The 255,615-nt window shown below is 33.2% G+C and overlaps 2 protein-coding genes across 4 annotated transcripts; one reads left to right on the top strand and one right to left on the bottom strand.

The window, feature by feature from the left end:
- Window positions 1–54,398: 54,398 nt before the first annotated feature.
- On the bottom strand, window positions 54,399–73,790 carry LOC129216306 (uncharacterized). Its single transcript, XM_054850516.1, has 7 exons — window positions 73,423–73,790; window positions 71,606–71,919; window positions 69,608–69,652; window positions 68,929–69,122; window positions 67,491–67,579; window positions 56,524–56,673; window positions 54,399–54,626 (listed from the first exon to the last, which is right to left on the bottom strand). The coding sequence occupies exons 1-7, from the start codon at window positions 73,552–73,554 to the stop codon at window positions 54,510–54,512; spliced, it is 1,041 nt and encodes a 346-aa protein (XP_054706491.1). The 5' UTR covers window positions 73,555–73,790; the 3' UTR covers window positions 54,399–54,509.
- A 27,063-nt stretch (window positions 73,791–100,853) lies between these two features.
- LOC129217023 (uncharacterized) lies at window positions 100,854–251,490 on the top strand. 3 transcript variants are annotated; one of them, XM_054851256.1, is made up of 5 exons: window positions 100,854–101,014; window positions 159,397–159,478; window positions 198,547–198,681; window positions 221,619–221,729; window positions 249,404–251,490. In XM_054851256.1, the coding sequence occupies exons 4-5, from the start codon at window positions 221,634–221,636 to the stop codon at window positions 251,369–251,371; spliced, it is 2,064 nt and encodes a 687-aa protein (XP_054707231.1). In that variant the 5' UTR covers window positions 100,854–101,014; window positions 159,397–159,478; window positions 198,547–198,681; window positions 221,619–221,633; the 3' UTR covers window positions 251,372–251,490. The 3 variants fall into 3 exon arrangements, with proteins under 3 accessions (XP_054707231.1, XP_054707230.1, XP_054707232.1); XM_054851255.1 differs by having other exon boundaries at window positions 159,397–159,487; XM_054851257.1 differs by lacking the exons at window positions 100,854–101,014; window positions 159,397–159,478; window positions 198,547–198,681; window positions 221,619–221,729 and adding an exon at window positions 235,937–236,008.
- The last annotated feature ends 4,125 nt before the right edge of the window (window positions 251,491–255,615 follow it).

The following is a 255,615-nucleotide window of genomic DNA, read 5'->3' as shown; positions in this document are numbered from 1 at the left end:
CTTTTTTCTGAAATTTTGTGTTGCACAATTTTGTAACTCATTGAAAAACAGAGTATCGGTTTCGGATCCTATGTTTCCGAAATATATATATATCCGAAAATTATATTCCCGTTGTAAAGAAATTTCAAAAAAAAAAAAAAAATCTTGGAAGCATCGCATGTTGTATATGAGTATGAGTCGCAGATCTCCCGTAAAGTACCTAACGTTATTATTTATATTTACTGAAGTAAGCAGTGGTGTACAGAGCAGTGACGTAACCAGGATTTCATTTCGGAGGGAGTCCAATCAGTGGTGTATCCAAGATTTGTGTTCGGGGCGGGGGGAGGGGGGTAAGGAAATTTGAAATTTCGATATAGAGATCTTCTTAAAAATAAGCAAAATAGATTTCAGAGATGAATATTTTATTTTATTTAACTGTCATTAATGACAAGTAATAATTTTGAATGTATTTGAATCTAAATCAAGCAACCAAATTTGAAATGCAAAGTAGAAATTTGAAAATTACAATAAAATTACAAGGGTAATCCTTTGTTGGACATAGATATTTTTTTTAATATTCTCATCAAGAGCTACGTAATAGCTGACTCCGCCAACCCGTTTTGGTTTTCTTGTTTGTATAAATTTCTTTAACTGATAGCAACAAACGGTTTTGTTGCCTAATATTTTTTCGTAGAAGTATGAAGTAATCACTTTTAAATAATAAAAAAAAAATACATTTTTTCTTCGATCTTCCTAATAAAATAGTAAAAGAAATGTGTTCTTGGGGCAAGTCGAAGCCCGTGGTCATGGTGGAAACTTCTGAGGGGAAGGCATTTTTCAAATAAGTTTTGGCGCGAATTCAAACGATCCAATAAAATATAACAAATAATAATAAAACTAAGTATTTTATAAGTTTGGTTCTTATTAAAAAGTATGAACTGAAATCAGTGCATGATTTCTTGATTGCAGCACTCAATAGCAGCTAATCTTAAAATATTTATATTAATGTTAATTCTAAAGCTGATAATGAAACTTCAGTTAAAAATTGAAAGAAGAAATATAGGTATAGTCAAAGCTATTCTTACAAAGCTGTATACTGCCAAATTTTGTGCAAAACTTGTTCCAGACGCATGCATGGCCTGTCCCCGCAATATTTTAATTGAAATTGTATGGATTTTCATTGAAATGTATGGATGAAGTAAAATTTAATATTTATCGGGAAAAAGTTTAAGAATTATATATAAAAGATTTATATTTTTCATAACCTCTCAAATTAACGTGGGGTGTCATCCCCCATATGGGTACCACGCGGGACGGACCCCCTTGCAAGAAAGGTTTTTTGACTTTGCAGGAAAGCAGCTTTCTCTAAAGTTACATTTTTCAAAAATTGAAAGCACACGATGTGATCATTATTTATTTGTTAAACATTGAAAGGAAAGCAAATTAATCCTTCTCATTTTCTTAAATAATGGGATTTTTGAGTAATCTCACTCTGCTATTGGAAAATTTGATTTTCAAATTGAATTTCTGACGTTGCACATGTATCTTAAGTTTACAATAAAACACAACGCGAAAATTTCATGAAAAGAAATTCCTATTTCAATCTCTGTTTAGGGGTTTTTCCCCTTCCCATGATGGGAAAAATTGAAAAAAAAAAAAAAAAAAAAACAGCCGGAGTCGGACGTTTTAAAATCCTGGAGTCGGAGTCGACTATTTTCACTCCGAGATCCGCAGCCCTGGAAAAAACTGGAGTTTTCAGAGCTTTTGTATCTCTGTTGATTGTTATTTTTCCCAGGATACATCTTCCATTCAAATGGAAGCTTTTATAACAGCAGTAACGCAATTAATTAATTTCTGTGAATAGGAATATGAAGTTCTTGTTCAGATTTTCTCGTGCTAACTTTAGAGAACCCACTGCAACAACAAACAGGCACCACGTAATTTTACGTTCATACCAGGCACATGTGTTGATTTCTCTACCGGTAGACAAATCAACGCGCAGTCCTTCCTTGTCACGGTTTGCCAAATAACCTTTTGGTTAACAGCCGATGATGCTTGCAGATTGCGCCAGTGAGGCTTCGCTGCAGAAGAATCACCAAACGAGCTAATAAAAACAAAGCTGTGAGCATGCGCTTTGAAGGGAGCTGGTGAAATGCTATTCATGTCGTTTTTTTTTTTTCTTTTTCTTTTTGTCCTCAGTTTACTATGGTCCTCAACGTCCCACAGGAAGCATATCTTTAAAACAATTTACTTCTTTACTTTAATTTTAATTTTATTTTATTCTTTACTTTTACGCTACGAGGTCTTTAACTCAGGAGCCTCGAAATTATGAGTGCAGCAAGTAAAGTTTAAAATAAGTTAGCGTTGCTTTCAAGCAGAATTCGTTGTTTTAAATCAGCTTGGTTTAAATCATGATTTTAATCATGATTTAAATCAAGTGACTTTTAAAAAAAAAATCATTGATTTAAATCAATTGATTTGAATCAAGTGACTTTTTTTTTAAAAAAAATCATTGATTTAAATCAATTGATTTGAATCAAGTGATTTTGTTAACAAAATCATTAATTAAAATCAGATTTTATTTTTATAAATTATATTAGCATTTTTAGAATGTATTGCTCTAAATTTAACTAAACTGCATAAAATTATCTTATCTTCAACAGGCAAAACTACATAGATCCCTCTTTCTGTGAGTGTAACTGATTTTAATCTTGCAATATTGCGTTTACTCCAAAATTACAGTTCAGAACAAAATAAAAATTTGCATTTTTTCTTTTTCACCATGACTAATATAGTTAAGAAAAGTAATTGTTCAACATATTATTTTACACTAAAAACGTACATGATGATGGAAACCTTATCTTTAAACAAAGCATAAAACAAAATCACATCTTATCTAAGCATAAGAATGCATTTATAAATTTTTTAAAATGTATTGAATAGTTAGAGAGCTTATTTTAATTTTAAAAGTAAGCTGAATGGATTCATCTATTGTATGGAATATATTATGTTTATAAATTTATAGTAATTAACATCTACAAATTTTTGAAGATTTAAAAAAATTAAAAAAAAGTGATTTAAATTTAAAAAATCTGACTTTTTTTATTTTTTTAAAACAATTACAAAAGATCACGAAACCTGCTTTCAAGTAAACTGTAAATAAAATTCACGTGCCGAAAACCCTCTCCGAAAACAAGTTTCGCTTTTCTTTCCGTTTTCTTTTCGTCTGACACAGAGTAGCTCTGTGTTTATGATTTTGACGACTCATTTTGCTACTAAAAGAATTGGACAGAAACATTCAAATAAGTCAAAAGCGCTGTGAAATGAATAGGCGTAATTAAGTTCTTAAGAACAAGGTCTTATTAATCTATACAATGAAGCACAATACCCATATTTGATAACATAAAAGCGATTCTGTTTCTGAAACATCTCCCATCGTCACAGGTTAGCGGTCTTGTGGAAATTCGTCACGCTCTGTTTCCGGATTTGAGGTGAAAAAGAAAGTTGCCAATGAAGAATACTCAAAATTTTGCCATTTTCGTTTTTGATACGAATGAAGGTCATATCGATCTAGAAATACCCTTTCAATAAATTAGGTTTATGACACCTTTCTGGTGGATAAAAGTACTGGACTAATGGTCTGGAAATTGTTGTTATCTTTAGAGAATGTTTGCAATCATACAAGTAGTTATCATTTTGATGCAGTTCTGCAGGTAATTCAAGGATTACGATTTGCATTTTTAATGTCTCCGATTGCTCCACTTAGATTATAAAACCTTTTATTAGATCTAGTTTGAATATTTTTCGCATTGGAAGAAGAGTATTTTTATATGTGGGTACTTCATTGACTGATCTGTTATTCGAGGCATGGTTAGTTGGGATGGAATTAAGGACGAGACGAACGAAATGTTTGCATCGACTCTGCTAGATTGTGTTACTAGACTGAGAAACAGAGCTAATCAATTTTTAAAAAAACTACAAAATTAATTTCGAAAGAAATTTCATGCCTTAGTCTCAAAAAGAGTTATACTTTTCATTGCTGGTCGGTGGCGTCCATGTCCTAGAACCTAGACACACGCACGCTCATACGCACTCACACATACACACACGCCAACGTGCATACACACAGGTCTACACACACACAAAAGCCTACACATACACAACTAATACACACGTCTCCGTTTAACAGGAGGGTAGACTTGGAGGGACAGGAGCCGTGTCTAGAAACAAGTGAGTAGAGTAGTAACCAATTAGTAGGGTCCTGTCGCAACTCGTGATTGCGAAAAACATAATTTGAATTCAAAATTTAAGAATTCAAATTAATTTTTCTTAATTTTTTTTTTTTTTTTTTGCGAAAAGTTCAGTTTTTGTTTTTGACATACGATTTTTTTCATTTTATATTTCAATCCGGAACGGACTCTTATTCTCAGCTGTTACTCTTATAGAGAGTTTTGAGACAACAAGTTCATTTATTAATGTGTTTTGCCGGATATAAACAATATTTGTTTTTTGTTGGTTTCTACACCGTCTTTTAAAAATAAGGGCGAATAAAATTGGGGAAACCACGATTAGGTCAACGTAAACTGATTATTACGCTAATGAAAAATTGGATATTGAGCGCTGTACGAAACAGTAAAAATAAAGAAAGTTAAAATCCCAAAGAGCAATAAAAATTGCAGACTTTTTTCGAGTTACAATTTATGCATAAAAGAAGGCGCAATTACTGTTTGACCACGGATTGTATGTAACTTCGCAATGGAACAATTCGAAACGACACGACCTGGTATTGCCTATTAAAACCTCAATTAAGTCAGCTGTTTCAAGCTTATAGTTATCAGTTTGGATCTGTGGAAAAAAATTTATTGTCCTTCATACATTTAAGTTTTATTCATTTGACTGTATCTGTTCTTTTTACTTCCTTTTACAAAAAAGGAAGTATTGTATTCGCGAAAAAAATTTCACTCAAAAATCGACCTTAATTTCCATTTTACTCACCTCCGAATGAATATTGAGTTTTTTTTTTCGACTCTACCACACGTGGATAAGTGCCTAAGAACGTATAGACACGCGAAATATCCATAATGACGATTCCCGAGTTAATTACAACGAATTTTCTCGTGACGTCTGTATGTACGTATGTATGTATGTGCGTATGTATGTCGCATAACTCAAGAACGGTAAGTCCTAGAAAGTTGAAATTTGGTGTGTAGACTCCTAGTGGGGTCTAGTTGTGCACCTATCCTTTTGGTTGCATTCTGGTGTTTCTGAAGGTGTCTTTTGCCCCTTTTGGGGGGGGGGGGAAATCATTGTCAATTTCGATGTAAACTCAAGTGGTGTTTTAATATGGCGGACACTTGGCGATATATCGCCAGTCTTTTGGTCGCTAAGTTTTGTCGCCAACTTGGCGACAAATTTGGCGATTTTTTTTTAAAAATCTCTTTTGATTTGGCCACTGTTGGTGATGTTTAGAGAGTAAACTATTGAACCACATTAAAATTGCCAATAATGGGGAATGACATTGAATTGGAAGTAAAAGGAAGTCAATGTGATGCACGCCTCAGCTCGTTTCCGAATAGCGTCATAAGCAAGGACGCCTCGACCTTAATTTTTTGGGAGAAAACGGGGAAGAAATTCTCAGTTTACGACTGAAATTTCGCATTTTACCAAAAGATTAAATACAGACACATACCAAAGTGACCTCCCATCGGGCCGTTCTTGGTCGTAGGATTTTTACAAAAAAGATGAAAGTCATAATGTATTTTCTAAATTAAAAGTCTGTGGAAGTTTTTAAAGATTAAACTACGAGTACATGTAACAATTCAAAAGTTTTATATTAAGACCAAAGCATATTTGATATATATAAATATATTTTCGCTTCAAATATACCTAACTTTGAGATTCCTTCAGTGTTAGTATAATACAAAAATAAAATAAATAAAAAAACTGAATTTTTAATGTATTAACTCACACTTTTGAAAATAATAAAAAAAAAAGATTCAAAATGTTTACTCGTAATCTTTCCGCGCGAGCATTTTTTAACAAAAATTTATCTGCATAAAAAATAAATAAATAAATAAATAAATAAACAAGAGCAACCCTTGCTCCTCCCGCTCGTCTCTGGACATTGATATTGACTTTTAAAAATAAATTTTGATCATAAATATCAAAACATTTCAACTTAATCCCTAAGTCGTTAACGAATGACTGCTATTAAAACTTTTTTTACTTTAAAACTTTTATAACTTTAATTTTACTGATTACTCTTTTCAGGTTTGGAACAATGTATTTTAGATAACACATTTCTGCGTCTTCTAAGGAAAACGAAAATACGAATTATCTTAAAGTTGTTAAGTCCGTTGGAATTGTAAAATTGAAAATTTTTACGAATCTATCTTGTCTTTTATTAATTTGTAGAGTAGGATGTAAGAGGGTTTTTTCACTTGATATTAAAGCTTTGAAACAAGTAAATTTTACTCTCCTCCCCTAAGAATACACAAATAGGTTACATTTAAAAAAAAATGGTTTTTCGAGTACAATTACGTTTTTTCAGGAAAAAACACCTATAGGTGAATTTAAAAAGCAAAATTTCATATAAATACGAAATTTCCAGATTACTAATCCACATCATTTAAGATTGATAAGGAATAAAAAATACATAACGTTATACATTGTAAATAATCGGCCATAAAATCTTCATCTTTATTATCACATACTTATCACTATATTTTTTTATAGATATGTCTCGTATCACCTATTCAAGATAATCACCAGTCATAACATGACGGGTGCAAATTTTTTGGCCATTACCGTTCCATTCAATATGTAGGGATCCTATCTCAATTCGTGATTGCGAAACACATAATTTGAATTCAAAACGTGAAAATTAAAATGAATACTGGATGCTGAATGTTAATATATTTTTCATTTATTAATGTGTGTCCACACTTGTATATTTAAAAATATTTTACAAATACGAAAAACCTTATGAGCAGTGATAGATTAAATAATGTAGCTCACGTAAGTCTCTCAGGTAATATTTTCAAATTGATTACAGCACGCTATATAGTCCATCTCACTGCTTTACAACACATTAAAAGGTAATACAGTCGCGCTCGTTTATAGCAAAGTCGTACATAAGGAATTTTCGGCTGCAATGTACCAGTTTCAATCCATCTTCCTATTTTACTGTGTATTGTTTAACCTTTTATAACAAAATTACTGCTACAGCGAAACAACAGGAAATTTTTATTTGGTCCCCTTCGACTTAGCTGAAACGGGCGCGGCTATAACACCAAAACCTCAACATTATGAAACTGATAAAATTGTATAGTTGTTTTTTTGCTACCACAGTACTCTTGTTGAAAGCTTTAATTAGAAATATTGGGTAGTAATTTACTCAATATTACTTGATAGTTTTAACCAGGTCAGTTTCAACAAAAGGAAATATAAAATTAAAATAATAAATGTACTTTGCGACCCGTGAAGCGTTAGGCTGTGTAGATGTGAACACATTCTTAGACACTTAAAAACTTTCAGTTTTGATTTCTGATTTTTCATTCATTGTTCAACAAATGACTAAAGACAAACAAGACAATATTTGTTGCAAATAGTTATATCACATTAGTCTACGAATTAGCCAACCATCTACGATGTTGTTGTTCCTTTGCATTGTCCTCGGATGATGTGGGTAAGCATTAGACATAGCATGTGGGAATGGAAATAGTCTGTGATGGGTATTTTCAACGAAGTTCATGTTATGCTGCAGATAATTTCTAAATCCCGAATTCCTTTCTTCATATTCTTTTTGTTTCAAGCGATTCATGTCTTCAATGTATTTTGGTGCACCACCTGCTGATTCAATAATTCTTGGCCCAGTGAATGTTCTAAATGTAGGGTTGCGATAATTATTGACCAGTGGTGGAATATTTGGAGCTTTCAAGGTTTTCATTTTCATCACTTGATGCTCACTTTCCGCCTTTTCTTTGTTTGCGATTGACGTTGAAGGCTTCGATCTGATAACAATAGCTACGCCTTTGTAATCGGTATCACGATCTTTAGGCTTAGAAGGCTTTTTCGGAATTGGTTTTGGTTCGGGTTCTGGTTCTCCACTTTCTATTTCAGAAAAATCTTTAAACGCAGCAAACCGATTTTTATTTGGGAAGTCATCATCACTCAAGGAGTTAGATTTACCGAAGTTAAAGAAAGAACCAAATTCTTTCCCATGTTCAAAACTCTTCTCGTAGGTTTTCTTCTTCGGAGGTTCAATTGTATCAAAGTCTTTGAATATCTTTTTATGATATTGCGGTTGAGAAGGTGGATTAATGCTATGTGATGATCGCAATTTCGATTTCATAAATGACTCGAAATCCTTGAAGATGTCTTTATTTCTAATAGGGGAATATGTAGAAGCAGGTTCCTCATCAACCACTTTGAAGTCATCAAAATCCTTGAAACCTTTAAAAAGGGACAGCGAAGGATCCCACAAAGCAGGTCGCAGTTGGTCTTCAGAATTCAACAAATGTTTTGTTGATGACTTATGTTGATGATTATGGTAGTGAATGTGATATTCTTTGTTTTCCTTTGGGTTAAGTTCATGTCTTTCCTTCCTTACACTTTGCTCTGCAGATTGTGATGAAGGTTGTCGAGTTAAAACCTTTACTGTAGTCATAGGAGGAGGTCTGCTGTCGTGTGCTTCGCTTTTAATAAGGTCCATCAACAACTGAATTTCCTCTGATTCCTCAGCACTTAGATGTTCTCCAGAACTTTCTTCAGATCTGTCGCTATCTTCTTCTCTTATTACCAACACTTTTACACTCTCAACTTTTGTGAGCTTTGATGTTGTCAGAAGAAGCAACGCAGTCTGAAATAATTACAAACACATATTTTAGTTTTATACACTTAAATTCAATCAATTATTTCGAAAATACATGACGTTTCATGAAAATAAAATTCGCTGCTTATTGAAAATACTAAACTTATAAGAAACATTTTTATGAGAAAATTTCACCTTCATAAGGAAGCATAAAATTAATAAGAAACATTTTCATGAGAAAATTTCACTTTAATTAGGAAGTACAAAACTTATAAGAAACATTTTCATGAGAAAATTTCATTTTCATTAGGAAGTATGCAGGGTGGCGACAGGAACTGTGAAAAAAATTTTCCCCACTTTTCCCTGATTTTCCCCGATTAAGTTCCCCAAATTTCCCTGACTTACGTTACCAATAATAATGGTTTCCTATTTTTGCCCTACTTGAAAACTATTGCATATTAAATAAAAGCGTTTGAAGCTGTTAATTTAAAATTTTTTTGAAAAGATGCTCCTTTTTTTAATAAAAATAGTACATTAAAGTATCTGCAGGGAAAAATTATAGGAGATCTAAAACAAATACGTTACTTCCAGTACCTAGTAAGCATAAGACTTCTAAGAAATTATTAAAACCACTCTTAAAGACATATCTAATCATGGTAAAACTAAAAAGTTTACATGGAAATAATTTTGAACTAAATTTTCAAGCAGTATAATTATTGCTGCGAGAATAACAAGTAATAGTGAAAGTATAGAGCTGATGCAGATTTATTTACGTAAATAATAGACACATTTATTTAAAACAAATAGAAACCTTTTAACAACCAGTCAAATTAAGCTATTCTCTAATCAAGACCTTTTGTCTTAATGAATGAATACAGTATTTTAACTAGAAGAAAATAATAAAAATATTTACTTATGTATACAAGGTAACTCAATTTCAAATGATTTCATTATTTGTTGAAAAAACAATCTTATATTACTTTTGCAACAAACAACATTGAAATTCAAAAAACAGTCGATTAATTTCAAAATATATATATGTATAACTTGGTTTTAAAATAAAAGAATTTCTAAAGTCTGAAAAAAAAAATCCCTTTGTGTAATCTCACACAGAGACAGCAATAAATACAATGGCAAAAAACAACGTTGATTTTGATTTAACATTCAATTTTAGCAATTAAAGTAAAAAGGCGAAGAAGTAATAACTTTTAAGTTTGTTATTAGTGTATTGATTTAAAAATTCAAGGACCGTAAAATAAACAACTTTACAGACACAGAAGCAATCTTAGGAAGTTCATCCTGTGGTTAATAAATTAAGACTCAATACTTTGACGTGAGGGAAAAAGATGCACAAAAATGCGGCAGGGTAAAATCGCACCTCATTAATTTTGCTTTTTTAAAACAGTTAATTGGTGGAAAATGCGTAGGGATTTAGGGTATTTAATTTTGCAAACAAAAAAAAAATTTCTTCATTTAATCAATTTTTCCTGAATTTTTTATATATGTACTTTTTTAAATTCCCTGATATTTCCCTGATTAATAAACTTCCCTGACTTTTCCCTGATCTGTCGCCACCCTATAATTTGTAAGAAACATTTCCATGAGTAAATTTCACTTTCATAAGGAAGTATAAAATTTATAAGAAATATTTTCATGAGCAAATTTCACTTTCATAAGGAAATACAAAACTTATAAAAAACATTTTCATGAGAAAATTTCACTTTCTGAGGAAATATAAAATTTATAAGAAACATTTCTTGAGAAAATTTCACATTAATAAGGAGATTTTTACCGTAATTTTTAACGTCATTAAAAAAAGAAAATCAACGGAAGTAAAAACTTAAGCCAACAGCCAGAAAATGATTAAGAATTTCTTAAAAGCTATACATGGCTTAGAGCACTGCTTTAGAAATAGTCATTTCAGTAATTAAGTATGAGCAAACAAATGAGACAGAAAATAATACAAATTGTCTTATATTTTTATTCTTCCGATGAATAATAGGTCTCTAAAAGAAGTCGATAAATATGAATACACATTTATGACAACTAAGGTTACCTTGTATTTTCTTAACTGTTACATTCTAAAGCAATGACCCTACTCTTTTCATATTACCTATTCACTGCATTTCGTATATTCATTGAATCAAAACTGGAATGTATAAGTACGAAATCATAAACAGAAATATCAACGAATATTGTTGCTCCACTTACACAAAAAAGAAAATTTTGCATTATATTTCTTAGTACTCATGATACGTGTGTGCGAGTGTGTATGCGTGTTTATAAAGTGTTGCTTTTATTCAATCCTCGTATTTCTTTTTATTATTATTATTATTATTATTATTACTGTTTTGTAAAATTACTTTTGATAAGTACATCAATAATGATAATTGGATTCTGAAGAGGGAAAAAACGCAAGCATATGTAGTAATAACGTGCTGATTAAAATCTAAGACTCCAGTACAAAGTTTCACCAAGAGTTCAACTAAGTTGTCCACTAGTTAAACTCGTAATGTTGCTGCTTCTGGAATGCCTGCTTCTGGGAAATGACACATTTTGTTGTTTTGATTTGTAAGGAAATCAAAAACTTCCTGTGATGTCATCATCGCTAATTATACTTGAGAACAGAGATTAGGCTGTCTTAGATCTGTCACTTGCTTTTGACTTAGTTTTAGTGCATCACGTCAAGATTTTAAACTACACAGCGATCAAAATACCAAATCACAAAATTTCGCACATTTTTGAAAAAAATATTGGTTAAGAAAAAAAAAAGATAAAATGTTTTTTTAGATAAGAAACAGTTACATGCATTGCATATACAAAAAAAAAAAAAAACTTATTTTTGTCACTGATGAACGTGAAAATATTACATGCCGAAAATTAAATTTTTCGCTGAATCGATAAAGTGAATCAGATTTTTCACAAATAATCTCATTGTGGACCACTAGTTTTGGACGACCCCTTTTGGAAAAGAGGTCGCCTACAAATGCTGTCACGCTTTGAGAGGGGCGGGTTGTGAAGATGTGAAGGTTTGTGACAAGGGGAGGAAGAGGGTAACAAGACGTGTGACATCACACATTTTTTAATGAAAATATGTTTATGAAAAATAGTTTGAAATGTGACAAAGGGAGGGAAGCGGTACGGTGAAGTGTGACAGTAGGAACGGGAGTCAAAACTGTTATAAAAACGTGTGACATTATTTATGAACAACCTCAAAGGAAAACTTCATTTCAAACTTCAAAGGTTTATGTCAGCCAATAGGAGAGCAGTAAGGCTTCCTGTGATACGCGTTGTCTCCCAGAAAATATTCATATTCACGTATATGGTGAATATCTAAAGAAAAAACTGGACGTGGTAGAAAACTAACTACCGTTTTTTTTTTTTTTTAAATCAGCTTTTCTATTTTTAATTAAGACAGCTCAAAAATCGAACTTAACAGAAATTGTGTTTCAAATTGTTCCGCAGTATTGCAATCGAAGGCAGAAAATGCATTTGACCTACAACTACTAGAAACGTTACAACAACGCGTTTATCGATACAAATTACAATTTCAAAATGTTCTGACCAATAATTATGGGGAATCCATCGTAAATGTCCCAGTACCGGAACCAGAATGCTTGTTTTAGTATAACAACAGACAACACGAATATGATTTTCTACCGCAGGCGAATATTATGTGCAAAAATATTATGAAAAATGTAATTATTTTGATGAATAAACAAACAGGTATAGTGTGACAATGTTTACTACTTTTTTCCGTAATAGGCAGGCCTGTCACTTCGAATTTTTCCATGGAGGGGCAAAGAATATACATTCAATACAAATTTTACCCCCACTTACATGTAAATATATAAATTGTTCAAAGTCATTGGGCAACTGTCCCTTCTGACTCGCCGTAATGACGGGGGAAAATGACGGGCTCTGAGTTGAGTTGGTTGACTTTCGTATAGTGGTTAGTGAAGGTATGCTAACTCAAATCTGCACCAATAACACTTCCCCTTTTCACGGAACTCCCTAGAAAAAGGTAAACATTATCAAGATCAAGATTCAGCTTATTGGAGCTCCACAACTTTTCTCTCTCTCTCTCTCTTTCTATCTCAGCGTTTGTTTAGCATTCATTATCAAAAGCGGTAGATAAAGGGGGGAAAACGAATGTTTAGCGTTGAAACGAAAAATAGGGGGAAACTTAAATTCATGCGAATGTTATGTGAAAGAAAACATAATTTTACAGGAAAACAATATCAAAGATTTCTGACACCAGTGCTGCAGCAGGCCAGTGCTACCGTGGACAGTAACTGTACATTTTTAATTTTTAATGTTTTTTTTTTTTTTTTTGAGCAATCACGATTGCTAATTGTTTTTACTTGACGTCTTTGATGTTTGGTTCCTTTTTCAACTCCACCGTCCTCTGCAGGCGTGACTCCTCCCGGTAGCCGCTTCTCCTGGTCGGTGGCGTACGCACACGCACGCTCATACACATACACAGACACGCATACATATACGCACTTTTACACACATAAACATACACACTCACACACATACACACACGCACTTTTACACACATAAACATACACACTCACACACATACACATACGCACTTTTATACACATACACACTCACGCACATACACACACGTACTTTTATACACATACACACTCACGCACATACGCACACGCACTTTTACACACATACACACACGCCAACGTGCATACACACAGGTCTACACGCACACACAAGCATACACATACACATACACACAGTGCACACGTAACCGCTCAGGAGTAGGGCAGGAGCCGTTTCTAGAAACAAGTGAATAGGGTAGTAACCAATAAGTAGGGCCCTGTCACAACTCGTGATTGCGGAAAACATAATTTGAATTCAAAATTTCAGAATTCAAATTAATTATAAACTTAAAACAGGTTTTTTTTTTTTTTTTTTTTTGAATTTTTGTCATCTATCGAACGTTAGCTTTATAGTGCAAGCTTGCTTATTTGGTTTGCGCTGAAAAAAAAATGTCTAATTCCAACATTTCCCTATTGTTAGTATTGCGTCCAAAACGTGTTTCTTCAAATGTCTCGAAAACTCATTTCTGCAGATACTGCCGTTTACCTGCACACGGCAGAGTGCACCCCTGAATAGTGACTACGTATATGATGGAAAGGACGCTCGTCAATAACTGAAAGAAGTAAGAATATATTGTCGCAGGTCAATTACCGTTGGATACATGTATTTATAAGTTCTGACGACATTTCTGACGTCACGCTGATATATATCTTAATCAATAATAACTACAATTTGTGACCCAAGCATCGATAAACACTTCTCAAGCTTCAATACAGAGTCAAAACACATAAACAACTCTATTACCGTTTATCGATCGATTGGTTTACCTGTCTTCATGTTTTGGATGATGATTTTAGCATATGTCAATATCCGGAAGCGCGTTCGCCAAAAATAATCTTCTCCGTTGATTTATCGATGGGAAATGTATTGATATGGGAATGTTTGATTCAAAGTATATGATATCGACATCAATAAAAAAATATTCCAGTAAATGATCTACTATGAAAGTTATAATGATATTTTATAATTAACTGCAAAGATAGAAATGTTCCTGGAAAATAATAGGCAGTTAATATGCATAATTTCTGACATTAGCACATCAGGGGAAAAGCAGGAAAGTTTCTCACTAAAAGTCAGTAACTTTCCTGAAGTTACCTAGAATCGTCCTGTAGAATTGAGAAAAATCAGTCACGTTTCTGAAATAAATTAGGAACTTAAAAAAAAGTTATGTTTATCTTAATAGCTCTAGTTCCTAGAGTATTTTATGCAACATGGCCGCAGTTTAAGCTTAGACCGAACTACTTATTTGCGCAATTTTTACACAGTTACAGTAGCCAGATACTGCAATGCAATTCACTCTCGTCTGGGTTCAGTCAATTTAAGAGGGTCGTAACCGAGCTGAAGGCGAAACACTGAAAAAAGAAGGTGAGTATAATTCCATACTAGTAGTTTTAAAAAAAAAATCACAGCAGTGAGAAGCCTGTACTCATGCTACTTGTAGCAACTCAGGAAACTTTTCGCGAAAATGCTGGTTTTTCACAGGGAACTGGTGGAAACACGTGAAGTAACTAAAGTTACATGAAAAAAAAAATCTGCAACGTTTCGGAATTTACTTAGTGTTAACAGTTGTTCTGATTAATTCTGTCTCACATTTTGACAACAAGGACTGTTTATGGTAAGACGAAAGTTTTCATAGCCGGCATTAATAATGAAACTATTTTTCAGACTTGTAGACCGTGGTATATCCTGGAAGTTTCAAGGAATGTTTCATTTGACATAGTCTAAGACCACGCCTATTAAAGCCTGAAAATACAGGGTGTTCCAAAACGGACAGAAGGTTTTCAAAACGGAACTACAAGAGATTGGTAACAGATATTAAATTCCTTTTGCGGATTATGTATGTGTGAAGTCGGGATATTTTTTTTTTTCTTCTTTTTTGAGTAATCACGAATTGCTTATTGTTTTCATTTGACGGTTGAGGATGTCGTCCTTTGATTTTTAGAATTGGGCATCTGCGAACACCACAGTCGACCGGTCCAGCAGGTGCTGCTCCTCTGGTGCTGGTTCTCCACCAACAGCGCCGTCCACCGGAATCCGCTACTCCTGGGCGGTTGCGTCCTTATTCTACACACACGCACATGACACACGCACTCGTGATTGCGAAAAACGTAATTTGAATTCAAAATGTCAAATTTCAAACTTCTTTCTTTTTTTTTTTTTTTAACTGTTCAATTTTTTTTTTTTTTTTTTTTTTTTTTTTTTTTTATGACGCACAAAACTTCCGCTGCAACTACATGCCTGAACAAAAGCAGAAAATTAGCGGTGAGATTCTTCAAAACTTTATTTTAATATTGTTCTCATTAATCACAGACGAACCTTTTGCTTCAAGGAATACGCCGTTTTTATACTTTGTGAATGTTGAAATCGATGCTCTTGTGTCCACTGACAAACGCACTAATTCATACATCGTGCACAGCAATGTAAAGTCACCCAGCGCTAGAATTGTGTACTACAAAAAAAAAAAATCTGACATACTTAGGTAGCTATATAAAGGACTTAGTACGTTACGGCGAATGTCACACAAAATTTACAGACTCTCGCTGGTGAGTTAAAATATTTGAACCTATCAGTGTAAAGATGTAAGCATTTGCATGAGATTATTTGCCTGCATCTAGGTTATGTCGAATCCTGACAGAGAGGACAAAACAAGGGTAGTTCTGGATGCTCTGTAACTGTGCTGCTCGGTACTGCTTACAATTCGGCCTTAGCTCCGGCTAAGGGGTGGTAATTTGTATAAAATTTATTCAAATGAAACCCGGTCGTGCGTCTAACTTCACATTAGACGTTAGAGGGTGTCACGTAACTGCGGGTATGGAGGCATCACCTATTGGTAGAGAGACTGATGCATGCGCAACGTTAAATGTTGCACAGTGACAGTGTGGTTTCACACCGAGGAGAAGGTAGTCGCACACGTTACTGTCCACTCCGGAACATCTTGTTTTTGACCTCAAGGGTCTACAGTACAGTCCAGACCTTTCACCGTGTGACTTTTGTGGGTCAGATGTTTCAGTAGTCAGATGTTTTTGGACCTCAGAAACAAGCTTTTCACGGACATCGGTTCTCAACAAACGACGAAGTGTGTGACTGGGTCCAGGCCTAGATCCGACAGCAGCCTACTAGCGTCTTCAAAGATGGAATCGACCGACTAATGCCGCAAAGAGATAAATGTACCAACAGTTTTGGCAGCTGTTTTTGAGTTAATAAATTCGTTACGGTTACTTTACACTAACCAGGTTTCATTTGAATGCCCCTTATAACTCTAAACAATTAGTAGGTTCACGGCGGGAAGTGCTTATTCCGGTATTTAAAAATCACATTGAACAATAGAACATGATTACTTCTTACAAACAGATTTTTTTTTAAATCACAAACTCATAATAAAGCCCAAAGTTTGATGGAGAACTAACATGATGTGCTTTAATTATCTATTTATTTAGACCTTGTAGGAAATAATAAACGTGTATTGCCGTCAAACTTACGCAATACAAGTTTTGTTTATAAATTTATACGTTATCAAATGCTGATTGATGTCTCTAGAAAGAAACTTCAAATGTTTTATTGAATGATGACGCCGATAACTTTATTTTGATAAAACGTGAATGATAAAAGTCCACTTATCTTCTTAGTTTCATTGTTATTTTATACTGCACTGTAAAAAAAAAAAAAAAAAAATGTGTGTGTAACCTTACTCAATAAAATCGGTGGCATATTAGCTTCCTCCATCATTCTGGAGTAACTTAACTGATATAACTGGTGTAAAGTTACACGTCGCTTGTGGAAGGTTACACCATGGTAATGTAACTATAGCATAACGTCTCACTCATTTCTACCCAGCAGAATTTTCTGTATGTTTACAGAGAATTTGCTTGAAAGGTTACATATCAACAAAATTTAGCTTTCATCTGACTTTCTTGAACGATTTATCAAGTTCTTGCTTTTTAACAACCAATATACAACAATTATTTTAATGCACAATATTTATTCATTTTAATATACAAACAAGATAATTTTGTTGCACTAAGAGAGGAAATGACCTTAGTGGTATTCGAACCCCCAACGGGAATCTCACAGACTGGCAAAGCTAGCGCTTTTACCGTTCGGCTACCAAGGTCAGTTTTCGATCCGCTGATAAGAGTTTACCTGCTCTGCGCCAATTTTGATCTTTACACATGCGCTTTGAATTCTACTGAAACCGTAGTGCAAGGTTCCTCCAATAATTTGAGTTTTTAAAGCAATGATGCTACACACTTAAGAATTCGTGTAACGTTACACCCATTAATACTGTTAACCTCCACATTTTTTTTTTACAGTGGACTGAGCTGAATATAATAGTGTTTCATTGGCAATGATCTGCCATTTTCCTCATAGGAGCTTTTCATCTTATTTCCCGCCATTTTATACGCTATGTTCAACACTATAGAATTACTTATGAACTTCAATAAACAAAATAGAAAATAAAAAATAAGCTACTGGTTATTTGCAGCATATTGTTGTGCATGAAACTGGGCTTTCTAGTTCTGAGTTGCTTTAGATGGTTAATTCATTGCATGTAACTAACGCAAACTTTCAACTTTTTTTAGAGGTTCCCGCCTCGGCATTGCCTGTGGTAAAAATTTAAAAGAAGTCATTGCTGCTATAATTTTTCTCTTTACGTTATATATAGAAAACTCTTTCTTTTGATATAAAAAAGATAACAATTCTTTGAAAATGTATTTTAGTGTACTAGAATTTCGAGTTAGCCACAATTTTTAATTAGGTTAGCCTAACCTTTCCGTAAAATGAAAGTAAAACTTTATTTTTAAAACAAAGCCTTTTTTTAAAAAAATCATTGTCAGCTCGGATAAAAATCATCGAAAAAAGTAACCAACGAAAAAAAATTAGTTAGGTGTCGAAATATTTTCAGCATTAAATTGAAACCATCTGTTTTCTTTTCAAATGTAATGGAATAATATGCTCATTAAATTATAAAAATCCACTAGTAGTTGACACTTAATAAAAAAGTTAACTAATTAGAGAAACTCAGATGTCAAAATATCTCAGCTAAGAATAAACTCTAAGTTAACCGTTGCACTTTTAAACATCATTTTACGGTTTGTACTTTTTGCGAAATCTTTTAACCTCTCTTGTTAACTTATTTTTTGTAGTGCGACAAGTTCAATGTCAACTGTTGTGTTTTTTTTTTTTTTTTACTTTGTACATAAAAAGCGCGATTGTAAGGTTTATTATTTTAAATTTTGATATAAAGGGGATAAATCTTTGACATAAATGTTAGACCAAACGTATCATCACGAAAATGTATTTATGAGATGCAACATAGTTTCCTGGTAATTTTCTCTTAAAAGGATGCCATTTGGCATTCTGTGCCAAATCAAAACAACAGTCACGATATTGCATAAAATGACAACACTAAATATACTCTGGTAATCAACAACATTTTGAAGCACAAAATTAAGATATTACTGCTTACACGTGTTTCGAGGTTTCAAGGAACCTCTTTCTCAATGCAAATAATGAGCTTTAGGATGAAAAGACATCCTGTAAAAGCAACGAGATTACTTTGCAAGAAAAATTTCAGTTTCAATGAAACATGAAAATAACTTCTTAAACAAATTTAGCTAATTTTTCAATAGATCAATGCAATCATAACGTATTTTAATTGTCATTAGTTTTGAAGCTGTGACTAGCTCAAAATAAATGTCATGGTATGGCTTTAGGTGGGAATAGGTTGATTGTAGGTGTTTTATGTCTTTTGCTTAATTATATTCTCCCCTCTTCAATTTAACATTTTTTATTTAAATTCAAGCAGAGCTAGGCGTATCGCTAGTTTACAAACGCTATGTAAAATTTTCGGCTGCTTATTATTATTATAACCTTTGTATTGCGATTAGGGAAATTTTTGCAAGCAAAGAAAAGCAAAAAGAAGAAACAAGTTGCTTTTTTAAATCAATTAATTAAATTTTTTATTGGCGTGTTTGAATTTATAAAAACCACAAATGCTTTGATATAGTTCTTTTTTTTTTAAATTTTTTTTTTAAATCGTTGATTATCGAGGAGTAAGAGGAAAACTTCTTTGCGAGAAGAAATGACTGGAAGAAACAAAAAAGGAAAGTTATTGCTTTCGCTCTTTCTCATAACACATTACCGAGCTTTGACACCAGATAAAGTAAGAAATACCTAAGTGCAGAAAAGTAAAAGAAATATTACAACGTTAAATCGTACCAAATTTGCAGAGTAGCACACCCCGAAACACATACACGTGCTTTGGGGTTACAAGGAACTCCTTTTTAAATGCGTAAGAGGTGAGTTTGAGGAAGAAAAGATATCCGACAAGAGTCAAGTCGTAGTTCTTTACAAATTTGTGCGATTGAACGTTGTAGTACAGGGTGTCTCAAAGGTACTTGACGTATTTTAAAAATTCATTGAAAAACAACAAATTGTCGTATCATAATACTTCACAGGTTCAAGAATTTTTTATGACATTGCTAGTGATGTAAAATTTTCGGAAATTTTGAAGTGGTGGAAAAAAAACCGTTTTTTTTTTTTTTGCCGGTTTTTTCGGGAAAATTGGAAAAAATGGAAAAATTGATTTTTTTATAAATAAAAATAGGGTTTCTTAATAACTCAGCATTTCTTGGAACTTATAAAGGGTAAAGCATTAAAAAATATATGCAATCCACACATCTTCTTTTTCTGCTTGACTGAAATACACATAAAAGAGGGTTTAATAAGAAAAAAAGACCTTTTTGTTTTATAACCGAGAGCTTTCTTGGACAAACACCAGAAATAAGTCAAGTCGTCGTTGAACCAATAATATTGGGTAAGGTGCATCTAATCATGACAATGACATTTTCTATTTTAGATTGCCTTTGAAACTTGAAATAATAATTGTAATTTTTGACTTTCAAACATGATTACTGTCTGAAAATGAAAGCTATGGAGTTTTGATTTTTTCCAATACAGTCTAAGTCCAAATTAAAACTCTAAATGGGTTTTTCTTTTTTTTTTCTAACAGAAACCCCAAACTAAAACTGCGTAATGGTTTCTAAAGCTGAACCAAAACTTAAACTGGAGTTTCAGTTTATTCATACAGCTGTGCTAAGCACAGTAGTAAAAGTAATCATACCTGCACTTTTGAATAAAATTGAGCTGTTATTTTTTTCTCTTCTTCGTATTCTACTTAATAAATAAAATGTTTTTGGGTCATTTGATCAAGAACTATTTTTTTTTTTTTAATGCTAGAAAAAAAAGACACCTGAATATCAACTATATCGAAGAGCCAAACTTTAAAACACAATATCTCAGCTTGAGCTCAACTGCAGATTCCACTTTTGTGCTTAGCACGGCAGTCAGTATACAAGGTGCGACAAGGGGGGGAAAAAAACTCGAACAAAGATTGCGTCATCGAATGGAAGTAAAGTAATTTCATTTTAATGAGTGTCTTATTTATTTTTATTCCTCACTTTTTTAGAAAATAATTTAAAATATATCTCCTAGTTTATGTATGGATTTTCGATTTTTTTTAAAAACAATTTAAAGCAAAAGACCTACTATTTTAAAGTTGTTTAACCAAGTAGAACGACAGTTCGTTTGCTTCTTGTGCCTCGGCAGACAGTATTTGAGGCGGTATGCCGCTTGAAGTGGTTTGCAAATGATAGTCGATGTCCGGAAAGTGTACAAAAACGAACAGTGAACATTTCAGTTGATCGGCAGGTCATCCAAAAGTGAGTGCAATGAAATCCTTGAGTTTTCACGGGAGAAGTTGTTCATAAGATGGGAAATTTGTGACCGATAAGTACGACTAAGGGCAAAAACAGCCCGAACAGAAGTTTTACGAGTTAGAAAAGTTCAGGCATTCGTATGACTCCAAAGATGCTGGAAACGTTTTAGACGTGCCGCAAGTCCACGATGGAAGAGGATATCTTTCACTAATTTACCGTCCAACCAGCTCATAACCCCCACAACAAGAATTGGTTTGTAGACACTCCAAGCACCTTAGAAAATGTTGAACATCGCCAAAATCCAAAGTCAGGCTTTGTCTATGATGGAATTAGCATAAGCGACAAAAAAAATCTCTGTTTTTTTGCGGATGAAAGACAAAATGAATCACAAAGTGTACCAGAAGAACATTTTAGAAGCTGTTGTACTTCTGTGGACCTAAGAGCACTTCAGCACAGCAATGTAGACAGGACATTTTAATTTGACCCGTTCATACAGTCAAAAAGACAAGAGTGGTGCAAGGCCCCAATGTTTTTGACACGATGTCAACTTTAGAGTGGACGCTCTGCTCGCTAGACCTCAATCCCTACTGTATGGCCTGTTTTAGAGTCAAAGGTCTACCCTAAACTACACATAAGTTTGGACTCTAAACCAATTGCTTCATAGGGAATAGGATTGATTAAAGGACTTGCGGCTCTTGATTAAAAATTTCCATAAGCAGTTGCATCTCTGTATTACTTCAAAAAGCTGCCAGTTTGAAACCAATTAATTTATTAATTGCTAAAGGTCTTCTCATATTATTATTTTTTGTGTTTTGTTAATTTATTTATTTTTAATAAAGTTACATGAAAAATAGCTTGCCCGTTTTTTTTATTTTTTTTAATTTCTTTACCGCAACCGCACCCTGTACATTTGGTTCGCAGTCAGCTGAAACATAGTTCTTGATTAAAATTATGCTTGTTTGTTTTGTTTTATGAAGAAGGAAAATAAATTTTTCGCTGTGGATATTGGTTTATTTATTTATTTATTTATTTTTTTTTTCTTTTGCAAAAAGTATAAGATGTTCTTTGGTCTATATGCAAATTATATTATCATACAACGACTTGCATTATCAAAGTTAGACAGTATTGTAACATACAAGGAGGGAGATGGAGAGAAAATCGTATCAGAATTTATTTTTGAAAAACTTCTAATCACTTTTTTTGCTAAAAATTTCAATTAAAACTTCCCAAAAAGTTTTAAAAAATTCATTTTTTCAATTTTTCCGGAGTGAAAACAAATTTCTTCGAGAAAAAAACGGTTTTTTTTCCGTTTTTTTCGAAATTTTCCGGGTTTTTTTCGATTGTTTTCAACTGTGGACACTGCAAAAAAAAAGAAAGAAAGAAAAAAAGAAAATTGTAATTAAAAGTAATTTGCATTGACAGCTGTATCGTCACAAAGAAGAACAAATTCTTACTTCGACGATACAGCGATTATTTATAGCTACATATTCTTGAATTCAATCTATTAAAAAGAATCCCTTAAAAATATTCTTGAACCTATCCAGTATAAGGCGCAAACCGCAGATTGATAAGACAATTTGTTGCTTTTCTAGGAATTTCCAAATTTCGTTAAGGAGTTTTCGGACACCCTGTACTTTCTTTGTTCTTTTACCAGATAAAATATTCCAGTTTTTCTTGTAAATTCCAAAAAAAAAAAAAATAATAATAAAAAAAATAAATAAAAAACTTAATTTTCACAAACGTAGCGTTTTTAAGGAACAAATATTTTTCAGAAATAAAAAATAACAACTATTCAAACTTTATAGTCCATATCCAAGTCACTATTTCAAACTTATCACACAGTATACAACTCACAACTCAATATTTGCTGCCTGTTTAAAAGTGGAGTAACGTAATAAATCAGGTGATTATCCAATCTGTATTCGCGGGTTCATCCGTCCGATGCGAACAAACTCGGCTTATCTTAATCCCATGTCATTTGAACCACAGATATTACCAAGTTCCTGTTGTTTACTCAAACCAAAGCAGTTGCACCAAATCCTAATCTTCATTTGAGGCATTAACATTTGATGTTTTAGAGGAACTGATCTTGGTTTCTGCTGTTCTGCTTACCAATTGGATTTCCAACCAACCGTGAACGGAACGTGCTTGCTACCTTTTGTGCAGTTGGCTCTTTCGTGTTAACTAATCAAACATTCTTTTTAAGATTATCAACTATTTTGGTAACATAATGATTCAGTGCGTAAGAGAAAGTTATTAAATGCGAAAAAAAAAAAAAAAAAATCATGTTGTGAGGAAAAACTTTCGTTTCCTTGTGCGCTTATAATTTGAAGCTTTTTACTTTTCCCACAAATGATATAGCATATAGCTGCAAACGATTTACAGTCGGACCTCGATATAAGGTCACTCCACGGGACTTCACAAAACTGACCTTATAAGCGGGATGATCTTATAACCGATTCATATATATATATTTATTGATAAATAAGGATGTATTTACAAGGATGTATACATTAACTCTTTTTAAAATTTAATACGTCCAAAAACATCAGTTAATTAAATTATAATAATTGAATTGATTTGAACCAATTGAAATTTTTGGAATAAGAAATTTTTAAATGCTTTTTTAAAATTTCCATTTAGAATAAAACTGCATTCAAATATGCCCAAGCAAAGAACTGATGTGCAACTTACCTGGCTTAAAATTACATTAATACAGGACTGACGCGTTTTTTCTTTAGTTGAAGCACAATGGTTTCTAAGTATCTTCTGAAAATTTTCTTCGGCTTCTAATGACTAGTAAAAAATTGCGATATGTACATACTGAATGCTCACGTTACTGCTTCATATTTTAGTATCACTGTCGTAACACTCACTTTCTACTGTTAATTTACTACGTTAATAGGAAAAATGACTTTCACTTTTTAAGGATCGTATATCGCGTAAAATTCTTGGAAGTGAATCGATTAGGCAATGAAATCATTTGAAGAAGTCAGACAAAAGTGACCTTACAAGCGATTAATGTATTATGACCTGACCATATGTCCGATAATACATAACATAAAATTCCTATTCAGCAAACCGGGACTTTAGAAAAGTGACCTTATATGCGGGGTGACCTTCTAAGCGGGTAACCATATATTGAGGTCTGACTGTATATTTTTATGTGAATTACATAGATCCAAAATTTACATTTCGTTGCATTTTTTAAAATTAATTTTGGGTATGTTCGAATAGAGTAACCGATAACTAACCAGGCACGTTCTGATAGAATTACCGCTAATGAAAACATCTTACGGACACTCAACCGTAACATCATCAAACAACCGGTGTAACCACTTGCTCTATATTCTATTCGACCATACCCATTTTTGCTCTGTTTTTACCATAATTTTGTCTTCCAACGAAATAAAATAAAAATAAAACTGTTTCTTTCGATTCGAGGGGGCATCAGTGGGATCCTGGGGGTCAGCAGTTGCTTAGGTGGGTGATTTTGATGAAGTAAATTTAAAGCATTTAATTTGTTAATTGACAGAAAGAGATTTGATTAGTACCGCTCCTGATTGTTATTCTCTTCGACGATTTGTAAGATTAGTTCTTCGTGTTGCACAATTTAATTTGTGCGGTAATTTCTCTAAAAAGACATTAATATTTAATAAAACAAAAGGTTTATCTTTAAAAATATTGAATGTCGGGGAAATTCTCACCAGATTCGGTCAATTTTCCTGTGTTTTGCTTATGAAAATCGTGAAAAGGGGAAAAAAAGTGGGGGGAAAAATGACTTGATATTTTCAAAATTACACGATGTTTGTATTTTAACCGAAGCATAGAGCAAACGTAAAGAAATAAAAAGAAAGTTCTTAATGCTCTCCACAAAAAAAATAAAATTCAAAATATTTGAAGAGCTTTTTTTATATAATGGGAAGAAAATAATGATGGTGCTGTAAATATTAGGTTTGCATTTTTTAATCTTTAAATTTTTTTTTTCTTTTTTGGCAAGGAATAAAAAATAGAAAGATATAAAATTTAAAAAATGTTAAAATTTTGAAAAATGCTCATTTCTGCATAATTTAAAACTTTGAGGGAAACTTCAGAAAGGAAATATTTATATTTTGCAAAAACTTAAATCCATTTGGCAGTCATCCTCTTGAAGGATTTCACCCATGCACAAATGCCTCCTCAGTTCATCAGTGATGCAGCTGGTGTTGATAGATTATGCATAATTTTAAATATTGGGAGAAATTTCAGGAAGGAAATTTTAATTTTTTTCATAAACTTTGATATTGGGTGCTACCTACAGAAAAAGGATTATCCCTGGGTCAGACCCCGACAGGGTGAAACTCTGTGATAATGTTTTGCATTATAGTATTGCTATTAGAATAAATACGGTATTACATTAGTACCGAATGTAAAAGTTGACTAAATTTTGTAACGATAGTATTTGAAAGTTTATATTGAAGCTTAATCGGGGTGTTTTTTAAAATTCACTTCATTTTCTTTTCAATGTTTATATCACCAAAACGTTTCTTTCTTTTTCATAAAATGAAATATATTAATAATAATAGTAATAATAATATCATTGCAATGCACTTTCTTAAACATAATTTTTGTCAAGGTAAAAACTGCATCATTTGAAACATGCAAATCAATATATTTAATAATTATAATTTATTTCAAAACCGCTCTGATTAAGTTTAAAATAAATATAATTTATTTTAAAATTAAAATTATTTTAAAACTTAAAACTAAAAATAGTCTTAAATCAAATTTTGAGCACCTATTTATTTATTTTTGTTTAATTTTTACTATAAATCTCTTAGGCAATAGTATTAATAGCTCTTAAAAGTTCAAAAATTGCCCGAAATAATACATGTTTTTATTTAAAGCTGTCACGATATAACACGATGAAAAATTAACAATGATAATAATAATAATAACACATGCAGTATAGGTTTTTTTTTTTAGTTTTCATAGTTTAAGATATAGATTTTATAAATAAACTTTAAAATCGCGATTTGTGTAAGAACAGCCAGCATTTATAAATTTTGAAAAATTCTTTAAAAAAAAGAATAGAAAGGTAGAAAGAAAACAATGATCGACGATCACTAAAAATGCACACAAATTTAGAATTGGGTTAAAAACATAATGCATTAAATCTGAAACTTGGAATTGTATTTATTAGAACCGTTTCGAAAAAAAAAAAGAACCATGCATTAAAGTAAACCAAAAAGTTTTATTTAAAGATAAAAGTATGCAAAACTTTTAAAAGTAAAATTTTTAATAATAATGATAACACGTTCATTGTACTTTGTTTTATGAGCATGAAACGATTTGAGAAATACGTGCATGGTTAAAGACAGTGAATATAATACTTAGATTCGTTTATTTATTTATTTCATCGGAGTAAAAGTGTGCTTCAAATTTTCAAACATAACATTGTTTCAAAATTTTGTCAATCATGTCACAATCTTTTACTTCGAAACTCATCAAAAAACAAACAACCATAGCATGTGAAAATACATAAAAGCAAAATAAATAAATATTTCCAATTGAATTAAAACTCTTTGAAAACAAATGGATAATTAACTTTGCAGTATAGTAAAGAAAAAAGGATACTTATAGTCAAGAATAAGCGATACAATGGGAGAAATACAGCGAGCAAATATACCATAATTAGATTCCATTTTTAATCATTAAAAAGGTGCAAAGTGTTAAACTGTATCTAATTACATGGTTTTTACTGAAGTAAAAATATGCGTTTTAAATTTTCAAATTTAAACCTTTTTTTCAAAATTGCGTCAAAATGTAATCAAATTTTCAAATATAACATTGTTTCAAAATTTTGTCAATCATGTCTTAATCTTTTAATTCGAAATTCATCAAAAAACAAACAGCCATAGCATGTGAAAATACATAAAAGCAAAATAAATAAATACTTCCAATTGAATTAAAACTCTTTTAAAACAAATGGATAATTAACCTTGCAGTATAGTAAAGAAAAAAGGATATTTAAAGTCAAGAGTAAGCGATACAATGGGAGAAATACAGTGAGCAAATGTACCATAATTAGATTCCATTTTTAATCATTAAAAAGGTGCAAAGTGTTAAAGTGTATCTAATTACATGGTTTTTACTGAAGTAAAAATATGCGTTTTAAATTTTAAAATTGAAACCTTTTTTTCAAATTGCGTCAAAGTGTAATCAAACAGCTTTAGCTAGTAACTACACATGAACTAAAAATAAATAACAAATGGGAGGGGAGAGAGTTCGCGGGAGTGAGGGGAAGTGGAATCATCATCTGTCTTAATAGTAAAGAAAAAAAACATTAAGTTTTTTTCGAGACAGTAATTTGTCAATCTTTTGAAAGTTAAATTTTCACAGTAATAATAACAACAACAAGAAATTCATTACACTTCAATTTGTAAAGATACAACAATTTAAAAAATATATGCATGGTTAAACACGTGAGTAAGCACACCACTTACATTCGGATTTTAAATATCAAAAGTATGTAAAGTAATTGCATCTAATTATGCGTTTTTATTGAAGTAAAAATGTCTTAAATTCTCTAATTTAAACGCCATTTCAAAATTTCGTCAGCATAAAATATATTATCATACTACCAGAGCTAGTAAATACATAGACCGAAAAAAATTTAGCAGAGGGAGGAGAGAGAGAGAGAAAAAAAAATGAAACTATGTACTATGAGAATTATCACTCAAGATGTGAAAAGAGAAATATAAGCTTGCACAAAAGAGCCGTGATTGCAAGTTTCTCACGTTTACTTGCAGGAGCTAGCTAAGACATAGATCCAAATAAATAAAGAAATAAAAGAGAGAGAGAGAGATGAGAGAGAGAGATATCATGTATTGGAGAAAATTATTACTTCAGATGTAAAACGAGAAATATAAGCTTTCACAAAAGAGTCGTGATTGCAAGTTTCTTACGTTTACTTGCAGAAGCTAGCTAAGACATAGATCCAAATAAATAAAGAAATAAGAGAGAGAGATATCATGTGTTGGAGAAAATTATTACTTCAGATCTAAAACGAGAAATATAATCTTAAACAAAAGAGTCTCGTCTTCATGTTCATCATGTTTATTAGATAGCTCCCCCCCCCCCTCCGGAGAAGTGGCTAATGACATAAAAAGATAAATGTAAGCTTACATAAAAGAGACGAGACTTCCTGTTTTTTATGTTTACTTGTCGGAGATAGCAAAAACCCATAGAAGCACGTAAATAGATATACAGATTAAACAGAGGGATCGAAAGAGTGTGAGGGAGAAAAAATTCATTATCTGCCTATAAAGAAAACTTTGATTTAGGATATAAGCAGAGAAATGTTAGCTTACACAAATCAGACGGGATTTCATCCTCATTGTGCTTACTTGCCGAAACTACTAAAAACACGAAAAGCCAAGCAAATAAGTAAATCGATTTTTAAAAAAAGAGAGAGAGAGAGAATGTAAAAAGCGAAATATAAGTTCACACATATAATAAGAGATAACACTTCATGTTTCTCGTTTTTACCAGCCACAATAAGCAAAAACAGATAGACCGAAATAAACAAATAAATCCCTTTGAAAAAAGAGGGAGAGCGAGGGAGTGAGGAGAAAAAATAAATCGTCCACAGAGTAAATTTTCACTTATGGTATGAAAAGAGAAATATATGCTTGCACAAATCAGACAGCATTTCGTGTTCCTTTCGTTTAATTGTCAAAACTAGTAAAAACACGAACAGCCAACCAAATAAGTAAATCGATAAAAGCGAGCGAGAGAGAGAATGCAAGAGAAAATTTTCCATCTCATGGAAATTGTTACTTAGGATGTAAAAATTGAAATATAATTGAAATATGATCTCACTTCATGCTACTCGTTTTTACCAGCCTCAATAAGTAAAAACATATAGACCCAAATAAATAAATAAATCTTTTTGAAAAAAAAAGAGAGAGCGAAGGAGTGAGAAAAAAAATAGAAAACCATTTGTCTACAGAGAAAATTAGTACTTAAGATAGAAAAGAAGAAATATATGTTAATATACACAAAAGGAGCAGCAACTTCATGCTTCTCATGTTTACTAGCTGGAGCTAGTTAAAGACACATAGTCCCAAATAAATATATAAATGAAAGAGGGAGAGAGGGAGAAAAAAATGTATTATGATCTATTGAGAAAATTCTTAATTCAGATGTAAAAAGAGAAACATATAAGCTTACACAAAAGAGCCGTGATTTCATGTTGCTCCTTGACTTCATGTTAGTCAAAGCAAGTAAGATCCAAGTAAATAAACAATTAAAAAATGAAGGCGTCAAAGAGGAAAATATGTCATTATCTATTAGAAACATTATTACTTGAGATATAAAAAGAGAAATATAAGCTTACATAAAAGAGCCGCGGCTTCATGTTGCTCATGTTTGCTACTCAAAGCAAGTAAAAACACATAGATCCAAATAAATAAACAATGAATTAATAAAAGGGAGGAAGAGGGAAAGATATCATTATTTACTAGAAATATTATTACTTAAGATACAAAATGTGAAATATAAGCTTACACGAAAGAGCAGCGACTTCATGTTGCTCATGTTTGCTAGTCAAAGCAAGTAAAAACACATAGATCCAAATAAATAAACAATTAATTAATTAAAGAGAGAAAGGGGAAAATATATCATCACTTACTAAAACTAAAAATATTATTACTTGAGATATAAAAAGTGAAATATAAGTTTACACAAAAGAGCTGCGACTTCATGTTGCTCATGTTTGCTAGTCAGAGCAAGTAAAAATACACAGATCCAAAAAAAGAAAAAAAAATGCAAGGGGAAAGGGGAAAATATATCATAATCAACTAAAAATATTATTTGAGACATAAAAAGAGAAATATATAAGCTTACACAAGAGTCGCGACTTCATGTTGCTCATGTTTGCTTGCCAAAGCGAGTAAAAACCCACAGATCCAAATAAATAAACAATTAATTAATAAAAGGGAGGAATGGAAAAGTCCCATCACCTACTAAAAATATTACTTGAGATACAAAAAGAAAAATATATAATCTTACACAAAAGAGCCGCAACTTCATGTTCCTCCGTCCGATTTGTTCGAGACAATCACAGAATCTCCAGAGAGGAGCGAAACTTGAGCCATCAGACAGGGAACTCACCCATCTGTCCTAGATGCAAAAGATCCGGACATTTCCACCCAACCCCATCCCGCCAAGAAGCGATTTGTGTCAAGCCCGACCCTACACGCCGCTCCAGTTTTTTGGAACCGTGAAAATCGAAAAAACTGTCGGTTATTTCGATTCTAAGATGATCGTTTTCGCTCGCTTGACTCCTTGAAGAAATGCATTCTTTACAGTTTCATCCCTCAAGGCTTTCTCTTTTTTTTTTCGGATATTTTGTTTTCTTTTTCAGAGTTGAATGGGAGTTTTCACCTGTTGATTGTTATGATTATTACTGGTGGAGTGGGTGTAGATGATCACGCGTTTTTTCAACCGCGTGGAAAATCATAGTTTTGGGGATTATGGACGATTACGTGGCAATCATCATTAATGAATCATTTCTGGTAAATGATTTAAATCACTCTTGAGAGTCCAAGTAAAACATTTTGTTCTAAATATATTTAAATCAGTTGAAAGGACTGAATGTAGAACAGAACTAGAAGTTCGGTCAGAACAAAATGAGCTCACTTTCCCTTCTTCGTCTTATTCTATAACAGCAGCTATATGTCTCTCTCAATTGTCTTAGACTCGATTGTCTTAGGCACACCAAATATATATTTTTCGAAGACAAAGAAATTTAAAAAATGTATGATTTGACTAAAAAGAAAACAATTAAGTCAATTTAAAAATTATATCAAATTTATTCTTTCGCATTGTTATACGCCATGCTTCAGTAAATTCTCCCCCCCCCCCCCAGGAAAGAACATTTTAAACTCAAGTTTCTTTTTTTCAATATATATATTGGAAAACACAGGAGAAAGAAACTATACAACTATACAAATGAACTACGACGAAAAGTTCCTCCAGAACTACATTCCCTAATTGAATGAGTAAATAAATAAATAAATAATAAAAAAAGGAGGAGTGGTATCTGTCTAGTGCTATACAAAGGAGCTTAACTTTAAGCTTAATTTCAATTAGATAATATTAAAAATAAAATTACTTTATTTTAAAGATTTATTCAAGTTTTAATCTTTGCTGGAAAAAAATGCAAAATATTAACTTATTCCAAGAGAATTTTTGCCTTTATTTTTGAATCGTTTAAAACAAAAATGAATCAAAGCAATCTAAAGATTTATTGTTAAAATTAAAATACGTATTAATAATCATTTATATCAAAATTAAAATCGGTTGCAGCTTTTTCGTGCTTCAAACTCACTTCATTTTGGTTCAGAAAATCAATATTCAAGAGTTATGAATGTTAAATCTGCATTTCCATTTCTATTAGTAACTTGGTTTTTTTCATTTATGAAACAAAAATTCAAAAACATTTTCTCATTTTTTCGGTACTAAAAACTAATTTTTAGTGCTGTTGGTTTCTCAGATAGAAAGGTTTGAATATTCCCGTAGGAGTTACTGAAAAAGTTTCATATTACTAAATAAATTCTCTGAATCAGCCTGATCCAAAAAATATTATTTATACATGTTCTTTTTTAAGAACACTTTTCAGCAAAGTTGATTCAAAGTACATCCATCTTTTAATTAGAGATTTATAGGATAAAGAAGCATATAAGATGACTAATCGGGCAAGATGGCTTACCTGGTAAGATGACGAACCGGATAAGATGACGAATATAGTATTTATGTGATTCATTCATTGATATCACATCTCTCTAAGTACCTACCTGTCTATGTTAAGTTCAGGCGACCGAGGACACCACGTTAAATGTTCCACTTCATCGTCTAGCTCATGTAACCATGTTTAAACACAGCGAAACGAGTGAACGTAGGCATTGTCATCTTGGAACATAGGACGTTCTCAAAGAAAGATATAGCTGTTTTTAGTGCAGGAGCTCCAACAGCTGAACGCTACGGCGATGAAGTTTTGCTGACCCTATTTTCTGACACTAATTTGTCTCTATTTTTTGGTTTTTTAAAAACCAAATTAGTTAAAATTTAGTAACAACCCTTACAATAATTCTATGCTTCCCTATGGACCAAACCCCCCCCCCCCTCCCAATGGAAGTCATTGAGTTATAAGCTTTAACAACCTTTTTTTTAAGTTTTTACTGTAACATGTCATAAACATGTTAATAAAGAGCCATCGTTTCTGTGTGTTTTCTTTTCTCACACGTTCATTGTTTCAATTCAGTTGTGCAAGATAACATTAAAAATAAATTTAAAAAAGAAAGAGAACTCGCACTGGTCTATTTCCCTTCATCATTCGTGCCAAGTATTTGAATTTTGAAAGTAATGAAGTTGATGATGGATGTGAATCTTGAATTTAATTAAATTGGAAGCATCTATGAAGCAACAATTAAGAGAATGCTGCGTCACGTTGCTAATGTTGTACGACGTTGTTGGTGGTGATTAAGCGATAGTTAATTGCGGTTATCCAATCGTTACAAATTTTTAATAGTCTTTCAGGTATTTAAAGAAGTTTCATTTGTGATTATAAAATTACTGAGTAATTTTAAAAAGTTAGACAGTGAGTATTAAAACTATTACCGAAGTCGATTATGAATTCGAACTGATTACCTCGAAACTCAAGCTGAGTTAGTCATTTCAAACAGAGGAAAAAATGCCATAAAGTGTGAATCAATTGAAATTATTACAGTCGAACTCGTTTATACGGGACCATGATATGTGCTCGTTACAACTAAGTGCTCGTTAAAGACAGGTTAACGAGCGGGGTAAAATCACACAAATGCAAACCCATACTTGTTTTTTAATTTCTTTTTCTGTATAGTGCAAATGAAGTTGGTTAACTTTCTTTGAACTGTCTCTTTGTTATGTTATTGTTTTTCGAGAAATACTCATTGTTCGGAAAACATCGTTATTTGAAACCATGGCTTCGAAGTAGTTGGAAGTTTTTCTACATATCAGCCGTCATTGACTATGTTGAGGGTGGTTCAGCCTGATTTTCTTCGTATTTTTTTATCGTCGTCGTTTTCATTATTTTCGTCATCTGCTTTAGCTTAAAGTAGAACTACAATATCAATGAAACTAAGTATCTCGGTAATCACGTTGGCGTCAACAAATATTTATCAAATGCTTCTATATTCCACAATATTTTTTGTAAAAGGCTGTCTTCACCCGTTCTCAGACTTTATGACTCATCACTAAGTTTTAGTTGACTCCGTAAATATTAAAGGAATTGCTCCGAGAAGGGATAAACTGAGCGGGTAGTCAAACTTTGTATTGCTCGCTTTAAACGGGGTTTGCTCGTTAAAAGCGAGTTATGCTCCCATAGACTTAACATTGAGCAACTTAATCTTTCTGATTTCCTCGTTAAATCAGAGTTTTCGTTGAATCGGGGTTCATTATAAGCGAGTTCGACTGTATAATGTAAATAAAATTAAATTCTGCGAGCATGTTGCAAAAGTTCCATATGTTGAAATGTCTAATTCAGTGTTGCTCGAACTATTGGCCGAGGAGGCCCGGCAAGCTGATCCATGTGATCTGCTATTATGGTCAATGCTATGAATCGAAAACTGTATTCTAAAAACTTCCAAAACAACCGATCCTCTTAAATTCGGTATTAAGAACGATTGTTGCAAATTTAGAACCAAATAGTAAGGAGGTTTCCAAAAAATAGATGTAAACTTCATATTAACAGCATAAACATGTAGTAATGATATCACCAATTCTTTCATTAATTTCCTTCCTTTTTCTTTGTTTTCCTATTGTTACAAATTCTGTAAATAGTAATTATTTTCATGATTAGTTTGTTGTAATCTGACTAAATTTGGCGTTTATTCCATTATTTTTCATCTAAAATTATCTTAGTAACATAACCTGTGAATAGTTTCTGCTAATGTACATACAACCCCCTAACATTCGACTGAAATACACGGTCCCTTCATTTCTGAATGATAAGATTCGTGAATGAATAAAAAGAAAATATGAGAAATTGGTAGAAAGTTGTAGAATTTTGTCGAACTTTCCAAAGCAGTATAAAAGCCGTGTGGCATTTGAATGAGAGAGTTAGTTTTGCTTTTTAAAAACTGTCTGAGATTCGTCTGAGCCTTTGCTCTGTTTATTGTGAGGCATTTGCGCTGTGTTTTTGCGTTTTTGGATGTAAATACGTGTGCCATCGTTGAATTTAAGCTGTTAATTGATATTTGCTTAATTGCTGATGATTGATTTAGCAGTTGTAACTACATTTCCTGTACATAGCTGTAAATAAATCTCCTGTGCTTTTCTGAAGAACTGTGTCGTTATTCAAAGAAAGTTTGAAGTTCCTACGAACGCGTAACACTATGTTATCCAGCAAAAATTTTAATTTTGTGTGTCCTAACCAGCGAGATTCATCTTGATATGAGGTACGGCTTTCGGCTAAAAAACTAGCTGCACATATGACTTTCTTTTAAGCCAATTTAATAATTTTCCATCAACACCTTCAGAAAAACACCAACACCATAACCTTACCTGATTAAACGTTTCAAATATTAACTAGTTTGACGCGAACCGATGCAAAAAAGCGTTTTACAGAAATTACGTTTCCCAATATCGACAATTTCAACGATATTCAACGGATCTCTAAATAGCACCAATAGCGCCAAATTGAAGCGAAACTCGAAAAATAATTTTTTTTTTTTTACTTCCTTTTACAAAAAAGGAAGTATTGTATTCGCGAAAAAATTTTCACTCAAAAATCGCCCTTAATTTCCATTTTGCTCACCCCCAAATGAATGTTGAGTTTTTTTTTCGATTCGACCACATGCGGAAAAGTGCCTAAGAATGTATAGACACGCGAAATATCCATTTTGACCATCACCGAGGTAATTACAACGACTTTTCTCGTGACGTCTGTATGTATGTGCGTATGTGCGTATGTGCGTATGTGCGTATGTGCGTATGTATCTCGCATAACTCAAAAATGGTATGTCCTAGAAAGTTGAAATTTGGTACATAGACTCGTAGTGGGGTTTAGTTGTGCACCTCCCCTTTTGGTTGCTTTCGGATGTTCCTAAGGGGGTCTTTTGCACCTTTTTGGGGGGAAATCATTGTTAATTTCGATGTAAACTCAAGTGGCGTTATAATTTGTCGGACACTTGGCGATATATCGCCAGTCTTTTGGTCGCCAAGTTTTGTCGCCAACTTGGCGACAAATTTGGCGGAGTTTTTTTTTTTTTTGGTTTCAATTTGGCCATTGTTGGTGATATTTAGAGAATAAATATTGAATCACATTAAAATAGCGAATAATGGGGAAATGACATTAAATTGGAGTAAAAGGAAGTCATGTGATGCACACATCAGCTCGTTTTAGTAGAGTTTGTCGGCAACTTGGTTGCATATCGCCAAGTGTTCGCTAAATTATAACTACTTGAGTTTGCATTGAAATGAACACTGGTTTTCCCGCAAAAACGTCTAAAAGACCCTTATTGGAACATCCGAATGCAACCAAAAGGGGAGGTGCAAAACTAGACCCCACTAGGAGTCTACCTACCAAGTTTCAATTTTCTACAGCACACCGTTTTTGAGTTATGCGATATACATACGCACATACAGATACACACGTACAGACGTCACGAGAAAACTCATGGTCAACTCGCGAATGGTCAAAATGAGTATTTCGGAAGTCCATACGTTCTAAGGTACATTAGCATGTGCGGTCGGGCAGAAAAAAACAATTCAACATTCATTCAGGGGTGAGCAAAATGAAAATTTTGGCCAATATTTGCATCTATAACTCAAAACTAGCACAACAAATCATATCTTTAAGCACTCATAAAAGCGGCGCATGCAGTGACAGACTTTTGGGGCCCGTCCTAAATGACTTTTCTGGGCCCCCTCCATATTTTTTACTCCAATGCTTCACCCCTAGTTTAAAAATATTGGGCCCCCTTCAGGCTCGGGACCGAACCAACAGGTGCCCTCCCCCCACACTGAACACGCCCCTGCGCATACCATGTCGCAATTGCAAGGGATCCCCACGACGAAAGGGCCCCGTAAAGGATTAAAACTGCAGTTCAAAATTTTTCACGTTACACAGAAGGGCCCCAAAAGTGCATAGCAACGGATCCCCAAATGTGCAAATCCGCCACTGGATGCCGCACATAATAATTTATTTTTACCTTTTGAACTGAATGACAGCAGTGATTCATACAGCAACAAAAACAAATCTTCTTAAAATGCATTGAACTCTCGCTTCTTAAAACTATCAGAAATGAAAATGAAAGCAATAAAAAGCTCTTAATCCTATTCTGAAGAAACAGAGCTTCATCTGAATATAATATGCTCAAAAATTCGCATAGGTTTTATTTGCCCAATCACCCGGATTAATTTATTTTTGATATTTCGAAGAAGGAATGCTTTGATTTAAGTTTGGCTGTGAGATTAGCAGGTATTTTATTCATGTTCTGGTTAAAAGCTTACGAAGCACTTCGAATGACTTCAATGAAAGTTATTTTAATTGTTTCGGATTTAACTTACGCGGTGAATTAATCGCAATGAATGAATTTATAATTAAATACATGTCTTTGTACCACTGAAAAGCGAACTTCTTTTGTTACCTTGACTACCATCGGGGTCACGTGTAAAATGAATTTTTCACCTTAAAGTGCTAGCCGATAAAAATCTTTTATCGGATAACTTTGCATCCACAAGCTCAGAATTTTATGCATTGAAAGTTCTTTGAACTCCGAAACAAGTGCACGCAAATTTTTGCAAAATTGTGTTATTTATGTTGTTTTGTTTCACTACTACTAGTATTGATGTTGTTCAACTACTGAATCATTTTTTACATTTTAGCTCGATTTGCAATTTTTTATATGAATGACAACAGTGGCGTCGCTACGGTGGAGGGCGTTCCGCTCCGGGTGTCATCCGACCGGGGGGTTACACCCAAAGTGAAATTGCTAGTTTCTGAAAAACATAAAGCTAAAATGCATTTTTAAGACTTCAAATTTGAAAATTTTCCAGGGAGGGGTTACCACAAATTACCGCCCCGAGTGTCACCCATGCTAGGTACGCCACTGATAACAGTTAGAATGTTTCCCCTCAATTTTGTTTCGAAATGGGATCTATTTTCTCCCATCTTTCCCCCCGCCCCCCCTCTTTTTATATTTTTCTTTTCTTTCTTTTTCTTTTTTTTCTTTTCTTTTTTTTTCTTTTCTTTTTTAGTGCTTGTATCACATTGCGATCATCAGGTTTCATACCGCCTTCGATGAGCAGTGATAATATTCTACAGACTAAAACAAAAATAGTACTAATAATTATTCAATAATAAGGATTTTTCTATAAGGTCAGATTCTTATTTTTTGTTAAAACTGTATTTGAGTTGTAACACTCAGTTGCTCACGAACTAATGAGGAATGTTCGCCGTTGATGTACATTTTGATGTGCATTTGTTTTATTACAAAATTTTATTAAATCTCAATTTTTATTACTGCTTCAGCATAACAAATTCTTTTAAAAGAATAAATTTCGTAAATAAAAAATCACTTGTTTAGTAAGAAAAACAAAGAGGTAAGCCTTACGCATTTGCATGAAAAATTCTGATTAACCAACCAATATTTTACTTTCTAAAGAATAAACATGGTCCAATGACGGGCATGGGTCTTTTTTGGAATCTCCCTCTACTTATTCCGTGAAAACAAAATCATCCAAACTCATCCAGTGAGAAGTTTCGGATGAACGATTTAATGAAAGGAGAAGAAAGAAAAGAAAAGAGAGAAAAGAACAGAAAAAAAAATCCCCCGCCGTAACGAATTGATAACCTGCATCTTTTAACAGTAAGTTTTAAATAAACTTCATGAAAGAAATTCGCAATGATTTCTTTTACCCCATAATAGCAAGAAACAGACAAATTAACGCACAATAAGTAATCAGAGTTTCTTAAATTCTGAAAAAAAAAAGAATCCTTTTTAGCATACATTTTTCTCATGAAACCCAGGGTTTATCTTCAATAGCATAGTTTGAATGCAGAGTGCAAAAATGGCTTACTTGCAATGTAAAACGAAAAATATTCCAAATAATACTTACTCCCATCAAAAGTAACATTTTTTGAAGATAATTAATTTTCATAACAAAATAACTTAATATTCTTGTACTAATATAGACAACATACATTGGCAGTAGGGATTGCAATACCGGACCAGAAATTCAATACCGGTATTTGGTACTTTTAAAACGTGATACCGGAATACCAGTATTAATACCGGTATTTGAAATGTCTCAAAAAATACTTGAAATCATATTGTTTCGTTGCCAAATTTCATAATGTTGTACAAAAAGTGTATTATTTATGAAAAGGTATTGTGAACAAATGTAATATGAAGGAACAAATGTCATAATAAAAAATCAATAATAGTAAAAAACACTATGCATCGATTGAATTGCTTCTGAGCCTACAACTCATTTAGTACTCTACTTTCAAACAGTTAAAAGTACTCTTTTTGAATTCACGCAGGTCGGCGGTACTGTTATCAATGTGCGATACACCTCCTCTAGTTGTCTAGAAGTCTTTCATCTTCAAATAATTCGGTCTCTTGCGTGTTATTTTTGGATAAATCCTTTCGTGTGTGTGTGTGTGTGTGTGTTTCTTTTGTATTGTATGTATTTTTTTTTCTTAATTTATAGCTAATTGTAATTTCTTTCTGAGATACGATACTTTTCCAATATTAACATAATTTTCTCTTGAGAAGGAGAGGTTTGTGTTCGATTTTTATTTTTGCATTTTGATTTGAAATTTACGATAAACTTGACTAAATTTAATCTTGTTAGTTTATCTTTCGTTTTCGCGTTCTTTTCTAAATTCTTTACCAATACAATTACGTAAATATCTGAAAATATATTTCAAACGTTTATGCTTAATCTCTATGCAAATTTTCAAGGCTCTAAATATTATCTTGTTTCTTAATATTATCTTACCAAGCATAAAGCGAGACATGACAACAAACCAATACCGGTGACAACAAATTGCCATTTGTTTTACTAACAAGAAAAAGTTTTTTGCCGACATTCAGTCCAGTTGAGACAATTTTTTAAGAAAACATCATAAAGTATTACTGCACTTGATGGTTGGAATAAATTATTCGTAATTACACTCGAAATCAACTTTCACAAAAGGGAAAGTGAGTGATCAGGGGAAAAGAAAAAAAGAAAAACATGGTGCACAAAAACGAACAAAAATACGATTCATCTCACCATCTAGTAATGAAAATATCATCTTGCAATCTTTCCGCTACTTTCGTTTAATGATATTCTATTAGTTCGTGATTTTGAAGCCAAATTTTTACATCAATTGATTGATTTTGGTTCTGCATCATGGAAAAAGAAATGTACATTTAAAATCTGAGTAGATATTTAATAAGTTAAATTGAAAATTCTTTAATTTTAACTATTTATTATTTTTAGCTAATACCGAAAATACCGGAATTTTACCTAAGCTAATACTGGTATTTCGAAATCGGAAATTGCTCGAAATACCGGTGTTCGGTATACCGGTATTGCAGTTACTAATTGACAACAATTGAAGTGAACTGATCGGAGTTCAGACTATTTACTCACTAATATTATTTACGCATAAGTTCTAGGCCCTATTCGGTTCTCACAATTCTTTCGTTTGAAACCAAGACTTATTAATCCCCAATTAGTTTTGGTGTTTTATCTGTTGTTTATTCGAAAAATATTTTCTGAACGGTACAGTCAGAACTCATTTTTATAATTTTTTTAAGTGACTATTTAGAATTAAAAAAAAAAGCACGCAGAGGTGCCCTCCGTGGAACCATGGGGTTCAGCGGAACAAAATTTAAGAAACACTGACTCAGACAATGCAATTCTGGCAAAAAATTCTAATTTATTCAAATATTATTAATGCAGCTTATTCCAGTGAAAAAAATGTGCAAATCAAGAAAAGAAAAAAAAAAGCCTTTCAAACCGTAACAAGTTGTTGAGAAGGTATTAAGGACATTTTGGATTTCGATCAAAAGCTATTGTTCTCTGATGTAATCCTCAATTTCATTTTCAATCGTACATTGATTGATTGATATTTTATTTATATGGAGCATTTTTTATTTCATTTCCAGAACATTTTTCCTGAATAAATTTTATCTGAGTGATACGAATGAAATAATGTCAAGTGCAAGTGGAATCTTTTTTCTCCATCGTGTGCAGGAAATAATGATAGCAGTCATGCGTTTATTTGAAAATGTAACATGAGAAATAAATAATTTAAAACATCACATTATTGAAACATTTTAGCTGTTGTCAACATAATTAGCTAAAATTGCCTGTCGCTTTCATGGAGTGTGACTATAATCTACTTTTGCAGCTGTAGAAAAAGAAAATTCATGTAGTAAGTTTTCTTCTTATGAGAGAGTAAATTTTGCTTAAACTACATGGAAAAAATTACGTAATTCCACTTTCTAAAATGCTTTACAATCATTTTCACAAAATGAATTTTAGATATTAAAACACATACACACACATTTTATTTTGTCACTGAAGTAGAAACAATGTTATGCTGCTGTAATCATGCATTTGTAATCAATAAAGGTTTTTAAAATGATAAAAATGGAAGTTTCAATGTTTTATAAGTGTATTTGATTTTCTTTTCTTTTTTTTTTTTTTTTTTTTTTGTGACTTTTTAAAATTCTGATGCTTGTATGCATTTACAACCACTTTTTGTTATATTATGTGTGCGATACAACCGTAAAAAATAATCTAACAAAGTTTAGAATTTAGAATTTTTATTTGAACTAACATCAAGCTCTTTGCAGCACCTGAAGATATTATAGTATAGTCAGTGTCGTACATAGCAACCCCTTCCAGCGGCGTTGGGGGGGGGGGGGGCGCAAGAGGTATGAGGACGCACGCTCTGAAAATAAAACAGTTCGTAGAAATTTAAAACATATATTTTCTTACGAGTAGGGGGGCACCGAAGTCTATGTAAGCTACTGAGTATAGTACCCAATTTTTTTCTTCTCACTGAACCTAAAAGGCGTCTTTTCCCCACTATCTGTCAGTTTTTTTTTTTTTTTTTTTATATATATATATATTTTTTTAAAGAGGCCTTTTCGTTCCACCCTATGCGTACATAAGAGCATACACTTATTTTTTTTTTTTTTTTTTTTTTTTTTTTAAGTTTAATAGATGTAAAAGAAAATACGCAGTGTAGTGTCCATATCAGATTTTTTAATGAAACATAACTGACGTCGGTTGTACGTGAAATATTTGGTACACTAGAAGCGACAATACAGTAGAACGTCAAAAATCCGAACTAATTGGGTTGCTCGAATTTTCAAATTGTTTGAAATTTTTGAAAATAACCAAGAAAATTCCGTTTAAGAAAATAGTACGTCATTTAACAAAGTAAAGAGCTTGTGAACGTGCAATGTGTGTGCGCATAACATGAAATACGTGACAATATGCAATTTCAGTTTTTGAAACAAAATTTGACAAAAATTAACTCTCATTTCTCACTGTAGAAATATTTATTTAAACTTCACAGGTTTGCTTTCGGATTTTAGTGACGATTCGGATTTTTGAAGTTTCAGATTTTTGACACTGTTTTGTATTTGCTTCTATAATAAGAAAAATTTGTGAATCTTTCGGAAAGAAAAGCTATTAAAGGATTTGAAAACTCGAGGTTACTTCCACCACACAGAAGAGCTTCTCTGCATCGTATTGTTGTAACCGAGTCTAGTTTGTTCCCAAACTCTTAACTCAAAAGGCACACAGCAATTTGTCCTAAAAGTCACGCCACTGTGAGTTTGCTATAAGGTCCAGATTTATTTGATGCTTTTTTCTCAAAATAACATGCAAAAAAGACATCAACTTCTCTAAAAGCACTTATTTTCGCGAAGCTTTAATTTTTGCGATCTTTTCGAGTTCGTCGCGTCGTAATTGCAAAAATTTAGGCCTCAACTTGATAATAAATACTTCAACTTGATTTTTAAAGTCAACTTTTGGTTCTGTTCATATAAAACTCGCGAAATTTTCAGTTCGCGAAATCACCGATGATTTTATTTCCGCAAAAAGAAGTGCTTTTACAGTGGAAGTAGTATTTCTATTTTTAAATGTTTAACTTTTCGCTTAAATATTTCCTTGCTCCCCCCCCCTCCCAGAAAAAACAGCAGTTCCTCTTTACCAGCTTGTTTGTTGTCGCTCTTTCATAAAATGTGCTTGTCTTGCTGCCATTTAAAAAAAAAAAAAAAAATCCATACTTAAACATTGAAACTATAACTACTGCATCCGCGATGAAGCAAAAAATTGAATTATCTCTATTGAAACGAAAAATGTATATATTTTTTCAAACTTATGCCTTATGTAATAACTAAAGAAGCATAAAATTCAAAGAATTTCACAGACAACCAGTAAGAGTATGGAAATTTATTCTAGGATCTGAAAATAAAAGCAGTCTTCCTTTTGAAAGCTATAACTTAAGTTACAGTTGGAGAGCATAAAATTTGAAATTCCTATTTGACTAAAATTTTATGCATTTCCACTCTGTCTAGGTAGATTTATTTCTGGCCTTTAGGCACATAAAAATTAATGAACTGTACGTCTGTGCAAAATCTACGTTTATGATGCGATACATATTCAAGGGAATGAAAACGAAGTTTAAGCATGATAATGATCGCAGTTAATAATAGTCTATTTATGAATAACACCTTTCAGAAACTAGGCTAATTTAAACCATGAACTTGAACATGCCATTTTAACATGAAATTAGCCCTCACGTAAAAAATAAATAAGGTATGAAAAAATTAAACAATTGAAAAATTATTCAACGATAAGAAAAGAAAATTATACTTCTAGAAAAATTATTAAAACTATTATTTTTAAAGCTAACAAAGAATATATTTCAGAAAAAAGATATTTTTAACAAGCAAATCAATAACTTAATATTTATGGTTTCTCTTTGTTTTAATCAAAGTACGAAACAATGAGACGTATACAAAGGTGGTCAAAGTTGTGGAAAACTTTTGGGAAATTGCATTTCTGAAATTTGATTATCCATAGCGGCAATTTTCTGATAGAGAAACCATAAAATTATGTATCACAGTAAAACCTTTCTACAATGATACTGTTGGGATGTAAGAAAATATTGTTATACACAGGTTATCGTTATAGACAGTTTGATTACTTGTGCTGCCATTTTGCTGGGACCAAGGAAAATATCGCTCTAGACAGGTTTATTGTTATAGACAGTATTGTTATACACAGATTTCATTGTATTTTCAAAATAAATTAACCAAGATTTTATAAAGCAACTGTTCTTGTGGATGCCTGCATTAGAATGTCTGCCATGAAGAAAACAAGGGAGACATAGGAAGAAAACATGAATTTGCGCTGATGACAGTTGCTGAAACAGATTTTCAAATGTCTGCCTATGGAGTTTATCAAGCTCTTTAGATCTTCAGCTGACATTATGTCATATCCTGCGGCTGAGTTATTGCTTCAATAAATTGAGTCTTGCTGCTAGACTGGATAATAAGAAATCGTGTTCGAAAGATTTCCGATTCGATTGAGGTTTGGAATATCGCCAGTCTATTTCAGCCGTAAAACAAGATTGCCTTGAAACAGGATTTTGCTTCTGCTAGGAACATGACATAGAGTTGAATCCTGTTGAAATACAAATTATTCTTAAAAAAAGATAAGATCCCATGCAATAGGAATCTGCTTTAGGAATAAGCCTTCCATTTGAGCATATTTTGTCACATATTTAAGCATTAAGTATTTATGTTTCACGCAACAATTAATCACACAACTTCTGCCTATACCTTCTGCTATCATACAATTCCAGGTTATAGTCCTTACCTGAGTGTTTTACGGTAGGCGAAATACAATCAATCAGGATGACCAATTCAATAATACAACCATTCGGAAAACTTTAAAAGTTATTGTAAAAAATATTAGAGGTTATTGTAAAAATTTATTAGAGGTTATTTTACACTAAAAAAATTAACGTACAAAATCTTTAGGAAACTGGGATTCCATAAATTTTTCCAGTAACGGCTACTGTTTCTTCTTAAAAGTATCTTTATTGCATAACTTTCGAAGAAGTTGTATCGGTTGCTGGAAAATATTATAGAATCTCAGTTTTCTGAAAATTTTCCAGTTGTTATGTAGTTTTTTTTTCGGGGGGGGGGAGGGCAATCACGTATTGCTTATCACCCCCTCTTGACCAAAGCTTTTCAGATTACCATTACACCAAGAACAAATCTAGCTTGTTGTTTTTAGTATTTATTTAGAGAGAAATTTTCGTCTTCATGGTTACAAACGTCTGCGGTTTGTTTATTTCTTTTTCTTTTTTTTATAAAGCTTAACTCAAGCAAATTTTACATTAAAACGAGTTTTTTAATGCAATACCACGTTTTTTCTGAAAAAACACCTATATAGATGAATTTAAACAGCAAAGCTTCATCTAAATACAAAATTTCCAGATTACCAATTCCCATCATTTAAGATGGATAAGAAATAAAAATACATAATGTTATGCACTGTAAATATAATCTTTATGATGTGTACGGATGTAAATTGACCATAGCTTTATTACCGCATCCTGATGATCATTTATTTTTTATGGATATGCCTCGTGTTACCTCATCTAGAAAATCACCAGCCATAATATGACGAGTGGAAATTTCTCCTTTATTTCCACTCCATTCCATCCCGTTTGTAGAACCAAGAAACCTTACGAGTAGGGTCCTATTGCAGTTCGTGATTGCGAAAAACATAATTTGAGTTCAAGATGCTAAAGTTCAAGTGAATGTCAGAGGCTAGGTGTTGAATGTGTTTTTTTTTTTTTTTTTTCACATTTTTTTACATTGTACTTGTTAAGATGGAAAAATAATGGAACGATCTCGATTCACTTACAGAGTCGTTAGTTTCCGACATTAAAGTTTCTTTAAAAAAAAAAAAAAAAGAAGGAGGCAAAACGAAACCATTTACGAACAACGACCGTCGGTGAAAGATTCAAAGAAAATTCTGGTAGATGTTGATTCGGATAATCAGTCATTCGGATAGTCAGATAATTGGAGTTCCAATGTATCTACATGTGTAAGTTTTTATTGCTCGGCAAGTTTCGGAATTTCATTCCGCAAATTGAAAATTTCCTCCCTCCAAAAAATTTAAATTCGCGTCCGTGATGATAACAAAAAATAATATTAATAACAGGAAATTCTAACCAAGTGATTGTATTTGGTCAAGTTCCATTGAGAAACAACATAAAACGTGTTGGTGTCAACGAGTGTCATATACATATGTATTAAGTGAAAGTAAGCGTGCAGCGTTAAGACGGATTTCTACCCTCTCGTATGCGATTTCTGGAGGAAAGATAAAACTTTCGTTTATTGTTGGGAAAATCTTGTCAACCGTAGCTACTTAGCTGATAAACATGCGTTTCCCACACGCATCTTCATTTATTCTGATCCTTAGCAAACAAAATTCAGTGAAACTTCCAACTGATTACTTCTTAAGCTTAATCTTCTTAAAAGTATAACTTCCTTAAAATTGAAAATTAAAAATAGCGAATGCCCTCTGGTTTATTTTTTGTACAGATTTCTGTGGTTTAGTTATGCAGTCAACCATATGTAATTTTTCAACAAATACCATAAATATTATAATCTACGTGTAAAAATTAACTCAAGATCATCTTTCGCGCAAACTTTCCATCATGTTCCATTTGAAATTAGCAGAGAAATTAAGCTTGTTCTTGGTCAATCAGTTATTCTTAAAGACGTACTGTCCAACCACGGATAGCATGGAATTTTCAAACGTCCTGATAAGACGAATCTATGAGAATAAGGTGGAAAAGTAAAAATTTGATGCGTGTATTCCGCTCATTTGAATGAGACTCTGCTTCTGCAAAAGCTGACATTGGTAAAAAATAATTGATTTGTCTATTTCCAGCTGTAAAACGGATGTTTTTCTTTCCATACAATCCGTGGTCACAGTAGACACAAAGCCAAGAAGGAGAGGGATCAGTGGCGGATACAAGGGGAGGGTCATGGGAGTCATGACCCCCTCCCCCCCCCACCTAAACAGTCGACAAAAGCATCCATTCACATTGTGTTCAAACACTGTATGAATAAAATGTAAACGATTTCAGTTGTCTTTTTAATTCACTAATTATTTTGAAATTCATTTGTAACGTTTATACCTATTAGGAGAACTATTCGTGACCAATTCGTGCCTTTTATTCACACCCAAGCCTTTTAAGAAATTTTTCGTGCAATTTCAGAATTTTTTCCAAGTCGTAGGCTTGCTTTGGGGGGGGGGAGAGCATTCTATAGCATGCCCCCCCTCCCAATGGTTAGTCTGTATTCGCCCATGAGAGGGATCTGCTGCCACTTTTTAGCTATTGCAGGAAAATATTGTGAAAAATCGAAATATAAAAGCAGTGATTAATTAGTAATGCAAATTGTATGAAAAAAAATGTAGTGAATATTCTCTAATCTCGTTCCGCGTTCAGGAAAAAAAGATGATATTAAAAACAAAAATTTTGTTCTCTCAAAATGAGAAAAAATTTCTTAGTAATTCGAAAACAACTGTCAATAGTGTTCGTGTTTTTGAGCAACGAGGTTATATAAAGTGGGGAAGTGATCCAGATCTTATCCGATTTCGGAACCTTCCTGAAGTTCGAATTGGGAGAAAAATATCAAGGCTACAACTGTTTAGTAACGTTCGTGTTTTTGAACTACGGGTCTACATGAAGTGGCCCAGATCTTGTCCCATGCGATTTTGGAGACTTCCTGGAATTAAAATTAAGAAAAAAAAATATCTAGGCAATTCCAAAACATTTGTCGAAAGCGTTCGTGTTTTTTGGACAACAAGCTACATGAAGTGGCCAAGGCCGTAGACAGGATCTTTTTTTGGGGGGGGGGGGGGGGATTCATAAGTTTTTGACAAAAAGTCACCTGTTGCTATTATTTTTGAAGCATTTTGCGCATTGGTAGACATATGGCAATGGAGGGGGGGGGGAGAGCAAAACAGGAAAAGGAAAAAAAAGTAGGAAGAAGACGGGAGGGGGGGGGGGGACGGCAAACGATACTATTGATTCTTTTAATTTTTTTTTTTTTTTTTTTTTGAATAGTAATTTTACAGAATTACCAAGAGTTAAAGTTACTTAATCAAAATGAGAGCAAATGTTTTCTCAGATAATTTTAATTTATTATTATAATATAATTTAATCAACATTCAATAATGTACAAATCGTGTTGGTTCAAAAAACGATGCGTGGTGTCGTAAATGTCGCAAGTGCCAAAGAAAGGCCATGAAGGTCTTTAATTGGCCTTCAAGTTGGACATGAAATAGTAATATGTACCACCAATCACTTTTCATGCGCTCATAGGATCAGCAGTGCCTTTATAATTGTAGGGAAAAGGAAGGAGCAGAACTAGGAGTATTTATAATGTTTTGAAATACATGCCAAACTGACACTGGATTTGGTATCTCATTTAAGACGAAATTTCAAAAAACATTTTTTTTAAACGCAATTTCAGGCTATATTTGATTGTAAGACTAGTTAAAGGATTTGGTTTAGCGCAAGTTACTCTGGAAATTTTTGAAGCCTTAAAAACGCATTAAGGACTGTCCCCGCAAATTTTTGTTATTGAAGTTTTAAAAACGCAATTTTGGGATACATGTTGATATGTTAGGGGAGGAGGTGGGTAGCTCTAACTCGGAAATTTTTTGAAGTTATAAGGCCTATGCTTGATGGCGCTGGAGGAGAGAGAAGTTTCGGGGGGTTCTCAAATTTTTGACAATATGACTTTAAAAACGCCATTACAAATTTTCTTTTTTTTTGGGGGGGGGGGGGATTTACGGGAAGGGAGATTGAATTTTAAGTTTTTTAACTTCGTTAAAAACATTCTAAAGTTCTTTTCGACAACGTTAGACAAGGAAAAAATTATTAAATAAAAACAAAAAACTCGACTGCGTTAAAACCAAAAAAACCTAAAAAAAAAATGTATAAGCCAGTAGTTTAGAATGTATTAAGTATTCCTGAATAACTACACCGTTGAAATAGTTTTATAGCCTTACACAGATAAGACAAATCATAAATTCAAAAACAGAATAGAAGGATCAACAGTCGAGGCCCATTCCTTTCTGATTCAAAAAACCCCGTAAAATTTGAAGAACTCATCACCTAAATTGCCTTCAAACGAACTCTATCATTAGATAATGATTGAAACAACTTAACTACATCGTTGTCCATAGCTGAGGCAAAATTAACCTGGCAGCATCATGAATTTTTCGCAGAACCTAATCGCAGCATTACGACGCTGTCCGGTTATGTTTGCCCCAACTATAGTTGCTAGGTGTTTATTTCAATCGCTAAATGTAAATGGGATCATGCCTCGCTCTTTAAAACTTTCAGACGCGAGGAAAAGTTCGCCCCCCCCCCCCCCAAATGCGTTTATCTGCGGTGAAGTTTAGGCTCGGGCCTTTTTTTTTGTGTGTGTGATGAAACTTCTTAGGTTTTCTAATTTTCAAAGGAAGCATTTTATATAAACAGTTCATTAGACAGACAACAAAAAGCGCCTCTATACCGATTGCAGTTCCAACTACGAGGGTCAGTCAGAAAGTTAGTTCTATTACTCAAGAAAACAAGAAAAGGATTGAAGTTTCGCAATAACTTTATTGTTATCTTAAAGTTCCATTCAACATGTAGTTTTTAACGTAGCCACCTCCATTATTTAAGCATTTGTCGACACGTGGTACAAGATTTTCGATACCTTCTGCAAAGAAATCCCGTCCAATGTCTGATAACCATTGTTGGGTTGTAGCTTTCACTTTGTCATCCGAATGGTATCGTCTAATGAAAGTTCTTGTTTCATGAGACCAAAAACATCGAAGTCAGGAGTTGAAAGGTTTTGGCGACTAAGGAGGGTGCACACACTTCCCACCTAAACTTGGTCTTCCCTCGCGCTCAGCGTCGTCAACATCTGTACGTCCACTCTCAACCATGTTGCACCATTTCACGATAGCTTAACGTAACATGGCATTTTCACCATACACTTCATGATACTGCCCGTCAATTTCTCTCTCTCAGTGCAATTGCACCTTTTTGCTAACAAAATCCGATCACTGCACTCATCTCCAATTTGGACGCTACTTGCAGCTGTTGAGGCATGTTTGCAACTGATTATCAGAAAAACTAAACTCGCCTTGGGGAAGCTACTACGTCACACGGTAAAGGTACATGTCTGAACTGTTGTCACTGAGTTTCATCAAAATTGTCATGTGCAACTAACTTTCTGACTGACCTACGTAACTAAATGCTTGTGCACTAACAAAAATCATTTTTCTCTAATCTGTTTTTTTTTTTTTTTTTAAATTAAATGTGACAATTATCTTTTCATTTAAATTTTTCCCGCTGCACATACCCTACTTTAGAGCAATTTTAGGGGTTCTGCAAGATTTTATTATTTATTTATTTCGCAATGAAACGCTTTTACTTCTTATTCTTCAGAATATTTTACAGTTGCTATAAGTACGAAAAATAAAGATACTAATAGGAAGAAAGTAAACACCAGCCAATAAAAAACCATGTCAGTGATGCATTACATAAATTCAAAGAAAAGAGTTTCTCTAATTATGCGACCTTGTTACCGCATTACTTGAAACGCAGTGAACCTAATGTAAGTAATTCAACGAATTAATACAAAATCGGACAATTACCGCTGAGATCCAGAAAGCTATTTAGGCTTGAAGTCAAAGAGAAGAATAAGATGGCTTTGTCTTTTTACTAATTTTTTTGACATTTTTGTTTTCTCTAAGAACCATCAAGAATTCCATTATCATCTTTTCTTTTTATTCAGCATCAAGTGCAAAATTAAAAACACTTTAATGGTGTTCCAGTTGAATAATTTACTAAGAAAACATACTATAAAACAACAACAGAATGTTGTAATTAAAAGCATAGAAGACAGTTTTTGTTGCAATGTCTGCGTTACAAAGTTTTGAACTTGTCAATTCGCGATAATTTGTAACTTTATAAGTCGAATATTCCTTTATGTCAAAGTTTTCATTGAGTTCCAAACTCTCGAGAAGGCTATATCAATTAGTAAGTTTATATGTAACTAAAATTTTGTCATCAACTGTAACAAAATCCATAAAACCTGTGTTTGAAGGAATACTCATTTTCTTTTGTAAAAAGTTCCACTCATTTGGTAAATTTTTGTGCGAGATTTATTCGAGCCACCTTTTGATGCAATGGGGTTGTTTCCGAAATTTTAAAAGTATTTTATTCTGAAAGAACATGCTTAAAATCATAGGATCTGACCATTTTTTAAATAATTTGAGAAAGTTTAATATTTAAAAAAATTATTTTAATCGGTGTGCATATTCAAATTTATTTTTTACGCTTCTACACTTGACATCACAAATGATGAAATACTGATGCCATTAGTGCAGAGTGGAATATTTAATTCACATATATGCACATATGCAGTGGCAAAGATAGTGGTTGATAGTAAGCGTTGGAGGCAATATTTAATTCACTTCTGAATTATAACCTGGCTCACTACATGTTATTATTATTATTATTTCGCTCATTGTTTCAACTTCAGTGACTAAAAGCAGTACTTTTGACTGATTGAAACAACCCCATTGCGCAGCTTTTTGTTCGTACTATTGGGGTCGAAAAAAGCTACTTCTCGACTCATGGAATTACGATGGTACATTATAGCAAGGAAAATCTGCCGACGGACATGAAATAAAGTTCTGCTTATCGAATACTTCGATTCGACGAAATGCAGCTTACCGAAAATAAATAACATAAATTCTCCATTCAGTAAGACAGGAATAACTTTTCACTTCGTCGAGTGGAAGTTTTCGGTTCATCAAAGTTTGACTTACCGAACTTTCACTGTAATTCAAATGTGTAAAAACATTCCTCCCGAAATTAATATTGAGTTATATTTGCTAACTAATAAACACTCCAAAATGTTTTATTGTTACATTCGAGAACTTTTCATAGTGTTAAAACATAACATGGTCTCGTGGGAGTGAAGAACTGTGAGTTTTGTTGCTACTGTCTCTTTTCCTCTAATGTTTTTATGGGATTAAAGAAAATTACTATTTTATACAGGAGCTGATACTTTTCAAACGGTATGAGTTCAAATTAGTCACCCAACTTTATTTTTTTCGGCTCATGATATATTTGGATTAATCTCAATATGTTTTCTATCTTTGGAAAGGAAGGGCTCGATCGCTCTTCGGCGAAAATTTCTAAAAGAGTAAATTTGAAGCTACAGTGTTAAAACCAGAGGTGCCAGGTGGGTGCCCTTTTTCACCTCTTAAAATATGGTTCTGATGCCTTTTGGCACACCAAGGGATGAAAGACGTTAATAAAGGTATCATCAAACCACGCAGAAGCTAATAGCAGAATCTTTTCCTCCGTAATGGTTCGTCGCTCATGCATACTCTCCGGCCTAGGTTCAGTTTAACCATTTCAATGGCGGCCGACAGCTGCAACGTAGTTTTTGGTATTAAATTTTCACATTGAATTGAGAACAAAATTGGATTAAAATTCAACATTTTTTGGACTAATCCTCAAAATCTTGCATAAGTACAGGTACATTTAATCATGGTGTAACATTTAGGGCTTTCCAACATGCTTAGTGTTTTTAGAGTTGTGTTTCAAAGTAAGTTCACCAATATGGCCGCCAGGCTTGTTTTGGACGTCCGCGCTTCCTCTTGCCATCAGGGGTCCACGTGAGAGCAGTTCTTGTTGGATCTATTCCCTGCATTCGGAGAACATATCCAACATCCATGACCATCTTGTGCTTTTTTACCAGTTTGGTTATGGGTTTGCAATTAGTGCGTTCATATACGTCTGAGTTGCATATTTTATTTGGCCAGTATATGTTTAATATTTTTCTCAGGCTTTTAGTTTGAAAGGCATTAAGCTCTTTTTCTTGCTGTCTTCCATATTGCTGCTATGTAGTCGGACTGCAAAAACTATTGAATTGAAAATTTGTATTTCGGGTTTTGTATGTATGTTGTTAAAGCTCCATATTTTAAATGGATATTCCAAAGTACATTGAGAGCTTTTTTAATTTTTATTAATACATACAGTGAAACCTATGTATTAATAAGAATTTTATATGAAACCTTACTGTCTATAACAATAAACCTGACTATAACGATACTTTCCTTGGTCCCAGCAAAATGTCAGCATATATAATCAAACTGTCTATAACAATGTTTTTTTAGGTCCCAAAAGTACCGTTGTAGACAGGTTTTACTGTATCATTATTTGTATCTCCCTCAGTAGAAATCCCCCATGTACCACCATTTGTGGTTTAACCCGTTCGATGGGACCCCTGAAGACAGCTTTGATTTTTTAATCCGGACCACCAACTGAGAAATCCCCTGTCCCGCTCCCCCCAGAAAAATCGTTTCACTTGGAGGATTTTGTGACCACTAGCATATTTTACGTCTTTGATTATGCTTGCGTTTGACAAATTACTGGCATTTTCCTAAAATAGTTTGGTGGTAATTCAGTTTTAGATCATGAAATGGCACCATAGTCAAGAGAAGAAAATCTTCACAAAGCTGCAAAAAACTTTCAAATGTATACTTTCTCCTTCAGTTCAAAAATTGACATTTATTGCATTCAAGTCGAATATTGCACTATACTTTGAACACTTTAATTTGCACACATGCATAAAAGTCGAAAAATTTGATTACTATTATGAATTTAAAAAAAAAAAAAAACTCGTCTACAAATTGAAATTTTTAATGAAGAATTCAACTTCTACGTAGCTAGATTAGAATCAGCTGTATAAATCAAGACACAACAGTGGCGAAACTAGAAAATATTTTTTAGAGGTGGGGGGGGGGGGGGGGGCACAATAGGAACCAAATCTCTTCTATTAGATTGATTTTATTTGCTCATCAAATCTCTCAAATTTGAAACTTGTAGTTTTAAAAACGCAATTTTAGACGGTTTTTGGTGATGTTAGGGGAAAGAACAGCACAGGGGACTTCTCGGAAATTTGTAGAAATTGAAGTCTTAAAATGCGGTTACAGGCCATATTTATTCACGTTAGGGTAATGGATGGAGCTCTGAGCACTCTCCCCGATTGGTTTTTTTTTGAGCAATCACGATTGCTTATTGCTTTCATTTGACTGTTTTTGGCGTGCTATCATTTTATTTTCCCACCGCACCATCACCGTCGACGGGCTCCTCACGATGCTGCTCCTATAGCGAAAGCCCTCTCCAGGTTGCATCCATGTCCTACACACACGCATATACATACACACACACACACACACGCACACACACACACACACAAACACATAGGCACAACTCCCCACACATTCATGCCTGCACACAGACACAAACACATATGCCTACACACACAGACACAAACACATATGCCTACACGCACAAACACATACATACACCTACACACACAAACTACCCACACATTCATGCCTGCACACAGACACAAACACATATGCCTACACACACATACACATACTCCCCCCCCCCCGTGCACACATTCATATACACAACTACCCACACACTTATGCCAGCACACAGACACAAACGCCTACACACACATACCCTCTACACATAAACACACATACCCTCCTCCCACACACACAAAAACACACACGCCTACAGAAACACACTCGTGATTGCGAAAAACATAATTTGAATTCAAGATGTCAAAATTCAAATTAATTTTTCTTTATTTTTTTTTGAAAAATAAATAGAAATAAATTCCGTCTTCCCCTCCAATTTTTTTGAAATTGCAGTTCCTAAAATGCAATTGTAGACAACAATTTTAAGCAAAAGACCTGCTATTTTAAAATTGTTTAACCAAGTAAAACAACAGTTTGTTTGCTTGTTGTGCCTCAGCAAACAGTATTTGATGCGGTATGCCGCTTCAAGAGGCTTCGAAATGATTGTGGATGTCCAGAAAGTGCACAAAAACGAACAGTGAACATTTCAGTTAATCATCAGATCATCCAAAACCATCAGCCAAAACTAGCCATCGATGGAGCCCTGCTGATTGTATAAAGTATTAAAAAAGAACCACAAGTAATCATAACAACTTAAAATATAAAAAAGGACAATTAAGTTGTAAAACAAACAAAACACTGGCGTAAATGAGACTAACATTTATGATGAAAATTTATTTCACGTAACATATATTAAAATAAACCATGTAACTCTATGCTCTGCAGTAAAAAAAAAACTATTATAATTTATTGTATACATATGTACATGTTTCATGTGATAAACATCAGGATGTTTTTTCTGCATCAGTGGCAGCCTTTTTTCTTTTTTTAGCTCTCAGTTGACGTTCCCATTCCTTTTTGTGTCTTAAATATAACAGCATAGCTGCTTGTGCATCTTCAACCTGAAATCATAAAATATTTATATAGGAATTAGTAATAAAAATGCACAATTTTGTTTATTGTTAATATGAGTATTTTAATCTACTAATGAAACTCTGCGTAACATAAACTTTGTTTCTCATTCATATCCAGCACAAATGCTTAGTCTCTAAGACTTTTAAGAATATGCTACTAGTCTACAAAATCGCAGAAGAGAAGAGAACCAATAACGGGGTTTTAGCTTTAATGGTTCCATCCTTTTGCTATATAAATTATTTCACAATTTTTTTCCATCCAGTTGCTATTCTTGCATCACTATGTACTTGTAAGAAAACTTGATGTGGTATGCCGCTTTAAGTGGCTAGGAAATGATTGTCGATTTCCAGAAAGTGAACAAAACGAATGGTTCCTAGATTTGCATTCACATCAGCTGATTCTTGTATTGGTGCTTCAAGATCAGACATCAAAAATTTTGAGCCTGCAAATTTAAAGTACACTTTTTTCTAAAAAGTTATGCGAATGTGGTTCAATGCTTTGCAATTGCACACCAAAAATTTTACAGCAGCATCTCCTTCAATACCAACAACAATTTTAATAATTGAAACATGATTGAATACTAACTTTGTAGCTCTTTAAAATTCTAGATACCAGTTAAATATGATTGCAATTATAACTATTGTTAGATTTTTGACAAGACTGAACCTCTTTTATGCTTAAAATACACATGAACAAAATTTCATAATCCTAGACATATACTAATAATATAAAGCTGAAGAGTTTGTTAGTTTAAACGCCCTGATCTCAGGCACTTCTGGTTCAAATTGAAAAATTCCTTTTGTGTTGAATAGTCATTCATTGAGGAATGCTATAGGCTATATATAACACCATGCTATGAATAATAGGAGTGGAGCAGCAATAAATTGAAATTAAATCAAGATAATCACGAAGCATTTTTTGCTGCATCAATAGCTCGAACTTTTGTCGCTCGAATAGCTCAGCCAGTAAAGCGCTTGGCCAGCAACCCTAGGGTCTCAGGTTTGAACCCGGCTGTGGGCAAGAAGATTTTCAGCATTTATTACTTGGCTCACTTAAAAATTAATTTATAAATCAAGGGTTTTCAATTATTTTTTATTGGAATTTTTTATTTTTATTTTCTTATTTAACTGAAAACATCGATATGGGTAAGGATGTGTAATTTTTTACTATATATAGTCTGAAATACCCTCAAACCAAAGTGAGAACTTGATTAAAAAAATTACATAGTGTTATTACTAGGAATTTTAACAATGTAAATGTATAAAGAGAGAAAAAAAACAACAAAAACAGGAGACAACATTTTTATATTTTGGCTTAATCTAATCAAGGAATTTATAGTCAAAACATCAGACTATGTCCAAAATAAATTTATACCATACAGGAAAATAACTGAGTTATAGACTACATGTTATAGTTTGAACATATGAGCACAAAAAGTAAGTTTTTCAAAATATGCAATAATATTTTACTGTAACCACATTTAATAGGTATATTGCTACAAAATACGACAAAGCAATTCATATAATCAGAGTCTGACGAATCCGGGTGCCAGGTTACCCAGGCAACAAAAATAAATACCTTGGCTACCAGTTCTTTCAGAACAAGAACCTTTGAGAAGCCACGTTACACTGAATTTTCCTATAAACTCAGAGAAGTAATTTGTTAGTCGCCTAAATTCATTTCCTGGCCTCCTAAGATTTCACAATTTCGTCCGTCTCTCTCTGTACATAATTATTTGACAGAAGTAGTTTGAAAAATTTCATTCAACAAAATCAAAATTCTGATTTTTTTTGAGAAATAAATTGCAATGTAGCAAGCACAAATCCAAAATTACAACGTTGTTAAAATAAATTAAAATATAGGGAAGATTTGAAAACATCTTACAGAACTGTGTTCTCCTCCTTGAATTTCACAACCAAGAATTTGAGATGTCAATTTCTTCAAAGAGGGGGTACGACCACCATTAAGGTCACGATACGGTTTATAACATGCAGTGTCACGTATTTTCCACTTTGGGTGACTGATAAACAACACCTATAATGCAATATACGAAAAGAAAAATTTATATAAAATGCATTCAGTAAAACTTTTCTTGAATTATTGCTTAATTTAAAGACATACGGTTATAAGAGCTAAAAGAGAAATTGAATTATTTGTGTGATAGCATATCTATGTATTATATGCATGTATGTATGTATGAGGGTTTTTTGTTTCAGATGCAAGAAAATGATTTAGCATATTTTAGAGAACTGAAATTCTCTTTGCAGAAGTGAAATATACAAAAACAGTGGAGGCCACAATAGTAATTCCAATACAAGGTTCATACTCAAGTTTGAAAATTAAAAATAAGGAGTTTTTAAGGAATTCTTTTCAATTTTTAATTACCTTGGTTACTTGTTGAAAGGTATATTTTTAAAAAACAAATTTCGGAAAAAATAAGTGCACAACTCTTATATTATCTATTTTTGGTTTCAGACGATATATTAATTGCACAAACATACTAAATTTAAAGTGAAATATACATTTATGCGCTTCTCAAACTTTGTCAGATCGGAATCAAATTCAAATGAGAGGGGGGGGGGGGGGGGGGTAACATTGAAAATAGTTTCTTTCAAAAAAAGAAAAAAAATTAAGACTGTTTGGAAACACAAATTTGAAAATGGATAAGTACTCGAAATATGTGTGGGTGAAGCATTCAGTGTCAATCATTTTGTCTGCTTTCAGCTTTTTATCAGAGTATTAACTGTTTTTGTGATCGGATTCAGGCAGATAGGCCCGCCCACATGGACTCTAAGGGACATCCAAATTCCTGATGGTGAAAAAGGGATGATAAGAATACAAACGGACCTAAGAAATTAGGTCTGTTTGTAAAGTAAAAATTTAAAAGAGAAAAATCTAAAATTTCTTTATGTGGTAGAACATACTTTTCATAGTAAGAATTGAAAATAAATAAATACAGTCAGACCCCGATTATAAGGTCACTCGCTTATAAGGTCACCACGCATATAAGGTCATTTTTCTAAAGTCCCGGCTCATTGAATAGGAATTCTATGTTGTGTCTTATTGAATATGTGGTCAGGTCATAATACATTAATCGCTTATAAGGTCACTTCTGTCTGATTTCCCTAAATAATTTCAGTGCTTATTAGATTCACTTCCAAGAATTTTTCGCAATATACGATCCTTAAAAAGTGAAAAGTCATATTCCTATTACGTAGCATGTAGTGCACAAAATGCAGTAGAAAGTGAGTATTACGACAGCAACGCTAAAATATGAAGTAGTAGTAATAAGGGCACTCAACATGTACATATCACACTTTTTTACCAGTCATAAGAAGCCAAAGAAAATTTTCAGAAAACAATTAGAAACCATTGTGCTTAAACGAAAGAAAAATCCTTTCAGTCCTGTAGTTATGATAATTTTAAGTTAGGTAAGATGCTCATCAGTTCTCTGCTTGGGCATATTTGTATGCAACTTTACTCTAAATGAAAGTTCTAAAAAATCATTTCAAAATGTCTTATTGCTTCCAAAAGTTTTAATTAGTTCAAATCTATTAAATTATAACCTAATTACTGATATTTTTGTATGTATTAAATTTTAAAAATAATTAGTGTACATACATGTTTATTTATCAAAAAAATATACATGGATCGGTTATAAGGTCACCCCACTTATAAGGTCAGTTTTGGTCAGTAAGGTCAGTAAAGTCAGTTCCCGAGGGGTGACCTTAAATCGAGGTCCGACTGTATATATGTATATAAACAATTGGTTATCTTTTTCCTTGCATTGGAACCCAAAATTTGTTTATAAAACTTCCTAATAAGATTTCAGAATCAAGAGAACAACTTGCAGCTGCCTCATGAAATCACAAAACTTTTAACAGGCTGTAAAGCCTAAACCGTTTGATTCACAATAAATATTTTTTACACTTTCTTAAAAACACAAAGTAACCATGCCAAGTTTCAATAAAATTTGAGACTGTGGGTGTTAAGTCACATTTTTTTATTAACTCTTGCATTTTTTCTAAAATAAATTAAAGTAATAAAAATATTACTGAAAATAATGAATAAAATAAGCAGTTATAAGGTAGCATATTAGTCCAGTCATTTAAGCTTAAATTAGGTAAGAATCTCGGAATTCGAGATACCCAGCTGTAAGTCTGTAAATAATTGGATATTGAAACCTTAAAAGTTGTTTCAAAACCTACATATGGTAGGGTGTATGCAACTATTAAATTTCAAGGTCAAAGGTCATAAAAATTGTTTTTTTTTTGCGCTTTTTTTTGTAAATATCTCATTTCCTATAGATTTTTTGCTATTTGTATTTATTATCAATATTGTAGAATACAAAATTCTCTACAAATTTTGTTTAAAAATTTTTTTTTATACGGTGAACCGTTTTCGAGATAGAGGGCGGAGAGCGCGCGGTTACAGGATCACTTCAGGTCAACCGGTACCTCCGGTCGAAAACGTGCCATATATAGTTGATGAACTATCGATAAATCAATGATTATAAATATTTGTCTGTTTCGATGAAACATTGGTTGTACCAGTTACTCAAGAAAAATTCTTATCAAATCGAAATAACAAAGATATGCTCATTAATATGCTAATCGAAAAATTACAAGTAGCAAATATTACTACTAAACAAGCCAGAGATGATGCGGATGTTCTTATTGTTGAAACTGCAATTGAAGAATCAAAGTCTGAAAAAACTGCAGTTATAATAGAACAAGATATTGATTTACTTGTCATTTCAATTGAGCGTACACTGTCTTACGAACAAGAAATTTTCTTTAAAAAAGTTGGGAAAGGAAATGTAAAAACGGAGATATACTCGACTAAAAGTTTTGATAATTATCCTCATTCCAAAACACATATTTTATTTCTGCGCCAGTGTGGCGACAGAAACTGGAAAAAAAAGTTCCCTGACTTTTCCCTAATTTCCCTGATTAAGTTCACCAAATTTCCCTGATTTACGTTACCAATGATAATGGCTTCTTTTCTTTGCCCTACCTGAAAAGCATTACATATTAAATAAAATGCAGTGTTTAAAACGGTTTAAGCTGTTAATTAAAAATATATTTTGAAAAGATGCTCCTTTTTTTTTTCTTGGTAAAAATTGTAATGTTAAATTATCGACAGAGAAATATTGTAGGAAATATAAAACAAATACTTTACTTCCAGGAACCAGTTAACATAAGAATTCTAAGAAATTATTGAAACCACTCTTAAAGACATATCTAATCATGATAAAACTAAAAAATTTAAATGGAAATAATCTTGAACTGAATTTTCAAGCAGTATAATTGTTGCTGCAAGAATAACAAACAAGTGATAGTTAAAGTATGGACGCAATGTAGTTTTACTTACGTAAGTAAATACTGCCGTTTGCAGGTAAACGGCAGTATTTGCAGAAATTAGTTTTCGAGATATTTGGAGAAATGTGTGGTGGATTCAGCACTAACAATAGGAAAATGTTGGAATTAGACGTTTTGGTCAGCGGAAACCAAATAAGCAGGTATGTACAATAAAGATAACGTACAATAGATGACAAAAATGCAAAGAAAAAAAAGAAAAATGTGCAGTTACTGCTTTTTACCTGCACACGGCATAAGACATATTTATGCAAAACAAATTGAAATCTTTCAACAACCAGTCATATTCAGCTATTCTCTAATCATGAACGTAGGTTTTAATGAATGAATACAGCATTTTAACTACTAAAAAAAATTAAAATATTTACTTATGTACACAACTCAATTTCAAATGATTTCATTAGTTGTCGAAAAAAAATCTTAGATTACTTTAGTAACAAACAACGTTAAAATGCAAAAACAATTATTAAATTCAAAATGTATATACATATGGTTTTAAAATAAAAGTTTTAAAGTCTGAAATAAAACTCCTTCGTGTAATCTGAAGTGCCAACAAAAAATACCATGGCAAAAAAAAGTCAAAATTCAATTTTAGCAATTAAATTTGAAAAAGCCAAGTGAGACTTTTATGATTTTTTCAGCATTAATTTAAAAAACAAAGATTCTTTCTTGAAATCATGATAATAGTATGCTAATTACTTCAAGACAATGAGTAAAGGCAAGGGACCAAAGTCATAAATGACGGCTTCCTCTTTGCCTGTAGGGTTGTTTATTTTACGTAGCGTGGAATGCATGGAAGCGAAATTCAAGCTATGTAAAATAAACAACTTAACAGACACAGAAGCAATCTTGGGAAACTCATCCTAAGATTGAATACTTTGACCTTGAGGAAAAAATATGCACAAATATGTGGCACTGTATAATGACACTTCATTAACTTTACTTTTTTAAAACAAATAATTGTCGAAAAATTCCTAGGGAGTCAAAGTACTAAAATTTTGCAAGGAAAAATTTTTTTTTTCTTCATTTGATAAAATTTCCCTGAATTTTGGCTATTTTTTCAAAATTCCCTGATTTTTCCCTGAGTGATAAAGTTCCCTGATTTTTCCCTGATCTCCCTGATTTCCCTGATCTGTCGCCACCCTGTGCGCGCATTAAGCGGCTGTGACACAACTTCTGGGCTTTTTAAAAAGGGAAAAAAAATCATTTTTAAAAGTTTTTGAGAAACTGACAAATTTGGATGAACTAGCTGCAGCATTTGAGGAAGAAAATTGTTCGGCCCAGAGATTATTAGACAGTGGAACTCAAACTTTATTGGCAGTCGATAATGCTCCGAAATTTGTGAAAAGTCTCGATCATCTTTGTTATATGCATTACGCAGGGGCGCCGACTTGGAAAAATTATTGGGGGGGCCGGATGTCACCGGGGTCTAGGGAGCATATTAAGGCACGGAGCCCCCCCCCCCCCGAAAAAAGTTTAGATTTTTGTGCCTTGAAAATGCCAACTTACATGTTTTCTGATGTGTATAATTTATACAAACAAACAATATGTGACATGGCGTTTTCAAAGTAAATCAATCTAAAAATTGGTACACAAATTTTCTACTTCAATTAGATCATCTCACTTGCCTTAAGTGAGGGACATTTTTACAGTGCCATAGCTAGACTACAGCACTATAAAAGGTAGTGCACTTGACTTGCATGGAAAGGCACCCCCAGTGGCACTGATTTATAACAACTACTGGGGGAGGGTGCCATAACGGGGGCCTTGCCAGGGGAAATTTCCTAAATTTGAGATAAAAAATAGTGAGTTTTAAAGTTTTTTAAGCATTTTAGAGTTATATGATCAACATTAGAACCCCAAAAACTCCGACTATTGGTAAATCAACACTCTGAGAAACTCAACAAGCCGACACATTTTATGGTTTTGAAAAAAAAAAAAAAAAAAACGCATGGTATTTTCGTAAAAAGCCGATTTAATTTACAGTAATAATTATGCTTTTAGTCTATTACAAGGCAGTGAATATATAGCTCTGAAAAGATTGAAATGATATTTAAATCTAAACTATCATTAAAAGAATAAAGCATAAAAGTTTGCTGTCGCACTTTGATTACTATAAGTGAAATAACCAATTTAAGCTTGCTTTGAATAAGACTCAGAGTTTATTAAGTAAACATAATGTCTCAAAATTAATGCTTTAATGGAGTTAAAACAGTTAATACAGATTACTTTATTAACTCTAATAATGGAAGAAAACTATCACGCCTTCCATTTAATATACAATTTTTTTCCAGATCATCAACACTTAGATGAGAGCGCCGCTGGCGACAGACTTCACTCGAAGGTTCGCGCATTGGGACAAATTCTATGAGTGTTCTCAGCACCGTAACACCATCATTATTCACACCACTCGTTTTCAATTAACCTGCTTACTATCGCAATAATTATTTGTTTTAATTCAATACTGAATGTATTTTACAATGTAACTATCTTCAAACAAGGAAAGTAAAGAATACCAACATGTTTTTGTGATTTTAGAAACCATAATATGACAAATAATGTTCTTAAATTATTGAGGGGGCTCTGCCCCCCAAAACAAACTATTGAGGGGGCTCGGGCCCCCTCAAGCCCTATGGAGTCGGCGCCACTGGCATTACGTCAAGTCAACAAAACTTAATAAACCTGTGCAGCTTTCAAATATTCCACCAACAAGTGCAGCTGCTCATCAACATTTCAAAGGTGTATATTATCAAGTTACAACTTGGTCAGGGCATGATTTGGGACCCCAGGTATGGGGTTGGGAAATGCGAAACGATTTTCTGGAGCCTATCATGACAATTTTACTACCTGCTCCAGAAGATTTGCTAAATACAATTTTCTGCAACTGCAAGAGTGGTTGTGGTTCGCGATTCGGATGCAGGAAAGCGGGCTTGCAATGCTCTTTAGCTTGTAGCCAATGTAATGGGCAAGCTTATCTCAATGCTGTACCATATCAGAGCAACAATAACGAAGATGGAACCTTTGACCCTGAAATCATGGAAGAACTTGAGATAAATGTCGTTGAAGACGATAATGAAGACCAGTTTGAAATTTATTAGCAGCCAGAAGACGACGATGAAGAGGAAGAAGATGATTAAAATTATAAATTGTGGTTTTTGTACCCTTTATTCCATTTTTTTATTTTTAATAAAAATAAATGTATTGAATGATATTTTTTAATAAAAAGATTAATTTATAATTTATTTGTTTTTTTTCCATCATGTAAGAAGTTATTAACATTAATTAGATTAAAATTCAAATATAATTCCTATATTTTCATTAACAATTCTGCAATTACATAGGCAGGTAAGTGTTGTTAAGTAAATTAATACTGAATAAAACGTGGATAGGCTAGGAAAAAATGATAAAATCAAATATAATAGTTAATAAAAATTGGCAAATATTTATAATCATTGATTTATTGATAGTTCATCAATTATATATGGCGCGTTTTCGACCGGAGGCACCGGTTGACCTAAAGTGATCCTGTGACCGCGCGCTCTCCGCCCTTTATCTCGAAAACGGTTCACCGTATAAAAAAATTTTTTAAACAAAATTTGTAGAGAATTTTGTATTCTACAATATTGATAACAAGTACAAGTAGCAAAAAACTCATAGAAAATGAGATATTTACAAAAAAAAAGCGCAAAAAAACGATTTTAGTGACCTTTGACTTTGAAATTTAATAGTTGCATACACCCTACCATATGTAGGTTTTGAGACAACTTTTAGGGTGTCAATATACAAGTATTTACAGACTTACAGCTGGGTATCTCGAATTCCGAGGTGAACTTACTATAATGACTGGACTATATAGTAAAAAACCACTCAACATTAAAAATAACTGAAATACTTGCAGGATGCAAAAAGATTGAAATCTCAAACGAGGCATGCAACTTTCAGCGCAGCACTTGTCTGACGTCGTTGGCATGATTCCAAAACATACGTTTTTGGCAGATATCGAGGAAGATGAAGATTTGCGAGGAAAAAAATTAGAAAGATTAAGAAATCAGAAACCGAAAATTTTAAAAAAATTGTATTTTTTTCAAATTTTTGAGAAAAATAAGGCTTGAAAGTGGCAAAAAACGGAGGAAAAGGAGGAAAGATTTAAAAAGCCAACAGAAAAAGTTGGAATTCCAGCAAAAGCCGGAAAAATCTCATCCCTGATTGATGGTAGAAGAAAAATTTAAGGTCACTTATTTACAAAATGAAGAAATAAGGAACTTGCAAGGAGATGAAAGCAACTACTTAGGAGTTTTAACTGCTCTTTTCTTAAAAAGCATTAGCTTATAAGGCATGCACAAACCTTGAAATAATCTAAATTGCTAAGGATCAAAAGGAAGATGGCAAGAAGTTATGTGTACCATTTTGATTTTTATCACTGAAATGTTTGACATTTTGAGTTAAAAGAATAAAAAATAAAAAAATAAATAAATGTAATATAGTGAAATACATTTAACACGTGAAAACTCTCAGCATGGTAGATCTATTAACACAAAATCATAAAGCAGGCTGGAAGGCATACTATGCAGTTTTATACCAATCTTTTAGCACAAAAATCTTTAAACATTGTTTCAGTCTTCTCAGATGTGTTGAAAAATTCTAACAAAATGTATTTTTGCTTGACTGGGACTGTAAATTATTCCTAGCCTCAGCTGTTAAAATTCTATATTGATCTTTAATTGCACAATTTCAGAGCAGAGATTGCAATGATTTTGTATCGACTGATTTAATGAATCATCTCAGCCATGACTATTTCTGCGCATTATAAAAAAAAAATACTTGAGAGACATCATTAACTTGCTAAAGCAAAGCTTCACTCAGGATTAAAAAATGGCAGGGTACTGTTTTTAAAAAAGGGAACTTTTTTGAGGAATGGGCACTTTTATGAAACTAAAAGGCATGGTTATTATTGCTTCAAAGAATTAGTGGATATAGCATACCTACCAACCTCCAAGAAAAAATATCTGAAAGATTTTTTATATTTTTATCCACAAGATTTTAATGCGAAATAAAATCAAACAGAACACCTACCCTCTTTACATTTAATATGATATTAGTTATGAATTTCATATCAATTGAACTTACTTTCGATAGTAAATATTACTTGTATTGTTTTCCTTAATAGTTTGGAAACAACATTTACTCGTACTCATCTTAAAAAAAGAACAAAGCAAAAACAGCTCGAACTGAGAGAACGAGAAGATAATCGGTGTCGAAATTGTGCCCCTAGTTGCCCGACACTACGCTCGCTTTGATTGGATCCCGATGAAGTCATGCGCTGTATCACTCCGTGAAGTCATAATCTTGCCTCATGTCTTCTTGTGCGATTCACCTACCTTTCCTTGGCTACTTGGCCTAAAACGTGGTGCCACGTTCCACAAAAGTATCATTAGGGCCAAAATTGGAGAGAAAAATCCAGGAGATTTTGCTCATAACCAGAAAAACGGAAAAGGACATGAAAATCCATAAAACTTCCGGGAAATCCGGAAGGGTTGGCAGGTATGATATAGTCGTAGGATATATACTGTTATTCATGGGTTCAAATGTCTTACTGTTGCAACAATAAAAACTTCAAAACATTCGCAAATTACTTCCTAGGACATTTGAATAGTTTATAATCATTTTCAGAGGCGGCGATTGGGACTAAAAAAAGGCGAGGGGGGGGGGGCAAAAAAAAGAGAAAGAATTAAAAGGCATAGGATTTTTAGCATCTTCAAGAAAAAGGAAAGAAAAAAAAGGAGAAAAACAGTACAAAGTTTTGCTAAGGCTGGTTTTGAGAGCATATGAGTGGTAATTGATGCAAATCTAAAAGCTTAACTCACGTTTTTCTTAAGAATTTGATGAATTATGTACATGATAACTGTCTCCAAAGACACATTTGACATGAATTAGACTTACATTATTTATCACAGAGTACTTTGAGATGTCACAAACATTTGGTAACAATATCATTAAGCAAGTATGGCTTATTTAAATAAAACAATTGATTTACTAATATCCAAACAATGACTACATAAAGTATAAGTTACTGCTTGTGTTAAATAATGTTTTGAAAAACAGATACACAAGTGAAACAAATAATTATGATCTGAAAATTTTGACACTTCTACTTTTTTTTTCAAAATTTCTAGTTTTTGTTCTTAAATTGGAAAATAAAATGAATGAACCATATAAAGTGTGGGGGATGGGGGCAAATAACTAATTCTTTCAGCTGTTACAAGCTGTAACTTAAAAGACTTTTAAGGAAGCAAAAACCAATAAACAGTGCCAGTTTGAAAGCACTTGGTATTTATTTTCAATAGTTTAGTCATTTATTTTCAATTGAAATGTCCAAAATCATGCACATTTGGCTTTTACACGTCCGATTCTTAGTATTTTTGTCATATTTTTGTGTTTCTTTGATGCCATGTGTCACGCGAAATATTAGCATTTTGCTGTTAATCTGCAGCAATCTTTTAGCATCTGCTTTTGGTTTTCGATATCTTTATATATTATTTCTGTAGCCTGTTTTTTGTTCCTATGTGAGATCTTCCGCAGTTCTTGATCTTTGATTTACATCTTATTTTAAAGTTTATCGTGCAGGCTAATGACGAAAAATAGACCCATGGTCTAAAAATTGTTTCTTTTTTCTGTCAAAAAAACATGTTTTAAAGCACTGGCCTGAGATTTTCGATTAAATTTATAAGTTTAACTTGTGCTGTGAACGACAGAACTGAACAGCTTGATCAGCAGAGAGCGTTTGAATGGTAACCAGAAGAATGAGTGTTCGAGAGATGTATTTCCAACATTAGTCAATGAGCAAAAAGGAAGCAATCATTTGGCTCCTCATGGTCTGCCACCAAAACGAAAATAATTTCTGTGTTTGCTGCCACATGATTTTCTTATTGCTATTTATTTCACATTTTTTGTTTTACTTTACTTTTTCCCCTTAAAATAATGTCTTGTTTTGTAAAATATTTTTATTAGCTAGAATACGGGACTCTGACTGTCCCGTATGGAAGTTCCCTGGGACGCGGGATAATTTTTCAAAATACGGGACTGTCCCTTGAAATCCGGGACATCTGACAACCCTGGACATGATGCACTTGCTGGCAAGCAGCACCAGATAGAGCAAGCAAGCAATATACAGCAACCAGATTACATTGACAGATTACTTAGTACACATGCAAAATTGAATACTTTTTCCTCTTTAATGATGAAGGAAAAAAAGTTATGAGACTTAGACCTAAAAACCAAACTTTAATCACTATGTATCTTATTGATAGGAAGTATATGAAAAAGATACAATATATCTCACTGCCATCCCTAACGATGATGCAAATTGCATTAACAATAAAAATGAACTATAGATCAATAACAGCATTTCACGATGAAAATTAAAGAAGAAATATTCAGTGAACGAAGCAAAAGATAAAAAATAAATCTACTCACATCAAAATCATGCTTTAAAGCATGTCCAACTACTATCCTATCATTGATGATGCTTAATACCTCTTTCTGTACCTCAAATAATTCTTTACCTAAAATAAAACATAAGTAACTTTAAAATTAATGCATTATATAAAAGACTTTGTTGCAAAAAACGTCTTAGCATTGAAAATAAAAATTGCAAAGTTTGTAAAAAATATTGTGAACACTAATATTTTAAAGAAACATTTAATCATTTTGTTGCCTGCTTTTTGCTACAAAGGCAAGTTGTTCAGTTTACACTACAGCAGCAGAGAGAGTGAGAAACTCATATTTCTTTTGTTTCCCAATAAGTAAAATTACAGCAAGAAAATTTCTCATTCAATAAATCAGTTTCAGTAAATGAGAAATGCTTGCACTCCTCAGCTTTTAACAGATGGTTGTCTTTTATGAAATTCTGAAATTTTCATTCACAAAAAAGTTCAGTATTTCTCGAAGAATTCACATGCTAGCATGATGGATTAACAGGTAAACATTTAAGTAATCTCACCCGCATTGACAATTCTAAAATTGACTATATTAAAATCTTAAAATAATTACTGAAATACATGTTCTCATGGCCTTAATTTTTAGACATCTCTTAATTTTGAGAAAGGGTAAAAAATTTTATTTTTTTCTTTTCCAGATTAAAGAATTCCAATCAGTAGTAAATTAATAAGTTGAGAAATTAATAACTGATTTGAAAGACTTTATTATTACATGCTTAATAACCCTAAATGTCTTGAAAGGACACAGCTTTATAAAAATGTCCTTGGGAACCAAATTGAATAAAACAGTGAGAATCATATTTCCCATGCTTGATATACAGCACAGGAGCCCCTAAAGCGGGTGCCATGGCACCCAGGGGTGTTGCAGGGAGCAATGAGGGGGTGCTACGTAATATCCTTGGTATCCATATGTACAATGTAATAGATAAGATAAAAGACTAGGTTGCCGTGAGAAAATTCTGATTCTTCAAAGGGTGCCACTGAGCAAAAAAGTTTGGGAACCCCCGATATAGAATATTGAATGCTGATTTGAAATTTACCACCAATACCTAGGTGGTGCTCAGATTAATACCACTCCAGTGCAAATGAATAAAGGAAGCGGAAGGTTTAACAATATTAGCATCCAACTGAAATTTCACACATTGAATTTTAATATAAAGCAAATTTTTCCCTTAATCTCTGAATTTTATAACTCAATCCCTTTACTTTTCTTTTTTTATGATAATTTTCATATTAGAGGAAATTTAGGCAGTTATTTACACAAGAAAATGAGTTCTGGAGACTAAACTACTCCCACGATGTGTTAGAAATAAAGCTCTGAGTGTCATCCTTAGCTTTTCAATCTACAAAAATTACCTGGATTTTGCTGAAATGTTTTAATACAGATTGAAATGTAAAACATCACAAAAACTCACCTTTCTCTAAATCTGAAGCTCGAACACCACTGATTCTAGTCCGATAATCCGTTACTTCTTCTTTTGGTTTGACAAATACATCATAAATACATTCGCCAAATGAATTAACAATTGACACACGAGCAACGACGGAATCCACTCCTGCTGGCCCAGTTCCCACCATTTCACAATCCATTGCAACTGCATTTGTTAATCTAATTAAATAAAAGAAATGCTGCCTTATGAAACTGAATAAAAAATATAACTTTAGTATTATCGGTAGGAAAATATTCTGATAAAAAACTTCGAGCCTCATATCATCATTTTTTATTGATATATAATGTCATCAGATGTGAAAGTTTGCTTTACAAATTTTTTGATAGTAAGTTTGATAGTAAGTATTTCTGTAAAAAGTAAACTATTGATGTCAAATGTCAGGCAAGTTTGATATTCATGTAGTTGTAGAACAAATGTAGCAAACAAATTGTTTTTGACATAGAAAATAAATAAATACATTGCTAAGTTACAACTATGAGTTTTTAACAAATGCCAAATAGAGAAATTCATAGTTGCTTCTTTTCTTATTAGCATGCATATGATATATGCAGTTTGAGATGCTAAGTTATAATTATTTTTTGAAATTCTCAATGTTTTGCTTTGATTCGGTTTTTTTCTTTCATTACAATTATTATTAACTCACCTAATGTTATTTCTAAACTTTGAGTTTTCTTTAACATCTCCATCCCTAAAAGTAATAACAGAATAATCATTACAAACACAAAATTTAAAGACATTACAAAATATTTATTTCATAACCATAAACTCACTTTAAAAATAAGTTTTTGATTTAAATTTAGACAAACTAGTTTTTACTATCAACTAATTAAAGGATCTGTAAAAATCATAAATGGCTGATGAAAAATTACAGCATGTACAACAAGCAGCTGTTTTAGAAAAGTACCTCACAAGTTATAATCTGAATATTGTAACTTAATTGAGACAATTTGAGAAAAAATTGAGACAGTTGCAATATCATTAGTGAAAAAACAAATAAAAAATAAGCATAAAATTCTGTGTTAGTGAAATTTGGAACACTAACATCAGAATGAATGTGACTTTTTTCCTGTTCCTGACCCTTTTTCGGTCAACCTCTCATATCTAATATGACCTGGCCATGGTGGCCTGATCGGTAAGGCATTGGAAAGGTGACCAGAAGGTTCTAGGTTCGAAGATTCACCATCTACATTTATGGTGGCTGGACCAGGGATTGGTCGATTTCTGGTCTGGTTCATAAAATCAGAGCTGTCTCCAACTTGTTAAGCCACAAATGGTGGCAGGTACGGGAGACTCTGGAGTGAAAAGTGTCCACTATGACCATTGTGCTGTAGCGCAAAGGAAACATTGCAAGTAGTGGCTCTTTTGCAAAAAAAAAACTTCCGAGATGAAAAGTATTCAAAGAAAGTGATATAGTATTAGAATTATCATACTGTGAATTTGAGAATATTCGTACTCTTCTATCATGCCAAAATCCAGGACTCAAATGTATATATTTTTGAATTATCATTTGAGGCAGTCAGAAGCAAAGATATAAGTAGATAATTTCAAGTTTTGAGTAAAATGCATATAAAGTCCTAGGGGTAGGCTTTCATTGATCTTTTTTTCTAAATCATGCTGTACAGTAGCACCTACCAGGGCTACTGGTACTATCTCGTGCCCCAAGACAGAGGAGAGGTTCCCCTACTATTTGTACTAGTTACCTTCATTTTTTTGATTTTGCCACTTACATCCCTTTGTTTCTCACTGCCTCATTTGATATGTTGCAAAATGCTCCTTAAACTTGATGTTTTAATTGTTTAAAGGAAGTTAAAAACTAATATAAACAAATGCCTAGGCTTGCCAGAGGTCCCGTTTTTAGACTAAATCCCATTGACCCGGCCGGTTCACTTCACGTCCAGGAAAAAGATAAATTTTATTACAGATGACTAAAAAAGTCTAAAAATAATTAGTTGTGAAGGATTATTTAAAATAATAACTTTGTCTTGTTTGAAACATTGACTTGTAAAATTAATGTGATTAGCTTGTGAGGATTTTTACAATAAGATTAAAAACAAAACAAAACAAAAAAAAAAACTTTCTAAAAAAAGTCTTAGCCAATGCATATTAATTATATGCATTGGCTAAGCATATAATATATGCAATGCATGTATATTAAAATTTTATCCTCAATTCTAAGTTTTTCTTCTTATTAAAGTAACTTAAAAATATGAACATGTAGGAAATAAAATATTTATATGTATCTGCTGCCGTCATTTACTATTTATAACCCCTACTTTCGGTTCATAATTAGTAATCATTTATTCATAGCATTGAGATAGAACTAACTTTAAAAAATCAACCAGGCCATTTACTATTTATAACCCCTACTTTCGGTTCATAATTAGTAATCATTTATTCATAGCATTGAGATAGAACTAACTTTTAAAAATCAACCAGGCATTTTCATGTGTACTTTTATGAATATTCCCTACGCCGGGGGGGGAGGGGGATATTCTGGTCTCCCGGTTGAACATTTTAGAAATCTGGCAAGCCTAAATATAGCTAACTCCTGAAAGAGCCAACTCAGATATTTAAAATTCTTTTTGTTTACAATTCATTTTAAAAATATATTAATGCGATTATTACTCGCAAATGATCTTACTTTTGAGAAAAATTAAAAGAAAATTGATCAGAGCCTTCATTTTTCTGATCATCTGCATGCTTGGCAAAAGCTGGAGAATTTTTTGCTAATGACTGTGGTTTCTTCTTATAAGGAGAAGATTTTGGTTTAGACTTTGCATCATTCAGCATCTTCCCAGGACTAGAATTGGCACTTTTGCTTTTTGCTACATCTGTTCTAAAATCTTTTCTCCGAGAACTTTTGTCATCAGTTTTATAAGCAGATGAAGAATTACCATCTTTTATTTGTTTAGTGGAAGTCTCGCATTTTTTATCTTTATCAAGCATTTTGCATACCTGGAAAGAAATCAACATAGAAGTAAGTTAATCTAAAATAATAAAACAAATATTCTTCATTTCATGAAATGTTAAGAAAAAAGGAATAGTTTACATACAAGACATGAAGAATTATAGGCAACAAACAAGAATGATGAAACCAACAGTTAAGTTTGCTGGGCCACTTTATGCTTAGCTTTTGAACAGAACAAAGATGATCTTCAAGCGGCACAGCCGGTATCAAATCTGTAACCATTCAGCTGTAAGTCTGATGCAATATCGATTAGCTACCTCGGCCCTACTTATCATTAACCCAGCAGTTCTCCCAGTTTAAGGTCATTCTGATCGCAGTGAGATATTCTATATTATACAGAAAAGACAGGCCATGATGCAATGCAGACACTGCTACAATGTGCAATCCTTGTAGTAATAACAAGTAACAGAATTTTGAGTACAGTAGACCCTCGTTTAATGCAGGGGTTACGTTCCACGGAAATTGAGACCTAATTCTAGTGTTAAAATAGGAGTTTGGTTCCGTAGGTAACAAAATACTTCATTCTAGTGATGACTAATTGTATAATAAGTTTAATGTGTACTTATATCGACTTTTATGCACAACATGTATAAAGAAAACATAAATTAATGTCGTGTTCTGTTTAGAAAGAGGAGCTGGCTATGATCGTCTTTTGGCACTCATTAAGACTTTTTCTTCGTAACTCTTTGCAGAGCATTAACGCATCCATGATCACTTGCATCATTTCCATGATAGAATCTTCCTTTACAAACAAATCAGAAAGATCCTTTCTACTGTCTAGTGAACTTTTTTGATTGTGCGTCACCCACGTCGGTATCCTCGTTGGTTTTGGCCTCCTTTGTCACTTTTATTAGCTCTTCTTCCAGTGAGTTCTGAACTGTGCGAGTCTAACAACTACTTCTGGAAAGATCTCTGAAATCAATCGCATTAAATGTCTCCAGTGACCCAAGCTCGATTATTAGCACGGCAAAATGCATTTGATTACGTGTATCTTTTGCAGTTTTTACTTTGAACGAGGGGAAAATTTTATCTGTTTGCATTGCCGCATCCGCATAAAATAAAATAAAGGTGTCAAATTTTAAACCTCGTAAAACGAGGGTCTATTGTATATACTCAAAATTCCATTTGCTTTATTAAAGAATTTACTTCTTGTACAATAACCCTTCAATGACGAGGGAATTCAACTACTCTTTGCGATTCTAACCAGAAAGCAATATGGAATTGTAGATCATGAAATTGAGTATTAGATGCTCATTTTGAAGGAAATAATAGTACTTAACTGTACTACATGTAACACGAAAATAAATAACACTGAAATTAAACCTTAGTAATGTAATAAAGTCATTAGTGTACCTGTTATTTTGTTTAAATTAGTTTCAAATAATGTTACATTTTAAAACTTATTACTGAATCAAAAGAAAAATCATCAGTTAATTTTTGCAAATTTTACATTTTATGAATGTGATGTAAAAAAATTTTTTGAGACATACTTGTTGCAATTGGCACCAATTTGACGAACCGTCGTATGATTTAGGTTTGATAATGACTTTTAGTCCATCAACTTTACTCTTTTTAGGTTTTTTCTTCCTCTTTACTATAGTATTTGACTTAGAAAATACCATTATACAGCATAAACAATCCTTTCAGCATAAATACCTCACAACATAAACACTTCTAACAGCATATTTCGTTTTAAAAACTCTAACAGTGAGAAAAACCACAGGATTTTCAAGATTATAAAATGGAACAGTTTTCAAAGCAACTTTAGATATGTACTTCCGTCGATTTAATTATGTTTATATTTTCAACAAATTTCTTTCATAAAATCATTCATAAAATCAACAAAACTCGTTGCCGTTGGATGGTGCAATTACGGTTATGGTTCTAGTACTACAGCTGCAGTGATGCAAGAAAAAATAAATAAATAAATAAATGGTGCAACCATGGAGCAAAACCGATTGGCATGAGAAACTACGAGACGCACAGCGGATACATGACGTCATTCACGGTTCTTTAGCAGACAGAGTTTTACGCAATATCTTTGGTGTCCGTTGTCGCTTGTCATTAGCAGCTCTTTTGGAAATTTTTATCTTCAAAAGGTCATGAACTTAATACGAATCACTTCTATTCTATTCTATTCTATTCAAGAGTCACAACTGACTTCAACTGTATTTATGTCGAGGACTGCATACTATGTGCCTTGCTACGAATCACTTATTTGCCACTTTTCAATCTTATTTTACAGATTTTAAGCCAGTTTAAGGGATATGCTCGAAATGAGTAACCAGTTAACCGTTAACTAACCAGAAAACTAATGATAATATCCTCGACCGGTCTTGGCAACGACTCTGCTTTCTCCACAACCTAATAAAATAACAAAATTACATTATGCATCTCCAAACTCGGGGCCGTGGTAGCCTGATCGGTAAGGCATTGGACTCGGGACCGAAGGGCCTCGGGTTCGATCCTCGCTGGTCGAAGACCCACCGTTGTCATTAATGGGGACTGGGCGACGTTAAATATGCTCGTGGTCTCAATGTCCTCCAAGTGAAACGATACCTCTGGGGGTGCTAGTACTAGGTAGCTATTAGCTCCTGGACTAGTTCAAAATTCTCACTAACTGTTCGATCCGGTGATGGTGCTGCCATCTATCGGTATATAAAATAATGGAGGCAAGGCACTTAGTATGCAGTCCTCGACATAAATACAGTTGAAGTCAGTTGTGACTCTTGAATAGAATAGAATAGAATCTCCAAACTCTGGTACAGTCTTTGAATGATCCTTTTCAACACCAATGCAGCGCATCTTGCAGCACATCAGAAACAAAAACAGTAGAATCCCGAAAATGCGACACTCGCGTGAATCCAGAAAACTCGGCTTCATTTTAGCAGAATAAAAAATTCCCGGGCAAAAAACCTGTTGCATGCGCATTCCTATAACCCTGTATTCTGCATTTTCACCAAATCTGCCACTTTTCGGTCCTAAATCTCATAAACTATTGCACTTACCATACCTAGAGTCCCTATACGTTTTCATATAGGGACTCTAACCATACCACCTGAGAAATGAAACATAAAAGTAAAGATAAACTGTGAATGTTTTTTGAGCGTTCATAATAGTGATGGGCATTTTCGAGATCTTTTGATAATCGAGATCTCGGGAATCGAGTACTTCTGATAATCGAGTGATTGATAATCGAGATCTTTTGAAAGCGAGAACTCGAGTGATTGATAATCGAGATCTTTTAAAACTTGAGACTATTGACTTCTCGAGATCTTCCGAATTGAGTACTTGAGCGATTGACTTCTCCAGATCTTTGGAACTGAGTACTCAAGCGATTGACTTCTCGAGATCTTCTGAATCAAGTGCTCGAGTAATTGACTTCTCGAGATCTTTTGAATCGAGATTTAGAGTCGAGATGTTTCAATTCGAGATCTTGAGAGGTTTGAATCGAGTTCTCGGCCAGTATCTAGGCTTCCTGAGTTTTCTGGAATCATGTTTACTTTTACAGGGATGCCCGCTAAGGGTGACCATGGCGTAGACAAGACAATAAAATTTTAATTAGGGAGAGGGATGAGAGTGTCCTTTAAATCTCGTTGGGGGGGGGGGGAGCTCTTGTACTAGGAGTTGCTCCGTAATATTTGAGAGGGTGCGCCATCGCTCTTGAGGGGTTGGGGGATTGAGTAACTCTGACTTCTAGAACAGGCGACTTCTCAAATTTGTTTCTCTAGGGTTGCACCCGAGGGGAAAGGGTACCATCAAGCTCGTAATTTAGGGGGTCAGAAAGGGGCAATCCCTCCCCCCCTGGTTTTGAAAAAATTGTACTGACATACATGTGAGTGTAGGTTTTATTATTAATTTGTGTAATATGCACTGAGTACATATATTCTTTTATTCCCCCCCCCCCACGTCTCCTGGAAAATTTGAACTAACGGGCCTGAATGTCATGACGCGCACTTCTGCCATTGGGGTCATTTCGCAGCCTGCGCCACTGAAATTTTTAGGGGTGGTTTTTCTCAATTTTCGGAGGTTGGGGGGGGGGGGGGTATTGCGGGCTGTTTTCCTAAGCAGATGATCCGTAACGTTTGAGAGGGTGCGTAATCGCCCTTTGGGGCGGGGGTACGCCCTCGACTTTTATAACATCGAGTTGTTTTTATAGGGGTACCATCTAGAAGAGGAACCCACCTTGATTTCAGAAATTATTGTTTACATCAAAATGAAGCTTTTGCTGTTAATAGAAATACTATTCATTGATTATATACCCTTAAACCCATTCCCGCCAAGTGTACAATTTGAAATGTGAGCCTGAGTGTCACGACGCATACGTAGCCACTGAAACTTCAATTTACGGGGTTCAATCACCCTCGCCCCTCGCCTTGAAAAATTCTATTTTTTACATTCAAGTGGAACAAGTTTTTGTTGTTTTCCGATAAAATTTGCATAGGAATTAATTGAGCCTGTTTTAGGAGGTAAATTTAATAGATTTTGGTCTTCATTGGGGGTCTCATGGATGCAGGTTCAACGAGAGCTTGATTTCGGCGGCATTCAGGGGATACATGGTTCTCATCTACCACGTGATTATTTCGAATGCTTTCGGACGCTTCAAAAAGAAGTTAATAGTAATGTAAACAAGTCGAGGAATCGTTGCTCGTCACAAATGATTTTGACGGGCCCCTTCCATGTTGTTTACCCCTAAGTCCCTAATATACCTCTCATTTTGAAAATCTCGGGACCCCTTCAGGCTCGGGCTCGGGCCAACAGGTGTCCCTCCTCTCCCTCTCGCCTTGTGCACGCCCTTGCACGTATGGAATTTCCCCCCCCGAGAGCGCTACTCCGAAAACAAACAAACTCTCCTGAAAAAATTACAATCCCGCAGTTTGTGTCCCTCTCCTTGTTGTCATCCCTTGCGAGTGAATAACACGAGAACTAGACCACTTGCTTCATTAAGAAATAAAAAAATACCTTTGTGCCCAGAAGTAACGGCAAATAACCAACTTTTGTCGCACAAATTATAGAGATTACTGCAGACACGTGTCTCGGGATTCATTATACCAAATGGTGAAGTCGAAGATGGACGTAGGGGGGAAGAGGTCCCCTCAAGTTTTAGCTAAAGTATTCGCTCTTTTTACATGAAATATAATTTTAGTTCTAATGTCCCTCAAGTTAGAATCTTATTAGCGTCCCCCCAACTTTTGCTTCCACCACCGGACGCACAACCCATGTCACCCATAGACCTGTCCATGTGTTCATTCGTTAGCACCATTCTCTCAAAAACATATCATTGGGCTACCAAATCATCCCAAAGAAGCATTTGATAATCAAACAATCGGCAACAGGGGTGCTCAGCCTCCTAAAAGCAAAAGCGCCCCTTTCCTTCTAAATTTCGCAAAGACCTCCCAAAACAAGAGCTCCCCCAAAAAAGTAAGAAATACTCCATAAAACAACCCGCCTAAAAATTTAAATGGCGCAGTCTGCGCCATCACTCCCCCCCCCCCCCTTAGGTGGGCACCCCTGCTTCTGACCCACTAAATGACAGATCTACCCCGGTAACTGAATCCCTTTTAGAAGTAAACTATTGAGAGATTCATTCGATTATCAAATCGATTGAGAAGTACACTGCTCGAGTGACTGACATCTCGAGAACTCGAAAGATCACCATTTCGAGAAGTTCACAAAGCGAGAACTCGAGCAGTCCATCGCTCGAGAACTCAGAAAGTGATAATCGAGCACTCGAGCAGCCATCGCTCGAGTAATCGGTGTACCAGCAGTGTGTGTTTCTCTCAACGGACCACAGCGAAGAATTCAATAAGGCTGGGCAAGAGAATGTGTTTCCTGGACCTAGCAGCAATAGGCTTCAGTGCTCTTCACAGACAAGTCAACATTGGAGAGTGATTCAGCGCGCCTACTGATCTGGAGGCAACAGCGCACTAAATACCATCAATTCAACACTGCTGAACGTTCACATTTATAGAGGTGGTGGAATCAGGATTTGGCTAGGGATCTCGCGCGGTGATCATACTGACCTGCATGTGTTCCATGGAGGAACTCTGACTGGTCTAAGATACTGGGATGAGGTGCTTGATCCATATGTCCGCCCATATGCTGGTGCTATTGGTAATGACTTCAGTCTGATGGATTAATATACACGACCTCACAGAGCTCGGATTGTTGAGGAGTATCTTGATGATCACGGTTTGAAACGAATGGAATGGCCAGCTCGATATCCAGACCTGAATCCGATAAAACATCTTTGGGACTATCTTGGCAGACTTGATGCTTTAAATAATCCTCTAAGGTTGTTACATGAGCTGAAACAACGCTTACTCTGATCTTCGCTTTCTATTCCGGTGTCCGACAACTTAATAAACAGCATGGAAAATCGATGCCGCCAATGAATTCAAGTTAGGGGGGACAAATTCCTTATTTGAACCCATTTTTGTATTGCTTCTATGACATTTTACTACATATCACTGTGATGTTCTGTTTTCTTCAAGAATGGACTTTTCCGCAAAAAATTGCTTCTTTTGTTATAAATCGTTTTTGCAATACACTTATACAAATTTCTATGACGCATTCAATAAAAAACCATTTAATGCACATATCCTCCAAAAATATTTTGTTTCTACATTCATTCATTTGCAAATTAGACGCCAAAATCCGGTTGTACCTTAACTTTTTGAGGCCAGTGTAGTTTGAGTTTTTGAAACAATGATATTACACATTTCAGAATTCGTGTTTCGTTACACCCATTAATAGTGGTAACCTTACACATTTTTTTTATAGTGAACCAATGAAATATCTTGCCAACTGACACCATTTAGCTGAATCGTTCACAACCAGTGAATACCAGGGGCGTGTACATAAATGTTGGGACCCGCCACAAATGACTTTTACGGGCCCCCTCCATCTTCTTTACCCCTGCGTCCCTAGATATATTTCACTCCTCATTTAAATAATCTCAGGCCCCCTTCAGCTCAAAATCGGGTCAACGATTGTCCCTTCTCCCCCCCCCCCTTGTTCATGCCCTTCCCCAGTAGCACAATAGTATCGGCCAATGTCATAACCACGGTGTTTGGTAGATTGGCCAATATCGGGTAAAGTTGGGTCGGCCAGCGTAAAACGGCTAACTTTTTTACAGTATTGGGCAATACTCGTTGCCAGTATTGGCCAATACTGGCAAATCAAAATTGGCTAATGTTGGCCGGTAATTTTTCCCCAGTATTGGCAGATACTCGGAGCGAGTTTTGGCCAATATCGGTTAAAGTTGGGTTGGCCAGCGTCGAACGGTTGACTTTTTAACAATATTGGGCAATACTTGATGCCAGCATTAGCTAGTACCGGCCGAACTAAATTGGCCAATACCGGGTAGCAATCTCTATTGCAGCATTGGCCGATACTCGAGCCAGTACTGGCCAATGGAGCCAGGTGACACTGGCCGATCATATATGTAGCTATTAGCCAGTGTTGGGCAATACTGCTAAAACAGAATTCAGTCTTTAAAAAAAATCGGCATACAGACTTCCATCCTTCCAGTTTTAGGGTTTTGTTTTACTTCTTTTAATTGAAGGATGGAAATCTGTGTGACGATTTTTTTTTTCTTCAAAAAACGGAATTCGTCTTTACTGAGAAGTTGTACCCATAGCTATGAAGCTTTGACACTGCACTAGAGGTATAAAACCCAGAACTGTGCGTTTGTGTTTTATTCCTAGCGCACTGGTCAAATGTCCCACGACCTTTCTGTCTTAAAACGATAACATTTACGGCTACAATAACTAGACTAGAGGAAAATTAACGGTTTATCATTTATTTTATAATTAGATTACTGACAGTAATATCTTTCATTTTTTATGATTTTTAATGAGCAGCAAATTACTTTTTTTACGCCAAATGTTAAGATTGTGGGAAATTAAGATTCATTATTATTAAGAGTAAGGATCAGATTTAAGCATGATAGTTCTTCCCACTGACAGTATTTCCATTATAAATGTTTTTGTTCCCTCATTCGTTCATATAAATGATATAATCAAAATCCTTATTTTTTTTCTTAAATTAATATTTTGGAACAATTTATATATTTACAAGTTTATTGGGAAAATTTTTTTATTCATTTTTTTTTTACATATTATCAGCTAGGTAACATGTAAAAAACATACATATTATTTATAACATAAATATGTTTCATTAAAACATACATATATATTGTGTTTACATATTATCAGCTTTTTTGTCTTCGTTTCGACCATTCAGTGTCCTTTATTTGATACTGTGAGACCGATGATCCCAATCTACAGCTCCAGCAAGTATCTGCCGATTCTGCGGCTGATAGCATTTGTATTCGCAGCATCCTACTTAATTTTTACACTTGCTAAAGAGAGAGAAAAAAAGCAGTCACTTAAAATATAATTACTTTTTTTTAAACTCTGCAATGTGCAAAGCAAACACATAGTAAGGATTACCAACTTATACTTATAACCAACATGTAAATTGTAAACTACATACAATGGACTCTCGTTTTTTGCAGGGGTTACATTCCACAGAAACGTAAATGAAGACTTAACAGTAATGTTAAAATAGGTTAGGTTATGTTCCATTGATAAAAAATATGTACTAATTCCAATACAAATACACAATGGATATGAAGAAAATATGAATTAACTTAGGGAATATGAATAAGAGCTGTTTATGATATTCCTTTGGCAGTCATTTTTCTATGCAGGGCTTTTCCTTTGTGGGGCATGAGCACATCCATGGTCACTTGCATCATTTCCATGATGCGATCTTCCTTTATAAACACAAATCAGAAAGATCTACTGTCAAAATATGGCTCAAAATTTAAATGTGGAAGCTTTCGATCGAGTATCATCAATGTTGGTATTGTTGTTGGTTTTATTCTTATTTGTCACTTCTAAAAGCTTTTTTTCAAGTGAGCTATGAATTGTGTGAGTTTAATAACATTACCTCTGAAAAGAGCTCTAAAAATGTCTCCAGTGGCTCAAGCTCCCTTATTATATAAGGGAGCATGAGCCACTGGAGACATTTTTAGCATGCCAAATACATATAAGCATGCCAAAATGCAGATTTCATTTGTTATCTACAATCTTAGAAGTTTGAACTATGAAAATTTTGAAAAAATTTATGCATTTTAATGTTGCATCTGCATAAATCAAAACTCATCCATATATAATGAAATAACGGTGTCAAATCTTAAACTGTGTGTAATGAAATCCGTGTAAAATGAGGGTATTGCTAATTAATTGGTAGTTAATCTGACATAAGTAGTGGTGCAACAAGAATGGTTTGAAGGTCAAACTCTCCCTAGAGTTCTTAGCTTCAACATATACTGCTAACTCTATTACAGTAGAAATGGTAGAGTTAGCAATTTGCTACCAATTAGATAAAATTAAACACATCAAGACTATAGACCTCCCCTCCCATTCAGGTAAAAATTCTTGCTGCTCCAGTGGAGATGATTAAAGACTATAAAATTGTTCCACTGCTGATTATAACAGTAACGAAACATTTTCCAAATCATGTCTTACTCTTTGATAAGACTCTTTACTTTGGCAAATTTATATTTTCAAAAAATTTCTCGCAGATTCCTACATTTTTTTTCTTTCTTTTCGGCTTGGGGGGAGGGAAAAGTTCTCAATTTGTACCCTTTTCCCAAAGGGTACAAGTTGAAATGGAGATATTTTTTTTACAACAATTATGTGTGATGAAATCATATGATTCCAAAAGTTTTCTTTCATAAATTTAATTTCAGCTACAAAAATGATGCTGTTTACCATCAACTAAAACGTTCGCAGATCACATGAAGATTGCTCGTGAACCACAGTGGGCTTTTAGTGGTAGCCCCCATTTACCCTTGCAATTATTAGACACTGTAAAATAACTTATACAAATACATTATCCCTCATATTATTTTAGCAAGTATTTTTAAATTACAAAATGAAAAAATTACGCATAACTTGATTTGCGGATATAAATGATTTTCTTTGAATGGTTGTGTATTTCTGTTGTTGTAAACAGAAAGAGTGAAGACTTATAGGTTCAATATCAAACAAATTTATGTAGTACAAACCTAAGCTAGGTAATTACAGCAGAAAATTTACAGCCGATAGAAATTCAATACAGATTAAATGTATAAGAAAATCACTTTGAAAAATTTTTTATTTTAGATTTAGCTTACCACCATTAAATTTAGATTGAAATAAATAGAAAAAATCTATTTTATCATTAAGTAGTTTATTCTGCATAAATTGTTAATTTTATTACTTTCAAAAATGATCTATCAAACTACTGTTCAGAGTATGGATTTTTGAGGATCAATACATTTCTTAAATTAAGATCAGATTCCATAAAACTTCTCATTTTTGCTCACAATTCTAATTGTTGTATTTTGCAAGCAAAAAGGAAAAGAAATTCTAGAGGCTTTAGATGCTAATTCTTCTAATTTTTAAAAATAATTGTACTATTATTTTATAGAAATATTTTTTTATATTCTAAATAATATTTAGAATATAAAAACATATTTCTAAGCTTGAATAAGTTCAAAATACAATGAGTATTAAAGTAAGTCATCTATTTTCTTTGTCATTCAAATAAAGATACTTCACAATCAAAAGTTCTTAATCGTGCACTATTGTTGAATTTACTAAGACAATCTGGTACTAGTTTTACTATAAACACTATTTTTCATGAAAACAAAATCTCCTCAGGGCTACCACTGACTTCAGCTATTAAAATAATTGCTTCTAGTAGTTTATGATATAAAAGCCTTCAAAATAGTTGCCAGATGCAGAAATAAATAGATGCGGAAAATAATTTTTGAAAAAGTCATCAGATGTAGAAAATAATTTCGAAATAGAGAACAAATTTAAATGTTCAATAATCGATAAAGAAACATACTTTTTTTGAATACATTGAAAGTTATAATTTGTACACAGTACAAAATTAATTCAGACTGTCAAAGTAATTTTAATGCAAAGGAAAATATTCAGATGTTAAATTTAAAACTTGTTGTTTTTAATTCATAATTCTCATGACCATATGCATCAGCCTTACGATTACAAACTCGTTTAAAATTGACAATAACCAGGAAAAAAAATTAATATGAACTAGAAATGAATATATATATATATATATATATATATATATATATATATATATATAAGTCAATTCATTACAAATTAACATTAAATATAAAATATTCAGATTTGAAAAAAGGAAAATACTTGGCACTCTGCAACAAAGAGAGGAAAAATTTACTAAAAATGTCATTGTTGTAGGTTAAGCAGGTCTTTAAGAAAGTAACATTAAGGTAAAAACCTATTTCTTATTTTAAACACTACACCCTTCTTGAAATTAAAAAAAAAAAAAAAAAAACTAGTGCTCTTTTTCATTAAAAATATTTTCCAAGTACCAAAACTGAACTTATATAATGATAACTCCAAAAGAGATAAAAATTCTTACAACAGAAATTTAAACAGAATTTAAGAGAAAAAAAATGTGCCTTTTAGTCCTCTTTTGTTTTGTTTATCTATCTGTGATAAAATTTGGTTGTAACCAAAGAAACATTTGCAATTTCTTAACTTAATTATATTAAACAGACATATTTTTCATATAATTTAAAATACTGCATATTCTTTCAACCTAAATATGTTTTTTCTTTTAAAATTTAACTACATAGCAAGCTTAGAAACAATTAAGTCCCCTATGTTACTTTGTTGTCTCCTGTGTTACCAAGATCAAGGTAACACAGGGGACAAAATGGTATTAAAAATTCCCCTTGTATTAATGGAAACAATGCAAAAGTATAAGTTTTTTTTTTCTTTTAAACTCAACCTGAAAGTTTTAACATGGGTTAAACAATAAAATAATTAAATCTTTCTATAATTTAATAGTAACACAGGGGACACATAAAAAAGACACCTATGTCTAAAGTTCTTTTTTCCTCACCTGGAACTCTTCAAAATAGCACATGCGAAAAAAATGGCTACTTTACATTAATAACTTGTAGGAGTACATAGCTATTGTTGACAATATTTAAGTAACATATTCTTATTATAATAATTAAAGAAGTAAGGAGGCAGTACCACAGGAGACAAAAGATTTTCTTCCATAAAATAAAAATAAATTTGAAATTTTATTTTAAAAACATGTTAGTATAATATGTTAATAATGAGTTGAAAAGAAAAAGAAACATTTTAGAAAAATTACATGAAAAAAAAAAAAAAAAAAGGTTTAAAAATAAATAAAGTGCTGTTGGGACATGGTTGTTTTATAGGACACAATTTCAATAACCCCATTCAAAAAGTAAAAAATGAACTTAATTTTAGTAATGTATCAATGAAAAATATGTCAGACCTATCATTTTTAATGTTTACATTTAACTTTGGAGTAAAATTTGGGAAAAGGTTACAGGGTAGTTCTCAAAAGGGGGAGCAAGCACAGACCTCAACTTTGAAGCTTCAACACAAAATAACTTTCATTTTAATTGACTCAAAAATTTTTGAGTTAAATAATAATACTGTATAGAGGCAAGAATTATGGAAAAATAAAATTATGGAATATTAATGATTAATGGAAATAATTGTTAAATATATTAAAAATTATGGAAAAAATGCTCTTCAAATACCCTTAAAAATATTTTTTCATTGCTAAAAGGCACAATTTTGGCCTTTCAAAACGTTAACTGTGCAAATGTACCATCAAAAAAAATTTTTTTTTAATTATTTCCAACCGTTTCAAAACAAAATTAAGGATATGAATCTCAAACTGAATATTTTTTTCATAATATTTTCTATAAATTAAAAAATTAAAGACAGATTATTAATTGTGTAAAAAATTTTAAAAAAAGAAGGAAGTTGGAAGTTTCATGTATGTCCAAAAGTTACAATCTTGACAATGCTATTATTTGAGTACTAAATATATGATTTATATGTTTTAAAGGTATTTTTTGATCCTCAAAATCAATTGTTAATCATTTTAAAGTGTTTTCATATGTTTTTATGCAGTATCTTTGAAGTAAAATCACTTTTCTTAAACATATATGTGAGATGTCCAAATTGCGTTACAATCTAGACGCCGATAATTCTGTCCATTTATTCAATGTTATAATATGCTCTTCTGTCTTGTAACCTTACTAACTAAAGGCTATTATAATGTTAATTTCTTTAATCCATTGCTATTTTGAACAATTAATACGTTATGCATTAAACATTACATAAATAACAGTAGAAACTCAAGTTATGATGTAACGAGTAGTAAACAAAGGCAGCAAAAATCGCCAAGCAAACCCCGATTGGCGACAACTCACAGCGTACAATATGCAAAGGGTTACCAGAGAAGAATTTAGGTTTTCGCCAACAGCGGCGGTTTTGGCGACTTGATCACCTGCGCTGACAAAATGGATGTTTTTTTTTCGGATTATACAAAACCATAACAAAATTTTATTATTTTAAGACCAGTATATAAGGTCACTGATGTACTTCATAAATCCTCTATTTTTCATTGCAGAATTTAAAAATAGATAAAATTTTCATTGGAAAAGTTCAAAAACTGAAACTTTCATTATGATCAGGGCAGCGGAGTAGGAAGGAAAATGGCCGACTCCGACTCCTGGATTTTGAAACGCCCGACTCCGACTCCTAATTTTATTATTATTTTTTTTTAATTGTACTTTTTCAATTCCCTTTTTTTCTTCAGGAGAAGGGGGAAAACCTCTAAACAAAGATTGAAATATTAATTCTTTTTTATGAAAATTTTGCATTTTGTTTTTTTATTGTAAACCCAAGACACATACAACGTTAGAAATTCAATTTAAAACTCAAATTTTCCAATAGTTACGAGTTTAAAAGTGAGATGACTTAAAAATCCCTTTAAAAAAATTGAAAAGGATTAGCTGTAATTCTCCCCCCCCCCCTTTAATGTTTAACAAACAGATATTGATCAAATCGTGTGCTTTCAATTTTTGAAAGCTGTAACTTGAGAGAAAAAAAGCTTTTTTCCCGGCAAAGTTCTTGAGAGGAGGTGGTTTGGCCCGGGTGACACCCATCTGGTAGGTGACTTCCAAAGTTAATTTCAGAGTTTATGAAAAATATAAATATTTCAATTCTGAAAATTTTCCCGGATATATTTTAAATTATACTTTATCAATAAAATTTCAACAAATATAGGGCCCATATACATCAGGAGCTAATTTTACACAAAATTCGGTGGTGTACAAATGTGTACGAATAGCTTTTACTATACCTATATTTCTTCTTCGCTAAATTTTTAATTTAAATTTTATTGGCTGCTTTAGAATTAACCTTCATATGAAGATTTTAAGATTAACTGCAATTATTGAGTGTTGTAACCAAGAAATGATTTACTTATTTTGTTCCATACTTTTTAGTGAGAACTAAGCTTATAGAAATCGTCTTAATAAAGAACAAAAAATCGATTATTTCATCGGATCTTTTGGATTTGTGCATTTTCGGCAGAACTTATCTGAGTTTGCGGATCATTCTCAAAAGTTTCCACCTGAGCTACGGGCCTCGTCTAACTAAATTGTTATGTTCCTTTTACTATTTTATAACTGAGATTGAACAAAACACTATGTTTCTATTTTTATTTGAAAGTGATTACTTGACAATATTAGGCAACAAAAGTCTGCTGACAGTTGCTATTAGTTAAGTTAAAAGGCAAGAAAACTAGGGGACGGCTACAGAAAGTTCGGTAAGCACTCAAGCTGGCTGATTGCCATAATGGCAATTATTTTCTCATTAGTATCTTTTTATACATGTAATCTAACCAATTGGTAGTCAGTTTTTTAAAAATGCAAAGAGAGTCAGTGAAAATGAAAGAAAAAAAGAGCCCCAGAGTCGGCATGGTTTCTAACAACTCTGACTCCGACTCCTTTACCCCAAAATTAGTCCGACTCCGACTCCACAGCCCTGATTATGATTATGTCCAAAATCTGTTACCTACCGGACAACTATATGCCCAAAATCTGTTACCTACAGACCGATCATTAAATTTGCTATTTATTAAATTTCATAAATACCTGCTGTCTTTTTATGTTTGCGTATGATGTTCTAGGTATACATGCTATGCAATAAAAGCAAAATTGATTTCAAATTCCAAAATTTTAAAAATGGCTCAAAAGCAATGTTTTTGTTCTCACCTTTTGAGAACTACCCTACAACTTAAAGTCTTGGACATTAAATGTTGCATTAACTTTGGAATGACCCAAATCATGTATCAGGAAAGAAATTATCAATTTAGATGTGTTGTTTCAGCTTAATAATTTTTCTAAACATAGATAAATTTACTATGTTACATGGAAATGCTTTAACATTTCCAAAAACAGATAAATGTTTTCTATTTTAAAAAATTAGAAAGCTATTTTAATTTATTATTGCCAACCAAGAAGTAAATTTGCAAAAAAAACGTTAGCACAGATTCTGCTATAAGTGAAATTGTATCCAAAAACCAAAAAAAAAAGTAAAGACTACACATTTTTCTCAATATTGGACAAGAGTCTATTTTTTAGCAATATGTGTACATTTTAGTCATTGCTCTAATTTTATGTTTTCCCAATTGGAAGGTTTTTATCACTGGTCGGACAGAAAATTAAAAAAATCGCGGTACAAAAACTTTTTATAATTGGCTTTATTATTGAGCAAACTTACCAAATCATGGATCAGTGAAGTGGACTAAAGGGTTGCGGGTTCAAAGCCAGACGGTCGAAGATCCTCTGTTGTGTGGACAAACAGGTATCATTCATCTCTAGAGTCTGATGAGAGAGGATTCCCTGCTGAAAAGATCAAGAGGTCATACGGGCGGCACAACTTGAACCTCTGGCCGGGAAAATCACATAGATATTAAAAAAGGCAGTAATTAAACAAACCTAAATAATAAACATTACTGTTATGTTTCAAGTATGCATTTTATTTTTTACCAAATTACAGTGCATTCTATCCTAGTTCCAAAAATAAATATGAAAAATATCATATATAGATATACCTATACCAGCGAACCATGGCAACATACAACTGAAAGTCTTGTACAACTATTTAAACTTTTATTAAAGTTAAGTTCCTAACCTTGAACTATAATTCTTGAGACAAAATTAAAAAATATTGTAATCGAAAAAGTCAATTTTTTAAACAGATGCAAACAAATCAAATTACTGAAAGATGTTAATGAGAAGTTTACATTAAACTCATATTTGCCATAATATCAAAATACTCTTTATAATTATAAATTATCTTTTTCACATTTAGATATAAAATAGCAAATATTGAAACATTTCAAATTTTGTTTTTGAAAATAAGGAAATATAATAACCCCATACACTATAATATGCTATTATAGGGATTTCGTTAGTTGAAGAGATTTCTTTTTTTCCTCAAATCTATGTAGTTAGTTGAGCATTTTTCTATGCATCAAAATCTTGAAGGCATATATGCTTTTTATTTAAAATACTAACAAGCAATTACTACTCCAGCAAGTAGGATGATGTAATAAGTAACCTTTTAGATTATGTAATCTTTTGTGGTTATGATAATTTTTACAGATACAATTTTAAGCAATTATTATAGAATTAAGTATCTTTTCACTTCCAGCCATTATATTGCAATTATCTCAAATAACTTAGATAAGCACAAATCACAAATAAATTGCAAATAAATATTTAATATTACATACAACTTTGAACAATTTAGTATACAACCGCTGGAATCGCAATACAGAGAAAATACACAGCACAACAGAGATAAAGATACTATTTCTGCTTACTTTAATAACTCAATACCTTTACTTTCTTAAACTGATGTCAAGTGCCAACTACTGTTAAGTGCACCAGAAAAAAAAAAAAAAAAAAAAACAGCGTCAGAGAGCATAAACTTACTACAAACCTCTTTTGCTACGGTACCTATCAATTTCCTGAGTTTGGATTTCCCTGAAAAGTAATATGTTATATGCACTTGAAATAGTGAAAATATTTGTGAATTCATGAAATTATTTTCATCAAAACATCACTGTTTAAAATAAAAAAAAATGTTTGTAAAGAATCAAAGTTTCCATCTTTTTTCCTCGAAGCCTCAAAATGTTCAGAAATTGTACATATCTAATTCAAAACTGAATTGTTAAATGTATTAACTGGTTGTTGACATAAATTAAATACTTATATTGCCTCACAAATAAGCGTTATACTTGACAGTAAATGACAATTATTAACTATATTCTAACTTATTTTTTCAAGAGCACGGGAAGAATTTTCAAGGGAAAAAAAGAATATTTTATATGTTTTTATCTTGCTCGATGCTTGAAAACAGCTAAAATGCAATTTCCCTGTACTATATGAAATCTCTCCAAGATAAGAAAATATAAAACAAAGCGAAATAGCTGTAACATATAGAACTAAACAGTTCGGCGTCTTTTTTTTTTTGTAAGTGTTAGCGATAACGTTAATATAGCTCGATTCTCAAAACGTGAAAAGGAACAATTTATAATAAAGGATAGCACATGCTAAAAAGTTTTAATTGAAATGCCTCCCTCCCCCCACGCTATTGACATCATAAAACAATCACAAACACAGCACAAGCAAATTTGGAAGGTTTTTCGGGTATTCAGAACACTATGTGTATTGAACAAAGAGTGAATGCAAAAAGTATAACACATTTCAAATTCTAGTTTAAAGAAATTTGCAATTCTATTCAATATACAAAACGATTTCAAACTTACCCACAGAACGAGTTAATGAAGCTAATAACAACAGCAATGGCGTCCTTCGACGGAGCGGAGCGAGAGAACTCCCGGCTCTGCGCATGCGTCATCAGAGAGCGCTGGATGTACAGCACAATATCGAATGGAATCGGCTAATGTCGGCAAAAGCGAAACTCCATACATTTCTTTATCGGGGACAATAGATTCCTAAATTATTTCAGAATAATTTTTCTCAATTTTATCCACTTATTAGAAGCAGCAAACATCCAATAGGAAAACTATTTTAAAGGTAATTCTCTAATTTAGAATACCAATACAGCACAGTATCGGATGCGATCGGCTAATGTCGGCAGAAGATAAAAACGCCGTACATTTCAGTATCAGATTGATAAATTATTGTAAAATGACTTTTTTTTTAATCCTACCTACGTATTAAAATTCAAAATGTCTTGCAAAAAGTCTGTTTTAAAAGTAATTTTCTAATTCAGAATGTCAATACAGCATAGTATTGGATGCGATCGGCCAATGTCGACAGAAGTGGAACGCCGTACATTGTATCGTGGATTATATAAGTCGATAAATTATTGTAAAATGACTTTTTTTGATTGAACCTACACCTTAAAATTCAAAATGCTTTTCAACAAATATGTTTTAAAAGTAATTTTCTAATTCAGACTGTCAATACAGCACAGTATCGGATGCGATTGGCTAATGTCAGCAGAAGATAAACGCTGTACATTTCGGTATCGTGTATTATAAATCGATAAATTATTGTAAAATGACTTTTTTTCATTGTACCTACTTATAAAAATTTATAATGTTTTGCAAAAAATCTGTTTTAAAAGTAATTTTCTAATTCAGAATACCAATACAGCGCAGCATCGGATGCGATCGGCCAATGTCGGCAGAACCGAACCTCCATACGTTTCGTTTTTGTGGATAATAGATTCCTAAATTATTTCAGTATAATTTTTCCCAGTATTATTAACACATTACAGAACAAAATATTCACTAAAAAAACTATTTTAAAAGTAATATTTTAATTCAGAATGCCAATACTGCACAGAATTGGATAAGATCGGCAAATGTTGGATGAAGCGAAAACCGTAGATTACTTTATCGTGGATGATAGGTTCCGAAGTTATTGGAAAATAACTTCTCCCAATTGTACCCACGCATTGAATTTCAAAATGCTTTGCAAGAAAACTGTTTTGAATGCACTTTAATAATTGAGATGACCAATGTTGCTGAGTATCGGACAGCATTGGACATTAGACAGGAAGCGTAAATTTCCAAATATATTTTTGCAGTGCTAAATTTCGTCAAAATGTCTGTTATTCATGTTATTCTTTTGGGAGGAAATTGCGAAATGTTCTGAAAAGTAACCGTTGATTAAGTTTTTCTGATTTGACCAGTATCAGTTGGCCAAGCCTATACAGTATTGGACTAGATCGGCCAATAGCGAGGTCTGTCAATTTCTTTAATCAGGAGTTTCAAATACCAAATCTACTGGAAAAAGTCTCAGAACAGTTCTACCTTTATGTTCAACACAGAATTTCTTTTTAAAAAACGTTTTATAAAGCCTTTTCATTTTTTCAGTATCGGGATGCCAATACTGCCCAGCATTGGCCAAAATCGGGTAAAATCGTCCGACATACGACGACGCACGCCAGGTTTGGCCAATACTCGACCGATATTGGCCAAAATTGTTGTGCTACTGGGGTTGCTCATTTGTATGAACACCCCAAAGCATGATCCATGCATTTAAGGCAGGGCCGGGAACGCTCTGTCTAATGGTGCAGACCCCTTCAGTTTTTGTTAATACATGTACAAATATAAGTTTTTAACCCTCTTTTTCGTCCCAGGCCCTTTTCAGCCGCGTCGAATCTCAATTTCTCTGGCCCCCTCTTGTTTCCTCAATAAGGGAGAAATGGCCCCCAGAGTTCTAAAAACTGGAGAGAAAGTTGATAAAGATAGGAAAGCATTCGCACGTGTGGACTTCGGCTATTTACTTTGGTCCCCGCTTAAAATGGGGGAAAAAATCTCTTTCCTAACGCATTTTTCACATAGATAAAACAAATTACAAGTTTTTTTTATGACACTTTAAAAAATGTTAGGTATGAATTTAAATGTATAAAGTTTAATAAAAAAAAAATTGCTGGAGGTGGCCCGCTCGGCGGTTGGCCCAGTCGGAGATCCCCGACCTACCGACCTGGCCAGTACGCTCCTGGGGGAGACTGAACCTGTAAAAGTTTCTGGAATTCCTGAGAGCAAACATATGGGGTCATGAGCACAAAAAGGAGAGAATAGTCTTATCCCCAGATTTAAAATTAAAAAAAAAATGCAAATTCTATTTTGCTATTATATATATATATATTTTTGAGTAGGAAGTAAAAACTTCGAAAAATGCAAAAAAGATGTTTTTCTTATTTATTGAATCCGCATTTATTTCTCTTCAATTCTTCATAGCAAAAATTAATAAATCAAATGAATAAGCTTTAAGAAATACAGTGAAACCGGTGTAAGTTGATCACTTACGGTGCACTACTTTAGTGGTCAACTTACAGGGTTGATTTGTATGATAAGGGCTAATTCCGTGCCTAAAAAAGTGGTCAACTTAGACAGGTGGTCAACTTACAAGGACAGGGCCGGACTGGGTGGTCAACAGGGCGCGGGAAGGTTGAGTTAAAGGGCGCTGATTTAGCCTCTCCTAACAACACAAGGATATGGACTCCTGCGGATATCATCTTCATAATGATCTGACATCCGCTGGCAGTCCGATAATGCTCCTACACAAATCGTAACTTTGTCAAAAAGTATACTCCTGTTGCCATCTACAAGACATCCTGCATCTGGCACTTGTTGGATAGTAATAGGACAATACTAGGATGCACGGAAACACCTCTTTTTCCGAAAACTATCCTAAAGAGTTTTTTTGGACAATTTTAATCCAGAAATAATCCCAGCGGTATCTTATAATACAGTTTCTGGATGACTATTGATCCAAAAACTCTCCTACTGATTCCTTACAATACAACTTCTGGATAATCCAGAAAGTTTCCTATACGAATCTTATAATATAGTTTCTGGATAATCATTTTCATCCTTGTCCAGAAACGATCCTATTGGTATCTTATAGTACAGTTTCTGGATGACTGTTCATCTAGAAACTGTCCCACTGATAACTTGATGTCAACCGGCATATTTAACAACAAGTAATTACAATGTTAGCAAATACTTTTAAACAGCAAGTAATTAAGATATTAGTAAGTACAGTGAATGTCAAAAAAAAAAAATTTACTCACTTACTTTTTTTCATGCCCAACTGAAGTAGTAGATACCAGCAAAGTTTCAACATTGAAGAGAATTTAATTACAATTTCTCATCAAAGTCGTAACTCAGCTAGTATTGTTCTTTGCTTACTCTTCTTCATGATTTCTTCAAAACGATGAAGAAACATAGTGTTTATCCTATTTTCTTTACTCAACAATTCATCAGTAAAAAAACACTAGCACAAACAATTGTAAATATAAGAAATATCCGTCCGCAAGAAAATAAATTCATAAAAAAAACTAAAAAAGGTTCCAAACTGAAAAATAGAAGCTTATTCTCCATTAAACAATAAAATCAAAGCAAGTAAGTAACTTTTAACTAACTTTCAGACATCTTGGATTTCAACGGATCGCGGTCACCACGTGCAGTCAAAAATGCGGAGATCGGAAATGGAGTTGCAATAACAAATACACGCATGCGCGAAAACTCGCTCGTTCCAGGAGCACTCCGGAGAAAGAGTGTTATATGGGAGTATTCCTGTCACTGTTACCCGTAGGTCTCCTAAAGGAGTCAGTTGTAGGATAGTCCTATCATTGGAGCTTTGGGATTAATTTCGGCCAACCATAGGAAGGCTGTGGTTGTCTGGGTCCATAATATCAAAGAAATTAAGATTTAGTGCGGACTTTTTAAGGGGATAAAAAAATCATCGAGAAGTAAATAAAGCCATTTTTTTGTTACTAGATTCGAAGGTCGGACTTTCAGAAAATGTCCAAACGAGAAGTCATATTTTTTGCAAGTTCAAAAGCAGTAGGAGAGACCACCCTCCCCTCCCCCACCAAGAGTGTTCGCACATCCCCTTAAATATTACTGATTATCCATAGAAAGAGTCCCTAAAAAAAGAGAGGAAAGACCACCAAAATACCCACTGAAAGTTTGAAGAACGCCGGGAAGCGCTTGGGGGTGAAATGTGAAATATTTTCTAGTTTGGAAGAATGAGAAGTTTTGCTAAATGTTTCTCAATAAGCACTTCTTCCGAAAATTCATTGTTTGTTCGTCTTTCTTCAGAAATGCATCATTCACTAGTTAATAGCATTAGGAGACAACACCTCTTGCCGTGATACTTTGTGAGTGTGTGTTGTCGATTGAATTTTTTTCACTGGTATCTGCAGTTGTTTTAAAACATGATACTGTCATTTTCTTACATGAATTTGTCGATTCCTTAAGCTGACGAGGCTTTCTCCGTGCGATCGATATTCATGCCCAGGTTTTTTTTTTTTTTCGTTTTGTCCCTGCATATGCTAGTTTGTCATTTTCGACAAAATGCTTCTGCAATTCAAAACTAAAAAGAGGTGTACATCACGTTTGAAACCGTTGCCCGTTTTCAAAGACTGTTTAAAAAAAATTCTATGCAATTATTTTGAGAGTATGAGCGAGTGGTAATGAATATCAGAAGAATACTAGTTTCTATAAATATACCTACTTAAAGAAAAAAAAGTATGTTTTTGGATGAATAGCAATATATAAAGGCATGCAGTCATGAAGGGAAAACATGATTTAACAATTTGGGTAATAAGTCAATTTAATAATTTATCAAAAATGAAAATTATTAAAGAATAATTAAGATGAAGAATTTAGTGAGATGTGGATATAACATGAGACATGACACTAGTGATTAATTAATTTCAGTACTCAAAATCAGAAGATTATTCGAATTATGTTTACTCATTTGTTCTATACTTATAGTATACTATTATTTTTTTGCATCTCAAACGTCAAATTTGATACGAATGTAATGAAATCGGCTTATGTATGCTATAAAGTAACTGCTACCATGAAAATGAGTTAAAATGTAACGTTTTTTGCTTAATGTTTGGAATACATATTTTTTATAAATAAAAAATAAGTAATATCTAGAGTCCTTAAAGTCTATCTTTAAAGTCTGATTTTTTTTTCAAGTCCGATATTTATGTATTTATTATTAGTAAGGTTAATAACATGATCATGTCATAGCAAATATCTTGGGTGAAAGTTACAAGAAAATACAACCAATCGAACTAACTCATTCAATAAATCTGATTGCCTCTTTACTCATTTTGATAACACTGAAACTATTGGGAAAAGCTCGAAAATTAAATTACTTAAGAAATCATTTTTTATGTATGTATATACATTTAAAATTACTGTTATTGTTTGTGGCCATTATAATGAATAAATGAATGAGTTAATTAATAAAACTTTTGCAAGAAAACTCAAAGATTTCAGTTTAAAAGAAGAACAAATGAATTTCTTGCCCCCCCCCATGTCCCATTTTCCCCTTCTTGCCTCCTTTTTTCATTTAAGAATTCCTTACTTTTTTCGAAGTAAAATTAAAATTACAAGTTTTTTGTTCCGCAGGGTAAGAAAACAGAAGAATTTTTCGTGATATTTTTTCCTCCGCATTCTTAGATCAAGATCTAATTTTTGAAAATTCGTTTCAGAAATTCTCGCTGTCCAAAGTGTTATTTTTTTACAGTACGTATATAGCAAACGAACATTTTAAACGTTTCTATTCATTTTTATGGTTTTGTTGTCTAAAAGTTTCGAAAACTTTTTGAGTGTGAAATTTTGTGTTTGAAAACTGACGCGACCTAGAAAGAGCCGTCATAAAATGAACCAATCATATTAAAAAGAGAGGGAGAATGACAAAAATTAGTTCACGGACAGGCTTGATCTTCATATTTTTTACTTTTTAAAATAGTTTTCAATTGATAACACAAGACACTTAAATTTTATCTTTCAACTTATCTAAGTACGTTGTTTTTTTAACTATATGTATTGTCGAAATTTTGCAATATCATTTATTTGTCATTTCGCAGCTCATAGATCATAATGCAGTTTATTATGAATCATAGATCGTAATTCTATAATTTAATATTATACATGAAGGAAAATATTTTCCCAATGAAAAGAAAATAAAAACTGAAACGAGTAACCTACTATTGAAAAGATCCTTGACTTAATATATCCAATTTTGCTGCTGCTTCAAAATTACTTGTTCACTCATTCAAAAATCTGATCCAAATGACTCTTCGATTCATGTAAGTAACGGCAAATTGGACCTCTGTAGTCTAATTGCATAAAATTTATGATGGTTGTCCTCCCTTGTCCAACAGAAATCCGCTGCTATGAATCCCCAAGCATCGCAGATCCTTATCCATAAAAAGCATTTTAAAAGGCGTCATTTAAAGCCTTAAAACAAGTGTGTGGTCTACATGTATGCTCCCATTTTTCTGCTTACCAAAAGATAGTTAGTCAAAAGCTCTTGTACAGTACAAGAATGCTTCGAAAGACCATCATAAAATGCTTTATTGGTTAGAATCTTCAGCTTTTATTCTGTGAAAGAAAAAGTGCTCTTTATTTTCCAGGCTTCATACTATCCTGAAACGTGTAGAACTATAAATGCAGATAGAAAACAAATAAGGTTATTTCGATATTTCTCACATTACATTTCTAATATAGTCTTCCTTGACTCTTATTAATATTCGTAATACCAGTGGCGTACCTAGCATGGGGAACACTCGGAGCAGTAATTTGTGATGTGACACCTCCCCTCCCCCACCTCAAAACACGCACACACACACAAAAAAAAAAAAGATTCTATCTAAACATGAAAATCATAAATTTAAGAAACAACTGTGTTTGTGAAAAATAAAATTTTAAGTGGGATAATATACAGGGTTGTCCAAATTAAAGTCCCCCAACTCAGAAGCCTGTGCAGGATGTTCTATGGGTCATCTCATAATGTGATGAAATTTTGGAAACAGACAATTCAGATCATGCGCTCGTGATTTATTTAAAAAAAAAAAAAAATAGTAGCTGAAGTTGCTGATAGGTGGTGTTGCAGATCAACAAGACATTCTATAGATGTTCTATATGTCTGCCGTGGTTCTCCACAACTTTTTCCATCCGTAAAGCAGTGTGTTCCACAGCGGAACGCAATAAGTTCACATTAATACCACGCACATTGTGAATCATTGAGTCTTTCAGATCTGCCAAGGTTGCTGGATTTTCTCGGTAGACTTGATTTTTTAAAAATCCCCATAACCAAAAGTCGCATGGGGTGAGATCAGGCGAGCGAGGAGGCCAAGCTGTTGGGAAACAGCGGCTGATCACACGTGCATCAGTGAAAGTTGCCCGTAACACCTGTTGAACGCCCAGAAGAATATGGGGAGGTGCACAATCCTGCATAAATATCATGTCCTGGAGGTGGCCACGTTGTTGTAGTTCAGGAATCACAAACGTTGTCAACATGTCCTGATATCGTCTTCCTGTGACAGAGCAGGTTTCGAATCCTCTTGGAGTCACCTCTTCAAAAAAATAAGGCCCAATGATTAATGTTGCAGTGAAACCGCACCATACCGTAATCTTTGCAGGGTGCAAGGACACTTGATGAATTGCTCGCGGGTTTTCACTTGCCCAAATGCGGCAGTTGTGCGCATTCACTTGAACATTCAGGTGAAAATGGGGCTCATCCGTCCAAAGGATATTCCACGGCCAAGCAGCATCGACTTCCATTCTGGTAAGGAACTGCAGCGCAAATGTTTCCCGAACCACAGGGTCCCCGTCCGACAGCTGATGAAGACTATCGATTTTGTAAGGAAAATAGCGTAGGATTTGACGCATCACCCGCCAGACGGTCGTATAGGGCATATCCACAGCATGAGAAACATGTGGCACACTGACAACACCATGTGGCGATTGTCTAGGGTATCCACGACCACCAAAGCAACGTCTTCTACGCGTGCAGAATTCACAGCATGGCGTCCTCTACCTGGCAAAATTCCCAGTTGTCCAGATCTTTCGAACTTCCTCATCATCTCTCTTAAAGCGCGTGGTAACATCGGTCCTCGGCGCATGTTCTTCAGCCTACGGAATGCTCTTAAAGCAGCACATGAGTTCTCGTCATTCTGGTAAAAAAGTTTGACCAATAGAGCTTTGTTTTTCAAAGTCACCATTGTGTACCAGCGAGGTTGAAAATAACTGCCTGTGCAGCGCCTGTCTTCCACCTTCCACTTTTGTAGGGCTCATCTTTTGCATACGTTGCGCAGAAGCTTTATTTCTGCAAATCACGTTGTTGAAATATGCAAATTTCCCAATTACTTGTGGTACGGCGCCATCTATCGGCAACTTTTAGTACTATTTTTTCTTAAAATAAATCACGAGCGCATGATCTGAAGTGTCTGTTTCCAAAATTTCATCACATTATGACCCATAGAACATCCTGCACAGGCCTCTGAGTTGGGGAACTTTAATTTGGACAACCCTGTACAAAAGACAAATAAAAACTATTAATGTTTTTCATTTAATTTGCCCTTGACGCATGTGAGCGTCGAGATTAAAAAAAAGGAAGGGTGTCTGTGAAATTGTTGGCCCCGTAATTAGTTTAAACTTATCTTACACACAGGAAAGATAATCGGTTTTCAGTTTTTTGGTATAAGACGTCACTACTAGGTCTAAGTATTGACAATATGAACCTAATTCCAAGTATAGTAGTATGTCCTAATTCCATGATGTGGTGTGGGATATATTGGCGTCCGGACGCTCCCACCCCCTGGAAAATTTTCAAATTAGAAGTCTTAAACCCCAGACAACCCCGGGGCGGACAGCCCCGGGTTTGACCTGTCTGGGGGGCCGGGTTTGACCATCGGTCATCTTAGTGACGTCACTGGTAGTAATACCTTTGCGTTTTACTTATTAGCGACATCGTTATACATTCCTTCTTCAAACTCAAACTTCGTTTTGCTCATAATGAATTGTATTGTTTCACTGATGCAAAATTTATTAATATTAAAATTCATAAGTCAACAGGAAAGCAAGGGGGATGGAGGGTATAGAGCTTCATCTGAGGGAAAGCAAAGATTAGAAAACGTCCCAAAATGATATAAAGGCAACATAAAATGTAATAATGTAATGATTTTATGCAGAAATTCAAATATAAATATTTTTAAGGTAGTATTGTATCTTAAACAAGGGCGACAACCCCCCCCCCCCACTGCCAGGGCAATGACGAACTCCGTCGTACAAATGCTACGCCCCCCCCCCCCCCGAGAACGTGGCTCCCAAAATGAAATTTAAGAAATATCTTAAGTTACCCCCCAAAAATTTCAATGCCGAAGGTTATGCCATGACCCCCTTCATTTGTGCACACCTCTGGCTAAAAAGACAGTGAAGGAGTTAAATCCATTTACAAAAACTGGAATATGTTTTGAACACAAAGCTTGCCAACAGTAAAGATCTTGAACTTTTGTTATAATTTTAATTGACAAAACTTAGTTTAAAACCGAAAAATGTTTTATCTGTAAAACTGTTCGGTATCTTTATTGTTTAGTCCAGTAATTCCCCAAATGTATCCCGGGGAGGCATGCAGTCCTCCTAGGACCACTTCGAAAATTTACTATTTTTGCTCAACTAATTTAGACTTATTTATGAGACTTTTTTCCATTTTTTACAGAACCTTTGCAGGATAAATAAGGGCTATTCCATGCAGATACACGACTTGTATTTATTTTTGACTGTCAGTTACAAGTCATACTTTTATTTTGGGAAGGACGCCATGCGAAAATCTTTGTTCCAAAAAGGGCGCCTTGACTCAAAAAGTCTAGGAATCACCGTACACTCCTGTCCCCGTTTTTTTTTTTTTTTTCATCCATCCATTAAAATACTGATTTTAATGCGGCTTATTTCGACATTACACTATTTTTAATGCTCAGATTTCAAAAATTAACATTATTTGTCTTCTTCCTTGCTTCTATTGCACTCATGATCGAACAGAACAGGGAATCATGTTTCCCGCTCTTACAGCAATTAAAGTACTCTGTCAATAAATAAAACCATTATCGTAAGCTTGACCATAGATATGTGCTGTTACTTTCACCCTCACATCCCTTTTTTATTGGGGAAACACCATGGGTCCGTTTTGTCCTCAGAACTGAACCTTGAAGCAGTAGATAAGCCGCAAAAACGATGCCCTGGGAGTAGACCGTTTACGAGACGAGAGGGGACTAATTGCCTTTATAGGGGTAACGAAAGGCAACCTTTGTATAAATAAGAACATTGCTTTTGTATTTGAATATTTTCACATGCAAAATCACTTTTTTGTTCCACATAATTTATTCCATATTGCTGAAATATTGTTTAGGAAAATAAGAAAACAACAGAAGGGCGCCTTTTGAGAGGGCGCATCAGGAAAAGTCCCGGTGAAGTCTATGGCCAGTCCGGACCTGTAGAAGGCATAGGCGGCTGGTACCCAAACAAGTGGGGGGTCAAAGGAAGTGCAGGGGCGGCAGGTTTGGATGGCGACACACCCTTAAACTAAAACTTTTCTTAAAAAATTGGGCAATTGAATTTTTACGTCATTACTAATGAATTGACCTTCTTTCAAAAATTTGAAAAACGGACTCAAAAAGTGGGATTAGATGGTCACAGAAGATTCCCTCCTACAAAATCAAAGTTTCATTTTAATTTTTACGAAACAATAACATGAAAAAAAAGCAAAAACAAGCACTTAATAAGTCAGTTGTTTCTTTAAACACGTGAACAGATCATCGCAATCATTTCTCATTCGGTCCTTAGTTTTAAATTTAGAAAAGTGGAGGGGCAAAGTTCCTTTACTGTTGAAAGTGCGAGGGCATTTGCCCCCCTTGCCCCCTCGTACGAGCCGCCTATGGTACAAGGGTGGTCACAACTCCAACTTCACAGGTTTTACTGTATTAAAATGTGGTTCTTTCTCAAATGCAATTTTTCAGAGAGTTCTTAAAAAGCGCAACAGATGGCGCCACGAAATCTAAACGTGAGTAGGAGGGATTTCCACAATGCGTAGCGGAAGAGGGAGTGTCCATCAGAGACAAACGGTCTGCACGCACAGCTGTTCTGAGTCACGGATTGATGGCAGCCAGACGGTGTGTAACCGCTTGTGTGAACTGTGCATATGGATTCCTCCATGCATGTGGCTTACTATCAGTTCGGTTGATATTCGGATCGGAAAACAGTGTTCTCTTTTGGATTTAACAAGCGCTTGTGCATTTTCAATTAAGTGAAGGAATATTGACTCAAAAAGTAAGTAATAACTGATTTTTTTTTTTGCATGCATAATTTTGTGAAATATAATAATCAGCTGTTTGTTAGATCTCTATTTTTTAAAATCCTTTGCTTGTGCAGCTGGCACTTGCACAGCCAAAAATACCTTCTGGAGGGAGTTTTTTTGATGAAAAATAACTTCTGAAGTGGATTTTTAAAAATCAAAACAGCTCTTTCATATGCATAAGCTACTGCATTAGAATTTGCTCTGAAATTTGTTTACAATATTGTTCTAACTTTGTAAGAAAAAACTATTTTAAGTTAAAAAGAAAAAAAAAAAAAAAACTGTAGATTTCTCATTGAAACAACTTTTTCCAATTACAAGTAGTGCAGAAAAAGAATAGGAATAGATGTAGTGTTAGTGTAATACATTTTTTCGGGATAAACAGATTAACAATATGCAGTAGAAGTAAGATAAAAGCAAGCAATACAAATGAATTTCCGGAATACTGCATTCGGGATTAACTAAACAGCAAGATATGAAACATGTGAGTCAAAAAATTTATCTCACGTTACAGAGGTGTGAGAACCATGGTTTTGACATTTTTAATGCAGGATGTGGCAAGGAGCTGAATTTGACATATTTTGGCATTTCTCCAATTACCCTTTCCCATTTTTGTAAAAAAAATTAAAAAAAAAATACATTTTAAAATTTCTGGTTTGTATCCACACTTTTCCAAATTTTCATCGATTTCAAGTACTTTAAAATGAAATGTATTTTTTCAAGTACTTCTCATTTTTTAAGAACAAATCATGAAATTTTCGGGAGAAGTGGGCCTTCAACAAAGCGGGTGCCCTAAGCTATAGCTAGCTTAGTTTATATGTAAATCCATTTTTTTAAAATTTCAATTTATTGTTTTAACTTTAATTTGTTGAAATAATCGTTGATTACTTTAAGTATTGCAACGGAATGCATAGCTCGTTTAGCGAATATTTTCATTTATACACTTTCTCTAATGGTTTCAGTTCAAAATAGTCGTTTTCAACACATTTTCAACAATTCAGTGACAGCTTTACTACTTGTAATACAGTGTAAGTTGTCCCCCCCCTCAGAAAAGGATATTCGCTATTCTCTTCGTTTTCATTTCTGAACTATTCAAAAAAGAAAAGTCATGATTTTTTATTTTAAGATTTTGGAAGGTGTGTTGTTACTATGTGTAAACAAAGACTGAAGGGGTACTGCCCCTCCCCCTCGCCCCCTACCTATATTCCCTCATGTTTCCCTTACTTTTACTACTAGCAATTACAGAAGCAAATGGCACACGAAGAAAATACGTGCATATATTAAAATAAAAATAATTATATTTTAGAGTGTTTATAAGCTATAGTTAAAACAATGACACTACGATGAAAAATATCAAACGTTGCAAACTGATCAAGAAAAATTCATAACACTAAACGAATTTATCGCATGATAATTTACAATTTTTTCACTAAAAATCAAAAGTTTGAAATTTTTGTTGAAAGTAAAAATCTAAAAATAAATAAATAAATACAAACAGACAAATTTTCTATCTTATCTTTTCAGAATACAATCGCGTACTCTTAAGTGTGGAACTATTTCAAACAGAAATATTTTATTCTCTTGTAATATTTTAGCGGCCCTTAAACTTCAAAATATTTTTACGGCCCTGTGCGGCTGCACAGTTTGCCAGCCCCTAAGCACGGCCCTGCTTATGTAGGGTTTTTTGGTTAAAAATTTCTTCTGGAGGGGGTTATTCGATCAAAAAAGCCTTCTGGAAGGGGTTTTTCGACCAAAAAACCTTCTGGAGGAGATTTTTCGATCAAAAAACCTTCTTTAGAGCTTTCTTTTGATCCAAACATCCTTTCATTTGAAAAAAAAAAACCCTAATGTATTAGAATTCGTATTTATGTTAATACCAATGCCTCTTTGAGGTGTTTTTACCTCCAAACCATCCCCCTCCTCTTCACTGCACCACTGACGCACAAAAATTAAAAAAAAAAAAAAAAAAAAACTAATTTGCATGCCATATAATAAATATAAAATTATAATTTGAAAGTTTAGCTATTAAAGATCATTGCATCAATTTCTTCAGTAGTGCAATGTTATAAAGGTGGGCTAAGAGCTTTTAACTTTCCCCAATCCGGAACAAAACTTTGCAACAGAATTGTGATCTAATGGTAATTTTTTATTACAAAATGTCCTTATTTATTTAGGAGAGGATGTTGTTGGACATGTATCACGTGACGTAACTTTCTTCCGCAAGGGAAGAACTCAATAGTTGAAGTAGCCCCTTGCCAGTTTGGTATCTGGGACCCTTTCCGCATAAAAATAATAAAACTTATGCTGCTCCGATTCCGAACCGGGCTCTCGTAAGGGCCAGACCCCTAGTTTCCGACTAGTCTGACATGGCTTCTCGTCGGGCCTGGAGACAGCCCTTGCATCTCTGAGACAGTATATGTACATCAATGCACAAGAGCTCACATTAGTTTGCTAGTGTTTGTTCACTACAGACCCGTATCTGCGTACCCTTAGGCCCAGCAGTGCGGGGGGAGGAGGGCACGTCCTGAAAGGGCCCAACTGCTCAAGAAATGGAAAAAAAAAAAAAAAAAAAAAAAAAACCCTAGCCCTAAGATTTATTAACGTTGCAAATATACATTGCTGGCCTCTGAGGAGGGATTTTGTTGCATGAGGGCCCAAAATTTATAGCTCCGGGCCTAATTCACTAAAAGTAATAAAAAGAATAAAGTGCGGTGGCAAATAGCATAAAAAAAAAAAGAGTTTAGACTTCGAAAGCTTGTGTGAAAAAATCCCTCCTCCTCCCCTTACTTAATTCAATTAAGCTTCAAGGATACATATATTCTTGTTAATTAATACTGACAACTAACGAAAAATTAGATGATGATTTCCTAATAGTGGAAAATTCCCGCAACGCAGAGGCATGGGAGAAGGAAATTTAGGAACTTAGTACCAATTATAGCTTCTAACGTTCAGGTATCGAAATAAACGTTTGCGAATTGAAAAGTGCAAGTTCTAAATAACAGCTGTACCAAGTTCTTACTGTTTTCAAGATTCCACGATTTCAAAAGTGCTAAGAATCAAAGTTAATTAATTTTTGTTTGAACTACTGTCGTAATTCATGCGTAGTTTTGAAAGTGCAAAGCATTTAAACTGGAATAATAAATCGCTGAAATTGAAAATAGACAAGAAAAGATGGTCTAATATCATGCAAATGCTTCTGTTAAGCTGTTCAAAAGTTGTATCTTATGAATAATTATGAAAATAGATACAAGAAAAAATTTAAAAATTAGCTTGAATTTTGACATCTGGAATTCAAATTATGTTTTTCGCAATCACGAGTTGCGACAGGGCCCAACTCATTGGATGCTATTGTTTCTAGAAAACGCTCCTGTACCCCCAAGCCTACCCCTCCTCCTGGGCGGTTACGTGTGTATAGTTGTGTGTGTGTGTGTGTAGGCGCGCGTGGGTGCATGTGTAGGCTCGTGTGTGTGCGTAGACCTATGTGAATGCACGTAGGCTTGTGTGTATGAGCGTGTGTGTGTGTATGAGCGCGCGTGTGACATGGACGCCATCGACCAGGAGAAACGGATTCCAGGAGGCAGTGCTCGGAGCCGTGCCTGCAGAGGCCGGTGGGCGATGGTGCTGGTGCCCCTGGTCCAAGCTGAAAAAGGAACCACAACATCAAGGACGGTGAAATGAAAGCAATAAGCAATCGTGATTGCTCAATAAATGAATGACGTGTTAGTTTCGTTTCATTGTTCCGTCCGAGGAGATTTCTCCACCCTAAAGTTTACAGAGGGGAAGGGACGTATTATGCCTCTCCTTCCCCTGATCCTCTGTGTACATATTCTTACGAACGAATTTTCTGCTATTTTAATTCTTTTATAATGTGTTCCTATGAGCAATTTTTGACCTAGTAATAGTTGGTGAACGTTTTAAGGTGTATATGTTCCAATAGCTAAAGTGTTTAATCTTTTGGCGCTTATGAATAGATTACAAAGAAGTTGTATTTGAAATTTCTCTTAAAGTCGAAGATTGGTTTTGAAATTCACTATTGCAATAACGCCTCTAAACAGTTCTAACTATGCGCGTAAAATAAATTATTAAACTATTGAAAGCAGAACATATGATGAACTATTGATTGCATAACTTTATTGTACAGTCGAACTCTGTTATAATGAGCCTTGATTTAACGAGAATCCGGATTTAGTGAAGAAATCAGAATTACTTGGTTGGTACAATGTTAAGGCTATGGGAGCATAACTCGCTTGAACGAGCAAACCCTGCTTAAAGAGAGCAATGAAGCCTCCGTGGATCTATGGTAGAAGCTGTGCTTCATATGCATTCCCTTTATATATTTTTTAAATTTTGTGGAGTAAAGAAGCATTTAAAAATTATGTATGTGTATTATGTGTATTAATCAAAAATAATGACACAAGAAAGAGACATTCAGACAATTCAAAGTAAATTAGCCAACTTCTTTGGAACTGCACAGTGATTGAAAAGAAGAAAAAAGGCAACTGTAACGAATTTTTTTTCACAAACTCGTTTTTTACGAGCGCTCGGTTATAACGAGCAAACATCGCGGATCCTTTGCGCTCGTTATAAGCGAGTTCGACTGTGTATTACAGTGAAACCTGTGTAAGTTGACCACTTGCGGTGCACTACTTTAGTGGTCAACTTAAATAGGTGGTGAACTTACAAAGGTTGATTTATATGATAATGGCTAATTCCGTGCCTGAAAAAAGAGGTCAACTTAGGCAGGTAGCCAACTTACAAGCGTGGTCAACTTAACAGGTTTTACTGTACTGTGTATAGGAATATACATCTAATCCCTATCTTATTGTAAATTAACGGCTAAAATGATACGTGATTATTCTTGATGAATCGATCAGCTATTCACAGATATTTTCAATCAATCCTAAGAACTTCTTAAGAGTATGAAATGCTACTAAAAGAGGCTTCAATTGTGCATCAAAAAATTGGAAGTCACGTAAAGAATGTTTTTGAAATTTCATTTTATATGTACGCTTTAACAGAAGTGGAAAGTGATTCTGCAAATAATATAGCTTTATGAAAGAAGAAGCAAAAAATAAGCAAGAGTGATTTTTTAGAAAGTGAAATTAGAGCTACAAAGATAATATCTGAAATTCGACGAACAAGAGATCAATTACGTCCGGCTTAGGCTGAAAAAGAAATCAGTGGAAGTTGACTCGACTTCCAATGACCTAATTTGGCAATCGGTTTTTAGACTTTACACGTTGCATGATCAGGGCTGATGAGAGGTCATGTCAGCCTAGTCAGAAACTAGGGGCCTGGCCCTTAGAGGATCCCGGCTTGGAATCGGAGAAGTATAAGTTTTAAAGCTTTTTCGTAGGGGGGGGGGGGGAGGGAACCGTAGGGACCAAACTGACAAGGAGCCCGCGTTGGTTGGCCTACGCATGATGGCTATGGCATTAAATTAAAAAATTGTACTTGTAAAGAAATTAGGAGATGGAGGGTCAAAATGTGTTTATCATAGTAAAAGAAACAAGGGAGCTAGTTTATAATTAGTGATAGTGAGAATTAGGGTAATTTCTTAAGAAATCGTTCTCAGGTTAGCGCAATTTTCTGAGCCTTTAAATGTATTTAGATTTTTAAAACGATTTTTCTCTCATGTAACGTTTGGCTGCTTCTGGATCCTCTGAATTAATTCTATTTTTGTTTGTTCAATTTCAAAAAATGGTCCGACCCCCAATAACAGATCCCGACAATTTTGATGATACCCAGTAACAGATAGGATGATGAAAAGATGTGTACCGGACAGAGAATTCCCCTTTTCTGTTCGAAATGTGCAAAAGTTCTTTCTATTTAGATTTAAAACATTATTAAATTCAAATGAACATGAAACACCGGCAGACCTCGTGGTGCCATTTCATAACCTTCCGCCACTGCCTTGTAAATACCAACTGGGCTCATAAAATGCACTCTGATAACACGAGATGGTTGCACCGTATTCATGGGTCGCAGCAACATCAGTTTCACCCGCCTAAAATTCTTATTATTTAAATCCAAACTTACGACTGTCTGTTACTGGACCGTTACCCTAATGGTTTTTCTAAGTTCATAACCTTCAACCACTGCCTTGTAAATGCGAACTGGCTCATAAAATACACTCTGATAACACGAGATGGTTGCACCCATGGTAGAGACGAGATGGTAGCAGCAACATCAGTTTTACGGGCCTAAAATTCTTATTATTTAAATCCAAACTTACGACTACCTGTTACCTGACCCTTGTCTGCTATTGGTGCCGTTACCCTAATGGTTTTTCTAAGTTCATAACCTTCCACCACTGCCTTGTAAATACGAACTGGCTCATAAAATGCACTCTGATAACACGAGATGGTTGCACCGTATTCATGGGTCGCAGCAACATCAGTTTCACCCGCCTAAAATTCTTATTATTTAAATCCAAACTTACGACTGCCTGTTAGTGGACCCTTGTCTGCTACTGGGTGCCGTTACCCTAATGGTTTTTCTAAGTTGTTACAATCAACCCTTTTTTTTCCGCATGGCTGTCTAAGGATTAATTCCCGGAAGATATACACTGAAGAGCAAGACAAATCGAAAGCAATCCTTTCGCGGTAAACTTGAATCTACTTGTTTTACATGTTGATTGCTTTTCAATCGTAGTGGAAGAATTTCAAATGACGAATTTTGCCGAATAGCAACTCGTACCGTACGATCTGTGCGGTGCTCATTTCTTTTCGTTACCCTTAAAAAAAAGCTTAACTTCGATATTCTGTGAATTCAAAGCATATCACTTGATGCTGTATTACTAAAGCCTCTTTCGAGTGATAATAGAAATAAATGAAGTAAAGCAAGACTTAGCGATACACTTGTCTTCTTGATGGCATGAGGAGGACAAGAAACAGCGTAGCGTAGCGTTGAATGTTTTTTAGTGACTTAAGTTTTGTTTTGATTGCTGCGAATTCTTTCTGGAAGTAGAAAATCACTCGCCAAGGTATGACGAATGAAAACTGCTCCTATATTTGAACGGAGCACTTGCTGTTTGGTGATATTTTAATAGTTGACATTTTAACCCTATCTCCAGTGGATTAACCCTAAACTCCGGTAAACAGCGTTCATTATTGACCATTTTTTCGTTTCTTCATTCTCCTAAAATGACAGTCTTAACAGTAAAACAGTATTCCAGTTCTGCTTCGTCAAAATAAAGCATTTCCCTGCATGTCAAACATTTCCAAAAATGTTATCAAATTATCGTGCTATGGCGCGATTTCATTGTTGATGACGTCAGAAGCGTTACTCGATCAGTGGTTTTGACTATTATACATATATATATGAGAATTATATTGAAAACCAAAATATTTTAATTTTTGAAAGTAATTAATTTATTAATAAAAATTTTCTAAGTGCTCATAATTTTTGAATGAAATGATTTGTTACAATTTTGCGCAATATTATCTCGAGAAAGGAAAAAGCTACGCTATTGTTTTTGTTTATTTCATCGTCTAATTTAATGACTTTTTAGGTGAAATTTACTTTTAATAAGTTATATAATTCAGTATAGGAATGTCCATAAATGTTGCATTTGTTATCATCATTTGTACCCCCCATCATTTGTGAACAACCCCTATGTAGACATACTACTTCAATTAACGATATCACTTTAAGTTCACACTCTTTCTGTAGTGCAGGGGTTACCAAACTTCGCGGTACCCTTTGGAGAATTAGAATTTTCTTAATGCATCTTATCCTATCATATCGCTATTATATATGAATATATTTAAACCATGGACACTTCCCAGAACTCCAGGCTCTCCCCGCGCCTTCCACTTTAGGATGCTATAGTGTATTTATTCCGAACTCTTTATTCTATCTCTAAAGTCGTTACATATTTATGAACCAGTTTCGAAAATATTCCTAAATCTCCCACAGTTCTATGTTTCAGTAAGATCTTGCTTTGATATACCATAATTACAATTGCGTGCAAATCTTCGGAAAAGATTCTTGTGCTTCTGAAGGCTGGCCGATTTCATCAGGTGTTATGAAAACTTGAAGGTAGAGATTGAACGTCCGATTTTATCTGTTTAAGGGGATTGCGGACAGTAATCCTCTTTTCCTTCAGCAATTATCTTTTATTCTGTAACAATATGACACTTTAAATCCAATCAGTCATTTAAAAGATTTTTGATGAAGTTGAGACATTGAAGTCTACTGATGGTAATGATAATAGCTTGTTCTACGGTAAACTAAATCCTTTTAAGTTTTACCGTCGTTTTAATAATTGCAAAAGTCATAATTTTGTCAATAATATTTAAATAAGTTTTTAAACAATTTGGAAGTATTTAACAATTTAATCTTTATGCCGCTGTGGTTTCGCTTCCGCTATGTGAATTTTAATTTTTAAGGGTCATTCATGTTTTATCATATTTTGCCTAAATCGTTTGAAACAGTGTTATAAACTTTATGCTGTGTGATCTGTACAGAGTTAAAATTTTGTTATTCTTTTAAAATGATTGTAAACGTAATATGTTATACATTTTTGCCTATTAAAAAGACTTTGCCGGTATTTTTAAATTCCACAAATACGACAAGCATAGTAGATTGTTTACAACAGTCATTAAAACTCAATACAAACTACAATTGCTCTACTAAAGTCTGCATTTTTAATGTCCATAATCAGTATTAAAATTCTACTTCCATTTACGCTGTTACGCATAATACAATCAGGATACCATAAACGTAAGTGGTTTACAATTAGGCTCCCAAGATTAAAATGATCATAAATCCCAAGAAGTGAAATGTGCTATAAAATTTGTTTAGTGGCGATAAAAAAATTAATGGCTGTATTTATGTAATTTTTCTCAGCGTCATTTGGGGAGGAGACCGTTAGTAATTATCTTATTTACGTAGTTAATGCTTTTGAATACAATGGAAAAAGAGTTGTTGTCAAGCTGTCTCAGATTTTTAATTCTGATAACTGTTAACGTTTTAAGTTATTTTACAAATTGATTCCTGTATAAGATATTGAGGCGTGCTGGAGTTGCTTGTACTGTCCATGATTACGGTTGTTTGAATTATTACGCCTAACATGCTGTTTTATATCATGTTGCGATCGCATATTTGATGTAGTTTATTGTCAAGAAGACGAGTACAATAAACTCCGACCTCCGAATATCCGAATCGCTGATTATCTGAATCGCTTTCAGAATTTTCGAAAATCGAAAAAAAAAAAAAAATTTAAATTTTGACCTCTTGAATTCAAATTATGTTTTTCGCAATCATGAATGTGTGTGCGTATGTAGGCGTGTGTGTTTATGTGTGTGTGTGGGGGGTATGTGTGTTTGTGTGTAGGGGTATGTGTGTGTAGGCATGTGTGCAGGTATGAGTGTGGGTAGTTGTGTGTATGAGTGTTTGTGTGTGTGGGGGGGGAATGTGTATGTGTGTGTAGGCATATGTGTTTGTGTCTGTGTGCAGGCATGAGTGTGTGGGTAGTTGTGTGTAGGTGTCTGTATATGTATGTATGCGTGTGTGTGTGTAGGCGTATGTATGTGTGTGTATGTGTTTGTGTGTGTGTGTGTGTGTACGTGCGTGTATGTATGCGTGTGAGTGTAGGATATTGACGGCAACCTGGAGACGGTTTTCGCTAGAGGAGCAGCATCGTGAGGCGGCCGGCCGACGGTGATGCTGCAGAGGGTGCTGGCGGGAAAATAAAATGATTGGACCTCAAAACAGTCAAATAAAAGCATTAAGCAATCGTGATTGCTCAAATAAATAAATAAATAAATAAATAACGTTTTGCGATTCACAAAAAAAAGATTACGTCTACTCGCGGCTTCATGTAGCCAAGCTAGTGTAGGCGTAGCAGGATAATTATTGGGATGATGACTGATGAGTCAAGGATCAACATCTCATAGTAGGGGCGGCTCTAGTAGTTTTGTCGCCCCAGGCGAGGTTGACAAGTGCCCTCCCCCCTCTCTCTCTTTCCTAGCAATTTTTTCAATCATATCAATACATTGTATATGGAGAGAATGAGGTGATAAACTTCTGGTTTTGGAAAGGGGTCGGTCAGTACTCGAAGATGGAGCATGTATAAATACAGGGGTCCAGGGGTTCTCCCCGGGAAAATTTTTCGAAATTCTAGTCCTAAAAACGAAGTTTTTGATGATCTTTGGTAATGTTAAAGAGTGAAAAAGTTTGCGCACCCTCCCTGGAATTTTTTCGGTATTGATGTCTTGAAAACGCGATTACTTACCATATTTGTGGCCGTTAAGGAAAATGATATGACTCAGAGATTGTACTTGATCGATTTTTCGATTTGATTAATATCTCCTTTTCAATATTTCGAAGTTGAAGTTCCAAAAACGCAATTGTAGACAATCTTCAGTGACGTCAGGGAAAAAGGAGATATTAGGGCTTTCCACTGGAAACTTTTTGAAGTTGAAGTCCTAGAGAAATTCAATGATGGTACTGGAAAAGTTTCAGAGATTCCTTCCCCCTAAACTTTTCAAAATTGTAGTGCTAAAAATTCAATTTTCATCCTCTTTTTGGTGATATCAGAGAGATTAGTTTCGAGGTCGTTTGAAGACATTCTTATTTTCTGAGAACTAGAGAAAGAGGAAAGCGGTGAAAAAGTATGCCTGAAATGTGTTAAAATGAAATGTTTGATGTTACATTTTTCAGATACATTTTAGTAAAAGTGCTTGATTGAAACTATAAAACATTGTCGAGATACTTTTTTCTACAATAAAAAGTAAAAAGCAACACTTTTAATCGTAAAAATGTATATGAAAAAGTGTTTCCCAGAATCTCACGAACATTTTGCGGGGCAAAATGGCATTAAATGGCTTTTTCTACCCGAAATAATTATCCTATTTTCTTAATTTATGTCCCATTCGAAAGCCCGCAAAAAATACCCCTCAAGTTGATTTACTTCCTGCGAACTCCAAAAAAAAAAAAAAAAAAAAAAAAACTAAGACTGCAAATCACCAGGAAAAGAGTTATAAGCCTTTTTAAGCCTAGCGAACATCCATATCAAGTCGGAAATGCATCGTTTGCAAACGAGCTCAGTTTAAGTTAACGTGAATAAAATCATTTTGGATCTGTTGAAATTTGTTTCTAAACTGTAAACAAATAAAATTCTTGCCTTCGCTTTGAGGTAAAAATTTCCCCTTTTGCATATTTTTGGGCTCTTTTTTTTTTTTTTTTACAAACTCTAAATTATTATTTTTTTAAACATTAAATCTGCGTATCTTACGGCACTGAAACATATACTAAAATTTCGAATTTTTTTTTTTTCAATTTCGAAATTTGCCACCTCTAAAATCTGCCGACTTTGGCAGCCGCCTGGGTCGCCTACCCCAGGAGCCGGGCCTGTCTCATAGAGCAGAGGGTAGTTTTATTATTGTCTTCTAATGTGTAGCATTTGTAAGCAGTGGCGTTGCTAGGGGGGGAGGCGGCCCGTCCTGGGTGTTACCCGTCTGGAGGATGACACGAAGTGGAAATGCAAGTGTTTGAATAATATGAAGCTAAAATGCATTTTTAAGACTGCAAATTTGAAAATTTTCCGGGGGAAACCCCCGAACCCCTATTGTTATTTGTCTTTTGCACATTATCTCACTAAACTGCTATAGTGTAGTACTATAATGTATGCAAAAGTTTTATCCTGTGTCTCATGGTTGATTTTTCTCTTAAAAATTAATGGTGTAGTAGTGTAAGGTGTACATACCATCATTCACCAGTTGTACAAGTATAGTGACAAGAGAGAGCATTAAATCCAGGTTTTAAATCAGTATTACTATTATTAATAGCTAATATTACTTCAAAATTTTGAGATGTGACACTGTTGTCATCGGTGAGCAAAATTACATATTTTTCATGGGTATTAGAAACATTCAACTGATTTCCAATGCACAATTTGAACGGGAAATTTGTTGTCGAATAAAGTATTACTAATACTATAGATGATTCATCCTACAGCAATGCCTTCGTGTAATTCTGAATCAACTAGTATCATAGAAAGATTTTTTTTTCATTTATTCCACGAAAATGATTCAGTTTTACCCATTCCCGCAGTGATTGTTCTAATTCTGAATGGAAGAGAAAGCCAGAGGAGTATATAAAATGGTGTTCTTTACTTATTGAAAGGACATCCTCATTATAATCACCGACGAGTTTGCAAAGCAGTTTTGCTCAGGCGTAGTTCCTTTTAATGGCTGCCGTGAGGCATTTAAAAGTGTGTTTTCTTTGTGGTACGATAATTATATTAACTGGTTCCTGTTTTATTTTTAATGCCAAAATATCCGATTATGAAATTGATGGTCCTTGAAAACGTTCAGTGACTTAATCGGAAGTGTTTAAATTGGTTGGAAATAAACACTGTAGAAACAGGAATTTGCGAGCACTAGAACAGTGGGACCCATGTTTCAAAAGTCGAATCCATAGCCAAATTCCAAAGATACTTGACAACTAACAAAAAGTCATTGCTAAAATTAGTTCTTTTCCAAAAATTTCGTTTTGTTAATCGAGGCTTTTATTTTATTGTTAATTATTCTTATTATTCACAATATAACTTTATCACAACATACAAAAGACTTTCGAAAAGCAGTGATTTTTAGCCGAAAATTATTTTTAAAGTTCAAAAAGTAGTTTGTTTTCTACAAAAAAATATATTTGTTAACAGATAATTTACTTCTAAAACTTAGTAGTCTTATGATTTCCTTGGAATTGTCTCGAATCTATATACGCAAACCGATTTTCATGAAATAAAAAAAAACATACTTTGTGAAATTCACCTTATTTCAAGAGATTTGTATGTTATTAGAACCAATTGTACAACAAACCTCCAACCATGAAACTAAATAAAATGCTAGAGTCACAAGTTAAGAGTGAACGTTTCTGTTTGAACAACGCTACAATTCAACAGTTCCTGTTCATCTAGTTTTTAGACATTCAACTTCACAAGCTGTTCGGATTATCCGGAATTTCGGATCTCCGGTGTTTCTATTTTTGAAGTTCTACTGTTATTGCAAATAGAATTGCTGGCAAATGTTTCGGAAGGTTGCTGAAAAATGAGCATGTGGACGGGAAGAGATCCCCAGTCCTTTTTAATACGTCTCTTTCAAACTAGCTTTTTTTTCTGGTGTCAATTTATTACTGCGCTTTTTTTTAAAATTGAATAATTAGTTTATTGCTACCCCAAAACACGCATCAGCAACGCTATTTACTCTTTCTGCAATTTTAACATTGTTAAAATTGCCACTTGTTTGTGACTTGTCACACTAAAGTAGATATTTTATATATAAAGCTTGTAGTCTAGTTCTGGTAAAATAATGCTTGTTCTTGTATAAACTCATCTATAAGTGGATAAATGGGGTGATTTCCTTCAGTCAAAAGTACTACTTTCAGTCATTAAAATGGATAGAATGAGCAAAAAAAAAAAAAAAACATAGACCCAGAAAATACTTTCATTTTCCCAACTGTTTTTTTTAAATTATTTTTTTTAAATGTCTGATTTTTCAAACAAGGCGTGGTCTTGATGACGTTACAAATGATGCACTTTGCCGCATCTTTCTATTACGTTTCCATGTTATGATAATCAAACAGCGAATTAAAATTGCGCTCTATGCTTGCTATCAACCATATCGTTGCCAATGCACGTGAGTATTGATGCGAATCAAATATTTTGTTCGGTGAATGGCAACATTGAATGGCATTTTATCATTTGTGATGTCACACGACAGAAGTGTTAACAATGAAAGCGCACCGATTTAAGTATTTTTTTTTTAATATTAAACTTAAATAAATTATTTAAAAAATGGTCAGATCCTATGCTTTTGAGCATGCTCTTTCAGAAAAAAATACTTTTAAAATTTTGGAAACGACCCCATTCGCAGAATGGTCCAGCGCGAATAATCGTTATCCGTAACGCAAACCGCATTTCCTTACCCCTACTTTAGCAAGTGAGATCTTTTAAACGTCAGTGGATAGGAAGTCAACTTATCACAGCTAGGCTATAGCAGTGCTGCGAAAAATTTAAAACACATTCTATTCCATATTCCTGACCGACGCGACGGCTACCCACAGTTTGACCTACTGGATTTGCTTCTCCAGCTTCTTTGGTTCTTTAATGCGGCACGTGATTTGATAGAAATGGTATTGCCATTTCTTAAATGCAGTTCCTGCTCTTATTAAGCCTCTCTTCGAGTTCTGAACTATATCTATTTTTTTTTTTCATTCCAGCATCATCTGATCAAAACCATTTCCGTTACAATCTTTTCTAGATACAAAAAAAGATATATCATTTCATGACCTATAAGTGATTTCTTTGTGCCGAAATCTTGATGGTCATGCTGTTTTCCCAGCATTATCGAGTAATAACTGTGAGAAAATTACGTCTGTTGCTCTATCTTTAAGATTTTTTATTTTCTGATCCTTTTAATGGTTAAGGTTTCCGTTTTCATAAAAATGCCACAAACATTGATGCTTTGATTTAAGATTGATGTCCTTTGTCAAAGTTTATCATGGAGTTCTTGGAAACAAAATGGTTATTTTTTAAGCTTACGGTCAAACTTAATCTTTCAACTCTTAAGGAAATACGAAGTGCAATTCGTAAACCAAAAAAGAATATCTTACTTTAATAGTTTTTGAAGTTTTCCAGTTCTCTCTGCTTTTAAATGCTAAAATAAAACTTGAAAGCAGAAAAAAACTATAATTCATTGTTCTGATAAATCTAGGATGTTCAGTAATTAAAACAAATTTTCATGAAATTTCTGGACTGGTAAGTTTAGGAATCTTTCTGTGAGATTTAACTAGAAATGATTTTTTTTTTCTTTTACACTTTCGTCCTTTTGTTCATAATAGAGTAGTATTGAATCAGAATAACGTCAGAGGAAACGTCAAAGTCGAATTAAAAAAAAAAAAAGAAGATTCTGCACAAGTAAACGCGAGTTGAAATGGGGTTTTTAAGTTGGTTAGTTTTAGTTTAATCGTTGAGCAATTTATTAAAATTAATTCTTCAGGGTTGAAACTCCTGCAATAAATAAATGATACATTAAAATGAAAACGTGCGCTGTGAAGTATCTAACTGCACCCTGGAATTGATTTATTGAGACCCTAGAATTGATTTTTATGTAACCCTTCAAAGCATAGTCATATATAAATAAGTCATATCCTTTTTTTTTTAAAACCTAACTTAGTATTGATGAAATTTTAAGTGTATACCGTAGAAAATAAGTTGCACGTCAATGGGGATTACTAAAAATAAAAATCATCCGAGAAAACTGTTTTTAACGCGAATTTAGTAAGAAAAGGGTATGATTCAGATTCATTAAGATCCTTACCATGCATTGATGGAATATTTCAATGGAGCTTCTGTTTGCCATATTTATTCTATTTATTCTCAATTTATTACATGAATGTATTAATTTCCTTCTCTTTGGTAGAGTAATGCTGGCAAAACGATTTATGAAAGGAATAACCATCAAGTTTTGGTCTCACATTTTACCTCAAGTGAACTAATTTTCTTAGTTATGTATTTAAAAAAAAATGTTTCACAGTACCTAAATAGCTTGAAGAAAGAATTAAAATGCATAATTTTTTTTCTGTCAGTTATGACTTAAACTGCTATTTAAAATTTCCCAAGATAGTATCGCAGTAAGCTATTATCGACAATTACTCCTGTTATCATGAGAAGAAATGGCACTTAAAATCATTCCTCTTCAAAGTTCTTAACAAGTCATTCAATGGACCATGTCTAGTAAGATGGCCTGACAGATTCTGTTTTCCTATTTCCCAGCTCGTAATCAATTGCATGGTTCTTAGTTGTCTCCAACGGAATCGCATTTTCTTTGCCTGTTTTTAGCGTGACTAAACGCTCCTCTAACAGATGAATTTAAATGATAAATTTCTGCTTTATGGTGTGGCAACACCGTCGGATAAATAATGTCTTCATTATTCTAATGACCTGGGTGCAAGAACCGGCCACATGAGGTAACAGTGTGATGAGAAGATGATGAAATGACGGTGTTGCCAAGTCTTCACGTTACGTATTTAGTTATTGGGTTGGCAACAGTGGCGTTTCTAGCACGGGTGTCACTTGGGGAGGTAATAAGTGATGTCATCGGTCCCCCCGAAATGAAAAAAGAAAAATTAATTTGAACTTTGATATCTTGAATTCAAATTATGTTTTTCGCAATCACGAGCGTGTGTGTGTATGTAGGCGTGTGATTTGTGTGTGTGTGGGGGTATATGTATGTGTGTAGGCATGTGTGTTTGTGTGTGTGTGTGTGGCTAGTTGTGTGTTTGTGTGGGGGGGGGGTATGTGAATGTGTGTAGGCATGAGTGTTTGGGTAATTGTGTGTATGTGTACGTATGTGTAGGTGTAGGTGTTTGTATGTATGCGGATGTGTGTATGTGTTTGTGTGTGTGGGTGTATGTGTGTGTGTGTTGCAGGTGCGTGTATGTATGCGTGTAAGTGTAGGATATGAACGCAACCTGGATACGGTTTTCGCTAGAGGAGCAGCATCGTGAGGCCGGCGGGCGGTGGTGCTGGCAGAGGGAGGCGGTGGGAAAACAAAATCATAGGAATTCAAAACCGTCAAATGAGAACAATACGCAATCGTGATTGCTCAAAAATACTTACGTAAACATGAAGCTCATAAAATTCTCAGAACTTTTTAAAATATTTATTTTAACAGAAATTTTCTTTAAAGGACAAGTATAAAATTATGAGCTCATTTCATGTAATATTTTCCCAGACGCATATGTAACCGCCTCTCCCCGTATTATAGTGTTCTATTTTCCTTGAAATTTGATAGATTAAATATAATTTAAGATATATTTGTTAAATAAATTTAAGAATTGAAGCATTCATATTTTTCAAAAACTCTTACATCCGTTTCAGGTAAAATTTTTTTTATTGTTCTGAAAATTTCCCCCAAATTTAATTCAAGATAAATTAAAAAAAAAAAATCAGAGTTTAAGCATTTATATTTTACAAACTTTTAGATGCGTTTTAGCCCCCCCCCCACACACAAGGATGTCTCCCGAAGAGGACCTTTTCCCACCCAGTTGTGTCGCTACTGGGTGGCAACTAGTTTTCTACCATTTTTTGAGCTTTAACATTCTGCGAGTTATTAAATGTTTTCGACGTTATGTTTTAAATCATTCGAAAGAGAATGTTTTGTTCTACCGAAATCCGTTTTGTGTTTTCCTTCAGAGAAGGTAAATTTTCAGATCCGTAAAATGGAATGTCAGATTAAGAAATTGAGCATTTTTGATGGATTCTTTTTGTTTTTAATCAAGGTTGCAAAGCCTCAAAAGCTGCTAGTGATATTTATGCTGCGTATGGAGCTATATGTACAAAAATAGACATTTTAATCCTACGTACATACCTCGTTCTGGACGACCAGATGAGCTCAATACAATGCAATTAAATGAACCTTTAAACGACAATTTGCGCCAAATGACAAGGGAACTGGCAATTAGTTGTGAACTTTAATTAAATAATAAAATTAAAAAATAAATAAATGAAACGGCGGGAACTTAGCTGCCACCCTAATATACTGCAATGAGTTAAAATTCGCAGGGAAAGTGGAGCGAACATTAATTAGAAGGCAATAAGTCTGCTTGAGAGCCTTATTTATTTATTTTTCACTTTATTATTTTTTGAAGTGAGCTCTATCCAACAGATCTTACTATGAATAAATTTGTGGAAATATTCTTTTTTAATAATGTGCTTGAATATAAATTCTTTGAGATTCTTATTGATCGCTAGCAAGTAATTTTTCATTCATGCTGAGTGACCTATTTTACAGAAGGTTTTTATTTAAAAGTTTTTATGCATATATTATCGTGTAAAGGTAAAGCGCAGTATCTGCAGATGTGAGTTTTAGATATTTGGAGGAAGCGAGTTTTGGTACACTGTGACTGTAGCAAAACGTTGGAGTCTGATTCCAACATTTCCTTTTTTTTCATGTTTTATTTTCAGCAGAAACCTTGTACAACAAAGCTAAAATGCAATATATGACAAAAAGCAAATATATGTGAAATAAAAAATTTGCAGATGCTGCGCTTTGCCTTTTTACGGTAGTATATAGCTTTGTGGCAACCATTTTTCGTTGATATAGCTTGTTGGGTACATTAACGCAACAATCGATCTCATTAAGTTTCGCAAAAATATACTGCCTGGTTTGTATTCAGACAGTTTCACCAGTAAGCATCTTGAGACAGTAACCTACAATTTTAGAATAGATAATGTGAAAAATTGTGTCACTATACTTTTTTCGGAAACGCCACTTTTTTTTGTCTGCAAATTGAACGCAAGTTGTTTGATTTCCATCGCTTTTCCTTTTCATTGATTCACAATTGCGTTAGAAGCAATAAAAGTAAAATGGCTCTCTTACCCGAAGCTATGCTCTGTTTTTCTGGAACACAAATCAACCGCGACATGAATTCTAGAAAGAGATTCTAAGGTAAAATTCTTAGTAGTTGAGGCATTCAAATTTTGGAATTTAAAGGACTCAGTGAGATCTTCTATTTAAGAATTCATAAGGTGAACTGACTTCTAAGGATTCAGTGAGACCTTCTATTTTAGGTTTCATTAGGTGAACAGAATTCAAAGACCTTAGACTTCAAAGACTCAGTGAGACCTTCTATTTCAGATTTCATTACGTAAACAGAATTCAAAGGCCTCAGTGAGACTTTCTGTTTCAGATTTCATTATGTAAACAAAATTCAAAGGGCCTCAGTGAGATCTTCTATTTTAGATTTCATTAGGTGACAGTAATAAAATACATCGGTTTAAAATATTATTGGAACTCGTTTATAACGAACGTGAAAGGGACAACGGAGTTTGCTCGTGTTAGCAGAGTGCTCGTGAAAAACGTGTTTGATGAAATGCCAGAAAATTTAATATACACTTACGTTTTTTTCTGTTCAGACCTGAAGAAGACTGTTGATATGAACTGTATATAACCAAACTTTATTGTTTTACTTATCTTTATCTTGAATTTCAGCTATACGCGAGTAGTGTAACTCAACAGAATAGGAAGGAAAAAAAAGTTATCTGTTTGCAGAACTGACTCCTCCCTAACTTTTGGTTGACTCCAGAATGTTAAAAAAATTCTAAGAAAAGAGTAGCTGGGAAGGAGAGGTGGAAGTCAATAGAAATTTAAACTGAATCACAAAAATATTGCTCGCTATAACCGGGGTTTGCTCGGTTAGAAGCGAGTTATGCCCAAATAGATTTAACACTGTGCCAAAACCAACTAAATATGTCTAGTTTCCTCGTTACAACCGGGTTCTCTTGAAATCAGCATTCCTTATAAGCGAGCTTAACTATAATAATTTAGTAAAAAAAAGGAAATAAAAGCATAAGTATTCATTCTGACAAAACTGAAAATAAATAAATAAATAAATAAATAAAATACAATATAAATGAAATAAATAAATTAATAAAAATGCCTGATAATGTTTATATTGGAGAAACATATGCAAACCGCGATTTACCATAGCAGTATTTCAGACGAATAAACAAAAATGTTGCAACATCTGCATATTTTAGGAATTATTAGTAAAACCACGTATCACACGAAGAATCGTAGTAGTATCAAGCTCCAATAACTTAACGATATGGGTGAGTTTCAGGGCTATTCAACAGTGCATTAATATCTGGCAAAAACAATGTTATTTCTTTGCTTATTATTGGTTTGTAACGTGACATGTCACTAAGTCCTCGTTGCACAAAAATATGATATCGGAAGGCAAAATGGAAAACAGGGGCCAAAGAAAGGGGTGACGTTCATTTTTTAAATAACTGACATCTTTTTCATTCTAGATTTTATCTGTGTTCTGTAGCTCAATTACTGTTTCCCTAAGATGTATACTTATGGCTCACAACATAGATTCACAATTACATCAATGTTGACATATTTATCAGTCATTTAATGCAGAATTTTCTAGTTGATGAGATTTTTGAATATTTTTCACATAACTTTACAACAATGGGGTTGTTTCCTTCAGTCAAAAGTACTACTTTTAGTCACTGAAATTGATAGAATGAGTAAAAAAAATAACATGAACCCAGAAAATACTTTCATTTTCCCAACAGTTATTTTTTAATTAATTTTTTAAAATGTCCGATTTTGAAAACAATGCGTGGTCTTTATGACGTCACAAATGATGCAATTTGGCGCATTTTTCATTGCGTTTCCACATTATGATAATCAAGCAGCGAATTGAAAATTGCCTCGACGCTTGCTATCAACCATATCGTTGCTAATACACGTGAGTAAAGATGCGAATTAAATATTTTGGACCGTGAATGGCAACACGAATGGCATTTCATCATTTGTGATGTCATCGACAGAAGCGTTAAACGATGAAAGAGCATCGATTGAAGTAATTTCTTAAAAATATTAAAGAAATTATTTAAAAAATGGTCAGATTCTATGTTTTTAAGCATGCTCTTTCCGAAAAAAATACGACCCCATTACATCAATGGTGACATATGAATCAGTCATTTAATACAGAATTTTCTAGTTGATGAGATTTTTGAATATTTTTCACATAACTTTACAACAATTGTAAATGTTAATAAAACAAGACTTCCTTTTCTTTTTAAGTATACACAACAAGATTAACTCTTATAGACTTATACTCGGGTATATTTTTTTCGACAGTTAAAATGCTTGAAATTTGCGTCAAAGTATCAAAGCCAACATTTTTCTTAACAGCAAAATGCTTTTACAGTGGAAAATAGTACTCAAAATTCATTATAAGTGAACTAAAAAACACCTATTAAATGTAAAAAGTGACCTAAAATATTATCAAATCCAAAAAAAGAAAAAAATACCCCCTTCCTGCATCTTTCATGAATTAAGAGCACAAATTTAGTCAGAAAGCTCGCATTTACTAGTTCAGTGGGAGTCTGGAGGAACTTTGCAATGGTTAGGGCTAGATGGCGAAACCTAGTTGGGACTAGGGGTGTCCACCTGGGGGGGGGGTCATGACCCAGATAGCGCCATTGAAATTTGGGGGGGGGGGTGCATTGAGGAGTAATTGGGGGGGCTTGACCACAACGAACATTAATGCCGTGGAAAAGGACGAAATATAAATTTATATATATATATATAAATTTATTTATTCATTTATTTATTTACAGATCATAAAATGCGCATATCACTTTGTTTCAGTAAAATTAAAAAAAAAAAATCAAACGTTTAATTTTTTCATTTCTGACTTGAAACGAGTGATATTTTTTCAGGAAAATCTACAAGATAACATTTGATGATGAGTTGAAGTGAAGATAATCTTTTTTTTTTAAGAAGACTTAGATCGAAGTTCTCGCTTTTAGTGGGAAAAATTAAAACTATTGAGGCAGAAATACACGGAAAACGTGAGCTCTTGAGGTACCAGGATATGTAAGATATCGAAAAAAAAAAAAAAAAAAAAAGCTGCTCAGAAGCAAAGCGAAGGAAATAGTTTTGGTAGAGGTTTTTCCAAATTATCTTGTTCCTCACAATACCCGTATGAAGATGCTTCACATCGCTTTGATCGGTTCAATAAAATGTTGCATTTTATGATGCAATTTTCATGCTGTCGCATTCAAAACTAATTTTTCGCTCAAAATTGTAACTCAATGCAGTAATTTAAAGTTATGTTAAAAATCTCTTACTTATTTCTAGCCACTAATTTTAGTAGGTTTTTAAGTTGCAATGGGGAAAAATATCATTTTTTACTTTTTTCATCTAATCATTGTAAAAGAAAGGTTTGAATTCGTAAAAATTATTTAATTTTGACGGATTTACATGTTTTGCGGTGTGCTGAATCCATTTTGTTTAGAAGCTATCGTTTTAGTTTTTTTGCGATGATGTGGCTGAAAGAACGTTAATTCATCTCCGACTTACTTCAACACATTTCATTTAAAACTTAAAAATAAATAAACAAATGAAAAATATAAAAAAAATAACAACAATAAAAAAAAACATTAACAATAAATTTTTTTAAAAAAGGTGGAAAACATGCCATTTCCTTAACAGAATAATTTTAACAAAACGACTAATAAACCCATTTGTATGAAATACTAGCTTTTATCTACGGCTTCGCTCGCGTTGATGTAGATTTTGTCAATAGATTCAGGTCAACATAGGCAGAAGTCAAATACTTAGAAAAAGAAAAAACTACTTAATATAAATCAGGAAAATGTATAAGAAAGGAAAACAGGTTATCCATGGACAATTCATAAAAATTCTCATTCAAATAAAGTTAGCAGTTCTTAAATGAAGTCAACATTTCTCTTAAATCCCGATATCCGCCAGATAGTACCCGGTACAATGCCGGCTATGTTAATTTTTCCAGAACTTTTTGCCAGAGGAAGGAACGGAAATCACGCAACATGTTCTTCCTGAATAAATAAGAAGAAATGCGCCAATGGCAACAGTCCCAAAATACAGTCAGCAATCACTAATCCTAATTTGAATAATTTAAAATCCTAAAATGTCCCTTTACAGTGAGAACATCAAATCTTTAAAATAACAATCAAAATGAAGCCACATTAAAATTTGCCTGAACGAGAGCTTCAGTTAATTTGCTTCAGCTTATTCTGCTTCAGTTAATAATACTACAGCTAATTTTTCAATACTACTAAACTACTTAAAAGCCTCCAGTATGATTCTTCTGAGCCGCATGCTGTTGATCCTTGGTTTATACCAAGCTATTGGTTTGCATAAAAGAACTTACACTGATAAGGCAGGGATCGAAATTTAGAAAAATACTTCGCTGGAGGGATGGACCAATAACTACAACATTTCACTGGTTCGTACAAACTTCTAGCGATCCAGGCCCCATTTCTGGTTTTAAATAATTAAAAATTGAAGAAAAAAGAAACAAAATGAAGTAACATGACATATAGAGTCAATAAACAGTTACATATGGAGACAAAAAAAACAATGTTTTAAAATGCTGTTGAAATTTCTTAATCTATCGTTTCTTGCAAAGTAAACCCAAACATTCTAGACAAAGACAAAATTTCAATATTTCGGGGGGGGGGGGGGGGGGGGGAGATGTGTACAACTTTTTTGGGAGGAATTAAACTTTACTGGTCTCATGGATCACTAAAGTTTTTTTCTGCTGGTCCAATGGATGCTTTTGTGGTCCAGGACCAACAGACCATTGTTAATTTCGAGCCCTGTAATGTATTTTTATTGAAGTATAGACTAGAATTCCATTTTCTCTCGAAAATAAATAATAAATTAAAAAAAAAGTAGACCAATCTCTAATTAATAAATCATTTTGACATTTAATTACGGAAGCAAAGCCCTGGGGTCTTCCTGAAGTTCTTTATCATTGTTAAAAAAAAAAAAAAATCTTATAACGAACAGCAACAAATCTCCCGTCTTATTAAGTTACTCGGAGAAAACATTCACCTGGTCTTCCTCTTGTTGGTGTCTATTTTGTCAAATGACTCATTCACAGAATTAAAACATTGTTTCCTGCTGTATTTTCGTCAGTCCATTGGCTGGAAAAAATTGATATTTCCAGCATTACCAGCAAACATAATTTGATTCGAATGAGCGTATATAATCTCTGGTTTCGTTTTGAAGGACGTCTCGAAGAAAGTGCATTTTAAGTTTCTTTTCCATTTCCGTATGTTGCTAAGGTGATACGGTGTTTTCAAGGTCTTCTCAGTTTCTTCGAAAGCTAGTAATAAATGAGACATAACGCGAAGGGCGGAGTGGTCTTTTCAAACTCGAACCATTTCTTGTAATGGGGTTTTCATAAAACAAGAAACATTTTCTTCACGTTAAGATGTAATGCTATATATAGGGAGAAATATTATGATTACTATTTTTTTTTCTATCTAACTTTTTGTCTATTTATTTTGTCTTTTACTATTCGAATTACACTTGGAGGAGAGTAATAAAAATTCGTTTAGCATACTTTTCAAGTTGCGTTTTGGCAAATGATATTATTCATCGATTTTGATGTTTAGGTAGTTGTTATGGACGTTTATTTATGTGACTTTCTTTAAGAGTAGTTGATGATTTCTTTGTACTACTTTTAGTCATTGAAATGGATAGAATGAGCAAAAAAAAAAAAAAAAAAAAGAAATAACATGGACTCGGAAATTACTTTCATTTTACGTGAAATACACCGCCCGCTCAGTCATTTCCAGCCGAGGACTGCATTTTCGTGTTTAATAGCACTCATCAGCCCGGCATAGGAAAGTGACTGAGCTGGAGATGGAAAACCTGTTAAGGAAGCCAAGAGTGCGAAACAAACTGGTAGCTAATATAGAATTAGCAGCCAAGACGAGTGACCGAAGCAATGGTTCGGTTCAACTCGAAGATTGAACGCAAGGCAAGGTATATTCAGTAAATTACCTTCCTTAAGAGGTTTTCCATCTCCAGCTCAGTCACTTTCCTATGCCGGGCTGATGAGTGCTAATAAGCACGAAACTGCAGTCCTCGGCTGGAAATGACTGAGCTGGCGGTGTATTTCACGTACTTTTGCTTTAGCCCTGGCTAATGGGCGGTAATTTACTGAATATACCTTGCCTTGCGTTCAATTTTCGAGTTGAACCGAACCATTGCTTCGGTCACTCGTCTTGGCTGCTAATTCTATATTAGCTACCAGTTTGTTTCGCACTCTTGGCTTCCTTAAGAGGTTTTCCATCTCCAGCTCAGTCACTTTCCTATGCCGGGCTGATGAGTGCTAATAAGCACGAAACTGCAGTCCTCGGCTGGAAATGACTGAGCTGGCGGTGTATTTCACGTACTTTTGCTTTAGCCCTGGCTAATGGGCGGTAATTTACTGAATATACTTTCATTTTCCCAACAGTTTTTTAAAAATTATTATTTTAAAATGTCCGATTTTTCAAAGAAGGCGTGGTCTTGATGACGTCACAAATGATGCACTCAGCTGTATCTTTCTACTACGTTTCCACGCTATGATAATCAAGCAGCGAATTAAAATTGCGCTATACGCTTGCTATCAACCATATCGTTGCCAATACACGCGAGTAAAGATGGGAATTAAATATTTTTTTTTATGTGAATGGCAACACCGAATGGCATTTCATCATTTGCTATGTCATCGGCAGAAGCCGTAAACAATGAAACCCATTCAAGTTTTTTTTTTTTTTCACATTTAACGTAAACAAATTTATCAAAAAACGGTCAGATCCTATGTTTTTAAGCATGCTCTTTCAGAAAAAATACCTTTAAAATTTTGGAAACAACCCCATTAGGAGTTTATTTTGCACTTTTATTTTATTTTTTATTTTTTAGCAGAAACCAAATAAGCAAGCTTCTTCAATAAAGTTAAATTACAATTTATGATAAAAATGTAAAAAACTGAGAAAACGGGGGAAAAAAAAGTTATTGTCTTTTACCTGCCTGCGGCAGTATATTTCTTAGTGTGTATGCATATCCAATGTTCTGTTGCAAGTCCTTCAGCGTAACTAGAATTACTTTTATAATTTAGTATTATTATAGTTGGTGGTACTACGGAAATTATTTTTTTAAATGAAATATTTTGAATGTTTTTCTCAGCATGTTGACTACCATTCTCGTTTATGAGGAAATCCCGACCAAGCTATGCGTGCAGTGCAGAGGTACCGAAGTACAACTGTTTTTTTAAATTTATTTTTCAAACTGTTTCACCAAAACCCGTTAAAGTTTTTGATAAGTAATAAGTTTTAAAAAGTTTCATTCTTGTTTCAAAACACCGATGTTCTGAACCTTTTAAATGAATTTACCTGCACAATAAAGTCTAAAAAATGTCTTGATGTTGGAACTAAAATCACAGTAATCAAAAATTGCGCTATACGCTTGCTATCAACCATATCGTTGCCAATACACGCGAGTAAAGATGGGAATTAAATATTTTTTTTTAATCAAATATATCAATATCTTATAATCAAGAAGATTTTTGAACTGTCAAAGAAAGCTAATAATAAATGTCATTTATTGTTAGCATTCCAGATTAAGTAATGCAAAGAGATAAATAGCTTATTTATTTAAAAAAAAAAAAAAGAAGAAATGAAACATCAATACAAATAAAGTGGAAGAATCTCATAACATTTTTTAAATTCCCACCTGAATAATAACCTGAAAGTAAGTTATTTAATGTAAGAAATGCGAATCAATAAGATAAATTAGTAACATTTTTCAATGTTGATAAAATGTTCTCATAAAAAAGAAAAAAGAAAGTGAAGAAAAGAAAAGGGGAAACTTTTTATGTAATAATTTGAACTAATTATTTAAAATCCACCGTGTAGTTAGATTCTGATTTGTTTGGATTCAAAAAAAGAAAAATAAAACAAATTAAAAAATGATGAAAAATAAATGAAGAATAAATTACAAAGCACTTTACTTTAGCATATTCACACCAAAGGGTTGAGATTTCAAAAGGCGGGCATATTTATGTAAATTCTTGTTAGTTAACGAAATTGTTCTTAAGACATCTTTAATAGGGGAATTTCCCTTATAATAGGGCAACAATTCTGCATTCAACTGAAAAAAAAAAAAAAAAAAAAACTAGCTGATGTGTGCATCACATGACTTCCTTTTACTCCAATTTAATGTCATTTTCTCATTACTGGCAGTTTTAATATGATGCAAAAGTTTACTCTCTAAATATCACAAACAGTGGCCAAATTGAAACCACATTAAAAAAAATAAATAAATAAAAGAAAAAAAATCGCCAAATTTGTCGCCAAGTTGGCGACTAAAAGACTGGCGATATATTGCCAAGTGTCCGCCAAATTATAACACCTTTTAAGTTTACATCGAAATTAACAATGATTTTCCCTCAAAAAGGAGCAAAAGGCCCCCTTTGGAGCATACGAATGCAATCAAAAAGAAAGGTGCACAACTAGACCCCACTAGGAGTCTACGTACCAAATTTCAACTTTCTAGGACATTCCGTTCTTGAGTTATGCGACATACATACACAGATACACACATACGCACATACATACGTACATACAGACGTCAGGAGAAAACTCGTTGTAATTAACTCGGGGATCGTCAAAATGGATATTTTGGGTGTCTGTACGTTCCTAGGCGCATATCTAAGAAGTAAAAAAGCTTATCGCAAAATCTTTTATAATTGGCTGTGTTCCCAAAGTGCAGCGAGTGTCCTCGTAATCAATCCATGTACATAAAAAAGATGGGTCTATGCTGTATGAAAGTTCAAAGTCTTCAAAGGGTGCCGCTAGTCGCAAAAGTTTGGGAACCCCTGAGGTATTATATTTATTTCACTCATTAACTAATTACAATTTTAATCTTTGTAAATGATTTTTTTCAAATAATCATCCTTATTGTGTTGTATTTCTAGTAAATGATTCTTAGATAAAAAGAAAACGCTTCTAGAAAAAGTTTAAATTTTAACTTCTTGTTGAAGATTTAATTCTTATGAACGTTTGAAGCGCGTAGCTTTCGTAACACAAGAGCCGTAGAACACTGCTACAATGTATTACAATGAGATCTTTAAAGCTGGGAGCGGTTGACAGACAATGAGACAATAAGATACATCATATTGTGTTACATTGTAGCAGTGCGTCAACCACTTTATAGGAATTAAGGAGGTCAAAAGTAGTTCTCATTATGGTTGTGTATATACTTTTCGCTAGTGACAACAGCAAAAATATTTTTCAATAGAGGCAGGGGGAAATTATTTAAAAAACAGCAGTACTTAACGCTTTTTTTTTCTTTTGATTTAAAATGTGGTGAAGGAAATTCAAAACAGCAACAACGATTTTCCTTGTTTTCAAAGGGGATAGTAACAAAATTCTGTCTCAAAGTGGGCTAAAATAAATAAATAAATAAATAAATAATAGACAAATGAATAATAAAATAAATTAAAATAAGAATAGAATAAATGTCAATAAAATAAACAAAAATAGAACAAATAAATAGAAAAAAATTAAAAAAATGAATATATATACATATATATATATATATATATATGGGTCATTCTTCAAAAAGTGTAACTTTTCTGTCACACGCCTTTTACTGCAAAAAGTTTAAGGAACTATTCATTTAACAATGATTTTTAATTTCATCAAAAATATATCTATTTAAACCTTCCAACAATATTTTAATAATAATTTTTATTTTAGCATATTTTTGGTTCACAATATGTGAATTCTCACCTCCGTGGCATGTCACACACCTAGTGTGATTGTTTATGTAGCTTGATAACTTTTTTAATTAAAAGTATATACTTATTTATTTATTACTCCTTTCACAAGTGTCTCAAATACTAATTGTTTAAGTAAATTTATTTTTTTAATATTGTGCTTTTGTTCGTTTTAGTAGGACATGGAGTCTTGTCTCACAATAAATTCTCACCTCCGTTACCTAAACACAAAATGCCATTCCTCATTACCACGTGGCAGTAATGACATCAAATTTTATTTTTCATGATACAAGGGAGCCAGCCCCCTTGTTTATTTTCAGCCATAGTTGAAGTTGTGACATTTTGTCGAAAAACAAGAAGACAGATTTTGCTTTAAATACTTAGTGTGGTTATGGCTGACTTCTCAACTCAGTGAACTTAAATTTCATTAATGTATATTAATGTAAAAAAACAAGTGAACATGTTTTCATATGTTTAACATGTGCAGTTTGTAGCAACGAAGAAAAAAAAATTTCCCTGAAAAATGTATCCCTTAGGCCTATATTAATGGAAAATTCCTCACCTTCGTGAATCTCACATCCCTGACAGACCTTATTAATGTTATTATTTCTGAGGTGAAAATAAATGATGGAGGGAAAATACACATCAATAATATGCATTCTACCAAGGTTATAAATTGCCAGTACATGCTCAAATTTACTAAATACTATTTTTTAACATACATTTGAAGCTTCTAATTAAGCCTCACTTTAATTAAGACAGATTAATATTATATTCCCACTAATCATTAAAATAGCTGATTGTTTGCACATTTAACAAAATTACTACTTTGATATTAAATTGGCCTCAATTTTTAAATATTAAGTTTTTTTTTTTTTTTTCCGTGAACAAGGCATTTTTTATTATTTTTTTATGAGCAAAATAATTGGAACTTAGCTGGGCGATTGTTTATAGATACTTCTAGCAGGTAACACTTTCATGTAAGAATGAAAAAAAAGAAAACAAAAGGTTTCTAAATTGAAAAATATTTGTGTTCAAAAGTTACGTTTTCTGGAGAATGACCTATATATATATATATATATATATATATATATATACACATTAAAAACGATCAACAAAAATTAATTTCTTAAAATGGGGTCGGTTGTGAAATTGTTTTTTAAAAAGAGAGATCTCTGAAAACGACCGGCACGAACGATTGCTGCGGGGTCGCACAAGTTTAATTTGTTTCAGAAAGATGGTTAATCTTAAAAATGTCCAAAGTATGGTTCAAACTTTTATAAAGACGAAATAAGGGAAACACCAGTTTTTGATAAGTACTTCTACTTCAAATCTGAGAACAAACAAATTCTTAAATTCAGTGTCATATTGCGGTAAATTCAATTAATTTCAACATCTTCAATTTTGGCAACTCCTCCCTGTCATTGCTGAGGGAAGATCTTCTACATATGCTTTCAACTATAGAAAAAACCCAACTTACAACGGAGCACCATAAGGAAACCGGAAGCAAGCTTTAACTTACACCTTGCGTGATATGAGGGGTCGATCGAGCGTTAAAATACGGCGGCGAAACGGCTGAGAAATACTTCTACCTCTTCGTGGCGAACGTGATAGGCCTATCAAACAAGGAGTTTAATCATTTCTTTTTTCGAATTCGGTCTTTTGTCATTCTTTTCGATCATACAGGACAATACCTATTTTGGTCATATGTTTGATTCAGTTCATGCAAGCAGAAAAGGAGTAAAAAATATAAAGTTATGTGATAGAATGTTGAATTGAAAAATGACAAATTAGTTTTAGGTAATTTTTGATTCACGTGATATTGAATTTTTGTCTAGTTTTTTACCTCCTTTTACAAAAAAGGAAGTATTGTATCCGCGAAAAACATTTCACTCAAAAATCGACATTAATTTCCATTTTGCTCACCCCCGAATGAATGTTGAATTTTTTTTTCGACTCGACCACACGTGCATGGATACATAAGAACGTATAGATGTCGGAAATATCTATTTGGACAATTCCCGAGTTAATTACAACGAGTTTTCTCGTGGCGTCTGCATGTACGTATGTATGTGGGTATGTGCGTATGTATGTCGCATAACTCAAGAACGATTTGTCCTAGAAAGTTGAAATTTGGTACGTAGACTCCTATGGGGTCTAATTGTGCACCTCCCCTTTTGATTGCATTCATGTATTTCTAAAGAGGTCTTTTGCACCTTTTTGTGGGAAAATCATTGTTAATTTCGATGCAATGTGGTGTTATAATTTGGTGGGCACTTGGCGATATATCGCCAGTCTTTTGGTCACCAAGTTTTGTCGCCCACTTGGGACAAATTTGGCGATTTTTTTTTAAATGTGGTTTTAATTTAGCCACTGTTGGTGATATTTAGAGAGTTAACTATTGAATCACATTAAAATTGCCAATAATGGGAAAATAACAATAAATTGATGAAAAAGGAAGTCATGTAATGCACACATCAGCTCGTTTTGTTGGGAAACATGTAAGAAATTATATGCTCCACGTCGTTACATTGCGTAAAACTTGACAGGGATCCCAAGATTAATAACTCGGGATCTCCATAATTGCGCAATGGGGCTTTACGCGATTGACTTCTGCGCAGATGCATGAGAGCGCCTGAGTTCATATGGCTATAGGCAGTTATGAAGGCAAGACTGCAAAAAAATCTCCTGACCGAATAGCGGATAAATTTATGGATATCTCTTGACCGCTATTCGGGATAAAGGACAAATTGGCTGCCCATCATATATACTGTTTCCGTGTAGAAAATAAATTAGTTTGTGTGTGTTGTGAATGAACGTAGTCTCTTCAATTCTCTCCCTCTCCATAAGTTGATACATGGAAAATGTGACAAAGAAGAAGGGGTGAAAATCCTCTTCACAAAACATGCGATTCTTGCACTTGGGAGAATTTAGAAAATCACGATGAATATTGACAGTGGCGTAACCAGACTTTTTTTCCGTAAGGGATGGTTTGGTTTATTACAATCCATAAATGTATCTCAACTGCCGTGGGCAGGTGAAGGGAAGTAACTGCAGACTTTTCATTTTTTGCATTTTTGTCATCTGTTGTAAACTAGCTTTATATTGTACAAGCTTGCTTATTTACATTCCGCTGAAAAAAAGGCGCGAAAAAAACGTCTAATTCTAACATTTCCCTATTGTTAGTATTGAATCCCAACACACATTTCTTCAGATATCTTGAAAACTCATTCTGCAGATACTGCCGTTCACCTGCACACGGCAGTATAGCAGCATACTGGTGTTCGCAATGTGGTTTAAGTGTTCTGTGGGTTTACCCTTCTCGTGTTACGGCCCTGAATATTGGGAATAAATAGTACGAATGAAGGTAAATTTGAGGCAACGATAAATGATAATGTCTGCGATTCAATGTATTATACTGCCGTGTGCAGGTAAACGGCAGTATCTGCAGAAATGAGTTTTCGAGATATTTGAAGAAATGTGTGGTGGATTCAATACTAACAAATAGGAAAATGTTGGAATTAGACGTCTTCTTCGCGCCTTGTTTTCAGCGGAAACCAGATAAGCGAGCTTGTACAATAAAGATAACGTGCAATAGATGACAAATGGAAAATGAAATGAAAAATGAAAAATTCGCAGTTACTGCCTTTTACCTGCACACGGCAGTACAGTTCCAGAGTAAAGTAGAAAACTATGGGAAAGTTCATCAAGTTTGAATGTCATCATTTCATCTTTAGAATTGAGTTGTTTTAATGCAGTGCCACATTTCATTATTTTCCATCAAGTAAAATTTTCTTTGAGTTTTAAAAATGATACTTATCTTTGATGCAAGCTTTCAATAGATCTCGTGATACTTGTATGAAAAATTGGAGAAATTGCAAGGAAATGTTCTTTAAAAGCTTTCTGCTGCCAAGTAATTCTAATTTTGTTGTCTTACGAATATGCACTTGTCAAGTGGAATGCCAAGAAATTCTAATTTTATTATTTTACAAATATGCACTTGCCAAGTGAAATTCCAAGTAATTATAATTTTATTGTTTTACAAATATTCACTTGTCGAGTGGAATGTCAAGTACAGTAGATCCTCGTTTTACGCGGGTTTATTTTACGCAGTTTCGATTATACGCGATTTAAGATTTGACACCTTTATTTTATTTTACGCGGATGAGTTTCGGTTTTACGCGGATGCGGCAATGCAAACAGATAAAATTTTCCCCATCTTTCAAAATCCAAGCTCCTAAACATTGAAGATTACACGTAATCAACTGCATTTTGGCGTCGAGTTTGAGTCACTGGAGACATTTTATGCGATTGGTTCCAGAGCTCTTTCCAGAAGTCAAGTTATTAAACTCGCATAGTTCAGAACTCAATGGAAGAAGAGCTTTTAGGAGTGACAAAGGAGGCCAAAACCAACGTGGATACTGATGTCGGTGACGCACAACCAAAAACGTTCACATTGAAAATTTTGAGCCATTCCTAGACAATAGAAATGATCTTTCTGATTTGTTAGTGAAGGAAGATTATGTCACGGAAATGACGCAAGTGATGATGGATGCGTTAATGCTCTGCAAAGAATTACAGAGAAAAATTCTTAATGACTGCCAAAAGACTATCATAGCCAGCTCCTCTTTATAAACAGAACACGAAATTAATTTATGTTTTCTTTATGCATGTTGTGCATAAAAGTCGATATAAGTACACATTAAATTTATCATACAATTAGCTATCACTAGAATGAAGTATTTTGTTATCTACGGAACCAAACCCCTATTTTAACACTAGTATTAGATCTCAATTTACACGGTATTTCCGTGGAACGTAACCCCCGCGTAAAACGAGCGTCTACTGTAATTCTAATTTTATCATCTTACAAATATGCATTTTCCAAGTGGAATGCCACGTAATTCTATTTTATTATGCGAAATATGCACTTATTAGTGGAATTGCCATTTAAATATGAATCACAAAATCATAACTTCGAATTGGAATAATATTGAGATGCGCATTTGATTGTTGTTAACTCATTTGGAATCATCTTTAAAATATGAAGATCATCATCCGAACAATTTTAATTGTAATAGTCTCATCAAATGCAGGTCTCGGCGAAAAGCAAGTTCTGAATTGAAACGTCAGTTAAAATAAACCAGAATAATGTATAGAGGCAACAATATTTTACACACTAAAAGAGTAAAAGTGTGCCTTTGCGAATCATTTAGTTTTGAAAATGAGATCAATTGGGAAGCAATCTTTTTGGTACATTTTTGAATCCTCTTTTGAGAAATTTAACATCCATTTGCGAGCTATCTAATGCCGAATCTCTCATAGGTGTCATATTTTTTAGTCCTGCAGCGGTTTAAATTAACTAGAAATCTTGCTTTCCAAAGTTGAGCTTGTTCATATAAATACTGAACTTCAACGCAAATTGTTTGTCCAACCGAAACGAGAGAATGACGCCCTGGCGTAAACACATTCATGAGTTTTAAAAATATTAACTAAAAAAATAATAATAATAAAAAAATGAAATACAATAAAAAAAATAATAATAAATAAATAAATAATTTGAATTTTGACATCTTGAATTCAAATTATGTTTTTCGCAATCACGAGTATGTATGTGTATCTAGGCGTGTGTGTTTGCGTGTGTGTTTAGGGGGGGTATCTGTATGTGTGTAGGCATGTGTGTTTGTGTCTGTGTGCAGGCATGAGTGTGTGGGTAGTTGTGTGTATGTGCGTTTGTGTCTGTAGGCATGTGTGTTTGTGTCTGTGTGCAGGCATGAGTGTGTAGGTAGCTTTGTGTGTGTGTATGTGTCTGTATGTATGCGTGTGTGTGTGTTGTATGTGTCTGTGTGTGTGCATGTGTGTGTGTTGTATGTGTCTGTGTGTGTGCATGTGTGTGTGTGTATGTTGTGTGTAGATGTGTGTATGTATGCATGTGTGTGTAGGATATGGACGCAACCGGGAGACGGTTTTCGCTGGAGGAGCAGCATCGTGAGGCTGGTCGACGGTGGTGTTGCAGAGGGTGGCGGGAGGAAAATAAAATCATAGGAATTCAAAACAGTCAAATGAGAATAATAAGCAATCGTGATTGCTTAAAAAAAAAAAAAGGAAGGGAGAAAATTGAATTGGGAATTAATGATTGCTGCAAAGTTTTTAAACGAAAACAAGACTCGCATTGTTTTCTTATAAGAACCAAATTTGATTCTAATTGTAATTAAAAATCTAAAATGTATTTGGATTATTTTATTTATTTGGAGAAAAAAGGGACTTTTCCATGATATAGCAAGTTATTGCACATAGGTAAGATTATATTTAATCAAAATATCCTTAAAATTGGTTTCTTAGAGGCAAATTCTAAAAAAAATATCAAACATAAACACATTGCCTTTAAAAATGAAAAAATATTTTTTATTCGAATTTTTTAAAAATGCTGAGCTATCCCCTTTTGACAGTGAAAAGTCTTCGATTTAGCTGTTGAGTATCCGGTGGCCTCAAAATCTGATTAAATGTGTTCTCAAAATTTTTGAGACGGCATATTGGCTTGAAAGAAATTAGCAGCAGGCTCAATTTGTTAATTATGTACCTAGTCTTTTGATTTAATAGTCTGTGCCCATTGCGAATTGCAAGGTTTGTTTGATTGTTTTCAATTGTGTTTATTTGGGTATTGATTAAAAAATGGCGTTTTCAACAACAACAAAAAACAATGTGGTTTTCATGCAACAGCAATTGAATTTATTTAAAGAATTTGGCAATCAAGAAATTAATAAAGAACCCTATTCCCTAACTATTTTTTTTAATTTACGCTTTTGAGATATAACTTAAAAAAATATATATGGGTCATTCTTCAAAAAGTGTAACTTTTCTGTCACACGCCTTTTACAGAAAAAACTTTAAGGAGCAATTCATTTAACAATTATTTTTAATTTCATCAAAAATATATCTATTTAAACCTGCCAACAATGTTTTAATAATAATTTTTATTTTAGTATATTTTTGGACATGTGATTTCTCACCTCCGTGGCATGTCACACACCTTGTATGAATGTTTATGTTGCTTAATAACTTGTTTAATTAAAAGTATATACTTATTTATTTACTATTCGTTTCACAAGTGTCTCAAATACTAATTGTTTAAGTATATATAATGTTTTAGTATTGTGTTTTAGTTCGTTTTAGTAATACAAGGAGTCATGTCTCACAATAAATTCTCACCTCCGTTACCTAAAGACAAAATGCCATTCCTCATTACCACGTGGCAGTAATGACGTCAAACTTTATTTTTCATGATACAAGGGAGCCAGGCCCCTTGTTTATTTTCAGCCATAATTGAGGCTGTGAGATTTTTGTCGAAGAGCAAGAAGATAGATTTTGCTTTAAAAACTTAGTGTGGGTATTTTGACTTCTCATCTCTGTGAACTTGAATTTCAGGAATGTAAATTAATGTAAAAAAATAAATGAACATGTTTTCATATGCTTAACATGTGCAGATCGTAGCAACGAAGGAAAAAAAATTCGCTGAATATTGTATCTATTAAGCCTATATTAATGTAAAATTCCTCACTTCTGTGAATCTCACCTCAGTGACAGACCTTATCAATGTCATTATTTCTGGGGTGAAAATAAATGAGGGAGGGGAAATACATCAATTAACATCAATTATAGGCATTCTACCAAAAATTATAAATTGCCAGTATATCCTCAAATTTACTAAATATTATTTTTTAACATACATGTGAAACTACTAATTAAGCCGTACTTTAATTAAGGGAGCTTAATATTATGTTTCCACTAATCATTAAAAGAGCTAATTGTTTGCACAATTAACAAAATTACTACTTTGATATTAAATAGGCCTTGATTTTTAAATATTAAGAGTTTTTTCTTTTTTTTTAATTTCTATGAACAAGTTATTGTTTTTTTTTTTTTGTATTTATGAGTAAAATAATTGGAACTTTGCTGGGCCATTGTTCATGGTAACTTCTAGTAGGTAACACTTTAATGTAAGAATGAAAAAAAAAAAAAAAAAAAAAAAACGGTTTCGAAATTGAAAAATATTTGCGTTCAAAAGTTACGTTTTCTGGAGAATAATTCATATATTTACTTTTAAATGTTTAAAAAAAATACATTTAAATAAGCTATGAAATAAACTGAAAACCTAAATGTAAAAGTTGATTGGTTTAAAGCTTGTCAGAAACTATCAAAGGAACTACGTAACAATAGCTCTTCAAGTTTCTATATTATGTGATTACATCTATTTTTCATAAATGACCTACTTAGACATTCAACTCATAGCAAAACTTTTAATTTTGGAAGTGAATGTTACAATTGAAGGAAATTTAAATGTGCTGTGTGTTGAAGATTTTGACTTTATTAATAAGTTATTTTAAAAGTAGTTCATGTCATAGGATATTTTCCTTATTTTTAGAATCTCAACAGACAGCTATTTATTTGTCATTGTAGCAGCTTTCACTTACAGCTTAAATAGAGCACGATTGTTTGGGCGTCTTTCGCCAACTTTTTATGTAAAAAAAAGAAAAAAAAAAATCGAAGAAAGCGAAAAATTGTTTGTAGGAAAGAATGAGGGCGTATAAAAGTAGCAGTAATGAAAAAAATAAAAAAAATAAAATACAATGCTTTATACAAACGATGTCCTATAGAACAGTTACGGTTAAAAATAAATACTTCCTTGATTTTTTTTAATTGTGGTGCAGAATGTAAGCTTTAAAACGACTGAATGAAAGGTGGATGGAAAATTTAAATTTTGCTTAATATGTACAAAGCATAAATGCAACAGTTTATGTATATAATTTGTCTTAAATATCAAGAGATCTTATTTTGACATTTATTACTGGTCAATGCTTATCGTCATATGCTTGTAACTTTTCTTAATAACCGATGAAGATATCTATTTTCTTATCAAGATTTTTTTTTCCAAGTTTATTCTTTTCTGGGATGGACAGAAAACTACTCAGGCCCGTCGAAATTGGAAAACAGAAAACGAAACAAATTAAATTATGTATTAAACCCTAGCAAAGTCTACTTTCAAGTTAATTTAATGTTTTTTGGCATTGTTTTGTGCTAAAAATAATGATGTGCGGACAACACAACTAAATTCCACCTAAAGTTACCTAAAATGCTTTTTCCTGTCGGTATTTTTGAATTTCTTTACTTAGTAAGCCGAATCCAAACCTAAAATATTTGCCATTTCACAGACACAATGGGAAACTGGATAATGAAATAAAAATTAAACATTTTATTCTATGCATTGACAGTTTGCTACTGTTTAATTCAAACAGTGTTTTAAGCAGGGCTTAAGAGTCGGACTGATTTTGGGATGAAGGAGTCGGAGTCGTTCAAAAACATGCCAACTCCGACTCCGGGATTTTTTTTTATTTCTTTAATTTTCTCTGACTCTCCTTGCATTTTTAAAAAAAAAAAACTGACTGTCTATTAATTTGATTACATGCTACTAATAAGAAAATGCTTGTCATTGTGGCAACCAGCTGGCTTGATTGTTTATCGAGCTTTCTGTAACAGCTACCTACGCCGTCTCTTAGTTTGCTTATTTTTTTAATTTTATTTAAGTGACAGCAATTGTCAGTAAACAGTTTTGTTGCCTAACATTTCTTAAGTAATCACTTTCAAATAATAATAATAATATATTTTTTACCTCGATCTCAGTTACGAAATAGTAAAAGGAATGTATGAATCGCTTGAGCAAGTCGGGAAGCTTCTGAGGGTGTTTGGTAAATTCGAATAAGTGTTGGTTTGGCCCAAAAGCGCAAATCCTAAAAAAATCCGATAAAATACAAATGTTTTTTTTCATTCTAAAGACTTTATCTAAGAAAGATTGGTTAGCACTAAAAAGTTCAAAATAAAATCAATACATGATTTCTTGGCTACAACACTCAATAATAGTAGTTAATACTAAAATCTTCTGATTAAGGTTAATTCTAAAGCTGCCAATAAAAATAAAATTAAAAATTGATCCAATAAATGTAGCTATATTTCAAGCCAGTTACCGCCCTATAGCCAGGGCTAAGGTAAAAATCCATGAAATACACCGCTAGCTCAGTCATTCGTGCCGAGGACTGTAGTTTTGTGCTTATTAGCGCCCCCAAAGCAGAATACTACTAAATTTGCGACGTACGTCGCATAACAGATGCCAGAGCTGCAGAACAATTCTGGTCAAATGTGAGAGGAAAACTGACAAATTTTCTGCAGAAAATGTGCAGAAAAAAACGATGCAGAAAATCTGCAGAAACCGCGGTGCCGAAAATCTGCAAAAACTGTGGTACCGAAAATCTGCAGAAACTGCGGTGCAGAAAATCTGTAGAAACTACAGATTTTCTACAAATATCTTCCAGTTAAAGATAGAATTTTGCAGAAATTCTGCAGATTTCTTAAAATTAGAACAAAATCTAAAATTCTCGCAAATTACGATAATTTGGCGGAAAGCTCGTGATGTTGAATTTAATAAGTCCTTTGTAGGGACTTTCCCAATCGATCTTCATTTACTGCAATTTCCGCCATACACGTATGTTGTGGAAACATGTCATCATTGAAACACGTCCATCGCCGGAAATTGCGTGTCTTGTTTGATATTTCAATTCCTTTGCATTCAGAAAATATCTCTATTATTTAGAAAGTTTTGAAGTGTTTCATTATATGCGACCCAAACTCGACTCATTTTATTTTTTATTTCAGTAATTTCTTTATTTAGTAACATTATTTTAATTGCTCCTTTATTCCATGTAAAATTAACCAAAAAAAATGTGGTTTGACACCTAAGTTCAGGTTTTTATAAAATCTCGTATCTTTGCTCTTTCTATGCATTTTAAAAGCATATAAACTATTTTTAAGAATCTCAATCGGTTTAGGTTTGACACCTCTTTAAAGTTTTTTGGATTTTATAGTTTTAGATCAACTAATTTTCCAAATTCAGTGCTCTTTAATTAGCCATTTAGTTGAAAGCTGCGATGTTTCCGGAAATATCTCATTTCCACAGAAATAAATAACAACTGTCCAGTTAGAAAAAATAAAAATAAATAAAAAAAAAAACTTCTATATGAAACGGTTTTGATTTTTGGCACCCAATTTGTGGAAAATGTCACGTTTCTTCGCTTACAATGCTTGAAGTATTTGCAGAACAATTTTGGTCGAATGATTTTTTGTTGCAGAACAAAAGTATTCTGCTTTGGGGATTAGCACTCATCAGCCCGGCATAGGAAATGACTGAGCTAGAGGGGGAAAACCCCTCAAGGAAGCCAATAATGCCAAATAAACTGGTAGCTAATATAGAACTTGCACAGACTCATCACAGATTAGCACATTTCACTCGTCTGGTCTGTGCTAATTCTGTATTAGCTACCAGTTTATTTGGCACTCTTGGCTTCCTTGAGAGGTTTCCTCCTCTAGCCCAGTCATTTCCTATGCCAGGCTGATGAGAGCTAATAAGCACGAAACTGCAGTCCTCGGCTGGAATGACTGAGCTGGCGGTGTATTTCATGTAAATGTAGCTATAGTCAAAGCTATTCGTACAAAGCTGTATACCGCCGCATTTTGGGTAAAATGTGCTCCAGACGTACGTGTACCCGACTTCTCCCCGCAATAAAGTACAATATTTTCGTTGAAATTTTAAAGATGAAATATAAAATTTAGAGGGATATTATTGGGTACTTTTTTCAGGATTAATGTATTTCAATTTTTATAAACTCTGTGATTAAGTTGAGGTGGGTACCACCTTAACTTAATCACAGATGGGTGTCACCCGGGAGGGGGGAGGACTGCCTCCTGTCAAAAAACGTTTTTTGACTAAGCAAAAAGAAAAAAAAAACCCTCATGTTACAGCTTTCAAAAATTGAAAGCACAGGATTTTATCAACACCTGTTAGTTAAACATTAAAGGGGAGCAAATTAATCCTATTCATATTTTTTTTAAATGGATTTTTAAATCCATTCAATCAGTCACCACGTTTTCGAATATACATTTTTTTTGATTACCCAAAAAATATTTCGAGAATTCAATTACCGCACTCAATTTAGCTTAAAAAGAACAGCAGGAAGACAACCAACATACCAATGGAAAAAATATCAAACATAGTTTTTATTTTGCACGGAATGTGGCAAAATGCTTCTGCTTCGAAACTGTGAATCGATTACTCGTGCAACAGCCCCTGAATAACTGAACGTGAATTTTGGGTTTGTCACGTTTTCTATAGCAAAGAATTATCTTTACACAATGATTGGCAGTGATGTACCAAGATATTTGTTTTCTTGTTAGGTTCAAAAATTTGGAAATCCTATGTAATCCCTTCTCCCCTCCCCAAGAGAAAAAATGGGAGAAAAATAATATGGTGTGTCCTTAAGAAATACGGTAAAAGAGAAACTTTTGTATTGCAGGGATACATTTTAATTATTTATAAGTAACTTTTGAGTAGCATAAATTGTGTTTATATTCATTTATTTACATAAATTTATATTCATAAGTATCACTGTGCATTATTTTTTTCGTTCTTAAGAAGATAAATTATCGTTTTCATACTGATTCTTATGTTACCGCACAGCGCAATCTGACAGACAATCACAAATCGGCAGAGCGCTAATCATCGAAATTGAATCTCTACCGAGACACGATTCAGGCATATTTGCAACAAAATTGTATATTTTAATGAAGAAAGCACTAAACAATACTCGAAAAAATGCGTTGGTTTTACACACGTGTTAAAATGGATGCTCTGTTGATAACCAACAGCTGTACTCAGCGATCGCCACGCACACACGTGTTGGAGGGAGTGAAGACTTCCATTCGTGAAACACAGACCCCAAGTCACGCGATAAGTTTTAAAGCAAAGTAGTGGAAGAAATCGGGTTTCTTTCGCCAAAACGCGTCAACCATTGGTCATTGGTGAGTCACGTGACTAGGCGTATTTGCATTAGCTTTTACTAAACCAATGATTGGACTTACTTCCTCCATTAACTAATTCTTGCTCCAAGCACGCAACTATTGAAAACGAGAAAGAAAGAAAGCGAGAAGAGCGCATGTGCGACTTTTCGTCACACAAAAAAAACCCAGCTACGTCACTTCCGTTACACAAAAATTTGCCGATCAGAATTTTAAAGCCCTCGCATAAAAAGTTTCACTTCAAAAAAACCTGAATGAAGGCCATTTGTAACTTTTGCCCTATCTGCACTGGAACTCTAATTTAAGAAAATGCCTTCTCTCAGGTTATCAAATAATGTTGCGAGTCAAAGGTTAGATTTTCTTCCCACAGCATATTCTCTCTAAATTTGTTTGTTTTAGCGATTTAGCTGGGTAGCAAGCTTAAGCCATTTCCAAATTGGTTTATTATCCCTTTCTTCATTTCCGGGAAGATGGCGTAAATGATTATACTAGATCTTCTTTTATTTGTGGCAACGAGGCGCATCGACCCAAATTGTTCCAGCAGTGCCGAAAGACAACCAAAGTAACAACAACAACAGCAATAAACATTTCTTTTTGAAATAATTCATCTTTTTCGAATGACCGAGCCATTGAAACATTAGGATAGTTCTTGTCGCTTATTCCGAGAACAAAAGAATGTAAAACGCATGAGTAAAGCCATCCGGGGCGTTTTCGAACGATGTTTTCTTTCAGAATAATGATGTCATACATTTCATATTTTTCCAAGTTACACTGTTTAAAATTCCAAACTAAACTCAAGTGCAATTTAAGGTCCTTTTTACGTCACCGAGATTTCAGAAATGCATCGAATTTTGAGCATTAGATGTCCACTGAACATATTTCCTCGATCTCATTGCTAATTAGGTGCACCATACTCGTATTTTATTATTCGAAAAATTCATTTCATTCAGTTCCATTCGGCAAATTGTGAGTTTCTACCTTCCGAAATATTTAAGTTCGGGGCGCCCCTGATTAAGGATGACCTTCATTTTTCAATGCTTGTAACTCAACGTGTTTTAGTTTTTCATTAAGTGTCCTGCTCTGCATGTAGAAATCTCTATTGAGATTTTGACAAACCGAAGAATTGTCCTTGATTTTAAATACGTTTTCTAACTGTATCAGGAAATTGTGCTTTTAAATGCAGAAGAATTCCAATCATCCGAATCAATTGGGACCAAACCCTATTCGGATAATCAAAAAATGGGATTTTTGGATTTTTACCGAAAAAGTATCAATTTTAACTAATTACTGTGTGTATGCTAAAAATGGAAGAAAATAACAAAAAAAAAAAAAAAAAACCCAATCTTTGAATTAATTAAAAGAAACGGCAATGCTTTTACGTGGTAACTTACTGCAAAATGTTAAGCGTGCTTCAAGTGCTGTACATTTGTAAAGTTTGTACGTATCGTACCTAAAATGAAAATCAGTGTTCAGAACCCAACTTAACTTTGATTTTGACTGAAGGTGGCGCGGGAAAAGAAACTGCTATTTATAAGGCCGGTAATTTCGGTTTCCGTTCTTTTTTCCTTGCATTAGATATTTGACTTGTTTTGTTTAAACTTCACTCTTCAAATCTTTAAGTATGATTATGAGGTTCAGTTTCTGTAAATATTATGTTTTCTTTAGACATTTACTATTTTTCTTATTTATGTTTGCTTTTAATTTTGTAAAGGTTATTTAAATTGTTTTTAAGAAGCTATAGTTTTTTAAAGTGAAATCAGACAAGATTTGCAAAATAGTAGAAGAAAGAATATGAATTTATAAAGTAAGAAATAACAACGTCAGAAAGACAAATGGCAGATTACTGGAGACATGTGTTTCGGAGTTGCAAGGAACGCCTTTTTCAATACAAAAGACTTGAGCTTATGGATGAAAAGACATCCGAGTAAGCTCATTTCTTTTGCATTGAAAAAGGCGTTCCTTGTAACGCCGAAACACGTGTCTGCATTTATCTGAAATTCGGCCTTTTTGGCGTTGTTATTTCTTTTTTTACTTTTCAGCACAAGAGAATTTATTTATCTCATATGAATTTACTTTACACATTGCTTGCTGAATATTTCGGGCAAAGAGTAAACTGTTTGACGAGCTTCACGGAGTGAATATCTCGAAGATAGAATCATAATTTTTGAGAATCGCAGTATGTTTCCTTCTTAATTTTGTTTTTCTGACATCCTGAAATCGATTTAGATAGTTGGGGTTCTACTACACATATTTTACATGATTTATATGAACTTGAATTTAAAGAAAAATGAGTAAACCCAATTTGTCTTGTAATTTTTTCAGATTTGGATTGTGATGTTATATATGATATAATGGATTCAATATTGAAAATTTCTCCTGAAACAGGACTATTTTTTGGATTTGATATGGTTAAAGTTTGAGAAAATATTTGTATTGGGGAATTTATTTCCGAGAGAAATGATCTAAATATTAATCTCTGGGGAAACCTAACCAGGCTGCGTCGAACTCTGTGATCAGGATTTTGCGTAGCCTTCACAATAATGCCAGGTTAGATTTGCCCCAACTATAATTATTGAATACAGTGAAATACCGTTACTACGAATTCAAAGGACCGCAAACTTTGTTCGTTGTAACGAGAATTTCGTTGTAATGGATTTCCAATCAACGCAATTGTAATTTAATCTGGACTGAACATTAATTTCGTTGCAACTGATATTTCGTTGTATTTGTTGTTTACACCAAAAAATTTAGTGAAAAGAATGGGGTCGTTTCCAAAATTTTAAAATTATTTTTTTCTGAAAGAACATGCTTAAAAACATAGGATCTAACTATTTTTTAAATAATTTGTTTAAGTTTAATATTTAAAAAAAATGCTTAAATCGGTTCGCTTTCATTGTTTACATTTCTTGCCGATAACATCACAAATGATGAAATGCCATTCTGCGTTGCCATTCACAGAGCAAAATATTTAATTCGCATCTTTACTCACGTGTATTGGCAACGATATGGTTGATAGCAAACGCAGAGCGCAATTTTAATTCGCTTCTTGAGTATCATAACGTTGAAACGCGGTACAAAGATGCGCCAAAGAGCATCATTTGTGATGCCATTAACACCACGCCTTGTTTGAAAAATCGGACAGTTTAATTAATTAAAAAATAACTGTTGGGAAAATGAATGAATTTTCTGGGTTCATGTTATTATTATTATTTTTTTGCTTATTCTATGAATTTCAGTGACTAAAAGTACTACTTTTGACTGAAGGAAACAACCCCATTCTTCACTAAAAATAGTTTTACAAATCATATTATACTTTTAAAAAAAGTTGGTCTTTAGGTAGTTTGGAAGTATAATTTATCTTCATACTTTAGTGATTTTAATAAAACTAAGTTTTGGAGTAATACTAGAGAAGCCTTCTAACTATATGAACATGTTGGTGAGCACTATTTTTTGGCAATAAGTGTTAAAAATTCTAATAAAAAAGTTAAATTAAAATACATAGTATTATATGTTACTTATTTTAATTGAATATTCGAATTTTTTTTTATTACAATAAGATAAACATACGACGAGCGTTTTTGAGCAAGTGAATTACATTTTACAACTTCCACGAACAAAACTTTTTAATAACACTTGATTGCTGAATATTTATTAACTTAAAAACTCATTAAAGGGATAGGACTTATAGTTCAAAGGATTTTGTTTCTAAATGCAAAATAAAAAATAATACAGAAGCATAAAATATGGGGAATTTCGGTTGAACTATAAAAACAACGCAGTTATTCACAATTTCCTACGACTATTCCGAATGAAGATTCTTTTTGGACAGTTTTGCTTCATCATGTAACAAATAATAATTTTGGTTGCGCGAGAGTTTAAATTGAGGTTACTATGGCAACCTTTTTCCAGCAGTAAATTTGTTTTTCCAACTTTTCTAATTTTGACCCAGAAAATCAGCGCAGTTACGAGATACGTTTTACGAGAATTTTGAATAATTTAAGACTTTCTCCGGCATCGATTTCTGCAGTCATTATCAAGCTGTGTTTTATTTTATAATTTAGAGCTAAGAGATTTTTTTTAATCAGTGTTTTTTGAGCAATCACGAATTGCTTGTTGTTCTCTTGACCAAAGTTGATGTTGCTCTGAATTTTCAGATTACCAAGGCTAGAGGGTTTTTTAATAAATATTTAGAGAACGAAACTTTCATCGTCATAGTTACGATTTTTTAGTTTGATTTTATTCATATTTTTTTTTAGGTCTTAGCTCAAGCAGACTTTTCATTTAAAAAAGGATTTTCTGTGTAAAGTTTTTTTTTAGGAAAAAAAAAACTGTTTTGGTGAACTCTCTCTCTCTCTCTCTCTCTCACACACGCACACACAAAATTTCCAGTTTACTCATTTCCATCATTTAAGATTGATAGGAAATAAAAATACATAACATTATACACTGTAAATTTAATCTTTATAATGACTATAAGGGTGCAATTTTGCCATAATGACAAGATAGTTATTACCGCATCCTAATGACCTTTTTTTTTTTGAATTTGCATTGTCAAGTGGTAGAATTTTGACATTGATTGCCGTTAAATCCTGTTCAAATTCGTATTCATCCCAAATCAAACCAGGGGTATATACAGACTATACCGTGTGGGGGGGGGGGGTCATCCTGAAGAATATAGGGCTATCGGTAGGCAAGTTTTTTTTTGAAACTGCTTGGGTGTTAGTAAAAACCACAAAACACAAACTGTACTTATTAAATACTAGAATATCGCCAATCAAGGTAATGATGGGTGAAAATTGCTTCTACATTTCAATGAAGCAATTGCATGTTTGGTGATATATTTACTGCTGAAATTTTAAAACCAAATTCTAGTGTATTAACCCTAAATTCCTGTAAAAAGCGTTCATTGTTGACACATTTTCGTTTCTTCATTCTCTTAAAATGACAGTCTTACCAGTAAAGCTGTTAACTTACCTGATCCAGTTCAGCATACTCATTAAGCCTAATATTTAAGTAAAGCATTTCCCTTCATGTCAAACATTACCAGAAAAAAAAAACAAATTATCATGCCATGGCGCGAGTTTCATTGTTGTTGACGCCAGGAGCGTTACTCGATCAGTGAATTCGCCTTTACTTCGTGGATTTCCTTTACTTCGTTTAAACAATATAACTTAAGATGAGCTTCATTCAGGAAAAAAAAAAAAAGAAAAAAGAAAAACTCTTCTCGTGTTGCTTGAGAGAATCTGTAATCATTCAGGCTTATAATTTATAGCAGAATTTGTTAAATCGCTGCCGTAATTGGATTGGTTCCGGTAAATTGTCTTTTTTATGAAGTTAACTGAAGAGTTAGTTCCGAATGCTGCGTAAGGTTTCTTAAACAACTACTTACAAAATCAACTTACCTACTGGCGCAAGTTTCGATCTGTATATATCCAATTAACTCTGCCTTTTGCCACGCCTTGTATTTCTATAATTATGTCTCATTACACTCATTTCATCATTAACTTCAATTTGAGACATTTATACATAGATCAATTGCATCTAAATGACTAGGTAAATAAAACGACTCTATATTAAAAATTTGTTATGTATAATCAGGCTGGAAGTCAGCTATATAAATTACGAGAGCGCGTGAAATTATGTTACTGTCTTTTTCGGGAATTCAATAATTTATAGCAACACATTTGTCTACTCAATGTTTTAAAGATATATTTTATTTAAATTTCGTACAAGAAAGGGGAGAAAATAATTATTTTGTAATGTAACTTTTCCAGCTTTCATAGTTTCAATTGCAATTTGCCTATTTGAAGCAGTCGGATTTTATGAAAGTAGTAGTAAAAACATTTACAGTGGTCGCCGCTTATATGAATAACGTTTGTTCTAAACGGTTTTGATTCCACAAAGCGACTGATTCAAAGAAGCTGGATTTTGTTCTAATTTTGCAATTTGATTCATTAAAGCGGTTGATTCAATTAACCACTGATTCAATCAACTGGCGTCCACTGTGTTTAAAAATGTACTGATATATATAATACTTTTTGAAAATTGGATAAATGGGGATAAGATTATCTTCAACACAATTGATTATAGAAAAATGTCCTTTTAAATTCCACATTAATTGTGTTATTGTATTGACACTTTAATTTTTGATACGCCGACAGTGATGCAGTGATTAGGCGCTGGCCTCTTAGGCTCAAAGGCACAGGCTCGAACTTGGTCCCTGTCGGTGGATTGTGAAGATGCAAAAAATGAGCGGCTTCCATACTGTATGATTATGCGGCATGTAAAAGATCCCTCGAGTACTCTTTTAGCTATGAGTACTCTTGGCAAAATTAAAATACTTAGTGCAGTTTCGCATCGACGAGAGCTCATGTGTCTCCATCGGTTGGGAAAATTGGTATCGAAATTCTCGTGGTAATGGCAATAGCCGATAGTGATGCCACATGAAGGAATGGATCTGGGGACCGCACTAGGTATGCAATACTTAAAGCCTGTAACTCAGCCTCGGTAGAGGGAAAAATATTTTCGCTTGTGGAGTTTGATAGTTTCTTTCATGTGAGCCAACTTGAGTTTTTAAATAACAGATGTTGAATGCACGCATAAGTATGTTTTAAGAGTCAGCACGAATTGTATCTTTTTATTCCTTAAATTCGCAAACCTTTTTTTCAATAACCAATATTCCAGGAAGCAGTTTTTTTCCTCAACAGTCTGTAACGCTGAAAATCTGAAAGAAAAAAGAAAGAAAAGAAAAGAAAAAGGTGCTAGATAAATCGACATTACAATAATTGTAAAATCTAAATCGGCACCGAGAAATACTTTAAAAAAAAAAAAAAAATGCTAATACAAGTACATGCTACTAGTAGATTATATCCCAGAAAAAACGGTACAAACCTTCATTAGCTGAAATTTAAGAGTATTATTTCTTTTAAATTTTAAGCTTTTTCTCCCCCAACTAAGAAATAGTCCACAGACTTTTTCAAGAATCTGCGACGCTTTGTTTCTGCCAACGGGCCTATATCGAGTACAAAATGAAAGTCTTTGTTCGCATTCCGTAATCTTTCGATGCAGTCTTTGAAAAACATTCAATACATATTGCTTTAAAAAAATGTTTTTGTAAAAAATAAAGAGATCTGTTAGACATTTCCTTCCTTAAAAGGAAACGCGTTCTCGATCGTGATGAGACCCTGAAAGTCATCGGCATAGAACAATGAAACCCCTGTTAGCACGTCTTCGCCGTATTAATAAATATAGAGGCTAGCATATGGGGACTAGCTGAGGCTACACAAGCGAATTTTATGGCAAATATTTTCGTAACCTATTTTTGACTTTTCCTTCAGAGCAGTGATTCCCAACCTTTTTTTTGGCCATGACCTACCCCTGAAAATGCTATTGTTATGGTGATACACAATTCTTATTACTGAATAAAATTGCTGTATTTTCAGGTGGCATAACCAATAAACAGCTATTAACTTGACTATAAAAAATTATCTCGTAACATGAATGAACAGACAGAAAATTAAGAAAAAAAATAGTATGCATTAAAAGAAAATCACTCAAGGTTAAAATAAATAAATAAAAAAACATTTTGGGATTGCATGCTGAAAAAAGTGTTCTGTTGTGGCGTACTTCCCACGCTGGGAAATAACTGGTTCAAAGCATTTCTTTGTAACTGAGAAACTTTTAGTATTAAATGAAATTTATTTTAGATGTGTGGGTTTGAAAATCAATTTCTTTCTGCATAATTAATGTTAAAATCAATAATGTATCAAAACCTAATGAATTAGTCATTTATTATGATTACAATAACTATTTCTTCAGGTAAATGCGTGCTTTAAGAAATAAAATGCAGGAAGTAGAAACTGCTCTCTAAATATCTACGATGTCCAAAATAAATTACTAATATTTGTTTAAAAATGTGACTAAATATGGAGCATAGCTTCTTAAATGTAAAACATGCATAATAGCGTAATACGTGTGCTATAATATTTTATAGATATTTCTCTTTCATCTAGCGTAACAAATTCGTTTATAACTTTTGCATTTAACTTTTGATACATTTATTAAAATTTACAGAAAGCTAATCAAAAATAAAATATGCTTTGTACCTTTTTTACTTTTGAGTATAAAACCTTTATTAGTTCAACACTTTTATTCTTTGTTTTTAAGCCACTCGTTCAATTTAATAGATTAGTTGCGATGGAAATTTTAAATACTGCAGACTACATTTTTAATTGTCGCACGTTTTTAACGTTGGCTTTAGGTTACGAACAGCAACATGAATTGATGGTCACAGATGAAACTGAATGTACTGAGCAAGTACAGATTTTGCTACCGTTGCCTTGATATGAAGCCAGCTTGAAGTAGTGAGCACACAAAGACTTGCATTGTTCACACGTATACACAAAAAGTATGAACCAAAAATGAAACACTGATTTTAATTTGTGCCCTAAAATATTTTCTTTAGTTGAAAAAAATCTATATCGTTCATCAAGTTCAGTGCTGTGTAAGTACCAATTTTTAATTTTCGACCTTATGGCGGTTTTGCAGTGCTAAAATGTTGAACTTATACATTAAATACGGTTAAATTTGATTAACTTTAAGAGGAGTCGGTTCTCTGTTTATGCGTAATGTTGAATTGCTAAACTTTATGTACTTTTTTCTCAACAGGTTATTGCTAGAAACGTGCAGTTTTCATTGTTTTCTAGAGATATCAAAGTGTCTACGGAGGTGAAATTTAAAGGCAATTCTGTTTATTTTATGATTTATTAACTTCTTTAAATAAAAAAAAGGCAGTTTTGCGACCACAAAAACAGCTGTTTAGGAAAAAACGAGTCCTAAAGCAAAATTTTCTCTTTAGCATAATTATGAACATTTAAATTTTTAGCACATTTTATTTAAAGTAATATACTAAGTAGTTTTCAAGAAAAAGGAACACGAGTTTTTAAAACTGACGTTTTGGGAAAATCGCGTTTGAAAGAAAAATTGTACGTACTTTTTACTACATTCTGCCCCAATAATATTTAAATTGAGTTACTTTTAATGTAGGCGAATATAGGGCAAAGTGAAATAGCGGGGCAAAGTGAAATGGGAGAATATTTACTCTGCTTTTAGCCCCACTTATCTGGTAATATTTTAAGTATGAAGTAGCACTTGTAGTATATTCCAGTCGGGAAACAATTTACTCCTAATATTAAAGTAAACGATAATACAGGCAATTTTTTAAAAATTGATACTCATATTGTAATATTTAGTTGTAAGTCAAAAATTATTTTTGTTTTTCTAAAATAGTAAAGTTCTTGGAATTAAAATTTTAAATATTAATTGGGACCTTTTAGTATTCGATGTAAGCTTACTTGAATTTTAAATATTTTGCACCAATATTCAAGTACTTGCGGGGCAAAGTGAAAAAGGTTTTTTTCCTTTACTCGTTCAATCATTTACTAAATCAATTACGCATTCATAATTCATTTACATTCCTTCATTTAGTAATTCACTTATTTACTCATTCATTCACTCATTTTCTTCTTCATTCACTATTTTATTCACTCATTTCTTTTTCTTCATAGTTTAATTAAATTAATTTATCTAGTTTTTCGTTTATTGTTTCAATATATTGAAATTTTTTTATTAAACCTTTTATATACTCTTTCAAAGAAGTTTTTTATGATTGGATAGAAAATATTTTGTTTGAAAAATATGTTATTTTTCACTTTGCACCGTGATAAAAAGAACAGTAAAAATTATCCACTTTTTTCAAAAGCACAAATTTATTGCCAAAAATAAATAATAATCAAGGTCAGTTTTATTGTGACATATAATGTTCTTTCCAGATGTGTGCGCAGAGCTTCAGTAATGGGGTACCACTATACCAGGGTGCCTGGGGGGGGGGGGTTAGATAACTACCGGAAAAGGGGTGCATGGTTAAAGCGAAGTCAAAAAATTAGACGAGTAATATATGTAATCGGTTGTATCTGAATTTTTTCAAAAAGCAGCTTAAATATCGAAAAATAATATAGCTTCTGGTTTAAAATGGAGTTAGGGAGTCAAAACTTGATCTAAATATTAAAAATATGAACCTAGTTGTTGGTGTAAGATGCACTCAAAAATAGGGGGTTCGGGGGTTTCTCCTTCGAGAAATTTTCGAAATTGTGGTCTTAAAAATCCATTTTACACTATCTTTGATAATGTTAGGGGGGAAAGGTTCAGGGACCCTTCCCCCGTCCAGTTTTCAAAACCTAGTTGTTATCTCCGTTTGTGTAGAGAATTGGGGGATTTGGGGGCTCTCCCCTAGAAAATAGCTCGAAATGTAGCTCTAACAATATAATTTCAGACAATCTTTGATGATGTGGGGAGGAGAAATTCGGGTGTTCTCCCTCAGAAAGTTTTTGTAATTGATCGAAGAACTTAAAAAAAAAGTTTAAGAAGTTCAACGATACTAGGATGGGGGATGTTCTCCCGGAAAATTTCCGAAGTTAGCTTTTAAACCGTAGTTTAAGAGGATCTTTGGCAATGTTAGTGGGCGGAAACGTTCGCGGACCCTCCCTCCATCTTTTCCGAAATTTAAATTCCAGAAATGCAATTGTAGATAATCTTCACAATGATGTTATCACGCAGTTCGGATGCGCTCTCCCGGAAATGTTTTCGAAATTAAACTCCAAAATAGAAATTTTAGACTTTTTTTTTTTTGATGATATTAAGTTAAGTTGAGGGGTGGTTCGGAGATCTTGGGAAAATAATTTCAAATTTAGGTCTAAAACACGAAACTTTAGACAGTCATTAAGGATGAATAGGGTGCGTTTCTCACGGATTTAGTGTTCTCATACTTCGCAAAAGCCCAAAACGTAAAAGCTTTACGAGAAGTCTTTAACGGTCATCTATCGCCGTCACAATAATTGTTAAACTTTCTTTAAATGATTAAAGTAAGTTGAGTCATTAAAGCTCTTTTTTTCGCTCCATATTTCACTAAATAAAAGCTCATAATTTCAGTTTGACTACACTCAATACGTTTTTAGATCATCCACTTTTTCTTTAAAAACTCATTAGTAACGCTGTCAAAAGTTCATTACACCCACACTTCGTATAGGCCCAAAACGTAAAAGCTTTAATGGTTATCTATATCCATCTTCTTTGGTTCTTTAAATAATTAAAATAAGTAAAATCATCAAAGCAATTTTTTCTCTCATTTCACTGAAAAGCTCATAATTTCAGTTTGACTACACTCAACACATTTTTAGACCTTAAAAACTCACAATTAACGCCGTGAAAAGGTCATTACACCCTTCCTTCGCAAAAGCCCAAAACGTAAAAGCTTTACGAGAAGTCTTAAACGGTCATCTATCGCCATCACTATGATTGTTAAACTTTCTTTTTACGCCTAAACATCAGCAATTCGCCGGTCGTATTTGGCCTACTTTGAGACACCCAAAGCTATAAAGACTATTGTCTTCGCAGCCACCCACCTCGTTTGCAAAGAAAATGTTTGTGTTACTATTTTTGGTAACCTACGATTATACTGTCGAAGTTCTTTTTTGAATCACGATTCCACTTTTCTGTGTTTGAACATGGAGGATTATGGGTTTTGTTTCGTTATTGAACAGTGCCACTTATGTAATTTTTTCTGCGCCTTTTCTGTTTTTGCTTTCAGTTCTGAGTTGAGATAAGTTATTATTGAAGCGTAATGGAAACGTTTTTTGCCTCTAAGATTAGGAACTGAAAATGGATGTTTTTAACAAATAACTCAACTTTTAAAGCGATACCTCTATTTGTTCTATATTGATAGCAACAAATAAGCTTGTATGTGTGTTTTAAAACTTCAAATATTTCTTTCTTTGATAAGTTATGTCTTTAATTATGCTTACTGTTTATAACAGTATAACTACTTACCATTTCTGGTCTAAATACTGTGGGGTTGACTGTCGAACAAGTTTATTAACCCCTATAGTAGTTGGAAAAATAAATCAAAAGGATTTGATTTATATTTGCATGCTTGCATCCCAGCGATCTCTGTGCATCTCAATTTGCTTTGATTAACTCGCCTGGAACGAGTCTCTGAAATAGTTATTTACATTAAAAAAAAAATAAAAAAAAAAGAATTTGGAGCTTCCACTAGGTACATATGAATAAGAACACAGTTCTCAAACGATTGATACATGGCATAGATTGATACATAACACAAATTACGTAGAACAAAAAAAAAAAAAAAAAAGAAAAAAGAAAAGAAAAAAAAATTACTTGATAATGATTGCATTTGCTGCTTGCATCTTCTGAATCAGAAATGCAAACGTATGGCAAGGCGTATGAATTTCATGGTGTTCAACCAAGGCTTAACTTGCATAAGAGATCGTGGGAACTCCTACGAGAGATTATTTTCATTTTTTTATGATCAAAAATATTGACATTTTCATATGCTTTTAGCAAGACTTTTGAAATTGTCAATTACGTTAATAGTAGTTTGAATATGTTTCACTAAATGATAAGCTTTCGGCGAACCTTAGTTAAAGGCTTAGGAGCCAGGATTTTAAATAACTTCTATTAATTCGTTAATAACCATCGTCCATTGCAATATTTTTTAAATCAACTTTTTACCACCGGAGTTATAAATAAATATGTTGTAAGACATCTTTTATATGTTGTTTGTAATAATAATAACATCGAACGACTTTCTTTAATTACATAAACATTCTTAGAATAATTATTCCATGCAATTATATTTCTCGCTTCTTCCCTTTTTAATAACATCGGAACTTGGTTTGTTGTTCACCGATGGACATTTGCTTCAAATAATTGCGCTATCCGTTTTAAGCTTGATCTTATGTCTTGTGTAATATTTGTTTTTTATCTCTTTGCCTTTGTTCTAAGTCACAGAAGCGTAACGATGGAACCATTTATTTAGCAGTGTCACCCTCGGCTTGAAATGCGCCCTGTGGGAATGAACGTTATTGTCTAATTTGATCACCGACATTTTGTTTTGAATGTAGATTTAGTGCGTCTCCAATTCGACAGTTTTACTTCATCAATAACGATTGTGAATGCCATTTTTTTCCACGAACAATTTGGCTGTCACGCGAAATTGATGAGTAAAATTTTGAACAAAATGTTGAAATTTTGATCGTAACTTTGCTACACATTCATGATAACGTTCAGTGTTCAACCAATTATAGTGTCATTTTATGATGAATAAGGTTTTTTTTTTTTTTTTTTTTTGGCTTCAGGCATATTTCATTGATTTATTCTGCTACTTTTGTTGGAAAACATTGAAAAGCAGTTTTGTCAGTCGAAACTGGAAGCAGTTTGTTGCGTTCACGGAACAAAATGAACTAGATGTAGATTACTTCATTTGGCTTTATCAACCACGTGTTTGGCGTGGACAATAACGTGGACAGCGCCAAGCAGACGGCGAATAGCAGTTTATTTTCTTTTATTGCGTAGAAAATCCTCAAAAGTGGCAAACCTTCTGATTAATGCATTTGCTTAGTTTCTTGTTATTATCCCCATCCTCCCTTCAATTATCCAAAAGCAGTGCAGGATCGATTTTTCTGAGCCGGGGCAAAAACCTGAAACTGCCACACTTCAAGCTTTTGTATCGAGTATTAACGAAAAAACACCAAAACGATGAATTTGCCCGCCTCTCAAAAAAGTTGGCTACCTTGGCATGGGCTTGTTCTGCCCTAGATCCGGCACTGCCAATGCCAACAAGATATGCGTCATCAAAGGTTTCCATAAAATCAAACTTCACATTGTAATAAAATTTTATAAGGAGAATTTAACATAAGAAATTAGTAAATACCTCTATGCTAAAAATACAAATGACAACGTAAGAAAAAGCAGATTTGGATAGCTGTGCTTTGTTAACTAAATAATTTGCATTAAATAAGTTTTAATTGAAAAAATAGTTTGCAAATGTGTACTTTTTTTTAGTATTTTTTATTTATATTTTATCACTTATTGGTTGGTCTATCCAATAATGCTGTCTTAGAGTACAGTTTTAATTTAAATTTTTTCGTCCTGCGTGATGTCACTTATAATGCGATCCTAGCTCTTTGTATACTTAGTTCCCTTTAATGCTAGTTTTGCAGGCACCTTGCCAAGAACACCCTAGATACAACTGGGCGTTGACGATTTGAAATTCGTAGTTAGATAGGTTCTTAATTGTGAAGTTTCGGCCCATGCTATGCTTTCGGATGCATCAACTATGTTCGAGAACATGTTATGCTGGCTAAAAATACTTCCGAGCCACACCCGTGGGAGGAGATTGTTTTGGGATTTGAAGTGAAGAGTGAGGATAACGGATTGATCTTCATTCATGAATTTTAGAAACTTTGCCCCACCCCACAACACAAGTGTTGTAAAATCACAGTTTCTCGAAGTTATTTATTCAAGTTAAAAATATATCCCCTCAACTTTATGCAGAAGAAAGGTTACTCGTTTTTCTAAGCTTTTGCTTAAAAATAGTTGCTGAAGTTTGATCGATTTTTCTTTTGAACATATTCTTCCTTTTCGGGAATCTTATAAAGGTTATGTTAAGAGGATTAAAATAATTTTAGCCTCATGTGTATTTTTGTTTTAAGAAGTTAGCTAAAGTGTTTTTTTTTTTTATTACAAGACTCGCCTTGTTTTCTTATTAGAACCATATATTATTAGTTTATTATCAGAGATGTACTGAATACCATATTTTTCAGACTGCCAAATTTTCGGTTCAAGTTTTTTAACTGTAATATTTGCATTTTTACTTTAGACCAGTTTAAAATAGTTTATCTATTTTGTATCTTTTGTGAAAAGTAAATGTTCTTTCATTTAAAATCCAAAATTTACATTCATTTAAAGTATAATTATTGCTTTAAATAAATACAACATAAGATAAATCATTCGACAATCAAAAGAAAATTAATATAGTACAGGACTAATTTGGTTTATATTTATCTGAAATTCTGCATAAATTGAAATTTAGTTTCTTTCCTAATACAATAAAACCTGTGAAGTTGACCACCCTTGTAAGTTGACCACCTGTTTGAGTTGACCACTAAAGTAGTGCACCGCAAGTGGTCAACTTACACAGGTTTCACTGTACATGGTTTGATAACTGATAGCCATGGTAACATGGCATGTAATAAAGATTATTGTAGAACTTATAATGTTTCAGTTCTGAATCCACAGTTGTTAAACTTCAGTTACGATGATTTGTTAAAAGTGTTTTTAAAGAATATTTGATATTTTATTTGATGTAAAACTTCAGAAATTTAAATACTGCGAAATTTAATATCAAGTGTTTCCTTTGTGTAATATTGTTATTTATCACCTTTTCTATAATTTGTGAAATGATGATAATTTTCTTTCGTCTGTAAAGTTTTGAAACACTTAGTAGATAATTTACTTTTTTACGAAAAACAATATTGTAATGTTTTTTTTCTGGTACTGTATTTAAATGAGTATGTTATAGCAAGGTTGATGTTATATGTCATAAGATTTAAGAAAAATGAAAAGCAACCAAAATTTTAACATCTGAGTGCTTTCTCTTGCACTATAATTTTTTTGATTCGAGTGTGTTAACAATAGTTATACGATGATGCTGTACTATAACTTTTATTTACAGTCCCAGAAAATGTATGTTTTTTTTAGCAATTATCCAATATTTAAAATTGTTTACTATTCAGTTTGGCTGTCGAATAGGCAATATACCTAATATCAACCGAATATTCGGTGCATCTGTAACTATTATTATTAAGAAATTAAAACGCATTAGTGTCATATGTATTTAGTTCAAGAATAGGACAGCTACAATACGTAACAATTAACACAGGTGGAATATTTTATTAAAATAACATTCAAATTGGTTTCATATTGGCAAATTTTAACTTTTTTTTTTAAAGAAGACATCTTTATGAATTTCAAAAGCATTTTTTGTGATTTTTTTTAGAGAGTCTCATTCATTTAGAATTTTCCCATTCTTACAGGGAGGTCTTGAATTGCTGATAAATTGTTTTGGAATAGTCTACGCGTTCTTCTTCAGAATCATATTTGTTCGTATTAATACATTTGTACTCGAACGAAAACAAAGAATGCAGAAACGAGCTAAATAAAGATATTTATGCAATAACAATAATATATAACTGCATTAGTATTTGTTTTGCATTAGGAAAAGTAACAACGTGAAAATGCAAGTAGTTTTTGGAAAGAACGCATTATCTGGATTCTCCTAAGAAACAATAATGGCATGCAATTCCCTAATGCGATATTTGTGCTTGAGATTTCTTTCGTTTCCTTTGTTTTTTGGTCAAACAGCAGAGTGAACTTTTCCTGATTTCCCGAAGAAAATTATTACTCTACTTACCTTTAATTCGATTGATTACTAAGTACTTTCTTAAGTGTACGAAAAAAATATTCATAGAATTTACTACAAGTTATTCTCCCAATCTTTCGGGCACTGTCTTTAAGACATACGCGTGCATTTAAGACAGCAATTTTGCATGAATATTGCACTAGTATTTCGTTGACAAAAGAAATGAAGTTATATTTTAGTTCATTCACAGAAAATTTCTTATTGGTCATTCACTTAATCTATGTCAGAAACGTTTCTAGCACGAGTTTCACCCGAAAGAGTAATTCACGGTGCCTCCCCTCCCCCCTTCTGAAAAAAAAAAAAAACTTTTAAATATTTGGACATGAAGTTAAAATTACCTTCAAGACCCAGACGCATGTGTAACCGCTCTCTCCCTACAATATTGTGCTTCATTTTCTTGGAAGTTAAATTGATTACTTATAATATCAGTATATTAACGAAAATTTTTCGAGTTTGAGTGTTTTTGAATTTTATAAACTTTTAAATATATTTAGGGTGCCACCTCCCAGAAGGGTGTCCCCAAAGTAGATCCCCCCCTTCCCCAAGCCTCTCGCAGTGACGCTACTTTTTGCACGTGAACATGTGTTTTCTTAAGAAAAATAAACGAATTTAAATTTCAGTTCTAAATTACAGGAAACTATTTCATTCAAATGAAATTTGGTCACACAGCAGTGTGTCAGCCAAATTCGGATTATAGATTGCATCTGCTTCACGTGAAAAGTAAAGGTCCTCTTTTTAACTACAAAATTCAGTAAAAATTGATGAACCAAGCTGTACCAATTAAGCTTTTCTTATAATTCATAGCTTACTTTAAGGACAGAAGTAAAATAAATTTTTAAAATTTCTTTATTTATACACCTCGCAGAAAATTTTTCTAAAACAAAACTTAAGAATGTTATATTATTTACCATACAGAAATTGTTTATGCTGTAATGTATGTACAAATGATAATTTAGACATTCACAATTAACTGGTTGTTTTCGTTTTCAGATGAATAAACTTCAGCAGCAATTCAAAGCTCATGATGAAATGAAATGTTTTGAAGAAGCTAGAATACAAAAATACTTTTCTGGTTAATGTCGTAAGTTTTGAATTTATTTAAATATTATTTTAATACATTTTGTATTTTACCCAGGGCTTAATTTGCATCTGACCTGAACTTATTCACTTCTTTTCAATATTATGTTAATGTTTAAATAGGCGAAATTCAAACTCATCCTCATATAAATAATAGCCGATGATAAAGTAACCCGCGTGTTTCAGCAATAAAACTTGCGCACGGCATGATATGTTTTGCGGCATAATGCACGGCATATGCATTTGATATGTTTTGGTAATGTTTGACATACATGAAAAAGCTTTATTGTGACAAGACTGAACTCGAGCGGTTGATAGAAAATTGTATGCATCTGTTTTAAAACTTTTTTTCAAAAATGCAAAAATGCAAAAAAGAAAAGTTCTGCTTTTCATTTGTCAATGCGTAGGACATTCTGAGGATGGGATTTTTTTAAATGATGTGTCACTGTAACCACTAGGTACACTCCGAAATTATTATTATTTTTTTTGTGTGTGGGGGGTGGGGCCTGCCAAATGAAACTCCGAATTTTACCGAATGATTGAATATGAGAATATGTATACATACTGCATCTAATCAGAAGGGACATTAAGCATCGTTATAAAAGTTTTTTAAAGAGTTGGCAACAACGCAGTCTCTGAAATTTGCTGAATCGCTATACATTTTTTTTTAAAACCGAACAATGAAATTTTTTGGGATGTCGCAGTCTCTTGCCTCCATCGGAGCATCCCTGATCACCATGTAACAGTTGTGAAAGCTAACTTTGTGCGTGTTTTGTGGCAGGGAAGAGCATTTAATTCAGATTCTACACCAATAGAACGTCTCTTAAAGTTTTTGAGTTCTCAGTTCTGTTGCCCGGGTGTGATATGTCAGTCAACTTAGTCAATTCACTCATTTTGTTACGTTCTGTTTTAAGTTGTTTTGCGAATTTTCCCTTTTAGAACTGCTATGTGACTGAAATTGCACCACACTTAAACATTATACGGATGTTTTTTAAAAATTCTTTTGAACCTATTTTTTTTAACATGCTTCTTTTTTCGAAAAGCACTAACTTTACTCTCATTTTAAATTCTAAAATGTAATTTTTGTGATGGAATACGTTTTTACTGGAACACGAATTTCATTTAAAAACAGTGTAGAAACATTTTTTCTTCTTTGGAGTTAAATGAATCCTCCGTATAACATGATTTCCTATAAAGGATTGAGCACAAAGCTCCTGAAGCCTTATCCGTTGTTTGCTGCTTACTCAGAGGATTACCTGTAACTTTACCCACGTCATAAAAATATAAAAGAACGCAACTACGATTTCCGTTACTCTACGGCTTCTTTGAATCAGTCTAGATTGCTTTTTAATATGTCTTGGGTGTAAACTAGAATTTCATTGATATGTAATACAAAATTTCATAATTTTGAAGGAGAAGGGGCTTGCTTTGAATCGCAAAGGGGCTTTAACATGCCGTATCTTGCGGCATAGGTTCCGACATTTTTTTTGCATCTCGAAATTCCACTGACTAAGCACTTGATCGTAAAGTAACCCAATATGACGATACCTCTTAATATGAGTTACAGTTGTACCGCAGAGAAATTGCAAATGAACTGGAAGCGGAAACAGAACTGTTCACTTCGTAGTGGGCAGGATCAGCGAGAACGCATGAGCAGTAAAAAATTTTTTACTTACGCATTCTTGCAAGTCCTACCCATTCCAAAATGAAGTATTCTGTTCTATCAACACTTCATTCCGCCATCTCTCTGTGGCACAACTATGTTTATTTTATAAATGCATTCCAACTCTACGTAGAATGTCGACACTGTTTGATCGGAGAGAAAATGCATTGTGTCACTGTACTGAAATGAGATCTTGAATTTCATTGAAGTTTAGTATTATTATGCTAACCATGTTTGTTCTAAGTGAGAAAAACCAAAAGGTACTACAGTAAAACCTGTGAAGTTGACCACCCTTGTAAGTTGATCACCTGTCTAAGTTGACTGCTATTTTCAGGCACAGAATTAGATCTTATCACATAATTCAATCTCTATAAGTTGACCACTAAAGTAGTGCACCGCAAGTGGTCAACTTACACAGGTTTCACTGTACTACATTTTGTGCTTTTACCCTAACTTATGAGTTACTTCCGCTACTGAGCCAAAAAGTAATATTAATATTAGAAGTAGAGTAATTGATTTTCATAAAATTCATAAAATAAAACAATAATCTAACATAGTTGTATTCTCTGCAGTCCGTATTGTGCAACAATTAATACATTCGTTAAAATTAACTAGTCCTTTAGTAGCATTCATTTTATTATTTATTTTTTTCTGTTTCTGCTCAGAGGCAAAAAGTTTAGTTTTTGACAAATGTTCACATTCAAGGTAGCAATATAATTTTAATTTTCCATTAATTATTTTTTTTTGGAATCGTCTTACTTTTTTGTAAGTTTTTTTTCATCATTGCTGTTTTTAATGCTGTAAATTATTGAATAAATAATTGAACTTAACCATTGACACTTTTGTCATTCTGTGAATACAATCAAATCAAATGAGCAATCAATGCTATTTCAAGATTTTTTGAGCGCTATTTTGGCGGCGACATTTTCCCCAAACGGAATGTATGTGTTTCGTGATTTCCTCTGGATAATGGTTGCAAAGGTAACTCAACACTCAACAATTCGCTAAAAATAATCATATGGGTAATTGACAAAGGATGAACTTTAATAGACAAATTCTAGTTACGCATGGTAGCCAACTAGCATATTATACAACCCGTTTTCCTTATTTTTCAATCCCAGTGGTAAAACATATAATAAATGCTTGATTAGCGTCCCACTTCGTGGCTCGAGCCATTATGAAAGTGCGTAAATTTCTTTTACATGTAGTCTTTCGGCTGGAGTTTTCCGTCTCTTTAGTACCACTATGACCTTTAATATAGTGTTTCCTGTTTTTAATAACTTGTTTACGGTAATTTACCAAAAGTTTTCTATTGTGATAGTGATATTGCTTTTTAATTAATTGTATTCTATTCCTGATTACCTTTAGCCTGTTATTGAGTATTATCTCACCATAGGATTGAAAAATTATCAATCAGCAGCGAGATAGATATTGAAGGGGTATTAATAATTGTCTTGTGTTTAGCGATTATTATATTTTCTTTTAAAGAAATAGTAACGTGGAATATGTTTTTACTTCCTTTTACAAAAAAGGAAGTATTGTGTTCGCGAAAAAAATTTCACTCAAAAATCGGCCTTAATTTCCATTTTGTTCACCCCCAAATGAATGTTGAGGTTTTTTTTTTTTTTTTTGACCCGACCACACGTATATATGTACCTAAGAACGTATAGACGCCCGAAATATCCATTTCGAAGTTTCTCGAGTTAATTACAACGAGTTTTCTCGTGACGTCTGTTATATACGTATGTATTTGCGTATGTATGTCGCATAATTCAAGAACGGTATGTCCTAGAAAGTTGAAATTTGGTTCGTAGACTCCTAGTGTGGTCTAGTTGTGCGCCTCTCCTTTTGATTGCATTCAGGTGTTTCTAAAGAGGTCTTTTACCCCTTTTTGGGGGGGAATTCATTGTTAATTTCGATGCAAACTCAAGTGGTTTTATAATTTGGTGGACACTTGGCGATATATCACCAGTCTTTTCGTCACCTTTTCACCAACTTGGCGACTAATTTGGCGATTTTTTTTCTGGTTTCAATGTGGCCATTGTTGGTGATATTTAGAGAGTTAGAGAGAGACTCACATTAAAATTGCAATAATAGGGAATTAACATTAAATTGGTGTAAAAGGAAGTCATGTGATGCATACATCAGCTCGTTTGTTTATGGACGAGTGGTGACTGTTATACTGGGAGAATGGACGCAACGCTACAAGTTGCTGATAATCCATTACGATTAAATTGGAAAAATGGAAGGCATGTTACACAAGTTGCTGATCTTTTGTTGTCACCATCTCATGGTTTGCCAACTAGCTCATAGTTAACCCTTAAATGGTACATTTTTTAAAAACCAAATAACGTATAAAAATCTCTTTGGATTGTATATAGCGTTAAATTTTTTCCAATTATACATGTATATACGTCTTTAAATTTGTTCTGTCCTGGGGGAAAAATGAATTACTGGATTAATGTTTGAGCAAAATAAGAAAAATGAAAATATTCAGACAGAGTTCAAAGAAAGTTCATGTCCTTTCGTACGTTAGGCCAGAGGTATTCAATCTTTTACACTTTCGAGATCCCTTTAAGCTTATCGCTTTCCTGACGGAACCTTTTTGTGAAAGATAAGGAAAAGTTGAATTTCACATCACCTTTTCCCACTCAAACTTACAAAATTATTACCGCATCTTGAATTTATCACAATTGTTACTCAGATCGCTTTTCTTCACCTGAGTCAAGGAACGCAGGCTAATACTTGATATAATGCATCTCAATTTCTGTATTTGAAGCAGGATAATAATTATTTTTACCCAGTTTAAAATTTTAGTTTGTCATTAAAATATTCATTGAAATTCAATATTATATGCAATCTGACTTTAAGAATTTGATCCTTTACACATTAAAAGAAATAACAAAAACGATAAATAAATTAAAATAATAAATAAATAAACAAAATAAATAAATAAATAAAATAAATAAGTAAATAAACAAAATAAATTAGTAAATAAACGAAAATAATAAATAAATAAAATTTTACTGAAATTTTGTCACTTTAACTCAGCACATAGCACTTGTGGAATCCCTGTCAAAATTAATTTCAGGGAACCTACGGTTCCACGGAGCCTAGGTTGAAGACCTCTGCGTAAGGGAATAAAAAACACGAGTTCTTCAATGGTTCAATATGTAATGATTGATTTTATTTCGTTAAAACAAATATGAATTTTTTTTTTCAAAAATAAGAATGAATTGAATTATTGGAACAACAATGAAAGGATACTTTTCTCTAGACTGTAGCTGTTTGAAATTCAATAGCAAAAAGTTATCAGTCAACAACAGTTTCATATCTTCATGCATTAAGTACCACCAAGCTCGTAAATACACGAACACAACAATACCTATTCCAATATTAACTGTTCAAAAGCATGTTCACTTTAAAAAAGAGCATTATCGATCAGAGATTAGCAAAAAAAAAAAAAAACGAATGGACAGATGCACAAAATGCTAGCAACTTTCACGTAATTCGTTTCTATCACGCTACTAGAGGAAGCATGGAACAATGGAACATGATCCAATGAAGCATGTAGGAGACAGTACGTTAACCTCTCAATTATTGTTATTAAAAATACGTTTGAGATACATACTAAATGAGTCGTTTTGTTCAACTGTAATTATACATTTGTAAGTCAAGTTCGTCGGCCGTAATTAAAATTTAAATGGGTTGTTTCTGACATGCAGTATTTTGAAAAGCTTTTTGCAATATGTTTGACTTGATTCATGTGTTTTGGAGTGCGTTTAAAAAGTTTTTTTTTAAATATTTGTATGACTTGATACACAGGGTCTTTATCAAGTCTTGCACTGCTCAAATTCATCAAAAGAAAAGAAAAAAAAAACATACTTTGGATTTGGATATACACTAAAACTAACAGGACAATATTTTTTGTTCACAATAGAGGAGTGTCCGCAGGACAGGGGTTTAATAATTTTATTTGAATTGGAATCGGGAAGTTAATAATTACCCGCATGAGAGAGGTGTCAACTAGGAGGGGTGTTACGGATCTCTCTCTCTCTCTCTCTCTATATATATATATATAATTCATAAATCACTTATGGTATTTAGGGGACGAACTAGTAGCTTTGTCCGTATTTGATGAAGGAATTAACATTGAAAATAGGTTATAATTCGTTGGATGATTATCAGAACTTGTTTTCCTAATTAGTCAAGACGAAACCCCCTTCTTTTAATTTTAGGTTTAAGCTCTTGTTTATTATTTATAGTTTAACATGTGTTGCTTTTGCCCAATTTTACTCTATATTGTATATACTGGAGCTTGGACAATCTCTTACTTCATACTTAAATGTTTTAGTCTTTTGACCATAGTTATTGAATCCTCCACGGCTGATGAGCTCTGGATCCATACTTTGTTCTTTCCTATTAACTAGCTGCTTGCAATTTTCCTTTTTCTCATCATTATTCTTTGTATACATTGTTTAATATTTGATATTTGGCTTGCATATATATATATATATATATATATATATATATATATATATATATATATATATATATATATATATATATATATATATATATATATATATATATATATATATATAAATTCTTTTCTCTGTTTGTTTTCCTCAATGTTAATACTTACTACATTTCTGCGTGTGCACTTTTCATAGTTCTGAGGAGATTCAGACTTTCGCTCTAGTCACTAGCGCTACCGGAATTTGCCTTCTGGGAGGTAATACTTTGACCATAAGTTATTTTGTGGATATACACTCACATTAGAATTGTCAATATGTGTTACAACCAAAGGTTCTGAGGAGTATCAACCCCTGTTGCACCTCGGGGAGATTTTTCTTTCATAAATGCCATTTTCAGTTTTTAAATTTAGCGGCACTCACTCCTACATACCTTTAGGTTTAGCTAATGTTTTACTGTTGGGGGGGGGGGGGGGAGGAAAAAAACTTGAGTCTTAAACAGTTTTTTTTAAATAAATTTTCTTCAGTGTAAGATTTTGCAAGCATCCTGTATTGTACTTTGTAATTTTTCTCGTAGTAAGGGAATGTGGGGCGAAGTGAAATGTTTGAGATTACTGATTTTTTTCAAAATGAACAGATCGGAAATTTGTTTTTAAAATTGCAGTACATAAAGAAGGAACATTGTCTTTTATAATAAAGCTTTCGTTGAAACAGTATTTTTTATTTTCGGCTAAATTTGAGTCTTCAAAAAGAAGTGAAAATTTTTCACTTTTTTTTCATGGGACAAAGTAAAAAATATTTTCTTTTTCTATTGAAATATTTTCTATTCAATTCTAAAACATATTTTTGATATAACGAATCAGTAAATAAAAGGTTGGATGAATAAATGAAAAGATAATGAAACAATAAACGAATAATTAAATGAATAAATCAGTTAATATGAAAAAATAAATAAATGAGCGAGTAAGAGAAAGAATGAATAAGAAAATAAATGAATGAATGAATAAATAAGTGAATTACTAATTGAAGGAAGGTAAATGAATTAGTTAATAAATGAAGATGTAAGTGATTTATATGTCTATGAAACAAATTATTTCACTTTGCCCCATCCACTTTGCTCGTATGTACTTGACTAATTGTACAATTATTTAAAATGCAAATAAGCTTAATATTAACTAAATTAATGCTGCATTGGATGTTAGGAGGTTTCAATTAATATGTATGATGTTAATAGCAAGAACTTTATCATTTTATAGTAATCAAAATAATTTTTGATTTACAACAAAATGTTACAATATGAGTATCAAAATTTTAAAATTGACTGTATAAACAAATACTTTAATCTTTGCCGGTATTTTTTTTTCTGACTGGAATAGACTACATATGGTACTACAAAATTAAAATAATACCAGATAGGTGGAGCTAAAAGCAGAGTAAATATTTTATCATTTCACTTTGCCCCATATTCCCCTATATGTTTAAAATTTATCCTGCCTAATTTCAGTTTTCATTGTAAGTTAGACTTGGAATGGGGCGCTTCTTCATTATTTCATAAACATTTTGATAATCACAGTCGTAAAAAGACGAGACCGCGAAAGACGGTTTCCTCGAAAAAAAATTCTCGAAGAAATGAAGCAACAAATATCGGCGCAAACAGATTTTACTACGATAGACTATATGTTTCAACTTTATAACTCACGAAAGAATCACATTGTCAATTTAAAGCTCGATATTTTTACAGGGTGAATTTTGAAAATTGAATTTCTTCAAGTCGTATACAATCAACGACATAATCATTAAAATTAGATGACCCGAAAATACTGCTGTAACGGCAACAATTTGAAATACCCCAATTACTAAAATTAAGAATAGCAGGTACAAGTAAGAGTTGAATTTTCGTTACGTAACACCAATGTTTGCGTAAGTATTTTAATTTAACAGCAGAGTTAACTTCCTCTAAACACCAGAATAACAAAGAAACCTAATTCACGAAATAAAAACCTTCCATAACAAATTAAACTAGAAGTCACTCGCACAATAGTTGGCCCTATTTGAAAGTAGCAGCATCTTTATGATGGGGAACACTTTATATATCTTTGCTGTTGAAGAAAACAAAAACTTCATTAGTTTGAGCCTTTCGGTCCAATTTATAGAGTTGCGATTTGACCTTTGTGTTTAAAATAGATCGAATGGGTGTCGTATAGCACGATTTTTAAGGTAGTATGATATAGAGGAAATTCGTTTGTCTCTAATTGGTTATTCTTCCTTATTGTCGTCAGTCGAATGGTGTCTTCTGGATAAAAGCTCTTGGAATCGTGTTTCGTTTAGCACCAGTGGAGGGAAAAACTCTTGATTTCATTTTGCATTATGATTGGAAAATGGCGTAGGTTTTTTTTTTTTTTTTTTTGCTTGCTTGTAATTTGTTTAATATTCGTTTAATAATATCGGCAATGATTCAGTTTCGGGGTTAACCTCATTTTTATTACACTTCCCTTAGAAAGGAAATTATATAAAGCGGATATCTTTGAAAAATATGTTTAAAACAGTATAAAAAATCAGCAAATAACACTGGTAAATAAAGGTTTTTGTTGCATGAAACATTTACAGTTTTCCTAGGGTAATGTTCGACGCTGATTGCAAATATCCACTTAGAATTTTCCCATCAGACACAGTTTTTGTGTAATCATAGGTTTTAAGTTATTTATTTTCCCCATGTTTTTTTTTATACCACGCAATGATAAAAACTAATAGACTGGTAAACAAAGATTTTGTTAAATGAAACATTTATTGCTTTTCTAGGGTAGTTTTTGACGCTGATTTCAATTATCAATCAAAATTTTCCCATCATTCACAGTTTTTGTGTAATCAAAGGTTTTAAGTGATTTATTTTCCCCGTGCTTTCCTACATTGTGTAATGATAAAAACTCATAACTAAAAATTAAAATCTTGTCATAGAGACAAGAAATGTGGAGATAGACAGTCATGTTTGCTGATACTGTAATGGTAACATGCTAGTCAGTCTTAACGACACCCCATTTTCCTGATATACGTTACCTGAATAGAATCATTTTCTGTAATTTTATATTGGAATTCAAACTTAAAGAATTCATAGATTTTATTCAAAGGAAAATGCTTTATACTTTATTGTATTAGTAGTCACTCTAATGGAAATGTTTGCATTTTAATATCAAACAGATGAGACCTGGTATTAACTATTTCGAAACTAGTTGAAAAACTATACTATTGCATGAAGGAAATACGTTGCCTTCGGTTATCACTAGCATATTCAATTGAAATGAAGGAAACACGGAAATTTGTAAGTCTTTTTTCGATAAAATTTAATGCAACACATATCATGGGACAATTATTTCTTGCCTAAAATTAAATTGAACAAATTTTATTAACTGCTTTTTATTAATACAATGATGTTTTCTTCTGTGCGAATGAGAGAACAATGGCAAGAATTAAAAAAAAAAAGAAAGAAACGAAAAAAAGATAGGGCCTGTTATTCTGCCGGCCTTTTATATTAAATTGAGCGTTTTCAAAACCTTTTTTGATAATATGTAACACTGGTGCTGAATTTGAATACTTAAAACCAGAATTTCTATGTACTATTAAAGAAAAGTTTTAAAAAATGCATCTTTGGAGAGGCTCTCATTGTCCAAGTGAATAAATTCTTGCTGAATACTGCTAGACGCTTAAAAGGGGTGTTCCTGATGCCTATCAGAAAAAGGAAAAACAGTAGCTATGTTTTTAATCATTATTTTAGTATTTGCTATGCATGTGAATATGCGCATTTCTTTCAAACTTCTGTCTAATGTTACAAAACACCTGTGGGTGGTGGATAAAAACCATTTGCATATTTGAATTCAGCGCATCATTTTACACTAAGACCAGGTATTTTTTTCCCCATGTAACAGAAAAAAAGTTGTTTTTTGTAGACGTGTGTAATTTAAAATAACGCTCATTAAAAAATATTTTTATTGTCATAAAGTCTCTGCTGGTATTTGGGTCGATCTGCCATGAAACTCTTCATTGTATAATAACTTATGCCAACATTTCTCGAGGTCGAAATGTTATACATGCAGCTTAACCTATAAAAATCAACGAAATCCATATTCTGAAAATTTTCATTTTTTATTATTGGTTTAACACTCAGGTATTTTCTTTAGATTTCTTACATTAGCTTTTTTCTACACATGTAGATTATTTCAAAATCTCTCATGAAAAATGCTCTTAATGCGATTTAATTTCTTAGCTTTATTTTCGTTCTTGATCGGTTTCTGCTCGATGAAACCTGATTTTCAAAACATACAGAATCCAAATGTAGAAAACCTTGAATGATATCATAATATTTAGTAAAATAAATAAAACAACAATCATATAGCAAAACTTTACCATCATTATGATGATTTTTATTAACCCAATAAAGACAAAACTATTTTGATTATTCATAATTGAATTTTTATTTGTGAGTTTTATTCTGACCAATTACTCATTTTTAATTTCCTTGAATGCTTATCGTTGTCTGCAATATTAATTCAACAGCCGTTGACGGTTAATTTGTAGATTGACTCATGATCCTCTATTGCAGATCTAAAGCTTATGAATTGTTAGGTTTTTCCAGGGGCGTGCACAAAAATTTTAGGGCTGAATGATTTGGGGCAAATGGATTTTCCGGGCCCCTCCATATTGTTTATCCCTATATTTCAGCCCTCATTTTAAAAATATTGGCCCCCTTCAGACTCAGGCCCGGGCTAACAGGTGTCCCTTTTCCCCCTCTGCACGCACCCTGGGTTTTCATGCTTCAGCCAACACAAGTGATAGTTTTCATTTTGTGTTTCTACCAGGGCTGCGAAGTTGTTGCCGTGGAATCGGAGTCAGGCTGATTTTGGGGTAAAGGAGTCGGAGTTGAGAGTCAAAGGTTTAAAATTCCAAAAGTTGGAGTCTGTCATTTTCCCTCTTAGTCCGCAACTCTGCCAGTACTTTCAGAGTCGGTCTGATTTTGACGTAAAAGAGTCGGAGTCGATCATTTTCCTGCTGACTCCGCTGTCCTGGTTTATATTACAGAACTAAATCGGTCGCAGATTATGTAGTTTTATTTCATGATGGCAAAACAAAGAAAAATTAGAGACAAACTGGAGAAAACCAATGTATTTATAGTACTAATATAGATTCTATACTTACAGCACAAATATACATTGTGCTATAAATACGTTGGTTTTCTGCAGTTACTTCTCAGCACAAAGATATTTATTTATTTCTAAATTAGAGAGCTGTTTTATGAGCTCGCAACAGTAGAATAACACGGCGACATAAACAGGGCGACAAACAGTTTCGGAGAAATCTAAAGCTTTCCATAGGCATATCATGATTAAAATACATCAATACATGCAAAAAAAAAAAAAAAAAAAAAAAGAGAGAGAGAGAAAGCATGGATAAGCATACATGAGTACACGTGCCTATTCCTTTTGGAAAAAAAAAAAAAAACCGAATATGTAATAAGCGTTCATTTAAATCGTGTGAAGTCTTTTATTAGTGGTTGATAATTTATATTTATTTCTTTTGTAAGGTTTATTAAATGAGTTTTGAACGATTTCGGTTTGGCAGCTCCCGAAAACCTGTCGAAAAAAAATACTGTTTCAATTTCGTTACGGAAAACATTTTTTGTGTCCGAAAACCAATTTAGTCTTCTGTAATCGGAAAGAGTGAAGTTATTGATTTTCTTCCCCTAGTATTATCAACTTACTGAAATAGAGCCAGCTGGCAGTTATCATTTGACAGCGGTAACTATGTCATTTGACCACAAAGTTGTACATTTTAGGAAATGTGTACAATATCGTTACCATGGAAACGATTCGTTGTTCTTTGATGACGTTACAAAATATTAAAGACTTTTTGTTTAGACTGTGACAGTAACGGTGGCAGTATTAAATTAGTTTCTCTGCAAACGAGGTTTGTTTACGGTACATTAAATTAGGACCAAATATTTGTCGTATTCTGTAGCAAATGGGGACATTGTAAAGTATCCGTTTTGTTTTTATGAAGGTAGCAGATTAGAATTTATGATGAATTACATGAATAAAACTGTGTGTATATTCGTTACACAAGTCATGAGATATTATAATAATCCAAAGAAATGAAACAAAGAACGTGTATGTTCAATGTTCCTCACACAAATCTGCGTGTTTTTGTTTGATCTTCACAAGTTTGACATGGAGATACTTTGGGCCCTGAGATTGTTGTATTGGGAAAGGGGTGGGGCGTCTCTTAATTTAAAAAAAAAACTCGATTTTTAAATTTTAGACCATAAAAGTGCTTAAACTGCCTTTTTCTATCTAAACCAATATGCTCATCGTTTAAAATTTTGTACCACTTAAGTCCTTCAAAACTTCAGCAAATGAAGCGTGTATAAACTTTACAAAGCAATTAGACCGGATAAGGGGATAAAAATCAAAGGCTCTGCGAGATTCATGCAGACGATCTGTTTTAAAAAAAAGAATCCTCATAAATGATCGAGTGAGCTCCTGATGCATCAACAATTAAACTCGCGTCACGGTAGGAAAATTGAATAATATGTTTTGGTAATGTTTAACATGCAGGATAGGCTTTATTTTGAAAAGGCTGAACTGGATCCGCGGTAACTTAACTATTTTACTGTAAGACTGTAATTTAAGGGGGGAAAAATGTTCAACATTGTATGCTATCTAGTGGAGTTGAGGGTTAATCTACTGGAGTTGAGGGTTAATCCACTGGAGTTTGGGTTAAAATTTTAACTATTAAAATATCACTAAATAGGCAATTGCTTCGTTTAAATGCAGAAGCAATTTTCATCCGTCATATCTTGACGAGCGATTTCCTAATTCTAAAAGAATTGCCATCAGCAAAATCGATATTATTTTTGCTTTGGTAGATTTTTCGTTGTTAAATGTTGTTACATGCTGGGAAGGGTTTTATTGGGACAAGGCTGAACTGGATCCGGTAGCTTAACTATTTTACTGGTAAGACTGTCATTTCAGGAGAATGAAGAAACGAAAAATTGGACAACAATAAACGCTGTCTACTGTAGTTTAGGGTTAATCCACTGGGGTTAGGGTTACAATTTTAACTATCAAAATATCACCAAAGAGGCAATTGCTTCGTTTAAATGTAGAAGCAATTTGCACCCGTCATATCTTGACGGGCGAATTTCTAGTTCAGTGAAAATAATAGCGAGCGTAAAGATGAAAAAAGGTATTTAATAGATAATTGTAATAGTTTTTTTAGCGATCATATTGAAATTTTAGGTATAGTAAAGAATAATATTTGTAATGATAAACATTTTTTGTAAAAATGCTATTGAAAGGCAATAAAACCTCATTTTTATACCAAATGTGTAACTGCGGATGTAGATTATATTTTTTTTATTGCCACGTGCAGAAGTGTCTACGATTAGGGAAAGCCTAAACTGGCAGCATCGTAAAGCTCTGATTAGGATCTGTTTAACCTCCTTTGCAATGCTGCCAGGTTTGGTTTGCCCTTACTATAGGTGTCTCGATTTCATTGTCAAACAATACGTAAGTGCGATCTGTCACAAAATCTGAAGTGTACACAGGGTTATTAAATTTTGTCTGTCATTGACTGTTACAACTAATTTTTGAATACTTTTGTACTTGCTGATCCCTGTACTAAAGCATTCACTATCATTCCTCTACTTCGAGTAGGGAGGAGGGTGATGAAAAAGCTTTCTAAACATTCTATTGCGCTGTGTAATAAAAAGTTTGTAAATGATTACGACTCTTTGTTGCTTTTCTGTGAATTTTTAAAATGTGTGAAGGACTTTCCGAGCACCCTGTGTATCTATATTAGACTTAACACTTGTAGTTTGTGTTTCATTTCTAATTCCAATACGTTAACACTGCAATACCGCCATAAAATCGTAAATTTTTACTTATGGCTGTGTCGAACTGGATGCACGGTATGTCGTGTTTTTGTTTCAGTTAGAATAGAATTCGGGGGCGCTGCTTCAGTTTTCCAACTGTAGCGTAATTTGGTGTGAAGCTCGACTTCCACAGTACACATAAGGATCCGTTTATAGAGTAGGAAACCATTCACAGCATAACTACATTCACGCAAAGAATCGACAAGGAGAGGGGAGAGAAAGTACATTCTCGCCCGAACCGGGATTCGAACCCTGAGCCTCCCCTTCGCAGTCAGACTTATCTGACCCCTAGACAAAGGTTTCCGACGATGGCCCATATGTTTTTATGAATAAAAAATACATTTTCAACTACGATATCCGTAAGAAATTAAATTAATATTCCGTTTCCTTCTAGAAGATATTTACATCAGGAACAATTGGTTCTTGATCGGTGAAAAGCATCAAGATGGCTAAAGAAGCAATTTAACTTCAACGTTATTTCACTTATTTTAAACATAAGCATCTATTGGTTTTCCTGCGCATTCTTCAAATCGTCTGCCACGATTCGACGTCCCTTTCGAAACCACTGACCGCTACCAGCTGTAATACACTGCCGGGTGATTACTCAGACGAAGATTTTCGGTTCCTAGAGTTGCTTACAATTATGACCTAAACGCTCCAAGCAGCACAACAAAAGTATCCTAGCGGAAGTTTCCGGTTTAAGTCATTGATTCCCAGCTATGCATGAAGAGCTGATTTTTTGGTCTTTGATTATTGTTCATATTTCTCTTGTGAAGTACACATGTTTTGTGTTGTTCCCACGCAAGAGTGGGCCTACATCTTGATAACAGTTTTTGTTTGTTTCTCCAGGTTGTTAGAATGTTTTAGTGTCTTGCTAGATTTGGTGGATAGGCACATAGAAAATCCGAAAAGTGGTGTTGGGAAAAAATAATGGTCATATTTGGATTCAGGAAGCCGCTACACTTAAAAATCAGCAGAAGTAGCGTGAATAGCCAAGTAGTGTAATTAATTTCTTCATTACGAAAAATTTCAACTTTAACCTTGAAAAATCCTTACTTTTGAATACTATGCGCGAGACTTAAATATAACAAAGAGCAAGACAACGATATTCAACTTCATTGTTTACATTAGTCAAGTTGAAAATTAAAAAAAAAAAAAAAAAAAAAAAAAAAATCCTTCATTAAAAAAACATGCATACACATAGAGAAAATTGAATTTTTTTTATAGAAAATTATTAACTTTAGGTCTCGTTACTAATTTTAATTGATTTATGCACAAATCTAAACTGTATTTCTCCATCATTAACCTAACGATATGTTTTCATTATTGGTGAAGCCTAAATGAATAGTGAATATAGTTGAAGTTGGCAAATTTTTCTTTCGAACTGTTTATATATAGATCATACCATTTATAAGCTACTACGCATCAGTGATTTTAACTAATTTTTCACCAGTACTGTGGCAAGAATGAGCATTAAATCAGATTTCAAATAAAAAACTATTTCTTTTTTAAAAGTTTTGAATTGTACCACTATTGTCACCGGTGAGGGACATGCAAACGTGTGCATACGGTTTAGTGCATTTCGAACTTCAAAAAAAAAAAAAAAAAAGGAAGGGGAAGGAAAAAAAAAATGCGCGTCGTAAAGACACTTGATAGAAGAGAAACTTTTATCCTTCCTTTTACATTCTGTACTTTTGCTTCACCCACACGTCTTTTTCTCACGCCACACTCTTGGTCTTTCTGCATCTGAATTAAGCACATTCACAACAGAATTGTATATTTTAATGAAGAATATAGACTATAAACAACGAGAAAACTAACCAATACTTGAAATCTGCTTGCTGCCAAAAACAATAAAAAATAACAGTACGTAATTATAAAGTTAATTTTGTGAATAAAAGTTTACGAACTTATTTCAAGGCAGAATTTGAGCAATGTGGATTACGCTTTTGAACTGATGATTTGACTTGAATAAAAAAAACTATCATTTGAAAAGTTTAAATCCACAAATACATACCTGCTTAAGTTCAGCCTTGCAATTTACAATTACTAATATTTTTCATTGCTTTTGGCAACAATTATAAAACAACTACGGCCCTTCCGTCACACAAAATGTTCGCCGATCGAATTTAAAAGCCCTCGCATAAAAAGTTTCACTTAAAAATATTTTAAATGAATTCTTGCCCCCAGGTACTATAGAAACTTTCATTCTCACACAAGTGTATTACCACTGCACACAGCCATCTCAATCAATAACAATAAATAAACGTCTTAAAATAAATAAATGCCTGTCAGTGAAATCAAAATCAATTAGTATGTGTGCAGAAGCAAGTCATAAACAGGTGAATGATCCGTTGGTTTTACGCATCAGTCGGGCCTTCCTTTTGTGAATGGTGGGAACATTTCTCACTTCCATCAGTCTCACTTCACGGGGAGAAGTTTAATAGAGAAGAAAATAAAACTTAAATTGACTAATTATTGTACTGAGCGGAACCAGGAAGAGTGAGGGTTTAATTATATCCGGAGGTTGATTGAAAAAAGTAATCGATGCGTGAGCGTATCGGAATATTGATCCAAAAGATTCGTTTGAAAGTAGATTAGAACAGTCATAATGAAATCTATCCGAAAGTGATCGATGTTGTGGAGTCGAATGTATTGAAAGTTAAAACTTAAATGGCGTATGTTTTCACTTGCGAATATACTCAATTAAGTCTTCTAAAATGCTAGGGTAACTAAAATACTATGGTCAGTTCTGCTGCTGCTACAGTGAAACTTGTGTAAGTTGACCACTTGCTTTGCACTATTTTAGTGGTCAACTTAAAGAGGTGGTTAACTTATAGAGGTTGAATTATATGATATAGATCTAATTCTGTGTCAGAAAATAGCGGTCAACTTACAAAGGTGGTCAACTTTACAGGTTTTACTGTAATAACGAAAAAAAAAAAACTCATACTAAGGCTACAATTAATTTAAATTTTAATTTGTTGAAACTATCTTCAATGTTGATGGGAAATAAAAATACTTTTCTTAGCTTTATGCTGCATCCATATATAGTTAAGTTATGCACTCTTTGAGAATGGCTACTTTTTGTTCTTGTGCGAAAATTAAAACTTCACTGCTTGAACAGTAAAGTATTTTTACAATACTTATCAATGTTGCAGGATGTTTGACTGTTAAGTAGTTGCTTTTCAATAAAGACAAAGATTGTCGATTTAACCATATGCCAAAATGCCATACATAAATAAAAAATAAGGTTTTAAAAGCTTTTTTTATCATGATGTAAACAAAAAAATAAATACCAAAAAGTCTTTTAAGCAATTTTTTAAAAATCAGGCATATATGGGTTCATTTTCCCTAATTTTTCAACCATTCCCCGAGTTTTAGTGGTACTAAATCAAGGCTAAAAATGCAACTATTATGGCATACCCTGGCTTATCTGAAATTGCTGTTGTAGAATAAAATGCAGTGAAAGTCAAAGTGAATGAATTAACTTACTTCTATTTTATGGTTGTCTCTCCAATTTTGACGATACGAAATTTCCTTCCCTCCTGTTTTTCAGTTTCAGTCATACCTTTTGATATATTGAGGGTGGGGGGGGGGGAGAGAAATTTTAAATGTCGATGAAACTGGGAGTAAACCCTTTTATGAATCTTTAGGAAAAACGATTTAGCTAAGTAGTGAACTTCAGATGATAGACACTTCTGTTTGTTAGCTTCAAATTATGTTGCAATAGACAAAGGTCGCTAAAAGACAGTTCAAAAAAAAAAAAAAAAAAATCAACTCATTATACGGAAATTGTAAATTTTTGTTGTTCTGAAACAGTTTCTTAAAATTCTGTTTTTTCCGCAATATAAAGACCTTTTTGTTGAAGATGTAAAAAAATTAATGAATTTCTTGTCCAGTCTTTATGCTTCTATTGCGCTCATAATAATAATAATAAAAAAGTTTTAAATGTGAAAAAGAAAAAATCCAAAATTAGTACATAAAAGAAAATTAAGAGAAAAAAAAAACATGGGTGGACAAAATGTTTCACTCCTTTAGTATACATACGGTATATACGATTCAACTTCATACGAAGAATTCCTTGAGTTCATGAATCTTTAATCATTCTCTTAGTCGTAATTCATTAAAATTATCTCCACTTCTTAAACTGAAAAAGCGCTAAGTAATGGATTTAAAATCTTGAATTTTTAATACAACCCGTGATACAAACTACGAAAAAATCGCTGATTTGTACGTAGAAGATATTAAACACACCGTTTTTTGAAGAAAAAACAATGCTTAGTTTTTCACACGGGACTGAGGAAGCCTCGATTAAACGATTATTTTGTTTGAAGAAACTTTGATTCAATGAATACCTTGCTAACGAATCCTCGATCTAAAGAATCATTCTTATTTTAACGAACTTTCGTTAGGTTCTTAGTATCTTAAATGAATTTCTTTGATTTTTTACCTGCAGTCAGGATTTAAAAAAAAACAACAACTTTTAATTGTGAAAAATCCTTTCAATAGTATTGTATAAATAACTAGTTGCACATTTTCTCTTAAATTTTTTCAATATTTGTCGGAACCCCAAATTTTGCATGATCACAATATGGGGGAAAAATGATTTCCTTTTTAAATCTCTTTTTTAAAACACTGTTCAAAACTATGAAATCAAGTAAACTAATAAACAAATAAAATATATGAAATAACTCAGGGATAAGGTTCTTGTATACTTGTAGTAGAAAAAGTATGCTTCGAACAGGATAAAATGGATCGTCTGAAAGACGAATGTGCAAATATTTACTCTCAATTCCTGCGTTTAAAGTATTTTATTGTTTTAATTTTTATCAACCTCATTAACTTAACCCTTTTTTTTATCTATTAGTTTTACCAGAATATTAGCTTTTCTGCAAGATTTTATTTTACTTCGTTATTTATTTTCATTTTTAAGTAGGCTAAAAAAACCCTTAAAAATATTTTGGTGGAATTTACGAGTAACTATAAACCGATAAAGAATATTTGAACATCCCAAGAAATAAAACTAACTAAAAAACAATGTATTACAGGAAGACTAAAACTAAGTTTAGAAAATTTTATACTGCAGCATGACGCAAAGTAAATAATAATAAATTAAAATGTTTGAGAAAAGCATAGCCCGCTTTTAATAGAAGTTGAGGCTATAACACTTCTTGGAGCGAAAATTTTTATTAAATTGCAAAAAAAAAAAAAAAAAAAAAAAAAGTGAATGACTTTTTTCTTAATTTAGAAATATCTTCTCATGCATTCCGATAGTCAATGATGATTTTAGATGAGAGCGTTCTGGATTTTCTAATGAAGCTTTTTACTCTGCATTTTATTAGCTCCACTGATACTTAAGCTCTTACAAAGTTTCATCAAATATAAGATCCTCAAAGTACAGTTCTTAAATAAAGGGTTTAAGATAGCATTATTGCTTACTTCTCAAATAGGTAAAACCCAGTGAGCTAGATATTCCACGACGTGAATAGAGTTGGGCATTTGAGTTCTGATTTGAGAGGAAACATTACGTACATCCTTTAAGTATCATTAGAAACAATGCGGTGTAATTAAGCAGCAAATATCAATAAACTGCTTGGATGCATCTTCAGGTCAAAAGAGCCATGAGGGCTTTCATTATCGAAAGAAATATAGTTTCTTCGCTCTAATAGTGCCAAACTATTACTCTAGTTTTAAGATGTTTGATTTTTTTTTTTTTTTTGTTTAAGCATACGTTAATTAGGCTTCAGTTGTATTTTTAAATTACTAGCTGCACATCTGGCGCTCAAAAGGTTCTACCCGAGGAGAGAAAGTGGTTTTGTTTTAACGCTATTTATTTCGGTTTTTCAGTTTGGTGCGTAACTTCACACTCGGCTGCAATTTTTAATCAGGGATGCACAGGCCCGACGAGAGGTCATGTTAGTCTAGTCGGAAACTGGCGCCCGGGACTTGGAGGGTCTTGGCGATACTGACGTAAAAAAAAGAAAGAAAAGAAAGAAAAAAGAAGGAAAGAAAAAGAAGGAAAGAAAGGAAGGACGAAAAAGGGGGGGGGGGGAAACTCAGAATAAACGGAAATGAAAAGATAAAATAAACTTTATTCTTTTGATATTTGCTGTTGTGGCACTTATAATTGAGTTAAATATTTTTTGGTAAGCAATTCTGATTTTTTTTCTTTTTCTTTGCTTTTTCGGGCAGGGGGGGGGGGGGCAGTGACAAAACTGACGAGGGGCCCGCCTTGGCTCTCTATGGCCCTGGGGGTGCACCGATGGGAGGTCACTGTGATCTTACAAAAATTTCCTTATTCGGCAAACTGAGAATTTCCTCCCTCCCAAAAATTCCCTGTTCTTCATTGCAACATTTTTAATTTGTCAAAAACAAATTGAAGTTTTCATTTTGCAATTTTTTTACCGTTTTTCTTTCCCCTAGTATATATAGAAAGTGAGGAAAAGGGTGTGAGTTTTTCGTTTTGCTGATCCTTAAGAGGTGGAGAGTGCAAACGAATGGAGGAGTAAAGGAAATCTGGATGACTTATTTTTCATATTGTCGCTTGTTAGGTAGCGTAAACACCACCGACCAAAACGACGCTGCTGCACCTCCCTTGACCTCAGTTGACGTTTCTCATTTACCGTGAGCTTCAGCCGAGGGTGACGCCCGGAGGGTTTACGCTCTACTTCACGTTTACGTTTACGTCACAAATCACGAAACGTACTTTTTTACATTTTCATTCTTTCCTTCTCAAAAGCATCGCTTTGGGTGTGCGGTACGATTCAGCATAAAACCGTACAGAGTGTTGTACTAATTTGGGTGGCATGGTCATGTTTTTGTTTACGAATGTAGGGTGGTGGGATTATTTTGGAGTTACGTCAGTGTGGCTTTTGTCAGCGAGAATGCTTTGTTAATGGAGTTTTTTTTTTTTTTTTTTTTTTTTTAATGGAGGAGGAGTGCTTTGCATTCATTGCTACTGTTAAAGTCTGATGCGCAAAGTTGTTTTTTTTCTTTGTGTGGCAGTTTATCATTACAGCTCATTTTACTTTATTTCTTAATGTGGCTTGCTTTTTGATTCTGCATTTGAGTACAATAGCTTTAGAGCTACTTTTAAGTCATTAGCTCACCTAACTTAGTTTCATGCGAGGTATTAAGACAGTAGTGGTTTTGTAACTGTAGAAAGGGCAATAAAATATTTTTCTCATTTGGTAAAATACAGGATGTTTGCTTTCTGGTTTAAATTGTTGTCGTATTTTCAAACACTAAGTTTCATTTTCACAAAAGCAAGCTTTTTTCACACACTATTCGTAGTAACTATTTTGTGCGATTTAAAAGATTTTAGGAGATATGCCAACCGAAACAAAATGCAAGGTTGTATGGCGGTAGCTTCTTTAAGTAATTCATATACCTTTGTTGTATGTTTTTCGATTATTACAGCAACATATAAGTTACAAAAAACTACCCTTTTTTCAATTAAATCATAGGATTCTAGCAGTTTCCCCTACTTTTTTTTTAATTTTAAAAAGATTTTTTTCTGTTACTATTCAATGTTTCATATCTTTATTAATCTCAAAAACAACTTCAAAGAGTTAAGATACAAACGTTTGTGTAAGTGTTTCAGGCAGTTTCTTTTTCAATGCAGAGAGCTATATGAACAAAAAAGCGTTTTGTATTGCAAGAAAAAAATCTGACTTTACATTTTTACTGTAATTATCGAAATTTATTTTAAATAAGATGCACTAATTTTAAATAGAATGCATTAATTAGTGCCATTTATTTCTCCCCAAAAGGTTCATAACATTTTCAAAATATTTCATTACCACCGGCTCACGTGTGTCCGAATACAACGTATTCCACTGCCTTCAACCCCAGTAGCTTTTCATTTATATTTTTTCTGTATGATACCGATATTTATTCTGTAGTCTATATACAGAAGCACTTTTTTTCCCATCAAAAAAAAAAAAAAAAAAAAAAAACATAGTGAAAAAGGTTATGTTTCAAGAAGAAATTGAGATATGAATATCTTGTTGAGGTAGTAAGGAAGTAAGAAAGAACAATTGTAAATGATAGTTTTCTCCAGTATGCTGACGATATGATCTGATTCATATTGTACGAAATATACATGTGTAATTGTTATGGGGAATGTTAAAAGCTCATGCCAGAAATTGTCTTCATGGGGAGGTAAATATTGCATGTTGGATTTGCGTTTTTTTTAAATTGCTTGATATCACGTCTTTATAAATTCAGATATTAGAAGCACGATTTTATGATTTTGAAGCTCATTGAGAAGTCTACTATGACACAAAATTCAGCAGATGTAGTATGATTATAACATTCTGAATGTTTGAGCTTAACTTTTGAAGAATTTGAATAATGTGTCTCGTAACTACTGTAATCATCAATAGATTTAAAAAGAAAATCGGCTGTTAAACGATGTTCAATCTACCTTGCAAATCTTTTTTAGGAAAAAAAAAAGCGAAACTTTTTTGGAAATGTAGAATTGGAAGATTACAGTAAAATCATCTTCAGAAATGGCGCGAAAGAGGATTTTTTCAGGATTTAAATAGGGAAGCGCTGTTGGTATACCTAAAATCAGTCAAAAAAGAAGAAGTTTGAAAGCGCAGAAAAGCAACCATGCACAAAGAATACAATTTTCTACGTAGTATCCGAGTTGATCACTTAATTTTGTTTCTTAGAATGGCAACGCGAAAACTTTCGACGATGGAAAAGCCATCAAGTTTGGAGCCTTTCGAGACGCCTACCGAATGCTCTTCCTTCATTTAAAGAAAACGAAATGTAACATTGCAGATGTTATGGAGGAAGAAAACGTCGATTATTATTTTGCTTCATGCAAGGAAACATGTGCATTTACAAAGCGTTTACAGATGTTTTTACGTTGCTTCAAGGCTTTTATTAATGCCGTGGAGGAGAAATAGCAAAAACAGCGATAGCCATTCAGACAAATCTCTTTTAATCTACTTTCGTTTCATGCACAGTTAAAGAGCATTAAAGTTTTCAAAATTTTTGAAAGAAAAATTAGGAGCTCTGTACGACTTCCAAGAATTACTTTATGTAACACAGATAGATATGTATTTTTGGAACGAAAAACGGCAATAAAATAGGATAATTTTAGATTTATAGGCTTTGTCGCTGCTTAAAAGATTTTTTTTTTTTTTTTTTGATGGAATTCGATTGCAGCATTTCACCTCATTGTGGTTAACTATTAAAATAGGTAACTCTCATTTGATAAAAATTATCATGTTATCTGAGTCTTCAAACAGAATTAATTTCGGCTTTTGAATTATTTAGTTACTTACATATGCAATTTAACACGGAAATTTAAATTTTGGTTAACATTGTATTTAAATTTTTCTACTCCAGACAGCAATGCTAATGGAATTTAAGCGTCTGACATTGTGAGCGATCTTCGTTCAAAGAGTTTATTGAAAAAAAAAAAAAAAAAAAATCTTAACAACAATAGTCTTTTTACACGCAAAAAAAAAAGAGGAAATTTTCTTAATATAGGGTTTTGAAACTAAGCTATGAAAATATTGAACATTCTGTGAAGACTTTCTTAGTTTAGGAGCTCAGAAACTTAGCTTTTACAGAATTGGAGTTATCTATTTTATCAAATACTGGGAAAGCACTTATTTTCCCCTGCAGTGATTTTCCCGAAAATGAAGATATCGGTGATTTCGCAAGCTTAAAATTTCGCAAAATTAATTATACCAAAGTTGATTAAAAAATGGAAACCTGAAACATTTCGCGAGGCTTTAAATTTCGTAATTTAGACGGGCTCGTGAAAATTGCGAAAATTAAAGCCCCGGGAAAATTGTAAGTACTGTTACTGTATACCAAATATGCAAATATTGTACATGTTTATCGAATTGGTTATATTCACGAATTCGCAATGTTCTGTAGGCTGTATTGTACCGGAAAATGACCCTCCAAACATTCTTTTTTATAACTTTGTTAACGTCATAATGCATATAAAATGTTTCCAGATTTATGAATTCTTTGTGTTTAAATTTCTATAAAAATGCTCTTTTCATCATTTTCATTTTTTTAGATTAAAAACGTTAGTTAAAATGCATTATTTCTGTTTGTAAAACGCTGTATTATTGAAAAACACTCTGAAACGACCTTGACGAAGCATATTTAGACCGTTATCCATTTCAAGGTACATTAACGTTATCTCTAATGATATATCGCAAATGGTTTTCCTTAAAATGCCTCTAAAATGAACTCAATTCTATTCCTGAACAGTGGTTAATTTCCTTTTATACACAGAAAAAGATAACAGAAGGACATTCGAAAATCTGTAGGCTTTAAATCCTTGAGAATGATATCGAAGTTTCTCAAGTTTCAACTTTAATTTTTTTTTAATACAAATTCCCTTTCCAGTTGCTCTTAGTGTGAAATGATGCGTAACTTGGGAGTTATTAGCAACCCTGTTATTAACAGCTTGTTCACGGAGCATGACCTCTACATGTACCCTTTTGTGCCAATTATACTTGGAGACAAATATGACAAAGTTATTTTACTACTAACGTTTTCTCTTAATGTGTTTTATTTTCTGGAGTTAGGAAGGAATTGATACCATTTTGCATTTATTGGAACAGTGAAAAGCTTTTGCTTTTCTTTTTGCGTGTGAGTAAATTTAAAGTTTAAGCTTTCCTCATTTCTTGGTAGCGGGCTGAAAATATATAAAATGGAATTGAAACATGTAAAAATTTCTGAAATTAATCACTCAACATTTGACGAGTCCAACAAACCCCGGACGCCATAGTGCCGGGGCGACTAGAAAAAAAAAACTTTGACTACCAGTTATTTCAGAACAACCTTCCAGGCACCGTGTTATTCGGAATTATCCTATAAAACATGAGAAACCGCTTTAGAACTTTTTCTAGTTCTAAAATGAACTATATTAAGGTGCCGATTAACCAGATGCCCAATTAACCGTATCGATCAAGAATCATTCAGTTTTAATTTTCTTAGCCATCTTTTTTTTTTTTTTCCAGAATGCGGACTCTGTAGGTCGTATAAAATGTAATAGTTATATATTTCAGTTAAATTTCTTAAAAACAACTTGGTCAGTTACAGTTAGAAAAAATAGTTTCTAACACGTCATTTGTAATGTTTGAACAAGTCCAAAATCGGCAAAAGGTTTGGAGAGAACCAAGGCTTGAAGAGAAGAAACTTAAAAAACATTGCCACAGCTGTTTCTTATAGTTGTTCAATTATTCAGATTTTTCGTTTACCATATCCGCTTCTGTCCAGATCGCTCCAATAATCGACGCTCTACTTAATTGACAAATTTAAGTCAGGTTAGCGGTGTGCTGGTTAACTTTTAGTGCCATATACTATTTATGGTCTTTTAAGACATTACGACTGTTACTTATGCACATGTAAGCAGTTTTCCAGTAAGTGGTCAACTTTTAGCAGAAAACAAAACTATTATGCTATTATGAATTTCTTCATCGTTTAACTACTTCTTAACTGGTTTATAGATAGAGCTATTATATTGCATAACTCATTATTTTATGTAAGTGCTGACAAAAAAAAAAAAAAAAAAAGCATACATGTTAGTACACGGAAGTTAAGGCTCCATGAAGCTTGGACATTTTTAACCTTCCACAGTTCGTGTCAAATGAGTGACCGGAGAACTGATGCATGTGAGAATTTTCCTCATACCAGTTATTTCCCTCAAAAAAAATGTTTAAAATATTTAGTAGAAAATTCTTCATGTACTATCTATTAAAACACTACAGGTTGTTTAATGGAACAAAACAATAATACTTTCTGAAGCAAATAAAACATTTTGATGAAATAAATTAAGAAAAAATGTTTTTGTTTTTTGAGAAATCTCGAGTTGCTTATTCTCACTTGACCGTAGTTGATGTTCTATCCTTTTTTGAGTTTCACCGGCCTCCGCCGTGTTTACTCTCCTGGTGGTAAGTTCTCCGACTCCTGCTCTTCCTCCGGCTCCTCTTCTTCGTCTCATAGAATCGACTTTATACTTACCTGACCCTCTGGACTGTGCACAGTCCTCCTCGGGACTGTCCACAACCCTCTTTAAACAAAAACAGCATCCATCACACAACACTCAACATCCAGCCCCTGGCATTAATTTGTTTTTTGACGTCCTGAATTCAAATTATGTTTTTCGCTGTTATGATTGTGATAGGAGCCATTTGCAGAAGCAAAATACCCAACGAGTAGGGTCCTAACACAATTTATGATTGCAAAAAACGTAATTTGAATTCAAGATGTCAAAATTCAAATGAATGCCAGGGGCTGATTGCTTAGGGACGGATTTTAGATGTTGTGTGCTGGATGTATCCCCCCCCCCCTTGATGTGAGTGTTTTGCGCACTGGGCGAATTCTCAAAGGTTAAGAAAGTGGCACAAAAGTTTAAAAAAAAGAAAAAAAAAACTAATTAAGAACAACTAATAAACCTTATTTTGCTTTCCTCACAGTCATTAAAAACTTCTACAAGTACTTTATTTGCGGGGCAGTTTGTTCTCAATTGGTAGATAATATTTTTTTTTTCATAATGAGAGTTTCAAACAATACGCAAAATACTGATTTGCTTACACGCTTATTATGCAACTTATTCTTTTCGTTATCACAACACATGAATCTTTAATTAAATACGGCAGTGCATCTGGGCCCCTGCTTGAAATCGAAAGTGAGTATTGTTTGTGGAAAAACGAAACTTATCCGATAAATCTGCATCGGAGAAAGAATAGGGTCAAAAACTCTTTTCATCAGGTGACCTAGGATCGTGCCTGCCATGATGTCTTCAAACAATGGCTAAGGCTAATATAGATTCGCAGAACTGATGGGCGTAGGGAGGTGAGTCAGCCGGGTTTAAGGAGTCCACGTGGGACGAAACAAAGAACAAACTGCTTTTGAAAAATGGTTTTCGGGAATTAAAACTTTCGAGAATTTATTCCTTTTAAATTGCAGTCTAAATATTTTCTCATGTTCCGCAAAGTGGATTGTAATAACCATACAGGAATATTAAAATTAAATTTGGTTTCTGGGAAGAAAGAAAAAGTAACCAATGCGAGAGAAGAGCCCTAAGGCCACAATGTTTTGCTTCCGGTATTATTACACCACGATGTCATTTTTTACCATTCTATCGCATGGAAAGAAATGATTCATCCTGTAAAATGAGGCTAAACGAGGATACATGAAATCTCCGCATCACTAAATTATGTTTCTTATTTGCATCAAAACAAATTTTAGCAGACTTCGTAGATTTTCTTGTATGGTATTTTATTTAACTTAATGTATGTATGTCTAGGTGCACGATTAAAAAAAAATAAATCACATAATTTATTTAATGAAGCAAAATGAATTCGTTTTAAGTGAAATCTATTATCAGGTAATGAAAACCAATCTTTGTTATAACAAACATTTTTTTTTCAAAGTCTTATTGTGTAATACAGGACGACGAAATTGTTTAAGAGGAAAATTGGGTATATTTTGCTTATGATTTGATCCTGCGTTGTACAACTTTTAATATAGTGTTAAGAGAACTGCAGAAATTAGGCCTATCATTTAAAATGTTCTGAGAAAGAGGGGTGGGGGGAGGTATGAACATAGACTTACTCGAGTTAATCATCTCGGAATATGCATGGCGCTCATTGTCATTTGCGGCTGCATCGGTGAGGTTGAGATAAATATTTTTGGCTACTAACAAAACTAAATATTGTTGTTTTTTAGTTACAAGAAGAAAAAGCGTTTTTTAGAACTGTTTATTACATATATTACTTAGAAAATTAATACTTTTAAATTTATAAATGCCTTTGCATTCTGATAGCAAATTGCATTCATTTGCATTCTGTATTCAAAAGAAACTGATGTTCTAGTACAGTGGTGCTCAACCAACCTAAGACTTCACGTTAAAAGGTGGGGTAAGGTGGAGAAAAATGGTGCCCAACGTATGACTCGCGAAGCCGATCTGTGTGACTCGTTGTTCTGCTCAATATTTTAAATCGAAAACTTTGTTCCTGAAACTTGCAAAACAACCAATTATCTTCTTTCTGTATTAAAAGCGATTGCTGCAAATTAGGAGCCAAATGACCAGTAACTGGTTTCTAATGGACAAATGAAAACTTTTCCTTGATAAAATAAGCATATAGTAATGGTGGCAATATATGAGCAGCTTATGTAACCATGAAGTATACACTAAATACAGACAACCTAACATCTTGAGAGTTATTAAATCCAACAGAATCAGATGACTGGGGAACATTTTTCGACGGTCGGATTTGGACTCGGTTAAAAAATTAACCTTTTCGAAGAATGAGGGTACTAGAAGAAGAGGAAGACCAGTTTCAAGGTCAATGTAGAGAAAGATTTGACAATCTTGTGTGTGAGAATAAATAATATAAGAAACCTAGCAGAAAGTCATACCGCCTGAAGGAAGCAGACAGAGAAAGCCTCTGCCTGCACCAGGCTGTAGTGCTGCTGAAGAAGAAAAATGGTGGCAACAATTCTTGGTTTGTTTTTTTCTGGGGCGGTAAGAGCCAAAGCGGGTTTTTTGTCAGTTTGGTCGTCGGGCCCCCTACCCCCACAAAACTTGTAAAATTTTAATGACTCCGATTTCAAGCTGGGCCACCAAACAGTGCCGACGTGATGCCATGTCAGCCTAGTTGGGAATAGTAAAAATTTTCAAAAGTACAAGAGTTTAATGGTGACAGGGGGGCGGCGACCAAACTGACAAGTAGCCGGACTTGGCTCTAGGCGGTCTTGTTCCACAAAAACCGGGCCCCTAATTTCCAACTAGGCTGACATGGCCTATCGTCTGGCCTGCGTAGTTTTCCTTCATTTTCAATGCTTTTATTATCTAGGCGAAAAAAATCAAATTTTTTAAATTTAATATGCGTTCTAGCCGGTGTGAGTCCTTTTAATACGAGGTGTGGCTCTCCAGTAAAAAAATGGATGAGCACCACTCTAATAGTATATAAGTTTATTCCTTGTTCTGCGACGTTTTCAGTAGTTTCATGAAGTAGGTACTTTTTTAAGGTTAAGGCCTTTTTGATCTAATAACTTGAGAACAGTTTGAGATAGACCAGGGTATCTATGCTGGTTTGCGTTTCAAATGAGCGCTTATTTTACCTTTTGAAGTACTTACCAGAAGTTCTGAAACACACTGTGTATACGAACAACAGATTTAGGACATTATGACAGCAATATATTTGAAACGAAAATCGTCAAACTAAATTGAATTGATTTTTTCAAAAACCAGTCAGACGACAAAATTACTAATTTTAGGAAAACATCTATATCATAGTATTAAATTATTCAACAATGATCACAACATTGTTTATTGAAAGGAATACAGTGAAACCTGTGTAAGTTGACCACTTGAGGTGCTTTACTTTAGTGGTCAACTTAAACAGGTGGTCAACTTACGAGGGTTGATTTGTATGATAAGGGCTAATTTCATGCCTGAACAAAGCGGTCAACTTAGACAGGTGGTCAACTTACAAAGGTCGTCAACTTCACAGGTTTTACTGTATACCTAAATATCCCTTTTAGTTTAAAACATTAATTCTTATAGAAAAATACGAAGGTAAAAATGCTTTTTCGAAATTTTAGAGTTTGTCGCTTGACTGGTTTTCGAAATAAACGGTTCAATTTTAACTCTCAATTCAAAGTTAGTGTCTCAAATGTGCTACCTATTTTTTTTTCCGTTTTTAAAATTTGTGCAAACTGCGCAGAAAGAAATTTTAATGAGCATCACTTAAATAATTTTCATGTCTTTGAATAAATTAACCAGAAATGTACAATGTAAAAGAAAGGATTTGAAAAGAAAAAAAAACAGTAGTATTGTTTGAATTTTGTGAATGGCTTGGCTCAGAACTATTAATCTTTTTGACATTTCTACTTTATTCCAAGATCTTGCCTCACAACCAGATGAGTTTCCACAGCTGCTGAATACAAGCTATGTGGAAAGGACACGCAAATTACGGACAAACAGTAATTTGAGATTATTGTGTATTTTATGTTAAAACATATAAATAATTGTTTTACCACGGCTGACAATGTTTTTCTCCATAGTTTACTTCATGTGACCTTTTTCTCGTATATTGTAATAAGTCTAAGTCGCTAATCTCTTCTATTACACATTGTTTTTCTCTTCCTAACGTTCTTTTTAAGAAACATTACCTTTCCGAACGTGTAAACTGGGTTGTCAAACAATGAAATAAGATGAACGTGGAAGGAGCCTGGCAAACATGGAAACGAGCGATTTTTTTGTGTTGTTTGCTCTTTTTTTTTTTTTTTTTTGAGTAGGGATTCATTTTAGAAGCAATAGGTGAATGATCGCACGTAACGGAAAATCCTTCTAAAAGAAGGGCTGTTCTTTTATTATAGTTCCATCTACAGTATAACTTCGATCTAACGATACCCGATTTAACGATTTCCTCAATATAATGATACATTTCACTGATCCGGATTTCACTGTATTGAATGTATATGCACCTCGATTTAACCCTTGATTTAACGATAACTTTTCCAGTCCCTTGACAATCGTTAAATTGGTGCTATACTGTGTTAGGTGACTGAGAATATCGCTTATCTGCTACAGTTGTGGTGCATCTCCAAATCAGCAAGAAGTTCCGTCTAGAACTGAATAAGCCTACTTTCCCCGATAACAATGATGATTTTTCTAGCATCAGTTGAATATTTTCATTAGCTAAAGTTGCTAGTTATGTAAAAATACGTTCTCAACATTTGAAACTGATTTCTAAAAACAAAGAATGTCTCTCTTATTCAAAACCAAACTGCTCTTAAAGCACTTAATTTTGCGAGCCTTAATTTTCACGAAAATGAAGGTGTTGGCGGTTTTGTGAGCTGAAAATTTCACGAATTTCATATGAATAGACCTGAAAATTGATTTCACCCAAACCTGTTTTGGTGCGGTGGATACGGACCGCATAAAAAATTATTCGGAACTCCACGAGTTGCTATAAAATAGTTTTCGCCATACATTTATTATTTTTTTTGGATAGGGACCGCATAAAAAAAGTCCCAAACCCAAAAACTTGCGAAGTAACTAGGAATAGCTTCTTGAAACGAAATCAAGATTATAAAATTACCATAATGATAATTTTGCCGAATAGTCAGACCAAATTTCCCGAATAAGAACATTTTTGGGAGGTCAGAGTGACCTCCTATCGGAGTGCCCCAGAAACTCACTTGAAAATACTACCTCGCTCTCGTTTCATAAATAATTTAGTCAATCGAGTCCCAATATGCTTGAAATTTTCACATACCACAAAAAAAAAAAAAAAAAAAAAAAAAAAAAAAAAAACTGGTTTGCACACTTATTTTGAAATCTTGGCGGGATCGCGAAAATTAAAGCCGCGAGAAAATAAGTGCTTTTACAATTTTTATTATATAGCTTTTATTTCTCTGTAAATTTCCAACCGTTGCCATTTGAAACACTTAAAATCGCCTGGCGATTGACAGATGACTTTTAAATCGCCATTATTTTCCTTTCCATTTAGTCACCCTGTGGGCGGTGGCGACCTCTGATTTTGTCCTCTAACAACAACCCAATTGGAAATCAAAATTCATGCTAAAGTAGCTCGAAAATAAGGATCTAAGTAGCGTATATATTACATTACTTGAATGTAGTTCTCAATTTTGTTTTTGAAGTCTATTTAGTATGATTTTCAGCTATTGAGGGTGTGAGCAAAACAAACTATGACGAGACTATTGTTAAAACGTAAATTGAATTATGCTCTCAATAAGTTAAAGTTACGCAAAAATATTCAGGTATATACTAGCATCAATTCCATTCACAGGAAAAACATGACCTGACAAAGACTATTTCATGGGAACTTCTTGCCTGAGTCATAATTTTAGCACAGGATATGAGGGAAATGAAATTTATTATCCGATGGGGCAAGGTTGATTTACAAACAAAAGCACAGTCAAACGCTTCGTGTTTATATTTTTGCCGCCTTACGAGGAGTTTTGGATTTGAATAGTATCATAAAAATAGATAGCAAAATTCACTTTTTTTTGTTTGAAATGAATAAAACATATCATTCAATATCCTTTAGAGGTAATAAGATAGTTTTAAGTAATTGGCTTCTTACTTTTCTATTTAAATCTCTAGTAAGTTTGACGAGAAAAAGAAAAGAAAAAAAAACATCCAGCATTCATTTGAATTTTGACGTCTTGAATTCAAATTATGTTTTTCGCAATCATGAATCGCGATAGAACCCTACTCGTTGGGTTTCTTGTTTCTACTAATGCAGCGTTTCTTAAAATGTGTTCCGCGGAACCCCCGGGTTCCGTGGAGAGAATCAAGGTTTCCACAAAACTCATTCTTTATTTTCCTTTCCTTTTAGAAAAGTATTTGAGAATTGTAGTATTTGAGAATAATGCATTAGTTTAAAGTAGTTTTGCGTATAACCTGCTCCAGTGTTTTTTTTTTCCAAGTTGTGTTACTTGTGTTGCTGGGGTGCGTCCAAACAGTGAAGGATTTGGTTTGTATCAGTTTTGTTCTGATATCGTAATAAGTCGTAGTCAAGAAGACGATCGCAATAAAAATAATGTTTATTTCATATACAAAATTTCATCATTGGGAGTTCAAACAAATGAGAGCAGTAATCAAGTTTTCAGCATTTTTACAAGCGGGGACAGTACAACTTCGTTTACTTGGACTAAATTGAACCAAAGGGGATCTGAAGAATCAAAAACCCAGATAATCCGTGTTGTATGGACAATCAGCAAAACAAATTCTTAAATCCGTACCCTTTTTTTTAAATGCAATGTAAGTCCAAAAATGGCGAATTTCTGTTTATTTGTGCATTGTAAGTAGAAGCCTATTCCGCATCGAGTCATGTTATCGTAATTCTTAAAGAAGAATCATTTTCAATTTTTTTTACCAGGGTTAAAGATCACTTGTCCCATCCTTTGCATGTGGGCCAGAAAAAAGTTTTTCTTCTCCCCTGTAAAATTATCATAATGTGACTTACGTCCTATTGGCGTTGAGGTACAGAAATAAACAATCTTACCGTTCACTACGATAAAAAAACATGTTTTGTAACAAAATTCCACAGACTTGTTTACAAAAAAATTAAAAAAAAAACATATATTTCTTTAAAAAGAATTAGTCCTCTGTCTTCTGATTCAAAAATGCGTGTCATTTAAAGGAGCATGGTCTGATCACGCTAACGCTTTATCATTTAATAGGTCAAAATAAAAGTGAATGTTTTGTATTTTTGCGATTTTGCTAACGTAATTTAAAATCACCAAAGTAAAAGTAAATTTTTTTAAAATACTACAAATTTGATCCGGATTATCCGGAAATTCGGATTAAGGAGGGTCTAGAAAACGAGATTCTATTGTGCCTAAGCAAGCCTTCTGTTTACCTCTTTTATTTAGTTTCACTAAACAAACTGCTTTTGCTTCTTGAAACCCACGCTGAGAAGAATTTTTCATAATTACTAAAACTAGTCCATTAAACACAACATGATAAATCAAAAGAATGTGAATTACGTGCAATCATTCATGATACACAGATGAAGGAAAACTATCTTTGACAAGCTCAACCATACGTTCCATGACACAAATTTAAGTGAAACTCCGTAGGTCTGTTCGGAAAATTGTTCCGATACTTTAATGATGCAGAAAAATAGTGTTTACTTGAAGTCAGTCTGCAAGAATCCATCTTGCTTCTGTGTAATTTCTCAACTACATGACCAAATCATGCTTATTATCCGATGGCCATAGAATTCCTCCTTTTTAGGTTACGTATAAAACGGCATTCAACCGTTCATAACAACTAGAATTCCACGTGGGAACAAGCCTCTATTTTTCGTCGTCATGCATCCAAAATTACATGTGACAGCAAAAGTATGGCGTCTTCCGCTGAACGACTAAATACACTATAACTTTAAGAACAGATTCGCATTTTGAAATACTTTCTACCGACCAGGGTGTAATCTTTAAAGGATTGATGCGTTAACACCGTGCAAACATAGTAATAATAATGCATAAGGAATTGTTTTAATAGCATTATTATCGATTTTAAGAACTTGTTTAAGAAGTTTATTTCTGAATGCTTTTAAAATTTCTCCTTTATGCATTTTATGTTATGAAATGGAAACAAAATTTTGTTTGGTTGTTAAAAAACAGTTTTAAAGAGTATCTTATAAGCAGAAACGGGAACTTAGTATTCTTAATCTTGCCAGCTTACATAAAGCTTCTTAAAAGGAATTGAGCATTATTTTCAATATGGGTGGGCAATAAATAAAGATGATACAACACAGAAGTCATTTTACAGATTTGGCATTATCCAATACTTATTTTAAAAGAATATTTTTACTTTTTTAAAACCCTAAAATAAAAGGAAATAAAAATCTGAATCTTTATTTCGTATGTCACCAAAATTACCTGTTTACAAAATTGGTGTTTCTCCATCAACAGTTTTTCGATCCATTGAAATTTTAACAATAAAAGTTCTACCGAAGCAAAAATAATTTTTATAATGGCAATTCTTTTAAAATGTGATTCACATTAACACTTAGAAACAGGGGGCTTCCTTTGAGGCCACCATTTCTTTTCTTTTTTTTTTAAGTCAATTGATGCAATGGCTTCATCTTCAACTGTTGGCAGAAAAAATAAACTGGTGGCCTCAAATGAAGCCAACGTGACTCAAAGGGTCAAAGTTAAAACATTTTTTTCCCAGTAATATCTCTATAGATTTGGCAATGAGAAATTCGTTAAGCAACTCATTGGTTTAAATGTTAATGTTCTATGTTTAAGTTTTATTCAAACATACTTGCATATTTAAACTGATTTCCATGCCGTATTCATCTATCAGCTGAACTTATCTGAGTAAATAATAATTATAACAAAAACATGTTTTTTAGTACAAAGAATATACATACAATTCAACTGCAACTTCTACTTCGCCAATTTTTAAAAACTATGACACTGCATTGAAACTAAAAGTATTTTTTGTTGTTTTACGTTTATGTACACACTCAAACCTGTTTTTGTGCGACCTTTTTTTTTTTTTTTGTGCGGTGTATGAAAATTTCGCACAAATTGGGACTCAATTTACTAATCTATCTTTAATACGAGTGCTTAGTAGTGTAATTTTGAGCGAATTTTTGTTAATGCGATTTTTTATGCGGTCCCTATTTCCCGCACAAAAACAGGTTTGAGTGTGTGAAATATTAAATTTATAAACATAAAAATATAATATACAAATACATTAGCGGTACAGTACTATACAAGTACATGAGCGTTAAATAAAGTATATGCAACACATTTTATGTATTAGTAAGAATTTGTTTCATTTATTCCGGTTTAATTTCTCGGAAAAGATTTTCCCGTCACACCTTCAGCAACTGACGCATCGCTATCACTCATCTTCACTTAATGCCATTCTGCATTAATACTAAGCAAATGCCAGTGCTTACGAATATCACCACAGAAATCAATTTCAAAGCTCAAAAAATGAATTACCACACGATGAAAATGTATGTTTTTACACTTTGCTTCAGATCGATGCAAGATTTCAGCCTGGAAGCTTAAATCCTGAAAGCAAAATCAGAGCATAAACAGGCTTAACAGCACTTCTATCCACTGTTATCATCTTGTCTAAAGCTTCTGAAAAAAGGAATTAAAGATTTTCATAATTTGTATCCTTTCGATGATGAGTTTACCGCTACCACGCAACGCAAACAAGCCGTGAAATTCGCTTGGTAATCTCTCTGGATTCAGGACATCGTGCTTTGTGCCCTTGCTCAATAATTTAAATGGATTTCCCTGGGAAAGATTATTATTTTTTGCGCTGAAATTCCCAAAACTTGCTGTGTATTGAAGACTTTTTTTTCTTTTTCTTTTTCACATGTGAAAAATGTCTGTGGATTATTCATTCTTTGAATTCAATAATACTTATTTCTGATATACCAGTAAAATGGGATTTCACTGCTCGCTCTTGAGTAAATCTTAGTAAAAAGCTCTTGTTTTTCTCTCTCTTGAGGAGTCTTTAATCCAAGTAATCAAAGATTTTTCAAATGTTATCGTTGTGAAAATGCTGCGATTGCAATGCGCGAAACGGGCACTCTTAAAAATTAAATATTTTTTCCTCTTCTGGACTGGACAAGATTTTATTATTTTACTTTACGTTATCAACGTTATTTTAGTTCGTTATCTAAAAAGTTACACGCATGTTATGTTTTGCCGTTTGGAAAGGTGAGCCGCAGTATTTTCAGAAATGAGATTTTGAGACTCTTCTGGACAAGATTTTATTATTTTACTTTACGTTATTAACGTTATTTTAGTTCGTTATTTAAAAAACTACACGCATGTTATATATTACCGCTTGGAAAGGTGAGCCGCAGTATTTTCAGAAATGAGTTTTTGAGACTCTTCTGGACAAGATTTTATTATTTTACTTTACGTTATTAACGTTATTTTAGTTCGTTATTTAAAAAGTTACACGCATGTTATATATTGCCGCTTGGAAAGGCGAGCCGCAGTATTTTCAGAAATGAGATTTTGAGACTCTTCTGGACAAGACTTTATTATTTTACTTTACGTTATTAACGTTATTTTAGTTCGTTATTTAAAAAGCTACACGCTTGATATATATTGCCGCTTGGAAAGGTAAGCCGCAGTATTTTCAGAAATGAGTTTTTGAGACTCTTCTGGACAAGATTTTATTATTTTACTTTAGCTTATTAACGTTATTTTAGTTCGTTATTTAAAAAGTTACACCCATGTTATATATTGCCGATTGGAAAGGTGAGCCGCAGTATTTTCAGAAATGAGTTTTTGAGACATTTGAAGAAATGCATTTAGGATTCGTCACTAACATTAGTGAAAGGTTGGAATTTGGTGTGGGGGAGGGGGTTTCGTGTTTTATTTTCAGCGGAAACAAAATAAACAAGCTTGTACAGTGAAGCTAAAGTTCAATTAAGGACAAAAATGCAAAACAAATCTTTACTACGCCTAGACCGTTCGGCCGATTTTCATGAAATTTAGCACAAAATTAGTTTGTAGCAGGGGAGTGTGCACCTCGATGTGATTTTTTGAAAATTCGATTTTATTCTTTTTCTATTTCAAATTTAAGAACATTTTCCGGAGCAAAATTATCATAAGATGGATGAATAAATTACGAAATTATCATAACGTGGAATGGGAGAACGGAGGAACATAGCCAATTGGCGAAAAAATCGTCTTCCATTATTTGTAAATATACAGGCGAACCGAATTACCTTTTAATTTTCAACTGCGGGCAAAGCCGTGCGGGTACCACTAGTACTAAATAAATAGAATAAAAAGTGTATATATACTGCGATTTACCTTTCCACAGCAGCATACGTTTGTTTAGTTTTGAGAAAGATTTTTTCTGTTTTTAAATAACCGTTGAATGACATGTATGAGATTATGATTGCAGAATTTTGGGAATAGACAGTAGTATAACTTAATATAGTAGTGGAATGTGGGGCAAAGTGAAATGGTTAATTTTTTTATCTGCTTTTAGCGTCACCTATTTGGTAATATTTTAACTATGTACTAGCACATGTAGTCCATTCCAGTCAAGAAAAATTTACCTCTGAAAATCTAAGAAATGATAATACAAGCAATTTTCAAAAATTGATACTCATGGTGTAACTTTCCGTTGCAAGTCAAAAATTATTTTTGTAATTATTAAATGTTAAAATTTCTTGTTAATAACATTTTAAATATTGGTTGAGACCTACAAATATTCTGTGCAGTATTTATTTGTTTAATATTAAGCGTGTTTGTATTTGAAATGCTTTGTGCGGTTAATAAAACGTACGCGGGGGCAAAGTGAACTGGTTCATTTCATTTACTTATTCAATCCTTTATCACATTACTTACGTATTCATTTATTAAATATTTTATTTGCATTCCTACATTTAATAATTTTCCTTTTTATTTATTATTTTGTTATTTATTCGTTTATTGTTTCATTTTTTACTTCATTTTTCAAAAAAGGAAGTATTGTATTCGCGAAAAAATTTTCACTTAAAATTTTTCTCGCCCCCAAATGAATGTTGAGTTTTTTTTTTTCGACCTGATCACACGTGGATATATGCCTAGGAACGTACAGAAACCCGAAATATCCATTTTGACGACCCCCGAATTAATTACAACGAATTTTCTCGTGACGTCCGTATGTATGTATGTATGTATGTATGTATGTATGTATGTGTATATGTATCTCACATAACTCAAAAACCGTATGTCCTAGAAAGTTGAAATTTGGTACGCAGACTCCTAGTGGGGTCTAGTTGTGCACCTTCCCTTTTGGTTGCATTCGGATGTTTCTAAGGGGGTCTTTTGTCCCTTTTTGAGGGGAAATCATTGTTAATTTCGATGTAAGCTCAAGTTGTGTTATAATTTGTCGGACACTTGGCGATACATCGCTAAGTCTTTTGGTCGCCAAGTTTTGACACCTACTTGTCGACAAATTTGGCGATTTTTTTTCTTTTTTTTTAAAAATTTGGTTTAAATTTGGCCATTGTTGGTCATATTTAGAGAGTAAACAATTGAATCACATTAAAATTGCCAATAATGGGGAAATGACATTAAATTGGAGTAAAAGGAAGTCATGTGATGCACACATCAGCTCGTTTTTCATTTATTCATTCACTATTTCATTTGATCATTCATTGTACCAAAATGTCTTTAATAATTGGATGGAAAATATTCCATTTGAAAAATATTTTATTTTTCAATTTGCCTATGAAAAAAGAAGTGAAAAAATTCTATTTTTTTTTTTTTTTTTAGAAGTACAAATTTAAAGCGGGAATTAAAACATAATGTTTCAATGCAAGATGAATACTAAAATACATTGTTCTTTCTTTATGTACCGTAATTTTGAGGTCAAATTTCCAAATCGTTCATTAGGAAAAAAGTACGTTACCTTAACTATCTCATTCCCCTACTATGCTTCAGAAATAACGGTGAAATCTAATATTTTAAAATTTCACTTGCAGATTATTCCGTACAAAATATGCGGAAGCCGGTTCTTATTCTGAAGATGCCTCTCGAGCAGTTGTTCTCCAAACGATGGATAAAAGTTGAAAGATCATCGGAGGTTCTCAGGTTACAACTTAAATATTGTTATTGAGGTGAGTTAACTGGTTTTAAAACAACATGTATATGATCAAGATTCTAATATTTATTAATAAACACACATGTATATCCATAAACTAACAATAATGTTACACGTACAACGTAATCACAAAAAGACAATCACAAACACTAAAAAATTCTAAACTACATGGTTCAGCATGAGTTAGTTGTTTGGCTTTAGCACTAAAGAGCGCAAAAAGCACTGTCCACAATGTTATTGAGTCAATATAATTTAGATTTTAAATACTTACAGAAAAAGTATATAATATATTTAAAAAATAAATGCACACAAGTAGCAAATGTACAGTATTACAGAAAAACATTTTTTTATATGTTTTTTATTTTTGACAAAAAAAAAAAAAAAAAAAAAGAGATAGAGAACATTTATAACATAACAATATCACAACACAATATCCCCCCGTCCCCCGTTCGTCAAGTTTATATATTTTATCGGCCAAAGTTTATTCTTGATAAAATGTTGTTTTTTGACAGCATATAGGGTAGACCGACCAGTGAATGAACAGTTAAGCACAATTTAATGCTTTAAAAATCCTAGTAATTTTAAATTCTATACTATACAGATCGTGATAGCTAAAACATTTTAATTGATCTATGTATATATCTCTAAAAAATCGCGGGAACTTAAATGGTACCGCTTCCGACTTTTTTAGGTGTTTAAAGAAAAAATGGCACAACGACCCAGTACATGAACACAAATTGGTCCAGTGAATGCACATGATAAATTCTGATTCAAAAAGAAACTAAGTTTCTTTGAGATCTATCCATAATCTATCTATCTATATAACTATCTATGTCTATTTATCTATCAATATATATACATAACTATCTATATCTATCTATCTAAATAATTATCTATATCGATTTATCTATCTATCTATTTATATAACCATTTATATCTATTTATCTATATCTATCTTTTTATATCTCTATCCATCTATCAATGTACTTATCTATTTTTCTATCTATCTACTTATCTGTATCTAGCTAACTATATATTTATCTATCTATCTATCTATCTACTTATCTATCTATCTATCTATCTACTTATCTATCTATCTACTTATCGGTCAATTTATCTACTTATCTCTCTACCTAGCTATACATCTCTATATTAGTATCTCTATCTACCTATCTATCTATTAACCACTACCTACCTATTCTATCTCTATATTCATCTACCTATATATCTATTTACCTGTTATTTTTTATATATCTATCTCTATATCTTCCTCTATCTATTTATCTATCTATCTATATACAAACATACATACATATTTACCTATCTATTCTCTCTCTTTGTATATATATTTCTATTTCTCTATCTCTCTATCTACCTGTCTATCTATCAAGAGAGATAAAGATATGGAAAGATAAATGCAGGTAGGTAGGTTAATATACAGATAGATAAAAGATAAAAACTCAGTAAAAAGTGCATTGTTTACAAAGACAAAAATAAAGAAATTATAAAATATATAATGAAATACATAAATAAATAAGCATATAAAACTATCTGCATTACAAAAATCAAAATATCTCAAAGAAACTTCAAAACTTTTTTTAAATCAAAAGAAATTTCGCCATTGTTCATTCACTGGGTTTTCGCAATTTTTCGTACCCAGTGACTGAACACCCATCTACCAGAAAATCTACGCATCCTGCATTGACTGAAACAGTTTAAATCCATAGCCTAAATATGTCTTCTTAATTTTTCTTTCGTAGAGTTAAAAAATAAAATTTATCGATAAAAATAATATGTATCAAAATAATTGCTAGCACGAAACCAGCCTTATTATTTTGAAAGAGAGAAAGAACGATTCACGGCAGTAAAAATTTCAATTTTTTTCCAGGAAAAAAATACGTATCCAAAGTAACCAATCAGGTGTCAGATAACTTAGAATATCAATAAAGAACGCTTTTGTAGTGAATTTATTCAGAAAAAAAAAATTGGAAGCTTATTATTATTTTTTTTTTTAATGACGCGCTGTTCATTCACTGGGTGGTGTTCACTCACTGGTCGGTCTACCCTATTCATTAACACTTCGTTTATATTTCTTGAAGTTCTTCTCAATCCTAACATCTTCCGGATTAAAATAATTTAATTGTAGGGTATTAATCATTTAAATGATATGAATAATTTTGTTTTTCGTATTAAATTTCTCAAGTAAGTTTATTTCCTTTTTTGTATTCTTCTACTCTTAACTGTTGAGTATGGTTTATATACTCTTTAACTCATAATAATTCATGTGCACAGTTTATGCACTAATCGAAATCGAAGCTCGTATTGCCCGTTTTCTACGAGAGGGCACTTGACTCCTCCTTCGTCACGTGGTATCCGATGATTTTATTTCGCTGTTTTCGGCAGAAGGTATATTCGGATCACAGCATTTGTTTGTAAAAACAGCAGTTTTTAAAATGTAAGAATAACTAAAATGACAACAGACAAGTGAAGCAAGTGATGTAAAGGACACTAAGACTTTTTTGCACATTAGAATGCACGCCCAAGTTAAAGATGTCTGGTTGCCTCCTTTAAAAGCGCGTGGTTTGCTTACCGATCTCCCCCGCGTAAACTCTGCGTTCGAGGAGGCGTGGCGGAGTACCTTCTCGTGAAAAACGAACTACTATTTACTCCTTCCAACAAAAGTTCAGTGTGCTCTTATGGGGGGGGGGGAACAACCCTTCTTGTAAGGTTTGATTTGACTCTCCTCCCTCTCCGAGAAAATTCTAATTGTAATAATAGTTTCAGAGGAATTTCAACTGAGTTTAAATGCATTTTAACTAAGTATTATAAGAGGCAAGATATAGTAAAGTATTTATTTGGTTGATTCAAGCCTTTGATTCCGTTAAAGAAAGATAATCATAACTCATAGTTCAAATGGGAGGGGGGAAAACATTTTCTCGACATTTTGTAGCTTTTCAGCATTTTAACCATAATTAACATTTGTAATGCATAAATGAATTTGAATACCATATTTTACTGAATTTAGCATGAATTAAAGATTGAAAATAACAGTTACATACCAATTTGGATTTATTAAGATACAAAAAAAAAACAAAAAAAAAACGGGTAAACAGTCTGTTTTATGATGTTTTTAATGCTAAATTCAGTAAAAAATGACATGATTCTTCAAGCCTTACCAAGCATTCAAGGGCAACAAAAATCGTTTTAAACTGTTAAATTAATCTGTATGGTTCAAGATACAATGCTCTAGACCCTGCGTCCATGGGCGCCCATATACTAATTTTAAGAGGGGAGGGGGGCTCAGATAATTTCCCCATGGTTTAGCCGGATATTTTCCCCGTAGAAACCGCTTTCAGTACAGATTAGAGTTATTGAAGTCTGACATTTTTAACAGCTAATTCATTAATGACTGGAGAAGAAATGTTTTTACACTTTTGCAAAGAAAAAAGTACTAAAAGCATGGAAGTTCTAATATCTAAGGGGGAGGGGCTTGAACCCCCACTTGCCCCCCTATTTGGGCGCCCATGCCTGCGTCGCAGCCATTTCTACTAGTGTTCCAGCCCGGATACTAGGGGAACCAGAATCCAAGCTTTTGCCATAATCCAACTAATCAGCAAGCAACCAAATAGCATTCGTAAAACAATCTGCCCGTATCAATGACATTCAAAGTCGGCAGTTCTATCGAAGTCCAACAATCTTCAGGAAGTACCGAGGAAGAAAAGAGGAAAAATATCAGATCCCTCATACGACACTATTCTTCTTCCGGCAGATGTCATTTTTCAATTGTTTTCGAAAAGATGGATGATTTTCTCAGAACACGACAGAGCTCTATTTGATTCGAGAACCAGATTGTCTCCCTGAGAATGACAAACAATGAATTAACCGTGTCCTTTGATGACTATCGATTGAAAAATATACATCATTATGACAGATACACCTTTAATTCTAAAACATTGTTTGTTCGATTGGGTGATCGATACAAATTTATCTTTTTATGCTTCTGGTAAGATTTGTGTCTCTACTATTACAATGAAAAATAATTTTTATTGGTTATTATTACCTCTTTCCTCCCTCATGATGAAATCAAAAACTGATGGGTATAAATCACAATATTATTTTGATGCCAAGTGGCGTACAAAGGACACGCGCCAATCGCACCAAATAGCGCCAAATAGAGAATCATATGTAAGCTGCTACAAAAGTTATTTTGGCTTTTCATGTGCCAATACGAAAAAAAAACTTACTCCTTTTATTTTACAATGTTCTATTGTTTTAAAGCTGGCATAACCGCCAGCTTTTGCGCATTATGCTTAAAATTTGCTTAATTTTCGCGTAACGTGTCAGGCACGAATTTTTAAAGCATTTTGAAAGAAGATTGCATTTACTTCTGTATATAAATAAAACGATGTACGGGAGCTGAACTCCCATGCAAAGTAAAACCTCAGCTTTGCATAAATATAAATGCATTTTTTAAAAAAGAAAACAATTGCCGTATCTAACAAAACATCCATAAAGACACGTTAGCGAGCAAAGAAAATATAAAACAAAAACTTTAAAATTAACTGAGTTGCAGGATCTTTCAAATAACAATTCCGAGCAGGGAATTGCATGGGATTTCACGGGAACTCAGATCATGTACTAGTTTTCACTTGGTATGTGAAATTTTACGTATATGACGAAATTTAAGTTATTTGCGTATGAAAAGAAGTTCTGAAGACCAGGAATCTAGAAGTTCTTACATTAGCAATAAAGTCATGATTACGAGTATAGTACCGTGAGATTTATAGCAGCCATTGTGCCTTTATTTAATTGAAGTATCGCCTGAAATTATTTTAAGGACATTATTTTTATAACATTTGAGGCAGTGAGAAGCACACACGTGGCAAAATTAAAAATTTGGAGATAACCAGTACAGATGGTAAGTGAACCTCTCCTCTGTTTTGGGGCAAGAGATGGTACTAGTAGCCCTGGTAGTTGCTGCTATTTAGCATGATTTAGAAAAAAATTCAATGAAAGCCTACCTACACTGTAAAAAATCTCGGAAAACTCTCTGAATATATAAAAAAGTTTTCCGTAATACACAGATTCGTACGCCCTCCGCAGTTTTCTGAAATAATCAAAAACGTTTCCCGTATAGCAAGAAAGTAAGAGTCGACGCATGCGCAGCTCACAATTTTATAGTCCAGCAGAAAATCTAAACTGAAACTTTCGAAAGCACGCAATGAAAACAAGTGCTGACTCATGTATGCGAAGTAACACTCATCAAGGGGATTAGTAGAAGTTTTGTTCCTCGCATGAATTCACTGAAGATAATTTTAAAGTCTTATATTTTCTTGCTTATATATCGTCATGAGATTGAATTTGAAGCTATGTCACTTATTTTTAAGTACGAAGTGCAAATTCTCGACGCATGCTCGCGGAAGGAATACTAACTGAAATTAAAAACCAAATAACTGCCTAGAGGACGCCATGTAAATTCATTGCGTCGCATAACTTGTGTAGGTAATTTACTTTTTTCTTGGATACTTTTCTTCTTTCAACCAAATGGGTAATTTTTGTTGGCAGAATTTTATTCTGTCATAAAAATCACCTTTTTGGTGACCAAAGCCTGCAAAAGACCACCACCGACGAATAGGTAAGTCGCTTTGCAACTCTATTACTTTAAAGAGATTTAGTTCATATAAATCTCGTTAAAAAAAAAATATTTTCTTCAGTATAATTATTTCGTTGTGAACTATTGCAATTTGAAAATATTTTACATTACATAGAACACATATTTAAAGTGCAAGTGTGTCTAGTTTTATTCTGTAAAATTTATGAATTGAAGATTATAAAAAAATTAAATAAGTGTTATTGTGTACTTTGTTTTTATGTGTCAATCTCAGTTAATATTTGGCTGAACATTTATGTATCAAGCATTATGAATTAAATGTTATAATATGCAAATTGTCAGGTTTGATAGTTCGTCTTTAAGGTTGCATGTTTTCATTCTCTTGTAAACAGTGTAGCTAGATTGTATGAAGTAAAAAAAAAAAAAAAAAAACTATCTCTTGTAATTAGGAACATAGTGCTTCAGTATTATCTAAATGACGATACCTCTTTAAATATTTGCATTAGCGAAACGCTTTAAATTAGTTAAATGTGTATTAATTTACTTAACAAATAAATACATATATGTATTTAAAAGTGTCTTCATTTTTTTCGTTTTACGAGCCTCAATTTTACCAAAAGCAAAAAAAAAAAAAAAAAAAGACTTAATAAAATAATTTTGTATTTTTACACCATATTAAAGTATTTGACTTATAATTTATATGATACTTTGATTTATAATGTATATGATACTTTGATTTATAATGTATATGATGTTGCTTTTTCAAGGGGGGGGGGGCGCTTCATAGCATTTTATGGTGCACCATCACTCTTATGGTGGGGGGGGGGGGGTATTCTCGTATATATGAAATGGAATAATCATGTAATAGAGTTCAATGTTTTAATAAATAAAATATATAATGCATTTTGCGCACACTGTAAAAATAAAATCAGTAACCTATTTTGAATAAGTATTTATATTTGTGATGAGCTGGAAAAGGGCAAGAACAGAAGAATCAACCCGAATGGTTCCAGCAGGGGGATTTGGTGTCATATTTAAATTCATCAATTTCTCTGTTGGTACTTTTCGGTACACTTTGTTCGTCAGAGAAATTGACTTGAGGTGAACGAATTCCTGAACGCGAAGGGTAGGTAAGTCCTGTCAAATTTTATCCGAAGATAAAAGCTATCAAGTTTGATACAAGATATGTTTTTAAGTTCTGCATTAAAAATACAATATGTTGATAGTTTTGTCTTGAAAATATTGAGAGAAAACTGAAGTTTAAGATTGTTTAACAAACAATCCCCACTTTTCAGAAGGTACCCCCACTCCAATTCCCCGACAATTTTGTGATTAGGAATGAAACTAGTAGATTATTTCATAATTTTTCAAAAATTTATAACTGTGCATATGTTATGCTGTTTACCATGCTATTTGTCATTAGAAATTCCAAAAAAAAAAAAGAAAAAATCCACGAATGATTCTAAAATTGCTTGTATTATTGCTCTTAGATATGAAAGAATTGAAACTGATATGGTATGCAATACTATAATAAAGAATTATATTTTAGAAAAAATCACGGAAAAAGGATTCCGAAATTCTCGGAAACGTTTTTGAAAATTGTTTGGAGAATTCCGAAATACTCGGAAACGTTTTCGAAACTTTCATGAACCACAGCTGCACAGAATACTCAGAAACATTTCTGGAAATTACGGAAAGAGGATTCCGAAATATTCAGAAACGTTTCTGAAAATTACGGAAAGAGGATTCCGAAATACTCAGACACGTTTCTGGACAATACAGAAAGAGGATTCCGAAATACTCAGAAACGTTTTCGAAAATTTCATGAACCGCAGCTGCACGATATACTCAGAAACGTTTCCGAATTTTTTTTACAGTGTAGGAGCTAATCTTTAAACGCGTTTTACTCAAAACTTGAAAATGTCCACTAGCATCCCTTTGCTTCTTACTGCCTTATTTGTATCTAATTAAAGTTTTCAATGCAATGTTAAAGCAAACAGAAAAAAAGCTTTCAATTATTTTCATTCTATCAGTATTAGTAAATGATCTAATAAATTGATTAATCAAAGATAGTGCAAAGGAAGAAAAGTTTGCCTTATACCACTTAGTCGGAGTGATATATACATATCATTTGGTTATATTTTAACTACTCGAATGCTAATTTGCATTTTAAAGATGCCGGAACTTACATAATATGACCTACTCTAAGCATTTATCAATAAGTGATTGAGGAAACCACCATGAAACACGAAATCCCAAACAGATGCTGTTGAATCTGACTTTGTTAAAGTGGGTGGTGACGAATTCCTAAAACACCTTTCAATGGGCATGCTTGTAAATTTTTGATATCACAGCAAACAAAGAGCGCTTAACCAACTGAGAAAAAATAATAATAAAGAAAACATTAAAAAAAAAAGAATTCCGGTGTGATTCAACACGCCCACAGGGGCTTGTTTTCAATTTCCTGTACTAGTATTTCATGTGGATGCTCGGGTCATGTTTTGACTTTTTAGCCATTGAACGATGTCCAAAATCTCATATTAACACGAAAACTTGCTTGCTGCTTTTCAAGCCAGAACTAACGCAAAACTCCAAAGTTAGTCACGAGGTAGTTTTGTTTCTTGACAAATTAAGGCCATGTGTTTATGTTCAGACACTGCTTTGTATTTTGATTTTCAGATTAATAACGGGTAACAAAGTAAAGGTATCTGTTGACATTGGCACTCAACTTCATTAATATTGGTATGGCACCAATATATGGTTTTTGAGAAATTGCACACCACTAATTCCAAAAATTTCGTCCCGAAATCTATTTTTGGATTGTTTGATTAATCTCCCAACAAGGAATAAACGTGAACTCTTGTAGAAGAAAAACCATCAATTTTGTTAAATTGAGTTCAATTCAACTTCAATATTTAAATATTTAATAGTCTTCTTTCTTAAACGAATTTTTTATACTTTTATTTTATTGATAAACTAAAATTACATTCATTGAACACATTTTTTTATATGTTTTCCTCACAGCTAATAATAAATTTTGTTAACAGAGGAATTTAAAACTGTTTAAAATGTTTCATCAATACTAAGTGTATGAAAATGGTTCAAAATCTCTTAGCCGTCGTTTGCAAATGAGAATAGATTATATAAAGTTGATTTCATAATTTACTGCATTACGACGTTGATCTGTTGAAAAGAAAAATAAGCAACGTAGGATTCTACATAAAATCATTGAAATGTTCTAGATCTTTGAATTTAATTTCCGAAATACAAGACAAAATTGAAGTTTCATCACATTGTTCCTACTTTATACAGCCAAATCCATTGAGGATCCTCAATCACCATTGAAAGTGCTCTCTTAACAAGAAAACCATTCCCAATATATTCTTGCTGGGCTGCTTAGTTAATACTCCTGTTACGAGCTATCCAATTGAACAGATTGCAAGAGACTTTGTTTAACAACATTTTTTTTTCATTATCATTATCTTTTTTATTAATAGCTCACTTTTTAGTCGATTGCTCATGGAAAGAGATGATATTATCATGTCTTTGTTCTCGCTGTGATTTATAGACAAACAGGTGCTCTTTCTTTTGATTGATATTTGTTAACTCCCTCAGACTAACTTCACCAGAGGGCGCAATCTATGTGTTCGATGAAACCAGTAAGCGAATCATTCACACGAAACTAGTGCAAACCATGTCCGACCCATTTGAATATGATTTATCAGTTTTATTTTCTAGGAATTAATTTTTTAAAATTGATTCTCCATTAAATCATGTATAATTAAATATCAGTGGTTTGTACGTCAGTAAATAATGAAGGGTTAAGAATATATTGCTCCGAAACAAGTAGGAATATGTTAGGAGTCCGAACTTCAAATCACTAGGAATCAAATTTCAATCTAAGATAGTGCTAAAATCCTATATCAGAATTAAAATGTCAGTTAAATTTTATATTTCACATAAAAATCATTTCAACAGTACAACTGGGCAAATCCAAGCTAATGTTATTTTTACCCATGGATAGAAAAATCCTGACGGACCGCATGTAGCCTATGTATCCCAGGTTGAGTATTGCTGCTTCGTAGTACATGAGCTATGTTCGTTATTATTTTTTTTTCAACCATAGTGACTTGAAATTTTAAAAAGTATATATTTCAACTGGGGCAGTTAATTCGTTGTTTGTCTGCTGCAGATCAAATGTTCGTCCTTTATGCATGAAAATTACCTTTACATTACATTTTCAGGATGCACCCGAATTTTGGAATCACAAAATCCGGAAGACGCGAAATCTGGACTTTTCCCCTCATATATATATATATATATATATTTTTTTTTTTTTGTTTTTTTTTTTTTTGAAGTTCAAAATTGTTAACATTCGGCAATTACTTGTTGATTTCAGCCTTTTTTTCTTAAACGTATTTTCGATGCCACGTGTTATTCATAGATAAGCGTTTTTTTCTAATGGCATGTACTATTACAACAATACTAAAATATTGCTGCAGAGCAATATTTTAACATCCACTTTCGGTTAACGATAATTTTTCTTCTCATAAGTATGTAATGCAAAAGCTATTGAACAAAAAAACAAAATTATTTTTAGTAAAAAAATGGTTTTTTATTGTATCGATTGGCACATTGCAAAGAATAAAAAAGCAATATCCGCGGACTATACGCCGCTGCCAATTATTTCCAACTGATGTTCTAGTATAATGAAGTATACTTTCATCAATCAAAACACAAAAGAAATTTAGCGCGAACATAAGTGAAATCAGGAAAAACGTGGCAAATTCCGCACGACAGGAGCTATACTAGAGCTTTCATTACTTTTTGAGTCAGAATCCAAAATCTGGAATATTCCGAAAGCCGGAAAAATGGTTTGGGGTCAAAACTTCGCGGCCAAAACTTCGCCGGACAAAACTTCGCGGCCAAAACTTCGTCGATCCTTTGCTTCGCACGGTCAAAACTTCGCGTGGACAAAACTTCGTGTGGACAAAATTTCGCGCGTTCAAAACTTCGGGTGGACAAAACTTCGCCGATTCATTGCTTCACGTGTCTAAAATTTTGCCGATCTATAACTTCGTGTGTCTAAAACTCTTTGCCTATATCCAGAACTTCGCGCATTCATAACAATGAACTTGATTAAACATATCATATAAACTTAGCAAACAAGTAAAAATGTGTATTTGGGGGGGGGGGGGGGGGTATTGTTCTACATAAAAACTAATTTTTCATAAAATGAATTATTTGATTGCAAGTTAATTGTGTAAATCCTAAATAAATTTAAGTATAGCATGTTAATGAAGTAGTTAATTGATATAAATTTGAAGATTAAATTTAGATTAATTGATCACTTTTCTAAAAACGATTAATTGGTTTTCTACTTCTTCTTTCGAAAACGGTCGTTATACCGAAAGCAAATTAGCATAGATTATACAGCGATAAAGTTGGGACTTTTACCACTAGTCGTCATAATGGAATGGTGTTTATAATGTGTGGTCGTTATAACGAGCGTCGATTGTACGTGTAATTTAAAGTTTTTTTTTCATGTTAAAACTAAAATAATTTAATTTTAAGAAGTTTTTTTTTAGATGCGAAAAGTAATACACGTACGAAGGCTGTTTGTGCGACGAAGTTTTGTTTGTGTCAAGTTTTGTACGCACGGAATTTTGAATGAAGTTTTGTCCAGGCGAAGTTTTGTCCAGGCGAAGTTTTGTCCATGCGAAGTTTTGACTACGCGAAGTTTTGACCGCAAAGTATTGTCCGTCGAAGTTTCGGTCGCGAAGTTTTGACCCATTACCGGAAAGGTAGTGATTCCGAGTATACTGGATTTGGGGTCCTATACTGTGCTATATGACACTACACAAATTTTGTGAGAGCATTAACAACAAGTTGAGACAATAATGGAATCAGCAAATTTAATGCGTTTGCAATTACAGTCCTCTGTAAATCATAGCTGAGATCTATGAATAATATCTACGAACAATATTCAATGCGCATTTTTTTTATTTGCGCCTAAATTACTGCTGCAATAATGTATATCCGTTAACCTTCCAACAAAATAATTAGTTTCTTTATTACATCACAAAAAAGTCCTATCCAGAGAAAACATCAATTAATTTCCTATAGCTAACCCTAACCTGTCAGCATTGTGAATCCCTACGCAGATCCTAATCACAGCATCACGACGCTTCCAGACTAGACTTGCCCCCAACTATAGATTAACAGAATTCTTTTCTCTTTAATTCACATAAAAGCGCTGCATAAACGTCAAAACAATAACACTTATAATACCTGAAGCGTCATAGAAATTAACGAGTCCTTCGAAAATGACATGCGTATACATAAAATTTATGTAGCCATCTTCCTATTTCCGTCAAATTCTCACCTTTCTGCGCGGAAATACGGTTTTATGTTAGACTCAAACAAAAGCAACAAGCAGTTACAAAGAATCGGATGCTAACAAAGGGAACAGTCATGAAAAACGAAAATCCGCAAGGTTATCTTTTTTTTGTGAGTATATTTATTCATGAGATGACGCAACTGATGAGTTTTCCGTTGTTAAATGTGAGTTTATTAGAACATTTCAGACATGCTCTGCTTGGAGAATGTTTTACCCGTTATGGTTTCATTGCATGACAGTTAATGCTGAAGATGGAGCTTCTCATCAGAAGTTAGCAATTAAAAGTGAACGAATAGCATTTCTTAAAAGGGTTTTAGTTCGATTAGTGCTAGATGGTGAGAAGGAGCAATAAATTATAAGTTTATGTTTGGCAAGAATTTTATCTTTGTATTCATTTACTTCGTCGGTATACAGTGAATCCCCGATTTCATATTTCTCAAAGAACTGGGTTTAAAATACGTAAAATAGAACCTTTCGAAATGAATTAATTTTTCTTAATACTGTTATGTAGCCTTAACTATATTCACGTAGTTCGCTGTTATACAAAATCAAACAAACATGTACTGCTAAATTTAAGAGTTCACTTCAACCTCCTATTTTTATAGTCTTTCCTTTCATATCTGCTTCCGAAGAAAAAGAAAAAATGGCTTTCTAGGTCAAATTTGAGAAAGTTTTGAAATTGAAAGATTGAGGCTGGTAATGTGTCGGAAGAAAGGATTTAACTGACAATGCAGAGATATCGCAAAAGTACGCTTGTAGAAATAGCAGGGGGGGGGGGGCAATACAGTGTAGAGTAGAATTAATAATTTGGTAAAATTGAATTTTTGAAAAAAAAAATTGGATTGCTTCGTAAACTAAATCAACTACTCTGACGGTGAAGAAAACAGTGCAGTATTTCTTCTCTACCTCCGATAATTTTAGGTAGTCCATTCCGAAAACCTATATCAGTGGAAAAGCCATTTTCAATAAGGTTAATTTTTACTTTGAAAAAAAAAAAAAAAATCTAATTCGTCAAAATCTTACTCATTTTATTGTGTGGGTTAATGTACAGAAAGTGCAAAATCATTGACAGGAAAATTTTCTAGTTTTGTTGTGCTGGTAAAGAAGATTAATATTAGAAAATATGTTTTACTAAAAAGTATGAAATAAAATCTTCATTTTAACACTCAATAAATTGCAGTTAATCTTACTATCTTTTCATTTAGGTTAATTTTAAAGCAACTAATAGAATTTAGAAAAATTATAAATTGAGAGAAGAAATATAGGCGGTATTGTAAAAGCTTTTTCGTATAAAGCTGTATTATTTCTTCTCTCAAGTTTAGAAAGAAATATCTTAAATTTTTGCAGATAGTTTTGCGCTTTTTCACTAATCAATCAATGATTTAGCCAGGGCTGCGGAGTCGGAAGGAAAATGGCCGACTCCGACTCCAACTCCGACTCCGGATTTTTTTTAAATTGTATTTTTTCAACTCCCTCTCTCCCTTCAGGGGAAGGGGGAAAACCTCTAAACAGAGATTGAAGTATTAATTCCTTTTTATGAAAATTTCGCATTTTGTTTTTTATTGTAAACCCAAGACGCATACAACGTCAGAAATTCAATTTAAAAATCAAATTTTCCAATAGTTACGAGTTAAAAAGTGAGATGACTTAAAAATCCCTTTTAAAAAATTTGAAAAGGATTATCTGTAATTTGCTCCCCTTTAATGTTTAACAAATAGACATTGATCAAATCGTGTGCTTTTAATTCTTGAAGGGAAAACAAAAACCTTTTTTTCTAAATCCAAGTTCTTGAGAGGGGGTGGTTTGCCCCGGGTGACACCCATCTGGTAGATGGTAACCAAAGTTAATTTCAGAGTTTATAAAAAAATATAAATACTTTAATTCTGAAAATTTTCGCGAATATATTTTAAATTATATTTCATCAATAAAATTGCAACGAAAATAGGGCGCATATACATCAGGAGCTAATTTTACACAAAATGCGGCGGTATACAAATTTGTACGAATAGCTTTTACCATACCTATGTTTTTCATTCGCAAAATTTTTAATTTAAATTTTATTTGCTGCTTTAGAGTTAACCTTAATATGAAGATTTTAAGATTAACTGCAATTATTGAGTGTTGTAATCAAGAAATCATTTACACTTATTTTGTTCCATACTTTTTAGTGAGAATCAAGCTTATAAATAGTCTTAATAAAGAAAAAACCATTAGATTATTTCGTCGGATCTTTTGGATTCGTGCTTTCGCGTCAGAACTTTTTTGAATTTGCCGTTCACCCTTAAACGTTTCAGCATTAGCTACGGGCCTCAACTTACTAATTCGTTACGTTTCTTTTACTATTTTACAACTGAGATCGAACAAAACACTATATTTCTATTTTTATTTGTAAGTGATTACTTGAAAATGTTAGGCAACAAAACCGTTTGCTGACAGTTGCTATTAGTTAAGTTAAAAAGCAAGCAAACTGGGGGACGGCTACAGAAAGTTCTGTAAGCACTCAAGCTAGCTGATTGCCATAATGGCAGTTATTTTCTCATTAGTATCTTTTCATACATGTAATCGAACCAATTGGAAGTCAGTTTTTAAAAAATGCAAGGAGAGTCAGCGAAAGGGAAAGAAAAAAAGAAGCCCGGAGTCGGAGTCGGCATGTTTTCTAACAACTCCGACTCCGACTCCTTTACCTCAAAATCAGTCTGACTCCGACTCCGACTCCACAGCCCTAGATTTAGCTCCTTTTTTGAGGCATAAAACGAAAGTTGAAAACTCACCTGAAACCGTAGACGGTGACGCAAGCTTCTCTCCTACTATTTAGGAGGCTTTTATGCAAATGTGTGCTAATTTTCAAAACTATACGTATGCCTCTTCGTTTTTTTTTTCGCCCTAATTTTGTCTTTCTTTTACTAGATTATTTAATACCATTTTATATTATTATATGAACAGGCTTATTTTAATCTACTCAGTCAGGGGTGCCCTTCCCCCCCAAGAGCAAAGGCTTACCCCCCAAATACTATAAAGACTCCCCCAGAAAAAGAGCCGCTCCCAAAAAAGGAAACTACCCCCTAAAAATTTCAAAGGGTCATGGCGCAGTCTGCGCTATGACCCCCCCCCCACTCCCCCAGGTGAGCCCTCTAACTAAGCTGTAAATACCCATCTATGAACGAGACGTGATACAAATACGCTTGCGCGCTATCGCAAGCAAGCGGAATGTTCAAAATCTATATTGCGTAAGTTAAACCTTGAAATTAGTTTAACTTTGACAGAAGTAATTATTCATTGTTTTTGGCAACAGTTAAAAGCAGGAGAAGCTTAATATTATCCTACATTGTTTTTGGCAACAATTAATAAACGGAAGTAATGGGCTGGCGTTAAGACCATGCATTCGTTGATGTATTCGGAGAAAAGTTATGTCGTTTAAGCATACGCCTGCAGAGTTATCTAGTATTGTAAGAGATGCTGTAAAAATAAAATTTTTATAAAATTGTTTACTACAAACTGTCATAGTCTATGATGTACTATGAGGGACCTTTGAAAGTCTTCATGTTTCTTTGCTATTTCATGCAGAAGTGATGCGACTTTCCCGTATGAAAGTTTTAACAAGCTTGTTTGTGTGTGCTTGCTTAAGTTAAAGTCTAAAATTAAAGCATTTTTATACATTACTAATTTTATTTGTCTTCTTGCGCATTCAATATTCATTGAATGGAAATGTCTTTATATTTAGTTAACATATTTTGTAAATTAAATTGTTTAAATCTGTAATTATAAAACGCAAGTTTTCACTTGTGCTTAGTAAATAATAACTAAAAGATATTTTTAAGACGACTCTTCGATTTCTGTCTTAGCGTTACAAATTAATGCATTGTTGTCATAAAAAGCCGTTTTAAATCTTATTATCCTTTTGCACAATAGTTTTCGTTGCCCAGTTGTAATCACCATGGTAAAAAAGGTTTTCCCAAGTTTCATTGTTTTCTTACCTGTTACTCACTGCTGTACAAGGGCTTCGCCACTGTCTTTCGGATTTAGGAAGGGGTTCGTTTGAAGTAAAGGATTGGGAACTGCTGCTTTACAGAAATCAAAATTGGGTTTTTAGTGCTCAGTTCTTCCAAAGGAAATTTCTGAAATTCTTGTGACTTACTTTGTGAAATAACTTTACACCAAATTCAACAGCTATTAGTGTCAAGATCGAACTATTTGATCATCTAAGATCAGTCAATAGCTTTTTAAAGCTGAAAGAAGTATTTAGCAGCAATGTTTTAATACGGGAAGCATGCAACCCCCGTCCCTTCACTCACACAAAAGATGGTTAAATAAATATTTTCTGTAGCCAATGGTTAAAATGAATTTCATTTCGTTTTCTAATCCTAAGGTGGAAAATGCAGGTCACTAAGAGCATTGTTTAGTTATCTGTTTTTCAATTCATTGCAAAGCTCTGCCCCTTGTAAAAACACGAGAAAACGAGCTGATGTGTGTATCACATGATTTCCTTTTACTCCAATTTTAATATCGTTTTCCCATTATTGGCAATTTTAATGTGATTCAATTGTTTACTCTCTAAATATCACCAACAGTGGCCAAATTGAAACCAAATTTTAAAAAAAAGAAAAAAAATCGCCAAATTTGTCGCCAAGTTGGCGACAAAACTTGGCGACCAAAAGACTAGCGATGTATCGCCAAGTGTCCGACAAGTTATAACACAACTTGAGTTTACATCGAAATTGACAATGATTTTCCCTCAAAAAGGGACAAAAGACCCCTTTAGAAACATCCGAATGCAACCAAAAGGGAAGGTGCACAACTCGACCCCACTAGGAGTCTGCGTACCAAATTTCAACTTTCTAGGACATACCGTTTTTGAGTTATGTGACATACATCTGCATATCCGCACAAGCACACATACATACATACGTACATACGGACGTCACGAGAAAAGTCGTTGCAATTAACTCGGTTAATGTCAAAATGGATATTTCGGGTGTTTATACGTTCTTAGACAGTTATCCGCGTGTGGTCGGGATGAAAAAAAACTCAACATTAATTCGGGTGTGAGCAAAATGGAAATTAAGGCCGAATTGTGAGTGAAATTTTTTTCGCAAATACAATGCTTCCTTTTTTGTAAAAGGAAGTAAAAAAGTCAGCATCGTGTAAATTTTGATTATATACCACAAAGACTGCAAAACGCTACACGCTATAGACGAAATGTGTTCCACCTTGTTAATTTTTTGTCACTAAACACAGGAATGTTTTATTCCTATTATAAATTCAATCTAAAACGATATGTTTTCAAAACAAAACTCAAACTTTTTGTGGAAGTTAATAATTTTTGATAAAACCTCCATATTTTTGATCGAACTGCTGAAAACTGTAGGAAAAAAAAGAGCCAATTCTTAAAATTTCAACCTCACCTCCAATCATTGTTTGGTTGGCAAAAAATTGGGCTATTTAAATTATTTCATTGGGCTCGAAATTAATTTTGTGTTCTATCAAAAATCAATAACATGTCACCATGTTAAATCTGACGCTATAAAATCATAGATAAATAAGAAACACAAGTTTTCTTTGTGCAGAAACTAAATGCAAGAGAAAACCACTGCATGTGTGAGGTATGAGTCGGTATGTCATGTGGCATAACACATTTTGATACATTTTCCCTTATTCCTTAATGTTAGTATTGTCGAATACAATGTAGTTGTTGCACAATGCTACAAGCGTTATTCAAGGATTGAAAACCACGAATGGTTTACTACTTGCAAGCTTAACTGACTTTTGGGTGAATCTTAGCTCTAATCATTGGGGGGGGGGGGGGGGGGCGAATGTCCTCTGTTTATTTAAAAAATATCATTTTTTAAAAGTAGAATGGCTTTTGTCTACAAGCATTGTACAAAATTAAAAATTAAAATCCTTTGGTGTAAAAAAAAATCTGTTGCAAGCAGTTATATATTATTTGAAAGTTTTCTGAGTCTGGTGCAGAACATCTACATCATTCATTGACATCAAAATACAACGAAATTCGTTAAAAATAAAGATCACAATAAGTTATTTTTTCATTTATTACCTAAATTAAAATATTTTGGAATTAAATATCAACACATATTTAACTTATGCGTCACATAAGTGTTTAAGTAAATGTTAAGTGTTTTAATGTCAACGTATCCAATGGAATTTTAAAGAGAATTTTCATGACACGTAATTCTCCTACTTAAATCTTGTTAAATATCATTCGATTCAATTCCGAACGGAAATAAGGAACAACTACTGCCTGTTGCATTGCCCAAGTCACAAGCCAACAACATTGTTTGCTGCGAGAGTAAAAAAACCTCCAAAATGGTTCAATGTCTCTGTTTTTTATCATTGTGCCTCAACTGACACAAACGACTGGATTATTGATCGTGCGATACACAGTCCTTCAACTTTCCACTGACCGTTTGCTTTTGCTTTTGGGCTTTGACCATTGTTCTGCGTGCGGCCAGATCTCGGATCAGCTACTACGGCAACTTGACCTGGAATGCTCTTTAACCCATTAATGCCGGTTTCGAAAAAAAACACTAAACTGTGATAATTTTATTAGTATTTATTTATTTTATGTCTAGTAAGTGCATTATATACAAATTTAATTTTTCCTGTTAAATTTTCTATTTTTATTTTTATGGTAGATTTTTCTACCAACCGGCGTTTGTATGGTGTGAGCACATTTTGTTTGCAAATTTTACATTTATTGTTTGATTGCAATAATTGCATTGATTACCACTTATAATTATTTATAATTGTAGAATATTACTTACACTTACATAAAAGAGTTTTCTAATTACAATTTCATTTATTTCAAAAGAAAAAAGAAATGTGTTCATTTTGTAAAATAAAATTTTATGAAATATGAACTTGAAAAAATCGATACTAAAAATGTAGTAAAATTTCGAATTGAATATATTTTTAACCGAATATTTATGCATCGCAATCTTCTCGGAATGAATAGCGAATCTTCTTTTCAAAAAGTCTGGAACATTCGCCATTCTTTTACAGCATTTTGCAGAAATTGCCCCCCCCCCCCCCCAAAAAAAAAAGTGATCTTCACATTTTTTTTTTGGCAACAATTTCTAATACCGTATTCTTCTACGGATCAAAAAGGTCTATCCGACAGATGCACTTGCTATGTGTTTCAATAACTACGATATTGGAATAATAAAATTATTTTTCTCAAAAGCATCTCATTTACTGCTTGATTCACATCATGTCCTGAATACTTTATTGCTTGTAATTGCTACTGCAGTACTGCCGTTCCATTTTACAGCATCATCTTTATTGCAGCATTACCACATGCTGTTCTTGGTTGATTGTGTGTGTATTTCTTCATTTCATTTCTTGAACCCAATGGAACATGCATTTGTATACTCTTTCAATGTATAAGTTGAAAGAATATCATTTAGCACAGGAATAAAAGTAAAAAATTGCGTTTCCTCTGGTACTTAGGTTCTTATTATTTTTCCATACTATACCAATATACTATACAAATACTATACCAATACTAATATTTTATGCTATACCAATTCGTCTAGGTGACGCAATATGGTACCGAAAAAAATAAAAGTCCGTATTACGAGAATAACACCCACAGCTTATATTCAAATCTAATCGAATTTCCTCTTATCAGCTTTTTGCGTCCATGACGTCCATAATAAATTAACAACACTACTAAAATACTTAAAAAATCTTTTAAAAATATCACTTATTTGTACAAATTTTAGATTAAACACTTCATTTGCCCGAAGCAAGACAGTGACTACATATTCGCCGGTTGGTACAATTTTCTACCATTGAAAGTAAAAGAGAATTCATAACACGAAACAAAGATAAAAACAACGTTTTAAAAGTATATCTGAATCAAATACACTGTTACAATTATGGTACAATTTTTAAACCTTTTTGAAATTACTAAAATACATGCAAAACTTGCATTTTACTTTTTGACGGAAGACGAATGCTTTTGGAGTTATGATTTATTCAAGTTTTAAGCCTACTGTTACGACCGTTTTTAACAAAGATACAGTAAACATATTTTTTTCCCTTTTTGTGATTATTTACTATGTAAAATGTACAGCTATTGGGGAGATAGCATCATGTGAGGACGAATTATAATTTTTTCCCGGTTGGTATATTTTTGTACCAACCGGCATAAATGGGTTAAGAGGGCAGACTAATGTTTTATTGCTTTTTAAATGCTGCGAAATATTTACCTTACTCATTAGTTTTACTGCAAATCATTATTAAAGTATTCTTGGGGGCTGTCCATAAATGATGTCACTTTTTTCAATACCCCTCCCTCCCTTTTGTCATAAAGTGTCATACGTTGGCTTACGTCATACGTCCTCTCCCTTTTCTGTCACACGTCGCGCTATATTACATAAGAGGCTGTCCATAAATGATGTCATGCTTTCTTCAAAATTTTGCCTCCTCCCGTCTTTGTCACAAAGTTTCACACTTCAGCCCCCCCCCCCCTTTTTTCTCATGTCACGCTATTTTTTATAAATATTTTTACAAAAAATGAACGATGAAACCTTCTTGCTACGCCCGCCGTCCCTTCCGTCACAAACTGTCATACCCCCCCCCCCCCTCCAGAGTTTGACATCATTTTTGTGGACAGTCCCTAAACATCCACTTGCAATTCAAAAACGAAGTATTATATTATTAATCTTTCAAACTTTATTTTTCAACTTAAATTACGTGTTTTAAGGATAAATAGACATTTTTGTGTGCGCAACATTGATAATGATCATATGTATATTTATTTTTTACGAAAAAATATCAAGGTTTACAGCAAAAACAATATATACAGTAGCAATAACTAATTAAACTGTTTAACATTGATATAAAAAAACAACTGAAAAAATAGAATTTTGTTATTAAAAAAAAAGTCTAAGCTACCTTTCATCAACTTGTAAGAACTTAAGATTCGTATAATTCTCGAAAAAAAAATAAATGTTTCAAAAGATATGCTTTCATTTTTCATTTAAATAAAACGAAACTATTTTATTTTTAGAGTTCAATAAATTAACGAAAAGAAGTACATTTTTAAAATATCGTTTTATTATGCGGTTTTTTTTTTTTAATAAAAGTTATGATTGGACTAATCTTCACTTGGCCGATATCCAAATTACATACAATCCATGGGCAAACAACACTCTAGTATATAAACTATGATTTTTTTTTCTTTGTACTCCTTCATTAAGTCAGTCAAGAATGCAATGAAACTGTTGCGTTTACTTGTTGCTTATTATATTTGAGGTTTCAAATGAACTTTTAAACACCACCGATTAGTTTACGTGCTAAACGAGTCCTGACAAGTAATTTCGTATGATTTCTGTGTTGTCCTTTTGTACTGTAAACAATCCAACTTATATCAGTCTTGTTCTGGTTTTTATTTGATCTACTGACTAAATTGTTTAGCCTTAACTTTAACTATAATTCACGATCAAGCATGTTTAATGTTTAGCATGTTTATAACTCTTGAAAAATGATTTAAAATGCTCAAAGATGTTGTTCCATTTCCAGAAATTTATTTAAATATTCGCCTCCTAACATAGTGATGACGTCATTACAGTCACGAGACAGCTTTGATACATGAATTCATCAATGTCACGTGGTGTCAAATCTAGCCACCTACTGCGACGTCATCCGCCAAACAGCCAATCAGAAGTGATCATTCGACCTACATAGATAAGGTCGGATTTTTTTAGTACACAGTCGACTCCCGCTACAACGCGATTCGACTTACGTGAAATGGCTACAACGCGAAATTTTTGCCAGTAACGAATTTTAGAGCTAACGCGAATTCCTCACCCGCAACAAGAAAATTTTTGAAATGTAGTATTAACTTCGTTATTGGCTACTAAATATTGACATCATAAATGGACTTGCATCCTTTTAGCATCCCTGACAGCGGAAGTTCCCACAGCATGCTAATATATACAGCGCATCGTTAGTATATGAAACAACCGCTCAGCATTTATTTTTTTCATTCTAAATATTAAAGTTCATAAAATAAAATGGCACCTTGTCACACAGTTTCATCTAAAGTTTGCGAAGATGGAAAGAAAAAGAGATTGTTTCTATCAAATATAGGACAAATATAGGAAAGCTTAAGATTTTCTATGTGTTTGAGCAACTGAAAAATGCGCTGAATGCAGCACGACAATAAGTAAACGAGAAACTTCTATGTTTCATACGTAGAGTTTAAAACCAAGAAAAAAAGATATTCGTAAATGTTCAGAACTTTATTTCAATGTTGAAACTCGCAGAGGATGAAGGTTGAAGAGACCACGAAGAGAGGTGTTGCCCTAAATGGAAACGTTATAAAAGAAATGGCGAAGCAAATGTATTTAAAAATTAGATAAGAATAACGATCTGATCATAGTGCATAAATTATCATCATCTTCATTTTTAATTCATAAATTTTATTACTGTATCTACTGAACAGTACTATTATAGCGCAGCGTTTTATTATTTACTGGTGCATATTGATGTTCCGTGCTGTTTTATTTCATGTCTATCCCTCCTATTAAACATTCTTTTTGTGTATCTTTGCAGTATTTAATGTTGAATAAAGCAGATAATTTTTTTTTTTAAACACAGTAAAAGTACGGTTCTTTATGTAAGAAACTGTAGTGTATAGTTGAGGAATGGTTTAAAGCAGTTTGAGGAGTGCTTATAAGAGTCTAAAAGGCCTTGGTACGTTTCTGAAAAATAATCGTTTTCATTCATTTTTCTACAACGCGAAATTTCGACTTACGCGAGGGGTCTTGGAACGCATCCCTCGCGTAAGTCGGGTCTCGACTGTAGATATTAGCCACTGTTAGAGAGAAGTATGTAAACATATTTTTTCGGTACATTAATATGCAAGTACATAAAAAATATATATAAAAATAATGTACTACTATATCTCTCATTTTAGCTATCAGCTGACGTAATGTCGTCGTCTAAGGAAAAAGAAGACAGAATGGCAATCAATACCCCAGTATTCCTACTGATTCAAGAGCAAGCCAAGTCTGAAGTTGCCATACAGGTAATATGAAATGAAATACTGGATGCATTAGTATTTTACTACTTATCCATTGTCTGTGAGTGAGTTGGTACCATCTAAAAATGTAAGCTGACAAATATATATATATATATAAATTTGATATTTTGGCATCTTGAATTCAAATTTTTCGCAATCACGAGCGTGTGTGTGTATGAATGCGCGTGTGTGTTTGTGTAGGCGCATGTGTGTGGGTGCGCGTGTGTATGTATGCATGTGTGTGCGTGTTGTGTACGCTGTGCTGCGTGCGTACGCGTGTGTGTAGGCGTTCGTGTGTATGTGTGTAGGTAGGCATATGCGTTTGTGTCTGTGCTCAGGCATGAGTGTGTGTGTGTGTATGTGTGTGTAGGCGTGTGTGTGTAGGATATGGACGCAACCTGGAGACGATTTTCGCAAGAGGAGCAGCATCGTGAGGCCGGTCGACGCGACGGTGGTGCTGGCAGAGGATCTGGGGGGAAAATAAAATGATAGGAATTCAAAACAGTCAAGTGAGAACAATAAGCAATCGTGATTGCTCGAAAAAAAAGCCCTTATTTTTCCTTTAAGTTATTCCAATTAATGATTTGTTAAAAAATATATTATTTAACGTGTAATAGCTGTTTATGGTAATATTCTCTTTGTAGACATTTTAAAAAGCACCCAGGTAGCACAAGTTACGTTTAAACGTTTCAAAAACGTCTTAAATTGGTTTTTACAACGTTAAACAACCATTTCGTAATGTTAACAAACGACGTGTGCTACTTGGACAGAAACTTAACTTTTACTGACGTTCTTAACTCCCGGAAATCAAGAAAAAGAAAATAACAAACCTGTTACGTTGGAAAAAATATTGTCGCACATATAAACTTTTCTATCCCACTAGTTTTCGTCACACGGGAATTGTACTAAAATGCTAAAAATCATCTTATTTTTTTCCCTTGTATTTCTTTCTTAACTATGCTCAATGGCATTTGGGCTCGAAGTCTGTCGTGCAAATGTCGATGTATTTCTGGCTTTGGGGCCATTCATAAATTACGTAAGGATGATTTTGGCAATTTTTGCCCCCCTTCCCCCATGTAAGGGTACGTAAGATTTTTCAAACCCCTCATCCCTATTCTTATGTAAGATTCCATTTCGTTTTTCAAAATAATAAAATGTTGTTACAAAAGGATCAGTTACCCTAAAACTCCCAGTTTGGCATAAATCAAAGGTTTTCATTTTTCCAATATTTTATATGACGTGATACTATTTTAAAATAAAACATGCCATGAATAGTGCGATTCTTTAATTATATTTTACACTATTCTTTCTTTGTAAAGCAAGTAAAAAAAAATTCCTCCTATAACGTTTTTTACCTTCCAGAAGCAAATGAAATATGATCCCTGCCAAACCGCTTGACCACTGACTTTCTAGTATAAAATATCGACTAGGAAAATATTACTTAAGAATGGGTTTGACCCCTCCCTCCCCCCAAAGTAAGGTTATGTAGAGATTTTTGTAATCCCTCTCCCGTTCAAGACCCTTACGTAATTAATAAATGGCCCCTTTGAGTAATTTCCAAAAAAAAAAAAAAAAACAAACGAGAGAGTAAGAAAGTTAAGAGCAAATTTAAACTTCATAACACATAAATTCAAAAACGTAACAGTAAAAGTATTTGAATTATGTTTTTTTTTTTTTTTTTCAAGATGTCGTTTTTTTTACAAAAACTTGGTTATAACAAACATCGCGGTCCTTTCACACTCGTTATAAGCGAGTTAGACTGTACCAGTAAGACAATGAAAACCTTTGAATACTTTTCTTTTAATTCTTCAGCAAAGGTGCTGTTTTGACTCCTGTTCAACGTTACATCATCGCAGTATTCAAGTAAAACATTGAAACTATTATTTTATACATGATTTTATTATTTTAAAATTCATTTCATTGAAATCAAGTTCAATCATTGGAAAGCGGAACTTACAATCACAAAGTAAAAGTTGCATCATCGCAATATTCAAGTAAAACATTAAAACGATTTTCTAAAACATGCTTTTATTATTTTAAAGTTCATTTCGTTGACATAAAGTTGAGTTTTAGGAAAGAGGAACTTCCAATCACAAAGTTAAAATTTGTAATGTTGTTGTCATTGTTTTTAGGTTATTTTTAATTGGAATAGCATAACGATGCAAAATGTTCAAAAAATAAACGGTCATACGCTTTTTTACCATCTGAGCACTTGATTAAAGTTCAGAAAATACAATAAGTTTAAAAGTCGCTGAACTCCATAACAACTATCAAGTTTATTAAATGATTACGAAAAATCGCATCGTTATTTCACTGTGATTAAAGAACGATTGGAAAACTAATTATTTATTTCTGGTAAATATTTTTATGTAGCAATATGAATCACAGTTTATTGTTACCAAAAGCTTGTTTGTTTATCGCTTAAACTGCTATTCTAACGATGTAAATAACATAATGACAGTTAAAGTTAGTTTAGTATTACTTGTAGTTATAGTATAATTTAAAAAAAATCAGTCGAACTCAATTATAACTCGCTGGAAAGAGCGCCATAGTCTAGCTGCTTCACAGTTTCAAAAAATTCAGTCTTTAGAAAATTTTACTTGAGTCCCTTATCATCCCTGCAAGGGGACCATGTATTAAGAAATAAATAAATACCTTTGTGCCGAGAAATAACACTAAATATCCAACTTTTTTAGTGCGGAAAAAGATTACTGAATACACGTGTTTCGGGGTTTCTTGGAATCCCTTTTACAATTCAAAGTTGTGTGCTTTTGGATGTGAACGCATCCGGTAAAATCAAGCATCCCATCTACATAGCTTTCATAATGCTGTCAGGTTAGGTTTGCCCCAACTATATCATTGATTAAAGCAAACTGATCTTTCTAATACACTGGTGGGAGATTCCTCCCAAAACGGGGCGTGGCACAGAGTGAGAAACTGATTGAAAGCAAGAATGGTTGATAAGTAAATTTTGTTGCTTTTATAGTAGCAATATCCTGAAATTTCCAAAAAAAAAAAAAAAAAAACAATTCAAGCAAAATCGCAAAATCATCAGCTTTAATAATCAGTACAGAAGTGCAGGTAGTTATCAAAATAATGGAAACGCCTGTGAATAAAAGTGACATTTTTGATTGTGCTTCGTACGTAGTAAAGAATAAAACTAGATATCTGATTTTTTTTTTAAATATAAATAGTAATGTACACTTTCTGGTAGTATATGGTGGATTAACTGAAGTTCTGGACGTCTTGGATTTTTTTCCATTCGCGTGAAATTTCGGACCTCTCAAATTTTAAAAGAGACCAAATTGTTGGAGCGCGTCTAGCTGAAGCAAGTGTAACTGAAACATCTCAACTTTTTGGTATTTCTAGAGGTACAGTATCTAATGTCATGACAGCATACACACAGCGCGGTAAGACAAGCTCGGCAAAGCAAAATAGTGGACGGAAAGAGAAGCTTTGTAAAAGAAACCGACGGTTTTGAAGAGGATTCTAATGTCTAAAAAGCGAACCATATCAGCAAAAATGACCAGAGAACTCAATTACCATCTGGATTCACCAGTGTAAGTGATTAAATTCAGAAGACACCTTTATCAACAGAACATTTATGGCAGAGTAGCGATTCCCAACACACTTGTCACAGAGTGTTTCCGTTATTTTGATAACTACTTGTGTATACGTAGCAACAGTTTGCGAGAGACAGAACATAATTTATCAAAGTTGACCACAGTGAACGATACCATGCGTGCAATGAAATATTTGAAAAACTTCTATTGAGACACTGAGATTAAAGTTGTTAAACCTTTCAACACGACTTGAATAAACTCAAGGGAAAAAAAAAGACTTTGTATACTTTGTTACTTAGTTTGCCTCAAGTAACATTTTTATGTTAATGACAAGATTTTGAAAATTTGAAAGATTTCGCTCAAGATTTTGAAATTACCCAATTTTATCTCATGAAACTAAATAACAGTGAAAAAAGTTAATTTCAAATCAAATCCTTGTGTGTTATTCCACTTATCGTAGCTTTATCAAATAGCTTAGAGCTAAGGAGAATAAACGCACCGGTTTTGCATAATGATGGACATTTTAGAATCACAAATGAAGTTTCGGCGTCCTTCTACTAGTCAGTTGACAATGCTGTTTGCCGCTTCATTGAAAAGCATGTTGTTTATCCATGTCCATCTTTGGAGCGTCAATCGGAAGTTGTGGGCGAAATATGGTGTCAAAAACCTTTGAAGAGTCAAGATTGACATGGTCAGTGAATGCGCATCCGGTGCAATATTGATATTTGACCGGATTTGCTTATAGCTGGTGTTTAAAATAGAATGGCCACCATCGGTTTGAGGTATCTTATTTGTTTATTTTCTTTTGTGGAAATCCAATTTTTTATCCGATGAGAGATGTTAAAAAATTTGTCAAAAACGGAAAAAAACATACTTAAATATTTTGGTGTTACAATTTCCTTTACTTATATCTGAGAATTCTTATTACAATTTTTTTATTTAGGATTGCGGATGGACAACGAAAAGATTAATTGTTAATTTACTTATCATTTTTTTGAAGTCAGCTAGGGTTCGCCGATATATATCAGACGACATATATCATGATATATATCCCGATATATATCCGATATTTATTTTGGAAATATCGATATTTTGATATTTCCGATATTTATTTTTTCAACTACCGTATTTTCAGTATAAAAATTATTAATCATAGTAATTTTGTTTATTTTTTATTAAAAATAACCAAAAAAGGCATGTACTGTATTTTTATGATGTATTAATACATGATTAATATAACAAAGTAATGTAATAATCCTTTTTATTTTATGTTCATAAATATATTAGTTATGTAACAATAGTAATTCATATTAAATTAAATGTTAAACATTGGTCAGAAACAAAAAAGAATATGTCTTATGACTGCACCGACTCATGCATATTTTTTATTTCTGAATCATACAACTGTGTAAAGAAGGAAAATGAGTAAAACAGCTAATGCTAAATTAACTCTACTAAAAATTGATAAATATTTAAAATGAAATATTAGATATTAGTAATGAAAGGAACCTTAATTTTAAGTCTACATACTGTAATTATAATATAAGAAAATAAAGAGTAATTTGAGGATGCATTTACTATTTTGAAGACTTTAGTTTGCGCTGATTGAAAATATCGGATATATATCAAAATATCCGAGATATATCAAAATATCGGATATTTTCGATATTTTGGAAAATATCATGATATTTTCGAACCCTGAAGTCAGCTAATCCACACATTGACTTGCTATTTCTAATGCTGAGTTGCAGAATCGGCGTATTGAGTGTTTTTGTAAAAGAAAGAATTAAGGTGTGCAGTTCCTGTTTATTTTTCTTAAAATTATTGTTATTTAATCTTCAGATAGTTTGCTTATCCCTTCAGGTTGTCAAACTCCCTATTTTACTAGTTCTTTATCTCTATATTAGTATTTAATCTTCAGATAAATTGCTATCCCTTCAGGTTGTCAAATTCCCTATTTTACTAGTTCTTTTAATCTACCAGAAACTTTTTGCTTACGATGAAAAATTATCCGTAAATTCTAAGACAATATTTATTAAGTTGTTTCGTTCTATTACTTGCGAAGTAAAGCTAACGTATATAAGGGCCTAGATTGTCTATTCATGATACGCGTCACATACTTACTTTTTATTTCGTTGTTCACATAACGCAACTTCGTGTCCCATTTCGAAACGAACATTTTGAAAAGGTGTAACGTAAGGAGTAGGGACTTGTTAACATTCGTAAAATAAAACTCAATCCGGTGTGGATTTTCAGAATGCTGTGACTGCATAGAAAACAGAATTAATTGTATGCAATAATTCTTATGAATGCTCTTGGTCACAGTAACTACATGTTCTTATCATCCAGATTGGCTAAGAGTCATTTGTTCTTTGTTTCCATCATTTATTTCTAAACAAATAAAAAAAAAGAAAAAAGAAACAAACTTCTTTAACTCGTTTGTTATCTTAAGAGCATAGTCTCATTTTTAACCATCGTGTGAAAACTTGAATATCTTATACATTTTGTCTGATGCAAATGAAAAACCACTGGATGAGTACTCTTACCCTATTTTATTTTGCTCTTCTTAATTAATAATTTGTATTATGCACTACTCGCAACGAAAATAATCAAGATTGAGTTTTTACCTAGCAGGAGAAAATGTGATTACTCTCTAAAAGAGTTTGACCGTTTTGAACACGAAAGTCACCTTTTCTGAAAAGAATTGTGAAAAAAAAAAAAGAAAAAAAGAATGAAATAGAATAAAGTAAAATTAAAATGATAATTGTAGTAATAAAAATAATGATATTTGTAATAATAATTATAAAAATTATTAATATAATAGTAGTTTCATTTAAAAATTTAAGATAATGTAGATAATAGACAATTTTTGAGTGTGTTTTTCGATGTGCAATAATATCTAACATTGGTTCCCGATTTGTAATGCGACTGGAAAAACAATTTCAGAGTGAGAAATCTTTAATAGGTTGAAAACATTAAAAAGGTAGGTAAAATTATTATGACCAGGTTATTGGCACCTGAAATTATAAAAGTACTGCAAAACCCCTCCTAACGGACACCCCTCTTATGCGGACAATTTTTAATTCCCCAGTTCCAATGCAAATAACATTATTAAACCCCTGCCCTGCGGACACCTCTTTATTGCGGACAAAAAAATTTGCCCCATTAGTGTCCGCATTAAAGGGATTTTACAAACTATAACTGTAAACGTAGTCCTGAAATTTTACGCTTCTCGTCCTCTAACATTTGAACATCACATAGCGAAATAAAACATAAGGAATAAAGTAGCTATTAATGTTATATTTTATTCACTTGTTCTGAATGCTTGTTTGTCAACAAGAAAAAAAAAACTGCCTAAAAAGTTTTAGTTTAAGAATCTCGAGAAGACTTTTTGAGAGTGCAGAAAATGGACCTATGGGTACGATAATGGCTACAAAAGTTTCACACGCCTATTTTTTGAAACAGCATATTTTCAAGGAAATTAGTTAATATGATATGCGAAATTTAAATTAAAAATTAATTTTTCTGCAATGTCTTTGCAAAAAAAGTTTGCTTCATGCTAATAGATAGCAGCACTGTCGCGAAACCAGAAACATACATTAGAATCTCGTTCATAGATGGCAGCACTATTTTTTGTTTACTACTTATTTCAGATTCCTTCAGTTTTCTCTTTTTTCCCAGCACATGTTAATTACTTCAAATTTATAAATTTACTAGCAAAAACACACGGCGTTGCCTGGGTCAGTAATAATTATGAGAAAAAATCGTTACTTGCTTTTGTTTTCTGTTTTAAGTGAAAGAATTTAAAACACATCTTTTTGACGTGATTAAAAATCGAGTTTCTTCCTTTCCCATAAAACTAAAATAGCAATAAGTATAAAGAACAAAATAGTATTGATTTAGTAACGAAAGCACTATATTTAAGCATAAATAAATTTCCAAAACATGAAATTAATCTTCTCATGTTTGAAAAGATTAATCTGTTGATACTTTTTTTTTTTAACATGGAGTCTAAAACTTTCTCTGCATGGCTATTGAGTACGAAGTTTTAAAAAAATGTAGTCGCGCTCGTAATCCCCTTATACTTGCTTTAGTTATTTTGGGAAATTTCAATCATTGTGGGCTCTTGGTGCGATTTACCGAATTTGCGGGAATTGTTTTGGGATACCTTTAATGATGCTCCCCCCTTCTTTCCTTACTTTGTAAAACGATATGATATTAATTTTCGTTACAGAGATATTATCGCCAGATGCTGAGATACTTTTGGTCACCATAAAATGGCGCTAAAGAGTTTCATCCGAAATGTTTCCAAAATAAGTAGTAAAATTTGGCGATTGTTTGAAATTGTGCAAAAAGGAAAATTAATGGAAGTTTTTGTGCTGTTTTTGGATTTGCCCTTATTTAGTTGCTGGATTATTTAACACAGGAAAAAAAGTTTTTTAAAGATTCTTTGATTGGTGATATTTTGTTTACATGGTGAAAGCTGAGAAACATTATGGCGTAGTCTTCGGCTTCAAAAACAGCAAAAATTTCGGCAATCTGCTGGATGATTGAATAATGAGTAAGTATTCAATCAGCATAAATAATAATAAAAACCATTAATCACATTAAAGTTCCGTTTAAATGGAAAATCATCAGCCAAATCATGTATTATTTGCCAATCTTGTGCAAAAATCTTACTTCAAGATTTGACTTGAGAAAAGCCTTGAACAATCACGAAAAGCAAAGAAAGTCAACAATACAACAATTGTCGCTGAGATGAAACACTAAATACTGTATTGAGTTGAGGAAAGCCTTCGAACATGGAACTAAAAAGCTCATAACTCGTTTTTTATTCTACTTAGAAATTTCGAACAGGTGCCATCTTCAGCAGAAAAAACAGAGCTTCCGATGGATGTATAATGTAAATATGTGCAAGTATTTTTTCATCCCTATATTAGAGAATTACACGAAAATTGTATTTTATTGCCCCCTAAGGGGGGTTGCCCCCCATAACGGGACGAAAACTATCCCATGTGTTATTCTGATGCATAAGCTATATTATTGTCAAGTTTCATCAAAATTCGTTCAGTAGTTTTTGCGTGAAAGAGTAACAAACATCCATACATCCAAACAAACTTTCGCATATATAATAGTAGTAAGATGAGTCTTATGTGTATTGTTGCGTTTGACTACTTTGCAGCTGAAATTTTTTGCATGCTGAATTTCATTTTTAAATATTTTTTTTTGTCTTTACATCTTGTTCCAATTTTTCCGACTGTTTAATCAGTCACTTGAACAAACATTGAAATATTCTGCTTATTGTTTTTTACGTACACAGTTATCTACATCTATACAGTCGAATTCGCTTTCAACGAGCGCGAAGGGACTGCGACATTTGCTCGTTATTGCCTAGTGTTTGTTTAAAGCGGGTTTGAGAAGGCACTTCGTTCCGCCTTTTCAAACGCAGAATTAAATTTAACGCGAGGGTGGAAAAAAAATTTTTTTTTCGAGGCCGTCAGATTTTCAGAGGGGATGTGAGTTTTAAGTGAACCTTTAAAATGCCACCATTCAAAAGAGTAACGTTTTGGAAGTGGCGCAAGTTCGTAGCGAATTTTTGAAAATGAAAAAAAAAAAAAAAAAAAAAAAAAAATCGTCATATTGAAACACTCGAGCGTGTCGGGTTTTTATACAGAAGATTCAGCTTGATGTTCCAGTCACGGTAGCCTAAAATCTGACGATTTTTTTTTTGGGGGGGGGTATTGATATTATTAATCTGATCGCTAGAAAAAAAATCTTGCGCGTCATACCTACCAACAAATAAAGTATTCCGGTTCAGCTGTCTAGTCACCCGCCACCGCTCCGTGGTCAAGTTTTAACAGGACTGTATCTTTGTGATCGGCTGTAATTGCTTACTGCGCATGTGCAAGTTCTGAACTTGATAGACGATTTTTATTACTTCGGCTTGTAGAAATCGACAGATTATATTTTTTTCGTGATTCTTTTTTTTTTCTTTGAAAAAAAAAAATCAACGTGCTTTAGAATGTCAAGACAACGTTTATTTCATTTATTTATTTATTTTTCAACTTTGTAGCCCTTCCACACCTTTACGTTACGCTCATATCGTCAGATTTTCTAAATGTAAACGTTTTAACAAGTAATTAACGCACCTTTGTTGCCAAATATGTGTCCAAAACAAGGGTTCCTCAATCCTTTTTTGGCACGTTTTTTTTTTTTTTTCAAACTTTGTTTTAAAAAAACTGGTTACGTTTTTTTTAAAATAAAATTTTCATTGTGATTGGCTTAAAACAAAGCTTAAATGTAAATAAAAGTAATGATTGTGGTTATACTGCATATGTAAATGAACCTTTGCAAAAAAAATCGCAGAAAATTATAAAAAGTAATAATAAAATCAATGGAAAAAATGTCGTTTTCCATACGTTTTTCTTTTATTTATTCAATTTATTTATTCAATTTTTAGTTTGATATTTTTTGTTTATTAATTTGCAAGATGTTATGAAACTCAGACAGGTCAGAATCTATGAGGACCTGTCACGTTTTTTCATGGACCGGTACCGGTCCATCAAATTAATGGTTGAGTACCAACATTCTAGAACATTAACATATTTAGTTCGGCATGTTTTTGTTTTAATGGGATAGCACTACAAAGATTTCAATTAAAATGTAAAATTTTTTTTCTGGTGAGAGGGGAGGGGAGAACAAGAATAAATGATAACCACCATGAGTTAATATCGTTTTAGAATTTCAAAACATATTTATTTTGCTTGAAATTTCAAATAAAGTGCATCGTATAAAATATGAGCAATGGTCAAACTTTTAAAGTTCATCTGAGCAAGATTTCACTAATATTTTACAGTACTAGAAAATGGCCCATCAAGGTATGACGGGTGAAAATTGCTTCTACATTTGAACGAAGCAATTGTTGTTTGGTGATATTTTGATAGTTGAAATTTTAACCCTAATTCTAGTGGAATCAGACCTAAACTCTAGTAGATAGCGTTCATTGTTCACCAATGTTTCGTTTCTTCATTCTCCTGAAATGAGTCTTACCAGTAAAACAGTTAAGGTACCGGATTTAGTTCAGCCTCGTAAAATAAAGCATTTCCCTGCATGTCAAACACTACAAATGATTATAATATATATTATAATACTAGCTGTACCCGACGCGCGTTGCTACGTCAACAAAAAAATACATCATTATACTGATTTTCATGACAATCGGTTGAACGGGGCAGAAGTTGCTACTCTGCAGTGCCACCTGGTGGCGAGTGACTTCAATGAGCATATTATGCACCTTCTCCGTGGAAAAATACATATATATAGTAATTTTCATAATAATCGGTCCAGGTATCAAGTGAAGCCGTGACTATACTCAAATTTTGTACTCACGCAGTTTGCAAGATCAATCAATCGCTAAAAATATCAAATAGAAAAAGTTTTAAATCCCCCCGTTGCATGAAAAGCCATAAAACAATAAAGAAAGAATTTATTTGTTCAAACTCAAGAAAAATGGCAACAGCTAACTTCTTATCAATGAGATCTTTCACGCGAATTAATTTCTGCAGCCGATAATTTTATTCGTATTTATCCAATGGATTGTGACTTAAATTGGAGTAAAAAAGGAACTACTGATCGGATTTTTTTCGAACTGGTCTATAAACATTCCCAGTTCCAAAAATAACAAACGGTGAAAGTTTCAGATAAATTTGCCGGGTAGTTTTTGAGTTCATGGATGACATACAGATAAACATTCATTTTTATATATATAGATATAATATAATTTGAATATAATATATAATATAGTTTGATCATATAATATATAATATAATCGTATATAATATAATATTGAATATAATTTGAAAAAATATTATCAAATTATCATCCCGTGGAGCGAGTTTCATTCTTGATAACGTCAGGAGCGTTACTCGATCATTCGCTATTATGTGTATGAGGGTGATAACTAATAAACATTTTGTATTCATTACGTACCAATCGACATACTTAATTGCTGAAAATAACGAAATCAACGTGATGTGAAAACGTTTCACTTTCAAAAAGAAAATAACTTTTCACAATCTAGAAGAGAGCAAAATATAGTAATATGCACCTAATATAATAAGGTGTTTTTTAAAACTTTTTATTGAACATTATCAAGCATTTTCTCTGAAAAATTAATCGTTCCTAAGTTATTAAGAACAAAATACGTTAATGGAATGCATAGAAGTTATAAAATATGGATCATAGCTAATGTTGCGTATCAAAACTGGAGCTAGAATGAGATCAAGGCAAATCAGACAGAAGCATTGTCTCACGGCCTATTGAAAATTACTGAATTATGTCTCCTTGGCTGTTTTTGGATTAACTTCCGAAACCTTATAAGTTTTAAACTGTGCATTAAATTTCTCTCTCCAAGGACTGATATTTCAGGCAGGTAACGCAGTCTTAGTGTCAATCAAAAAAAAAAAAAAAAAGAGTCGTCACAGCACCATTTTCATCTTCACTTTCAGTTCTGCTTTCTTCCTTTTCTAAAGAGAAATAAACTTTCCCGCGCACCGAATGGCGCATTTTGTTCGATATTGTGGCCTACCCCATATTGCGCTATTCTCTAACTTTGATTTTTCATTCTTAATTTCACGCATTAATTATGCTTGAATTGAAATAAATACTGAAAACACACGTACTTAACGTTAATGATGAAGAAATAATAAATTATAAAGTTAAATTTTCGACGCATAAGAACGGTTATTGTAGCAATGTAAAATACTTCGGGAACTTTGAGACAATAAAACACACATAACCTGCACTACTACAACGCAGAATATTTTATTTCTGGGCACGACAGAAAGCATCGTCAACTCTCAAATTAGTTTAGTCATTCCCCGTAGTCGGATGCATATGTAACAATTATTATCCTATATTAGACATTTGGGTAACTGGGGTGAACTGCCTCACTACGCGATTTTCATGCTAATATTTGTTTCTATTTTATGAAACACCAGTGGTACCCGCACGGCTTTGCCCGTTGTAGAAAATTTACAGTTCATTTGGTTCGACTGTATATTTACAAATAATGGATGATGCGTTTCTCGCCAATTTGCTGTGGTTATTTGCTCGCCCACGTTACGGTTTCACGTTATGATAATTTGGTAATTTAATCATCCATGAAATGAAAATTTGCTCGGTAAAATATTCTTAAAATTAGAATATAAAAGGGACAAAATTGAATTTTCGAAAAATCGCTTTGAGGTGCACATCCCCATGCTGCAAACTAATTTTGTGTCAAATTTCATGAAAATCAACCGAACGGTTCAGGCGCTGTGCGCGTCACAGAGATCCAGACATCCAGACACAGAGACTTTGAGCTTTATTATTAGTAAAGATAAAGGATACAGATATTGTTCGGAAGCTGTATAATTTTCTCTATGGTTTTGTGTTAAAATTAATTTTTAGTGTTAAATTTTTCTTTTAGATATATGAAGGTTCAAATTTCTCCCGTAGGTGAAGGTAGGAGTTATTAAATTTGTTTGATAGTTTGAAAGATCGTCTTAAAATAAACTAATAAAAAAACGCTTTTTATACTGTTTTACGTAAAATCAAGCTCGTTTGAAGCATACTCGCTTACTAGAACAGGATTTGTAGAAGATTCCGATTTCTTTTCAGACGTCATTGCTAATTCTTTTAAACCAAAACATTGATTTTTTTTTTAAAATGAAACTCACGAGTGAAGTGCTTTTTTCTACACAAGCCCGTACCGTTTAGCATGAAGCCTAAAGATTTCTGGTGTAAATATTCACGTAGCATTGAGAAGTACAAGAGTCGAGCTCCGTGAACTTTCATGCAAATTAAGCTATGCATAAAAAAAATTACTGTGAAAAGAGGATGTAAACTGCCTTTAAAAATTACAGAAAACTTTGAGTTTGCTGTTGAAGAACAAAAATGTCCACTATTATCTTAATGTATGATCAGTGTTTAGACCTACCAGATGTGACATTCCACGATATTGCATTCAGCAGACACCCCAGCCTGGAACAAGTTCAACAATAGCGAAATGAATGCAGAGTGCACCCATTTGCATCAAACAAGCCAAAGAAATCATTAAGACTTTCTACTCCAAATAATGACAAAATCAGCGACAACATTCCATCCGCGTCTATCTCTTCATCCACTTACTTCTACACCTACACACCAATACCAATTGCCTCGTTATCGGGAAAAGAAAAAGCGTCACCAGTACCTTCTTTCCTAGAGAAAGTAAAACTAGTAAAACTTCCTGTGTGCCTTTTATTTTTTTTTTATACAGAGGGGACACCTTGCGATCGGATATGTACCGCACGCTGCTAAGTGGTTCTGTGCTGCTCTTGCGAATTGCATACTCTATGATCCGTGACCAACGACATGGATTCGAAACGAAGGCCTGCAATCGTCTGTTTTGATTCCGTTTAGTCGTGATGGTATGCAGCAAGTTCGATTTTGCTTTAGTGAATATTGTTGTGTTCGGAAGGGTTTTTGCCTGAAACTGGTTATAAGGTAAATATGCCACTAATATTATGTGGAGTTGAAAGGTGAAGCTTTAATATATGCTGCAAGATGTTGAAGATTTCTGGTGGACTTCAAATCTCAATGTGAGTCCAGATGAGATTTACATGGTGTGCAGAATGTTTGATTTTGCGATAATGGATATTGCTGCGTTCAGTCGAGTTTTTACCAGGAACTGGTTATGAGGTAAATATATACCACTAAATTGTTTGTAGTTAAAAGGTGAACCTTTAATATTTGCTTTAAACTGCTTAAAGTCTTCTGCTGGACTTCAAATCTCAATTTGAATCTAGAGGAGATTTAGTTTTTGTGTCCATGTGTGTACTCCCGTCAAGTCTTGTTTATGGAACCAATCTAGGGGAGAGGGGGTAGGTATCTTTTCTTGTCTGCTAATCAAAGAAGGCAAGTTCTTAATTCCATATTGAATTTCAAATTAAGTTCCGGAGTGTCAATGTTCAAGGGTCAAAGCAGTTTGCAAAAATGCATATGTATGTATGATATATATCTATTTGTAAAGTAATTTATGATACAGTCTCTTTATATTTTTCTTCCCATCCAAGTCACTTATATTCTCTCCTGTTATCTAATTATACAAAGCTACGCTAATTAAAAAGGTTTTGACAAAATAGTGGGCGGGTTAGTCCTCATTAAGACAAACAATGTTTGCTATTATGTCATTCTAAATGCACATGTGTGTCCTTCAATGACCGATGTGAATGGTGCAAAGTCTTAGTTGTGGAATGGTGCAAAGTCTTAGTTGTCAATGATGCAAAATCTTAGTTGTGAATGGTGCAAGATCTTAGTTGTGAATGGTGCAAAATCTTAGTTGTGAATGGTGCAAGATCTTAGTTGTGAATGGTGCAAAGTCTTTGTTGTGAATGGTGCAAAGTCTTTGTTGTGAATGGTGCAAATTCTTTGTTGTGAATGGTGCAAAGTCTTTGTTGTGAATGGTGCAAAGTCTTTGTTTGAATGGTGAAAAATCTTTGTTGTGAATGGTGCAAAATCTTAGCTGTGAATGATGCAAAGACTTCTTGATTTTTTTTCATTTAAAGTCTTACTTGATCTTCGTGTTCAGCAACTATTTCCTCCCTTTGCGCCATTACAAACTCATTTTGGAAAGCTCAATTTATGGATTTTTATAGTTAGAGTACCTTACATTCCATAGTTAATAGTGGTCATTTTGATGACGATACTATAGTCACTCTCTCACTTTTTAAAAACCCTTTTATGAGCATTCTATGCTTACTACTTTTGTCTTGTGTGCTCCTGAATAATTAACTTGAATGACCATGCAGGGAATCGTTGTGAATGAATTATATTTTCCCTTTTAAAACAACATTTGCACTTTCGCACCCAATTTTGTTTTTCTTCAAGAACTAAAATTAATCATAAACAACTAGCATAACTTTTGTACCAAATGTGTGCCTTATTGTCCTGTTCTTCATTTTACAAACTGAATTGTAAACAACTGACATTGGAATTCTAAATGCCACTCTGTGGAATTGTACGATGTTTTCAACAAAATGCATCTATTGATGGATTAGAAACGCATGTAAAATAATTTTAATTGCTAAGTTTACCCTTCATGCGCTTTTTAAAAATTGATAAATTTTTTTATGAACGTTTATTGGCATAATTTTCAAATTTTAGCAATAGTTTTATCAACCTTATACGTATACAGTGGCCGACGTTATATGAATCACATTTGTTCTAAACAGTTTTGATTCCATAAAGCGGCTGATTCAATAAAGCTGGATTTTGTTCTGTTTTTGACAAGTTGATTAATTAAAGCGGTTGAGTCAATAAACCTCTGGTTCAATTAACCGGCGTCCACTGTATTAGTAACTAATACATGTCATAACAGTGTAATGCTTGTATGAGTTTTATTGACCCAAGAGCCTTTACAGGCTATACTGTGCCAGTGTAATGAATTTTTAATTTAAAATTTAATTTAAATTGTTTATTTAAATTATGTACTTAAAATTTTTTACTTCGACTACTGAAAACTGTACTAAAAAGTTCACTGAAGAAGACTGCAAAATGGAATATGAGTCCTACTAAATTTTTTTTATCTATCTTTGAAGTCTATGTTAGTTTCGTTGAAAACCTTTCAGCATTATCCGATGGGCTGCTTATCAAAAATGATAAATCATGCTAATATAATGGGGTTGTTTCCTTCAGTCAAAAGTAGTACTTTTTGTCACTAAAATTGATAGAATAAGCAAAAAAAAAACATGGACCCGGAAAAAACTTTCATTTTCCCAACAGTTATTTTTTAATTAATTTTTTAAAATGTCCGATTTTGCAAACAAGGCGTGGTCTTGATGACGTCACTAATGATGCTCTTAGGCGCATTTTGTACCGTGTTTCCACGTTATGATAATCAAGAAGCGAATTAAAATTGCGCTCTACGCTTGCTATCAACCATATCGTTGCCAATACACGTGAGTAAAGATGCGAATTAAATATTTTGCTCTGTGATTGGCAACGCAGAATGGCATTTCATCATTTGTGATGTCATCGGACAGAAGCATAAACATTGAAAGCGCGCCGATTTAAGTAATTTTTAAAAAATATTAAACTTAAACAAATTATTTAAAAAATGGTCAGATCCTATGTTTTTAAGCATGCTCTTTCAGAAAAAAAATACTTTTAAAATTTTGGAAACGACCCCATTTTCAGCCAGAAAACTTTTTTTTTTGTGTATTTTTTTTTTTTTACTGTGCCAGCTTGTGTAAGTACACCTAGATTAATACGCTGAAGTTCATACTATTTTTGCATTGACCTTTTATTTTATCGGTACATGTATTTTACCTTGCCATTTGCAAGTAAAATCGAAGTAAAACAATTAGTAATGCTATTTTTTTAAACCGAAAATCTATTTTTTTTCGTGAATTTTTCTTTTGCGGGCTAACTATCATTAATGAGAATGAAAATGATTTTAATTGCTTGTGTCGTAGATCAATACAGTAAAACAATTTGCTTATTTTTATTTAATTTTAAATATTTTTGAAATATTTTTCGAAAATAATGATTGAGGTGAGGTTTGACTTATATAAATTCTTAATGGGTTGACCTTATTAGGACTTCTCTATATGTTGGTATAACATTCGAAACGGTCGAACATTTAGTAGCTTTATACCAAAATTTAGCTTTTAAATCAAATCAAAGAACTTTTATTGTTGAATTATCATTTAAAGCCCTGAATGTAAAACTTTCATACATGTTTACTTCATATTTATGGATAATTCTAATGATCCTACGTATAACGGAAAGATAACTTTTCTGCTTTGCAATCAAATTTAGTATTTTAATTTCTCCATATTGAAGTAATTTTATTTCATGATTTGCAAAATCGACGAAATTGAGCTGGAAATAAAATTTTTCCTCAATTTCTTGTCACCACTTGTTTACGACAGCAAATTTCAGTCAATTTCCTTTTCAACTCCTCAATCAAGGTAATGCGTTTTGCTCGAGGAAGTTTGAGGAATTTTTGAATTTGATGAATTTGAGGATAAGTTTTTTTAAAACTAAGACATGTTCGAAAAAACTATAGCTTTTTTTTTAAAAATCTATAAACATAGATAGACATTATATTGTTTTAGAAAGCTGTGTGAATTTTTGAGAAATCACGAATTGCTTATTGTTTTCACTTGAATCGTTGAATGACGTCGTCCTTTGATTTTATTTTTCTATGCTTACAATGCAGGCGTGAATGTGCCTCGGAATCGAATTACTTATGAACAACCTTCTCTGCTTTAGACAATCCTTTTTACGCGAAAATAGTATCCAGCACCATGAGCGTCCATATGCAAAATTTTAAGAAGGGGGGGCGGACTCGGATTTTTCCTCCGTGGTTTTTTGCAGGTTATTTTCCCCATGGAAACCAATTTACAGATTACAGTTATTTAAATTAGACATTTTTAATAACTCATTCATTACTAGCTGGATAAGAAATGTTTTTACATTTTTGCAAAGAAAAAAGTATAAAGTCAAGGAAGTTTTAATTTCTAAGAAGAAGGGGGGAGGGGAGCTTGTGCCCCCATTTGCCTCCTATATTGGCGCCCATGTTCAGCACACAACATCCGGTATCGAGCACATAACACTCAGCATCAAGCCCCTGTCCTGCATTTGAATTTTGACATCTTGAATTCAAATTATGGTTGCGATAAAAGCCACTAATCGAAACAAGAAACCCAACGAGAAGGGTCCTATCGCAATTCGTGATTGCAAAAATTGAAGATCTCTAAATTCAAACTTTTTTGTTTCAGTTTTGTCTCATTTTATATTAATGATGCGACATGAATGTCAACGTTATTCGAAATATCGATATTTTTGCTACAGCATCGATATTTTCTCCATCGATGTTTTAGAGTCGATGTTCTTTCTAACATCGATGTGTTCTTTTTGATGTTTTGTTAACTGAACTGGGAACATGCTTGAAAATGTGAAATACGTTTGCAACTAGGGTGAAAGCTTCGTTATAAAATAGTTATTGTGACATCTATTACACTAAATGGAGTTCTCGATAGATATCTGTCGATAGAAGAAGAAAAAGTAGAAGTTTTTTATCAGCCCACTGCTAACTAGAACATTGATCGTTACAGGTCCGACATCGATGAGAAAACATCGATGTTGTGGATACATTGTTCTAAAAGCATCGATGTTTTGAAACGTCGATGTTCTGGAACATCGAATGTATTATTATTATTATTTATGACATTTTTATGTTAAAGTATAGAACATCGACAGCAAAAAAACATCGAACATGACGATAAAGTTTTTAAAAAATCGACTTTAATACTTCAATGGCAAAAACATTAATATTTTAACAAAAACATTTATGTTTCTAAAACATCGACATAGAAGTCACAACCCTATTGGATGTTACTAGTTTTCCCCAATTGTGAACATACGTTTATGCTATGGTTTTCGTCTAAGATGTGTATGAACCTATAATGAAGTCCCTCGCCCTCAACAAGTATTTGATTAAAAAAATTGTATTTTTTCTTTTAATATGTACATTGTTATTAGTATGTACATCAAGCCGCTATAAATATTAATAATAAGTTTGCGTTGAATGTAATTTGCGTAATTATTCCATTTAATTCCGTTATAAGTTAAGCATACTTCTAAGAAATATTTATCGTTATGTTTCCTTTTCTTTCTTTTTTCGTTCTCTTGGTTCTTTTTATTTTTTATTTATTTATTTTTTTTTTCGTTCTTTGCGTGTTTGTGAGTGTGTGTTAGGGTGATTCCACGGTCACATGTGGGACTGTTTGGACTAAATTTTCTTTATAATTTCATCTATACCAAATTAATCAGGGTTCGTAGTTAAAAATTTGTTGACCTAGTGAAAGTACTTGACTAGTGTGTTTTGCTAAGCAAACTTTTTTTCTAATTTATTTGTTAATTAGTATTTTTAATGAAGTTTACTTGTCACGTGTGGGACATACTTTTGGACATCAGCTTCAGAGTTCTTGGTTCTAGTAATATATTCTTTCATTCTGTTGTTGAAAATCGATTACATATATACTTTGCTTTTCTGCAAATTACGTTTTGGCGATAATTCAAAAAAAAAACTATTAGTGGGTCATTGCACAGGAAATCAGGTATTTTGTCTCACACGTGACAGCTCTATATTTTACGCCAAAATCAATATTCTAAAAATCTAACAAACAAAGATTTTTAGCCTACGAAACCACACATACACGTGTCATTTCTTAAGCAAAAAAAAATATTGCCTTATTACACGTTTTGAAACGAAATGTAGATCTATTAAGTACGGGACAAAACATCTGCTTTTTCGTTTAACCGTTATATAGCTTGAAAATTGTACAATTTTTTCTATTGATTAGCTTTAATTATTAAATAACTTACTTTCAGTTTTCATATTATTCAGGTGAAAAATTAAAACATGTTACAAAATTATTCGTGTAATTTTAAATTGTTTCAATATTTTTATATTTTAAATACATGAGTTATTTTTTCTTTTGTATTGCTGAATTTTAAATATTATTTATTAATTTACATTGCTATTAATAACGTTTCTTCGGCAGTTCAAAAGTCTTAAATACAAATTATTAAATACAGGGGTTATGAATTCAGACCTATCGTGAAAACGACCATTAGAGAAACTAAGCTGTAATATATTCTCGATATTTCAGAACATCGATGTTTTTGTTGTAGATGTATATCGATACTATCGATGTTTTAATTTTAAACATCGATGCTTTTTTAATCGATGTCATTACAGTAAAACCTGTGAAGTTGACCACCCTTGTAAGTTGACCGCTTTTTTCAGGCACGGAATTAATCATTAGCCCTTATCATATAAATCAACCTCTGTAAGATAGATCACTAAAGTGGTTCACCGCAAGTGGTCAACTTACACAGGTTTCACTGTACCTTATATTATTAGTGGTAATTTTAAATGGGGGTTACTAATACTGATGCTACAGTTCAGGGCATGCACAGGGAATTTTGTGAATATGATGTTCAGTCATACAGGGTAATTCTTATCCGCTATTTCTCTATTTTGAACTAGTGGTACACTGACGGCTTTGCCCGTAATGGAAAAATTGAAAGGTCTTTTGATTCACTTGTATATTTACAAATAATGTATGGTGAATTTTCTCGCCAATTGGCTTGTACTCATGTTACGATTCCACGTTTTGATAATTTCGTATCTCGCCAATTGGCTTGTGCCCATGTTACGGTTCCACGTTATGATAATTTCGTAATTTACTCGTCCATCTTATGATAATTTTGTTCTTAAAATTGGAATAGAAAAAGAACCACATCGAATTTTCGAAAAATCGTTTCGAGATGCACACGCCAATGCTACAAACTAATTCTGTGCCAAATTTCATGAAAATCGGCGAAACGGTCTAGGCGCTATGCGCGTCAGAGATTCTGACAGACAGAGATCCGGACAGAGAGACTTTCAGCTTTATTATTAGTAAAGACTATTCTACTCATACATAAAATACACCGCCAGCTCAGTTATTCCATCCGAGGCTTGCAGTTTCGTGCTTTTTAGCACTCATCAGCCCGGATTGGTAATTTTTAATGAAATTTACCTGTTACGTGTGGGGCACACTTTTGGACATCAGCTTCAGAGTTCTTAGTTCTAGCAAAATATATCCTTCGATTCTGTTGTTGAAAATCTATCACATATAAACTTTTCTTTCCTGAAAATTACTTTTAAGCGATAATTTCAAAAAGGAACTATTAGTGGGTCATTACACAGGAAATCAGATATTTTGTCCCATACATGACAGCTCGATATTTTTCACCAAAAGCAATACAGTAAAACCTTGTTAAGTCGTCACTCAAGGGACCAAAAATGTTTGACCACTTATGCGGAGTGACTACTTATGTAGAGTGGGAAATTAAGGAAGGAAAAAAAAAGCCTTACAAATATTCATGAATAGCAGTAGAATTCTGGGAGAAAAACAATACCTTATGTAATCAATGTCTATAAATTAGTGGAAATATTAAAAAGGGTGAAAAATACTAATGATAGTTACTTTGTTTTATTTTCTATTACTTATACATTACTAAATAACAACAACTTGTTTTAATGTAGTTACACATTAATACAATCCTTCAATGTTGACTCATGAAGTTGTTGCTTACGGAAAAGAATGATCTCTTCTAACATACATCAAGCTTTAAATTCTGTGTTTCTAGTTCCTTGAACGGATGTTAAATACTGACTAACTTTCTCCAGGTATTAGATTTTGTATGTCTTGCTGAAAGGAGTTTAATTCATACTCTTGGCACTAAGCAGAGTCACAGTAAAAAGTATGCTTTGAACGACCAGAAAGGAGGATCGAGATTTCAAGGAAAAATTACTATCAAACAGCCTTTCAACTAAGTCCGACATTATTTTCTATGATCCGATAAGGAAAAGGAATTTTAGAAAACATTTTTTGAGTGACTAGTTAACCGGGTAAAATTAAATTTGGTGACCAGTAAAGAAGGATCATTTTATATTACTGTGAATGAGACTTTTTCGGGACCAAAGAAAAACTACCACTTAAACGGAGTGACCAATCAACCGGTCGACTACTTAGTGAGGTTTCACTGTATTCTAAAAATGTAACAAAGATTTTTCACCTACGAAGCCACACATAGACGTGTCATTTCTTAGGCAAAAAAAAAAAAAAAAAAAGTGGCTTATTACACGTTTTGAAATGAAATGTGGATCTGTCACGTGTATGAAAAAATGTTTATTTTTTAGTGGAATGGCCCGTTAACTAGCTGGAAACTATTACAATTTTTTCTATTAATTCGCTTTAAATATTAAATTACTTGGTGCTGCGGTCAGTCGTCTGGTGTGTTAGTTCTACATTAGCTACCAGTTTGTTTGGCTCTCTTGGCTCCCTTAAGAGGTTTTTCGCCTCCAGCTCAGTAACTTTCTATCCCGGGCTGATGAGCGCTAAAAAGCACGAAATTGCCTTCCTCGGATGAAATAACTGAGCTGGCGGTTTATTTTATGTAATTTCTGCCTTATCCCTGGCTTAGGGTGGTAACTTACTGCAAAATACCTTATTCATATTTTAAAAGTTTAATTACGCGTGTTGGTAGAAACCCGAAGGGAAAGTCATGAAAAGCAGGGTGTTTACAAAGTTTTGCACTAGTAAAGAACATTTATTTAACAAAAACTATTTAGGATTATGCATTATTATTTTTATTTTGATTCTTATCTATCTCATCAAATTTTTCTCCATTGTTACAATATTCGCTAAAGACTTCGCAAACATTGGAAACTGAAAATGGTTTCAATGGAAGAGAAAAAACCCCAAGGGCACCACGAGGAGTTTTTAGAGGATCCCCCCCCCCTCAAACACCCCAGAGCCTTTTTTATTTTAACACGAATTGAAAATTCTAATACAACACTTTGTACAGTCGAACTCGCTTAAAACGAGAGCGAAGGGACCGTGATATTTGCTCGTTCTTACCGAGTTCTCGTAAAAACCGGGTTCGTGAAAAAAAATAATAATAAATAAATATTTACATACAGTGGCTCCCAAAAGTGTTCGTACACCTTGAAATTTTGTAGTAAAATCAAATAATGCAAAACTGAATTCAAATATGAAGTCCAATTTTTTTTCACACCATTCCTATGCCATTCTGAATAAAACCCAGTAATTTTTTTTCTAAATATTGCCACATTTTATTTTTGAAATTTCTCAGAAAACGAAGAGACAGAGAAAAGATACGCCACAAAAGTCATCGTACACTGAAATATTTTCGAATAAATTCATAATTAACATTATCATGTATGGTTTTTTTTAAAATTATTTTTGCATTGTAATGATACTATAAAGTCATTTGCCTTCAATTTTTTGTTTATTTATTCCCTAATATTCTGCTTATTATTTTAAAATGGCAGGTATGCGTAGAAAACAACAAACATGATTCGAAATTTGATTTTTTCCCCTCACAATAGCCATAAATTGGTTTGAAATATCTCTAAATTAGTTAATTTATACCATTCCATAGTGAAGGGCTTTAAAATGCTTTAAAGACAAGAATCGGATCGAAAACAAGGGAAGAAAAGGTCAACTGACAAAGTTAACAAAGCGTGATCGGAGGTTTACAGTTAAAAAAATTATGAAAAATACACATTTGAGTGCTGAAAAAGTTTCTGCAGAATTGAATGAAACATTTTACGTTTAGTTTTCACGTAAAATTGTTCGTCAAGTTCTTTGGTTAGCTGGATTAATGGGACCTCTTCCCGCAAAAAATTTCTTGTTCCTGCGAAAAACAGTAAGCTTACGCTTTCCGTCGTAAAATCAATGATAAATAAGCTCAAAACGTTTTGGAACAACGTCTTACTTATAGATGAAAATAAATTTAATATTTTGGGTAAATTGTTGTATAATTGTCAAGAGAAGAAAAAATGAAGAATTTAATCTTAAGAACTTAGTTGGATCAGTTAATCAGGACGGTGAAGGTGTTCTTGTGTGAGGGTGCATAACAGCATCAGGACCTGGAAATTTGGAATTTTTTGATGCAATAATAAATCATGCTGTTCATTTAAATATTTTAAAAAATAATTTTAAACTATTAGCCCAAAATTTGGTAATCGGAAACAACTTTGTTTTTTATCAAGATAACGATAAGAAGCACACGTTTGCGTTTGGTGCCTCAAAAATTGTCCTTAAGCTTAGAAATATCTCCTCAATCTCCAGATTTAAACTTAATGGAACATATTTGGAGATATCTGGTAGCTAGATTACGAAAATACACCATTGAAACGAAAAGCGAACTAGAAACAGTGAGACTCGAAGTGCGGCTGAACACTTACTCAGAAATTGCACAAAAAAAGAAAGAAAAAACAATGAAATCTACTCCCAGACGTTTAAAAGCTGTTGTTGATATTGTATGATATTCTACTAAATAATTGCTTTGTAAAAAGTTAGATTATTTACCAATTTTTTGACATTTTTTCAAAGTGTACGAAGACTTTTGTGAGATAAAATTTCCGGCAATTTTTTGTTTTCGATTTTTTTTAAAATTATGTTTTAATGTTTTATTAAAAATTTTCATGTAGTTTTGTTAAAATAGATCATAGATCTTATAATAAAATACCTATTCCGAAATATTAATTCTAACCAATGGATAATGGCCAATTTCATTGAAAGTCGTAGGTGTACAAACACTTTTGGGAGCCAGTGTACAGTTATCTGTTATCGTCTTAACTATACTCTAAATATGCGAATGTTTTTGACATTTTTCAAAGCTGTTGCATACTGCCGTGGGCGTGTAAAGGGCTGCAATTTTTTTTTTTTTTGTAGTTTTGTCATCTGTTGTAAGTTAGTTTTATTGTACAAGCTTGCTTATTTGGTTTCCGCAGAAAAAAAGGCCCCCCCCCCAAAAAAAAAAAGTCTAATTCCAACATTTTTCTAATGTTAGTATTGAATCCAACATATTTCTTCAAATATCTCGAAAACCCATTTATGCTGATACTACCGTTTACCTGCCCACGGCCACTACCGTCGTTTTAACCAAATTTGAGGATTATCTGCGAATTCGCTTATCCGCGGTTACCGCGATATCCTATAGTATCGGAATAATCGGGAGTTTACTGGTTTTTTTAAAAAATTTTTTTTTTAAAATGGGGGATCACTTTTCCTTTAAATTAAAGCTACCAAACTTACGTATTTTTGACCCTCCCCCTCAAAAAAAAAAAAAAGGGGAAAAAAATTCAAGCACTTAAAATTCCAAGCATTTCCTTCTAACCTGCATTCAACGGTTCAAATTTCATGGTTTTTCTAGCTAAACGTTTCATTTGTAAGAAAATCAAACAATAAAATTGCGAGCTTTGCCGAATTTCTGACAACTCGTTCCTGTATGCTCAGCTTTCAATAACAAGGTTGCGTGTGAAGTTTTCTTACTGATATTTGCGTGACCCATCTAGAACTTTCTCAGTCATCAGTAGATTAAATCGTGTTTGAATATACTTTTAATAAGAGTTGTCTGTATACATTGCGTAAGTCAATTCTTATTAGCGCTGTGACAGGAAGCATAGCGTGGAAAACGTTAGACTTCTACCTTTCTTCTTTCCACACGCATTTGTAAAATCAACGGATATCATTTTTGCAACGGCATTCACCTTGTTTTGTCGTTCTTTCTACACAAGTTATTTATGTCACTTTCGAAAAAGTTGACTAATTTGCACCAAAAGGAATGGAAAATGTCGTTTTTAATTTCACGAAGCCAAAACAAAGCCCTTTAAAAGCTCGAGAATAATATTAGAATTTGCACGAAAGATTTATTTTTTGAATGTTTTCATATGAATGATTGCACTCTTAAAAATTAAGGAAGATTTTCTGGTAATTGTTACGGTAAAATGGCGGACTTACAGCATCGCTTAATTTTTTGGTAATTTATACCGGAGAAATTAGCGATCCCAGCGCCAATTGGTTACTGTGGCTTACTGTGACATTAGCGCTGTGACAGGAAGCATAGCATGGAAAACGTTAGACTTCTACTTTTCTTCTTTCCATACGCAACGGAAGGAGGAAACCGTACGCCGAGGAAACCGTAAAATTTTACAGTAACATTTGATTTTTACGGTAATATTTACTGGCAACATGGATGCCAGTAACAATTACCGTAAATTTTCCGGAAAATTTTTAACAGTGTGGTACATAAAAAACACCCAAATATAACAAAACTACGTTCAAACTCAGGATTCAACTGCAATTAAAAACATCTGACGTAAGTTTATGTCAACAACACTAATATTTTCTATTTCTGCATTATGTAAGATAAACACACCAGTAGTGACCAGTGCTTCAGTAGTGGCCATTTCAAGATTTATATTTGAAAAAATGGGACTCCAGGTCTCCCAATGGATTTAAAAGTTCATCAAACTTGCAGGAAGTCTTACCTCTCGCACGTTTGAATCCATTGGGAAAATATTAATCCTATTTTTTCGAATATAAAGCTTGAAGTGCCCACTACTGAAGCACTACTAAGCACTGGCCACTACTTTGATTTGTTCACCTTACTCAGTCATTTTGCTGAATAATCGTAAAAGTTCTTCAGTGGCTTGAGTTGTGACATTTTAGGCAATGCTGTAGCCAGCAAAATGCTTGACTGCAATATATTTTTTGACACTTTTAAATGGTCATGTTCTATTATAAGTGTGTAAGTTTCGTTTTGTTGATTAAATTAATTCCGTTACTGCAGCACCCTCGATAAAGAGATAATGTACACTCATGTTTGTGAAAATTGTAACACCAAGAAGGAGTTATGCAAATGAATAGAAATTCACAGGAAATGTACAGCAGGATAAGATATGCAAATGATTAGAATTACAGAGACGTCGCGCATGCGTGGATTGAGAAACGCCCTCTGAACTGCGGCGTAGACTCAGTACATAAAGGGCTGTAACGGTTTTTTGATACTATGATTATCTGCCGATGGTAGATGTTTCTCTAGTACTCTATATGCCACGTCCAAAACACAGAGCGTCATACGAACGAGTAACGGAGTTCGAATAGGGTTACATGATCGGCATGCGCGAGGGCGAACTTACGTATGGAGAAATCAGTGCCCACATGGGGCGTAATGCCTCAACTCTGATACGTATTTGTAAAAGATGGAAGATGACAATGAAATTAGCATTGATTCATTGATCTGTAATTTTGATCGTTTATTGACTATGAGCAGAAGGTTTTATTCCATTCCAATGAGTCCTTCATGTTCTTGCAATTTTCACAAACTTGAGAGTATAAATATGGCTGGTATAATGAATAAATAATTTTACCTCAAATAGCGTAATCCTTTCTTTTAAATATACGGATTTTTTTGTAAAACTTTCTTCGAAAAAAAAAGTAATAATTAAATTAAGAAAAAGCATGCCTTCTATAAAATGCAAACCTATCCTGTTCTATTTATTATTCTACAAACATAATATTTTGTAGGAAAACAAGAACATTATAATTGAGATTGCATTATCACATGAATTTGTTTTAAGAAAACTCAGTTTTATTTTGTTTGTCTGTAAAATATTTGCTGACGAGTAAAAAACATAACGTTGAAATTTTGCTATTACAGGCACTTCAGTCCCGAATGGCAGTCCTTGAAAGTCTTCAAGAACGTCTGATGCGGGCTATTGACGATGTTAATAAGCATTTGACTCCTACCAAGCAAGGTGCTCAAGCAATATCCCATTCATCAGAAAAGATTTCAGCAAAAGAAGTTGCTAGCAGTCGGTCAAGTTCGTCAACTGTTAAAACCGAATTATCCAAAAGCGACAGCTTAAATAAGGACAGTGGCATTGGGGCAAGTGAAAGCAGTCTTCTTCACACAGAGCCTTGTAAAAGCTCGGAGGAAAATGATGAGCTTTTACAACTTTTGGACTTGATTGACCAAAAGAGTTTAGTACTTCTTCAGCAGGTTGAAGGCAGTGTTACACCAGAAAAAGCGAGCCAAAAACCTGAAATGAATGAACATTCCAATAATTTGTTGCTGGACAACCTTTTATTTGAAAAAGTAGATACTCAGAGACAATTGTCTGAGGTTAGGGCTGAGCGAGATGAACTCAAGTCCCGGTTAGCTAAGCTGGAACTTGCTACCGAAGCTGTAATGAAAGAAAAACTTAAAGTGCAACAACAACTGGATGCATCTTTGACGGAAAACCGTAGTCTACACGAGAAAATACAAATTATCGGTGACTCGAAATTCAAAGCTGAAACTCAAGGCTTTATGGTAGACATAGAAAAAGCGAATGTCAAAAGAAAATATCTCCAGTTTAGTGAGAAAAGTCGCAGACGAGTTTCATCTATTTTGAAAGAAACGAACGTATTAGAACTTCAGAAGCAACTTTTAACGTATGTGATGGAGAACGATATTCTTCGGGCCAAACTAGAACAGAATGAGCCATCTAGAATGGCAAATTGGTTAAAAGTAGAATCCCGTTTAAAAGCAGAATTAAAAGATGCATTAGAGGCCAAACAGTCTATGCAAGAAACGCTAGAGAGAAGAAACTTAGAAATTGCTTCGCTGAAAGATAGAATTCGTGCCTTAGAAGAACCTGTCGACAATGATTCCTGTGTAAAAAACTTCGGAATGAGTAGTACAGAAGATTGGAGGGAACCTGGTATAGCAAATGCATATAATAAACGTTCTAATCTTAATGCCGTTTCGCCTTATTCCCCTTTAGGTTATGGAGATTTCTCCAAAACGCAAAGTCTTCCTGCTATGCTTTTGACGGAAGCCCAAGCTAAGTCCAAATTACAACAAAATGAACCTGTTGATTATGGGCATGTTTATGACACGGGAAGTTTTACGGATATTCCATTGAACAGCAGCTATCAACCAGAACAACCATTTTCTCATTCTAGCCATACAACTGATCATTCCAAAGACCTTGTAGATTTTTCCACGCCAACTGGTCCAAATTACTCGTCGGCATCGACTTTAGTTCAATCTCCCTTTGCTTATCAGCCCACACTGAATTCTGGTTTGTCCGTTCCAAACCTTAGTGGTCAAAGCAGCCAAACGACATTTCAGAACTGGGGCTTTGCCTCGCGCAAAACGTCAGCCATCGGTGTCATTGGCAAGGAAGAGGGTGCCAAATTAGTAAATGGCCATCTATGCTGGAAAGGTGCGAAAGAACTTGAAACACGTGATATCTCGAGTATCTGCACAGAGTTTGATCCTCTGAGTGATGATGCACCCTCGTGTGAAAACTTTGTTGACTCTTTAAATTTGTCCATTCCACTGAAGCCATCCCAATTAGGTGTGTCCCAGTTGTCTTCTATTGGTGACAGTCTGCATAGTGCTAGTTTAGACATAGGTTGTGCAACTTCTGGAGTCTTGTGTCAGGATACCAGGAAAATATCAAACGCTCGTTCTGTTGATGGAATTCGAGAACTACTTGTTGACAGTGGCTATTTCAAAAGGCCAGCTTCTTCCCCGTATACGCATTCTAACGTTGTAATGCGTGGTAAAACTGGTCGTCAACTACCAGTTAATATAATGAACTGTATGCACGAAGTCTCGGATTATTCATTGTTGTGATATTGCCTTAAAAAACTGTTGTGTATTTTATTATGAATTCTAAAATTCTCGCAATGGACCAATATATATGCATAGTTGTTAGTTTTTAAATGTTGTGCATTAAAACGATTTTATATTGATTGTTTTTGTGTTTTTCCAATACCTTACAAATGCTTATACGCATTTAGTTCGTTTCAAGTTCAATTTGGAAGTCTTCAAATCTGATTCGACGATGAAAATTTAGATGATGCGTTACAGAATTAGTAGTCTTGAAATATTATTAGAATATCAAAAACTTCCTTTTTGCTGTTTCATAACGTAAAGTATAACTGTGTTCTTAAGAACAATATCTAATTCACCAAAAGAAAGAAATTGGCTGTTCTTTTTTACTATTATACGGTCAAGAGCTACGATAAATTTGAATTTTTCCCTTTCCTAGTTTTTTAAATGCTGTTAGTACATTATTTGTACAGTACGTACACTTGTCACATAAATAGCTACTTTCATCACGCAATACATCAAAAAAAAAAAAATAATAATAATAAATAAAATAATAATAATAATAATAATAAATACGCTCGTTTTGTTGATGGAATTCGTCTTAATAGTTCTTTTATCTTATAGTGTGTGGCTCTTGACCTTGGGCATACTCATTCATGTTTGAATTGAAAAAAGGGAAATCCTTAGATTTGCACTACTCCAACAAGCAATATCGCAGTGCAAACCGACTTTCCTCTTCCTTTATCTTAGTAAAATGGAATCTTTCAAGCTTCAGTGAATCGGCAGTTAATTTATCAGAGTCAAACTGTTGTATAATACCTTTTTACTGATATCTTTTACACCAAGAAAAAAATACTTTAAAAATGAATTTCTCTTAAACATATTACAATTAGAGGGCACTGAATTGAATGAGCAGTAGACTTTAGTTTAATCCTATGTAAAAAGTATAATAGAAGTTCGTTTTTCGGCCCCCGTTGATCTGGATAATCCGGATAAAATATGTATACTTTAAAAAAAAATTGGGTGTGCATAAATAACGTCAAATCTTGCCAGCTAGAGCCTAATTACAAGTTTGCTGAACCGTCGTTTTTTATTTTAATCTATTAATGATAAAGCTTTGGTGTTACGGTGCTTCATTCGAACGCCACGCGTGTTTGAGACGGAAGACATAGGCACATAGGGGACCAATTATTTGAAAAGAAATGACATATTTTTATATTTTCTGCCCTGAAAACAATTCTGTAAAATGTTACTAAACATGATTTTATTTTTCGTAATAAACGGTAAGTCTGCGTATTTAAGGATTTGTTGGTTGAATAATCAATACTACCCGAATTATCCAAATTTTTGATTATTCGGGTTGTCTTTGGTCCTAGGTTGTCAACATAAACGAGGTTGTACTGTACTTTCATTGTTTTACAAGTAGGTTCACATAAGTCTTGAAATGCAAAGAGTTTTTGTTTTTAATAAATGCTTTGTCGAAATTATAGCCACATATCATCGATTACATTTACTATAGCATTCTACTTTTTCTTAACGGAAGGCATTTGAACATTTGAAGATATTTTACTGCTACGTGGTCCGTGAGCCCTCACCCTGATCCATTAATAAGCCATCTCCTGATCAACACCAATGCTTTTTCTTTTCAGTAATTAAAGGTACATAAAATCGGAAGCGTCATATTGTAACTCGGAAATTCATTTGTAATTTTGATAGGATGTATGAAACAAAAGTTGCAGAAAGAAATTATGAAAAAAGGAGATGAAAAAAAAAAAAAAAAAACTTTGCGAAATCCGTTCCAAATCCTTCTTCCACCATTCTTGCTGATTCTTATGTAAAATGACCTCCTGAATCCAAATATAACCTCCGTTTTCCCACATCATACTCCATTTTTTTTGAAAAGGGCGCCCCCTAATTTTTTTCAGTTTTCGAAATTTCTTAGGCATATGCATTATCTTTTTTTCGAGAGGAAGGGAGCATTGTATGAACCATTAACTTTCTTTTGAAGGAGCGAAAGACGTGAAAAGTTCAAAAACATGATCATTTGTCGGAAGTTGACAGACTTATGCCGATCCCCCCCCCCCTTTCCCCGACATTTAAAAACTGTATTTGTTAAAAAACATTTTTTTGTTTTTTTGTTTTTCTTTCCTCTCTCTCTATGGTTTTGTTTTGCATTATTTTTCTCTTATGCTTTGGAGAAAGACCAGATCGTCGGATTCATTACTTTGAGCCTTGTTTCAGAGAAATAAAAAAAAAAAAAAAAAAACAAGTTTAATTTAACACGATTCTGCTCTTCTTTTCCGCAACATCAAACGAACCGTTTGTAAATGTAGTGCTGCCATCTATGTCAAAAACAAAAACTTATCTTATTGCAAATTATAAATACTACTACTTTAAATTCCCGCAAATATTTTTTATTATAAATCTTCTTCTATACATATAATAAAACAAGATGTTTGTATGTGTGTTTGTATGTGTGTGTGTGTGTGTGTGTGTGTGTTAGTGACGCGCATCCAGGGAAAACGGTAAGGTCTAGAAAGATGAAATTTGGTATGCAGGTGCAACTTTTGCCGACGGTGTGCTGTGCACCTTGGGCTTCGATTTTTGATATTTTAATTGGAAAAAAAGTTATTTAATGTTTTATGTGATTTTTAGCAGTTTTTAGCTCTTTTTACCCCACAGCAACCAAACCAATTGCGCTAGAAAAATATTTTTTGTACTAAATTGTAGCAAATTTAATTCCTAACATGATGAGAAAAACATGAAAGCAGATCAACCGATTTTTCTATTTTTTTTTTTAAATTTTTGAAAAAAACCTTTATTTTGCGCTTTTTTCTAGGTTTTATTTTTTGCCTAGCCCACCCCTCAAAAAGTGTTTAGAAGAATTTTTTTTTTTTCATAAATACGCAATAGTTTTTTTTCTAAAATTTTTTTAATACAAAACAACATCATCAAATCTTCACGCGTCAGTCGAATAGGTCGAAAAAACATGCTTCTCGTATCTATGAAGTCACACCCTGGATTTCGATTCGATACTGTGACATCGAATCTTTAATCGCTACAAAGTTTTTTTTTTTTTTTTCTGATCTTCCGGCAGCGCTTGCTTTTTTTCTTTCCTTTTTTCATTTTATTTAGGGATTGCCCCCATTTATTTCTTTTTTCTCTTTCCTCCCCCACCCCCGGCCGGACGTGTTGCTGTATCAAAACTACGTTACATTACAAAGTTCTGCACATTTCATTCAATTAAAACAACATTTCTTTCTTTGGCAAACACTACTTTTTGCACACTACAGTGAATAAAGGAGAGAACTTTTTTTTTTGCACGATTTCATTAATTAAGAAAAGCGGTTTTTTGGGTGATCTTTGCTTTTATTACGGAATAAGCGGGGAGGTTAAAATCAATAGAAATGGATAATAGATCGAAAAGGTAGATTGCCGCCGAAGGCGGCGATCTTGGCGTAAAAAGATGAATGTCACAAAACGCAACTAGAGATAGATATGGAAAATACTTTATTCAAATTAATATTGAAAAATATAGATGTAAATTGATTAATACCGCTGCCAAATTTATTTAAACAGCCGCCGAAGGTGGTAAACTTGACATAAAAAGGTGACTGACAAGTTAGCCAAACAGCCGCTGTAGGTGGCTGCTTGCATAAGGCGAATGGCGTAAAAAGGAGAGCCAGCTGGTCGCCGCAGGCGGCTAGTGTTTAATAAAACTTTACCCTATTAGAAGAAAATGCGTATAAGCGTATTTTTTTACGTCAACGTAAAACTCTCCAGGAGTTCTTAGAATGCCATATAATCAAAATTAAATCTGAAAACTATTCACTGTTTTAAAATCTAATCGATAAATAGTCAACCCAAGGCATGGGTTGGCTATCGTTGGCCTGTGATAAGCGGAGAATTACGAGTGACAAACGAAGATTTAATTGAAAAAAAAAATCAAAAATCGAGAAAATACTTCTTAGGAATCTTGTATGACCCTAAAATCCCAACTCATTCGAAGATTTTTTTTTTTAATCGCACTTGAAATCAATTTATAATCTATTCTAAATTACATTGCATCAAAATATGGACAGTATAATAACATTTATCTAGAAATGTAGACATGCGTACGGAGGTTTGTACAGAGCAGAGGAAGTGCTTGAAATGCAATACTGCATTAATGCATTAGCTTTGAATGAAAACTGACATTCGAGACAATGCGCAAATAAGCATATTTGGGGGGTGGGTTATACGAATAACGCATGATAATTTCGGTT

This window comes from Uloborus diversus, chromosome 2 (assembly GCF_026930045.1).
Source record: "Uloborus diversus isolate 005 chromosome 2, Udiv.v.3.1, whole genome shotgun sequence".
Taxonomy (NCBI): Eukaryota; Metazoa; Arthropoda; class Arachnida; order Araneae; family Uloboridae; genus Uloborus; species Uloborus diversus.
Note: the sequence above shows the minus strand (reverse complement) of the source record. Positions and strands in the feature narration are given on the sequence as shown.

Coding starts and splice junctions, on each gene's coding strand:
- LOC129216306 (XM_054850516.1), bottom strand. CDS start 73,554: ATGGTATTTTCTAAGTCAAATACTATAGTAAAGAGGAAGAAAAAACCT. Junction 71,920..73,422: donor ATTGGTGCCAATTGCAACAA/GTATGTCTCAAA, acceptor ATTTCTTTCCAG/GTATGCAAAATGCTTGATAA. Junction 67,580..68,928: donor AGCTTCAGATTTAGAGAAAG/GTGAGTTTTTGT, acceptor GTTTTATTTTAG/GTAAAGAATTATTTGAGGTA.
- LOC129217023 (XM_054851256.1), top strand. CDS start 221,634: ATGTCGTCGTCTAAGGAAAAAGAAGACAGAATGGCAATCAATACCCCA. Junction 221,730..249,403: donor AGTCTGAAGTTGCCATACAG/GTAATATGAAAT, acceptor TTGCTATTACAG/GCACTTCAGTCCCGAATGGC.